We start from the raw sequence: 244,336 nt of genomic DNA on the forward strand, positions 1-244,336 counted from the left end.
AATCTGATTCATGGATCTTTATCCTACATGGTTTTACATGCATTTTGAGACTAAGAATGTACCCTTGCAGGGGCTTGACAGCTGAGAGAGGGACACTGTATCCCTACCTCAGAAGTCACCAACCAGGGGTGGTGGGGGGTGCAAACTGGTTAAGAATTAGTGTCTCTCTCCCCTACCCCAACATAGGTCAGTCTCTGGGAGAAAGCAGGGGATTCCTGAACTGGATGAAATTCAAAATGGGAAATAACCTGTATTGCCCCCAGTTGACTAAGATTTACCTTATCTGCTATCAGAAGGAATTAAACAAATGATGTATTTAGACATTGGATTACATAGCTTGGGAAATGTGTGCCTGCTTGAGTGCATTTTAATCGTGACTACTTTATTTTAAATCAGCCTTGTTGTCAACTCCAGGACTCTGTGTAATGGTGGAGATTTCAGGTCCAGGTCCACCTGAGGAAGAGATTTTGTGGCAGGTGCTCCTCACACCAGACTGGCCTAGGTCATGCACCTGATCCTTATGAGGGAGTTACCTGAGGCCATAATCCTAGTTAGCTGGCTTGTAGACATAATGCAGAATAAATCCATCAACCTCAGTTGGCAGGTGACTCAAGGGATATATGTCTGTGTCCACATTTGAACATTTACCTCCTACATAGATTAACCACAATGCTTTTTTGCTTACGGTGGACACTCAAAAATACTAACAGGTCAAGGGATGATAGTAACGACCACTTCAGCCACCACAACAAGATGCTCTATTCAAATTTGTTCAATGGCATTGCTCATATCTGAAGGCTCATATGTGTGCCATTTTACTATAAATTGACTTGGCTCTATGTAATTTTAAAGAACCACTTTAAGTTGTCTATTTATTTGATCATACCTTGCCTCTTTTACATTCAGATGTTTTCTAAATTTTCTTTTATAATATTTATATGTTGTGCGCATTTTTATAAGCAGAAAGGAATACTTAAAAATCCATTTTAAATGGTCTATACTCTTGCCATCCTGATAAGCTCTGTTAAAAAATTTTTTTTTAAAATAATGCATTCACATGTACATGGTTAGAACATTTAAACAGCATGTGAGGGTATGAAATGCCAAGAGAGCTGCCTGTAACTCTCCCTACCCCCTGCCCTCAGTCCTTCTCACCAAAGAAGCTACTGTTAAAGAGTTTCATATTCTTTCCAGAAAGAAAAATATGCATATGCCAAGATGGAATTTTAAATATATTCTTTTCTGTAATTTATACAGAAAGGAGCCTATTATATATACTGCTCCGTAACTTGCTTTTTTCCAGTGATGCATCCTAGAGATCATTCCACATCAACATGTAAGGCTCTAACTCATTTTTTGACAGTAGCAGAATATTCTATAGAATGACTTTGATATAGTTTATATAACATTTTTCTCCTGGTCTTTTTGTTTGTTTGTTTGTTTTTTGCTTTTTAGGGCTGGACTAGTGGCATATAGAAGTTGCCAAGCTAGGGCTTGAACTGGAGCTGCAGCTGCCAGCCTACACCACAGCCACAGCAATGGAGGATCTGAGCTACATCTGAGATGTACACCATAGGTCATGGCAAAGCCAGATCCCCCACCCACTGAGCGAGGCCAGGGATCAAACCCGCATCCTCATGGATACTAGTCGGATTCTTTCCATTGCACCACAACAGGAACTCCCTGGGCTCTTATGTTCAGATTCGGATTCATAAACAATGCTCTGATGAAGATCCTTGTAGACCTACTTTGGGTAAATTTTATATGCTAAACTCAAAACGGTGTTTAAAATATTTCAAGAGATAACTTCTTATTTGAAATATAAAAGCTGCACATTCAGACCGTAAGAGAGGTATATCCCTGAGTTTACTTATCTTATCAGTGCATATGGGAAAGGGAAAGAGCATTTGCCTTTCTACACCGCCAAGTTCTAGAGTCAACATGCACAGAGACAAGCAAAAAAGAAAGTTACACTTTGCTTTTAGAGTCAACACTTCAGTGATATTTCTGTCCCCGGGTGACCAGAAATGGCCCAGGAACTTGTGAATGCAAAGAACTTTTTCTCATCCTCAAGTTCACTCACAATGTCTGTCATTTGATCCAAGCAAAGGGGAGATCTGAGGCAAAAGAAGGTAAAGAAATTGCTCCCACGGAGCCTGGGGTTTTTCTGATACCCTGCCTGAGAGTGCCTGGGAATGAACATTTAAAAACTGCTTCACATTGATTACATCAATTGCATAAAATTTCTATCAGGATGAAGGCTTATAGCCAGTCTTCCAGTTTCCCTTCTCAGAGGCAGCTACTATAATTACTTACAGAAACTTTCAGATTGTCTAGAAGGAAGGCTTCTCATCCTCAGCACTACTGGCATTTTAGGCTAGATAACTATTTGTTGTCAGAGAGGAGCGGCTGTCCTGTGTACTGTGGGAAATTTAGCAGCATCCCTGGCCTCTACCCATTAGATGCCTTGTCCAGTTGTCTCCAGATATTATCAGCTGTTCTTCCTATTGAAATCCACTGATCTAGGGACGTGCATGTGCACACACAGACACACATACAATATCTGAAGTGTATTCTTTTGTATGATTGAATCATAAATTATCTACCCAGTTTCACTTTGATAGATATGCATCTTTTTCGAATTATTTTGCTGCTCTAAACAATTCTGCAGTGACTATATGTAAGTACCTCTATGGGATAAATTCTTAGATGTGGGATTGCTGAGCTAAGGGTATGTATATTTAAAATTGTGATAAATATTAACCAAATTGCTTTCCCAAGAGATTGTACCAATTTTCACTCCCACTAACAACACACAAGAGCGCCTGTTTCTGCACACCCTTGCCAATTCAGTGTGTTAACAAGTCTTTTCATCTTTTTTAATCCAAAGGGTGAAAAAATGGAGTCTTTCTTTAACCTCAGCTCTGCCACTGAATTCAGTTCTAGATCAGGTTTTCTGAAGAGCAATAGCTCAGAATGCACCCTTTTGCAGATCCAAAGACCAGGACAGAGAATTCTGGTGAAGAATTTTGATGAAGCTCTTTGGCTTTTTTGGAAACCTGGATCTAATTTATTCAAGCTCTTAGAAATTGCGGGTGACTCTCAAGTAGAGGACTGAGCCCCTTGAAACTGTGTGCTTAATTCACACAACGTGCTGAAACATGATTTCTGGAAAGGCTTTTTGCATTCCTGTAGATATGTATATGATAACTATTCTGCTATCATTTTCTGTGGCATTTATCACCGTGGTGCTGAGAGGTGCTGTCTGCTTTAATCTACATGCTGAATTACAGATATACATGATCAAATAAAGTCAGGACAAGAATCCAGCCTCATAAAAATCTTGCCTACAGCATGTATCAAAAAAATCAGTTGTGCCAAGGCTATGCAGGCCAAGCAAAGCCAGGGGTTGTGCAATTACCCAGCAGAGGTTGAAACTTCTGACAAAAACAGGGACTTCATTGAAAATGTTAGCATAAAAATGAAGCCTCGTTGAAAGGAAAAAAAAAGGTCATTTTGATACTTCACTAATGTGCACATTGAAAACCATGGCTTCTGACCTCCAGCATTTCCTTCCTCTGCAAAACCCAGGATAAAATAGATTTTCCATTCTCAGATTTTCTGGGTTGGTCACTTTGGCTCTAACTTCAACCAAGTTTTCAAGCGGTTGCATCAGACCAGAATGTTCCCCAGTTTGCCATTGCCTGATGGAAGACAAAGATCCATTCTTTCAGTCAGGGAACAGTTATCAGAAGCCTACTGTGTGTCAGGTCCTCAGCTAGACTCTGGCAAGATCACTAATGAGCCTGCTGGCCAGACCTCACATTAAAGAAGATCATTTGGGAAGAGTGACTGGGAACCAGGAGTGTGGAAGAGCTTTGCTTGTGTGCATAGAGGCCCCCAGGATCCACCAGCAGGAGCACTCAGGGTTTATCAGAGTCCAGAGGGCTCAAATTAACTGACCATTGCCAATGGCCCTGGCTACTCTTAGAAAAGCTATTGAAGTCTGTGATCTGATCACCTCCTATTCACCCTGTTGGAGGGATCTCCTGCCCTGAAAAATATGAGATGGCCAAACACATGACACCCAACAGAGGAGAGATGAGACTGGCAGCTGCTTATGAGTCACATGTACTCACAGCCTACAGGAGGAGACCAAACACCATGCAGGGCTGCACTGGACTTGCCCTCACGAGCAGAGTGAACCATCTAGATCTGGGGGAGAAATGCTTCATAGTAACAAGAGGGTGAGAGGCCAATGGTTCCTGCAGGAGAATGTGATTTGCTTGTTTGAATAATTGTGTGGGCTGGCAGGGACCTGAAACTATGAGGCCTAGGACGGGGTGGAGTCTGGCTGATATAGTAACTAACTGGATAGGGGACATGTACCTGTGCTGAGAACAGGGAACGCTCGGTTAGGACTCTGCAACCCCCTGAGGGTCCAGATGTCAAAACAGAACATGGAATTTCAGGCTTTACAATACAGTCTGTTAGGTTTCTTATTGACATATTTCCTTCTGTGTCTTTTTTTTTTTTTTTCCATTAGGAGGCCAGGGTTAGTTTCGAGGGTAGGAACCAAATTTCTCCACTCATAGTTTAAATACAAGCATACAAGTCTTTCCACTCAGTTGTTGTAATGTCTATTTTCTTTTTGTCTGTTTGGTACACAGGCCCTCTTCTTCTGATAATAACACCCCAATTTAGGGGGAAACTACCCCTCTCCAGTCCATGTTTTCCTGGGGTTTTGGTGTGTTTGATTCTCTTCCCAGGATTCCAGGGGCAGGTATTGACCCAAATGTTACCCTTCAGAGCATTTTATCACCCGGGCCACAGTGATTTGTTCAGAGAAAGACATGTGACCCAGGCTAGGCCTACCTCTGGGACTTTGATAGTAAAGATTTAAAGAACGTTCTGTCTTAATAGAAATTGTCATAATCTGTTTGGGCTACTATAACAGAATGCCATAGACCGGGCAGCTTATAAACCACAGAAATTTATTTCTCATAGTTCTGGAAACTGGAAAGCCCAAGGTCAAAGTGGTAGCAGACTAGGAGTCTGATAATAGCCTTCTTCCTGCTTTGTCCTCAGGTGGCTAGGGAGCAATCTGGGGCTCTTTCACAAGGGCACTAATCCTATCCATGAGGCCCCACCCTCATGACCTAATCACTTCTTAAGGGCCCCACCTCCTAACATCATCATGTTGGAGACTATGTTTCAACACATGAATTCTGGGGCATAGAGGGAGAGGAAGAGATATCTTACCTTTTCAGTGACTCCCAGAGAGAGGGAGAAGCGGGGGGTGGAGAGAGAAAGAGATTACTTTAGCCTCCAAACTACCAGTGCTGGAATTTAAAAATACCCCTCAATTTTCAGTCAAATAAGCCAATAAGTTCTTCCCCTTTTAATTTTTGGTTTAAGTTGGTTTGTCTTGAGTTCCCGCCATAGCTAAAAAAAAAAATGTTGCAAAAGAATGACAGACAGATGCCTCACTTGCCCCTCGTGAACAGAAAGGGAGCAATCGGTACTCACATGCTGGCTGTTTATTTTACTATTTTTCATCCTTTTCTTACATGGGTAACAATGTCACGACAACAGCCCTTCAAAGGCTTAAAAACCACCCTGGACTCCCCACCTTGCTTCTTTCTTTCAGCTATACTTGCCTTCTTCCTGTTCTTTGAATGAAATAAGCTCAGTCCCATCTCGAGGGCATTGTCCTTCTCTCTGCCTGAGACACTCTTCCCCAGGTCTTCACCTGTCTGGCTCTTTTGTCACCCAATTTAAATGTCACTGTCTCAGAGAAGCCTTCCCTAACCCCTAGCTAAGATCTCCTCTCAATGGTTCTCTGAAGATCTTGTGTTATTTCATCACAGCCCTTATCACCATCTGATGTCTTCTTGTTTATATATTTTTTATTGTCTGTGTACCTCTGTGACTACAGGCTCCCTGAGAATATCAATCTTCTCTGAATTCCCCATGCTTGGAATAGTGTCTGGCACACAGGAAGGGCTCAGGAGAAGTTTGTGGAATCAATGAACAAGCAAACATGTAGCTACTATTTATGCATGTAGATTAGGTAAGTCCTTTATGGGGGTTACTCAATCCTCAAAACAACCTTGAGGAAGGATTCCTATCATCTTACAGGCAGGAAAATTGAGGTTTGGAGGACCTGAGCAACTTGCCCAAATGTTCACACCTGGGAAATTCTGGAAGTGTGAGTTAAACAGAAGACTATTGGACTTCAAAACTTGTGCTTTTATCTTTTAGGTGACTCCCAGATTGTTTTCACGTTTCAACATTCTAAAATTTGAGCAGATAGAAATCTTCACTAGATCATAAGTAGCAATTTGGGAATAATTCGTATAATGTGACCATCACAGAGAGAACTGGCCCTTCTTTCTGTATGAGGTCTTATGGACATGTAAGGCTCAGAATAGGTCTAAATGGACACCCTCATAGTCATGTAGAGCCTGGTTATGCGTGGGATGCATTTGGAAAGAAATTACTGAGGAGGACCTAGAACAGTTCCAGCCTTTAGGGACAATATCTGTGACAACAATAGATAGGCAAAGAGAACAGGAGAGATCATAGTCTCATGGGCAAGATGTAGACATGGGTGGGATATTGAGAGGACATGTGAAATGCAGCCCCTCTTTGGATGGAATACAAAAATTGAAAAGAAAATGAACTCCAAGTTGGGAATTACTGTAACTGACATGTGAATGTATTGTTGGTTGTGTAGAAGATCATAAAGTCAGAATAAACTCTGTGCAAAAGAAAAAAATAAAATATAACAAAATGACAACATATAATAGCAATTGAAAGACTTATTTGAAGTTCAATTGTATAAAACGTCCAGCTGTCAAGGATTCGATTTCTTATATTTTTAAAGTTTTTAATCTTCACGTAGACTTTGACATGTAAGATTATACATTGAGCGGAGGAAACGTCTTTTATCCTCTTCTTTGAGTGCCTGAATTCATCCCTTTCATCATCATGCATTCAAGAATAAAAGCCTAAGATATATTCAAATACAATAAGTGAAAACATTTTTAATGCTTGAAAAAGATGTAATAGGCAACTTTAGAAGTTATACGTGTGTGTGTCACTTTCTGATATTTAGCAATAGTCACATGGCAGTCATGGACCCTATTCTTTGTGTAGCAAGTGGAAATATTGTTATATTCTGTGATTTTTCTTCTCAATTCAGAACATTAGCCACTTCAAAACATTAATACTTACATTTTACCAATAGTTTTAATATTGCCCAATTTGAAGTTGAACTTAGTATTTAAACTCCACGAGGGTCGTTACTAGGGAGTTGAGTAAATTGTAGAACACCAAAATATCTTGTCAGTTAAAAAATATTTTTTTAGATATTGAAATACTATTATTTTATTTATTTATTTATTTATTTATTTATTTATTTATTTATTGCTTTTCAGGGCTGCACCCATGGCATATGGAGGTTCCCAGGCTAGGGGTTGAATAGGAGATACAGCTGCCAGCCTACACCACAGCCACAGCAACACCAGATCTGAGCCGCATCTGTGACCTACACCACAGCTCAGGGCAACACTAAATCCTTAACCCTTCTGAGAGAGGCCAGGGATCAAACCTGCAACCTCATGGTTCCTAGTCAGATTCGTTAACCACTGCGCCACGACGGGAACACCTTATCTCGAAATACTTTTAGACTTACTAAAAGTGACAAACATGGTGCAGAGAATTCACCCAGCTTTCTTAAAAATTGTATGATGATAAAAACCAGGAAATTAATATCGACTTAACACTATTAACTAAACTATTGACCTTATTCAAATTTCACCAGTTTTCTCACTAAGGTACCAAGATCCAGTCCAGAGCCCCCAGTTGCATTTAGTTGTCAGGTCTCTCTCCTTGGTCTGCGATCTGCGACATTTCATCTGTCTTTCCTTGTTTTTCATGATCTGGATAATTTCAATGAGCACTGGTCAGTTATTTTGTAGAATGTCACTCCATTTGTGTTTGTCTGAGGCTCCCTCATGATGAGATTCAGGTCACACATTTGGGGTAGGAACATGGGAAGGGATGTGCCCTCGTTGCATCCTACCACAGGTGTATTAAGTAGGGTAAACTTTGTTGCTGGTGAGGCTAGCCTTGTTCACATGACTAAGGATGGTCTGCTGGTTTCCCCTATGGAATGCTACTATTTTTCTCTTTGTAATTAACAAATGCCTTGCAGGGAACTACTTTGAGACTATGCAAATATCCTGTTTCTCATCATTCTTTTCCCCACTAATCTTTGCATCCATTGAATATTCTTGCTTGCATTGGTTATTAACTGTGATGTTTGCCTAATGGTGGTTTTTGAACATTTTTAAAATGGGAATTCTTCTGTAAGTAAAATCTATACCTTCTCTCCTGTTTATCCAGTCAATAATTTATTTATATCAGTATGGGCTGGTGAATATTTATTTTATTCTGTAGGTAACAATGCAATACTAGCATTATTTACTTTGTTGCTCTAATTGTCCCAGCTTTAGGCCATTGACAGCTCTTTCCGATTGCCTCCTATGTCCCTTTGAGCTGCCCCTATCATTTTTTGAGCACTCCCTTGATTTCTGTTACCATTGGTTTATCTAGATGTTTTTCTTTTGTGTGGTTGGGGGGGAGGGTTTGTTTTTTGTTTTGTTTTTTTAAACTTTTCCGGTCCTGGAATCAACCATTTCTCCAAGGAGCCCTGGTTCCTTTTATTAGAAAATGCATTTAGATCTGGGTATTTATCACAGAACTTGCAACAGAGAAGGAATACACAAAAGGTCTCTCTCTTTCACACATATGTTGGTGATTATAACTCTTAAGAACTTATGGTGTACAGTACAAAGTGGATAAAGTCTCTAGTTTTAGGTTTAGTTTAAAATGTGGATTTGTGATTTTCTGAAAATTTACAAGTCATTAGATCCTACTCAGATTTTAAAACCTAAGAGCAGGTAACTTTACAAGTAAGATGTGGTGTCTTATATGTGCTATGTCTCAGGACACAAACCTTACACAAAGTTAAATTTGGAGATTTAAGCAATTTGGATCACATTGAAAACCTTTAATTTTTAATTATTTATAGTCATACAAGATGGAGACACCATGAAAAATATTCATTGAGACACTTTGCCTGGTTCACACTATATTTAGTAAAAATCAACTGAGCATTAAGTGTGGGGGACACAAGATGGAACATGGTATGGCCCTACCTTCAAACAGCTCACAGGTTAAAACCCCTTTGAGGTTCTTTTTATTTTCACTGGTTCATATAGTTATTCCTCCCCCAAAGATTTTTTTTTTTTTTTTTTTTTACTGTCCAGCTGTCCATCCCTTTCATTGTCATTTTTCTGTTCCATGGTTTTGTTTTGTTTTGTTTTGACCATGCCCTCAGCATGCAGAAGTTCTCTGGCCAGGGACTGAACCTGTGCGATACTGGCAACCCCAGCCACTGCAGTGACAACACCGGGTCCTTAACCCACTGCACCAGAAGAGAATTCCTATAAGTTATTTCTTTTTTTTTTTTCTCTAGCCCATATACCTCAGCTTCAAAACTCTGCTTAAATTTATCCTCCTTCACAAAGCCCTCCCTACATTGTCCAGTCTCATCCAATTGTTGTTTCTTATCCAAAACCCACAAGGCTACCCAGGAGCCCAAGCAGCCAAAACTGGTGCAGCCAAGACTCCTCCACCTCCCCTGACCCCAGATTCAAAGGCCAGCAAGCAGGTCAATTCTCCTTCTGGCTCCCTGTTTTGCTCCTGCCCTCTCTTTACCATTAGGCAACTGTCTTCATTCAGGTCCTCTTTCTTCCTTATCTCAGTTACCATTTGTCTTAAATGGGTCCTCTGAAAAGCAGACCTCCCCCTAAACAAGGATATTGATACAGGAGGTTTATGTGGGAGGTGATCCTGGGAAGAACTCTGGGGGAGTGGGGAAGCCAGACATGGGAAGTGAGGAGAGACAACCCAAAGCATACTAATGAGTGTATCACCACTGAGGACTACCCAGGCCCAATTCACTGGCACCCCCAAGAGACTGTTGGTATATGCCTCAGAGTTGTCCTTCTCAGGCATGAGGAAGCTGTTTTTTTTATCTACTGACCCAAGCCCTCTTCCGGAGCCAGAGCCTCAACAGAGACACAGGAAGCCATCAGCATGTATGGGTTCAGTCTGCAGAGATCTCTGGGGATGGGAAGGGCAGGGGCTATGACAGCAGCGGCTACACATCTGTGCCTCCTAACTGGTTGTCCTGCCTCTAGGCTCGCTCCCTGCTCCCTCCCCCCAACTACTCCCCTCAGGGATTCTTATAAAATGCCAAATAGATCTTGCTATTTATTCATCGGCTTGAAATCTACCAGCACTTCCCTTTGCTTTCAGAAAGAAATCCAAATAGCCTGGTTTGACGGGCTAAGGCTTTGCACCGTCTCACCCCTGACCATTCTTCCAGCCTAGTCTCCCACCACACCCCAGCACTTGATCAGATTCCTGGCTCCAGGCATACTACCCTAGCTGTGCTTTCTCTTTTGTAGCCACACTCACAGGGGCCTTGCACACAGCAGTCCCTCTGCCTAAAGTCTGCTCATAAATATTTAACAGACATTTATCTGATTGTCAGCTACACACCAGGCACTGTGCTAGATATTGTGGATCAATTAAGGGGTAAATCACAGTTCTTGTCTTTAAGGGGCTCACTCAACCGAGGGGAGGAGACAGACATACATAAAGAAATACATTTCAATTAGGCACTATATTAGAGAGGGACTCTTTATACAATGATGCCTAATGGATATAAAGGGGTTTACCCTGCAGACAGGAGGAGTATGATTCAGATTCCTGAATGGGGATGGTGAGGTATCTGGCAGGAAGGGGTAAGGGTAAGGCTGGCCAGGTGGTCAGGGATCTCTCCTCCAAAGGAGCTTGGGTTTTATTCTTCAGATTAAGACTTAATGAGAGAGCCCCTTTTCATCCTCGGAGGCTTTCTAGATTCACTGTGGGGTTGCCGCCTCTAAGAAGCCTTCCCCTAATTCTCTTCCTTTCTTAGACACTGTGCTCTTCTAGTGGCCTTGAGAACTCCTCCCTTGGTGGTTATCAGGCTGGCTTGTGTTTTAAGGTGCATTTCCCCGCCTGTGGCTTGCCAGCTCCTGTGGAGGAAGGGCTGTTCTTCTATACTATTCCAGTGCAGTGCCTAGGTCAATGCTGAGGCCCTTCAGTCCAGACACACCTAGATGCCTGAGCACTTTAAGGAGGACAGAAAGGGTTGGAGGACAAACAGATGCTGACCATTCTGAAGTTCCTTCTAAGCCAGTGGCACATGGTCTAAGCCAAGCTGAATGCCATAGGTTGCCAGAGACACTGGACTTCAGGTACATCTTTTTGAGACCTGAATAGAGGCTATGATGATTACCTAAAAATTTGTTACTTTAATTACAGTAACAGTGATTATGCTTTGCTAATGAATTTTACAATAGCTATGCTGTGGAATTCTTTTTTTTTTTTTTTTGGTCTTTTTGCCTTTTCTAGGGCCACTCCCACAGCATATGGAGGTTCCCAGGCTAGGTGTCCAATCGGAGCTGTAGCCATCGGCCTACACCAGAGCCACAGCAACATGGGATCCTAGCCGCGTCTGCAACCTACACCACAGCTCATGGCAATGCCGGATCCTTAACCCACTGAGCAAGGCCAGAGACTGAACCCACAACCTCATGGTTCCTAGTCGGATTCGTTAACCACTGAGCCACGATGGGAACTCCTAGAATTCTTTAAAAAAAAATTTTTTTTAGGGCCACATCTGTGGCATATGGAAATTCCCAGGCTAGGGGTCGAATCAGAGCTGCAGCTGCCAGCCTACACCACAGCCACAGTAACTCAGGATCTGAGCCATGTCTGCAATATACACTGCAGCTTGAAGCAACAGCGGATCCTTAACCCACTGAGGCCAGGGACAGAACCTGTGTCCTCAAGGATACTATTAAGGCTTGTTTCCACTGAGCCACAACAGGAACTCCTAGAACTTTAAAAATTACTTTTTTCTTCCTTCTTCCCTCCTTTCTCTCTTCCTTCCTCCCCCCCACTCCCCCCTTCCTTTATTCCATTTTACAACTCTCTGCAATTCTTAACATGCAGGGTGGGGGGAGTGAAGGAAGAAGTGTTCTCTTAGGTAATGCAAACACTTTTCATTTCTGCTTTTGCTGGACTCAGACCCAAGTTCTCTGCCTGTCTCTCTGGTGTGACCAATAGCCTTTGAGTGGGTAGGGGGTGGGCAGTCTGAGCTGAGTCTTCTGTGCCCCAAAAGGGTCAGATTCTGCCAAGGGTAGGAGGTGGAGTGGAGCAATGAGTGTGAAAACCTCTTTCAGAACAACATGTTCTCATTGTCCCTTTTCTCCTTCCAGGATGAAGAGCAGGTGGGAATGAAGGAGCCACTGCTCACTGTCCACCCACCTCAGATCATAGACTGTAAAGGAAAAGTGCCAAACTCTTCTATTTTCTTGGAGCAGAGAAGCCAAATCCAGCTGGCTTTGCAGCCTCTGACAGGTTAAAAAGCATGCATTTCTACTGACTTGCTGAGTTACACCCAATTATAACCTGTTTTAAAAAAACCTCCCTGCAAGTCCCTGCTGCTGACTCCTCCGAATGCTGACACTGTGGGGCTCTGTGCACAACTCCAGGTTTATTTCCCAGTATCTGGTGTTTCTGTGTCGCTTTTGTGCTGGGTTCTCCCCAGTATATTGCCTTGTCCTTGAGGGAGGAAGCCTGCCAGCCTCCAGCTTCCTTTGTAACTTCCCAGTTCCTCTGCCCACAGCCTCTGCAAATCTGCTCACCCACCCCAATCACTTTGTCTTAAAGTGCTCTGGGACTGATTTTCTCATTTTCACTAAGTGAAAATAACTCTTTGGCTTCGTGTCCACTGCATAGGTACCTCTGGGGGAAGAGGTCGGCAGTGTGGCCATAGAAACTCCAGAGGCCAAGCCTTCAGGATGCAAGGACCGCAATGGCTCACCTAATGACCTCCCGCGACAAAGCCCAACACCCTCCAAAACAGAATGGCTGTCTGTGCCAAGCACATCCCCTCTGTCCTGCTCTCAGAAAAGGCGGTACGCACAGTGGTTAGGAGTTCAAGGGCTCAGTGCCCTCCTCTTAAACCTTAATCGTCAAAACTACTTTAAACCGTCACTTTAGTGCTTAAGCTTCCCTTTCCTATGTAAAATGGGAATAGAAACTTAGCCTAATTCCTACGCATGTTGCAAGGAATACTTGAGCTATCGTATGCAAACCATTCAGCACAGTTTAGCGCTCAAGGCTTACTAGCTGAGCCTATTTGTAATTAGCGATTACTAATGGTCAAGATTTGTAGGTTCTCTCTTCTGGGACGTGGGGAGCTTCGCTGGCCAGCGCGAAAGATGCCGCCTGCCATCCAGGTCCCTCCAAGTTGTACTGTCTGGGGGCCGGGTCCGAGCCGCCACGACGCGCCAGGGGCCTGTGTTCCATTGTGCTTGCTCAGTGAGGGTGACCCAGTGGCCGCCCAGGCGAGGGCACAGGTGCGTCCTGACCGCAATGAGGGCGTGGGTGCGGGCGTGGCGAGCTGAGACCTGGGGGCGCCAAGCGTGTCCCGAGGGCTGGGGTCTGGCCACGGTTCCAGGAGCCCGGCAGGGGGTGTCTGGCCGCTCCCGAAGGGCGCCGCCTGGCACAGCACTCCGGGAGACTGCCCGACTTGCGCCCCGCCCCAGCCCCGCCCCCGGCACCCCGGGTTGGCTGGAGCGGGCAGCCACGCGCGGCGATTTGCCACGCGCCGCGTCAGTGGAGCCGCTCCCGGCCCGGCCCCCACGGCCGGTTGGGGAGGCAGCGGCGGGGGAGGCGGAGGCTGCAGGGCGCGACGCCGCCGGGCCGCCCCGCCCTGGGAGGCGCCCAGGCCCTTGTCAAGTGACCAGTATCCCTTCCAGGAGAACACGGTCCTTCAGAGGAAAGCAAGCTCCAGCCCATAGCCCCGGCGCCAAACCGCCGTCATCTCCTTCCTGTGCCGGGTGAGCCGTCTCTCACCCACCCGAGAAAACATAGTCCGCCCCTCACGTCCTTGTGGGGTAGTGCTCGCTTCCAAACATTGTGACCCTCTTTGCCCGCACCCTTGTCTTTCCTACTCTAAGTGCTCTACTATCCACCAAGAGGGTAAATCAGCTCGGAGAAGAAACCTTAAGGGAGAAGCAAAAGAGGGAGCGAGGGGAAAGGAGGGAAAAGGAGGAAAAAGCGAGGTTGGCGGAGGGACACTGAGGCCATCAGCGTCGTGCGCACGCGCGCTGGAAGGAACGAGTTCCGGCCCGGCCGGGGCCTGCCTCCTAAAAATAGCCCCGGTGTGGGGATCCGTGCGCGGTCGTCCCGGCGAGTCCCGGGCTGAAGGAGGCGGCTCCGGGCGGCGCGGAGCGCTGGTGGCGGGCCCGGGCTGCGGCGTGTGTGTGCCCGGCAGCTGCGCCTAAGACGTGGTGAGGACTGCGGGCGGCAGGGTCTGGTCTGCGGGGCCGGCGTCTCAGCGAGGGAGCCGGGTCGGGGCTGGGGGGCGCCGGGGCGAGGGGCGGTGCGGCCCCGGGAGGGGCGCCTGCGGGGCTCCGGGGACGCCAGGACGGGGTGGCGTCGGGCTGGCACAGGGCCGGAGCCGAGGTGCGCCGCGGTGGGGCGGGTGGGGTGGTCGCGTCGGGTGGGCGCCGCGGGGCGGGGCGCCTGCGGGTGTGGGGGCGGGGTGCCCCGAGGGCGGGCCGGAGGTCTGAGGGGTGTCGCGGGCCGGTGGAGGCAGGCTGGGCCGCGCGAGCTCGGCTCGAGGAGCCTCCCTGGGTGCGCGGCGCGAGTGGGGCTGGGGGCGGTGGTGGACGTCGCCTTCTTGAAAGTTGAAGGAGTTCCCTGGGGCTGGGAGACTCTGGAGTAGGGCGGGGGACGCCCGAGGACCCTTTTCTTCATCCTGCCTTGCGAGGCCGGGGTCCACCCGAAGGGCCTGACCCCTGGTGTGGAGGGGCGTTCTGCGCCCTGGTTGGATATGAAGTTCCCCCACTTCTGGTTTGGGAGAATGTTGGTCTAACGGAGCAGAACATGTAGGTCCAAGCTCTCCGTGTGTGTGTGTGTGTGTGTGTGCGCGCGCGCGCGAGCCGGTGGCCAGGTCGCCCCAGGGTTCCAGGAGGTGGCCCCGGCTTGGGGGAGCACCTGCCCGTGCGGTCGCCCCACCGATCGGCGAGACGTCTCGCGGACAAGGGGCTGCAGAGGGAGCTGCTCGCTGCCCCTGAACATCCACCCAAGTAGATCCCGGATCGCACGGAGGGTTTTGTGAGATAGAAACTTCGCCTTTTAGTTCGATTCCATCCGTCTTTGATAAGTGAGGATTTATTAGTAGGTGAGATAGTGCAGACAAGTTTGGAAAAGATGAATATTTCTGATTTAAAAAAACAAGGTTTGTTTTGTTTTATTTTTTCCTTTTAAAATGTAGCTATAAAAATGTCCTCAGACTTGAATGGTTCCTGAGATAAGAAGCGAGCCTCCTGTCATGATCCAGGAGGGAACTGTGTGTATTGGAGAAGAACAGCACAGTGTTAATCTGAGTTTTAGTTTACTCTGAGATTTTGATCCCTGTAAATGTGCTTTTAGAAAGGCCTGCTGTGCTGTGTTAACAAGAATGTGTGTATTTTTAAACACGTACTGTCTAAAGTTTTTGAAGTTTTAGCACAGCATGTTTTTCTCGTGTCTTGTATCTGTTACTGTATGAAGAGAAGGGTCTCTAAAGCTGTAATTAGGTGTACATTACACAAGAGCACTTTCCCTTTAAGAATCCAGCTGTGTTGTTTTGGCAACTGCCAAGTACTCCAGTTGTCAGTTTTAAAATCTGTGTTACCTTGGCAGTACTTGAACAGTCTGTGGAAAAGGTAAACAAAATAGCTTAAAATTTTTTTTTCCCCAAACACAGAAATGGCATTTGTTTAGTAGTATGAATTTAGGAAATCAGGATAAAATAACCATATTGTGTTATTATGGCTTTTGTATGTACACTTTATGGTTTTGGGTGTTTTGTTTTGTTTTTTTGGTTTATTTTTGGAGGGCTCAGTCTTTTTTTTTTTTCTGTGAATGGCAGCTTTGTTTTATGAAAAAAGTCATGTTTTCACTAAAGTGGATGTCAATTTTAGTTATTTGTATCAAATGTAACGAACACATGTTATATGTCATGTAAAACATTAATTAGTTCTGTATGATGATGCACTGATTCTGGAATTTTAATTCTCAGTGAATACTGTAGTAAAAAGTTGTAATAATGGTGTTACAATGAAAATACTCTGAAGAACTAGTGATTTAAATACTTTGTAGACAGTCTTCAACAATTCTGTTGGAAGCCCACGTCCAGTAGAAACTTATTTACTAAAGCAATCAGTGACCTCTCTAAACAAAATAATTTGCTTACCTATTTCATTTAATTCATATTCTTGTTACATACTGTGGTTTTATTCATATTGGAACAAAGGTGATAAAATTATGTTTAATTCCTTAAATTACTTCCCAGCAAGAGTTTTTTCCTCCCTCCCCCCTGTTAAATTGTTTAGGGCAGTGAATGAGTGAGTGGTGGCAACCATTCAGTAGAAGGAAAATAACCTTTGGGGCTCAAAAATAATAATTGTAATGTCACCATGTTGAATTATGGTTGGAGAATTATCTATATTCTTAGAGTTTTTATGTTTTCTTAATGGATGTGTGTGACAAAGTTTTTTTTTTTTTGGTAAATTCAACTGGAAATAATCTTTTAAAGATGTTTTGAGTGGTGATGCTTTATTTTTCAAGGCAAGTACATTATTGCTTTGTATTTTACATTTGGAATGCAGTGCAGCTTACTATTAATTTTATTAATGTTCAAGCAGTAGTAGTGTCTCACTCATTAATTGGTTAGCAAGAGAGAAATACTGAAGTGTATTCTGAGAATGGTTAAGTAATTAATGGAAATGTTTATTATAACATGATTTTGAAGTTTGAAATGTTTCAATAAACATTTTTAGTAGATTTCTTTTCTGATTTAGGAGGAAGCCATAAGTAGATTTGTTATTAGTAAGTAGCATGCTTGTCAGTCAGGTTTTGGAAAGCCACCTTTTTTCCCCTCCCTTACCTGCTTTTGTAAAGTTTGATGAGAGGGATTTAGTGTAACATGTAATGATATTTCTAGATTTTCTTTGGGCATTTCTAATTTTATATATTCTGTCTGTAATCAGACCATGCGCCTCTTTTTTATTTTGGAGGATAATACGCATGGTACATATGAATGTTACATTGTCTAGCTGAAGTTTTACTTTATTGGTGATGGGGCATTAACTACTGCCTTGTGGATTGAAAATGATCAATATTGCTTTTTTTCTAGACTACAAAGAAAATTTCTGAACATTCTTAGTAAATTAAGGCGTGCCCACTCAACGTTTGAAGTAATAAGAGAAGTGTAAATATGGAAAATCAAATTTGTCTTCTAGTTAGATTACCTCCTGCAAAGAACCCTAACACTGCCAGTTTGCAAGTCCTCATAAAGGAAGGCTGTTTCACTTCATCATCAGATCCCTAGCTCCATTACTGACAAAGTTAGGAGACATCTTCTGTTGAATGGGAAGGAATTGCTTCTACCTACCCCATAGACTTGTTAGAATTAAATAATGGTGTGATAGTTCCTCAGGCATTGCCTGAGGCTTAATGTAAAAAAATGTTTATTGCCTCATCTTTCTTCATCCCTTTCTTCCTATGAAGATTGTTTAGGTACTCTGTCCAGTACTTGTGCCTTTAGTGTTTGTTAACAAAAGGATGTTATATAATGTATAAATACAGGAAATTGTTCATATATTTCTTTGGGTTGCAATATTATATCATCTTAAATTAATTCCCAGATTATACATGAAATGTTTAGTTGGCTGTTCTTTTTTGAGTTTTTGATCTGCAATCATTGTTAGAGTCTAACTTCCATGGTCTCTCCACATATCAAAAAGAAATTAGAGGAGTTCCCGTCGTGGCGCAGTTAACGAATCCGACTAGGAACCATGAGGTTGCGGGTTTGGTCGCTGCCCTTGCTCAGTGGGTTAACGATCCGGTGTTGCCGTGAGCTGTGGTGTAGGTTGCAGACGCGGCTCGGATCCCGCTTTGCTGTGGCTCTGGCAAAGGCCAGTGGCTACAGCTCCGATTCGACCCCTAGCCTGGGAACCTCCATATGCCGCGGGAGCGGCCCAAAGAAATAGCAAAAAGACAAAAAAAAAAAAAAGAAATTAGAGTTAAATACAAGTATTTTTTCTACTCTTCAGTGAAACATGTCTTTTAGGAATTATCTGTGGGAGTTATCTTTAAGATATGGTATTTAAAATTTGAAATTATGAAAATATTTTTATAACATGCCTGGAATAGGTTATCTTAAAAATAATTTTTCTTCAGTAAGTTATTATAATTTTTTATGCTTCATTTTACTTGCTTGATGGAACTAAATGATTTTATTTGTGTATGCTTTATCTATGTATGCTTTATCTATGTACTCTATCATAAATGAACTCTGGGTCCATTTTATTATAATTAAGATTATAAGCCCATTTAATTAAGCCTCTTGCATGGCATGGGATATGTGTGGGCACATATTTTGTAAATACTGTATTTTTATATAGATGTTATTTACTGATTTTAATAATTATTACATATATTTACTAAATTGATATTTACTGAACTTAGTCTTTAATATCAAGTCATTTTAGTGATCACTTAAGATGAAATCATAAGCACATGAGTTAAAAAATTAGCTGGTTTGTGACGTGGAATACCAAATGTTTGAACGTTGGCATATGACAGCAGATAGTTTACTTCTTGGTCAGTTTAATAACTGATGATGCTGAAAGCCAGAGGAATTGTTAACGGGTGAAAAACAGACACTAGCTGATCAGATTTCTAATAGCTATCAACGAAAGCATACCTTTTCATGGTTGTCTTGAATCAACACTAATTTATTTCCTTATGTAAAAAAGTAAACTTTATTTTATGAACTTAAATGTAGCCATCATTAAAGTCACATTGTTGAACGTTTTGAAAAATATTATGGTAGTGCCTGGTAAATTTATACTTCATGAGCTGGACCTTTTTAAAACCAGGTTATTTTTGTTGCCAGCCACATGCACTGGGAGGTTGATGTGGATAGTTTGAGGTTTGATTTTTGCTCCTTGGGAACAAAAGGATTCTCTTCATTTCACCTGGTAGGATAACTTGTAACTGTTGGCCTATTGAAACAAGATGCTCTTGCATTGACTAACATGTTCTCACTTTTTTAATCCCCAGCAATCCATCTTTTACATAGAGACTGGAATTATATTTCTAAAATTCAAATCTAAATGTCATTCTTCTTTTAAGAAAAACTTAGAAGGTATATAAAATCAGTAAAGAGGCGGTAATTTAAGGGATAAGAGGTTAACCTCTAAAATCTGACTGCTTAAATTTGAATACCCACTTTTTGTTCTTTGGCAAGTTTTCAATCTTCTTGAGGCTCAATGTGTAAAATAGTGATTATAATATTATCTACTTTGTGAAGTTGTTGAGAGGATTAAATGAGATGTGTATTATAAAGCTGTTTCCACAGTGTTTGGTACCTAAAATGCAGTAATTTTTTCTTCTACTGTTTCTATCGTTACCACTTCTGCTGTTGTCATTATCAGTCGTGGTTCACTTGATAATATGATTCTGGCCTGTCTTTCTAGACTCATAACCTTTTAGTTTCTATGACCCAGTTAAGGCCAGTTGTTTGCTCTTCCGTGAAAAGGATGTTATTTTCATGCTGATGTCTCCCATTTTTATTCTTTTAATCCAGAATTTTCCTGAGCTTGATATCTACTTAGAAATCTATTTGAGATTTCAAAGATAACATTAGATATATGAATAAAATAAAGCTATCTATTTGTCTCCCCCAACCTTCTTCCTCCCTGCTACCCTCAAACCCTGGTATCTCCTCGACTGACCTTCTTCGTCTCAGTAGATGGCAGTACTCAAGCAAGAAACTTAAGATGTCTCTTTGGATTATTTTCTTTTGTCTCCAATCCAATCTATCCTCTTGTTCTGTTGTACCTTCAGGATTTATCGAGGCGATCCACTGTTCTTAGCTTTCACTCTTTATTTCAAGTCATCATCTCTTGCAGGAATTACTGCAGTGGCCTCCTAACTGGCTTGTTTATTTCCCTGTTTCTCACAAGTTTTTCTTTATTCACACAGCAGCCCTGGGGACCATTTTAAGAGCTTAAATCATGTCCTTTTCCTTAAAATCTTCTAGTGACTTCCCATTCCTCTCAAATAAAGCCTGTATTCCTTTCTGTGTCCTGAATGGCCCTGAATGATCTTTCTAATTCTCATTGTTCTTCCCTTTATTCATTGGATGCCAGCCCCCCAGTGTTCTTTAAACTCTTTATGTCCTTTTTAGGATCTTTTGCAGTTTTTGGGCTACCTGCTTGTGATGCTTCTCATTAGGCTGGCCTGGCCAAACCCTTTGGAACTTGGCCGGAATCTCACTTCCTCACTTAGACTGTCCTGTGTAATGTTGCAGGCCAATGTTACTCTCTCATACATTTTATTTCCTTCAGGTTACTTATTATAACTTGTACATATCTTGTTTAGTTAGTGTTTTTCCATTATCTGAGTGTAGACTCCATGAAGGCAGAGGCCTTGTCTGACTTTTTGGTATCCCCAGGCATTAGCACACTGCATTGCACTTGGAAGACACTGAATGTTTGAATGAATATTTCTATATCTTTGTTCATATTTTGCCAGGGATTGTAATGCTCCCTTGCTCATATAGCTATTGAACTATTTATCCTTTAAGTTACAGCTCAGATGTTATCTTGATACCAATTTTAATCTTTTTAGACAAAGTTTTCCTCCCTTGCTCTTGATGCATACACTGTAAATTCCACTTTAGAATATTTTAAAGTTCCATAATTGATGTCATTCTCTTCTGCTAGGCTGAATTCTTAGTTGCTGCTTTTTTTTTTTTTTGTCTTTTTGCCTTTTCTAGGGCTGCTCCTGTGGCATATGGAGGTTCCCAGGCTGGGGCTCTAATCAGAGCTGTAGCCGCCGGCCTACGCCAGAGCCACAGCAACGCGGGATACGAGCCATGTCTGTGACCTACACCACAGCTCATGGCAACGCTGGATCCTTGACCCACTGAGCAAGGCCAGGGATCGAACCCACAACCTCATGGTTCCTAGTCGGATTCGTTAACCACTGAGCCACGACGGGAACTCCTTAGTTGCTTTTTTTGTGTGTGTTCACTACCTGGCAATCTATCTTGCTTACTTAGTAAATGTTGAATTGAGTGGAAGTTGTCCTAATCAACTAAAATGACCGACACAAACCAGTTTTCCCAAATGAGATTTTAAAATTTATAAAGTACCTTTTAGATTATAAAATATTACTTTGTGCATTTTCTATATGTATTAACATATTGTCATCAGCATTCTGGGTCACAGTAGGAGTCTCATATCTTTGAGCAAAAGTGGCATTTCCTGAGATTCCATTTTGTGAGAACTTTCGTGGCCAACATTAGGGACCTAACCACAATTTGTAATGGTGAAGATCATTCCACATTCTAAATGCCTGACTTAAAAATGAGCTTTTGGAGTATAACCCATTTGCAAGTTGGGGGCTACTTTAGCAAACTATTTTGATGCTGAAAACCTTTTTCTTAATATGTTAAACTTAATTTGACATGGATTTTGAAGAGAAAGGGAGTTAAGATTTTGTCTTTCGGAAATGGGTCAGTTTCCATAAAGTAAAGTTTTGGTATTGTCAGAAGGTTGGTTTTTTTTTTTTTTTTTTGGTCTTTTTTAGGGCCGTACCCTTGGCACGGCCGTTCCCAGGCTAGGGGTTGAATCGGAGCTGTAGCCACCGGCCTACACCAGAGCCACAGCAAAGTGGGATCCGAGCCGCGTCTGCAACCTACACCACAGCTCACGGCAACGCCAGATCGTTAACCCACTGAGCAAGGGCAGGGACCGAACCCGCAACCTCATGGTTCCTAGTCGGATTCGTTAACCACTGCGCCACGACGGGAACTCCTCTTGTCTTCTTTAATCTGAGACAGCCCTTCAACCTTTTTCTTCCCCTTAACATTAATAGTTTTGAAGAGTGCAGGTCCTTTATTTCTTAGGAGGTCCATCACTTCGCATTGTTTCTTTGTTGTTAGAATCAAGTTATGCATTTTTGCCAGGACAATTGCATAGGTGATGATACACCCTCAGTGCATCACTATAAAGTCAGTTTGACCTTTTTTTTTATGAATTTTTTAAAATAATTATTTCCCCAGTACAATTTTTTTCCTGCTGTACAGCATGGTGACCCAGTTACACATACATATACCCATTCTATTTTCTCACATTATCGTGCTCCATCGTAAGTGACTAGACATAGTTCCCAGTGCTACACAGCAGGATCTCATTGCTAATCCATTCCAAAGGCAATAGTGTACATCTATTAACCCTAAGCTCCCCAACCACCACACTCCCTCCCCCTTGGTAACAACAAGTCTATTCTCCAAGTCCATGATTTTCTCTTCTGTGGAAAGGTTCATTTGTGCCTTATATTAGATTCCAGATATAAGTGATATCATAAGAGTTCCCGTCGTGGCTCAGTGGTTAACGACTCAGACTAGGAACCATGAGGTTGCAGGTTTGATCCCTGGCCTTGCTCAGTGAGTTAAGGATCTGGCATTGCTGTGAGCTGTGGTGTAGGTCACAGATGCGGCTCGGATCCTGCGTTGCTGTGGCTCTGGTGTAGGCTGGCATCTACAGCTCTGATTCGACCCCTAGCCTGGGAACCTCCATATGCCACGGGAGCGGCCCAAGAAATGACAAAAAGACCCCCCCCTCCCAAAAAAAGGTGGTATCATATGGTATTTGTCTTTCTGACTTACTTTACTCAGTATGAGAGTCTCTGGTTCCATCCATGTTGCTGCAGATGGCATTATTTTGTTCTTTTTCATGGCTGAGTAGTATTCCATTGTGTATATATACCACTTGTTCTTAATCCAGTCATCTGTCAATGGACATTTGGGTTGTTTCCATGTCTTGGCTATTGTGAATAGAGCTGCAATGAACATGCTGGTGCATATATCTTTTTTAAGGAAAGTTTTGTCCGGATATATGCCCAAGAGTGGGATTGATGGGTCATAGGGTAGTTCTATGTATAGATTTCTAAGGTATCTCCATACTGATCTCCATAGTGGTTGTACCAATTTACATTCCCACCAACAGTGCAGGAGGGTTCCCTTTTCTCCACACTCTCCAGCATTTGTTATTTGTGGACTTATTAATGATGGCCATTCTGACTGGTGTGAGGTGGTATCTTGTGGTAGTTTTGATTTGCACTTCTCTAATAATCAGGGATGTTGAGCGTATTTTCACGTGCTTGTTGGCCATCTGCACATCTTCTTTAGAAAAATGTCTCTTCAGGTCTTTTGCCCATTTTTCCATTGGGTTGTTGGCTTTTTTGCTGTTGAGTGTATAAGTTGCTTGTATATTCCAGAGATTAAGCCCTTGTCAGTTGCATCATTTGAAACTATTTTCTCCCATTCTGTGAGTTGTCTTTTTGTTTTCTTTTTGGTTTCCTTTGCTGTGCAAAAGCTTTTCAATTTGATTAGGTCTCATTGGTTTATTTTTGCTCTTTTTCTGTTGCCTTGGGAGACTGACCTGAGAAAATATTCATAAAGTTGATGTCAGAGAATATTTCGCGTATGGTCTCTTCCAGGAGTTTGATGGTGTCTTGTATTTAAGCCGTTTTGAGTTCATTTTTGTTCATGGTGTGAGGGTGTGTTCTAGTTTCATTGATTTGCATGCAGCTGAATTTGACCCATTGTTGGCGATACTGACTTGGATCACTTAGTTAAGGTTTGCCAGCCAGTTGTCTCCATCTAAAAGTTTTTGTTGTCCTCTTTGTTATTATTGAATAATCTTTGGGGAAGTACTTTGAGATTATGTAAATATTCTGTCTTCCCTAAAATGTTCACATAATGTTCAAATAATGAATTCTAAAATGCATTCATTGATGATTCTTGCCTGAGCCCATTATTACACAGTGATTCCAAAGTGGTGGTTTTCTGTTATTCCTTCTACATTTGTTAGTTGGCATTCTGTTGTAAAGAAGAGCTTTTCCTTCTGATTTGCTTATTTGATGTCAGTATAAATTTGTATGTTTTTTTATACTGTTATCTTTTAGTATTCATTTTGATGTTCCAAATTAGATTTGGCCAATGGGAGCTCCTTCAACTAACTCATTAATTGTTTTGACATATTCCTATCATTTTGGGGGCACTTCCTTATTTTTGGGACAAAAGATATTCCAGGCTCATCTTTTGCTTTTCTTGATGCTGTCCTAGAATCAGCCATTTCTTCCAGGAGTCCTGGTTTCTTTCATTGGGCAAGAGTTATTTGGAAACCAAGAACTGGGCAGTAGGTATGTTTGTTAATACTGCAATTTCATTGTTTTAGATCCCTTTTAGCCAACCAAGCTAGGAAATTTTGAGTTTATGATGATTGCTCAGGCAGTAGACTGTCATTTTTCTTTACATTCCTAAAAATCCTTAAAACAGTTTTTTTTCCGTTGAAAGTGTTAACACTTTAAGTGACTAATTTGTCACATAATTTTTAAATTTAATTGGTTGGGTCTTATTTTTTAAAACTTATTTTAAGCTTCTTGGGAGTAGGAATCCTGTTTTATATCTCTTTATGTTCAGTGGATGTGTTTCACAGTGCCTTGAGCATGATTGATACCCATATGTTGTTTTTAATGTATAATTATAATAATGACTCAATATTATCTTTGTTAGGCTTATACCATAATTAAATATTCTTATGTTTTGCTATAACATTTTAGGTAATTTTGGGAAAACTTTTAAGTGAATTGGTGATTCATTTGCTCGCCTTTTAATAACTTTACTATCCTGGAATAAATGAAAAACTTAAAAGTTTTCAACTTTAAAATTTTAAAACCTAATTCCTGAGATTATAGTATATAGTTAAAGAACATCAAAATGACTAATCTTGACATTGCTGTTTTATAGTGCTTTGTTCTTTAGCCCTTTCTGGGCATCTCTTTAACTATAAAATGAGATGAGATATATATATATATATATATCATATATATATGAGATATATATATATATATATCTCATCTATATATATATAGATCCTTTAAAACTTTATGTTACGTGCTTTATACCTAACTGACATTGAACTGAATATGAAAGTAAATTTAAGTGCCACAAAGTATAGTAGAAAGAATATTGTGTTCCTGAGCCTGGAGTTGCTGGGTTCTAATTCTTTGTAAGCATTGTGTTACTTTGGCAATTTATTTCAGTTTGGCTTCATTATTATTATTATCATTATTTTTTTTTTTTAGGGCTGTACCTGAGGCATATAGAAGTTTCCCTGCTAGGAGTCAAATCAGAGCTGCAGCTGCTGGCCTACACCATAGCCATAGCAACACCAGATCTGAGCTGCATTTGCAACTTACAGTGCAACTTGTGGCAACACTCGATCCTTAACCCACTGAGTGAGGGCAAGGATTGAACCTGAATCCTTGTGGATACTAGTCAGATTCTTAACCCCCTGAGCCAGAATGGGAATTCATGGTTTTCATTCTCTAATTCATTCAGTTCACAGGGCTAGATGATGAGGAATACCAGGGAATAGGCATGTCTTTCACAGTTAGGTGGAAATATGGACACATATGTGTTTATAATCCACTTTGCTGTGTGCTTGATGTGTGTAGTGCAGAGTGCTATAAGACTACCCAAAAGGGGCAGTTAACCTAGTTTCAGGGAGGGCAGGAAAATTTATTCTAGAGGAAGTAGTAACACCTTCAATTTAGGTTGAAGTCTGGAGAGTGAATAGGACTTAGCCTCATGAAGAGAGTTGGTAGAGTTTACCAGACTGGACAAGAGATACACTTAGGGAGATTGGATTGCTCAGAGAAACTCAGAGTACACTGTGGATGGATCAGGCATTACTGGAGAGATGAGAGTGAAGAGATAAATAGGGGCCAGATTATGAAGGGCCCTTTAGCTATGTTAAAGAATTTATACTTTATTTTAGGGAAAATCTAAGCATCTTAAGCCTGGGAGGAAATTAATTAAAAAGGCAATCCTAATTGCACTATATAGAATTCTTTTGAGAGAATTAAAACTGGTAGGCAGGGAGAATCATTAGGAGGATGTTACAACAAACTAGTTAAAAGAGGTAAGGTGGCCTGGCCTATGGTAGTGGGATGAGGATTGAAGAAATAATTAAATTTAAGGAGATAGATAGGAGGTAGAATTAAAGGACTCAGTGATGGAGGGCTTGTGGAAGGTAAAAGAGAAAGAGGAGTTAAGGGCAATGGTTAGGTTTATGGCTTGGGCAATTGAGGGAATGAATGGGTACTGAAATGGGAAGCACAAGTGGATGATCAAGCTTTGGAGGAAGATGATGAATTTACTTGTAGAAGAGTGCCTAGAAGGATAAAGAGGATATAAGTCAGAGAGTGGGATGTATAATTTACTTTCAAAAGTAGAACAGTTCTTGTTAATGATAAGGCTTAAGAATTTGACCATGGAATGGGTGTTTGAAGAGTGGAAGTGAAGGTATATAGTGGTGAGGGAACTGAAAGGATTTATCTATTAAAAAAAGTCTAAGGGCATGTCTGCCTTAAGGCAGAGGATCCTGTTTTAGATAATTTCAAGATTTTGATCTCAGGAAATAGAAATGAGAATTTTCAAATAGTGTGTTCTCGGTAACATTGTCTTAAGTTAAACATGCAAACAAAAAAGCCAAACCCTCACAACAATAAAACATTTTTTTTCTGAACAAAGTAGGAGACTATTTAATTACTGTAGCCTCATCTTGTATATTACTTTTTTACAACCCTGGAATCATCCTCCTTTCCAAAACGGTGTTTGAACGATGGCATTCATCTTTTGTCTTTTTTTTTTTTTTTTTTTTTTTTAGGGTTATACCCACAGCATAAGGAGGTTTCCACGCTAGGGGTCAAATTAGAGCTGAAGCTGCTGACCCATGCCACACCACAGCAATGTGCAGGATCTGAGTCGAGTCTGCGAACTACACCACAGCTCATGGCAATACCAGATCCTTAACCCACTGAGAAAGGCCAGGGATCAAACCTGCATCCTCATGGATACTAGTCAGGTTTGTTACCACCGAGCCACAATGGGAACTCCTGAATGATGGCATTTAGAAAGCAAGATGTGGATGCTAGGTGTGCTCATTGCTCTTGGGTGTTATTGTTTCTAGGCCTTCTCAGCAGAGCTGTGAGATATATGTGAGTATACTAATCCACATATACACATCTACAGTCAGTTCTACTGTAGTAGTATAACGTGTTTTCCTAAAAATCACTACTCTGCAAAGGTCGTAATAAAACCATGCGGTTCGTGGCATCAGTGGAGCTCCAAGAACAATACTCAAAACCTTTGTCGGTGACACATTAAAGAGAAAGGATAAGAACCTAACAGACTTATTTAAAACAGCAGCCATAGTTTGAAACATATTAACTGGTTAAGTGATAAAGAGTAAATATAGCTCTTTGCCATTAAAAATATATGAAGTTTGTTTTTGTAGGTGAGTTTTGGAAGGGTTGTGGCATGTGAGTTATTATGGAGTTATCTGAAATCAAATGAAACAATACCAGACGTGGAAGGATGTAGCTTATAACACAGTGCTGTTATGTTATAGACTGTGGTAGATCTTTTCACTTGAATCATTTCTCCCTTTGTTACCTTGCAATTTATTCTTCGTTTTTGTAATAATTTTTAAATTATTTCTTTTTTGAATTCAGCCAGCTTTTAAAATTTCTCATTTTTAATTTTTCAATTTCTGTTTGATTCAGAGTTTCATAATCTCAAATGCTCACTTGCATATGTTAAATCCAATTATTAATGTATTAATATATTAACAATATTTTTATTTATTTGGAAAACTGACTTAGCAATTTTTTTTTCCTGCCTTGAGGTTGTTTTTAGTAAGGAGTTTTCCTTACTTGATGTGTCAAATTCTGTTTCCTCATTTTCTGGATTTCACTTTTCTTTTGTTGATTTTTATATTGGGGGGTTTTACAATATTCCTAGTTTAATAGTGCCCTCTTCTGTCAGTATAGAAGAGTCCTGTTACTTCAGTGGTTTTTACTTGTTTGTTTTAAAGTTGGAGAAGAGGATTGTGAGACTTCTAAATTTATGATTTTTTTTTTTTTTTGGTCTTTCAAGATCTTAAATTTTCCCCTCTTTCTTTTCCTCTTTATCATCCATTTGCCCCAAGATACTTTTTCCTTTCTTGTGCCTGTTTGCTCCCAGAAGCCATGTGTTTCATGGTTGTACTCCTTTACATGGTGGCTTGCTCTTTAAGTGGCACCTTGTCCTTTAAATCACCAGAACTTTAAACTTCCTTCCCTGTACTCAATTTTCTGATTCGCCCACTTCCCCAGTATTTTCCCAGATTAGGGTGGGTTTAATATTTCTGATGGTCCTTGCAAATGACCCTTAAGCCCATTTGCTGGCACCAAACCTTGAGTGGGTTTAATATTTTTGACAGTCCTTGCAAATGACCTTTGGGCCCATTTTCTGGCACCAAGCTGAGTAGGGGTGGAGTGACAGCCTGAGAGATCAAGGACTGGGATTAGGTGGTTTTTCTGTTTCCATTCATAGTTATTTTGTAGTTTTTCGGGGTTTTTTTGTTTTTTTGATTTTTTGTTTTGGTCTTAAGGCTATACTGAAAGCTTGGTTTTGTGTGGAATTTCCTTTTCCTTTTTTTTTTTTTTCATATGTTTTAGAGGGAATATTTTTAGTTATTCAGATAATGATACCTCATTGCCCTCACTAAATAAGAGTCTCTACTTCTGGGGGAGGGGGAACAGGAATCTATCAACTTATGCTGTCAGTGCTACAAAGGTTTTAGTTATGAAAAAACATAGGTAGCCAACTTCCACTGGTGAGCTAAAGACTTTGGAAAAAAGTACCTTGTAGAATAATAAGTTAATTATAAATACTCTTATTTCATTCTCCTAGCATGCAAATGTAGGTTCTAGGTCATTGCAAGGGTCTTAAGTCTTTTTTCCTGCAAAGTAGGGTTATTAAGCCAAAGGTTCGTTTCTGTAATGTTTATTGGAAATGCCTTGGTTTTATTATAACATGAATGAATTATAGGCATATATTCAACTCAGGACTTCTTTGGTACTTCTTTATTCTAATGACAATCTAATATGTGAAGTTTTTGGAAAAGATAACTTCTGAACCTGGAATTGATCTGACAGATGTCCTCCTCTTTGAAAATTTAATTATTTGTATCTCTTTTTATTCTTTTTTCTTTTTTAAAAACTCTTTTACCTTTCTCAGTTTTATTTTATGATCTTAACTATTATCTTATGATTACAGTAAGTTGTAGGTGTTGTGTTATTTCTTGGCCTTACCCTTGTTATTGTGTTTAATAAAATGGCACTAAATCTGTTTATTGTAAGTAGTTATTTGGTTTTCTGTCGTATAAACTTATCTGTCTCTTTTTAACATGAGAAATTTAACAAAGTTAGAATTATGTGTGTTAATTCTTTATGCTTGGTTTCTAGAATTTAGTAGTTTAAAATATTTATTACCTTTAAGCATTTCTTTACCTAGAATTAAGAGGTTTTTTTTGTTTTTGTTTTTGTCAGTGTTTTATGTTGTTGGGGTAGAAGTTGATTGGTTACATTATTGTTACTATACATTTATTTTTAAAAATACAAACCAGAGTTAAAAGGCATATTGACTTTAAACATTAGAAATCTTTCATAATATATATTAAAACTATTTTAGTAAATATATAGTAATGTATTAAATTGCTGTCTTTTAACTGACTTTTGATTTTACACTAGGATTTGAACTGAACTAATGTTTTGGAGTGAGTTTTTGGAATTCTCTACCTGACTCTTTAATACTGTTTATTTGTTTATTTTTATTTTTTGCTTTTTAGGGCCGCACCCGTGGCAAATAGAAGTTCCCAGGTTAGGAGTCAAATCAGAGCTGTAGGTGCCAGCCACAGCCACACCACATCTGAGCGTGTCTGTGGCCTACACCACAGTTCATGGTAATGTCAGATCCTTAACCCACTGAGCAGGGCCAGGGATCAAACATAAGTCCTCATGGATACTAGTTGGGTTCCTTACCACTGAGCCACAACCGGAACTCCTTTAATAGTGTTTGAAGGCAGTCAGTACCTTTGCCCACCTGCCTGTCTTTGGAATGAGTTTTCATTTCCTTTTTCATAGCTTCCACAAGTCTTAAACAATGCCTTGACAGGCTCTTTATATATGGTTTTCATTGCTCTCCCTTTTTCTTTCATCTGGTAAATATTGTAGCCTGAAGGCAGTGTCCATAACTCCATAATGCTCCCTTGTTCCATCCTTTGGATTCTTCCTTTTCTCTTCTCACTATTATAATCATTGTTTTTGTATCGTTGATGTAGAAATATAAACATCTGTAAGATATAGTTCTTTGCTTTCAGTAGGTAATGGTATAGAGAGGGTAAAACCCCACTGGTTACTGTGCTATATTGATTTCCAAGTGATGTGTAAATCTTAGACACAGTGAATGTGTGACACAATCAATGAAAGGGAGTTCAGGGAAGGAATAGTTGAAGTGACTAGGGGATGCTTCATGGAAGAAGTGATATTAATCATTCTTTAATTTGACTGTTTGAAAGGAATTGATGGGAATATATGCCTTTCAAGTAGAAGACATGGATAAAAATAGATTATTCTTCTCTTATTCTTCACTGTATCCTTGATTTCCTTTCCCAGGTCAGACCAAATGCTGTGGTTTCTATAAAGAGCTGATTCCCTTCAGTTAGGAGGTTTGTCCTTTGAAATCCTTGTAGTACTTTGTAACTGTCTTATTGTTCTTATCATGTTTGATCTTATATAAAGTCAGTAGATGTATACTGCTACATTGAAAGTTTTTATGTTTGTGTCTTAGATATTTTTGGATTCTTTTCATGTAAATTCTTAGTAAATATATAGTAAAGTATTAAATTGCTGTCTTTTAAATGACTTTTAATTTTACACTAGGATTTGGACTGAACTAATATTTTGGAGTGAGTTTAAAATCTTGGAGTTCCCGTCGTGGCGCAGTGGTTAACGAATCCGACTAGGAACCATGAGGTTGCGGGTTCAGTCCCTGCCCTTGCTCAGTGGGTTAACGATCCGGCGTTGCCGTGAGCTGTGGTGTAGGTTGCAGACGCGGCTCGGATCCTGCGTTGCTGTGGCTCTGGCATAGGCCGGTGACTACAGCTCCGATTAGACCCCTAGCCTGGGAACCTCCATATGCTGCAGGAGCGGCCCAAGAAATAGCAACAACAACAACAACAATAACAACAACAAAAGGCAAAAAAAAAATCTTTACCACTACTGGTCCAGATCAATAGTTTTCAATATTTTTTCTGCTATGAGATATAGTAGATAAAATTGTGAGACAGGCACTCCTGTGGATCTACTTAGCAGAGAAGTAAACTATTACAGTAATTTCTAGTTGCCACAACTATCCTAGGGTATATTGTCAGTGTAACAAGTAGTAGATAATGTGTGCTTCTTAGAGTAGTAGCCTTTTTTTTTTTTTTTGTCTTTTTAGGGTCACGGGTGTGGCATAATGCAAGTTCCCAGGCTAGGGGTCAAGTTATCTGCAGCTGCCAGTCTACACTACAGCCACAGCAAGGCTGGATCTGAGCCATGTCTGTGACCTACACCATAGCTCACTGCAATGCTGGATCCTTGACCCAATGCGTGAAGCCAGGGATCAAACCTGCATCCTTATGGATACTAGTCAGGGTTATAACCTGCTGAGCCACAACAGGGGGACCCCCTTAGAGTAGTAGCTTTAATTCCTCCCAATTCTCTTCTACTTAAGGCATACCAGAATGCAAGCGTGGGTGATATTGTGAGAATGATCTGAAACCCTCTTTCTTTATTTTAAGGTTCAAAGGAGCACTTTGGAAGTATCAAATTATTTGCCATGGAAATCCCAAGTTATGATACCCATCTTTCAGGATAACTTTAGGATTGTTTGGATTTCTGCTTTTTGTTAGTGCAGATGTCTTTTGTTGTTGTTTGTTTTTTTTAAATAGGTTGAGTCCTGCTTTTAAATAGGTTGATGTCCTGTTTTTAGACTGGTAGTCTGGATTTTACTCCTGGATTCCAGTTCATTTCTGTTAAATTTTAGAGTTTATGTTTGGGTTCCTAAAAAGCTTTCTGACGCTTCTTCCAGTTTAGAACTTTAGGAAGTTGCAGAATATCATGAATACACTGTTCAAGCTTTTTCTAGATTCTGGTCAACATCCTTAGTAATATGAACATCTCTTTGACACACTTTGCTTGCTTAACAGACTGTTTAACCAAAGTCATGTATATCTGGCCATTCATGATGTTAAGTGCCTAGTGTCAAATTTTAAACTGTGCTCATTCTTGAACTCTTTTTTTTGGGGGGAGGGGTCAAAATATGCTTTTTGTTATTGGGGTTTGGGTGGTTAGGATTGTAAAAATGTCAGCTTCCAGTACTTATGTGCTTGATAAGGAATACAGGAGTGTTAGGCCCTAAGTTCAGGTTGAGGTATGGAACAGATGGAACTTCAGCATTTGGAAAGTTACATCCTCCAATTGAAGAATGATAGCATTAACAGAACATGTAATAAGTATTAATATTAAATATTAATGTAGAAGCTGCCAATATATGGTGATTATAGATTGGAGGTTAATAAATTGGGAGAATAAAATAGGATCTAGTAATTTATCTAAAATGCTTAATTATGTGTGGTATAATGACAGATATGTGTATCATTATGAGGAAGATGTTAGATACCATAATGAAGTGAGATGATAGTGAACAAAACATGAAGACACTTTATTATAAGAAGTAGAAGTGAGCACATACATCTGCACAAAAACTTGTGTATCAGTGCTCATAGCAGCATTATTAATAATAGTCAAAAAGTAGAAACAGCATAAAACCATCAGCTTTTGAATGAATAAATAAAATGTATTTCCATACAATAGAATATTATTTGGCAATAAAAGATGAAGTTATGGCTACCTGCTTGGATACATGTATGGATCTTGAAAACATTGCTAAAGTGAAATAAGCTAGTCATAAAAGACCATTTATTGTATGGTTCAGTTTATATGAAATGTTCAGAAAAGGCAAATCTACAAAGATAAAAGTAGTTGCATCACTGCTTAGGGCTCAGGTATGGGGTGGATTGGGGAATGACTGCTAATGGGTACAGGTTTCTCTTTAAGGGTGATGAAAATGTTCTGGAACTAATAGTGATGGTTGCACATTCCTATGAATATAAAAAACATTCAAATGTGTACTTTAAGTGGGTGAATTGTATGGTATGTGAACTATATATCTCTCAATAAAATGCTTTCCTTTTTTATTTTTATTTTTAGAAAGAACAGAGGCTGTATGAAGTGATGTATTGGACCTAATTGTCCTTTGGGGGATATAGATGGAGGTAGAAGGGCATGGGAAATAATGGGCATTTTTTGGCATCAGTGTAATATCATATTGTAACACACATGCTGCCTTCTCCATCTGCTGGCTAAGAATGTAAGAGGTTGTGTTTTACTGGGCAATTGTATAAGAACCTAGCTTTTTTAACCTTAACCTAGCACTGAGGTTGGAATTGTGCATTATTCCACTTGACAGGATTAGTTTTGCCTTTATCTTATTTTTGCATTTTTGACATATTAAATTTAAATGCCTCTTTTCAAGGTAGTGCATAATTATGTTCTGCCCATCTTTCCATCCTACACCCTGCTTTGCTCTTTTTCTTTACACCTACTCACATTTGTGGCATCTTTCTTTCTTAACTCCTGTAATTGGAAAGGCCTAGGTTTCCTAGATTAAGGAAGAAATCACTTTCTTCCTTAAATGCTTGCTTCTGTGAAATTAATTGACTTAAATATATTGTTTCTTCTGGCTTAGTATCTTATTTGTTTATAAATCTATCCTTTAAAGATATTTGTAGTAAATTTTTTTTCAATTCTAGTATCACATTAAATGATTCCAGATATATTCCAAAACTTCTCATCTGGCTTTTGCTGTAGCGTTTGCCTTTTTGATCTTTTCAACAAAGAGTTGATTTTTGTTAGGAGTATTGTTAACCAGTTGACTTCCAGTGTCATTCTCCATCTATTCCATTTGCCTCTTTTTCTGGGTTATTTCTTTACTAAGCTAGCACTTATTGAGCCCATACTGTATGCCAGGTACTGTGCTAAGTACACTGTATGGTTATCTAATTCTTATAACTAAATTTATGAAGTATACAAACTATTACTATACTGTTTTATAGATTAAGAAACTAAGTAAGACTCAAAAGGTAATGCTGTATGTTCTTGGTCTTTGTAAAGTCAGAAAAATCTTTTAATGACACATATGTGGCTTTCCATTGTTGAGGACACTGTTTTTGAATATGTTCTTTCATATTGTGTGATCTTTGTATGTTTTTTGGTGGTCAGTTAAAATTCTGCAAATTTATTCCTAAATGGAGTAAAGGAGTGATTCCCACGTGGAGTTCAGTATGTGCTCTTCTTCAATGTCTAGATTTTTTTCCTGTCCCAAAATGTTTTTGTGATTCATCCATGTTTGAATCTATCAGTAGTTCATTCTGTCTTACTGTTGCCTGGTGTTCTTTTATATGTTTATATCACAATTTCTCTCTTTACCTTTCATGGACATTTTGGTTGTTTTCCAGTTTGGAGCTATTATGCATAAAGCCACTGTGTACATTTGAGTATAAGCTTTTGTATGGACATATATTTTCATTTTTTTGGGTAAATACCAAAGGAGTGGGGAGTTCCCGTCGTGGCGCAGTGGTTAACGAATCCGACTAGGAACCATGAGGGTGCGGGTTCGATCCCTGCCCTTGCTCAGTGGGTTAACAATCTGGCGTTGCCGTGAGCTGAGGTGTAGGTCACAGACGCGGCTCAGATCCTGCGTTGCTGTGGCTCTGGCATAGGCTGGTGGCTACAGCTCCGATTAGACCCCTAGCCTGGGAACCTCCATATGCCGCGGGAGCGGCCCAAGAAATAGCAAAAAGACAAAAAAAAAAAAAACCAAAGGAGTGGGATTTCTGGATCATATGGTGAGCGTATGTTTTACCTATGAGAAACTGTGAAATTTCCAAAGTAGTTGTGTGATTTTACTGCCCCACCAGTAATGAAAGTTGGAGTTTCTCCATATCCTCATCAATGCTTTGTGTGGTTAGTCTTCTAAAGTGTAGACATTTTAGTAGATGTATACTGGACTCTCACAATAGTTCAATTTGCATTTCCCTGATGAGTAGTGATATTAAACATTTTTCATTACTTATTGGGTGTAGTGTCTGTTCAGATCTTTTGCCCATTTTAAATTGGTTTTTTTACCTTCTCATTACTGACTCATAAAGAGATCTTTATATATTTTGGATGGAAGTCTTTTTTTTTTTTTTTTTCATTCTCACTATTGTATCTTGAATATTTTCTACTAGTATGTGGCTTGATTTTTATCTTATTAATGGTGTCTTTTAAAGAGAGGGGTTTAATTTTGATTGAATGCTGTTTGTCAGTTTTTCATTTATGGTACATCTTTTTTTGTGAATTTTTTTGTTTTGTCCTGTTTACTTTTGGAAGTTTTTTAGCTTAATTTTTATGTATAGATTTATAATCCATTTTGAGATAATTTTTATAAATGGTATGAAGTAATATAAAGAGTCTTCTGTTTGTTGCAGTACCATTTATTGATAAGGCTTTCCTTTTCCATTGAATTACCTTGGCATCTTTGTTGAATATCAGATGACTCCATGTGGATTTATTTCTGGATTCTCTTTTTTGTTCCATTGATACACGCATGCACACATGCACATTCACACACATCGGTATCTTTAAACAACAGCATGCTCTGTCTGCTAACATTTGTTTCTTTTCAAAATTGTTTTAGCTACAAGAATGCTTGCTGGGATTTTGATTGGAATATTCTTGAGTTTCTAGATCAATTTGGGGTAAATAAATACCATAATAATATTGGTTGAGTGTTTGGATCCATAAACATGATACATATCTCCTTCTTTTCTCACAGCAATATTTTCTAGTATTCACGATAATAGTCTTGCACATATATTGTTAATTTGTCTTTAAATATTAGATACTTCTGATGTTAAAGTGAGTGGTATTTTAAAAGTTTAATTTTGGCATTTATCATTACTAATATGTAGAAATATGACTTTAATAAATGGTATTCATCTTGTCTCCTCCATTTTTTAGCTCCAGTTACTTTATTGCAGATTTTTTTGGGAGGTTTCTTGTATATATGAACATGCTATGTTCAGAGGCTGTTTTCCTTTTTTTTTTCTTTTCTTTTTTTTGCTTTTTAGGGCCGCACCTATGGCATATGGAAGTTCCCAGGCTGGTGGTCAAATTGGTGCTGCAGCTATAGGTCTACACCACAGCCACAGCAACACTGGATCCAAGCCTTGTCTGTGATCTGCACCACAGCTCATGGCAACGCCAGATCCTTAGCCCTTTGAGTGGGGCCAGGGATCAAACCTGCATCCTCATGGATCCTAGTTAGGTTCCTTTCTGCTGAGCCACAATGGAAACTCTGAGGCTATTTTATTTCTTTCTTTCCTATTTGGATAATTTTCTTTCTATTTCTTGCATTATTTATTATTATTTCTACTTATTGAATTTGTTAGGACCTCTGCAACCAGTAAAATTGTGAATAGAAATGATGAGAGTGGGTATCCTTTCATTGTCTCCAGTCATAGGAGAGAAAAATCACTCTTTTACCATTAAGTTTCCTGGGTGGGTTTTTTTTTTTTTTTAATCCCCAAGAATGGGTATTTTATCATGAATAGATGCTCTCTCTGCATCTATTAAAATTACTCATATGTTGGGTTTTTGTAGTATGTTAATTACAAAAGTTTCATTGGTTGATTTTTAAACACTAAACCTTCTATTCCTGAGAAAACTCTCACTTGTATTGATATTTTCCTTTTTATGTATGTTGATGGATTTGACCTGCTACTATTTTATTAATGTTGTTTGCATCTACATTCACAGGTGATATTGGTTTGTAGTTTCTTTTTTTTACATAATGGTTATATTCCTTCTCCTGCAATCTCCTTTGTCTGATGTTAACATAGGAACTCCAGCTTTTTTAAGGTTAATATTTTTATGGTGATCTTTTTAAATTTTATGTTTAACCCATCTATATTATATTTCAAGTAGGTATCTCTATCCAATTTGACAATTTCTACTTTTAATCTAGTCTTATAGTATGTATCCTTTAATTGGAACATTTAAACCATATATATTTAATGTAATATTCATATAGTTAGATTTATGTCTGCTATTTTGCTGTGTTTTTTAATTAGTCCTGTTTTATACTTTCTTTCTCTTTACCTGCCTTTTTTAGAAAGCATTTTTTTTAGCATTCCATTGTATCTCCTTTTTTGACTTATTAGTTTTATTTTATTAGTTTTTTTTAGTAGTTGCTCTAGAATTTTATAGCCTACATCTTGAATTTATCAGTCTTTTCATTTCTGTATGAATAAGGCAAGATCCTTACTACAGCATACTTCCAGTTTTTGTCCTCTCATTCTTTATCCTATTTTGTCATCAATTTTATGCTACATGTTGTTGTTATACATTATTGCTACTTTTGCTTTATAAACAAGTATCTTTTTAAAAATTAAAAGTAAGAAAATAAATGAAATGGTAAACTTACATACTTACTATTTCTGTTGGTCTTCCCTTGTGTAGAATTAGGTTTCTGTCATTTCTTGGAGCAGTTTCAGGTTTATGAGAAAATTAGACAGGCAGTACAGAGTTTTCATATACTCTTCTTCCCCTCACTCTCATCTCTCCCCTTCCCTGTTATTAACATATTGCATTGGTGTGGAACATTTGTTACAGTTGATAAATACTGATGCATTATTATTAACTAAGTCCATGGTTAAATTGGGGTTCACTCTTTTAATACAGTTTTGTTCTTTTCTTCTTGAAGAGCTTTTTCAGTGTTCCTTGTAGAGCAGGCCTGCTGGTGACAGATTTTCAGCTTTTGCTTGTCTGAAAATGTCTTTATTTTCATCTGTGAAGGATATTATTGCTTTATGTAGATTTTAGTTTACAGTTTTTTCTCCCCTAGCACTTTAAACGTGTTATTCCTTTATTTTAAACTTGTTTGCATTACTTTTGACAAGGGGTCTGTGGTAATTCTTACCTTTGTTCTTTTATATATAATGCGTCTTCCCTCTACTTTGGGTGCTTTTAAGATTTCCTATTACTGGATTTCAGCAGTTTAGTTATTAGTTATATGCCTGGGTGTGGTTTCTATGTACTTAACCTAATTTTTTGTACATTGAGTTTCTTGAACATATGGGTTCAGTTTTCCTCAAATGGAAATTTTGCTCTTTATTTCTTCACATATTTTTTCTGTCTCCATATCCTTCTGGGACTCCAGTCACCCCATTTTTAGGTTGCCCTTGATATTCTCACAGCTCCTTGATGCTCTGTTCTTTCTTTCTTTTGTTTTCTATTTTTACATCTTAAATATAGGGACCTTTTTTTCCTGCACTTTTGAATCTGTTGCTTAGTCTGTTTAGTTTTTTATTTGAGATACTGAATTTTTCATCTTTAGAAACACTTTTTTTTTTCCTTTTTTTCTTCTTGCCTTTTCTAGGGCTGCTCCCACGGCATATGGAGATTCCCAGGCTAGGGGTCTAATGGGAGCTGTAGCCATCTGCCTATGCCAGAGCCACAGCAACGAGGGATCCAAGCCTCGTCTGCGACCTGCACCACAGCTCACGGCAACTCCGTATCCTTAACCCACTGAGCAAGGCCAGGGATCGAACCCGCAACCTCATGGTTCCTAGTCGGATTCATTAACCACTGTGCCATGATGGGAACTCCTAGAAACTCTTTTGATTCTCTTCAGAGTACTTCTTTTTGTTTCTGTTTTTCATTAAATCCTTAAATATATTTATAATATTTTAAAGTTTATGTCTTTAAAGACATAATCTTTCTTGTTTCTGATCTGTTTCTTTTGTTAGATTTTCCCCCCTGGTATGAATTAAACATTTTTTCTCTTATATTCAGTAAATTTTGTTTGATTCTTGGATGTTCATCATGCCATTGTCTGGATTTTGTTGATTTCTTCTCAGTAGATTCTAATTTTGTTTTTGTAGCAAATTCCATTTCTTATGAAGAAGTAGTAGTAGTTTAGCACTGCTACTAAGGGGGTGATTCTGCTTTAGTTTCTGCTGATTGCCCCATGTTTCAATGAGGTCTTTCTCCCCTCTAGTTGGAACTTGAACATCTCTAAATTTTATGTAACCTCTGGTAGCTTTGAACTTCCTGCTTCCTAGTCAATCATTGTTCTTTGCCTGGCCTTGTTGAGTTTCACTTAACTCATGCAAAGCTTTATATTCAGCGGGAAACTGTGTTAAGCAGTTAGCCACATGTGACTTTTGAGAGCTTGAATTGTAGCTAGTTCAAATTTAAGTCTTTTGTGAGTGTGAAACACATTGAATTTCAGAAACTTATTATGGAAATAAGGATGTAAAATACCCAATTTTTTAATACCAATTATGTTCTGAAAAGTAATGTTTTGAGCATTTGGGGTTAAATTAACTATGTTAAAATTAGTTTCAGGTGCTTCATTTTATTTTTACAATGTGGTTATTAGAATATTTAAAATTACATTTTAGGTATGTTTCTTTTGGACAGAGCTGCTGTCTTACTGCTGTCTGCTGCTCTAGAATCCTCTCTGCAGATTTCAGGAGCACATCTCTTCTTGAGCTCCATCTCTCTCTTACTCTCCCCCACAGTTTCCCACTGCCTCAGTCTCCCTAAATTTCAATCTCTGTCTCTTCTACTCACTGAATCCATCAAATTCTGCTTGGCTTCTCATTCCTGCACTGCGCTGCTGACTCTTCACTGTAGGGACACTTTCTTTTTTTCCTCAGATATCGCAGTACTGAGCTCCTTGCTGTCTAGTGTTTTAAAATTATAGTTATTTATATCTGATCAGTTTTCTAGTTGAGTTCAGTGAGAGAGCATGTCTGGAACTAGTTACTGCATTACTGCTAGTAGCAAAAATCTTTTAAAGGCAGGAGTAGTTTGATGACAGTATGTGAGAACATGAATTAAAAACACCATCTTTAAACCTCAGTTTTGATTACAAAATGAAATTCATATTTGAAAAGATACCTTGTATTATGTTTATAGATTTTTCCTTTACATTTTTTTCTTTGTTTCATTTTTATCTTAATCCGGATTGACTTTTAAAGCTGTTTGTTTTCACATAGAAACCTATTTTCTTTGACACTGTCTTAAGCTCAGGGGAGAGGTAGCCAGTGAAATTTTGATAGTTTCCAAATATTAGGCAGTAATTTCCTTCACAATTGTATTGAGTTTTCTAAAATCAAGATTTGAGAAGATGCTTAGGTTTTTAGGCCCTCAAGATTTGAAACTAGTAGTATTAGTATTATGTCAGCAGTACTTTGGTTTCTCTTTGCTTTTATTGACTAGGCACTTAAACAATAAGCTAATATGGTGAGAAGTGTTAGAAGGAACAAATTACTTATTTTTGGTCATTTTGGTTTTCGGTCATCATCAACAGTTGTACTAAGTTTTGTCTGTTTGTTTGATAATGTTTTTGAGGCATTTGAGAAAAGGAGTTTTGAACCTCGGTTATTTAATTTAACCCTTTTTGTTAATGTGGAAAATTAGAAGATGACAGTAACGTGTGCCACAGTATAAAATATGGTATTTAATTATAGTCAAAATGATAATGGCTTCAAAGTCTCATTTGTTTCAGAGTATCTTCTTTAAAAGCCTTTTTTTTTTTTTAATGACCTCTCAATGCAATTTTTGTGATTTTGTTTGTATAATTTTTAGTTCTGGTAATGGTCAAAAAAGAAGCTCAAGATAAATTTTTAAAGCTATAGAGAAATTATCAGTGTTTATCAATTTTGTTCACAGAAGGCACCTATTATTTGTCAGGATGTCTTAATATATAGGTATTGTTGTGCCTTGTATATCTGAAGCTGCTCAATCAAACGTATGAGTCCTCTGAGACTGATATCCTTTGCTGCCTTTTAATCTATTGCTAGTATGCATTCATTTATTTCACTTATTTTTTTCAGCAAAAGCAGTAACTGAACTGGTTATGCATTGCTGTTAAAGCATGCCTGGACTCTAATCCTGGCTTTACCTCTGTACTCATTTAGGTGTGTGACCTTGGCTAGTTGCTTCATAGTGTTTCAGTTTCCTCTTGAGGATGATAGTGAGTTGGTTGTTGGCTTTATATCAGTTAACGGGTAAAGTGATAAGGATACTGATTAGCATATGATAAGTATGCAAATGTTTTTGCTGCTTGTGCAGTTATTGTTGTTATTACATTAGGCCTTCCCTGGACACCTTTTCTCAAATGGTAATCCTTTCCCTGTGACAGTACACTTCCTCCCCTGCTTTATGTTTTTCTCATTAAGGACTTTCCACTAATTTGCCTAATATATTATGTATTCCTTACTCACTGTGTGTTGTACGCCTCTTCCACTAGAATGTAAGTTCTGTAAAGTCAGGAATAGATATAGAAATTCATTCCTAGCACCTAGAAGAGTGTCCGGAATATACTGGATGCTCAGTAATTGTTTCCTGAATGGATTATATTGAATTGTGTGCCAGATATGACTAGACATTGGGGATATAAAAATGAACAAAGTACAGAAAATTTCCTTTTCCTAAAAAGCACATAGTATGATAGAAGAGACTCAGATTTACAAAACTAACCATAATCATTTTGCACCCTGGAAGTGATGATAACGCTAAGGGTACTCTGAGGGTGCCCTCACAGAAGTTGTCACTGAACTGAAATCCAGATAAGAGACAAGGGGAAAGGTTGTTTCTAGGCAAAGGTAAATACTTAAATACAGTTATAAAGCTTGACAGTTTGGACAGTGGCTTGTAGTCTGTATTAACAATGTGTAGGTTAATTAAAAGTGGACAGAGGAGTTCCCGTCGTGGTGCAGTGGTTAATGAATCTGACTAGGAACCATGAGGTTGCGGGTTCGATCCCTGGCCTTGCTCAGTGGGTTAAGGATCCGGAGTTGCCGTGAGCTGTGGTGTAGGTTGCAGACACAGCTTGGAATCCACGTTGCTGTGGCTCTGGTGTAGGCAGGTAGCTATAGCTCCGATTAGACCCTTAGCCTGGGGAACCTCCATATGCGGCGGGAAGTGGCCCTAGAAAAGACAAAAAGAAAAAAAAAGTTGAGGGAGCTAGGAGGTTGTTTGAGCAAGAGCTATTAAAGGTACAGGTTGTCTAGCTCTTGCTTGGACAGAGAGCAGTGGGATTTTGGAGGTTCAGTATGTGAAATTTAATGATAACTGGCTACAGCAGTAACATTTTACTTTTGATTTTATTTTTTGAAGGTGAGAGTGTGTTTCATTATAGGTTGTTATAAATGAACTATACAGTTTGGCTTTTAGAATATTTCCTTTTAAAAACTATTTGAGAACTCTGTAAAACAAGCTGTCAATAACAGTTCGTTCATAGAACTGAGAAATGAATATTTTGATATAAGAATATGTTCCACATGTGTAATTATCAAATTTGAATTTAATCAAGTTTGTATTTACCATGGGTCAGATCGCTAAACTTTAATTCCTACTGTGACACTGACACAAAACTAGTGTTAAAATACATTTTTAAATAATTAGTTTTGTTTAGAATGAGAACACATGAAAAATAGTTTAACTTTCAATTAGAGTTTTAGACATTGGTATTTGAGGAGCTTTTATTCTTTTCTGCATTTCAGTTTTAGATTAAAAGCTGAAATTGGCTTTTTAAAAGCAAGTTCCTTTTAATCATGGGGGAAAAAAAAGAGGTCTGTTTGTGTGTTTGTGTTTAAAGTTCAAGCTTTCAATATTTAATTCATTAATTAACCTGCCTGATGCCACTATTTTCAAGCAGAAGTGTAGCAGGACTGGATTAGTGTTTATGCACTAATCCATTGGTTGGCATTCACTAGTGTTCTTTTATTAATGTTAATTATTGACATTGATCAGTTAATATTCATTTTTGGTATTTTTATGTTCATTTTCATTTCAGTGTTCCCTTTAAAAGAGTGAAGGCTATAAATAAATTTTAATACCTACACATTTTATGGCAGTACAGGTCACTGACCCATTGACAATTTTTTTTTCTAATGAGAACATAATACAATGAACATTTTCAACTATTTTATCAAAACATAAATCAGTAGTCTGTGTGCTAAGTATAAAGTATATCATGTGATACAGAGGATAGGAAAGTGGGACCTAGGATACCAACTTGTGCATCTTGGAGTAGATAGAATATCAGTGAACATTTAAGTAATCCTTCCTGAAAAAAATGGATTTAGTGATATTAGAAATGCCCAATAGGCTGATATTATATTTTTATTAGCCAAATAAAATAGCTGACTTTTATTTATTTTTTTCATTTTAGGGCTGCACCCTTGGTATATGGAAGTTCATAGGCTAGGGGTTGAACTGAAGATGTAGCCGCCGGCCTATGCCACAGCCACAGCCAACGCCAGATCCGAGCTGTGTCTGCAGCCTGCACTGCAGCTTATGGCAGTGCTGGATCCTTAACCCACTGAGTGAGGCCAGGGATTGAACCTGAGTCCTCATGGATACTAATCATGTTTGTTACCACTGAACTGCAAGGGGAACTCCCACAACTGATTTGTAAAAATTTTGTTTTTCTATTATTCAGTAAGTGTTTGTGGAACTATCTGCTAGGCATAGTGTTGAAATTTGTAATAATGAAATTATATTTAATTTTGATTTAGCGTTAAGAACAGTTACTAACACATCTAATATTTTTTCTTTTATTAAGGAATTGGATTTTGTGGAAAAGGAACAAAGAAGAGTTTTCTTCAAGGATCACATTGAAGTGCACTTCTTGCTGATACATAATTTCTAGTAAGACTTTTTCACTTTTTCTTTGTTATGAAGAAAATAAACACATTGGAAATTTAAAAAAAATATATGACTGCTTTGGAAGCTTGAATGGCAGTCATTTTGGAGTTTATGTTGGGGATTAATGAGATTAAGGAAATTTGTAAAATCCAGTTGAGTATACATCTGTATGTGTATATAAATATGTATTTATACGTATATAAACTATACATAATATTATTGAATAGTGAGTTTTTCATCTATTTTTTTCTGATACTGCCTGAGATAATCCTAAATTTTTACATTGTTTCCACCTCCATCCTCCATATTTTAAAGTAATAAGAAAAAAATCTGGAGTCCATATTTACTGTGACAATAAATTAAAGGAATAGGGGAATTGAGGACATGAGTTACATGTGATGAGAGATTGTCAAATGAAAGACAAAGTGAACAAATCTAGCTATATTTCTTTAAGGGCTGAAAAAAAATTAAGCAAATTTAAGACATCTTTTAAAAGGTGGACTTTTTTGGTGACTTTTAATTTATTGTCTTAAAGGTCCATATTTGCAGAGCTCTGGAATAGGCTGCTTATACTGGCCTAGTTAAATGGGTCCAATATGCTAGTAAGATGTAAAGCCCTCCTCAGAAAACTTTCATAAGTGAAACTTCACCTGAGATTTACCTTCTATTCTAAATGGAAAGTAAATTAACTAATATTAATATTAATATTAATATTAACTAACATTTTAAAATAATGTAATTTTGAAAAATGTTAGGGACAGTTTTGGGCGTGTTATAGTAAGTTAATATTAACATTCTAAATATTAAATACAGTTGGTCAAGCCTGATGATTATGTCAGGAAAAACTTGGTAAAGGTAATTAAAATATTTGCTGTTGTTTATAGTTCTTGTCACTTTAAGAATAGTTTTGCTATATAATATAAGGTCTGAATTTTTTTCTTCAATAATTAAATGTTAGGAAGAACCTTAGCTTACAAAATGAATTTTTTGTTAAAATACTTGATTCTGATAGCAGTTTCTTATGGCCATATATTTTTCTTGTTAAACTTTGAAGAACAGCTCATTTTATGATATTCTTTAGTTTGGAGAGTTAGGGGGAAAAGGCATTGTTTTGCCTATTGAAAAGTACCCTTTAGTCTAAAACTTTTGTGTGTACAGGAAGGATGGGCATAATTTTAATCTGTGAAATTTAGTTCACACTTTAAAATATAAACCTCGTTAGCCTTCTATAAATTTTTTAATGTTTATTTTTTTATTTTTTCATCTTTTTACATTTCTCACATATATAGATATATTTTGTTCCCTAACTGCTCAAAACTGAGTGATTTGAATTAAAGTGCTACAGGAATTTAGCCAATCTTATTCCAGAGCTCAAGATACTGTACCTTCTGTGAACCTCTGTGATGACTGTAGGCATAGCTTCAGCTGTTGTATTTGGGTCATGTTAAAGCTTTTGGGAATCCTCTGTGACATTTCCTTCACTGGACTCTGAGGATATAGACACTGTCTTATTCATTATCGCGGGTTTTGTATAGTTTCAAGGCTTATCATTGAGTTGAGAACTGCTTACTTGGGAGTTAACTCTTGAGTTCTTAGGAGGAAATGCTCTTTCCTTTTGAGTAGATTAAAATATTGACTGAGGAACCTCAGATTTGTTTTCCCCTATAAATTCTGCCCCAATTTGGAGTTGAAATTGGAGGAGTTGACATTGGAGGAGTTGACAACAGATATTGGGTAAAATTTTTCCTACCTTCTTTCTTTTCCTTCATGTCTTAAAATTGCTTTGGGCTCTTATATTTTAAGTCTGTGATCTCCTTTAAGTTCATTTTTATATATGGTATTAGGTAAGGTATGAGATTTATTTTTTTGCATATGAAAATCAAATTGTTCAAAAAGAATTTTTGAAAGATTGCATTTTCCCCTGTTGAATTACCTTGGGACCTTTGTTGGAAATCACTTGACATTTATGTGGGTCTATTTCAGGATTCTCTTGTATCTTTTTTTAAATCACAATACTGTACTGTCTTGATTACCATGGCTTTATCGAAGTCTTAAAATCGAGTAGTGTTAATATTCCAACTTTTCTGTTTCAAAGTTGTTTTTCTATTCTAGGTCCTTTCCATTTCTATGTGTTTTAGAATTAGCTTGTTACTTTCTACAAAAAAACCTCAATGGGATTTTGATTATGAATGCTTTTATCATAGAGACAAATTTAGGGAGATTTAATCTCTTAAGGATGTTGAGTCTTCTGATGTATGAACTTGGTATTTCTTGCCATTTTCTCTCTCTTTAGTTTTTCTCAGCTGTATTTTTTAGTTTTCAGTGTAAAGGTATTATTTAAAGGTATGTAAAGGTATCATACATATTTTGTTAAATTGATCTCTGTCTTATATTTTTGTGTTATTGTAAATGGTGATTTAAAATCAGTTACTGATATTTTGTTGTTAGTATATAGAAATATAGTAGATTTTTATATAAAATTTTGTAATGTATGATTTTGCTAAATTCTAAATTTATGATTCCAATAAACTACTGGCAGTTTTGTATATTCCTTCAAGTGTTCTGTGTAGACCATCATCTTGTCTCTTAATAAAAACTCTTTTACTTCTAGTTTTTCAATATTTGTACTTTTTATTTTTCTTTCTTGCTTTATTGCATTGACTAATTGTCTCAGTGCAATGTTGAATAAAAGTAGTGAGCTGACATTGTGTTACTCCTGATCTTAGGTCAAAAACATTGGTCTTTTTACCATTAAGTATGATGTTAGCTGACATACTTTATCAGATTGAGGAAGTTCCCTTCTATTCATAGTTTGCTGAGAGTTCTTTTTTCCCTTGTTATCAATGGGTATTAAATTTTTATCAAATGCTTTTTCTGCATCTATTGAGATGATTACATGTTTATTCCCTTTTGTTTGTTAATGTAGTCAATAATGTTGATTGATTTTTGAATAGTGAACAAATAAATAAATCATATTTCTGAGATAATCCCTACTTTTTTTGTTTTAAATATTAAAAGCTGTTTATTTTGGTGAGCTCTCCCAAGAGTTATCTCACTTCAAATCTCTTTTGGCCTGTGGTACAAAGGCATAAAACAATTCAGATGTTGAAACCTTGAAGAAGGTTAATACAGATAATAGACAGAAAATTGTAAATATGTAGATGTGTTCTGGTAACTTGAAATAAAGGTCATTTTGAATTGTTGATTTGTGTTAATAAAATACTTTTCATCTGTGTTCATAGTAGACATTGGTTTGTAGTTTTTAAATGTGTTTGGTTTTTGTGCAGGATAATAGAGTGAATTGGAAGTATTTCCTCTCCTGGAAGAGTTTTCTTTTCTTTTCTAAATTTTTTCTTTTTTTTCCATTTCTTTTCTGGTTGCCTTGTGGCATATGGAGTTCCCAGGCTGATTTGCAGTTGTGATCTAAGCCACAGCTTTGGCAATGCCGGATCCTTAACCTGCTGTTCTGGGCGGGGATCAAACCTGTGTCCCACCACTCCCAAGATGCTGCCAGTCCCGTTGAGCCACAGCAGGAACTCCTGGAAGAATTTTCACACAGTTGGTGTTATCTCTTCTTAAAAGTGTTTTTTAGAATTCACCAACGAAGTCCTCTGGGCTTGAAGTTTCTTTGTGGGAAGGTTTTAAACTATGAATTCAGCTTATTTGATTGATAGCAAGTTACTCAGATCTATAGTAATTCCTTTTGAATAAGCTTTAGTTGTTTGTGTCTTTTAAGGAATTTGTCTACTTTTAGTAAATTGTTTAATTTATTGGCATGAAGTTGCATATTATATTCTTCTTTCAGTGTTTGAAAGATCTGTAGTGTAGTATTTGAGACCCCCCCTTTTTCTGAAGAAGTACTTAATATTTAAAATTTTCTCTCTCTGCATCCTACAAAGTTCATTATATTATGTTTGTTTACATGGAATTCAAAGAATTTTCAAGCTCCTTTGAGAAATTTTTTGGACCTATATAATTTCCAAATATTCAATTAATTTTCCGGGTATTTTTCTCTAATAGATTTTTAATTTAATTCTGTTGTGATCCAAAAACATACTTTGCATGTTGATCATAGAGTGCAGAATGTTAGGTCTGTTAGTGCTTTGTGTACATTCAAAAAGACTACATAGTCTTTGTTGTTGAGTGGAGCTTTCTAAAAGTGCTAATTAGGTCAAATTTCTTGATGAAGTTTTTTGAGATTTATCCCTTATTTTCTTTTATAGAATTGTTATAGAATAGCTTTGTTGTAATGGCCAAGAGAATAGTTTGGAAATCTTAAACTTGAATTGTGGATTTGTTTGTTTTTCCTTTCACTTACTGGTTAATATGTTTTGAAATTATTAATATGTGCATCCATTTTTTGTCTTTTTATGTATTATTTATTTTGTCTTTTTGTCTTTTTTTTAGGGCTGCCCCCACAGCACATGGAGGTTCCCAGGCTAGGGGTCCAATCAGAGCTACAGCTGCCAGCCTAGGCCACAGTTACAGCAACACTGTATCCAAGCTGCATATGCCACCTAGAGATGCAGGGTCTGGTGTTGCCTACACCACAGCTCATGGCAATGCTGGATTGTTAACACACTGAGCAAGGCCAGGGATTGAACCCGCAACTTCATGGTTCCTAGTTGGATTCGTTTCTGTTGTGCCAAGACGGGAACTCCTTTTTATGTATTCTTAATGAATAGGGTCTTCTATCTTGAAGTATCCCTCTTTATCTCTGGTAATATTTTGTGAAGTTGTTTCTGAAATAACATGTATAGATTCTGACAGAAAGTCTGCTGTTATTCTTACTTTGTTACCTCATATATAAATTTTTTGTTTTCTTTGACTGCTTTTTCAGTCTTAAGATTTTTTCAGTGACTGTGATGTCAATTGATTATGATGTGCCTTAATATGGTTTTCTTTGAGAAAATACTGTTTAGATTTTTTTTGAGGTTTTTTTTAACCAAACTTAAAAGCATTAGCAGTGTTTTTTCAAATATCCCATTTACCCCAGGTGATATTTTGGAGGGGAGGGAATTTTAGTTAACACATTTGATTTGCTTCCCTCAGCACTTAACCCTTTGTTTCCCTATTTGCTCTATTCTTTTTTCTCTGTTTTATTTGGATGGTTAATTTCGTGTCACCAAGTTCACTGAGTTTTTTTAAATATATAATCTTTTTTTTTTTTTTTGTCTTTTTGCCTTTTCAAGGGCTGCTTCCCGTGGCATATGGAGGTTCCCAGGCTAGGGGTCGAATCAGAGCTGTAGTCACCGGACTACGCCAGAGCCACAGCAACGCAGGATCCGAGCTGCGTCTGCAACCTGCACCACAGCTCACGGCAACACCAGATCCTTGACCCACTGTGTAAGGCCAGGGATCGAATCTGCAACCTCATGGTTCCTAGTCGGATTTGTTAACCACTGCGCCACGACAGGAACTCCTATATAATCTGTTTTTTAAAATTAATTATTCATTTACTTTTCCCCACATTATATCAAATTCGAAGACACTAAGAGATTCACATTTACCTTTGCATTTTGGCTTTTGGGGTTATTTTGTATAAAAATGTGGTTGTCTTTTTTTTTTTTAATTTTATTGGAATATAGGTGACTTACAGTGTTATAGTCTCAATACCATGCTGTATGTATTTTATAATTATTTTTCATTTCTGGAAGTTTTATTTCTTCCATTTCTCTCTTCATCGTGTTCTGATTTTCCTTTACTTTTTCTAACATATAAAGCTTATTTATAATCATTGTTTTAATGCCTTAATCCGTTAATTCTATTAACTTTATCATTCCTAGGTCTCTGTTTCCTGTTTCTTTTTAGTTCCTGTAATTTTTGTTTGGGTGTTGGACATTGTTGGATAAAGAAATTTTTTTGTACTTTTTAATATAGTACTGAATTTTGTTTTTGTACACATATAAATTACTTGGTATCAGCTGAATCCCTTTGAGGCTTTTTAAAAAAACTTTGTCAACATTGGTCCAGAGCATCCTTTATTGTGGGATTAATTTAGGCATCCATTAAGGTTATACTTCTCTGAGGGTTATAATCCATTTTGAGCATTATTTTCAAGTCAGTATGATCTCAGTGGAATTATAAAAATTTTTATTAGTTTGTTTTTGTTTTGTATTTTTTTTCTTTTCTTTTTAGGGCAGCACTTTCAGCATGTGGAGGTTCCCAGGTTAGGGATCTAATCAGAGCTATAGCTGCTGGCCTATGCCACAGCCATAGCAATGCCAGATCTGAGCCGTGTCTGTAACCTACACCACAGCTTATGGCAATGCCAGATCCTTAACCCACTGAGTGAGGCCAGAGATCAAACCTGTGTTCTCATGGATGCTAGTCAGATTTGCTTCTGCTGAACCACGACGGGAACTCCTGTTTCATGTTTTAAAGGAAAATTTGTGGCTCAAGAACATCTTAAGGAGTCATGAAAAGGAAGATCAACTCGGTAGGCTTTTTCTATAAGAGCTTATAAATCTATAATAATTACTTCTGTAAAATAATGCTGCAAGGATAAACAAAAGAAATAAGGAGCCTGGAAGAAGGTCATTGTGTACATGGACACTTGCTTTATGACAAAACTCGTATTTTAGATTAGTAGAGAAAGAATTATTCAATGTAGGGTACTGGAGCAATTGGTGATAAAGGAGAAAATGACTCATGCTCCAATTCATGTGCAAAAATAAATTAAAGATTGGCTTGTACATCTCAGCATGAAAGGCAAAACTATAAAACTTTAGAAGTTTATGTAAGGAGAACATGTTTACAATCTCCAGACAGGCAAAGATTCTTAAAAAGAAATAAAAATATGCCAATATAAATAAAATAATTGATAAATTTGTTTACCTTAAAATTAAGAAATTTTGTTCTTTCAGAGTAGAATAGAAGGGTAAGCCAGAGTGGAAGAAGATATTTGCAACACATGCAACAGACTAGTGGTATATATCAGAATATTCAAAGCACTTTTTACCAATCAGTGTGACAGAGACAGTCAATCCAGTAGAAAAATGGGTAAGAGAAATAAAGGCATTTTCTAAAAGAAAGTCATATATTCAAGAATATATGTGAGGAGTTCCCGTCGTGGCGCAGTGGTTAGCGAATCCGACTAGGAACCACGAGGTTGCGGGTTCGATCCCTGCCCTTGCTCAGTGGGTTAACGATCCGGCGTTGCCGTGAGCTGTGGTGTAGGTCGCAGACGCGGCTCGGATCCTGTGTGGTTGTGGCTCTGGCGTAGGCTGGTGGCTATAGCTCCGATTCGACCCCTAGCCTGGGAACCTCCATATGCCGCGGGAGCGGCCCAAGAAATGTAAAAAAAAAAAAAAAGACAAAAAAACAAAAACAAACAAACAAAAAAAAACAGTGCTAAAAAAAAGAATATATGTGAAAAAGGCGCTTAACTTCATTAGTAATCTGGGAAATATAAAGTAAGCTGCAAAGAGGCTCCATCATAAGCCACTAGAGTGGCTGCAATTAAAAAATTGACAGTACAAGTTTTGGAGAGAATATTGTTATGGCAACTTAATAAACACCACTGGTAGGAACGTATGTTGTTACAGTTACTTTAGGCAATAGTTTATTGTTTGCTTACCTTGTGACCTAGTAGTTTCTTTCTATAACTATACCCATGAGAGTAATGAGTGAACATATGTACCAAGAGATATGTTGCTAACATTGGTGGCAGCATTATTTTGGTAGCTTCAAACTCAACATAGTGTTCATTAACTGAATAAAATTGTGGTATATTTATATAAGGCAATATTTTATATCAATAAAAATGGATGAACTACAGCTACAAACTGCACAGATAACTATCACAAATATTTCTCAATAGAAACCAGCAGCAAAAGAATTCATAATTTGTGATTCCATTTATGCAAAATAAAATCACAAGTGAACAGGTAAAATGTATACATTTTATGTTTGTGTACATTATGTATTAACACCAAATATGCAAATATGCAAATTCCTAATTCCTTGCATGCCTACCCATATTTCTATATTTCTTTTCATATTCATCTAGAAATCTGATTCTGAATATAATTGTATATCCCAAATCATGTTTATCTTTATAAAGACTAGACCTAGAGCAGTACTTCTGTCCAGGTTTCATTCAGGTGATATAAGATTAAAAGTTTACTTACCTACTTTCTGTCTTTATGGATTTGCCTATTTGAGGCATCATAAAATAGAATTGTACAATATGCAGCCTTTTCTGTTTGGTTTCATTCACTTAGCATAATGTTTGCAGGGTTCATCTGTGTTAAGTATTACCAGTACCTCATTCCTTTTTTGGCTGAATAATAGTGTATTTTATGGATATACCACATTTGTTCTCTACTTGCCTTCTCTTGGCCTCATTCCCGCATGTGGGGTGCAACTTTCAGTGCTATTCATAGTGGCCTTGAGTCGCAATGATTTCTTTACTTTCTTTTGATAGATTTATAGCATTTGAATTGTTTTTCAGGCCAGAATATCCATCATAATACCCACTAATTTGTTAAGCAGTCCCTTTTTTTAGTCAGTAAGGAATTATTTTTTTCAGTGCTATCTGTATTCTGTACTTTTATTGCTCTTATTTCTTGAATCAAATGTGAATGTTCTTGAGTTTTACCTAGAACTTACAACCTAATTTAAGTCAGAGTTTTATAAAATGAAGTGTAGATGTGTGTATGGCATTATCTTTATGGAAGTTATGTAATACAAGAAAACTGCATTTTTCAAGTAATGTCTGTAAGTGTATGACCTTTATATTCAAAGTAAAGTTTGTCTTCCTTGTTGAATCATATTTTTAAATACTGATTAGTAGGCATCATTATGTCCATACAACGTATCATTGTATTTTAAAAATGTCTAATTAGATATAGCATGTGCAGTTCTGGCTGAAATGGAATGATTTAGTCATTTTCTATGAAACAATAGTTAAATGATAGTCTTAAAGTAATTTAGAATTTGAATTTTAGTCTGTATTTGTTTGTAAACAATGTAATGAAAATACCCTATTTTATAGGGGAGAAAAATGTTCCTATATTAAAAGCAACATAATTCTATAAGAGCAAAGAATCTCTAATTGCATTGAAAATTACAATAATATATTCTTCCTCAAGTTTGTGTGACTAAAAGAATGAGTGGTTTTTTGTTTGTATATTTTATGCAGGACATCATTTGTTGAGTGTGTGTGTGCACCTGCATGTATGTAATATAGTTGTATTGCCCAGTACTGAAATTGGGATTAAAATTATTTTTCATTGCTTAATCTGATTTTTAAGATCTCTTAGTAAGGTGGATAGCTATTAGAGTTTCTTGTGTGTTTAGATCAGTTTTCCTCGTTGTAGTAGATAAAAATTAGAAGACCCAAAGAATTCATATTTCAGTGCAATTAAAAAAAAAATAGCATACTACTAAAAAACCAGTGGTTTCCTGAGGAGGTCAAATACCTTGAGACAAATGACAATGAAAATAGAACCTTAGAAAGTCCATGAGATGTGGCAAAAGCAGTTCTGAGAGGGAAGTTCATAGCAATATGGACCTTCCTCAGTAAATAAGAAAAATCTCAAATAAAAAAAATCTAACCTACTGCCTAAAAGAATTAGAAAAAGAACAAACAAAACCCAAAGTCAGCAGAAGGAAGGAAATAAAGATCAGAGAGGAAATAAATAGAGATAAAAAGCAATAAAAATTAATAAAACCAAGAGTTGGTTTTTCAAAAGGATAAGCAAAATCTACAGACCTCTAGCCAGGCTCACCAAGAAGAAAGAAGAGAGGACCCAAATAAAATAAGAAATTGAAGAGGAGAAATGACAGCTGATACCACAGAAATACAAAAAACCCACGAGAGAATACTATGAACAATTATAGACCAACAGATTGTTTCTAGAAGAAATGGACAAGTTTCTGGAAACATACAGCCCACCAAAACTGAATCAAGAATAAATAGATAATTTGAACAGATTGAACACTAGAAGTGAAATAGAAATCGTTATTAAAAAAAAAACTCTGCAAATGCAAGTCCAGGACTGATGACTTCACTGGACAATTCTGCCAAACATGCAAAGATGAACTTACGCTGATCCTTCTCAAACTCTTCAAAAGATTGAAAAGGAGGGAACACTCCCATTCTATGAAGCCTCCATCACTCTGACACCAAAGCCAGACAAAGATGCTACCAAACAAAAATTACAGGCCAGTAACTTTGATGAATATAGATTCAAAAATTCTCAATGAAATATTGGCAACCTGAATCTAAGAACACATAAAAAGATTATATACGTCATGGTCAAGTTGGAGTCATTCCAGGGTTACAAGCATGGTTCAACATAGGTAAAGCCAAGTAATGTGATACATCACATTAACAAAAGAAAAGACAAAACTACATTATCATCTCAATAGGTGCAGAAAAATTATTTGATGAAATTCAGTATCCACTCATGATAACTCTCACCAAAGTGGGTATAGAGAGACCATATCTCAACATATTAAAAAACATTTATAACAATCCTATAGCTGACATAATACTCAATGTTGAAAAGCTATAAGCCTTCCATCTAAGTTCTGGAACAAAACAAGGATACCCCCTGTCACCACTTCTGTTTAACACAGTGTTGGAAGTCCTAGCTACAGCAATCAGACATGAAAAAGAAATAAAAGATACCCAAATTGGAAGGGAAGAGGTGAAATTGTCATTATATGTAGAATTATTTATGTCATTATATGTAGAAAACTCAAAAGACTCCACGCAAAAACTAATAAATTCAGCAAGATATTAGGATACCAGAATAATATATAGAAATCCGATGCATTTCTTTATACTAACAATGAACTATCAAAAAGAGAAAGTAAAAAACAATTTAAAATCACATCAGGAGTTCCCTGGTAGCCTACTGGTTAAAGACTTGGTATTGTCACTGCTGTGCCTTGGGTTCAGTCCCTGGTCTGGGATCTTCTGCATGCCATGACATGGCCAAAATAAATAAATAAAATCACTTTAAAAAATATCTAGGAATAAATACAACCAAGGAGGTGAAAGACCTATACACTGAGAACTATAAAACATTGATAAAGGAAACTAAAGATGATTGAAAGAAATGGACATCTCTATAAGACATCACATACTCTTGGATTGGAAGAATTTATATTGTTAAAATGGTCATACTACCCAAAGCAATCTACAGATTCAATGTAATCACTATCAAAATACCCATGGCATTTTTTCCCAGAACTAGAACAAATAGTCCTAAAAGTTAAATGGAACCATAAAAGACCTGGAATTGCCAGAGCAAATCTGAGGAAAAAGAACAAACCTGGAGGCATAACTCTTCCAGACTTCAGATAATAACAGTAGTAAAAATAACATGGCATTGGCACAAAAATAGGCATGTAGATTAATGGAAAGAAAAGAGAGCCCCAAAATAAACCCACACATCTCCAGTCAGTCTTTAACAGAGGAGGCAAGAATATACAGTGGAGAAAAGGTAGTCTCTTCAGCAGGTGGTGTTGGGAAAAGCTGGACAGCTGCATGTAAATCAGTGAAGTTAGAGCATTCCCTCACACCATAGACAAAAATAATCTCAGAGTGGTTTAAAGAGCTAATAAATAAAAGACATGACACCATAAAACTCCTAGAAAAAAACAGGCAAAACATCCTCTGACATAAATCTTAGCAGTATTTTCTTAGATCTGTTTCCCAAAGCAAAAGAAATTAGGCAAAAACAAAAAGTGGGATCTAATTCAGCATAAAAGCTTTTGCACAGCAAAGGAAACCATCAACAAAGAGAAAAGGCAGCCTACGGAATGAGAGAAAATATTTGCAAACAGTGCTACTGACAAGGGCTTAATTTCCAAAATATACAAGCATCTCAAACAATTCAATATCAAAAAAACTCCAACAACCCAATCACAAAATGGGCGGAAGACCTAAATAAACATTTCTCCAAAGGAGATATGCAGATGGTCAGCAAGCACATGAAAGATGCTCAGCTTCATTAATTTTTAGAGAAATGCAAATCCAAACCACAGTAAGTTATCACCTTATACTGGTCAGGATGTCTGTCACCAAAAAAACCCACAAATGCTGGAGAGGGTGTGGAGAAAAGGGAGCCCTTCTCACTTTTGGTGGGAATGCGAATTGGTGCAGTCACTATGGAACACAGTATGGAGGTTCCTTAAAACAGTAAAAGTAGAGCTACCATATGACTGCGCAGTCGCACTCCTGGGCACATATATGGAAAAGATGAAAACTTTAACTAGAAAAGATACATATACTCCAGTGTTCATGGCAGCACTATTCACAATAGCCAAGATGTGGAAGCATCCTAAGTGTCCAGTGGATAAATACATGGCGTGTGTGTGTGTGTGTGTGTGTGTGTATTCCACACACAATGGAATATTACTCAGACATTAAAATTGAAATATTGCCATTTCCAGCAATGTGGATGGACTTAGAGAAGATCATACTAAGTGACATAAGTCAGAGAAAGACAAATATTGTGTGATATTACTCACATATGGAACTTAAAAAATTACGCAAATGAATTTATTTATAAAACAGAAACAGACTCGTTGACATAGAATGCAAACTTAGAGTTACCAAATAGGGAAAGGAGAAGGGAGAGAGAGAATTTAGGAGCCTGGGATTAACAGATACACACCACTATATATAAAGTAGGTAAGTGATAAGGATTTACTTTATAGCATAGGGAATTATATTCAGTATCTTGTAATAACCTATAACAGTAAATAATATGAAAATTATATAGCAGGATCACTTTTCTAAACACCTGAAACTTATAATATTATAAATCAGCTATAATAAAAAAACTTATAAATGCATATAACTTCTAATTACTCTTAAAAATATTCTACATTCTTGAAGTCAAGAATCATGTATAGTGATAGCAGTGAAATCCATAATGAAATTAAGAAAACAGTTCTATTTAAAATAGCATCAAAAGAATTAAAATACTTAGGGATAAATTTAAAGTGCAATACCTGTACACTGAAAACTAGAAAACATTGTTAAAAAAATTTAAAGGAGATCTAAGTAAATGGAAGAACATGCCATTTTATGAATTGGAAGGCCTAATATTAAGATTGCAGTACTCACCAAACAGATTCAGTGCAATCTGTATCAAAATCTTAGCTGGCTATTTTTGCAGAAATTGACAAGCTGATCCTAAAATTCTCGTGGAAATTCAGGATACCTCAGAAAGCCAAAAAATAGTCTTACAAAGCTATAAGATATTTGTGCCACTAGTGTAGGGATATACATAAAGATTATTGGAGTAGAATTGAGAGTTGAGAAATAAACCTGTACATTCATAGTCAGTTGATTTTTGACAAGGGTGTCAAGACCATTCACTGGGGAAAAGATAGCCATTCTAACAGATCGTTCTCAGACACCTAGAAATCTCCATTTAAAAGAACAAAGTTCTCTGATCTACATTACATACAAAAATGGGCTCAAAATGGATCTAAGATTTAAATGTAAGAGCTAAAACTGTATAAACTTAAAGTCTTCATGACGTTGAATAGACAGTGGTTTCTTAGAGATGATACCAAAACACAAGCAGCCAAAGAAGAAGAGACATAGTGGGCTTGGTCTAAATTAAAAACTTTATGCTTCCAGGGACACTGTCAAGTTAGTGAAAAAACATCTTGCTGAATGGGAGAATATATTTGCAAATCATATATCTGATAAAGGTCTAGTATCCAGATAGATAAAGAACTCTTACAGGTTAACAATGAAAAGCCAGATAACCCAGTTTACAAAGGATTTGAAGTATATATTTCTCCAAAGGAGATATATAAATGGCCAAGTCTTATGAAAAATGCTTTATATCATTATTCATTAGGGAAATAAAAATCAAAACCACATTGACATTCCACTTTACATCCACTAGGATGGTTGTAATAAAAAAAGACAAGACAATAACAAGTGTTGAGGCAGGTGTGTATAAATATGAACCTTTATATACTACTGACTGATAGAAAGGAAAAACGATTCAGACCCCTTGGAGAACAGTCTAGTGGTTCCTCAAAAAGTTATTAATAAAGTTACCATATGACCCAGCAATTCTTCTCCTAGGCATACACCTGAGAGAATTGTAAACATGTCCACACAAGAATCTGTGCACCACTGTTCATAATGGTATTCATAATATTGAAAGAGGAGAACAACCCAAACATCTATCAGCTGTTGAATGAATGAATAAAATGTGGTATATCTATAAAATACAGTATTATTCAGCCAGAAAAGAAATGAGGTACTGATAATATTTAACACAGATGGACCTTGAAAACATTGTGCTAAGTGAATGAAGCCAGGCAGAAAAGGTGCATGTTGTGTAATTTCATTTTATCAGATACCTCAAATAGGCAAATCCATAGAGACAGAAAGTAGGTAAGTAATTTTCAGAGTTGGGGAGAAGAAGGAATGGGGAATGACTGCTAATGGGCACAGGGCTTCTTTTTAGGTTGTTGAAAATGTTCTGGAATTAGTAAGGATGATTTCACAACTTCGAATACAGTTAAAAATCTCCTGAATTGTACACTTTTAAATAGGAGATCTTAATGGCATATTGAATTATCACAGTTAAAAATAACATAGAAATGAAAACAATGGACTAATTCTGATCTAATTTATCATCAAACCAGGATATTTTTTAGAGTGAGGGGTCTCATACCCATACAGTAAACATTAAACTGGCTGTCCCAGGTAAACCAGATTATATGTTCTCCTTGCTTCTTGGTATGTTTAAGCTATTTTCTTTCCCCTCATAGAAGAAGTATGAGGGATATGAAATTCTTCTTGTCCTTCTTTATCAAACACAGGAAAAGATAGCCATGTAATTCAAGGATATAGGAGAGAAGGTATTTCTTTCTGTAAATGAGTATAAATGTGTGTATGAAGTGCAGTGTGTAGCTGTAATACAATTAGGTCTTTATTCGTTTATGTGATTTTGTCACTTCACTGTCACTCATAGCCAATCAGTGTTTGAGTAAGGAGTTTAGTGCTGTAACATAATAAAACAGTTGCTCTGAGCTAAGGATGTGTGTCATAGTAATATGTGGAGCTTTAAAAAATTACTCTTGCTTGAACATTAGTTTCAATTATGATTTGATAGTTTTGTTGTGGCACCAGGGTAAATTGATTCCTACAAAATACATGTTTTTTGCTCCTTAGTTGAATCTAATATACATTTGAAAGCTGCTGCATTAAGTCAGTGAGTTTCATTGATTCATTTATTGAAATACGTAGTTACTCTTGTTTTGTGCATAAATAGTAAATGGCAATAGAAACTGAGAGAACTTTAGTCTAAACTGTACTCACCTACTTTTTCTCCCAGGGCCACCCCCTGTTGATAATCCAGAAATTGTCATTCCACTGATCCTCCAAGAGTAGAGATGGGGAGGAATCTATTCTTTATTACTTTCTAAAGTCACATTGAAACAACAGTAGTGTTGGAAAGTTAAGTAGGTCCTCTGGTTCTTTTGAATATATTTGAGACTGTATCCTAGGCAGAGGGAGAAGGATGTTGTCATTGCTGTGCAGAGTAGAATGGATTGGGTGTTGGAGACTTTTAGGAGGTCAGAACTCCTACCATTAGCTGATAACTGCCCACAGCCTTTGTATTTTGACAGCTCATTCTTGAGCTAGATAAATTGCCTTTTGGTGTTGGAACTGGGGGAGGACATACTGCAGTGTGGTGATACTCTTCTACCACCACACACAATTTAGAAGAAATTATCCTAATATTCTCTTACTGCAAGGTAGCATAGAGTCATGATATTGCAGTTGCATCGCTCCTTGAAGATTTTGCAGTTTAGCTTATTTAGTGATGGATCATACCCATCCAAAAATGTCCCCCTAACATTTTTAATTGATAACTTTTTTTAGTCACAAAATTGTTCTAGTGGTGATGCTATACTGTTATACTATACATGACGTTAGGGTCAAAATTTCAACTCTGACTACTTGTATGACTTTGGCTGAGAACTAGCCCTTTTGGCCTCAGTTGCTTCACCAAAGGAAGGACTAACTACTTCACAGGGTTATTGTGACTGCTAAATAAGATAGCATGCATTAATTAATTAATTTCTAATGCAGCTATTGTGAGTTACCTCTAGTTCAGTGAAGAATAACTGACAGCCGTCTCACTGGCTTTTTAGAAGAGTTTTCACAGCCTGCCGCCTGAAATCTTTCTTATGCTTTGATTTATGGCTTTCATTTATTAACAAAGCAGTTGTTTATTGAACATCTGTTTTGGGCTAGGCGCTTTAGTAGCTTCTGAGTTTTTAGGAGCAAGTGCAATAGACTTAATCCTCTCCCTCACTGAGCTTATAGTTTGGGAGGGGAAAAAATAAGCATTATAAGTAATTAATTACATTTGTGGTAACTGCCATAAAAGAGAAGTACAGTGTGCTCTGAAGTGTCTCAGGAGGTCCAACATGTTAGGGAACATTTCATGGAGGAAATAATGGTGGTACTGAGAAATAAAGGATGTGTAGGACTCTTAGTAAGGGGGGTGTTTGGGATGATACCTAGGAACAGATAGCAGGCTGGTAGTATATGCAGAGCCCTGCAGCAGAAAGGAATTAGGAGCTTTCTTTCTTTTAAAACAATTTTTTTTAATTGTAGTTGATTTACACTGTTCTGTCACTTTCTGCTGTACAGCAGAGTGACCCAGTCACACACACACACATATACATGTATATATACATATACACGTATATATACACACACACACACGTTCTTTTTCTCACATTATCCTCCGTCATGTTCCATCACAAGTGACTAGATAATAGTTCCCTTTGCTGTATAGCAGGATTTCATTGCTTATCTACTCCATATGCAGGAGTTTGCATCTACTAACCCCAAACTCCGAGTCCATCCCACTCCCTCCACTTTCCCCTGGGCAACCACAAGTCTATTCTCCATGTCCATGTGTTTGTTTCTTTTCTGTAGATAGGTTCATTTGTGCCATATGTTAGATTTCAGATATAAGTGATCGTATGGTATTTATCTTTCTCTGACTTACTTCACTTAGTATGGGAATCTCTAGTCCATCCATGTTGCTGCAAATGGGATTATTTTATTCTTTTTTTATGGCTGAGTGGTATTCCATTGTGTATATGTACCACATGTTCTTAATCCATTCATCTGTTGATGGACATTTAGGTTGTTTCCATGTCTTGGTTATCGTGAATAGTTCTGCAGTGAACATGGGGGGAGGCATGTATCTTTTTCAGTGAATGTTTTGTCTGGACATATACCCAGGAGTGGGATTGTTGAATCATGTGGTAGTTCTATATTTTGTTTCTCCATACTTTTCCCGTAGTGGGTATACCAATTTGCATTCCCACCAACAGTGTAGGAGGGTTCCCTTTTCTCCACACCCTCACCAGCATTTGTTATTTACAGACTTATTAATGACAGCCATTTTGACTGTTGTCAAGTGGTTATCTCATAGTAGTTTTGATTTGCGTTTCTCTAATAATGAGTGATGTTGAGCATTTTTTCATGTCTGCATTGGCCATCGTATGTCTTCTTTTGAGAAAAGTCCCTTCAGGTCTTTACCATTGTTGTTATTATTTTTGCTTTTTAGGGCCGCACTCATTGCATATGGAAGTTCCCAGACGAGGGGTTGACTCAGACCTACAGCTGCTGGCGTACACAGCAGCCACAATAACACCAGATCTGAGCTGCCTCTGCAACCTACACCACAGTTTGTGGCAATGCCAGATCCTTCACCCACTGAGCAGGGCCAGAGGTTGAACCTGCACCATGGTTACTAGTTGAATGCATTACTGCTGAGCCACAATGGGAACTTGTGCCCATTTTTCAATTGGGTTGTTTTGTTTTTTTGCTTTTGACTTGTGTGAGTCATTTGAAACTATTTTCTCCCATTGTGTAGGTTGTGTTTTTTTTTTTTCTTTCTTTCCTTTTTTTTTTTCTTCTTTTTTAATGGTTTCCTTTGCTGTGCAAAAGCTTTTAAGCTTGATTAGGTCCCATTGGTTTATTTTTGTTTTTATTTCTATTGCTTTGGGTGACTGGCCTAAGAAAATATTTGTAAGATTAATGTCAGAGTATGTTTTGCCTATGTTCTCTTCTATGAGTTTTATGGTGTCTTATGTTTAAGACTAAGCCATTTTGAGTTTATTTTTGTGCATGGTGTAAGGGTGCTGAATTCTTTGATCAGTTTAAGTAGTTTTTGGGTAGAGTCCTTAGGGTTTTTCTATGTATAGTATCTTGTCATCTGCACAGAGTGACAATTTTACCTCTTCTCTTACAATTTGGATGCCTTTTATTTTTTATTTTTTGCTTGTCTGATTGATGTGGGTAGGATTTCCAATACTATGTTGAATAAAAGTGGTGAGAGTGGGCATCGTTGTCTTGTTCCAGATTTTAGCAGAAAGGCTTTCAGCTTTTCTCTGTGAGTATGGCTGTGGGTTTGTCATAAATGGCTTTGATTATGTTATGTTCCCTCTATACCCACTTTGGTAAGAGGTTTTTTTTTTTTTATCATAAATGGATGTTGGATTTTGTCAAATACTTTTTCTGCGTCTGTTGAGATGATCATATGGTTTTTGACTCTTTTATTAATGTGGTGTATGACATTGATTGATTTGCATATATTGAACCATCCTTGTGAACTCGGGATGAATCCCACTTGGTCATAGTGTATGATCTTTTCTATATGTTGTTGGATTCAGTTTGCTAAAATTTTGTTGAGAATTTTTGCATTTGTATTCATCAAAGATATTGGCCTGTAATTTTCATTTTTGGTAGTATCTTTGGCTTTGGTATTAGGGTAATGGTGGCTTCTTAGAATGTCTTTGGGATTATTTCTTCTTCATTCTTTTGGAAAAGTTTAAGAAGGATAAGTATAAATTCTTCTTTGTGTGTTTAGTAGAATTCCCCTGTGAAGCCATCTGGTCGTGGACTTTTGTGTGTAGGTATTTTTTCTTTTGGGGGTGGGGGGAGGGGTACCACACCTGCGGCATATGGAGGTTCCCAGGCTAGGGGTTGAATCGAAGCTGCAGCTGCTAGCCTACACCACAGCCACAGCCATGCCAGATCCAAGCCGTGTCTGTCACCTGTGTGTAGGTATTTTTATTACATATTCAGTTTCATTTCTAGTGATTGGTCTGTTCAATTGATCTATTCTTGATTCAGTTTTGGTGGGCTACATGTTTCTAGAAAGTTGTCTATTCTAGGTTGTCAAATTTGTTGGCATATGACTGTTCATAGTATTATTCTCCTATGGCTTTTTGTATTTCTGCAGTCTCTGTTGAGATTTCTCCTTTTTCATTTCTTATTCTTTCTTTCTTCTTGGTGAGTCTGCCAGAGGTTTGTCAATTGAAAGGTTTGTTAACCCTTTCAAAAAAAAGTTTTATTGATTTTCTGTTGTTTTTTGAATCTTTATTTTACTGATTTCCTCTCTGATGTTTATGATTTCTTTCCTTTTGCTGACTTTAGGATTTGCTTGTTCTCCTGTTTCTAATTCTTTTAGGTGGTAGGTTAAGTTGTTCATTTGAGATTTGTCTTCTTTTTCGAGGAAGGCCTATATTGCTATGAAAATTCCTGTAAGCACTGCTTTTGCAGCATTCCATAGATTTTGAATGGTTGTGTTTTCATTATCATTTTTTTAATTTCCCTTTTGATTTCCTTGTTGACTGACTGGTTTTTTAGTAGCATGTTATGTAGTCTCCATGTCAGTTTTTTCTCATATCTTTTCCTGTGATTAATTTCTAGCTTCATGCCATTGTGGTCAGAGAAGATACTTGAAATAATTTCTCTGCTCTTAAATTTGTTGAGGTTAGTTTTGTGCCCCAGTATGTGGTCAATCCTTGAAAACGTTCCAGGTGTACTTGAAAAGAAGGTATGTTCTGTTTTTTTGGATGTAATGTCCTGAAAACATCAATTAAGTCAGACTTTTCTATTGTGTCACTTAGGATCTCTGTTACCTTACTGATTTTCTGTGTAGAGGATCTGTCCATTGATGTGAGTGGGGTGTTATGGTCTCCTACTATGATTATATTCCCATCAGTTTCTCCTTTTATGTCTGTTAGTATTTGTTGTATGTATTTGGGTGCTCCTATATTAGAGGCATATATATTGACAATTGTAATATCCTCTTCTTGCATGGATCCTTTTATCATTAAACAGTGTCCTTTGTTGTCTTTCTTTACGGCCTTTGTTTTAAATTCTGTTTTGTCTGATACGAGTATTATAACTCCTACTTTTCTGTCTTTTCCATTCACATGAAATATCTTTTTCCATGCCCTCACTTTGAATTTATATGCATCCTTTGCCCTAAGGTGAATCTTGGGGGCAGTGTATTGTAGGCTCTTGCTTTTTTATCCAGTCTGCCACTCTATATCTTTTGATTGGAACATTCAGTCCATTGACATTTAAGTGTCAATAAATGATAAACATGTATTTATTGCCATTTTAAACCTTGTTTTCCAGTTGATTTTGTGTTTCTCCATTGTTCCTTTCTTTTTTTGATTGGATGATTTGTTTTTATGCTCTGTCTTCTTCTTTTTAGTTTTTGTGAATGTATTTATTGGTATTTGATTTGTGGTTGCCTTGTTTTTCCAGTGTGATAATCCCTTCCTATATCTGCTTGCTTTAGCCTGATAGTCATATAAGCTCAAACACATTCTAAAAAAAGTCTAGGTTTTCTTCCTTTCCTCCCACACATTTTATGATTTTGAAGTCCTTTTTAAACATCGTCATGTTTATCCTTTTGCTGTTCTTTGTGTTTATTGTTGCTTTTACAATAGGTTTTTTCTTCCCTTTTAGATTTGTATACTGGCTTATTTAAATGATTACTTTCCAGTTGTGATTTCCTCCATCCTATTTCTTATTACTTCTTTTTTTATTTAGAGCAACCCTTTAGGTATTTCTTTTAGAATGGGTTTAGGAAGTTCCTGTCATGGCTCAGTGGTTAATGAATCTGACTAGGAACCATGAAGTTGTGGATTCGATCCCTGGCCTTGCTCAGTGGGTTAAGGATCTGGCATTGCCATGAGCTGTGGTGTAGGTTGCAGATGCAGCTCAGATCCCACGTTGCTGTGGCTCTGGTGTAGGCCGGTGGCTATGGCTCCGATTCAACCCCTAGCCTGGGAACCTCCATATGCTGTGGGAGCGGCCCAAGAAATGGCAAAAAAAAAAAAAAAGAAAAAGAAGGGTTTAGTATTGCTGTATAATTTTAGTTTTTTTTTTTTTTTTTTTTTTAGAGAAATTGTTTATTTATGCTTCTATTTTAAATGATATTCTTGCTGGGTAGAGTATTCTAGGTTGCAGTTTTTGCCTTTAAGAACTTTGAATATAAGTTGCTACTCTCTTCTGTCCTGTAGTGTTTCTGTAGAGAAATCAGCTGATAACCTTATGGGGATTCCCTTGTAATTAACTCTTTGTTTTTCTCTTGCTGCCTTTAGAATCCTCTTGTTAACTTTTGTGATTTTTATTATACTGTGTCTTGGTGTGGGCCTGTTTGGGTTCAACTTTTTGGGGCTCTCCGTGCTTCCTGTATCTTAATATCTGTTTCCTTTAGATTTGGAATGTTTTTGGCCATAATTTTTCAGATATATTTTTGGTTTCCTTTTCTTTTTCCTCTCCTTCTGGAATCTCTGTTATGCATAGATTGGCATTCTTTATGTTATCCCATAGATCTCTTATATTGCTTTCATTTGTTTTTTCATTTGTTTTTCTGTTTGCTATCCTGATTGGATGATTTCCATTATTCTATTTCCAAGTCACTAAAGTTCCTCTGCATTATTCATTCTTTTCTTCAGTACCTGTAACTCAGCTTGTGTCTCTGCAAATGAATTTTCTAATTTCTCTTGGCTCCTTATATTTTCTAGTTCCTTTCTAAAGTAATCTGCATTACTGGTCATATCTGCTCTTAATTCCTTTATAGTTGTTCTTAATTGCTTCAGTATTTTTACTCTCTCCTTTTTGAACTTGGTGTCTGTTAGACTGCAGATGTTGGTTTCATTGTTTGCTCCTGCAGGGGGGTTCTCCTGTTCTTTTAACTGGAAATGTTTCCTGAGCTTCTTCATTTGCTTATGTTTTTCTTATTCTGTGAGTTTAGGGAAAACAACTACTCTAGTCTTGGAGGGCTATTTATATGTGAGAGAGCCTCTGGGTATTTTGTGAGGGCTTACTATTTTGGTATGAGGGCTGCTTTTGGTTTGGACGCTTGCTGTCTCTTTCCTCAGGTGTGCAAGCTGTTATCCCCTTGATAGGGTGCTGCACATTCTTCCAGGGAGATGGAGGCAATGGACAGGGCTAGTAACCAGTGCCTGGTTGCTGGGCCCTTGACAGTGACAAGGACCTGCAAGAAGGTAGCACAGGATGCTCCTAGTTGCAGGGCCGTGGGAAGTAGCAGTGACCCTCAGGCAGGTGTAGAAGTTGCCTGGCGCATTTGGCAATTGCAGTGGCAGAGCATGTGCTTTTCTAGGGCAGTGAGAGAAACAACTGTGGTGCTCAGTTGCAGTGCCCCACTCCATGCAGTCCTCTACAGTGAGTTGGGCTGTAGGTGGTGCCTGTTCATGGACCCCTAGTGGTGGTGGGCCACACCCACCTCTGAGTTTGCCCCTGCCCCTGTAGACCATGCAAGCGGTGCCCTGTCTTGCTTAGCACAGCACAGGAGGTGCCACCACCTGTAGCCTGCACAAGAGGGGTCCATTGCCCTGTAGCCCAGGCAAGAGGTGGGTTGCTGCCCATAGCCCCACCCTCCGAGAGTCTGAGCACATGCAGAGAAAGATACTCCTGTGGCTGTCTGCCCTTCCTCCTCTTGCCTTCCACAACAATGGCACTTTGCTTTCCTGTGGGCACAGGTCTCATCTTGGGTTCTCCAGCTCTTGGGGCACTGATCCTTAGCTCCTCAGGCTGTGTCCACACAGCCAACCATTGTCCTCTCCCTGGAACTGACCTCTGGAGCCCGAGTCTCAGTGCCCAGCCCCCTTCTGAGCGTCACAGGCTGTTGCATCTGGGGAGGTGGTACCAATGGTCTGTACTCCTCTATCTCTGTTTTGTCCTCCTCAGTTTAGCTGCTGTACTTTCCTCTGAGGCACTGAGGTTCCGCTGTCTTGGATGATCTCCTCATCAGTTAGGTGGCTTTCCAGGGTGTGGGTTCCTTTCCTCTTTCAAAGCTTCTTCTCAGGAGTGCTAGTCCCATCCTTATTCCTTTCTCTCTCTCTCTTTTTTTTCTTTTGTTTTACCCAGTTGTGTGGAGGATTCCTTGCCTTTTTTGGAGGTTTAAAGTCTTCTGCCAGCATTTAGTAGATGTTCTGTGCGAATTGTTCTACATGTAGAGGTTTTGGGTGTTTTGTGTGTGTGTTTTTTTTTTTTTTTTTCTGATGTTTTAGTGACAGAAGGTGAACACCATGCCTCACTCCTTGGCCATCTTGATCCCACCCCCCTGGAAATAAGAGTACTGTGGTGTGACTGGAGATCTTGTAATGACTTTAATCTTGTAGGCAATGTGCAATCAGTGGAGATTTTATGAATAGGAATGATTTGCCTAGGTAAGATGTTTAGAAACATTATAGGTAGTGGTGTAACAGTTGGATTGGAGTGTGGCAGAAAAGGTGTGAATTCAGAAGAGAAATAGACTTGATGTGTTTGGTTTTAAAAAATGTTGGATTTCAAGATACCTCTCAGACACCCACGTTGATTAGTTGAGAATATGGTTGGGAATAGAGGGGCTCATTAGGCAAATGATGTAGCTCTGGTAAACTGGTGGTGGCTGAATCCTTTGTGGTAGGTTGATAATCTCAGTTCTTGGATTTGTTTTTTTAAATGCATATTTCACAACAATTTGAATGCATTTGTTATGTTTTCTTAGCATTTGTAAACTTACTTTTGCTGCTTACTGGGATAAGAATTTTTTATTATGTTATTTCTTAATTTTTAGACATGTTATGAACATTATTATTTCAGTATTTTTAAGAAGTAGCACTTGAAGCTTAGAGAAGTTGAATATTGCACATATAGTAAGTAGTGGAGCTTACTTACTTGAGGTTTGAGTCCAGGCAGGCTCACTGTAGAACCTGTCCTCTTAACCAGTGTTATATGCCTGCTTTGTGATTTTTGAACCAAACAAGTAAAACTAAGAATAACTGAATGAGAAAGTATTGAACTTTTAGGGGTGACATGTATATTGTGCATTGATTGTCCTATAAATGTTTTAATAGACATTCTCATTTATATTAACATTCATTAACATTCATGCTCCATGAAATATGTGGTATCTGCTCCATTTTAAAAATGAAGAAACTATGGCCCAGAGAGATTAAGTGACTTGTTCAGGATCTTTATTAGTTAATGGCTAGCTAATGGCAGGGTTAGGATTTAAAATTGGCTCTTTTGATTCCAAGGCTGGTGTATTTTCTATTTTACTTATTAAAAATAAGAACTATGTTGACTTAAAAGTAAGAACTTTTCCTTTGGGGAGCATAATTGAATTTAACAGTTATATACCAAACTTCAGTCTTATTCTTAGAAATAATTTATAGATTTTCAGTGTTTAAAATTATGTGTTGAGGTGTTCCTGCTGTGTCACAGTGTGTTAAGAATCTGGCTGAAGCGGCTTGGGTCACTGCAGAGGTACAAGTTCAGTCCCTGGCTCAGCACAGTGGGTTAAAGGATCCAGCATTGCTGCTGGTTTGGTATAGGTCTCAGCTACAGCTTGGATTCAGTCCCTGGCCTGGGAACTTCCTCGTGCTGCAGGTATGGCCATTAAAAAAATTATGTGTTGAAATTGGAGGATAAACAACTGAGAAAATTAAAATACTTAAAAATAAATAATGCAGAATAAAGCTTTTTCATTATTAAAAATTATTTTCAAAGAGATAATGGGAAAATATTACCTAGCAAATTCAGGTCCATTTTATAATATCTCTGAAGACATCAGACAAAATTAAAGTGTTGATATCTTGACTAGCTTTTCATAGTCCATAGATAATTGTTAGCATTTGTAAAGGACTACATCTTGATCTTAATTCAGTCTTTAATTTATTTTTGTTTTGTCCTTAGTTTTGAGAGGACAAATGAACATTGAGGTATTGAGGTGGTATAGCATAAATGTATCTTATGTATTGGCTTCTCTTAACACCAGAGTTCAAGACTTTTGTTTTATCAGTACTTGTTAATGCCTACTACAAATCAGTGAAAGGCAGTTAAATTTAGTATTAACCATTTTGCTGCTTTTCCAGGGTCTGAGTTTGGAATAAATAATTCCTTTTTAATAAGCCCTTTGCAGAAAAATTTGGTCTGAAGCACATTAAAAAAAAAATCACCTATTAAGCTGCCTCACTTTCATACTGTCAGTTGATGATTAGAATGCCTTTTGGGTACTGAATACCTGTAAAATAATACTAGATTCAGGTTTCTTTTTGTTGATTGGTAAACTGTTGAGAGCTGTGGCCATGAGATTTCTTATTACAGTGAAGAAAAACTTGTCTCATTATGCCAAGCAGAACCTTTCTTAAACAGATGCTGAATTTTGATTAGTTGGCTGGATGTGAGAGAATTTTGAAGCAGTCAGATACTTTTGAATTTTCAGAAGCAATGAGTAGCTAAATCAATAAACTTACTGATCCACTATCTCCTACTTTACTACAATCACTTATTGCCTTTTATTTTGCCTATGATTATGATCTATATATATATTACAAGAATTGATTGTACATTTTAGAATGCTGCCTTCTATCACCCAATATTGCTGTTAAGCAGTTTTTAATTATGTGCTCAGTTCACATGTCATTTCTTATAAAGACTGTGCTGTTCCGGGTGACCATAGATATCAAAAATAGCCAGCTTTTTTCGAACTGCATAGGAAGCTCTCATTTTTTAGACTATATGTGTATTTGGTTGTATGGTTTATATTTACAAGGTTTTTTTTTTTTTTTTCTTTCTTTCTTTTTAGGGCCACAGGTACGGCACATGGGAGTTCCCAGGTTAGGAGCTGAATTGGAGCTACAGCTGCTGACCTATACCACAGCCATAGCAATGCAAGATCTGAGGCGTCTGTGGCCTATACTACAGCTCACGGCAGTGCCAGACCCTTAACCCATTGAGTGTGGCCAGGGATCCAACCTGCATCCTCATGGATCCTTGGCAGGTTCATTACCACTGAACCATGATAGGAACTCCCACAAGGCATTTTTGTTTTCTACTTCTACCTTTTCTACCATCTGGTATTTTGACTTAGAAGGTTTTGGTCTTATGAGCATTTGCACATCTTTTTTTGAAAATTCAATTTTTATTGAAGTATAGTTGATTTATAATGTGACAGTTTCTGCTGTTGCCTGTCTTTTTTATGGCTAGGATAAAAATTATAAAATGAAGTGATAGATCAAGGAAAGAATAATTATGATTTCATGTGGAAATGGCGTGACTGAAACATTTTGAAATGATCTGTAATTTACTTATTCTTTTGGGAGCAGATTATAATAAGTTTTTAAACTGTCTGTGTTTATGTATCAGATGTGATGCTTTCTGTTCCAGGTAACAGAGAGGCTAATCAAAACAGTAAGGATTTTATCATCTCATCCCACAAGAAGTTCAGAGTTACGGTGGTTTCAGAGTTGCCTAACTTGGGTCCCTCTTCTGTCTTTTCTCTGTCATTTTTGTGTTCTACTTTTTCTGGTGTTTCATCCTAAACATCTTTATTTAGTTATCCTTCCCTACTAGTGTAGTCCCTAGGCAATATGTGGTTGACCTAGACTCTTCTAAGTATCTAATGTTTATTTTGAAGTTATGTATACACACACACACACACACACACACACACACACACACACACTAAGGAAAATAAACATTAAAAAAGGCATAGAGAATAAGTAGTGTTTCTCTGTAGTCAGAAAACCCTCAGACAATTACAGATACTTTCAGTAGGAGTTCCCACTGTGGCTCAGTGGGTTAAGGACCTGATGTCTCCATGAGGATGCATGTTTGATCCCTGGCCTCAGTCAGTGGGTTAGGGATCCGGTGTTGCCACTGGCTGCTGAACAGGTTGCAGATGCTGCTCTAATCACTTGTTGCTGTGGCTGTGGTGTAGGCTGGCAGCTGCAGCTCTGATTTGACCCCTAGCCTGGGAACTTTCATATGTTGCAGGTGTAGCTGTAAAAAGACAAAAAAAAAAAAAGAATTCCTTCAATAAATCTAGTTTATTTATTGTGATGTCTGTGGTATAAAATTAAAATGTATTAAAAAGAGTAAATGCTCTTGATGAAAAACAGTGTATGTAAATCATGAACTTTCAATCTAGGTAAATTAAAAGATAATTCTTCCTTTCATAAAAGAGAATCACTGTTTTCTTCCAAATAACTACCTTTTTCCTCTCATTATAAGTATAAATTTTATAGCTTTACAATATCTGATGAATTCTCTAAATATCTTATTAGCAGAATTTAAAATTGATCTTTTGGGAGTTCGCATTGTGGCTCAGCAGTTAACAAACCAGACTAGTATCCATGAGGACGCAGGTTTGATCCCTGGCCTCGCTCAGCGGGTTAAGGATCCCATGTTGCTGTGAGCTATGGTGTAGGTCAAAGATGCGGCTCGGATCCTGTGTTGCTGTGGCATAGGCCAGCAGCTGCAGCTCCAATATGACCCCTTGCCTGGGAACCTCCATATGCTGAGGGTTCAGCCCTAAAAAAAAAAAAAAGACCAAAAAAAATTGATCTTTTGTTTGCTTCTTTACCCCTGTTTTGGGACTTTGCCTTTTAGATGTTCTTTAGGTGGCAGCCAAGCCTATCTGCCCTCATTAATTTTATGATCAACAAATGGGTACTTGGAGTTGGAATACTGAATAATAGTAATGAATATAATTTTTTAAGCTCTGAATCATCTACAAAACTCTTGTGAAATTTATTATTCCCTTTTTACAGATTTTAAAACTAAGAATAAAAGAAATTTACTTAACTGTAGCTGAGAGTTATGTATCTAGTTAGACAACTCTGATGCCTGGAAAGTGGACAGGAATTTGTATGTCATCAAGGGGGCCTTTCTTATATCTTTTCTGCCATCCCTGGGTCTTTCTTGTGAGCATATAGAAAGGAATACATTGCCCTTTGTCTGTGCTTTCCAGAGATTCTAAACTGTCATACTAGCTCACTCAGCCTTTAAGAAAATATTAAAATGTCAGCTGATTTCTTTTTACCAGCCTTTGTAGTAGCAGCCTATTTTCCCCATGTTCTGCCAAAGGTAAATCAGTTCATGGTCCTGTCTCCTCAGAGAGACTTGTCAGCCTTTCAAATTCACTTGATTGCCTTACAACCTCAACTTTTTGATGGGCTCAAGAAAACTTATACTTTTTTGGGGGGGGTGCTTTTTAGGGTTGCACCCAAGGCATATGGAGGTTCCCAGGCTAGGGGTCGAATAGGAGCTGTAGCCTCCGGCCTATGTGCCAGAGCCATTGCAACACCGGATGCAATGCCACGTCTGCGACCTACACCACAGCTCATTGCAATGCCAGATCCTTAACCCACTGAGTGAGGCCAGATATCGAACCCACAACCTCATGGTTCCTAGTTGGATTCGTTTCTGCTGAGCCACGACAGGAGCTCCAAAAATTTATGCTTTTGTAGATTATATTTGGCGCTTTTTGTTAGGAGTTTTTAACATCCTTAGCTGGATTATATAAAGTGAATTTTTTTTCTGTTTTTTTGAGTAGCTGGACTATAAAATCTTTTCTGGTATAGAATTGAGAGTGTTAAAAAAAGTTATATTGATTAGGTAATTAATGTTTCATGGATATTTTGTTAAGTTTATAATACTGTTTTAAGGTTTTTAATTTAAACTTTATCATAATCCTCTGGAGGTGCACAAATTAGTTGAAATTGAAAGAATCACATCTTTTATGTTATAGAAAAGATATGTAGTGAAACTGTACCAAAATTTTTAGGATGCATTTGTTTACTGTTAATTAATTACACAAAATAATCTTTCTGCTATATAAACAATCTTGATTTCCTTTAGGAATGAAAGGCTGAACTCATTTATAATGGCTGCAGTAAAATGAAGTAAAATGAAGCAGATTAAATATTTTTGTTCTGTACTCATTTTACATTCTGTGTCTATAAGAAACTTGATTATAACCTAGGATGCTGTATTGAGCTAGAATATTCTTACGGGAATACATGAGTTTTTTTTGTGCTTCTGCGCTTTAATGTCTTTACTATATTATTTTTTACATATAGCTAACCATTGAAACCCTTGAAATTTTATTCCTTATTCTTGACTATTCTGAAGATACATGTCTCTCAAATGATAGTCAGTAAACACCTTATTAAATGAAAAGGGCAAATTTGAGTTCGAAGAATTACTTTCCTTAGGTTCTTGTCTGTCTTACTGTCTGGAAATCTGATTATCCTGAAAACATGCAAAGTTTTTTACCTTTGGGGATTTATGTATATTGTAGGCAGTGCTTCTCTACCAGAGGCTTTGACCACTAGGGAATATTTGGTGATAGAGATACTTTTAATTCTCATGACTGGAGGGAAGGATCTAATGGCATCTAACAGGTAGAAGTCAGAAAGTTGTACTGCGAAACCTGCTTCAATACATAGGATTTCCAGCTCTCCTCCACAACAAAGAATTATTATCTGGTCTTAAATGTTGATAGTGCTGCAGTTGAGAAACTCTGGATTTGGGAAATGGGTAGATGCATTGATGTTATTGCAAGCCACAGTTCTTACTCTGGAAGAAGACAAGTACAAACATGGCATAGGGAAGGCAGAGAAGAACCTTGTAGGAATGCAGGTAGTGGGATGAACATATGTTCACATTTTATTTATACATTTCCTGAAGGTGGCTTAGAAGGTTGGCACCACAGTAGTAGTGAGCACACCTACCACCACCTAGATCTTGACTTCTCACTACCATTCCCCAGTAAACAGAACTAGATTCACTTTGATAAAAGACTTATTCTAGGGATGGCTCAGGAAGGTACCAGATGAGCCTAGTCTATTCTTTTGGGCCAAAATGTAAGGAAGTGCTCTAAGAATGTTAAAAAGATACAGGAGCCAGCTTGAATTGTGTGTGTGTGTGTGGGGGGGTCCCACTGGCCAAGTTGAGGATAATTTGAGCATCAGAATTAGTAAGGTAGTGAATTATAACCCATTGAATAAAAGAGGGATATGTAAATCTATACTGACAATAACTAGATAAATACATAATGTAGAGCAGAGGAGAAGGCTCCTTCTTATAGTTAATAAATGTGGAGGGAGTAGTGAAATCGGAAGACTGTCATTTTATAGTTGTTATCAGTTGGTTCAAGTAAGAATTGTCAAAGGTTCTCAAAAAGTTTCATGAGGAGTAGGATATTTATATGGTTTTAACTTTCCACAGATTGCTTGTTATTTGCAAGAGGGGAATAGGTTTATACGGCAAAGAAATTTGATTACACTTGGAACAAGTGATCAAAAATAAACATCAGTGGCGGAGATGTGTCTCCGCATGTGATACCCTAAGAAGGATACAAGTTCTCTTATATAGTGTTTTGACTGGGAATTTAAATGTGAGGAAACATAATAAGACAGACCTAAACTGAGGAACATTCTGTAAAATAACTGACTCATGTTCTTCAAAATGTCAATATCATGAACGGCGAAGGCCAAGAATCTTCTATATGAAAGGAGACTAAAAAAACTGACAGCTGGGAGTTCCCACTGTGGTGCAATGGGTTCAGCTGGCGTCTCTGCAGTGCCAGGACGCAGGTTTGATCCCAGGCACTGAGGGTCTGGTGTTTCCAGCATAGGTTACAACTGCATCTCAGATCTGATCCCTGGCTGGGGTTTTCCGTATGTCATGGAGCAGTCAAAAGAGGGGGGAAAAAAAGACAGCTAAATGTGATAGGTGAACCTGAACAGATCATGTACTGAAGAGGGAAAAAAAACCTCTTAAAGAGCATTATTGGGATAATTGACAAAAATGGAACATAGCCTGTACTTATCAATGGTATTGTTATCAATGGTTGCAGACATTCGTATTCTTGCTGAAGACATTCTTTATATTTTCTTCTAAGGCACATGTGAATTTTAAATTGTTCAAAAGTAGTATAGTAGGTCAGGGAAATTCTATATCCCAAAGTGTGGGCAAGCCGGAGGAGGCAGCAGCTGCAGCTTCAAGGATTGCCGTGTCCCTGGCATGGCTGTTAAGGATAGAAGGAAGGAGGTCTGGAGGAACCAGGCTGTGGGAGTGGTGGAAGATTTCTTTATCTGGCTGGGATTGGTAGTCTTTGCTCCCACATCCTTGCCAAGAGTGAGATAACAGGTTTTGTGGTAGAGTTTAGGCTAGTGGTGGCCAGACTGTTGACCTGGGGTCCCTGAACCCAGCATGCCTAGTCAAGGCTGATACTTGGAACCTGATGCTAACTGCTCTGGGAAAACTGATGCAAAGCCTCAGCTTCTACTCCTGTCTTACTCTGGTATCAGAGTATAGCTATTAGAACACTGTTCTGGAGTCACAAGATCCTGGGGTTGAGTCTTGGCCTCACTGTGACCTTGGGGAAGTGCTGTTTATTGTCAGTTTCAGTTTTTCTCAGATTTGAAATGGGAGTAATAGTAACGCCCATCTGATAATGAGGTGGGAACAATATAACGACATCGTGTGTAAAATGCTTTGTACCAGGGCTCTTGAAAAACTTCATTTCTCGGAGTTCCTGTCATGGCACAGTGGAAACAAATCTGACTAGGAACCATGAGGTTACGAGTTTGATCCCTGGCCTCGCTCAGTGGATTAAGGATCCCATTGTTCCCCTGAGCTGTAGTGTGGGTTGCAGACATGGCTTGGGTCTAGCATTGCTGTGGCTGTGGTATAGGCCAGCAGCTACAGCTCCTATTCAACCCCTAGCCTGGGAACTTCCATATGCTGCAGGTACAGCCCTAAAAAAAGGCAAAAAAAAGAGAAAAACTTCATTTCTCTGCTCAACCATCTAATACATAATAGAAAATGTAGTTGTCTGAATCCTGTGGCTGTGTACTTACTTAGCTGATGAGCTGGCTTTGAACATATTTTGAATGTTTTGAATGTTATGTAAAGATACTTGGGAAGCCTGAAAAAGTTTTGTTTTGTTTTGTTTTCAGTATTTTCTCAAACTTGGATGGCAGAAATGAATGGAAATAATACCCATTTCTTATTACTGTTCGAAAATTGCCAAGTACATTTTTGCATTTAGGAAGAAGGCTTCAGAAATTATTTTGAGGCAAAACCTTATTGAACAAAAGGTAATTTTATGATTAGGAATTAATTTTCAATATTCCAACCCTATCAAAGAAGGTTGCCCAAACCTTTCCATCTCTGATTAAGTACACACGTGAGATGGCATTCTTTGATCTGGTTTACTTAAAACTAAAAATTGGTGTTGTCTTTCTAAGTGAAAAGAAGCAGAATCCCTCTTTAATAATTTTTTACAATCCTTTTCTTCTTACTGAAGAAATTATTTTCAGGTATGCATTTTTATGAGTCAGGTAATTTGATTTGCTTATAGTTAATATGCTTATATGCATATTATATGTGCTTTGTACATATAGATTTACTATATAATCATGGTACTTATAGTTAGCAATATTCTATACTTTATATATTATATAGATATGTTATATAGATTTACCATATAATCACTGAAGCTATAGGTAATAATACCATGATACACACATACATATATACATACCAACAATATATTTAATTGCTTTTATTTTATTTAGTATTTGATTATGTTTTCATTGTTTTTAAGGCACTCTTCCATTTGTGGCAAGTTATACTAATTTTTCGATTATAGCTTTACTAAGGTTTTATTTTACATACATTTATTAAAGTGAAAAAGAATTGATGTAGAGGAAAAATAATGATATGCAGAGTAGTGCATAATTAAGAGAAAGATTGAGAAGATAATATTTGAGTGACTAATGGAACAACTTCCATGTTATAGTAGAAAAGTTCATAGCTGTTGGAACTGAGATTTTTGGAGGGATCATTTTTGCCTCAGATATCAGTTTCTTCTTTGCCGAAGGATTAGGAGTTAATACAGGATGATTTCTAAGGTAACTTGAAAATTATAGGATTCTACCCTATTTTAAGCAGCTTGATTGAAATCTGGTGAAGAACAAGGTATAGATTAAAACAGGTCCTGGAACAGATTGACTCAGAATTCTTTCTTCCCCCCTTTTCATTGATAGATTGATTATTTATAGGAAAAGGAAATCAGAATATCTACTAAGCCTAAGGAAAATAATGCCAGCTGTACAGATACACACGCAAATGTATACACACACACAAACTATATAGACATTTTAATACTACATGTATTAATACATCATATATTACTAATATACATTTCATGTTTAATTTGCTTTTTAAGATATAACCTTAAATACCAATTTGACATTCAATTATTAAAAATTAATTGTAACATAATGTTTTCCATTTCACTTTTTCCTCCTGATTTCTATTGTATATTCAAAAAAGGTATAAATACGTTTCAAGGAAAGTAAATATGTGAAATAGCAGGCACACAGTAAATATAAAGTACACATTTTACTTTTTAATCATAAGTATTAAATACAACATACCATACCTAGAAATGTATTTCTTAGTAGTAATAGTAATCACGTTCCCTCAAATATTTGCAAATGTATAGTATTTTATTCTAGCCTCATGTGATATATATATATGTGTGTGTGTGTGTGTATAATTTCAATTTTCCTGTTATAAAAAGTTACTTAGAATTGTCAGGTACCAAGGGTTGTGTAGCTAATTTAGTGACATAGTCTGGGGCTAGGATCCACATTTTTTTACTTCAGTTATGAGAGACCTTTGCAGTCAGATAGTGCTTTGAAATTTGAAGCAATTATGAAAAAAGAGTAACTGGAAATTGCACAAAATGCTACAGTAGAAGGAACATTTAAACAGTTCATGTTTTCTAAATTTCGGGATTTTAATTTTCTTAATTTAAAAAGTGACCATTATATGTTTGTAATAACTCTTTTCTTTATGACAACAATGACGTTTATGTTATAAAAAACAAAATGAAAATTTAAAAAAACTGTCCACAGGTTATTAATTTCAGTGATGTGAATATACAGTGCCTCTTTTTTCTGTGCACACTATCTGCAGAATTTTTAAAAATACTAGAATTATATATTTTCTTTCCACATTAATGTGAACATTTGTTGTAAAATGTTTAAACTTTTTAATGGTCATGGTGTTTTATCATATGGACAGTTCATGCCTATATGCTTGCAGAGTAATTTCCCTCCATGTTTTTACTCTTTTGGTTACATTGGGATGACTATCCATATACGTATGTATTTTTTTCATCATCAATATTATTATTTCCTTAGAATAAATTCTTAAAACTAGAATGAATTTTTTAAGGGAGCTGAGAGACAGATTTCTTTTTGAATTTTTTTTTTAATGTTAGCCAAATTATTTAAAGTCCCTGTGTCTTGAGAATAGTTTGGGGTTTGCAACAGTAATACGTGTACTTTGAGCTTTCACTCTTCCTCTTTATTTTACCTTTTACCCTTGAATGAGCACATTGTTGCCCATAACATTAATATTATCTATGTGCCCAAGACTCCCAAAGTGTATTTTTTCCCTCTGGTTTCCTTTTTGACATTTCTAATGTATGATCCATGACCATTTCAAGTTTATTATGTCCAAAATGGAATTTTTAAGTTCCCCTTTTTAAAAGAACTAATGAATTGTTGAAAGAGCTAATCTTGATAGATACCTGTTTATTTATTGAAAAAGTACTGTTGTTGATGGAAAATAGTTATTTTATTACAAACTTTATTTTAGTAGCTTTTGAAAAAGTTTAAAAAATAATCAAATCACCAAAAGGGGGTGTTTCAATAAACTCAAAAATAGATGTTAGTAAGAGCCAGGTTTAAAAAGTAAAGTTCACCTTCTGTTTAAAGTCCATGCTTCTTAAAATATTTATTTACTTAAGCAGCAAAGTTCTTTAAAACAGTAAATAAAATTCATTTTAAAAGACTGAATGTCTGCGATAAGTGTTAGTAAGAATTGACCTGAATGTGAGTGCTTGATTTTATGAAATCTCTTTTAATTAGGTCAGCAGAGCCCCTATTGGAATTTTTTTTTAATTTCTTAAAAAGGTTTTTAATTGTACAGTTGATTTACAATATTATATAATTTTCAGGTGCACAACATTCACAGTTTTTAAATATTACACTCTATTTGTAGTTATTATAGGGAATCTTTTTTAAAAATCTAGTTCCTGATTTTTTTTTAAATAAAATAATATACTAAAAATTTTTTTCAGTTAACTGACAGTTCACTTTTAACTAAGTTTTTGCCTAAACACAGCTTAGGCCTTAGGGTTTAATTAGATTCTTTTTTTCCCCTCTAGGATATATGTTACTTCCTCTGTTGGAAAAATGCAAATCTGTGTTTGCTAAAGATAGGTTTTAGTTCTAAAGGTAGGTTTTAAATGTTGCCATTTGTAGTAAAACTCTTTTAACTTTGTTGTATAGAAAAATCAGGTATATTTAACCTAAAGAGGTAGTGGTTAGCTTGATAAAATCTGAATATTGCAGTTATTTTAAAGGTGTGTACATACTTTTTGAAGGAGTATTTTTATTTTTTAAAATTGTGGTAAAATGTATGTAGTATTTACTACTTTAACCTTTTTAAAATGTGCAGTCCAGTGGTGTTAGGTAAATTCACATTGCTGTGTAACGATCACCATAGTCCATCTCTGCAACTTTTTCATCATCCCATATGGAACCTCTGTACTCATTAAACACTAATTCCCCATTCCTCCTTCCATGCTCTATCTCTTCCCGTCCATGGCAGCTACTATTTTATTTCGGTCTCTGAGTTTGACTATTCTAGGAATCTCATATAAATGGAATTATATAGTATTTGTCTTTGTGTAACTGGCTTATTTCACTTGGCATAATATTTTCAAAGTTCATCCATGCTGTAGTTTGTGATAGGATTTCCTTTTTTAAGGCTGAAAAATATTCCATTGTATGTATATGCTGCCTTTTGCTTTTTGTTCATTTGCCAGTGAACATTTGAGTTGTTTCCACCTTTTAACTATGGTGAATAATGCTCCTATGAACATTGCTGTACAAATATGTTATTTGAGTCCTTCCTTTCAATACTTTTGTGTGTATACCTAGAAGTAGAATTGCTGGATCAATTGGTAATTCTATGTTTAGTTTTATGAATAACTGCCATGCTATTTTCTATGCAACTGTACCATTTTACATTTCCCCAAATAATGTATAAGGGTTTCAGTTTTTCCACATCCTTAATACTTGTTTTATCTTTTTTTTTTCTTGTTTGATAAAATGGCTATCCAGTGGGTGTAAAGTGGTATTTTGTGGGTTTGATATGCATTTGCCTAGTAATTTAGTGATGTTGAGTATCTTTACATGTGGTTATTGGCCATTTGGGTATCTTCTTTGGAGAAGTGTCTATTTAAGTCCTTTGCTGATTTCTAAAATGGGGTTATTTTTTGTTTTTGAATTTGAGTGTTGTTTATATATTTTAGATATTAATCTTATATCAATAATTTATAATTATTTTCTTCCATTCTGTGATTTTTTTTTTTTTACTCTGTTGGTAATGTCCATTGACTTTTTTTATATTTGACCATGTATGTACAGATTTATTTCTGGCTGCTCTGTTCTGTTCCATTGGTATGTATTTCTGTATGCTAGCACTATGTTATTTTGATTTACTGTAGCTTTGTAGAAAATTTTGATGTTATGAGATGTGAGTCTTTCAGTTTCTTCTTTTTCAAGGCCATTTTGGCTATTGTTCCTTGATATTACATATGAATTTTAGAATGGCTTTTCCTGTTTCTGTAAAAAAAAAAGTCATTGGAAATTTGGTAGGGGTTGCATTGAATTTGTAGATTGCCTTGGGTAATATTGACATGTTAGCAAAATTAAGTCTTTCAACCTTTGAACATGGGATGTCTTTCTTTTTATTGTGTCTGCTTTAATTTCTTTTATCAAAATCTTTTTTAGTTTTCAGTATACAAGTCTTTCACCTCCTTGACTAAATGTTTATTCTTGAATATTTTATTATTTTTGATGCTATTGTGAATGGAATTATTTTATTTATTTATTTTTATTTTATTTTATTTTATTTTATTTTATTTTATTTTATTTTATTTTATTTTATTTTATTTTATTTTATCCTTTTTTGCCTTTTAGGGCTGCACCTGTGGCATATGGAAGTTCCCAGACTAGTGGTCGAATCAGAGCTATAGCAGCCAGCTTTCACCACAGCCAGAGCAACGTGTGATCCAAGCTGCATCTGTGACCTATACCATAGCTCAAGGCAATGTTGGATCCCCAGCCCACTGAGCAAGTGGAATTATTTTTTAATTTCAGACTGTTCATTGCTAGTGTATAGAAATGCAGCTGATTTTTGTGTGTTGATTTGAATGAATCATTAAAATTTCAATGAATCGTTAAGTTTTTTTTTTTTGGGTGGAATCTTTAAGAGATTTTATATACATGATCATGTCATCTTCAAACAGATGATTGTATTTCTTCCTTTCAATTTGTATGCCTTTTATTTCTTTTTCTTGCTTGATTGCTCTGGCCAGAACTTTCATTGCATTATTGAATTTCCAAACGAAATTTGGAGGAATAGTGTCAGTTACTGTATATAGTGAAGGAAAACCTGCTTGTGTTTTAATTCAGATTGCGTTGAATCTCTAGATCACTTTGGGGAGAACTTTGATCTTTGCACAATTGAAACATCCGAGAGTCTGCAAACATGAATTTGTTAGGTAGTATATTTTAACTTTCTCTCAGAATTGAGATTTATTATATATCTCCTGTGTTTTAGGTGAGCAGAATAATGGCATTAATTTTTTTTTTTTTTGCCACTTAGAAGCCATCAGTGTAGAAGAAGAATATGTTTATTTATTTTAAAAATTTTATTGGGGTATAGTTGACTTACAATGTTGTATTAGTTTCAAGTGTATGGCAGAGTGAATCAATTATACATATACATGTATCCATTTTTTTCCCCATATAAGCCATTACAGACTATTGAGTAGATTTCCCTGTGCTGTAGAGTAGGTCCTTGTTAATTATCTATTTTATATACAGGAATGTGTGTATGTTATTCCCATCCTCCTAATTTATCCCTCCTCCCTACGTTTTCCCCTATGGTAATTAATGGTAAGTTTGATTTTGCAATCTGTGAATTTTTTGTTTTATAAATAAGTTCTTTTGTATCATTTTTTTATTAGATTCTACATATAAGTGATATATGATTTGTCTTTGACTTAACTTCACTTAGTATGGTCATTTCTAGGTCTGTCCATATAGCTGCCAGTGACATTATTTAGTTCTTTTTTTTAGGGCTAATACTCCATTGTATGTATGTATCACATCTTCTTTATCCACTCTGCTGCTTGCTTCCATGTCTTGGCTGTTGTAATAGTGCTGCCGTGAAAATTGGGGTGCATGCATCCTTTTGAATTATGGTTTTCTCCAGATATATGGCCGGAAGTGGGATTGCTAGATCATATGATAGTTCTATATTTAGCTTGTTTTTTATTTTAATGATTTTTTCCATTATAGCTAGTTTACAAGTGTTCTGTCAGTTGTCTACTGTACATCAAGGTGACCCAGTCTCACACTCTCACACACACACACATATATATATTATATATAATATATATATATTCTGTTTTCTCACATTATCGTTGCTCCATCATAAGTGACCAGATATAATTCCCAGTGCTATATGGTAGGATCTCATTGCTTATCCATTCAAAGGCAATAGTTTGGATCTTTTAACCCCAAATTCCCAGTCCATCCCACTCCCTCCGCCTTGGCAACCATAAGTCTGTTCTCCAAGTCCATGATTTTCTTTTCTGTGGAAAGGTTCATTTGTGCCGTATGTTAGATTCCAGATATAAATGATATTATATGGTATTTGTCTTTCTCTTTCTGACTTACTTCACTTAGTATGAGAGTCTCTGGTTCCATCTATGTTGCTGCAAATGGCATTATTTCATTCTTTTTAATGGGTGAGTAATTTTCCATTGTGTATCTACACTACATCTTCTTAATCGAATAATCTGTCAATGGACATTTAGGTTTTTTCCATGTCTTGGCTTTTGTGAATAGCGCTGCAATGAACATACAGGAAAGTTCTTTGTAGTATAGCCTGAAGTTAAGGAAAATTTTGTCCGGATATATGCCCAAGAGTGGGATTTCTGGGTCATATGATAGTTCTATATATAGTTTTCTAAGGTACCTCCATACTATTTTCCGTAGTGGTTGTACCAATTTACATTCCCACCAACAGTGTAGGAGGGTTCCCTTTCTCCACACCCTCTCTAGCATTTGTTATTTGTGGACTTATTTGTGATGGCCATTCTGACTGGTATGAGGTGTTACCTCATAGTAATTTTGATTTGCATTTCTCTAATATATATTTAGTTTTTTAAGCAACTTCCATACTGTTCTCCATAGTGGTTGCGCCAATTTACATTCTCACCAACAGTGTTGGAGAGTTCCCTTTCTCTACACCTTCTCCAGTGTTTATTGTTTGTAGGCTTTTTGATAATGGTCATTTTGCCTGATGTGAGGTTATACTTTGTTGTAGTTTCGATTTGCATTTCTTAATAATTAGTGATGCTGAGCAACTTTTCATGGGCTTTTTGGCCATCTGTCTTTGGAGTAATGCCTATTTAGATCTTATGCACATTTTTTGATTTTTTTTTTTTTTTGCATGTATTGAGGTGCATGAGATGTTTGTCTATTTTGGAGAATAATTTGCTTTGTGTGCAAAGATTTTTCTCCCATTTTGTTGGTTGTCTTTTCATTTTGTTTATGGTTTCCTTTGTTGCACAAATGCTTTTAAGTTTAATTAGGTCCCATTTGTTTATTTTTGTTTTTATTTTCATTACTCTTAAGAGATAAAATGATATTGATGAGACTTATGTCAGAGAGGGTTCTGCCTGTGCTTTTCCCCCAGGAGTTTTATACTATCCTGCCTTACGTTTAGGTCTTTTAATCCATTTTGAGTTTACTTTTGTGTACAGTGTTATAGAATGTTCTAATTTCATTCTTTTACATATAGCTGTCCAGTTTTCCCAGCACCATTTGTTGAAGAGACTGTCTTTTCTCCACTGTGTATTCTTGACTCCTTTGTCACAGATTAGTTGACCATAGGTACATGGGTTTATCTCTGGGCTTTCTATCCTGTTCCACTGATCTTTCTTTCTGTTTTTGTGCCAGTACTATCCTGTTTTGATGACTGTAGCTTTGTAGTACAGCCTAAAGTCAGGGAGTCTCCAGCTCCATTTTTCTTTCTCAATATTGCTTTGGCTATTTGGGGTCTTCTGTGATTCCATACAAATTTAAAAATTTTTCATTCTAGTTTTGTTAAGAATGCCATTGGTAATTTGATAAGGATTGCATTGAATTTGTAGATTGCCTTGGGAAGTATAGTCATTTTGACATTATAGATTTTTCCAACCTAAGAGTATGGTATATCTTGAAGAATAATTTAACATTGTAGAAAAGAATCGTGGGAGCCAGGATTTAAAAAGGAAGAAGTCCGAATATATGAGACAGGTACTGATAGGATAATAGTTGTGATGGCAGGAATTTGGAGGGCTTTTCTTCTGATTGCCTACCCCCACTCCCCCCCCCCATTGGTAGAATATGTAGCAAAGTCATTAGCTGAATGTGAGGATTAAGGATGAGTCTTGGAGATATGAGAAGATAGGATATGGTATTGCATAATCAACTAGGAAATTGGGAACTGGAAGATTGCTGGGCAGTATGAAGCAAATATTTAAGGTTTGATGTTCATGACCTTCATGAATTCAGCTTGAATTAGCCTAGTTATCCTGGTTGTTTATTCTTCAGGTGTATTCACCTACATGGGAGCAGGCCCTTCTTGGGGTGGTTTTCTTTCCCAGGAAGTGGATGGGGGAAGAGGGAATGTGGGGGACCAAAGGAGTAAGAATGTATGGAAATTAAACTGGATAAGGAGGGATGTAAGAAACAAAGTGGGTGAAGGATAGTGAAAAGAAGGCAATAGCCTTAAAATAAGTTGTAGGACCTAATGGGATGAAAAAATTGTTGCAGTTAGGTTATTAGGCTGTGTGAGCTGGAAATACAGGAGGTAGTGGTTAAAGTTATAACATGCCAATTTAATTTCATGTCAGTAAATAATTTACCATACTTTCAGATTTTTGTTGGTTATTTATATTAGTCTTCGTGTAAAAAATATAGGATACAGTCCATATTCCTTTATCCAAGATCTTTGGGACAGATATGTTTTGGATTATTTTCTGGTTTTCTCTTTTCTCTATTATGCTTTCTAGGAGTTTATCAGTTATTATTATTTTTTCAAAAAAAGAGAAGACATTTTGGCTTTGTTGTTTCTGTGTTTGTTTTCTATTTCATTACTTTTTGCTCTTACCTTTATTTCATCATTTGTACTGTTTGGGGGTTTAGTTTGGTGGTTCTTTTAACTCAAGTGATTGCTTAGAATATTGGTTTTTGCCTTTCTACCATATATATTATAAAGCTAAAAATTTCCCCTTAAGTATAGTTTCAGCTGCATCCAATACATTTTGATATGAACTGCTTTTAATAGCATTTCACTCATTTTTTTTCTAATTTTCACCATGATTTCTTCTTTGATTGATGGGTTATTTAGAAGTTTATTGCTTAATTTTCTCATATATGTTTTCTAGATATATTGTTTTTATTAATTCATATCTTAGGAGTTCTCTCAATGCACAGTAGGTTAAGGGTCCAGCATTATCACTGCAGCAACTTGGCTCGCTGCTATGGCGCTGATTCCATCCCTGGCCCAGAAACTTCCACGTGCTCCAGTGTGGCAAATCTGTCAATCAATCAATCAGTCATAGCTTAATTCGAGGTCAGAGAAACGTGTCTGCCCTTTCAAATTTAACCCTTAGTTTGGGTCCAGCCATGTGGTCACTTATGATAAATGTTTACACTCCACATGTAATTTATTCAACATTAGATGCACATGTAGACATTTGAAGCATTTGTTGATTGTCAGCAAAGAGAATGTGCATATCTAATGTTGCTGGCAATAAGAAAGATGTTACAGTATTATAAGCCTTTGAGCTATTAGCTGCCATGTGTGTTTGTCCTGAATAAGTTTCTAATTGCCTTTCATGTTTGGTTCTTGGTTTTGCTTAGATTTGTAGAATACACCAAACATGTTGAGAAAATGTTTAATTGTGGAGAAGGAAAACAAAGCCACTGGGAAAGTTACTGCATGTGAGGTAATATAGTGTGCATTTTACATCTAACCATGATAATTTACTATTATAAATGGACATTTTCTGTGTTTAATTAAATTTTAAAAGAGAAATGCTTGGAGATTATCAGTTAATACGTAACATAATTTTTCCTATATAAAATAATGGAAAACAAGCTCCTGGTTAGGGTTTTGCACAGAACATCTGCTCTTCAGGAGAAGATAACTGACTTTAAGTGTTTAGGTGCATTCAGAGTTATAATTGCTGTCCCTTCCTGGGGAATTGAACTTTTATTGAAATAAAATACTCCAGTATATGTTTATTTATATTTCTCTGTATATTTATCCCATACATCAACATTTTCTATGATAAAGTATATCTACACAAGCTTTCTTTTGCTTTGTGTTTTACATAGGATATTTCTCCATGCTTTTACTCTTATTTTTTCTGTAGCTTCAAATTTAAGATGTATCCTCTTCAGTCACATTATAATTGGGTTTTGTTTTTCTAAATCTAATTTGGATTATTAATTACTGGTATGCACCTAGACTAATGACACTAGCTAGCCCAGATTACCTTAATCTAATCAGAGATTGAGATGCTTGGAAGCTATACTTCTTTACTTTGTGTGACCTGGTCTCTCTCTGGTTTATCTTTATACCTAGGGTATAATCCTTTGGATTCCCTCCAGATTCCCAATGTGTTTACTGAGGCTGTTCCCCTGAGTCAGGCCCTGAATTGAATTTTTGTGCTCCCACCCACAAAACTGTTGAAAGCTCTGCTTAGCTTCACAACCTCTCAGCCAGTGTTTTATCAATCTACAGATGACTCTGGGGAAAAATGAGTCTAAAGTCTGGTCTCACCTATTTTTTTAGATCTCAGCCCTGCAAATCCTTCTTGTCTTGAAAGTTACTCATTGGTTTTAAACAGATTATTTTTTGTTTTGCTTTCCTAGTGGTTCTCAGGGAAAGATGGGTTTGAAGAACCCACTTCACCATTTGCAAAGCAAAATGCTCAGATATGTTCATAATTTCTTAGGGTATACAACATAATATAGTGATATACCTTTATGAGTTAGCCTATTACGTCTGTGGTGATATGTGTGATTATCTTGCCTGCTACAGGGCAAGTTTTCATAATGGGAATTGGATGCACTGTGATCTTTTGGGTAACATGATTTGGAGTAAGCTAACTTCTGTTGTTCATATTGCAGTCTGTTGAGAAAATAGGAGCATTTTACAGCACAGCTGCTTGTTTACTACCAGTGACTAGCCATCTTTCAGTGCTCTTATGTTTCCCACTTGTTCTGTTGTGAGGCTTTTGCACATGCTATTCTCTCTGGGTAGTAGGTACAGCCTCGTACTCAGGTTTGAGTATGAAATGTGTTCTCTGTGAAGCCTGTCCTGACCATGAATTTAGATCAGATAAGTGAACTTTTGTATAAGCTCATTTGTATGATGATTTGAAAAATGTCTGTTTTCCCCTACCAGTCTCTGAACTCAGATCAGAAATTAGGACTTTTTTTTTGACCATTTTATCATATATACCTAGTCCAGTGTTTGGAAGTACCTGTTTCACAAGGTGATCAGTTAATAGGTTGTCAGTTGTTAATAGATGATCAATTAATATTTGTAAAAATGAAGAAATAACAGAATAAAGTAAGGAAAGATATGTAAGAAATGCTGTGCTGATAATAATGGTGGTTGTGATAAAAATTGAAAAACACTGCTTTTGAGCAAAAGCCAGATTTAGTCAAACACTGGATTTGCACAATACAGCTGAAGTTTTATACAGTTACATTTACAGTATTAAAAATACTTGAAAAAATTCCCGAGAATTTATTATTATGAATGCTTTCACATTTATCCCCCTCCCCTGTAAATATTTTATTACATAAACTTTGAAAGCACTAGGTTTTTGACACAGCTATCATTCAGAGGACGACAAATTATATCATTGCCGGTCATTCTACTACTGAGATAAATGGAATAAAAAATCATTGTTCTTGAAAGCGTCACAGTCTCAGAGGAAACTGATCTTGGAATTTATAAACACATACCCACAAAGTAAGGTGCTATGGTTTATTCTATCAAGGGGAATTGGTCTTGGCTTCATCAAGGAGATGAGACCTTCAAACTGAATCTTGACTCATAAGGATAGTTAATTAAATGGCTAAAGGAATAGCGTTTCAGAGTTCCCGGTGTGGCTTAGTGGTAACGTATCCAACTAGTATCCATGAGGAGCAGGTTTACTGATCCCTGGCCTTGCTCAGTGGGTTAAGGATCTGGTGTTGCTGTGAACTATGGTGTAAATCACAGACATGGTTTGGATCTGACATTGCTGTGGCATAGGCTAGCAGCTGCAGCTCCGATTAGACCCCTGGCCTGGGAACTTCCATAAGCCGCAGTTGCGGCCCTAAGAAGTCAAAAAAAAAAAAAAAAAGAAAAGAAATAATATTTCATTTAGGTGCATGTTATAAAAGTATGTATTGTCTTTGTGGATGGACAAACAGTAATTTTGTTGGTAGCTAGGGCATTTTGTAAGAAGAATTTATAAAGGCAGATTGGGGCCACCTAGATTATTAGTTCATCCTTGGACATGTTGACCATAAAAAGCTTTTAAAGATATTCCATAATGTTTCAAATTAGAAGATCTAGAGCCAGACTTCCTGAGTTCATATTTCAAGCTCTACCACTCACTCACTGTGTGACCTTGAACACATTATTTAACCTCTCTGCCTTAATACTCCTGTTTATAAAGTAGAGAGGATAATTATAACTCAGAAGATGGAAGTTATCATTGAATGAGTTAAGATGTATTATGTCCTTAGAAAAGTGCCTAGCACATAGAAAAATCTCTGAGTGTTGGCTTTTATTGCTGCTATTTTTATATACATTGAGGAAAAACCTCAAAGGTTATAATTTAACTCTTTTAGCCAGAACTAGAGGTATGAAGAGGTTCAAGAGATACTTTAACGGTAAAATTAACAAGTCTTCAACTTGTTTACTGATTTTATGTAATAAAAAAGCTCAACAATAATGCTTCTGTGTGCACTATAAAGGCAGGTTTGAAATTTGTGTAACATTTTCATGATTTGCAAACTTATAAAATTTAAATTTTCTATTTGTGTTTTCTTTTAGAGTTTATAGAGAATTTCAACTGTAGCTCTTGAACTAGAAGCTGAAATAATAGAAGCTGTTTACAATGCATTAGGGTATTGAAGAAAATTAATTTTTGAGTTAAATATTTGGAATATAAAGAAGGGAAGGTGACTGAAAATGGGGCGGAAGAAAATACAAATCACACGCATAATGGATGAAAGGAACCGACAGGTAAATATAAATTTTAATTTATTTAATTGATGTAAAACATTTTTTAAAAAGGGATGCAGGATAGAATGGTTGGTTTTTTAAAAAAATTTAATTTCAGGAAAAATATTTTTATTTCTGTGCTACATTAAAATTTTTAGAAGTCAAAAACTTTTGACTTTTCAAAATGTGCCTTAAAGAAACTTTTAATTATAAAAATTGTTTTTGTTAATTATAGAAAACATAGGTGATCAAAATAGGAAAAGAAAAATCACTAGTCTCACCACTAAAATCCATTGTATAGATTTATCATAATATGCTTTAGTCTTCTATACATTTGATTTTGTCTGATTGTTAGTTTTATAGGCATTGATAATCATTTTAAATTATCACCTCTATTTTCATGATTTGATAATTCCTAAATTAACTATGGTTACCAGTGAGTTGTTCTGGTCAGATTTTCTGATTAATCAACAAATAGTGAATTTTTTTTACAGCTCTTATTATCAAATATTTCTAAGTTATATATATGTATGTGTATATATATATATATACACACACAGACATACATATATCAACTTTAATTGATAAAATATATCAAACTTAGTTTTCAGTACAATGTAAGTAAACCCTTAATTCAAGATAATTGTGATGACACTGGTATGTGAACACCAGAAGTTGTAAGTTTTTAAAGCCGGGGTGAGCAAATTATGTTCTGTGGGCTGGCTCCCTGTTTTTATAAATAAAGCATTATCAGGACATTGCCATGTGAATTTCTTTACATATTGTCCATGACTGCTTTCACATTAAAACAGCAAAGTTGAGTAGTTTCCCTAGAGACTATAAGGACCATCAACCTAAAATCTACTCTGGCCTTCTAAGAAAAAGTTTGCCAACCACTCGTTTTAAAGAAAAGAAGGAAGATACTGCTGTGATTTATGTGAAAGAGTATTCTGCCTATGTTTTCCTTTAAGAGTTTTATAGTATCTGGTCTTATGTTTAGGTCCTAAATCCACTCCTAGAGTAATGAAAATAAAAGCAAAACTAAACAAATGGGACATAAGGAAACTTAAAAGCTTTTGCACAACAAAGGAAACTGTAAACAAAAAAGAATGGGAGAAAATATTTCCGAATGAAGTGACTGACAGATTAATCTCCAAAATAGAGAAACAACTCATGCAGCTCAATATCAAAAAAGCAAACAACCCAATCAAAAAATGTGCAGGAGGTATATAAATAGGCATTTTCCAAAGAAGACATACAGATGGCCAAAAGCACATGAAAGGAAGCTGAACATCGCTAATTATTAGAGAAATGCAAATCAAAACTACAGTGAGGTATCACCTGGTGCCAGTCAAAATGGCCATCAAAAAAATCTACAAAAAAAAAAAAATCTACAGACAGTAAATGTTGGCGAGGGTATGGAGAAAAGGGAACCTTTCTACACTGTTGGTGGGAATGTAAGCTGGTGCAACCACTGTAGAGAATAGTATGGAGGTTCTGTAAAAAACTAAATATAGGAGTTCCTGTCGTGGCGCAGTGGAAACGAATCCAACTAGGAACCATGAGGTTGTGGATTCGACCCCTGGCCTCGCTCACTGGGTTAAGGATCTGGCGTTGCCATGAGCTGTGGTGTAGGTCTCAGATGCGGCTTGGATCTGCCATAGGCTGGCAGCTGTATCTCCGATCTGACCCCTAGCCTGGGAATCTCCATATGCTACAGGTGAGGCCCTAAAAAGGACAAAAGACAAAAAAAAAAAAACCCCAAAAAAACAAACTAAACTGAATACAGAAGTTCCTGCCATGGTGCAGTGGATTAAGAATCCAACTGTAGCAGCTCAGGTAGCTGTCAAGTTGTGGGTTTGATCCCTGGCCTGGCACAGTGGGTTAAAGGATATGGCATTGCCACAGATGAGGCTTGGATTTAATCCCTAGCCTGGGAATTTACATATGCCAGAGGTGTGGCCATAAAACAAACAAAAAACTAAATCTAGAACTACCATGTGATCCAGGAATCCCACTCCTTGACACATATCCAGAGAAACTATTATTTGAAAAGATACACACACCTCAGTGTTCCTTGCACCACTATTTACAATAGCCAAGACATGGGAAGCAACCTAAATGTTCATCAACAGAGGAATGGATAAAGAAGATGTGGTACATACATATATGATGAACTATTAGACATAAAAAATGAAATAACGCCATTTACAGCAACATGGATGGACCTAGAAATTATCATACTAATTGAAGTAAGTTAGAGAAAGATATAATATGTGATCACTAATATGTGGAATCTAACAAAAAGTGATACAAAAGAACTTATGAAACAGCCTTGAAGATTTTGTAACCAAAGATATTGTTACCAAAGGGGAAATGTGAGGTAGGAGCGATAAATTAGTGGGTTGGGATTGATATATATACACTACTATATATAAAATAGGTAACAAGGCCCTACTGTGTAGCACAAGGTAATCTACTCAATACTGCGTAATAACCTATATAGGAAGGTAATCTGAAAAGAAACAGATATATGTATAACTGATTTACTTTGCTGTAGCTGAGTATCTATCACTATCACTTCCTAAGTCAACTGTACCCCAGTAAAATTTATTTTAAAGAACAAAGAAGGAAAAATAATATCATAGAATGCTGTCTCCAAAAAGGTTGCATATCAGAAGTTTCAAGAACAGCTGGTTTTTGGAATCTTACCAGGAACAGAACAGTACTGAAAATGTGTTCTGCAAAGCCTGAGCAGTAGTTCATCTATAATTGAAGACAGAAATTCAAGTAAGCAGCTGGTAAAGATGTTAGTGGAAGTGATTAGGGTTAGACCAAATTGAAGAAAGCCCTTTTTTCAGTTCATGAAGATTTGTTAAAGTGTAAGGCTCACTCAGTATGATTCATTATAAGGACCGATAAATAGAGAAGAAAAAATAACCATTCCAAGATTCCAAAGGAATGATTCTAAGCAAGATTGCAAGTAAATTTCCCTTCACAAGTCTGAGGATGGTGACATGTAGAGGGCTCTGGGGACCTGTTTCATGAACAGGTATGGTATATATGTAAAATAGGGCTTATTAGGGAGTCCTCTACATAAAAGCATACATAAAGCACACAAGATCCTGTGAGCTCTCATTATCCCGTAGAGAATCATGTTTAAAATGAGCATAAATAGACTAGAAGTACCAGTAGAGAGGACTCCACATGTTTAGAGGAAAGGAGAACTAGCAATATGTAAGTGACTGTGTAATGGAACTTTTAAGCTAAGGAAATGTCCTGGTTGAAAAAATGGAGCCTGCCACTATATCTCAATAACAAGAATTAGCCTGTACCTATGTTGAATTTATTTGCTAATAAGTCAGCACTTTGCCAAGAGCCAAATGGGACAAGAGTTTCTGAATTCCTCCTCAGACGATTTTGGCAAAAAATGCAGGAAAGATATAAAAAAAGGTAGTTGGGCAGTTTATTTCTAAGGTTAGATTGGTCACAGACACAATTTGTCATAAGCTAAAACAGTATCTTAATTTTATTGATTTTGGGAGTTGCCATTGTGACTCAGTGGATATGAACCCCACTAGCACCAATGATGCTGGTTCAATCCTTTGCCTTGCTTAGTGGTTTAAGGATCCTGCATTGCCATGAACTGTGGCGTAAGTCACATACACAGCTTGGATCCTGAGCTGCTGTGGCTGTGGTGTAGGCCGGCAGCTGCAGCTCGCATTTGACGGACCCCTAGCCTGGGAACTTCCATATGCCACAGGTGAAGTCCTAAAAATGTAAATTAAAAAAAAAATAAAGTTTTACTGATTTTGGAATTTGTGGATTCTGAGTTAAAAGTTTCATTATTCTGGGAGTTCCCGTCGTGGCGCAGTGGTTAACGAATCCAACTAGGAACCATGAGGTTGCGGGTTCGGTCCCTGGCCTTGCTCAGTGGGTTAACGATCCGGCGTTGCCGTGAGCTGTGGTGTAGGTTGCAGACACGGCTCGGATCCCGCGTTTCTGTGGCTCTGGTGTAGGCTGGTGGCTACAGCTCTGATTCAACCCCTAGCCTGCCCTGGGGAACCTCCATATGCGGCAGGAGCGGCCCAAGAAATAGCAACAACAACAACAACAACAAAGTTTCATTATTCTTTAATTAAAAGGGGAAAAATTGTTTCTGTGCAGAAGAGCCGTCATTTATTTCGTACAAATTTGAATACCTCCTATATTTGAGAGACTGTTGGGCACCGGAAACTCATTAAAAATACATAGCCTACGTGTAAGATTTAAGTATTTTGCAAATAGAAGTAATCTTTGGTAATGGGAATGTTTATGAAAGGAACCACCCAATATCCATTGGTGGGATACTTCAGGAGCATTTATTGAAGGAGGTAATAACAAATAGAGTTTTGAATTACCAGAGTTTTTGAGCTAGTAAGATAAATATCACACTTTAAGTCATTGGAACAGTGAATGAAAAATCTTGGGGTGACACTATTATGCACTTAAATAGCTTTTTCACCTCACTTCCACTTAGAAATTTCTGGTAAAACTGTATGTTTGTCCTTTTTGGGTGAACACACTACTTTTAAAAAAGTAAACTTTAAAGTATGACAAAAAGAAAAGTCTACAAATTCTAAGTATGTGTCTCAGTGAATTTTTGCAAAAAAGAACATGGCCATGTAGGCAGCATACTTCACTCTACTACCTCAGAAACACCCTTTGACCTTTTGCCCAGTGGTTATCACCCTGTCGCAAGGAAGGTCATTAACCTAACTTCTAACACCAGAGGTTAATTTATGCCCATTGTTAAATTTTTTATAAATAGCATACATTCTTTCCTGCAGCATTATGTTTGTGAAATTCATCAGTGTTACTGTTGCATGGAGATAGATTTTTTTTTTCCTCTTGTATACTTTATTTTTTGATTTTATTTTATTTTTTTTTTAATTTTATTTTCCCACTGTACAGCAAGGGGGTCAGGTTATCCTTACATGTATACATTACAATTACATTTTTCCCCCAGCCTTTCTTCTGTTGCAACATGAGTATCTAGACAAAGTTCTCAGTGCTATTCAGCAGGATCTCCTTGTAAATCTATTCTAAGTTGTGTCTGATAAGCCCAAGCTCCCGATCCCTCCCACTCCCTCCCCCTCCCATCAGGCAGCCACAAGTCTCTTCTCTAAGTCCATGATTTTCTTTTCTAAGGAGATGTTCATTTGTGCTGGATATTAGATTCCAGTTATGAGTGATATCATATGGTATTTGTCTTTGTCTTTCTGGCTCATTTCACTCAGTATGAGATTCTCTAGTTCCATCCATGTTGCTGCAAATGGCATTATGTCATTCTTTTTTATGGCTGAGTAGTATTCCATTGTGTATATATACCACCTCTTCCGAATCCAATCCTCTGTCAATGGACATTTGGGTTGTTTCCATGTCCTGGCTATTGTGAATAGTGCTGCAATGAACATGCGGGTGCATGTGTCTCTTTTAAGTAGAGTTTTGTCCGGATAGATGCCCAAGAGTGGGATTGTGGGGTCATATGGAAGTTCTATGTATAGATTTCTAAGGTATCTCCAAACTGTTCTCCATAGTGGCTGTACCAGTTTACATTCCCACCAGCAGTGCAGGAGGGTTCCCTTTTCTCCACAGCCCCTCCAGCACTTGTTATTTGTGGATTTATTAATGATGGCCATTCTGACTGGTGTGAGGTGATATCTCGTGGTAGTTTTGATTTGCATTTCTCTTATAATCAGCGATGTTGAGCATTTTTTCATGTGTTTGTTGGCCAGGAGATAGATTTTGTACGTTTTCAGTAATTTTTAATATTCTATTGTGTGAATAGAATACAATGCATATATTTTTTTCTCTTGTAAATAGCCTTTTGGGTTGTTTTTTACTTTGCAACTATTTTGATGACTCTTGTTTTGACTATTCTTGTATATACCTATGTCTTTTGGTACCCACAGACACCTGGGTGGTTCAGTTGTTAAATCACAGAGTATATTTGTGATGAACTTTAATAGCAGTTGACAAGGAGTTTTCTAAAGTGGTTGTGCTGATTTATAGTTTACACTCTTCTGACAGTATGTAAGAGTTCCAGCTCTCCTAAATCTTCACCAGTACTTGGTATTGTCCTTTTTATTTTAGACATTCAGTAGGTGAGCAACAGTAACATTTTAAGTTTGTTTAATGTCTGGGGAAGTTGCTGTCTTTTCATATTTTTATTGGCCATCTACTTTTGTGACTTACCTGTTTACTTCCTTTCCTATTTTTTTTTCCAAATGGGCTGCCTGCCTGCCTTTTTCATATGAATTAGTATATATGCTATATATACATAAACTATTCTGAGTTTTTGATCCATCCTCTACATTATAAATATTTTCTCTCACACTGTGGCTTACCTTTTTACTTTAATTATTTTTAAGTGAATAACATTAATGTTGTTCAGTTTACCTTTTTTTCTCCATTTATGACTAGTATTCCTTGTGTTATATTTCAGAAATCTTTACCTGACACCTGGCCATGAAGATCATCTTCTGTGCTTTCTTCTATTTCACCTATCATGTTTTAGATCTGCTGTTCATTTTGAATTTGTTTTTGTGTGTGGCCTCAGGTGTAGGGATCAAAATTTTTTATTTTTCAGATGGATATTCAGTTGACCCAGTGCAAATTATTGCACAAACCATCCCAAGAAAACAAACAAAGAAAACTTATTGGAATTCAGATTTTTTTTCCCCCCTTTGGATATATGAATTGATTTAGGGAGAACTGAAAACTTGTAATCTATGAATATGTTCCTTCCTCCATCCATCCCTCCCTCCCTTTCCTCCCTTTCCTCCCTCACTCATTCCCTTCTTTTCCTTTCTTCCCCCCAACCCTTCCACAGAGCGTCAGAGTGACCAGCTCAGTCCTTCCCTTCTCACTGGTATATTAGCCCCTAGAGTCTTCCATTTTGTGTCTTCAACCCCCCAGGACAAAAGCTCTGTCTCTCAGTAGCAACCCATTGCCCCAAAGGACTAGATACTATACCCAGAATCAGTAAATACCTGCAGGGCAAAGGCAGCTGCAGAGCACCATCTCTCATTCCTCTAGAGTCTTGGCATCTTCAGTACTTCCCACTTTAGCAGCTTTCTCATGTATTTGGTGTATTCCAGTCTGTTTTTATAGTTTATCTCAGTGAGTTCTTTGATCTTCTACCGGTTATTCCATCTTATTTAGAGACGGACATCCTCTTATACTTTAAAAAAAATTAAAAAAAAGTAAATTTTTAAAAAATACAGAGAAAAATATTCACTTACATTTATTATCCAGAACTAACATATGTCAGTTCTTACATATTTGCTGTCTCCATTTATAGAGGCACTGGATTTTGTGGGCTAGCCCTTTAGTCTTATTCTTTTTCTTTATAGTCATTGCAACACTGGAGTAAAATGACAATTTAAAAATAAAATTTATGTTTATTTTGCCTGATACTGAAATATGTTTATTAATACTGATATTTTAAGTTTTAAATTTTATAATATTTAAAATAAAATGAAATAAAATATTTAATATGTTTCAAGTACCAAAATTTAAAACCTGTTGCAGGAGTTCCCTTTGTTGACGAACCTGACTAGGATCCATGAGGATGCAGGTTTGATTCCTGGCCTTGCTCGAGGGGTTAAGGATCCAGCATTGCTGTGAGCTGTGGTGTAGGTCACAGACGTAGCTTGGATCCTGTGTTGCTGTGGCTGTGTGGTAGGCCGGCAGCTGTAGCTCCAATTCAACCCCTAGCCTGGGAACTTCCATATGCCAAGGGTGCGGCCCTAAAAAGCAAAATAAATAAATAAAAAATAAAGTCTGTTGCAAAACAAAGATTCTGATTTAGTAATCAAAGTAATAGAAGAATTCTTAGTAATCCAAGTAATGGTGGCTTTGTAAATCCTAACTCTCTGAACATAATTTCTTCAAAAATAAATACTGAAAAACAAAAAGAGCAAATAGAATTACATAAAACTTACAACCTTGGCACAACTAGAAGGCAAAAAATGTCCAAATTCACATTACCTCCAAGTGGAAAATTATTAGCAAGTCACAGTATACTGTTGAACTTATACTGCAAGTCTTTGAAGTGAGCAAGGGTACTTCAGGAAAAAGTATGTGGAAATGAGAACAGGAGACCATGTAGGTATCTTGAGATTGATTTGAGATCACTACCAAGAAGAGGAAGTCTACTGTTAAGTACAGAAATTTTGAAAAATATTCTTTGTAGATCATAAGAGACCACAGGTAAAGAAAGGACTTAAAATGTATGGTGCTCAAGGAAGTATGTAGTCTTGATAAAGCAACTGCTTGAGGAGAAAGAGGGTAAAAAGGAAGGCAAAAGTACTCTTTGGAAAATGCTAGTTGAATGGAAATGAAGAGAAGAGATAGATACAAATCCTTCAAATCCTGCAAAGGATATATTTACCAAAGGACACAACACTCCTCTCCCCACTACCGATATCTTCCATTAAAGAGACTATTCTTAATTCCTTTAAAAGGAGAGATGCTATTGAACTAAGAATATTTTAAACCACCCTCCACTGTTGTTTCTTTCCATAGAAATTCAGTGCTATAAATAGTCTTCTCCTGTGCAAACTATTGTAAAGAAGAAAACAAAATGATATTCAGATTATTTAGGTGATGAGGTTGTTTCCCCCCCAAACAATGAAAAAGTAGGAAAAAGCTTATATGACTTTCCAAGCTGGAATAAATTTCCTTAAACAAATATTTAGGAATATTACAGACAAAAAAAATCATGGTTAAGAATTTTGAAATACTCTGAAAGAAAGTGGATTTTTAGAAAAAGCATAACTGAAACAAATGATTAAACTCCAGAAGGAAAAAAGATAAAGTCATATCAAAACAAAGACTAAATTATGCAGTGATTAGGGAATAATAGATTCAAATGAAATCTTATTATTAATTGAAAGGAGGTAGGGAAAAATCTAAATGAATGAAAATGAGACAAGTAATTTCAGAAGGTTAGAGAGAAGTTGGTTGAAAAAGGATATGGATAAAGAAGGTCCAACTTATGTATAATTGCAGTCCCTAAAGAAGTAAAACAAAACCTTAGAACCAGAACTAATATTTTTAATTAAAGTTTTCATAAAGAAGAGAAAACAAGATGTCAAGGATTAGGTGGAAATGCAGAGATGAACCTTGATACATATCCTACTGAAATGATTAGATTTTAAGATAAGGAAAAAATCCTCAGGGCTTCTAGGTATAAACAACCACACATTTATAAGTACAGAGAATTAGACTGATACTAACTTTTGCAAAATGAATAGATAATAAAATAGAGCAGCATTTTTTAAAAATGCGAGGGAAAAGTCTGAAGCAAGGATTTCATTTGCAGTCAAGCTGTATTCAACTACAAAAGTTATAAAAACAAGTTTTAAACATACTAGAGTTCAGGGAGTTTTGTGCTTGCGAACTATTATTGTACAGTGTAGTGGTGGATAAGCTTCATACAACTGAGAGATGCCTCAGGAAACTAAGGCCAAAAGGTCCATGACCAACATTTAATATACCTAATTATAGATTTGAGCCTAAAGCAACATGGGGGCAAGGGTGGATGAATAATATGTCATATTTATTATATATGACTTTATTTTGACAAAATAGAAATAATGCAACTGAGACATGATAGAAAGGAGAGAGAAAGAGGAAAGTAGAACACGCACACTGGTTATTGTTTAGGCAATAAGTGAGAGTTAAAGAATGTCATTAAGATTTGACAGACCAAATAGTGACTACAAAGGTATCCACTAGAACAAAAATGCTAATCTTCCTTAAATTTCTTCTAAAGGAGCAAAGAAAACACATTATTTTTAGAGAGGAGAAATAGGAAATACACATAATGTGTATAACTTAAATATTTATTAAAATATTAAAGTGACAATGAAATCTCCAAGTGTTATCAATCAAATTGTTACCATCCCAGGCCCTTGGCCTCCTTAATCAGTAGAAATTGGTAAGAGGCCAGACAGGAAGATTGAGGCAAGACTTTATTGGGGCCACTGCTGTAGCAGTGGAGAGGGAAAACACAAGAGGTTCTCTTGCTCACTCCCTGAGAAGGGAGGTGAGCTGTTTCCTTATATGGAATAATCATTACTAGTTAGTAACATGCATATTAAATGAGATTTTTATTTTGCACTTTTCATACTAGCAAAAAAAGTAACATTTATATGAAAAAATTATGAAATTATTTAAGGGAGTATCTTAGAACTATGCTACTGAACTTAGAGACATATCTACAAAGTGCGGTTAAATGAGGAAAATAAAGAGTATTGATAGAGGCCCTGTTTTGTAAAATGCTGACAAGATCCCTTACATGCGTATGTATACCTGTAAATGTGTATATGGTTATATGGTCTTGCCCAAAAATGTGGAATGAAAGATACTAAATTGAAAATAAGGCTTAAGGGGTTTATGTTGGTGCAGGGGAAAATAAAGGGGCAGGCAAAACACATTATATGCATTAAGGACTTTTTTAAAAGATTAAATAATGATGAGATTTAAAAACTATTAGGAAAAACTATTAGAAAAAAACTTGTTGTAAAGTGTGTTCCACAGAGAAGGAAAATAACAACGTTCCTAAGGTGGAAAGTGGCTGGTGGTTAAGGAAAACACGCACATGCATGCATGCTCTCACTCATTCATGCACCATCATGCACCAGTGCAGCATAGTGGGTGTAACAGAGAATGATAAGAAATAAGATCAGGAGTTCCCCTTGTGGCTCAGTGGTTAACAAATCTGACTAGGATCCATGAGGTTGTGGGTTCGATCTCTGGCCTCGCTCAGTGGGTTAAGGATCCAGCGTTGCCATGAGCTGTGGTGTAGGTCGCAGTTGCAGCTCAGATCCCGTTGCTGTGGCTCTGGTGTAGGCTGGTGGCTATACCTCTGATTAGACCCCTAGCCTGGGAACCTCCATATGCCATGGGAGCAGCCCTAGAAAAGGCAAAAAGACAAAAAAAAAGAAAAAAAGAAATAAGGTCAGATAGTTTGAGGCCAGATCGTTTATTTTGTTTTCTTAATGAGTTTGGTTATTACTTTCAGTGCAGTGAATAACTCTTAAATTCCCACTTACCCATTTTGATTTATGTTTCAGATATAATTACTCTGGCAGGTATGTGGCAAATAAGTATACTGTAGGGTGCAGTAAGTAAAGCAGGAAATCTAGTAAGATGATTATATAAATAATATACATGAGAAATTATGTATCTTTACCTAGAGTGGTAGTGGCATAGATAGAAGTAAATAGATTTGGGATATGTTTTGGAGGTGGAGCTAACTCAGTTTGCTGAAGGATTGGGTAGGGTAGATTATTGTGATAAGAAAGATCAAGGCTCACTCTTAGATATCATATGGTTGTATTTGAATGAGTGATGGTGCCATTTGCTGAAATGGAGAAGACTATGGAGATAGTGTATTTGTTGGTTTTAAAATCATGAAGCTGGATACAGTTACCTGGCAAGGACTGTGAGGGAAATGGAGAAGGGAGCCCACATCTAAAGCCCACAGACACTTCAGTATGTGGAGGTTGAGCAAAGGAAGAGGGTATCACTCTAAAGGCTGAAAGGAAGCAGCAGGAAGTAGGAGGAAAACCAGGACAGTGTCGTTACATAAACAACTGAAAATAAATGAAGAGTGAGACTATGGTCAGCTTTGTCAAATGCTGCTGAGATATATAGTAGGATATGAAAGAAAAACTGACCCTTAACTTTAATCACATAAATTGAAAGTCACCGATGATGATATTGACAGGTCTTAGTGGATTGTGGCGACTAGAAGTCTGCAGTAGGTTGAGAAGAGAACAAGTGGTGAGAATTGGGAGACAATAACTGTAGACATTTCTTTAAAACATTTTTGCTGTGAGAAATGGCGTAAAGAGGGTGACAAGACAGGTGGTAATTGGAGGGGCAGCATGGAGTCAAAGGAAGTCCTAAAGTATGTTTATAAAATCTTTGATTTGACAGGTAGGAAGGAAACCATGATGGGGGAAGAAAGTGAAGCATGTGGAAAGAATAGGAACAGAGATATCAGTAATAACAGCAGAGAAGGGGGAGTGTGTAAAAGTACAGATTAAGCCTTTGAACTGATAGATTTAGTGATGGGAAGTGATATAGATGCTGTTTATTTCTATTTTCTCAGTAGTTTGAGGCAGGTTACCAGTGGAGAGAGGATTTGAGAGAGAGGAGGTAGGAAGTAGCTGACTTGGAGAATGGGCTAATGAGACAAACAAGCCAAGTTAATACTGTCAAACAGTGTTAAGTGTTAGCTTGGATTTAATGTCATCACTTTTAGAAACACCTGGGGGGGGGTGTGCACTTATGTTCTCAGTAATTGTTAGCTCCTTGCATAAAGATCAAAGGATAAATGGGCGTGTGTGTGTGTGTCTGTGTGTGTGTGTGTATGGGGGGTGGGTGTCAGTACTTGGTTGGGGCTGTGCTAGGCAAGTATGTCAGTGAGAGAAGGACAAAAAAGTTGTGTTTTTGTGAGGGAGTGAAAAATAGTGATGGACTGTGGAATCTAAAGAGAAGAAAGGGCATGAGAATATGTAGATGGTAACAGTGGTGAAGTAAATCGATTGGAAGACTTGATGAAGGTTAAAGACTTTCTGGAGTGATAATACAAAATAGAGCTGGGTATGAGGCAGTCAGAATGGAATGTGTGAAATTGAGATTTTGAAGCTAATGTGATTAATCGATGATGGCAGAGTTAAGATATGACAATAGGTAGTGCTTGACATGGGGTGATGGCTTATCATTTGAAGGTTGGGAGACAAAGGAACTGAGAGACCAAGGTATTTGAGTTTTTTACACAGATGCTGAAGTCACCAGAGATAAGAGCAAGATAAGCAAGAGAAGCAGTTATGTGGTACTGACTGGTGCATGAGCAAGAGTAACCAGAGGGTCACTACAAGGAGCATTATTGGGTGGTATAAACTTCATGACTTGAGCTTCAAAATATCTGGAGTTTTTAGAGGAGAAAGGAAAATTGAGAGAATGGGGAGCAAAAAGGACTTATCTTCCAGGCCCTTGAGTATAGGAAAGGTAATAGTAAAAAACAAACAAATTAGTCTGTATATGAGAGGGCTTCAGAAGGTGACAGGTTTCAGTTGGAAAAAAAAAAAATTCCAGGAAGAATTTGAGGACATTGGGGTATTTGGTGATCTAGACTCTGAATATCAGTGGGTGCAATAGAAGGGCTTAGGAAGGAGAAGAAATATAAGTTAGACTAGTGGATGTACTTAGTTGTTCAAGGAGTAAAGTCTGAATGATGATGGATTATTTGAGGTGGGATTTGGGTTTTCTGGTGCCATTTTAAGCTGAATGATAAGGGGCCATTGGCCAGTTGTTTCCTTCTCTGGTTCTTTGCTCCCCAAAGTGGAGTGGCAGCCAAGGATGAAGAAAGCTGCCTCAGGAGGTTGCTTTATCAGAGCCCTTGGAGATGTAAGATATATGTAGGACTGGATTCCTTTGGCATATCAGAGAGGAAGAGACTTATGGAGAATGAAGCTAGGAACTTTTTTCATCTTTGAAATTAGACTTGGTATTAAAAGAAGACTCTTCTTCAGGTAACCTATATTCAAGTAGTACTATTAATGCTTTTAATAAAAAATACACTTTTTTTTTTGGATTGTCTAGGTCACTTTTACAAAGAGAAAGTTTGGACTAATGAAGAAAGCCTATGAACTTAGTGTGCTCTGTGACTGTGAAATAGCACTCATCATTTTCAACAGCTCTAACAAACTGTTTCAGTATGCCAGCACTGATATGGACAAAGTTCTTCTCAAGTATACAGAATATAATGAACCTCACGAGAGCAGAACCAACTCGGATATTGTTGAGGTAACACATATACCTAGTAATGCCTGAATTGCTGATGATAATTAAATCTTCATTTAGTTAACTTTAACTGTTAGATTGCTTTTTATATCCAAAATAGAAATCAGTTATAGATACATATTTTCTCTGAATTGTTTCTTAGAAGGATATAATTATTGTTGTAGGATGACTTATTTATGTTTTAAACATATCCTAATTAGGGATAAAATAATAAACTAGGTTGTTGTACTATGTACCTCAGCATAATCTAACATTTCGTCTATGATTACTTATTTTGTATCGGTTTTTAAATTAATATTATAAGAGACTATATCACTTTGGATAGTATGAAGTTAGAGTTTTAATGTCTTAATCATTTCATTATCTCAATGACTACCCACAAGTTTGAACTCTAATGAAATGGAAGAAAGTGATCTTAAACTAGAGCTTAGTTGTGGGGGTAGGGTGGTCTCATTTTTTAAAATCTGTTGCCTTTTGGTATCTCTCATGGTTCTACCAGCCTAATTAGTGAAAATAAAGCAAAGGAGTTTCTTAGGATGATTTCTGTCTATTTAGAAAGTGTTTTAAAACAAAACCTTCAAAAAGGAGAACCAATATACTTTCCCCTTTAATTCTTTTTGGTTACAGAAATCTTCTTATCAAAGATAACTTTCTGTGTATATTTCTAATAGTATTTTAAATTAGTTTCTTATTTACTTTTATCTCTTATTTATAGAGGTTTTGTTTTATTATTCGAAGTGGATTTTTTTTCTCCTTCAAAAAGCCTACTTTGACTTAATTTTGTAATATTAGAAAACTATTTCAGTAAATTAGAGATTTCCTTGGTTAAATAAATTACTGAAAGAAACCATGTGAAATGATGCAGAACTAACCATAAAAGAAGAAATGAAATCCCAGTTTAGATTTTATTTGAAAAAAAATTAGTATCGTAATTTCATAAGATAAAGATATTTTATTGTACAGGAATCTTAATTTATTTGCCTTTACAAATTAGTTTTGGAATGTTATAGTTTTGGAAATGCATTTAAAATTTTCTTATGTTTTTCTGCCTTAGCCATTGCTTTTTGGACAGTGATAGATTGTTACTGAAAAAAAAAAATTCCGCTACTTATATTTAAAAAAACCTTTTTTATTTAGCAATTAATCAGTTGTTTAAAATGAAAAGTAAAAGTATACTATAATTAGAACTACACCTCCTCTGTTGCTTGATTTATCCATTATATTATTTAAGTGGCCCACTGCCACGAACCTCCCCTGGAGAGTTTATGCAGCTTTTGATCTCGCCTTTGTTGATCACTTCAGTTAAACTCCATTGTTGCATCTTTCGCCAGCCTCCTTGATGTAGTTATGTTTTTATCAACTATAAATTATTTTATATAATTTAATTTTAGGGTATTTTTTTCACTTATGTGCAATATAAACTGTTCAGTGGACTCTTTCCCTGTTATATATCATAATGCATTTTGAATTATGATTGTGTAAATTAGGGGATCTTCATTTGGGTAAACTTCATAAGAGACTTCATTACTGGATTTCCTTGAAATAGAGAGTATCCCTGGTGTTTAGTTTAAAATGACATCTTACTTTAAAAACCTCTATGTCTTATCAAAAGCTCCACTGTCTTAAGTCAAACAAAGAAATAGAGTTGACTTTAATGTGTCAACAAATAGATATTCAAGCTAGTTTCATTATAAAAGGCAACCACCTCCTTAACCCTAACTACTCTGCTCTTTCATTGCAGCAGTTGTTGTTCTTGGCCCCCGGAAGTTGAGGGTGCTTCGCACAGCCTAAAGCTTACTTCCTTAGAGAATGTGAAGATAATAGTGTGATTTAATCCTCACAGAATTTTCAAACTACCTCAGTCTTCATCTCTGTTGTGGTCAGCAGTCAAAGTGTAAGAGAGTAAATCCCAAACATTTTTTAGCAGTATCCTATGTTATAGTTTGCCTCAGTATGAAGGAAAACTTTTGCAGTTCAGTTATCAATTGGCTTCTTGATGTTTTATTTTTTAATTGAATTTCTTAGATATAAGTGAACATGAATTTTACCAATAGCTCTCTATGAAGTTCTGAATTATATAAATACAATGGACAAAAGACATGTTGGATTATGAGAGATTTAATTTGTTGTGGTAGGATGAAATTGTAAGGCTTGATTTACCTTTTGTTACTGTCTTAACTGAGTTAATCTTTATGACAAGACAGAAGTTACCCTTGTAAGATATTCTTTCCTCCACATGTAAAGGTGATGGAACTACATCCTCACTAGTAGTGCATACATACCTGTGTTCTTTTTATTGGTTGTGATAATGGCTTTAGACTAATGCAGCTTCTGAGATTGTGGTGAATTAAACTAAGTTAACAGGATAACAGTAATGACAAATACTTATATAGAGCTTCCAACGGGCCTCTTCCTAAGTGCTTTACAAATATCTTATTTAAGGATATTTTTAGAACAGCATTTTAAGTATTTTTTTCCTTTTACATAGAGTTTCCTTGTAATAATTGGAAGCAAACTTTGACATCCACTAGTTCATTTGACAAAATATTTGAGGGTCTCCTGTGTGCAAAGTGATGTCAGATTTCTAATTCAAGCCACAAGACTGCTTTGTCTACTTACAGTTTTGTAAATCATTGAGATATACTTTTACCAACTGAAGATTTTCTATCTATAAACTTCCAACAAGTTGATGTGTGGTTCTGGACTCTTTGACTGTCTCATGAGGCTAAGTAGATCAGCAGTAAATGGAGGCATGAGCAGCCATAAATGATCTGCTTTAGAGTATTTCCTTATGCAGTATGATCAACAGTGAAACTAACTGAAAACTTCGTTAATAACTTTCAAAAGGCCTCTAACCTGAATTCACCTATTTCCTCTTGCATATATGTTAGTCTTTAAAATCAGCAGGATTTTACCTTGCCCCATATTATTAAAATACCCTTTGACAGAGTCTCGAGTATATTAAAATGGAGTCTTCTGTAGATGTATTTTTATTCTATTGTATCCTACACACAGGCCCTTTGGGTTGTACCATGATGAGGAGGAAGATGGGTGCCCTGACCTATTAACCACAACTGCATAGTCTACAGCGTAATGTTGCAGATATTTCATGCCTGTGGAATTAGATCTAGTGTAATTTCTGAGGGCAGTGTAAAATAAATGTAATATAGTAAAAGTAGAAGTCATTTGTATTTGAATATTGTGATGATAAACAGAGAAAAACATGATGCTCTCCTTTCTATTTTTTGTTTAAAGTTGAGGCTGTTTTTATTATTTTATTTTATTTTAGTCTTTTTAGGGCCACACCCATGGCACATGGAGGTTCCCAGGCTAGGGGTTGAATTGGAGCTATAGCTGCTGGCCTACGCCACAACCACAGCAACTCTAGATCCAAGCCACATCTGTGACCTACACCACAGCTCACTGCAATGCAGGATCCTTAACCCCCTGAGCGAAGCCAGGGGTCGAACCCACATCCTCATGGATGTTAGTTGGGTTCCCTAACTCCTGAGCCATGACGGGAACTCTTCCTTTCCGTTTTGACCACAGATGTGAGGAACACATCTACAGAGTGGTGCTCTGTCCTTGCTTTTCATTATTTCATATTATTCATATTTTAACACTAGTCTCTTAAAATTTTAATCAGTTTAACATTTTAATCATAGTTTTAATCAGTTTAACAGTTTGATCATAGATTTTTTTTGTTCATCAGTAGAAGTTATATATTTTGCATTCAGGTATTTTAAATTAAGGTCTTCAGTGTCTTGTATGTATATCTCCTATGCTGAGAAAGGTAAATACATAAGAATGGTACCTTACACATTGGTAGACTAGGAGATTATCATCGAGCTAAACTTTGTAAGAGACTTCATAACTGGATTTCTTTGAAATGGGGATTATCACTGCTGAGTTAATATAACATTTTATTTGAAAATGTTTGTACTGCTTTCAGGAATATGTTCCTTATAAAAATGAATTTGACTACTTTATTTCCTATAGTTCCATAGGAAACATGAAAGATAACATATTGTATCTTTTCATGTTGGTAAGCATTGCCACAAAGAAAGGCGGCCAATTTTTGTTTGGTCCTAAAAAAAGTAGTAATTTAATTGAAATGTATGAATAAAATGTTATAGCCCCCAAACTTTCTTTTTAGTAAATTAAGATTTAAAAACATGTTATGTGATTTTATATGAACATTAGATATATCTGAGAGTATTATAAACTAGAAATGAAAATCTCCAATCTGATTAGTTGCCATTTTTCATTCATGTGTGTGTATAAATTGAATTTATAAATAAAAGCCTAGAACCAGTAGAACAAATTTGCATCAAAATAAAAATTATGCTAAAGGCATGAAGTGAGGATGTTTGCAGCTGCTACACAACAAATACCTGAAATTACTTTTGTATCCACTCTTTTTCTTTCACTTTGCAGTAATATTTGAAACATTAAATATTTCTACTCATAACATATTTAAAAGAGCTATGACTTGATAGCATTGGAGAAAATTCAGTAAATGGCTTATGTGGTGATTCACATCAGTGTGCTGTCATTTAAGGGTATAAATACAAGAGGCATGGCCATTTCTCTCTCTTGTTAATATCTTGTGAAATGTTCCCAAATAGAGGAATTTTCTTCACCACAGGAATGCTACAGTACTTAAATTTTTTTTTTCACTTGCGCTATGTCATTTGATCTTCATATCTAAGGTAAGCTTTTTCAGAAGCAGATATTGAGACTAAGTTTAAATGACTTGCCCAGAGTTGTGTAGCAATTTAGTGGGAGAACTGGGATTAGAACCTGGGTCTTTGATGTAGCGCCTCCCTTTGCTCCTCCATTTATGGAACCCATTGGAGCCCTGGAGCACATTTCACCATACATAGACAAGATTTTATACATATATCAGTAATGTATACTATGTAGTAGACTTGAATAAATTTTCCTCAATAGTTAACAGAAAATTAGGTAATTGCAGTAAGAATAAAATATAGCATTTATCAAGTACTTAATATGACCCTGGGCTCTTCCAAGGGCTTTTATTTATATTATCTTACTATCTTATTGAGCTCTAATTGTCCCATTTCACTTTTGAGGAAATTGAGGCACAGTGGTAAACAAAGATAATTTGAATTCTAAAAGAAGAGAAAAAACCTGCTTTTTTGTAAGAAGAGAAAACCTGCTTTTTTGTTTGTTTTTTGTCTTTTTAGGGCCACACCCACAGCATATGGAGGTTCCCAGGCTAGGGGTCGAATCAGAGCTGTAGCTGCAGGCCTATGCCGCAGCCACAACTCAGAATCCGAGCTGCATCTTTAACCTACACCACAGCTCAGGGCAACACCAGATCCTTAACCCACTGAGCAAGGCCAGGGATCGAACCCACAACCTCATGGTTCCTAGTCGGATTCGTTAACCACTGAGCCACGACGGGAACTCCAAAACCTGCTTTTTTGAGTCTTAATAGTTCTTCCCTGTTTTCAGAGTACAAAGGAATTTGGAATAATATCTTAAAGAAAAAGGAGATAGGGAACCAAAGAAGATGCGTCTATCAATTATTAAATAAAAACAACTTGTAGTAACAAGTGATCATGCCAGGAGTATATTATTTAAAATCAGTGGTTCTCTAAATGTGCTGCCCTTACCAGCAGTATCAGTATCACCAGAGAACTTGTTAGAAATCTAAGTTCTTGGGCCTCACCTCAGATCTACTGAATCAGAAACTTTTGAGATGAGGCCTAAATGATCTTGTACTAACTTGAATTAACTTGTCCTAAATGTAGTGAGACTAAAAGCTTCAAGTTAATATGTAGTCTCCTGTCAGTAGTTAACTAGCTTTTAAAATATTTTTATCCCTAAGACTGTCCTTTGAAATAATTTCAACAGTGAGCAAGCACAAATTGTAACTTTTAAGACCTTCCAAAAAGTAATTCAAAATATTATGCTGATATTGATGTGAATTGTAAAGTAGGAAACACGTTTTTAATGGGTTACATTTTGATTAAATTCTATATGGTTTATAAGTGCTCTTTTGTGTGTATTTATAGGATCAGGTGGGGGATGTGTGGGGAGATGGACTCTGGTTCCTCAGTTGAGCAGGAAAGAAAGATAAATGACTTGTCTCCTGAGGTCATCTAGTTACAAAACTGGAGGTGTGATTATATTTAGGTTTTCTGACAGCATCACTGTGTCCTTTGAGCCTTTTTGAGCCAATCAGTTTTTTCTCTCCATGTTACAGATGAGGAACGGAACAGACAGGGAGTGTTTAAGAGGCTTGCCTAATGTTTTACAGGGCTACAGTGGAGCGGCAGGGAAGGGAAAAAATAATGAGACATCTGAAGACAAGACAAAGCTTCCCTCCACCTCCAGTCCCCTGCCCTGCTCTTTTATTCCTAACAGAGCCTGAAGCAGCAGGATGGTGATTCACAGGGTGAGGCACGCAATCCTCATGGCCCCCCTCCTCCTCCCACATGTCCTGCACCATCACCTCACACAGCAATCACCGTAGCTCTTGCAATTTCAGTTGTACTATTTTCATTTGCTATGTATTTGAATATTATTATTTATCATACACTTACTGATTTTCATTTATGTGCTTTTTATAAGGAACTATGCATTTCTGCGTGTAATTCTTATTTCTTGAGGTCAGGCTTTTCTCCATCAGTGGTTGATGCTTTTGGTATGTAAACAGGGGTTCATGTGTGAAAAGGGTGAGATATATACATATATATATGTATGTATATGTATATATCTCATCTCTGTAATGCACTTCTGGCGACTATTGACAAATACCTTTGTTTGCTTTTTGTGTCCCTCTGTGTCATGGATTGAGTGTTTTAGTACTTACAATCAGGTAGATTGTTGTTTTCTCTTGGGAAGTTCTTTGATATAATATAAACAAACTTTTGACCAGTGAGGAAAGGAAGGTGCAGAGGATTGTGAGGGTGGTCAGAGAAAATGTCCTCTAGAGGTGACCCCATCACCTGAGTCCTTTTAAGGATAGTATTGGAGAGAGGACAGGGCTTAGAAAAAAGATGTTGTAGGTCAGGGAGTACAGTTTATGTAGAGAGTAGGAAATGAGATATAACATAGTTATTTTACTGATTAAAATCAGCTAAATACAGCTGTAGTGTAGTGTGAAGAGTGGAAATAGCTAAGACCTAGGAAGTAAACCAGATCCCAGAGATGTTCAGTGCCCTTGACATTCTCCTAAAAGTTTGGGTACATGCTGAAAGAGCCTAACAGAATACCTGCCTGGGTTTTACTGACTCTCTTGCACTTCCCAAGCTATAAATTCTCTTAGAACTACATTTTAATTTTTTTTGGAAAGAGTTTGAAGAGAAGTGAGGAGGAAAGGGTAAACGTATTTGAAGGAAATGCATTATTTCTTTGTTGTCTAATTAATTGCACTGATATTTATCATACTGGGTGAGAGACATTATGCTACACACTGGGAATATGGTGGTAACTGCCCATATTCCTTCTGTTTTCCTAACAAGATTATGTGTGCTATTTTATTATCTTACCTCAAAAGTCCCTTCATTGGATACACTTCAGTATTGATTTAAGTCATTTAGAATCCCAAGATTTTGATGTTTACCACCAGATTAACCATTCAGCCTATAAATATACTATCACTAGAGATAGAAGCTAATTTAGAGCTAAAGGTATAGGGTGCTTACCATATTTAATGATGTTATGGGTATGCCTGGAAAATGAGGTATAGCTGTAGTCTGAGTGGTATTATGATTGCTCTATAGGTTGCTAATACAGACATATAGTTTTTTTTTTTTTTAATTTGGCTACTCAAAGACATAATCTGAAATTAAGGAGATAACTACGTAGTTTTAAAAAAATTTTTGAAGTTATTTTTGCAACTTGGTCCTGAGAGGAATTCATTTTGGGGATCTAAAGTCTAAAGAAAGAGAGATCTTCTTGGCTAGATAGTCATAACTGTCCTTTTCAGTTGACAATTTGCAGTCAGTGCTGTACCTGTAAACAATTCTGAATACATTCTAATTATCTAGGGTTTTTGTTTTATAGGTTGATTCAAAACTTTTAACATATGCTTTAATCCTTGTGTATCCTAAGGCTATTCTATAAAGAATGTTACTGTATGTGAGGGTACATTATTCAGATAATATTTCTCGTAATTTTTATTTTAGTTCATTAACAGTAAAACAGAAGAAGTTAAACTTTTAATACTTTTTTTTTAATGTTACTGATTTTTAGAACTTAGTAAACTAGATGCTTGAGTCTTTACAAAAGTATGAAAGTTTGATTATTCATATTGGAATTTACCTCTTGTAATTCAATGGAGAATATTTTTCTGTCATACCTTGGTTCTATAGAAATTTTCTTTTCATATAACTGTTAGTTATTTTGGTAATTCCTGGGATTGCATTGTTATTTCTAGAGTCTGTCTTGAAAACATCAAAAATGTTTATGTTCTGCAAAAAGAACTTAGAAATAAATATCAACTAGTATTTGTACAGGAATTTTTTTTAAGTTTTATTGAAGTATAGTTAATGTACAATGTTGTGATAATGCTGTACAATGAAGTGATTCAGTTATACACACATCCATTCTTTTTAGTTTCTTTTCCCATATAGATTATCACAGAATATTGGGTAGAGCTCCCTGTGCTTACAGCAGGTCCTTGTTGGCTAGTCATTCCATATACCACAGTGTGCATACGCCAATGCCAATCCCCAGTCCACCCTCACCCCCTGTGCCATGTGACCCATTTGGTAACCATAAGGTTGTCCTCAAAGTGCATGATACTGTTTCTATTATGCAAATGAGTTCATTTGTATCCTTTTTTAGCTTCCACATATGTGATATATGATGTTTGTCTTTCACTGTCTAATTAACTTCACCTAGTATGATAATCTATAGGTCCATCCATGTTGCTGCAGATGGCATTATTTCATTCTTTATTATGGCTGAATAATATTCCATTGTATGTATGTACCACATCTTTATCCATTCCTCTGTCAGTAGACTTTTAGGTTGCTTGCATGACCTGGCTTTTGTAAATACTGCTGCAGTAAACATTAGGTGCATGTATGTGTCTTTTTGAATTTTGGTTTTCTCCAGATAGATGCCCAGGATTGGGGTTGCTGGGATATATGGTAGTTCTATTTTTAGTTTTTTTGTGGAAACTCCATACTGTTTTCTATAGCGGTTGTACCGATTTACCTTTCCACAAACAGTGTAAGAGAGTTCCATTTTCTCTGTACCCTCTCCAGCATTTATAGTTTGTAGACTTTCTGATGATGGCCCTTCTGGCTGGTGTAAGGTGGTACCTCATGGTAGTTTTGATTTGCATCTTTCTAGTAATTAGTGGTGTTCAGCATCTTTTCATGTGTGTTTTAGCTATCTGTATGTCTTCTTTGGAGAACTGTCTGTTTAGATCTTCTGCCCCTTTTTTGATGGGGTTGTTTGATTTTTTGGTATTGAACTGCAGGATATGTTTATGTAATTTGGAGATTAATTACTTGTCAGTCACTTCATTTGCAGATATTTTCTCTCATTTGGGGATTGTCTTTATTTTGTTTATGGTTTCTTTCGCTGTGCAAAGGTTTTATGTTTAATTAGGTCCCATTTATTTATTTTTGTTTTTATTTTCATTAGTCTAGGAAGTAGATCAGAAAAGATATTGCTGCTGTTTGTGTCAGAGAGCATTCTGCCTATTTTCCTCTTAGAGTTCTGTGGTATTCAGCCTTATATTTAGGTCTCTAATTGATTTTTTTTCTTTTTATGGCCACATCTGTGGCTAATGGAAGTTTCCAGGCCAGGGGTCGAATTGAAGCAGCAGCTACAGGCCTACACTATAGCCACAGCAACAGCTGGATCTGAGCTGCATCTGTGACCCATGCCACAGCTTGCAGCAACACTGGATCCTTAACCCACTGAGTGAGGCCTTGGATCAAACCTGAATTCTCACAGACACTGCTGTATCAGGTTCTTAACCTGCTGAATCACAGCTGAAACATTTAATCCATTTTGAGTTTATTTTTATGAATGGTGTTAGTGAGTGTTCTAATTTCATTCTTTTACATGTAGCTGTCCAGTTTTTCCAGCACCACTTATGGAAGAGGCTTTCTTTTCTCTACTGTATATTCTTGTCTCCTTTATCATGGATTAGTTGACCATAGGTTCTTGGGTTATTTCTGTGCTTTCTATCCTGTTCCATCGATCTCTAGTTCTGTTTTTATGACATAACCATACTGTTTTGATGACTGTAACTTTGTAGTATAGCCTGAAGCCAGGGAGCCTGATTCCTCCAGCTCCATTTTTTTTTTCTTAAGATTGCTTTGGCTGTTTGGGGTCTTTGGTGTTTCCACCAAATTTGTTTTTACAAGTCTAAAAGTTTTTTTATCCCAGTTCTGTGAAAAATGTCATTGGTAATTTGATAGAGATTGCATTGAATCAGTAGATTGCCTTGGTATAGTGTAGTCATTTTGACAGTGTTGATTCTTCCAGTCCAAGTACATGGTATATCTTTCCATCTGTTTGTGTCGTCTTTGATTTCCTTCATTAGCATCTTATACTTTTCAGAATACAGGTCTTTTGTCTCTGTAGGTAGGTTTATTCCTAGGTATTTTTTTTCTTTTTGATGTGATGGTAAATGGGATTGTTTCCCTAATTACTCTTTCTGATTTTTCATTGTTAGTGTATAGAAATGCATTAGATTTCTGTTTATTAATTTTCTATCTTGCAACTTTGCCAAATCCATTGATGAGCTGTAACAGTTTTCTGGTAGTGTCTTTTGGATTTTCTATGTATAATACCATGTCATCTGCAAACAGTGATAGTTTTACTTCTTCCTTTCCTTATTGGATTCCTTTTATTTCTTTTTCCACTCTGATTGCCATGGCTAGGACTTCCAAAACTATGTTGAATAAAAGTGAGAGTGGACATTGTATCGTTCCTGATCTTAGCAGGATGTTTTTTAGCTTTTCACTTTTAAGAATGATATTAGCTGGGTGTGTGTCATATATTGCCTTCATTATGTTGAGGCACGTTCCCTTTATGCCCACTATTTCAGAAATAGGTGTTGAATTCTGTCAAAAGCTTTTTCTTTGTCTGTCGGGAGATCCTATGGTTTTTATTCTTCATCTTGTTAATGTGGTGTATCACACTGATTGATTTGTGGATATTGAAAAATCCTTGCATCCCTGTGATAAATCACACTTGATCAGGGTGTATGAATCTTTTACTATATTGTTAGATTCAGTTTGCTAGTGTTTTGTTGAGGATTTTTGCATCAGTATTCATCAGTGATATTAGCTTGTAGTTTTCTTTTTGTGTGCTATCTTTGTCCAGTTTTGGTATTAGGGTAGTGGTACCATAGAATGTGGTCTCATAGAATGTTTGGGAGTATTCCTTCATCTGAAACTTTTTTGCAATAGTTTCAGAAGGGTGGGTGTTAACTATTCTCTAAATTTTTTGTAGAATTCACCTGTGAAGCCATCTGATCCTGGACTTCTGTTTGTTGGAAGTTTTTAAATTACAGTTTCAGTTTCAGTACTTGTGACTGGTTTGTTTATCTTTTCTATTTCTTCCTGATTTTAGTCTTCCTAAAAATTTGTCCATTTTTTCTAGGTTGTCCATTTTATTGGCATATAGTTGCTGTAGTAGTCTTTTATGATCCTTTGTATTTCTGTGATGTCCATTGTAACTTCTCCTTTTTCATTTCTAATTTTATTGATTTGAATCCTCTATCTCTTTTTCGTGATGAATCTGGCTAAGGATTTATCAACACTGCTGATCTTTTCAAAAAGAACCAGCTTTTAGTTTCCTTGGTTTATTTTTTATTTTCTTCTCTATTTCATTGATTTCTGCTCTGATCTTTATTATTCCTCTCCTAGTACCAACTTTGGGTTTTGTTGCTTTAAGTGTAATGTTAGGTTGTTTATTTGAGATTTTTCTTATTTCCTTGGGTAAGCTTGTGTTGCTCTAGACTTCCCTCTTAGAACTGCTTTTGCTGCATCCCAGGGATTTTGAATTGTTGTGTCTTAGTTGTCATTTTTCTCTAGGTATTTCTTATTTCCTCTTTGATTTCTTTAGTGGTCCATTGGTTGTTTAGTAGCATATTGTTTAATGTCCATGTGTTTGTGTTTTTTGTGCAGGTTTGGTGTTTTTTTTTTTTTTTTGTCGTTGATTTCTGGTCTTAGTCTGTCATGGTTGGAAAAGATGCTTGATATAATTTCAGTTTTAAATTTACCAAGGCTTGATTTGTGGCCCAGAATGTTATCTATCTGATATAATGTTCTGTATGCTCTTGAAAAGAATGTGTATTCTGCTGCTTTTGTGTACAGTGTTCTATAAATATCTATTAGGTCCATCTGATCTAATGCAGCATTTGGGGCCTATGTTCCCTTGTTGATTTTCTGTCTGGATGATCTGTTCATGGCTGTAAGTGGGGTGTTAAAGTCCCCCACTATTATTACGTTATTGTCAATTTCTCCTTTTATGGCTTTTAGCAGTTGCCTTATATATTGAGGTGCTTCCATTTTGGGTGCATATATATTTACAATTGTTATGTATTATTCTTGGATTGATCTTTTGATCATTATGTAATGTTCTTTGTCTCTTGTAAACGTCTTTATTTTAAAGTCTATTGTGCTTGATATGAGTGTTGAATATCAAGCATCCTTTTGATTTTTGTATGCATGGATTATCTTCTTCCATCTTCTTACTTTCAGACTGTATATGTTCCTAGAACTGAAGTGGGTCTCTTGTAGAGAGCATATGTATATGTTCCTTGTGTTTGTATCCATTCAGCCCTTCTGTGTCTTTTGGTTGGAGCTTTTTATTCTTTTACATTTAAGGCAGTTATTGATGTGTATGTTCTTATTGCCATTTTGTTAATTGCTTTAGATTTGCTTTCGTTGGTTGTTTTGTGTTTTTGGTTTTTTTAGCTTTTTTAAGTGGATTTTTTATTTTGGTTATTGTGTTTTTCATTTCTACTTGTGTAAGTTTTAGATCTATTTCCTTGTTAAACATTTCTTGTAATTTATATAATGTTTAAGGAAATGTTTGTATGATTGATTTATGAATGTTTTGCCTAGGAGATTTATGGTATCATGTCTTATGTTTACATCTTTAAGCCATTTTGAGTTTATTTTTGTGCATAGTGTGAGGGTGTGTTCTACTTTCATTGATTTGCATGTGGCTGTCCAGTTTTCCCAGCACCACTTGCTAAAGAGACTGTATTTTTCCCATTTTATATTCTTGTCTCCTTTGTCAAAGCTGAATTTTGACCATAAGTGTCTGGGTTTATTTCTGGTTTCTCTATTCTGTTTCATTGGTCTGTATGTCATAGGTAATTTGATAGGGATCACGTTAGATCTGTAGATTGCTTTGTGTAGTATAACAACCATTTTAACAGTATTATTTCTTCTAGTCCATAGAATATTTCTCCATTTCTTTGGATCCTCTTTAATTTCCTTTATTAATGCTTTATAGTTCTCAGTGTTATAAGTCTTTCATCTTGGTCAGGTTTATTTCTAGGTATTTTATACATCATACTTTTTCTTAATTGAGGTATTAAAAAATTTAAGAGTACATCATTTGTGAAAAGGAAATTTTTATAATTTGGCCATAATGTGAATATGATAAAAGTCATTTTATAAATAATCTGTTCAATATTATCTCCTTTAATACAGTATTTTAAATTAAAATATTTTTCCTTAAAAGCAGTTCATTTATCTTGCAAAAGTGACTAAATGACCAAATTATTGTGAAAAGGAGTTTATGTGTTAATAAAAGGTTTGGAGGGCGTTCCCTTTGTGGCTCAGTGGAAATGATCTGACTAGTATCCATGAAGATGCAGGTTTGATCCCTGGCCCCGCTCAGTGGGTCAAGGCTCAGTATTGCTGTGAGCTGTGGTGTAGGTCACAGCTGCAGCTTAGATCTGGTGTGGCTGTGGCTGTGGCTAGTGGCTACAGCTCCTATTTGACCCCTAACTTGGGAACTTCCATATGCTGTGGTGCGGCCCTAAAAAGACTAAAAAAAAAAAAACAAAAACAAAACAAAACAAAAAAACCAAAAAAAAAACCCCAAAACAAAAAACCCTCTGTCTAGTTTATTACTTCATTTAATTGATAAGGAAGCTGGGGTCCAAACAAAGTAAAGGACTTGTCCAGGGTCATATCAGTACAAAATGACAAACCAAGACAAATAATATTGTCTTGAAGATCTTGGGTCTTGCTCAGAAGGACTGTGGATGGATCCTTGGAGGCAAAGACTTTGTTAAAGAGTGTTAGTATTCTTCCCAGTCGCTCTTCGCAGGTCTATCACATAGCTTAATAATCTAAAAAACTGAGCTAAAAGCAGTGTTGCTCAGTGTTAATTCGTTATGATACCCTTAAAAATCTGTTAAATTTTACCCAAAGCTAGTAGGCACAAAAGCATACATTATGTTTAAGTGGAAATAAAGCTCAAGATGGAAGAGGATGTGATTTTCTTCACTCTGTAACACCAGAAGTGATGCCTTTATTTCCATATCTCACTTTCTTCCAAATCTTTTCCCAGTATATATTACTTCTAACTTACAGAAGTAAACAGACTTTAAAAGAAAAAAGGACATATGTTTCTGGTGTAATGCAATTTATGAATCCTAAAAAATGTCATAGACTGCAGAACCTCTGCAACTTTGTGTTTTAAACACCAACACAAACTAAAAAATAGTCAAAAACATAGTTTCAATTCTTCAGTGAGGCCTCTTAGTGTAGCTACTGGCTTCCACTGTGGGTATAGTAAATTTACAAAATAATTACATAAATGGAGATGCTGGCAACACTTGAATTAGGATGGAGATACTAGGTCTTAGGACAGTACATATGGCAATGTAGCAATGAGCCATGGGGGTAAGGGACTACCATTAAAGTGGCATGAGAACCAGCAACAAGGCTGTGTACTACTCTGAAGGCCTCATTTTAAATTTCCATATAGAGCTTTATTTTTTCTTGCTGAAGCTTGTAAGGCTGTTTCCTCTTTCCTGGTTCCCGTTTCCTAGGAAAAATCACCAGTGAACCAAAGTGACTTATTATACTGACATCATTTTCTATTTGTCAGTTTCATATAATAATCTGCATTCCAGAATATATTATAGTAGAGCAGGCTATTGTTCAGTCATAGAAGGGTTTTTTTTTTCTCCCTTAATGTCATGTTCATTAGCTTATGTTATCTGAATAAATGGCTGCTATATAAAATAAAATTTTTCAGACAGAAGAAGTCGTATTCTTTTTCTAGTTTCTTTTGTGGTATAAAGAAAGTTGCTTTCCTAGATTCTATTGGCTTTTGCTTCATATAGTTCTGTTCATCGGTAGTCTTAACATATATGGATATGGGACTCAATAGGTATAAATTCCAATGTGATGATTATTTACATTGTTTATTGTAGTAAACATTTCTGAAGTTTTTAGTAACCTGTATAAATGATAAATGCTTTCACACTGCTAGGTATCTTTATAAATCATTGCCCCAGATATCTTTCATTATCATGTGAAATTGAATGCTCAGTGAGGCAACTTTGTATTACTAGTGTTATAGATATATCTGAGATTAAATTTGTCTTCCTTTTATTAATATGTAATTCACAGACCATAAAATTCACCATTTTAGATTATACAGTTCATTGGGGTATAGAACATTTCACAAGTTTGTGTAACCACAGACACTAATTCCAGAACATTTTAATCAATCCAAAAAGAAACTTGGTACCCACTAACAATCACTCCCCCCCACCACCCCCGCCACATCCTGGCAGCCTCTAATATACGTTATGTGTTTATGGATTTGCCTGTTCTGGCAAAATTATACAATTTGTTTTGGCAGAATTATACAATATGTTTTCTTTTGTAACTGGTTTCTTTGATTCAGCAGAATGTTTTAAAGGTTCATTCATATTGTAGCATGTATTAGTACTTCATTCCATGGCTAAGTAATATTTCCTTGTATGGATATACCACATTTTTTTATCCATTCATCAGTTGAGGAACATTGGATGGATTCTACTTTTTTTTTTTTTTTTAAAGTCCAAGAACTACACTTTATTTTTTTATTTTTTATTTTTTTTTTGTCTTTTTGCGATTTCTTTGGGCCGCTCCTGTGGCATATGGAGGTTCCCAGGCTAGGGGTCGAATCGGAGCTGTAGCCACTGGCCTACGCCAGAGCCACAGCAACACGGGATCCGAGCCGCATCTGCAACCTACACCATAGCTCACGGCAACGCCGGATCGTTAACCCACTGAGCAAGGGCAGGGACCGAACCCGCAACCTCATGGTTCCTAGTTGGATTCGTTAACCACTGTGCCACGATGGGAACTCCTGGATTCTACTTTTTGACTGTTGTGAAAATGCACCAATCGAGCTTGTGTACATTTTTGTATGGAAGTAGTTTCAATTTCTTGGGTTTCTCACCACAAGTGAAATTTGCTGGTAGCTCCATGTTTCTTTTGGGGGAAGTTGGTGGTGGTACTCTGTGGGAAATGTGGAATTCTCTTTTACATTTAACTTTAAAAAAAAAATCATTAAAAAACAATTTTAAGGAAGTCATTAGAAAATATTTGGGGGTTCCCACTGTGGCACAGGGGGTTAAGAATGTGACTGTAGAAGCTTGTGCTGCAGAGGTGCTGGTTTGATCCCTAGTCTGACACAGTGGATTAAAGGATCTGTCATTGCCACAACTGTGGCTCAGTATCAATCCCTAGCTGAGGAACGTCCATATGCTGTGGGTGTGGCCATTTAATAAAGAGGAAGGAAGGAAAAGAAGGGAAATGAAGAAAAATACTTGACTCATTTGTTCCTTAAAATGTTGATTTTTTTGTTTGTTTTTTAATTTCAGTAATATTGGGCCAAGTTATCTCTTGGACCAATTCTTCAGTTAGGGACAACTAAAAATGCTAAAAGAATTGTACAAAAACTGTGTTCTGCCATCAAAGAATTGTTAAGGAATATGCCAGGTCAAAATCTAGGAAAAGGTTAGACCTAAAAGATAAAGAATGTTTAAAGCTCTGGCTACCCTGAATCACTTGCCCATCTATATAAAAGAGTTGAAAAACTAAGCGTCAGATTTTAGTGGATTCAGAGGCAAAGGGACAGTTATTATTTCTCAGTTTCTGAGTCTAATAGACTGAGAACTATCAGGTTCCCAGGCTAGGGGTCAAATCGGAGCTGTAGCCGATGGGATGTCAGGAAGAGGGAATCCCACTGCCTTTTCCTTACTTGAAAGGATTGCAAGGAAAGTTCTTTTGTACTGAACAGATGGGGCAAAGGGAAGAAGAAAAGTAAGAAAACTTATCTCTAAGAGGTTGTAAAATAAGTACCAGCATTGTGCAGATTCGCAGGCAAAGTCGTATAACACAAGAAGTCCAAGAAAATTAGTGCCCTAGTTACCTGGATAAAACAAAAATATAGCCTTTTTGAAGAAATGCACCTTATTGTAGGCATGAAAAATCTTCAAGTAAGGTTTTGAAGCCATTGAGCATCCATCATACAGAGATGACCAAACATAAAAGAAAACAAGGCACCAGTAAGCAAACTGCAGCAAGAAATTACAGAAAGTGACATGTAAATATTTCAGATACTATTTTTATTATGCATAGATTATAAGCAATTTCACTTTCTGTGTTTTAATTTCTTAAAAGCATGCAAATATCTGCATGAATTAGGAAATTATAAAAGAAGTGATAGAGCAGGCTTGAAAATAATAAAATACTTCTAGAAACAAAAAAGAAACACAGTAGCCAAAACTAAAAAATCAGTAGACATATTGGAGGTAAATTTGACACAGCTAAAGAGAGAATTTGTGAACTGAAAGATAGAAGAAATTATCTAGAATTCAGCACAAAGTGATGAAAAGGTGGAAGATACCCAGATAAGTTTTTTTTTCTTTTTATTTTATTACTCGAATGAATTTATCACATCTGTATTTGTATAATGATCATAACAATCCAGTTTCACAGGATTTCCATCCCATAACCTAAGCACATCCCCCCGCCCCCCAAACTGTCTCCTCCAGAGACCGTAAGTTTTTCAATGTCTGTGAGTCAGCATTTGTTCTGCAAAGAAGTTCAGTCTGTCCTTTTTTCAGATTCCACATGTCAGTGAAAGCATTTGATGTTGGTGTCTCATTGTATGGCTGACTTCACTTAGCATGATAATTTCTAGGTCCATCCATGTTGCTAAAAATGCTGTTATTTCTTTCCTTTCAATGGCTTGAGTAATATTCCATTGTGTATATGTACCACATCTTCTGGATCCACTCCTCTGTCAATGGACATTTAGGTTGTTTCCATGTCTTGGATATTGCAGAGGGTGCTGCAATGAACATTAGCGTACATGTGTCTTTGCAAGTCATGGTTTTCTCTGGATAAATGCCCAGGAGTGGGATTGCTGGATCAAATGGTAGTTTTATGTTTAGTTTTCTGAGGAATCTCCAACTGCTTTCCACAGTGGTTGCACCAATTTACAATCCCACCAACAGTGTAAAAGGGTTCCTTTTTCTCCACACCCTCTCCAGCACGTCTTGTTTGTAGACTTTTTGATGATGGCCATTCTGGCTGGTGTAAGGTGGTACCTCAGAGTGGTTTTGATTTGCATTTCTCTAATAATGAGTGATGTTGAACATCTTTTCATGTGTTTTTTGGCCATCCATATGTCTTCTTTGGAGAATTGTCTGTTTAGATCTTCTGCCCATTTTTTGATGGGGTTGTGTGTGTGTTTTTTTTTTTTTTGGAATTGAGCAGTAGGAGGTGTTAATAAATTTTGGAGATGAATCCCTTGTCAGTTGATTCACTTGCAAAGATTTTCTCCCATTCTGTGGGTTGTCTTTTTGTGTTGTTTAGGGTTTCCTTTGCTGTGCAGAAACTTTGAAGTTTGATTAGGTCCCATTTGTTTATTTTTGTTTCTATTGTCAATACTCTTAAGAGGTGGATCTGAGAAGATGTTGCTGTTGTTTATGTCAAAGAGGGTTTGGCCTATGTTCTCCTCTAAGAGTTTTGTAGAGTCTGGTCTTATATCTATGCCTTTAATCCATTTTGAGTTTATTTTTGTGTATGGTGTTAGGGAGTGTTCTCATTTCATTCTTTTCCATGTGGCTGTCTAGTTTTCCCAGCACCACGTATTGAACAAGCTGTCCTTTCTCCATTGTATATTCTTGGCTCCTTTGTCATAGATGAGTTGGCTGTAGGTGCATGGGTTTAATTCTGGGCTTTCTATCCTGTTCCACTGATCTGTATTTCTGTCTTTGTGCCAATACCATACGGGTTTCATTGACTGTTGCTTTGTAGTATAGTCTGAAGTCAGAGACCCTGATTCCTCCAGCTCCATTTTTCTTTTTCAGGATGTCTTTGGCTATTCTGGGTCTTTTGTGCTTCCAAGTAAACTTTAGAATATTTTGTTTAAGTTCTGCGAAAAATGTCCTTGGTAATTTGATAGGGATTGCATTGAATCTGTAGATTGCCTTAGGTAGTATAGTCATTTTGATAATATTAAAACTCTTCCAATCCACGAGCATGGTATATCTTTCCATCTATTTGTGTCATCTTTGATTTCTTTCATCAGTGGCTTATAGTTTTCAGAGTACAGGTCTTTTGTCTCTTTAGGTAGGTTTATTCCTAGGTATTTTATTCTTTTGGATGGGATGGTAAATGAGATTACTTCCCTAATTTCTCTTTCTGCTCTTTCATTGTTAGTGTATAGAAATGCCGTCAATTTCTGTGTATTAATTTTGTATCCTGCGACTTTGCCAAATTCATGGATGAGCTCTAACAGTTTTCTGGTAGAGTCTTTAGGATCCTCTAGGTATAGTATCATGTCCTCTGCAAATAGTGATAGTTTTACTTCTTCTTTTCCAATTTGGATTCCTTTTATCTCTTTTACTTCTCTGATTGCCGTGGCTATGACTTCCAAAACTATGTTGAATAGTGGTGGCGAGAGCAGACATCCTTGTCTTGTTCTTTATCTCATTGGGAATTCTTTCACCTTTTCACCATTGAGAATGATGTTCACTGTGGGTTTGTCATATATGGCCTTTATTATGTTGAGGTAGTTTCCTGCTTTGCCCACTTTCTGAAGGGTTTTTATCGGAAATGGGTGTTGGATTTTGTCAAAGGCTTTTTCCGCATCTATTGAGAGGATCATATGGTTTTTATTCTTCAGTTTGTTACTGTGGTGTTTCACACTGATAGATTTGTGGATATTGAAGAACCCTTGCATCCCTGGGATAAATCCCACTTGATCATGATGTACAATCCTTTTAATGTATTATTGGATGCGGTTTGCTAGTATTTTGTTGAGGATTTTTGCATCGATGTTCATCAGTGAAATTGGCCTGTAGTTTTCTTTTTTGTGATATCTTTGTCTGGTTTTGGTATGAGGGTGATGGTAGCTTCATAATATGAGTTTGGGAGTATCCCTTCCTCTGCAATTTTTTGAAATAGTTTCAGAAGGATAGGTGTTAGCACTTCTCTAAATGTTTGATAGAATTTGCCTGTGAAGCCATCTGGTCCTGGACTTTTGTTTGTTGGAATTTTAAAATCACATTTTCAATTTCAGTTCTTGTGATTGGTCCATTCATCTTTTCTATTTCATCTTGGTTTAGTCTTGGAAGATTGTACTTTTCTAAGAATTTGTCCATTTCTTCCAGGTTTTCTGTTTTATTTATTTAGTTGCATATAGTAGTCTCTTACGATCCTTTGTATTTCTGTGATGTTAGTTGTTGCTTCTTCTTTTTCATTGCTAATTTTATTGAGTCCTCTCTTTTTTGCTTGATAAGTCTGGCTAAGGGTTTATCAATTTTGTTGATCTTTTCAAAGAACCAGTTTTTTGTTTCATTGATCTTTTCTATGGTTTTCTTCATTTCTATTTCATTGATTTCTGCTCTGATCTTTATGATTTCTTTCCTTCTACTAACTTTAGGTCTTGTCTGTTCTTCACTCTCGAGCTGCTTTAAATGTAAAGGTAGCTTTTTTTTGTCTTTTTTTTTATTTGAGCTTTTTCTTGTTTCCTGAGGTGGGCTTGTATTCCTGAAACTTTCCTCTTAGAATGGCTTTGCTGCATCCCATAGGTTTTGGAGTGTCCAGTTTATTTCCAATGTCTTGCATCATCTTCAGCATCAACAATCTAAAGTCTTTTTCCTGGAGGCTGAGAATCTCCTCCTGGCTTAGCTGATTTTCTGGGGTTTTCCCTTTCTCCCTTATCTGAGTTATAGTTCTCTTGTCTTTTCATTTTGATAGGTTTTTGGTGTGGTGACCTTTTTTACAGATAATAGAGTTGTAGCCTCTCTTACTTTGGGTGTCTGCCATCCTTGTGGTATGGGGGCTTGGTGTAGGCTTCCTGCTGGGAGGGGCTGATACCTGCCCACTGATAGGTGGAGCTGATTCTAATCCCTCTGGTGGGTGGGGCTTAGTCTCTGGATGGGATTAGAGGCAGCTGTGTGCCTGAGGCGTCTTTAGGTTGCCTGTTTACTGAGGGGCAGGGCTTGATCCCCCCTGGATTGTTGTTTGCCCTGGGGCTTCTCAGTGCTGACTGATGGGTGGGGCCAGACTTTCCCAAAATGGCCACCTCCAGAGAAAGGCATGCTGCTGAATATTCCTGAGAGCTTTGCTTTCAGTTTCCTTCCCTCACAACAAGCCACATTCACCCCTGTTTTCCCAGGATGTCCTCCAAGAACTGCAGTCAGATTTGACCCAGATTCCTATGGAGACCTTGCTCTGTCCTGGGACCCAGTGCACGTGAATGTCCGTGTGCGCCTTTTAAGAATGGGGTCTCTGTTTACCCCAGTCCTGTGGAGCTCCTGTGCACAAGCCCCACTGGCCTTCAATGCCAGATGCTCCAGGGGCTCTTTCTCCCCAGTGCCAGATCCCCACCCTTGACAGTTTGATGTGTGGCTCAGAACTCTCACTCCTATAGGTGAGTCTCTGTGAACCAGTTAGTTTCCAGTCTATGGGGCTTCCCACCCAGGAGGTATGGGGGTTGTTCATATTGTGAAATCGCCCCTTCGGACCTCTTGATATGACCTCCTCTTTTTCTTCTGAAGTAAGTTATCTTTTTTAAGGTTTCTGGTCCATTAGGTTGAAGATTGCTTAGCATTTAGTTGTGAATTTTGTTGTTTTTAGGAGAGAATTTGAGCTCCAGTCCTTCTATTCTGCCATCTTATTCCCATCCTACCCAGAGAAGTTGAGAGAAAAGGAGGACTGGTTAGAAATTCTAGCCTATATTAATTGGTATTCCAGGAGAGAAAAGAGAGAGAATGGGGCAGAGGCTGTATTTGAAGAGATAATGACAGAATTTTCAAAGATCAGTGAGAGTCCACAGTCCTCAGATTTAAGAAGCCCAACAAATCCCAGGCAGAATTAAAAACTTTTAAATCTATATATAGACATATCATAGTGGAACTGCAGAAAACAAAAGACATAGAGAAAAACAGATTATCTTCAAAGGAGAGCTGATCAGTTCTAAACAATAGCAAATGAAATCTGTAGTTGGTGAAATGTTATTCTAAATGTAGTAGCGAAAGGAAAATTGAAATCCAACCTACAATTGTATATCTAGAGAAAGTATCTTCAAAAGCGCAAAACACCTGTGTATCAACTTTGCAATTAAAACATCTCAGGCTTTTGAAGAAGGGGTCTGAACCAAGTAAGTGACTGCTGTGGTAATAAAGCAGTCTTCCAGGGAAGATCATATGACAAGCTTTGTGTGGACCATGGCCTGTGTCTCTTTTATTAGAATATCAGAACTTAGGGTGCTGTCAATAAGTTTTTTGGATTAAAGAAAAAAAAAAGGATAAAGTAAATGAAGTCATTTGTACAGTTTAAACACACACACATACAAGAGGATAGTGAAGAACCAAGAGCCAGGGCTTTTGAAGATGTACTTTCCTGACCTCAGAGTGCACTGGGAGCCAACTCAGTCAAAGTACTCATTTATATGTGGAGGTCTACAGCAGAGTTACCTTTCCCATGGGTACATTGATACTGTTGGGCTGCCTAGTATCTAGCTTCTGGGAGATGAGGCTCCCACAGTTTTGGTTTTAGCTGGCGAGGGGAGAAATATTACCATTTGCTGTGATCTTTGCCTTCAAACCTATGCATATCATAGAACTGTGTAAGACCACAAAATGCAATGAAATCATGGCCTGAATGTCACACACTTCTAACCGAAGATAAGAGTAAGATCAAGGAACATTTGGAGGAGGCTGAGGAGGGCAGTGCTTACAACCACATGTATATGAAATGTTCTCTCTTTCCAGTGGTTGAGGTGGTTCCTGATCACAACATTGTGCATTCTCTCTTTTGTTTGATGGCTGATTGATTGATGCAGTCTGAACTAACAGTGTGTGGTGTAAAGAACCCTAAACTGAACATAAGAAGACTTAGATTCTAGTCCCAGTTCTGTTACTTAATAGGGGTGAGGAATTGGATCTCTCCTGAGTTTAATCTTCTCCTCTATAAAGGTAGAAGGTGAACTAGATGATCACAAAGGTAGCACTTAGTTTTCTATTCAATAGCTATTTTTTCATATACTTTTTTGAGCATATATAATCCCAAGATCCCATTGCCTCAAAATTTTGACTCAGTTGACAAATTTCAAGGAAAATATAATTTAATAAGATGGAATCATGAAAGAGAGAAAATCTGGATGGTGTTGTTGTCAAGTTTACTACAAAGGAACTCCAAATCCACTTGGTTCTTTAGTAGTACTAGCCAATTTTTAAAAGAAGAAATAATGCCACTATTTCACAAACTCTTACAGAGAATAGAAAAAGGAACTCTCATTACATGAGGCTAGTCTAACCTTGATAACAAATTAAGGAAAGTTCTAAAAAGAAGATTCAGAAGTCAGTCTCACTGAACATAAATGCAAAACTCCTGAACATGGTATTAGTTCCCTTTTTTAGTTAAATTTTTTATCGTGGACATTGTAATTTTTACAGTGAATCCTTTTCTCCATTGCTTGGGCACACGTCTAGACTATGTCAGCCTCCCTTGCACTAGAGGGGCCGTGTGACTGAGGTGGCCAAAAGAATGCAAATAGAAGTGATAGATGCTGCTTCTGAGCCTCACGTCTGAAATACCTGCCAGCTGGGTGCAGAAATCTAGATGAGAACTCTCGAGATCTTGTATGTGGAACCACAGCATAAATGACTGGGCTCTGAATAATCTCACTCAAGGCTGAGATAAGAAACATCATCATTAGGGTTTGTATGAATAAGAAACTTTGATTGTGTTAGGCCACTGAAATTTTGTGTTTGTTAAAGCATCTAACATCACTTATGCTAAACTAATAAGAAATTAAGTGCAGCAGTGTATAAAAGGGATAATACATTATGACTAAGTTGGATTTATTCCAGGAATGCAGGGTTGACTTAACAGAGTATCCTTCTATCATGGACTGGAAGTCTCAGTTTTGTATATTTCAGTGCTACATAAATAATCCATATAGAGTCAAGGAAATGCCAGTCAAAATCCCAAGAATTTTTTTTTTAAGAATTCAACAACTGATTTTGAAATACACAGGGAAATTCAAGGGGAAAAGACACTCTGAAGAACAGCAAGGTGAGAAGCTTTGCAATATATAGAGGCAGATTTTATAGCTATAGTAATGAAGATACTGTGGCATTGGCACAAATACCAAATGCCAAATATATCAATGGAATAATAACTCAGAACATTGCACATATGTAGGTGGCTGTGGTATCACAAATCAGAGATGGAAAGAGCAAACTTTAAGCAGTGATGCTAGGACAATTGGATATATAATATATGGGAAAACTGAAAGTGAACCTACCTCTTATCTACACAAAATCCACCTTCAGAAAGTTTGTAGACTTAAATATGAAAGACAAAATTATAAAGCTTTTAGAATATAATGTAGGAGAAAATCTTCCTGACTTTGAGGTAGAGAAGGATTTCTTACACAAGACATAAACATTAGCACCATAAAAGATAACTAAAGAAAAGTAATTGATAAATCTGACTTTATTAAAATTAAGAACCTATTTTTCATCCAGAGACAAGTGTTAAATATGCCACAGAATGGGAAAAAAATTATTTACAATGCATAAAATTAACAAAGGACTTATGTTGATTACAATAAAGGAATGTCTGTAAAGCAATAAGAAAAGACAACTCAATAGAAAAATTGGCAAAGTACTAAAACACTTGGCTTCATAGGAAAGAGAATCCAAATGGACAGTAGTTATGAATGTGCTACATTTGCATTTTCTTGATAATCTAGGGAATGCAAGCTAAATCTGCATTGCAGATAGAAATGTGCATTGATACAACTACTTTAAAAAACAGTTTTGCATTATATAGTATAACGATATTGTTTTGTGAACTAGCAGTTCTTCTCCTAAGAATGTATGTAGAGGAATGTGTGTAGATACGCAGTACACTATGTCTGCAACAATGTGCAAGTGCCATTTTCATAATAGCCAAAAGATTGAAGCAGCTCCAATGTCTATCTGTAGTACAGTGGATAAAGTTTTTTTTCCCATATACTATCATAGAATATTCAGTGAAAATGAACAGACTGTTACTATATGCAGCTCTATGGGTTAATATTATAACCATAAGGTTTAATGGGGCCAGACAATATATTGCATATATTCATATAATATTTAAAAATAAGCAAAGCTAAATTATATCTTAGGGATATATATAACAAAGTGAAACGCTTTGCACTGCAATATATACACTAATTTTATAGCTATTGTAATGAAGATATTGTGGCATTGGCACAAATACCAAATGCCAAATATATATATATTTGGTAAACCTATAAAGAAAGTACAGAAAGTCGTCATCACAGAGTCAGAATGGTATTACCTATAGAAGGTAGACGGGAGGATTCTGTAATTGAGGGAGTCATAGAAGGTTCTGGTTCTGGTCTATTTTTTGACCTGATTAGAAATACTGTTGTTCATTTTATAATTTTTGAATTTTATATAAATTCTGATGCACCTGTCTTTATATATATCACAGTTTAAAAAAACTAAATGTTTTCATGTGTTTTCAACGTGTCCAGGAAGAATATTAAGTATCTTTCAAACTAAAACAATTATTAAAAATGGGGAAAAGGAGAACTTTTCTCATAAAAAAATTCCAAAGTGTAATTTAAGTTCCTTGGAACTTAAAACAATCATTCCCTTATTTTACAAGCACTCATTTATACCTTTTGCTAGAGCTGACAAATTATCCATTCAGCCCATGTTTGTGGAGCTGCCCAGCTGCTTCACAGAAATGAGATTAAGGTGGGTGGTGATAGTGTGGATTGCTTTAATTGATAAGCTCCTTGTGAGCTTAAAACTATGCATATGTGCCTTTTGAGTACTTTTATTTCCATAGTTTCACTTCTAAGTGCTGTGACTGTACTGGTTTGAAATTGGATTTGCCAATTATTGTTATAAAGTTGAGCATATATTAAAGAATATTTCATTTCTTGGTTGGCAGTAGTTAAAAATGCAATCTTGTCTGACACAGGCAGCATATATAGACTTCTGGATTTAAAATTCAGTAACATATCTCAAGGTTGCAGAAAGTGCCAGTCCCCTGGGGTTTTTTTTTTTTTATCAGTTCTTATTTCAGATTCCACAGTTTAAATATTTATTTAAGTATATTTACAATGGAAAATATCCTGAATACTAGATAACTTATCTCTGTAAACAAACACCAATTATTATAGTGTGTATATATATTTTAGTGCATACACATACACATACATGTAATTTCCATGAAGAATAAATGTCTAAAAAAATTTTTTTAAGTATTTTTTTTTGGCTGATGAGAGACTCTAAGCTAAAAGAAATCTAGTTTAAATTAGCTGTTTCTGTCTAATTTATAATCCATTTTGAAATGTTTGTTTTTTAAATTTGTATAAAAGAAAACCTGGATATACTTAGAAAAAAGTCTAAGTAGCATTGTTCTTGCCTCCTCTAGTTTCTTTTCCCTATCTCCTTCCTACTCTTCCCTTATTCTGTCTCCAGTTTCACCAGCAGATTTGCTAATGTAGACTAGAAAATGAGAGGCAAGTGTTCAGGGCCCACGAAGCAGTATTTTATATAGACTTAGAATTCTGAAAGAGTTTCCTTGAACTTGAATTATAAGGTTGTAATACTTTATAAGTAGAACACATAACTTTAAATATCTTTGTTGGTGTATATACTATTTGAGTCAGTTATCTCCAGGTTTGTGACCTTTTCTGGACTCTAGGTTGTGGAGACACTAGCCAGACTTGTTTTAGGACTTATATGATTTAGGTAAGGAGACTGTTAACACATGACCCAAAGAGTTGTGACAGTTTTTTCCATCAAGGTTCTTTGATTACAAGAGATAGAAATTCATGTAAAGTAACTCAACCAAAGGGGTATTTATTGAAAGAGTATAGGCAGATGGCAGCTAAGGCAGGAAGGGATACCCGGGTTCTTTGGCCTGAAGTCAGGAACTCCAGCCAAAGGTCTACATGGTCCCTCATCTCTGCCACCAAGGCTGCTTTGCAAGATGATTCTCCTGAAGGCACAACTGATGGTCATCATGTAAAAGTAATTGATGTTCTGGGTCTGTATCTAATTAATGATTTTTGTAACCAGATCATAATTCTCAAATTTTAAAAACTTTAATTATGATAATGTAATACTTTCTCAGTAGTAGAGAAGATTTGGTGAGCTATGGACCCTTACCTCAGTGCTAATATAAATTAAAAAAAAAAAAAAAAAACTGGGTTGTTCTCTATAAATGACATGGACTTTTCCTTACTTAAGAAAAGTGTAGCTTTTGTTTTTTTTAGATTTCCAGGCTTATACTTTAGCTTCTGGGTTCAAAATAAGATCCAGAATCATAACCTTTGCCTGTTAGTTGGTTCCAGCTAACTATATATTCAGCATATAAAGTCTTCTTGCACTGCTGATTCTAATCTTTCCTATCCTAAAGCCCACTGGAAAGTATCACAGTAGCATTCAGAATATAGGCTATTATAAGTTAAACTTATATATGAAGTTGTCTTTTTATAGTTCAAAAGCAGTTAACTATCAAGATTGGATTAACCTAATATAAACTAATGTCTCTGGATTGCCTTATTACTTAAGTATATTTTAGCAAATTCACAACAAAGGATGTCTGAAGTAACTCATAGCATCCTGGTTTCTTCTTTATATTTTTTTTATTGTGCAAGTACTAATAAAATACATGTTTTATGTGTGTAGTACTTTGTCTAGACTATGAAAATGTAAAGCAATTTAGACTTCATTCTTTGATTTGAAAGTTCATAGATTAGTTGAGGATATAGGAAATACATAGAAGATAAGTCAATATAAGTTAGCATATATTAAACTAAAGTTCTATAGAGTAAGTGCTCTTAAAATTTCAGCATAAGAAGCAGTGGGGAAAGAAAGTTTCATGGAAAGACAGAGTTCAAACTAGGCTATAATGATCTACAAAATAGTCATATACATAAGAGAGAAGACAGGATTTCAAACAAGTAGGGTGATACCAGTGAAGGGATTTTTGTGACTGTTGGGATAATAATTTTGACTACTCTGGCTGGGTCAGAGGTTTCAGAAACAAAGAAACGGAGGGGGGAAAAAAAGTAAGCACTAGGCTGTTAGATGACTTAGAGTGAAGCCAAGGAATTTTGATTTTGTACTCTACATCTGTTATTTCAAGGATGTAAAATGTATAAAACTGTTGAGGTTCAGGGAGAAAATAATAGAAACTATTTTATCCTAATATATGTCTGTTCATATTTTTAAAGATTGACAATTATGCATATAATTTTTTAAATCTGTGAAATATGTTTACAGATGGAGTAGATAATCTAAAAAGCTTTGAGACTGTTGCTTTTAGATCACAGAGAGCCATTACAGATTTATTTATTTATTTATCTATTGGTCTTTTTAGGGCTGCACCTACAGCATATGGATGTTCCCAGGCCAGGGGTCAAATTGGAGCTACAACCACTGCAGTGCCAGATCTCAGCTGCATCTGTAGCCTACACCACAGCCCACAGCAACGCCAGATCCTTAGCCCGCTGGTCAAGGCCAGGGATCAAACCCGCATCCTCATGGATACTAGTCAGATTCATTTTCACTGAGCCACGACAGGAATTCCCCATTAAAGATTTAAAACAAGGGTGACAAACACAGAGCTGTGTTGAAGTGAACTGAACCTACAGCAGTTTATGGGACAGATTAGAAGAGAGGAGAAAAGTGAAAGACAAGAGTCCAGACATAAGGCAGGCAGACCTGTATGAGTGTGGTGGCAGTGGAGATAGAAATAATGATCTACAAAATCTGGAATTCCAGGAGTTAGCATTGTGGCTCAGCAGGTTAAGAACCTGATGCTGTCTCTTTGAGGATGCAGGCTTGATCCCTGGCCTCAGTGGGTTAAGGATCCAGCCTTGCCACAAGCTGTGGCATAGGCCATAGTTGTAGCTCAAATCTGGTGTAGTCATGGCTGTGGTGTAGGCCTGCAGCTGTACCTCTGATTCACCCACTGGCCCAAAAACTTCCATGTGCTTCATGTGTGGCCATAAAAAAAAAAAGAGAAAAAGAAAAAAAAATTGGAATGCCATGTTAATGCAAGGAGAGAACAAAGAGTGAACAGCAAGATGCTGGCTGTGTTGACTAGAATAGGTAAGTCCAAAGAGGAGATCTACTTACTAAAAGATAATGAGTTCCATTGTGGTTAAGTTCAAATAGAGAGGTTGGCCAGATATCCGAATGGAAATGTGCAGTAGTTACTTGGGACTGTAGGTCTTCAAAGTTTCAGTTTGGAAGAAAGTAGAATCAGTACCTGCATACAACTATAAAACCTGAGTCAAAAGTTTTAACTCATTAATTACTGAGGTAACCAGGAAAAAAAAAAATGTTACAGCTGGTTTACAGATAAATCCTAAGATTAGACAAATGCATAAGCCCATCAAGGAGGCAAAATGCATTTGCTTCATAGATGGAAAATTGATAGCTTCCATTGTGAGGAAAGAGGTCAGTTGAAACCTCCTCTAGACAGAATCTATTTACATGTCTATAAACACTAATTATTTGCATTACTATCAGCTTTCTGCAGATGAACTTCTATCTCATTGGAAGAGAGAGCAAATGAACAGAGTTGTGAAATACCTAGAAGACAGGAACAAACCACACAGAATCAGATAACCTGAGAGAATGTGTCCTAACCAGTGCAGTTTTCCATTAAAGACGTTAGCAATTATTTCTTGATCCACTTAAAATTTTTTCACAAATTGTCCTTGCATAACTAAATGTTAAAGGTAAATGTTACATAAGGATATTTGTTGTTTAAAGCCTATATAAAATTTCACAAGATCACAAAGAGAAAAGCCATTAAAATCATAATAGAATTTAACTTTATTGTGATAAGTAGAAAAAATTTGTTAAAGGTGTTTAATAGACCTCCAAAAATACAATTTCTGTTTTCTATAGAAAAAGACTGATGAAAATTACAGGTTGTGAGTTCCTGTCGTGACTCAGTGGTTAACAAATCCAACTAGGAACCATGAGGTTGTGGGTTCGATCCCTGGCCTTGCTCAGTGGCTTAAGGATCTGGCATTGCCATGAGCTGTGGTGTGGGTTGCAGACGCGGCTCAGATCTCGTGTTGCTGTGGCTCTGGCGTAGGCCAGTGGCTAAAGCTCCGATTCGACCCCTAGCCTGGGAACCTCCATATGCCATGGGAGCGGCCCAAGAAACGGCAAAAAGAAAAAAAAAGAAAAAATTATAGGTACACCAATTTTATGAATTAATGTAAATAATCTCACTAGTTAGAATCTTTAAACATGTTTGGAACACTGATTTAAAGGATGTAGAACAAGTTATAACAAATCAGCTTAACTTAATTAATTTTTTGTCACAACTGATCCCTTTAGCAATTTATAATGTATGTTTCAGAATACCATTTAAGAAAAACAACTGAGGTATATCAACTTAAATGGTATTCACTATTGATGTGAAATTACTTTGGCAGAATTGAGTTTACCCCTTAAGTTTGCCATAATAGCACTGAAAAACTGTCAAATCACTTGTGTAAGAATAAAGTCCTGTTTACTTTAGAATGGAATATTATAGTCATCAGTAATAGCTATAGAGAGGGTACAGTGTTAATACTTTTGAATTTTTTCCCACTTGAAAGTGGATTCCTCATTAATGGTGACCTTACTGACTGTTTTTTTCACTGGGCAAGTGTTTTTATTGTGGCTGACTTGAAGCACATGAAAAAACTGAAGCTAGCCTGTTTCTTATATGTCTCGCCTGGCCTTGTTAATAGATTACAGCATTCCACTTGTTAGTACCAGTGACACAGGAGAAACTTTTATAATTATGCTATGTGGTAATGATAAAGAAGACAGAAAAAGTCTTTTTATGGTAGTTGGGTCCTCAAAACAACTCTTCATGTTCTAGTGATAAGACACAAGTTGGATAGCCAACAGAAGTACATTAGCTTCTTATCTGCAGGGCTGATACAGCCTTTTAAATTCTCTCACACTGACAGGAACCCCATCTCAAGTGAAAGTTTGCAGAGCTGGAGATACCAGAGCGCTATTCTTTCTCATGAGTACAAGTAGGGTTAACCCTACTGTTGTAGAATAAAATGTTTGTGTAATTATTAAACGAATGCCATATTCTTTTTCTTCTGCAATTTAAAGAGATATACTTAGTTATTGCTGTTAGTGTAGGAACAAGACTATGAATTATCTGGTCTTAAGATATATGACTATGAGGGGAAGAGATCTAGAGGTTTCAGGCTAGAATAAATCATCTTCATGATAAAATCTGTGTGTGGGTATCTGTTTGTTCTGTGTCTAGAGCTGTGTAGGTTATAAAGGTTCATTGTGTTCCAGTATTCTTAGTGTTAACATCTTCACTGCTGATAGCAAGTTGCAGAGCTTTGGCATGCAAAACTTGATACTATGAATGGGGGACTGTTACCATGCTTTAGTGCTGAACTGCAGGACCATTTATGGCTAAGTACACACATAAAAGTTCATGCGATTACTTAGATCTACAGACTTAGAGCCATGGGGCCCATGTTGGTGAAATAGGTGTATTGTTCGCCATATGCTCATGTTTAGTGATTGTTGTGGTGGGGGTTTCAGGCATTGTGTGTGGGATTCCTAGTGCATGCCAAGCAAGTTAAGCTAACAAACATACCTATACCATGTTTCTTTACGCGTGCAAAAAAAAGAAAATTTTAAAATAGATTTCAGAAACCATGCCTTAAATCTAATATAAATAATCCTTTTTTTTTTTTTTTTTGTCTTTTGTCCCTTTAGGGCCGTACCCGTGGCACATGGAGGTTCCCAGGCTAGGGGTCTTATCTGAGCTATAGCTGCTGGCCTACCCCAGAGCCACAACAACATGGGATCCGAGCCATGTCTGCGAACTACACCACAGCTCACAGCAACACCAGATCCTTAACCCACTGAGCGAGGCCAGGGATTGAACCCACAACCTCATGGTTCCTAGTCAGATTCGTGTCCACTGTGCCATGACGGGAACTCCTAAATAATCATTTATAAATGAACTCATCTAGTCCTTGTGTATTGTTCAAACGTTTCTTAACCTAAGCAGATGGGCTTACTTGAAAGACTTTCAACTTCTCAAAGCTATCTAAGTTCTTGAACCCAGAAATTCTATTTTAAAATAGAAATCCATCAGGATTTTTTAAAATTTTAGACATTCTGGAAGTAAATTAATATTCCATAGATTGTAAGTCCTTAGTTTTTTTAATTAATTTATTTAGTCTTTTGTCCTTTTAGGGGCACACCCACAGCATATGGAAGTTCCCAGGCTAGGGGCCTAGTCACAGCTGTAGCTACTGGCCTACACCAGAGTCACAGCAATATGGGATCCAAGCTGTGTCTGTGACCTACACCATAGCTCACGGCAATGCCAGACCCTCAAACCACTGAGCAAGGCCAGGGATCAAACCCGCAACCTTATGGTTCCTAGTCGGATTCATTAACCACTGAGCCACGACGGGAACTCCTGAGCCTTTAGTTTTAAATGTGTCTTTTTAAAAATACCGGACAAGTCATTTTGTGATGATTTTAATTTTAAGGAAATTAAAAATCGGGAAACCAACTGTTCATTATATTTTTTACCCCAAAGTAAGAAGAACAAAAAAGTCAGTATTGTCCAGGGATACTTTGTTGACACTCAAGAAAATTCTCCGGAAAGTTCCGTGGGTAAATCATTAAATCAATCTAAGAATGAACTCTATAGTAATAACTAGCAAAGGATGGGAAAGATCACACTGAATTAGTTTTTATTATGAGATATGTGAAGTCACTAATAATATGAACATTCTACATAGGAAAGAGTTGTTATTGTCCTTTGTAAGTAAGTATTTGAGTTTTTATACTTCAGAGTTCCATGGGAAAATCAGATTAGGAAGGAAATTATTGGGATTTTGTACATATCCTTTCTGGTAAATAGGATAAACTCTCAGAAAAGAATGTCAGTAGATGAAGTTGCTAAAATGTTTTATAAAGTGTACTGGATAACTTCTCAAAGCATCATTGTGATACATTTGTATTTCAGTTCTCATACTCATTGACCTATCAGATAATCAGAATGTAATCAGATTTGGATCGTAACTGTTAGAGCAGTGAGTAATTTAGTTCTCTAGGAAGTTTGGAAAGGAAGACTCCAAATACATAAATATTCTCTTAATGTGTAACAGGAGAATAATTTTGCTTATGTCTGAGGTTTACCTTTCTTGAAGAATTAGAATACATTTGTGATCATTTAAAACCATCTCAGTGGCTCTTGTTTAACTCAGTTCATTCAGTCTGTGCTCTCTTAATAAACTGACAGAAAAACTCATGGCAAGTTAGTATCATTTGTGTGTGAATTTTCCAATTGTATTTCAGACTTTAAGAAAGAAAGGCCTTAATGGTTGTGAGAGCCCTGATGCTGACGATTACTTTGAGCACAGTCCACTCTCGGAGGACAGATTCAGCAAACTAAATGAAGATAGTGATTTTATTTTCAAACGAGGCCCTGTAAGTACTTTTACTTTACCTCTCCTTTTTATTTGTTGATCCTTTTTGTTAACTTCATTATTTAGGCTCTGAACAAGAAGGAACACAGAGGGTGCGACAGCCCAGACCCTGATACTTCCTATGTGCTAACTCCACATACAGAAGAAAAATATAAAAAAATTAATGAGGAATTTGATAATATGATGCGGAATCATAAAATCGCAGTGAGTACTAAAGTATGGTTTGTGCTTTTATCTTGTGCATGAAGAGATTGACCACACATCTTGTTGTTTATCTTCACAGTGGGTGATCACAACATAAGTAGAAGAGGGGAAAAGTATTCTATTAATTTCTTTCGATTTTCTGGAACTTTAAAACTGAGGAAGTCTTGTTACAGTAGTAAGATTTTACTCTTCAGTGTGTTAAACATATAGGTGAAAAGAACATCCTAATTCAGGCTCTGCTACTTACTATCCTCATACCTTTGGATAGGGGACCTAAGCATCCTAGGTTCCAATTTCCTCATCTGTCAAGTGAGTCAGTTGGCTCACATAATTTGTAAGGTCCCTTCCAGCTTTAAATTTCCATGATATTAAATATAGGGTGCATAAGGAGACATTCCCTCTCCTTCTTATGACTCTTAAAATATTACATGGACTTAAGTAAAATCTTGTGACTATAACATATAAAATGGCTGGATTTATTAAAAAGATTTGGTGTTTCAGAATTATTTTAAATTATTTTTATAGGTGCTGTAACAATAGCTTAATATTTGGCTCTTTAGAAATGTTCCAAAACAACTTGATGATAATACCTTCAAATTCCTGTTCTTTTCTAACACCATAGGTATTGCGGAAGAGAGCCTTGGCTCAGTTTTAATTTAAGGAAGCACTGTTCTTAAACTGATTGCAAAACAAATAGTTGGTTTAAAATTTTTCCATGCACGCACATCTAACCATAGTTAAACAGTACTTTGGGTTCATGCCCCTTTGATAGTTCTGCAGAGTTCTCACTGAAGCTCCACTGGCAAGAGCTACTTAAGACAATTATTCTGGATCCAGTTTTTCTAACACTATATATGTGTTGTAGCCTTTGTGGAATAAATTGGTTCCAGTGCTGATATGTATTTCATTGTCAGAGTTAATTCTCTTGAAACTATCCCCTAAAGTATGCATCATGGATGATTTCTTCAGAGTAATCCTATGCTTTAAGAAGCCCAGGAAAAACAAATTTAAGGAGGTGTTTTTGTGCTAATACCATTCTTAAAATATAAAACAATAGCAAACAAAATAAAATTTCTTTTGACTTCACATAGATGTTGGTGACCTTGCAATTAATGCTAATCTACAAAAACGTTGTGTAAATAAAATTTACATTTGAAAAAACTTTATCCATTGTTTTATATCTTTTAGTGAATTACAGTTTTCTACCTGAAATAAACTACTCAATAGAGTACATAATTATATTCTTCCAACCTCGAGTTAGCAATGTTACCTTACCTTGCAAATTATGGTTTTAGAATGCAGGGAGAGGAAAGTTTTTTTCTCCCTCACTTTAAATTATAAAGAGAATTGTTATTTATCAAGGTTAACTATTATATTACAAGTGGTCTATGGAGAAAATGCTAGAGGAAAATGGAAAACACTATTTTTAAGGAACTACGGAATATTTTGGTGGGAAAAAGATAGCATTTAAAATATTTGTAATTTAATCTTTAAACAATTAAAAGATAGCTTATCAGTATTTTTGCTTTTTAGGGTCACACCTGCAGCATATGGAAGTTCCCAGGCTAGGTAGGGGTCGAATTGGAGCTCCAGCTGCCAGCCTATGCCACAGCCACAGCAATGCGGAATCCAAGCACGTCTGCAACCTGCACCACAGCTCATGGCAACACTGGATCCTTAACCCATTGAGTGGGGCCAGGGATCAAACCCACATCCTCATGGATACTAGTCCAGTTTGTTTCCGCTGCACCACAGTGGGAACTACCAATAGTTTATTTAATTGTTTAGAATTTTTTTGCATATTTATCACACTCAGATTGCATTGTTATATATATAACTTGATTTTTTTTTTGTCCACTAGAAATGTCAATGAATTAAATAAGACCAGGCCTTATTTATAATGTCCCAGATTTGATGTATGAAGTTTATAGTATGTGTACGCATTTTTCCCCTTTTGTTATATTTGGAATCTCCCAATAGAAATGTAACCTTACAAAACTAGTTTGCATTACAGTGCTAATTTATGTTTATTTGATAACAGTGATATATTTTATAATGTCTAAATTTGACAACATAACTTTAATATCAGGTTCTGACCTCTCATTTTCATCTCTATGAGTATTTAAAATATATAATATATACATTATACAAGTATATGTGTGTTAATGTATAAAAAATTGAAAATGTTCATGTTAAGCATTCTGATGTTCAAATATGATTGTAAAGAAAATAGCTTAAACCTGCAAATTGCTTTGGTAAGAATCTATCCTCTACTTTTAGTAACTAGAGTTACCTTATCAAAGTAAAGTTTATAAGTTATTAGTGTAGGTGAAAATCAGACTAACAGTGTTCCTTGTTCTTTATTTACAGCCCGGTTTGCCACCTCAGAACTTCTCAATGTCTGTCACAGTCCCTGTGACCAGCCCTAATGCTTTGTCCTACACTAACCCAGGGAGTTCACTTGTGTCCCCGTCTTTGGCAGCCAGCTCAACATTAGCAGATTCAAGCATGCTCTCTCCACCTCAAGCCACATTACATAGAAATGTATCCCCTGGAGCCCCTCAGAGACCACCAAGTACTGGCAGTGCAGGTATGTAGTGATGTTTATTCTGCCGGTTCTTTAACTTAAAGAATGAAAAAACTATTGCTACCGCAAACAGTTTCTTACTCTGCTACTCTTTTTTTTGTTTGTTGTTATTTTTTTTGGCCAACCTGCGGCATATGGAATTCCCAGGTCAGGGATCAGATCCAAACCACATTTGTGACCTACATCACAGCTGCAGCAACTCTAGATCCTTAACCCACTGAGCCGGACCAGAGACCAAACCTACATCCCAGGGCTTCAAAGATGCCACCAAATCCATTGTGCCACAATGTGAACTCCCTATTCTGCTACTCTTAATATTATTATTTTGATGAACAAGAGTAATAATTGCCTCCATTTTAAAGTGTTTTTCTTCTGAAAGTCTGTGGCTGTAGCATTGTGAAACAAATAGACTATATTTGTTCTATAAGCTTTCCTTGCCATCTATAAGCTTTCCTTATCATGGGAAAGCCATGCCTAGACAGGAAGGAAATTTAATTAGGATGTTATGAAAAAAGACTTAAAAGCGAGTATAAGCCACTCATGTTAAAAATTGGGAAAGATACACTGACCTAAGTGGAGTCAGTGTTTTCTGCATCTTCCCCCTTTGTGATTTGTTAATTCAGCAGAAATTTGAAGTGCATTGCATTCCCGTGTGTAGTACAGTATCTCCTCTCCTATATGTCCTAGATTTTATAGCACTCCATTAACACTGCCCCCATCCTCATCAATATGTACTATTTGGTGTTGATACACAAGAAGGGAAATATGTCCAAAGCTTGATAGGTGAGTGTCTTTCTGTCTGTTTTCTGTTTATCTCTCTATATAAATTTATATCTATATAGATATACATCATAATACACTGGGTTAGTTTTAACTTTTGTATTTTTACGAATGGAGTGAAGGGTTACCTCTGTTCAGTTCACTGCCACTGAGGTAAGGAGAGCCAGTTGCATTCATTCATTGCCCTTTCTTCTCTAAAATTTTGTTAGGTGGGATGTTGAGCACTTCAGACCTCACGGTGCCAAATGGAGCTGGAAGCAGCCCAGTGGGTGAGTGAATTCCTACCATTTCACTTTGTAGGCATCTATTCTGTCTGAAATAAAAAGAATATTGTCCCTCAAACAAGGGCTTCTACCAAATGAAGAGGAAAATATGGGGATGTGTGACTAGAGTAAACATGTCCCTTTGTGCTTTATTTAATTTCCTTCTGAGGGTAATTTCTCTAATACTTAACATTTTTTTCTCATCCCTGTGGTATTCCTCATACCTTGGCCTTAAGTTCAGTTACTCATTCATTCAGTAAATGTTTATGAGTGCCTCCTTCATAACAGACATTGTCCTTTTCTAAAGACTAAATTGCTTTAATACAATTTTTACATCAAGATAATTTCTTTTTTTTAATATTCTTTTCCATTCTGGTTTATCATAGGATAGTCAATATAGTTCTTTGTGCTATGCAGTAGGACCTTGTTAATTATCCCCTCCATGATTATAGCTTACATCTCTGACCCCAACCTCCCACTCCAACCTTCCCCCAAATCCCTCCCCCTTAGCAACCATTCTCTATGTGTGTGAATCTGTTTCTGTTTCACAGATAGCTTCATTTATAAGTACAGTTTCTGTGTCCTCTGTCCTTCCTGAAGTTAGACTGTTAGCAGACTGCCATCTCTTACAGTTACATGAAGTGTTTTTAGAAAGATTGCAATATGAAGAATTGGTGGGCCTACTTCTAGAGACACAGAGAAAATTGAGAAGTTTGTCTCTGAAGGATCTGTTTTGGTGGTCACATGTAAAACATTCACATTTTGTCATGGTTGTTGCCAAATTGTCCTGTTTACTTTGGGATCCTTCTCAAGATGACTAGCAGTTTAAACATGTCATAGGAGTTCCCGTCGTGGCACAGTGGTTAACAAATCTGACTAGGAACCATGAGGTTGCCGGTTCCATCCCTGGCCTTGCTCAGTGGGTTAAGGATCTGGCGTTGCCCGCAGCTGTGGTGTAGGTTGCAGACGAGGCTTGGATCCTGCATTGCTGTGGCTCAGGCATAGGCCAGCAGCAACAGCTCCGATTAGACCCCTAGCTTGGGAACCTCCATATGCCACACAAGCGACCCTAGAAAAGACCAAAAAAAAAAAAATGTCATAAATGTGTCTGCCCAGCCTTCCTGAACTGCTGGTAAAGATAGATTATGAATTTTTTTTTCCTACTTTTTAGGCTTCCACTGTGGCATATGAAAGTTCCCAAGCTAAGAATCTAATCATAGCTACAGCTGCCAGCCTACACCACAGCTCACAGCAACACCAGAACCTTAACCCACTAAGCAAGGCCAGGGATGGAACCCACATCCTCATGGATACTAGTCAGGTTTGTTACCAGTGAGCCACAGTGGGAACTCCTAGATTACAATCTTAAGGTTATAAAAATATAGTATGTATGTCAAATAGTGACAAGAATAACTATATCCTTTTGGATTGCCATCACATTTAGTCACTTGGTCTCTTCATTGTGATAATCATAGTTATTGTTACCTGAGAGCAAGGGCAGGAATCCCCTCCCTGTTTCTAGATACTGTGTGTTCAGAGACATCTGAAAACAGATCACTTACAGAAAAAAATTCCCAATTACATGTATTCAACCTATTTATTCCAAAAATGTGAGGAGCTTCTGCTTTAAGAAAATTTTGGAGATAATTGAATGGTTTAATTGAAAATGATGAGAAAGAAATAAAAGACGTTGAGTGAGAAAAATTATAAAACATATAGTGGCCTAAAGTAAGAATAAATGCCTAATTATATCTGCTACTCTATTAATTGCTCTTTAATTCATTTAATGTTAATTTTGACAAGCTCTTGGTTTTATTTCCAAAATTATTTTTATTTTATGGTGTTTAATTGTTTGATGCCTTTATTTTTATCCTCGTCCCTCTGGCTTGTTCTCTCCACACATCCCTAAAGCTTTTCCACTATTCGTTCTTATCTCCCATGCAACTATATAAATCTAGACCTTTTTTTTTTTGTTGCTTAGTTCCTTTTGGTAACTTCAGACTCAGACACAGGCATCATCATCCTAATCTGACCTTCTACATATAATGCTGTTTCTTTTATTTCCTTTTAAATTCATCTTTCTTCTTTTGTAAGCCTCCTCCACCCTATGTAGACCTTCAGGTTTAGAGAGTCACATTAATCACACTCTAAAGATCATGGCACATCATCATTGGTTTGTATAAAGCATGTTCCTCATTTATCCCTCTTACACCTCTGTTCCACTTCCATTCCCTTTCTTTCCTATCCCCACTCCCCAGTCATTGGTAACTATTTTAATATGTTTTGTGCTAAGAATAGTGTTAATCATCATGTTAATGACCATTAGTAGTGAACAGGAATTTTTATTAAAATTAAAAAATTAAGTATTAAAATATTTGAAGTGCTTTGTGAGTTACTTAAAAGTCTATTAACAAGAGTTCTCTTGTGGCACAGCAGGTTGAGGATCCATTGTTGTAACTATAGTGGTTTGGGTCACTGCTGTGGCATCAGTTCAGACCCAGACCAAGGAACTTCCCCATGCCACAGGTGTGGCCAAAAAAAGTCTGTTTCCATTGCTATATATAGATAGATAGAAATCTGTTTCTTAGTGTACACCTCAATCTTATATAAAAATTGGACATCTTGATTCTTCAGTGCCTCATGCTCTTATATACCTATTTTACCTGCACTAGGTGTAATTCTACTTTGTTTGTATTATATCCTAAATGACATTTTTGTTGTAACTGCTTTTTACCATCCTCCACCTGAGAATTCAGATTCAAGTAAGTAGACATCTTATATCATTTAATTCAGATACCAAATGGAAGTAGTTATTTTTGTGCAGTACTTATAGCATTTTTGAGTTTAAATATTTCTTGCCATAAATTGCCTCCAGAAACAAATGGTCTGTAATAGATAGTTTAGGAATGTTAGTATTTTTTTGTGAGGAAGAGTCAAGTAATGTATTTTCGCTCATTTTCAACAGTGGTGCCATTTTGGTTTAGTAGTTTGGAAAAATATTTTAAATTTTATTTTATGCCTTTATGTATGAAAAGATTAAGCATTTAAATTCCCAGGGAATTTTAAAAGAATATCATTGGAAGCTGTGTGTATGATTTCTCAGGTACCTTTTTCAAAGCATGTTTCTTGAAACTATATGAAAAGGAAGACTTACGTATGTATTTGTATTTAGCAACCTTGTACTAAATAAAACTAAACAAGTTTCTTTACTGTAGGACTTACAGAGCCTTTAAGATGCCAACCTGTTTTGTGAATCCTTAAACTTAGTATGTAACATATGGTTACTCAGAGTGATTTCACAGTAGAACGCTTCATTTTTTTCTCATGAAAAAGCATCTTTCAGAATTAGTGTCATATAAAACATATTTTGGGAAAGATGGTTATTTGGGCATACTTTGTCATTTGTACCAGCCTTTCTCTGAGGACAACTAGAAATGTTAGGCAGAATATTTTAAAAATCTGTTTGAAAGCATTTGAGAGCTAAAGAGAAGATGAAGAATTATTGGCTCAAGATTCAAGGAAGAACAAAGAGATTCAGAGAGATGTGCCCAGTATTTATAGCTGTTTTTCCTCAGGTGGTGGTTGCTGCTTCCACAGTGGGGTGCCTAAGAAGCTTGAGTATGATAGCCTCAGAGACATAGAGGACAGAAAGATGAAAGTTCAGAGTCCACAGAGAATTGAGGGCCTAGTATATTCTTCCTACTTTGAGTTGAACTCCCAAAAGGCTGGATGGACCCTGGAAGTAGCATGAATCAGAGTAAACATCCCTTCATGGTAGTTACATCTCTTACTTTCATCATCCCACTTCTTGAAGTCAGATTTTGGTGACCCATTGTTAGGGGCCTCAAGATGCCTGGGAAGGCAGATACTCTGGAAAAGAATAGTATAAGAATAAAGCATTAACCCAGGTATTATTATTTCTACTTGACATATAAACAGATTACTAACTAGGCATAGTCAGGAGCAGCACAACATAAATGAAAGCCTGCAGAATAAATGGACAGTAGAATCAGCCTCCTGGGAACTCCATAACTTGGAGTTATTAAGCACAGACCTTGACTTTTAACATAACAATGTTTACCGTGTCAAGGAGATTTTTTTTTTTTTTTTTTAAAGATTAAGATTTTGGGCAGAGAACTGGAAACTTTAAAAATGGATATTTTAGAACTGAAAAAAGTAATGCAATTAAGAACCTACTGGATGGATTTAATAACAAATGGAAAGGAGAAATGGTGAACTAAAAGAGAGGGAAAATACTCAGAATTTTTGAGACATAAAAGGATAGATAATTCAGAAGAATAAGACCTAGAGGATACTTAAAACTGGAATCCTAGGAGGCAAAGAGAGAGAAAATTGGCCAGAAGTGGTATTTGAAGAAATAATCACTGAGAATTTTCTAAACCTGACAAACATATCAAGCCACAAATTCAAGAAGCCCTATAAAACCCATGTGAAATACTAGTAAAGCTGGTAACTCTTTCAGAACAGAAAGCTAAGAAATCCTGAGCCAAGCATGCAACTCAGAAAGTTAGGGAAAAAACAGTTTAAAGAGAGTAGAAGTAAGTTATAGAGATAAGAGCAGAAGTTACTGGAATAGAAAAATAAACTTAATGTAAATTGAATTATATAAAATTGATTATTTGAAAAGACTAATAGAATTGAATGTTATTTTTTCATTTACATTCAATTCAAAATATTTTCTAAATTTTATTTTCTAATTTCCATTATAACTTCTTTTTTTGACCTGTGGTTATTTAGAAGTGGATTTCCTAATTCCAAATGCATGGAGTTTTCTGGTTATCTTGGATATTGTTTTCTAGCTGAATTGTTCTATTACCAGAGTACTTACTTCCATATGGTTAAATTCTCTGAAATTTGTTGATTTTTTTTTTTTTTGGCTTAGCATATACTTACTTTTTGTCTGTTCTTTATACACAAAAGAAAACTTTGAGGTTTTATACACAAGGAATGTAAACATTGAAAAAAAGATTTATTCTCATTCTCTACAATAAGCAGAGATTATACTGTTTTAAACAGATTTTTTTATACATAATATATACAATAACTTATTTTTATTGTATCAGCCATGTTTAGAGACTTGTGATAGGCCATTTCCAGGTAGTTTCACTTTACATTTAAACTGCATCAGTTTTACTGATCCTTTCATTTTCAAATGCATAACCCTTTACAAAAGAGCCATCCATTTGCTTCATTCCTATTTTAATTGTTTTGGAGTCTTCTGCCTGCTTCCCAAATCTAGAAAGCTTTAGGCCCATGTAGTATTGAAAGCAGAAACATCCTCAAGCTTTTTAAGCATTGAATAAACTCAGGGTAGGGGAAGATTTGCTACATAGGAAATCAGAGAAAGCTTAACTATAAAGGAATCAATTTGCCTATATTTAAATTAGGAACCTTTGTTCAGCAAAACACCATAAAGAGAATGAAAAGTCAAGACAGAGTGAGAGTAAATGTGATATACTTATCACAACGTTTTATGAAAAATCATTTATAAATCATAAAGGAAAAAAATCTAGTTTTATAAAATATGCACGAGAACATAGACATTTCACAAAAGAAGCTATCCAGGTGTCTAATAAATGTGAAAAGATGCTCTATCTCAGTAAAGAATGAAATAGAAGATTAAAACCACAAACAGTATTAACTACCAGAATGGCTAAAGCAAAATAGGTAATAGCAAGTGTTAACAAGGGTATGGAAAAGCCCAAACTCTCAGACACTGATGATGGCAGTACAAATTTTCACATAATCTACTAAAGATGCAAATTGTATATTCCATCACCTAGCATTTTCATTCATCCTCAATGCTTGCATTCATCCTTATATAGAGAAATCCATATATGCACCAAGAGCACCAAGAGATATGTAAAAGAATATGCATGGCATTATTTGTTACAGCCAACATCTAGAAATAATCCAGGTTTCTTTCAGTAGGAGTGGATAAATATGTGATAGTACCTTTATGTGAAGTAAGACTATACTGCAGTGGAAATGAAGGAAATGTAGCAGTAATCAACAACATGGATGAATTTTACCAAACTAATACAAATGAAACAAGATAGATACAAATACTAAATGATTCTATCTACATAAAGTTTGGAAAGCAGGTGAGCAAAACTATAGTGTTAAGGATGTCTGTGAAGGAAGATGGTAAAATTACAAAGGAAAATAGAAAGTTACTGTGAAAGTTGTGGTTTATATCACTTTGGTAGGTGAAACAGTGGAGTGTCGGGGCCCCTATTATAGAGAATAGCAATATTTTCTTTTTCTTGTTCTGATTAATGGTTACATGGAATTCAGTTATGATAAATCCTTGGTCTTTTAAGTTTTTGTGTTGTACACCTTTCTATAACGTATTACATTAAAACTTTTAAAACTAAACATAATACTTTGATATAAAAAAGAAATTATAACCACAAACATGGAGGCACTTATAAAATTATAAGAGAAGGTAATGTACATTGTATAATAGCTATACTGAATTATGAAAGAATTCACACACTCACACTCATTCACAGTCTCTGCCTTTTGAGTCTTTGAACATTATTGTCCGCATGTGGCAGCTAGATGTGTACCTTTCTCTTGAGATCATGAAGCAAATTTGTATAGAGGGCAGGCCAGCAAGCCAAGGATGGCAAAATGGAAAGGTGGACAGAGCCCACAACCACTTTCCCCTAGTCCTTTTATGTGAAATCATATTATGTTCTCATTCTTAACAGAGAAAATAAGATAAAATACAAGCCACAGCTAGAGGAATATTTGTTAAGTGAATGCTCATTTAATGTGCTTAAATACACAACTCAAAAAACTCAACTAATGTTTTAAAAATTGAGAAGGATGTTCATCATTGCTCATCAGCATGAAATTCATATAAAAATGCAAACCCTCCCCTCACACCCACCCAGTAATTGCCAGCTATTACCACTTCTTATTGTGACATGGAAAGCTGGTGAAGATGTGGTGAACCTAATGAACTGGTAAATGCTTGGGGTGTTATAAATTAGAATCTTTCTGGAAGACTTTTGTCAAGATGTTTCACTAGTAATAAAAAAAAACAAAAAAAACCTATATACCTCTAAGCCTAGTAATCCCATTTCTAGGAATCTCACCTAAAGAAATAAATCAGGGAGTTCCCATTGTGGCACAGTAGAAACAAATCTGACTAGGATCCATGAGGATACAGGTTTGATCCCTGGCCTTGTTCAGTGGATCTGGAATCCAGTGTTGCCATGAGCTGTGGTGTAGGTCATAGAGGTGGCTTGGATCCCCAGTTGCTGTGGCCGTAGCTCTGATTTGACCCCTAGCCTGGGAACTTCCATATGTGGAGGGTGCGACCCTGAAGAAATCAGGCAATGCAAAGGTTCATCGCAACTTTATTTACAGTAGGGAACAATAGGGGGAAATTAACATATTCCAACAGTGTGAAAATTAAGTAAATTAAAATTTTCAACCGAATTCATTTTTAGTTCTGATTTAAAACTATGCAAAATATATGCACATGAGAAAATAAAAAGAAGAGGAAACCAAAAATGATTATAATAATTAGGGTAGTGGTAATATGTGTTTTCCCTGTCTTTTTCTAGTGGCTGAACTTTCTGTGATGCTATATTGATATATCACCTCTATAGTCATAAAATTTTTATTGTAAATTAGAACATTCACTTTTTCCTTGTAAGGTGATTTTTTTGTATTTGATCTGTGTTATCATCCAAATAAAACCTGCTAGTTTGATGTATATTGTAAATTGTATACATCTTTCATGGAGGCATTCTGCTTATTGATTATTATTTATGAGGTAAATTTCTCTACTGAGAATTTACATCTAATACTCAGATATGCTGTAGTTCAGGGGACTTTGGGAACTCTTTTTAACTTTGACCCCATGTTCAAAGATCAAGCATAAAGTAACTTGACCAAAATCCAGTAATTTGACTTTTTAAAAACATGTTGAGAAAGAGAAAAAATATACTGGACTGGAAAGAGCTCAGGAAGCTCTTGGAGTTGAGTGGGGTTGAGGGAGGGTAATAAGGGTTTGCATTACACAAAGGCAATGGCAGCCGAAAAGAAGAGGTGGGTAAGGTGAAAGACATAAAGAAGGAATAGCAAGGCTCGCTAGTGCTGTGAAAGAGGGGATGGGAGTGATGGAGGATGACAGTAGCACAGGTGTTTAAAATAGATTGAGTTTGAAATGACAGCAGCATATCTGGGGAACAGTGCCTACCAGATGGTTGCATATGGACTAGAAATGAGGCACAAAGCAGATACACAGATTTAAAAGTCATGTTGAAGCAATGGTTGAAGCCAGGGGCATGCCTGAAGTCTGAAAGAGAAGGAGAAATGTAGCCTCTTTGGGGCTGTGCACACAGGAGAGACTGAGAGGGAATATAGAAGAACCAGAATCTCCTGATTGTCTCTTTTAGATTACAAATTTTTAACTGACAGAATCCATGTTATTCATCATATGGGAATTTCCATTGAGTCAAGTAAATGTCATCAGTGATTTTAAAGTCCGTGGTCTTTTTAAATTTTAGAAACCTCATTGATTTCTTTATACAAATGACGTAATTTTATAGACTTTTAAATGCATTTTATTTGCTACTTATTGAATAGTTAGCTGAAAGTTGTCAGATTTTATGAGAAATTTGTCAAATATGATAAAATTAATTCTTGAACCTTCCTTTGGATGAATTTTTAAGAATCTTTTGAGATTTTCAAAATCCTTTGCATATCAGTTTAACTTCTCAAATAGATTCATAGTAATAGCTCTAAAAGAGTTTATTAAGAATGTGGGAGTGTTTTGCAGCCACTTCAGTGCAGTGTTTCGGATGATACAGTATTCTGAAATAAGAGCCAAATTGGTGTAATGGAATGATTTGCTTTAGAGCTATAAGACTGTAATTAAAGGTTTGCTTTGTCAGGTTTCGTAGGCATAGCATGCAGTTTGCTCAAAAAGCATTTTTTGTCACATTTGTGTCAGGGCATAAGTTATCATAAAGCCTGAAAACACCTTTTTTTTTTTTTTGGTCTTTTTGTCTTTTTAGGGCCATACCTGTGGCACATGGAGGCTCCCAGGCTAGGGGTCTAATCAGAGCTGTTGCTGCCGGCCTACACCACAGCCACAGCAACGCCAGATCTGAGCCCCTTCTGCGATCTACACCACAGCTCCCAGCAACTACGGATCCTTAACCCACTTAGTGAGGCCAGGGATCAAACCTGCAACCTCATGGTTCCTGGTCAGATTCGTTTACGCTGCGCCACAACGGGAACTCCCTGAAAACACATTTTAACAACTGTCACATTAATTTGGGTTTATTCATTTAGAGTCGGAATTTTATACTTAAATTTTTAAGCTGTAGCAAGATGAGTTATACTTAAAGTATATACCTGAAAAATCTTTCCCAACAATATCTTCATTTTTGTCATAAAAAATGAACTGGAGGTAAGTTCATTTCACTACTGTAGTGATATAGAATACCACTACAGTCTATAAAATAACAAATGGTACATGTAAGATTACCTTGTTTCAGCCTGGCAAGTTACCAAAGGCTTACATCATCCTGTAATCATCTGTTCAGACTCCAACTTCACACTAAGAAATATCATACTGTAGGTCCCCTTTCATTCAAATTTGATTCTCATGGGTTACTGTGGCGCCATAGCTAGCTGAAAAGTATCATAGATTCCGTTTGGGGAAAGAGTATTAGTGTTTCTTGATAATGGGTTTTTCTAAATTATATCTTTGTATCATCTTAAAATGTATTTGAGAGGAAATACTATCCTTCAGATTTGTGTGCAAATTAAGTAAATAAGAAAGAATCTTGTAAATATTATTGGAGAAATTAAGAACACACCTTCTGTTTTTTAAGAGAAACATTTTTAATGTGTGCTTATTAATGTGAATCTTACATTCCACTGGTTTCTATTAAACCTTCCTGTTTTTCTGTAAGTGTTTTATATCCATATAACTTGCTTAGTAGTTACTTCTGCCCAATTCATGGATGAGCTCTACTCCACAGGGGATGGCCTAGTGAAGAGATTGTTTTTATAACAACACTGCTTTCTGAAGCTTAACAGAGTGCAGGAAATTGCTTTCTGGGTTGTGGAAAGGAGATTCAGCCCAGATTGAATACGTACCCTTTCAACATAATGGAAGCAGAATGCAGGAAGTAGCCTCAAAAGGGTAACTGAGATACCAGTCCTCACAGCAGAATTAGACCGCTTAATGAATTAAGACTGGTGGGTCACTTGGTGAAAGTTTTGGAGAAAGTAAGAGGAATTGAGTGGAGAAGGGAACACAAGTACCCAGAATCCCAGTATTTTGAAGGACAACTGCCGAAGAGATACAGGCCAGTTTCTAAGTGCTACATCTCTCTTCTCTGTTTTGTCTCTTGAAAATGTTTTGCTTAAGATCCAGCAAAGGTGATTATATCACACTGGCAAAACATTAATTTCTTTCTGTTTTTTTGCTTTTTAGGTTGCACCCGCAGCATATAGAAGTTCCCAGGCCAGGGGGTGAATTGGAGCTGCAGCTGCTGGCCTACACCACAGCCACAGCAACACCAGATCCTTAACCCATTGAGCTAGGCTAGGGACCCAATCTGCCTCCTTACGGATCCTAGTCAGATTCGTTTCTGCTGAGCCACGACGAGAACTCCCAAAACATTAATTTTTAGTTTCTCATATAAATAATTCACTTAATTTTTTTTCACACTCTAATATATAATAAGCGGATACACTGTAGCATCCATTTCCTTCAGCAGATTATCTTCAAGAACTTAATCTCTTTCTAGTTATATGTTCTTAATTTTAGAACTTTAGAACATATCTATTCATCAGTCAACCCTATTCATTATATACAGTTCCTGAAAATGTTTGGTTGTTATAAACTACCAAACACTATATGTATTTGAGAGAGTTTAAATATCACTCTTCCATTCAAAAAAATTTCAAATTTTATGGGAGTAAAATCATCTGATAACCCAGTATGAAAGCTCTTAAAGTGAACAATATGTGCGAATACATAATTGGTTTTTTTGTTTGCTTGCTTTTTGTCTTTCTGTCTTTTTGGCATTTTCTTGGGCCACTTCCACAGTATGTGGAGGTTCCCAGGCTAGGGGGTCGAATCGGAGCTGTAGCTGCCAGCCTACACCAGAGCCACAGCAACTTGGGATCCAAGCTGTGTCTGCAGCCTACACCACAGCTCACGGCAACGCCCGATCCTTAACCCACTGAACAAGGCCAGGGATCTAACCTGCAATCTCATTGTTCCTAGTCAGATTTGTTAGCCACTGAGCCACGACGGGAACTCCGTTTTTTGTCGTTAACTCTTTGCCGTACTTTGGGGCACATCATTTCACTTCTCAGAGTACAGTCTTCTCGGGGTGCGATTTTATGAAGGTTTTAGGCCAGTGTTAAGCACACAGGAGACACTCAGTTTTGTCTTAGTCCTTGCATTTGTATTTAACATAGACATGTATATATATATTTTTAATATCTTGTATGTGTTTATTTTTGGTGGATTCTAAAGTTGCCTTTTTTGCTTTATACTGGAAGGAAAGGAAAAAAATAAATATAGCCTCCCTTTCCTTTTGAACTGAAGTTGTGGACTCTTTGCTTATCTACCCCACCATTCCTTACTCAGACCTTGTTCATTCATGCTTTAGTATATTTTCTCATATTTATTCATAATACATGCCTTCTGTTGTCTTTGCCCTTTCAGACTGCTTAGTTACTCCCACCAAGTCTTCCTTTAATTTAAAGCCTACATACTTCTATCAGTGCTTTGCTTTCTGTTTGCTTGTAAAGTTTGTGTAGTTATACTTCATTGCGTTGCTCGTATCTTAAATAAAATGTTGACACCTTTGTGCCTCTGAGGTGTATGCCTGCTCTTGCTGACTAACTGAAAAGCTGCCTGAGGACCATGTCGGGTTTTTTTTTTTTCCTCCCTTCCTATACCTCATTGCACAGTGCTATACACCTAATAGAAATTTAAAGGTTCATTTCTAAAAGTGGTTCTGTATTGTCTGATTTTTAGATGGTTGCTGCTACTAATGTGTGAATGCTGAGTCCCACTCAGATAATTCAACAGCTTTATTCAGCCCTCCAGGAACTTCTAGTTCACTATTGTGAATATTTTGTTTTTAGTCAGCTTTGTAATAAACATTAGGAATGGATTTTTTTTTCCCTTGAGCCACACCCACGGCACATAGAGGTTCCCAGGCTAGAGGTCGAATTGGAGCTGCAGCCACTGGCCTATGCCACAGCCACACCAGAGCCAAGCTGCGACTGCAACCTACACCACAGCTCACGGCAACACTGGATCCTTAACCTACTGTCAAGGCCAGAGATCGAACCTGCATCCTCATGGTTACTAGTCAGATTCATTTTCCACTGAGCCACGACGCAAACTCTGGAATGGAGTTCTTTAGCTAACAAATTTATTGTTTTATCCAGTACTCTTAAATGAACATCTATGTACTGTAATAGAGTAGACTTAGATATGAAGGCCTATTCAAAATAGACTAATAATAGCAAAGCATTGGTGGCATTCAGTCTCTGTTGCTAAAAGTACACTATACACATAGTAAACTTAGTTTTTATGTTTTGGTCATAAATATGTTGATTATTTTTTAAAATATGACTAGTAGAGTGACCAGTGCTGGCTTTTATATGGCCAGTTAACACTATATCTTAAATTTAGTACTTAAATTTTCACAAAATACTTTTAAAATATATGTTTTCTATTCTTCTTTAAGATTTACTTAGAAATTAAAATAGCATATACAGCCTATTATTTATAAATGAACATTTTATGTTCCTGTATACCATTTATATAGAACATATACCACAATGTACTTATTTCTTCTAAGAGAGATAGACAGTTCTTTTAGGGAAGGTTAAAAAGTAGGAACAAGATGATTAAAGTCAGATAAATCACAGATACTTAAGGAAGACCTTAATGGCAGCTAAAGAAACAGAATAAATATGGGTAGAATTATAAGGAAGAAATACTTGGTGAAAATAGGAGCTGGGTGCTAAATAAGCTTTAGTTAAGGGGTTGCCTGCATGCCTAGTTTTGCATCCAAAACCTAGTAGGAGTGCCTCTGTTGTCCTTAGAATGAATGAATAGGCTGGTCTCAGGCATTTTCTTTCAGTTTATGTTTTATTAGGGTATAGTTGATTTATAGTGTTGAGTCAGTTTCTGCTGTGCAGCATAGTAACCCAGTCCTACATAAATATACACATATATATATACTCATACTCACATGTATATATATATATATATATATATATATATACACACACACACACACACATATATATATATATATACGCATTCTTTTTCTCATATTATCTTACGTTATGGTCTGTCCCAAAGGACTGGGTATTTTCTTAAAATATCCCCATTATCTTGGTCCACAGTGGGAGATACCCTATTAGGAACATAGCTTGTATTTTAAATTTCTCTCAGCAGTTCTAAACAGTAAGACTGGAAGCATGTGGCATTAGTCTGTGTATTTCAGACTTTGGTTGACTTTCTTTGCATATTTTTTAAGTATTCAAAGATACACCGTTGTGTACTCATGAGTTTTATTATAAAATTCACTTGAAACCAGGACTGGGGAAAACTTGGATCATATTTGTACTGAAGTATTTTAATGATTTATTTCATGTTAATGAATGATACTTCTTTTTCTCAGGGAATGGATTTGTAAACTCAAGAGCTTCTCCAAATTTGGTTGGAACTACTGGTGCAAATAGTTTAGGCAAAGTCATGCCTACAAAGTCTCCTCCTCCTCCAGGTGGTGGCAATCTTGGAATGAACAGTCGGAAACCAGATCTTCGCGTTGTCATCCCCCCTTCAAGCAAGGGCATGATGCCTCCACTGGTATGTTAAACCTTTCTCCAGCTTAATTCTTTAAAACATGTATTTTACACATATTATATATTTTCCTTTGGAATTTTCTGTACTTCCCTAGATTCTAGACCTTTTCCTAAAGAGTATTTCTATTTGAAATTAGCATTTGAAGAGACAAGTCCATCATAAATATGTAGAAATCAATTATCAAAAAGCAAGAACTAAATCTGCTTTAATGGTTATTTAAAATTTAATCTAAATGTGGAGTGGTTATTCTTAATTTTCACTTACCAGGGTGAAATCTTTGCTTAGAGATCTCATCCTCAATTTGGTAAATTAAACCTGATTTAAGTATGTATTCTTTGTACTTTGCATACTTTCTGTAATCTATTGCATACTTTTCTGTGAAAGAAACACTAGATGGTCAGAAAATTATACATACCAAAGAGAACTATTGTAGAATAGGGAAGAATGCATAAAAACTTGAATGAGTTGTTCTCTTAATAGTTTTTCTTTGTTTATTCCTTCTCAAATAACCTCCCATTTAACTTTATAAAGAATACAGGTCTCCCCACCTCTGCCCTTAACAAATGTCTTTATAGTTCCAACTTCCTTTGCTTTTGAATCCTGTGTTTATGAAGGAGATTATAAACATTCCCCCCTAGCCTTTTATAGAAAAGAAAATAGAATATATGTTCAAGTTTTAAAACCATTCTTATTCTAGCAACTGATTGACTATTTTCCGTCAACATGATGTGCCAAATGCTCTTTCTGCTCTGTAGCTGCTGAATTTACGGTTTGACTTTTTTGCTAAGTGAAAGTTAAGCTCTCAGGCTTTAGATTATAATTCTTTGTTTCTTTAATGCTTTGTAGATTCCCAGACAACTTTATATATACTGTATCATTTGATTTTTAAACTGTGATCTTGGCTAGGTAAAATGAGGCAACCAAGGTAAAGGTTAGTACTCATCCAAAGTAGCACAAAAGCCAGAATCAAAACCCTTCAAGTCAGAAAATGGAGAAGTACTTTTTTATTTGGAGATACAGAAAACTGAAAACTATTGCTTCCAGCCTCAAAAATGTTGGACAAACAAGTTCATAGTTTTCCTTAAACACACTGTAGTGCTGAGATTTCAGGGCAACCACCTGTCCCAGACTCTAGGGAGAGACAGATATTGTAGGCAGAGGACATTAGAGCACTGACTTATCTGGGTAAGGCACAGATAAGAAGAGTGAAGCTCTGGAGGGTGGTGAATTGCTGAAGGCCTACCTTTCAGTGGTTGGACTGCAAAACTCCTGGGATGACAATAAAGGAGAGTCTTAAACTCTCTTGCAGGCTTTTTCCTCATGAACCTCACTAGATGCTCACAGAAAAAAAGTTGGGTATGTGCTGAAAAAGTCTCCTCTTTGGTTTATAACTAGGAATGGGGAAGAGCTGTTAACTGAGGTAAGGGCAGAAAATTCTTCCTGGGTCCTTCTCCCCTTCACTCCAGTGTAATCAGAGTCTTAATCTGTGAGGACCTGAGCAACATAAACTGTCACCCTTAGGGCACTGATGAAATCCCACTGTATCTGGGGAAATGGATAAAGGAAAACTATCTCAACTCCTGCTGGAGGAGCAGGAGCAATGTCAGCAGCCTGGCAGAATGACTGAGAGGCCTGTTGCCTGAGGCATAGCACTGTTAAAGGGGAAGGCTTAAAACTGAGAATGGAGCAGTCCTTGGGGGAAAACAGACAAACAAAACCTTCTAGCAAACCAGTCTCTCATTCCTCCCAGAGGGATTTGAGACCTGTGGTGGATATACCGAGGGTAACCATAGTAACAGTGAAGTTCAGACCCAGCCCTGTTCCTAATTAAATTAACTCAAACTCTGCACTAAAAGCCTATCAGGAGGAAAGGCCTATAGGTCTACAGGTCAGTAGGAGTTACCCAAGCTGAAACTTAAAGAGAAGAATGAAAACAAACAAAATAAAGCAAAAAATGGAACAAAGCCTCCAAGAATTGTGTGGCTTTATCAGATGGCTTAACATTTTTGTAACTGGAATTCTGAAAGAGAAGAGAGAGAGAACAGAACAGAAGAAATGTTTAAAGAAATAATAAACACTAAATAGGGTAAATCCTGCAGCCATCACACACACACACACACACACACACTGCTCAAAGCAAAAGACAAGAAAATCTTAAAGGCAGAAAAAAGGAACAGATGAACATACAGAAGAATGAAGATAAGAATTTGTATTGTACTTCTGTTCATAACCTATGCAAGCTACAAAACAATGGAATAATATAAAGTGCTGAAATTTAAAGCAGGAAATCAACCTCGAATACTTTACCCAGCAAAAATATCTTTCAAAAAGTGAAAGAGAAATAAAAACTTTCTCAAACAAAAATCATGAAATGTATTGCCACATACTCTAAAAGTGTTAAAGGAGGTCCTTTGGAAGAAGGAATTTGCTACCAGAAAACCCTTGAGTCAGTAAAAGAAATAAAGAACAATGGAAATGCAATAACCGAAGATAAAATTCTTTTTTCCCTACATTTGATAAACTTTTATTTTAGAAAAGTTTTAAGTTTATACAAAGGTTGCAAAGATAGTACAGAAAGTTCCAGTATGCTCCACACCAAATTTCGCCTGTTATTAACATCGTAACATTAGTATGGTATATTTGTTACAACTAATGAATCAGTATTGACACGTTCTTATTAACTAAAGTCCGTACTTAATTCAGATACCATTAGATTTTAACCTCGTCTTTTTCTGTTCTGGAATCCAATGCAGGACACAACATGGCATTTTTGTAATCATGTCTGTTTAGGCTCCTCTTGGCTGTGATAGTTTCTGTAAGACTTTCCTTACTTTAATGATCCTGACAATTCTAAGGAGTTTTGGTCAGATATGTTGTAGAATGTTCCTCGGTTCAGGTTTTTCTGATGTTTTTCTCTTCTCTCATGATTAGATTGGCATTATTGATGTGGGAGGAAGGGCATGGAACTAAAGTGCCATTTTCTTCACATAATATCCAGGGCACATACTATCAACATGACTAACTGCTGTTGATCACCTTAGTGTCACCTTGCTGGTATAGTGTTTCACAGGTTACTCTTTTCCCCCTTTCCATACTGTTCTCTTTGGAAGGAAGTCACTTTGCAAGGCCCACACCTAAGGAGTGAGGTTATGGTCTAACTCCTTGGGGGCAGAGTAGCTATGTAAATTATTTGCGATTCTTCTGCACAGGTGACTTATCTGTTCTCTTATTTATTTAATCATTTATTTAAATTAATATGGACTCATGTACATTTATTTTATACTTTGTGTCAGTAGTACTAAATCCTATCAATGTATGATTCTACCAATATTAGCTTATTCTGTTGTTCAGATTGTTCCAGCTTTAGCTACTGAGGACTATTTTAGTTGGTTCCTGGGCCCCTTTCAGATACTTCATCCTTGTGGGGGTTTTTTGAGGGGAGGAGGGTGGGGGGGCTGCTATTTTATTTTCTGGTTACTGCAAAATGTTTTAGGCTCATCTTGTGTATTTTCTGCCCCAGTCCTAGACTTGGGCATTTCTCTAAGAAACCTTGGTTCCCCTTCTTGAGAATGGTATTAGAAAGCAAGATCTGTGTTTTCCTACTTTTTAATTGTTCCAAAATATAGTTGGCTTTCTGAAATAAAAAATAGTGGCAATGAATTTTGTGTTTATAGTACATGCACAAATAAAATATATGATAAAAAACAACAGAGAGGGGAAATATGATCTTATAGGTCTTTAAACATGATGTGGTATATTTTCCAAGGTAAACTCTAATTAAATGAAGATGTATATTATAAACCCTAGTACAACTACAGAAAATAAATTTTAAAAAGGTATAAATAGTAAGTCAGTAGAGGAGATAAAATGGAAATATAAAGTATGCTCCAGGAGTTCCCATCATAGCTCAGTGGTTAATGAACCTGACTCTAGTATCCATGAGAATGCAGGTTTAATCCCTGGCTTTGATCAATGGGTTAAGGATCTGGCATTGCCATGAGTTGTGGTGTAGGTTGCAGACACAGCTCAGATCCTGCATTGCTGTGGTTGTGGCCTAGGCCAGCAGCTACAGCTCCGATTCAGCCCCTAGCCTCAGAACTTCCATATGCCATGGGTGCGGCCCTAAAATGCCAAAAAGAAGAAGAAGATAACAATACACTCCAATAGCCCAAGAAATGGGAGAAAAGGGAAAAAACTGGAACAAATGAAATATAGCTAGCAAGATTGTAGATTTTAATCCAGCCTTACAAGTAAATGTGTTCATAGACATCAGCCAAAAGACAAAACATCAGATTGGTTAAATAAGGAAGATCATACTGTACATTCTAAGAACCCTACTTTAAATATGAAAGTCATAGATAAAAGGATAGAGGGAAATATACCATACAGACATTAACAAAAAGAAAGTTAGTATAGCCATATTAATTTCAGACAATGTAGACTTCACAGTAAGGTATATTATCAGAGGTAAAGAAGGGCATTGCATAGCTCATCTACCAAGAAGAATCTTTAATGTATATGCACCTAATAGCAGACCTTCAAAATACATAAAGCAAAAACTGAGAGCTGAAAAGTGGAAGAGAAAAATCCACAATTGTAGTTGGAAACTTCAACACTCCTCTCTCAGTAATTGATAGAACAAGTAGGCAGAAAATCAGGAGTCTAGGTGACCTGAGCAGTCTTCAACAGACCTGACCTAAGAGTTGTTTATAGAATACTCCACAACAGCAGAACACATTCTGAGACACTTGGGCACTTGAAATATTCATAAAGATAGACCAGATCCTGTGCCATCAAACAAACCTCAATAAATTTCAGAGAATTGAAATCATACAGATTTTAGTCTCTAGCTGTAACAAAATCAGTAACAGAAAGACAACAGGAAAATCTCCATATATAGAAATTAAATAACATACTTTTAAAATAACTCATAGGTCAAAGAGGAATTCTCAAGGGAAAACTTAAAAAAAAAGTGTATACACACACACACACACACACATATATAAAGCACTGGGGAGTTTCTGTTGTGGCACCATAGAAATGAATCTGACTAGTATCCATGGAGATGTGGGTTCAGTCCCTGGCTTCACTCATTGGGTTAAGGCATCACTGTGAACTGTGGTGTAGGTCACAGACACAGCTCGGATCCCACACTGCTATCTGTGGCTGTGGCGTAGGCTGGCAGGTACAGCTCCAACTTGACACCTAGCCTGGGAACTAGGGGGTACGGCCCTAAAAAGCAAAAAATAATAATAATAATAAATTTAAAAATTTTGAGAAATACAACATTGCAATTTTGGGGACAAGCGAGAGTAGTGTTGAGAAGGGAAATTCATAGCATTTAAATGTTTATATTAGAAAAGAGGAAGATCCCAAGTCAGTAAGCTTTTACTTTAAGAAACTAGAGAAAGAGAACTTAACTCAGAGCAGCTAGAAGAAAAGAAAGAATGAATAGAAATTAATGAAATTTAAAGCAGAAAGACGGTAGAGAAAAACAGTCAAACCAAAGGCTAGTTTATTTTAAGAGATCAATAAAATTGCTAAATTTCTAGCCAAGAAGACCAAGGAAAAAGAGAACACAAGTTAGCAGTATCAAGAATGAAGGAATTACATAACCCAAAAAACTCTGAAAGATAACACTACAATTATTGTACAAAAACAACAAAAAAACAACACTGTAGTTAAAAGTGGGGCAATGGGGGGAATACTACAAACAACTCTATTCTAATACATTTGAGAGTTTAGATGATATGAGCAAGTTCTCTGAAAGATACAAATTACCTAAGAATTACCAGACTCACTGAAGAAGAAATAGTTAAGCCGAATAGTAAATATCTATTCAAGAAATTGAATTCCAGGAACTTCCCCTGTGATGCAGCTGGCTGAGGATCTGGTGGTGTCACTGCTGTGGCACAAATTTGATCTCTGGCCTGGGAACTTCCACATGGCATGGATGGAGCTCAAAAAAGAAAGAAATCGAATTCCAATTTTAAAACCTTCCAAAAAAGAAAACCAGACCCAGATAGTTTCACTGGCAAATTCTAGCAAGCATTTAAGAAGAAATGGTATCAATTCTACATAATTTCTTTCAGAAAAAGAGACAAGGAGAGAATACCTCTGAACTCATTTATCAGACTGGCATTACCTAATACAAACCAAAATATTCCATTACAAGGAAAGAAAACTACCAGCCAATATCCCTCATGGACTCTAGACATAAAATGCTCAAGAAATAGTAGTTTATTTGTAAATAAATTCATCATTATATCAAAAAGGATAATATTTTAAGACCAAGTGGGTTTCATTTCAGGAATACAAGACTGATTCCAAATTTGAAAATTCAACAGTGTAATTCACCATGTTATTAGAATTCAACTTTCATTCATAATAAAAATAACTTCAAATTACAAAGAAACTTTTTTAACCTAATAAAGAGTATTTGCAGAAATTCTATAACTAATATGCTTAATAAGGGGGAAACATTGTTTTTCAATAAAATAATATTAGGAACTAGGCAATTATGTTTATTCTCACCACCCATATTCAACATTGTACTGAATGTCCTAGATGGAACAAGGCAAGAAAAATAAGTAAAATGCATACATGTTGGAAAGAAAGAAATTAAATTGCCTCTATTCACAGAAGATACAATATCTGTGTAGAAAAGCATAAAGAATCTATGTAGAAAACTCCTGGGATCTTTCAGTGAGTTTAGCAAGGTCGTAGGGTACAAGGTCAATTTATATTCTTGTACCAACAGTGAACAGTTGGAATGTGAATTTTTTTGTGTGTGTGTGCTACCCGTGGCATATGGAGGTTCCCAGGCTAGGGGTCTAGTTGGAGCTATAGCTGCTGGCCTACACTACAGCCACAGCAACATCAGATCCAAGCCACATCTGCGACCTACAACTCAGCTCCCGGCAACGCCAGATCCTTAACCCATTGAGTAAAGCCAGGGATCAAACCTGCAACCTCATGGTTCCTAGTCAGATTTGTTTCCACTATGCCACAACGGGAACTCTGGAATGTGAAATTTTAAATACCATTTAAATATTCAAAAATAAGAAAAATACCTACAATTCTAACAAAATACATGCATGGTTTTCATGCTAAAACTATAAAATGTTGGAAGAAATCAAAAACTGAAATGAACAGAGAGAAATGTCACATTAATAGGTCTGAGGACTTAATGTTGTCATGATGTCACTTCTTCCTAAATTGGTTGATATATTAAACACAACACCAGTTTAAATCACAGCAAGTTTTTTGTTTTTTTTGTTTTGTTTTTTGGTTTTTTGTAGCTGTCAATAAGCCAATTCTAAAATACATACGGAGGAGTTCCCTGTGGTGCAGTGGGATAAGGACTCAGCATTATCACTGCTGTGAGCACAGACAAAAAAAAAAATTTTTCTTTTACTTTAAAAAATATGTATGGCAGAGCAAAGAGCTATGAACTACAATGACCAAAACAATTTTGAAAGAGCAGAATAGGAAGATTGACACTACCTGGTGTTGAGACCTACTATAAAGCTGTGCTAATGTTTGGTACTGGCAAAAAGATGAGCACATAGATCTAAGGACAAAACAGAGAGCCCAGAAAATAGACCCATACAAATATATTCAGTTTTTTTTTTTTTTTTTTTACAAAGGAGGTAAAGCAGTTTAGAGGAGGAGTAAGGATAGTCAATACAACTAATGATATTATAGCAATTCAGTATCCATATGCAAAACAGAACCTTGATGTATAATTCATACCTTATATAAAAATTAACTGAAAATGTATTAGAGATTCAGATATAAAGCATAAAACTCTGAAACTTTTAGAAGAAAACATTGGAGAAATACAAAACCAAAATCATAATCTATAAAGAAAAAGATACATAGTTATTACCAAAATGTAAGTTTTACTATGCGAAAAGCCCTGGTCAGAGAATAAAAAGAGAATTTATAGATTAGGAGACAGTATTTGCAAATCACCCATCTAATAAAACACTTGTATCCAGATTGATAGAACTACACACTTGTTAGACTGGCTAAAATTTTTAGAAACTAAAAATGCCCATTCCTGGTGAGGATGCAGAGCAAGAAGCATCCTCATATATTCTTGCTTAGAATGCAAAACAGTACAGCCAATTTGGAAGACAGTTTGGCAGTGTCTTATAAAGTTAAATATAGACTTATACAGACATGCGACCTGCTCTTAAGAGTATTTACTCACGTGAATTGAAAACCATGCTTATGAAAAAAAACGAAAACAAAACCCTGTATTTTTCATAATCTCCCAAAACTGAAAACAACCCAGATGGATGTCTTTCTAGCAGATGAATGGGTATACATACTCTAGGACATCCATACAAAGGAATATTGCTCAGCAGTAAAAAGGGATGAGCTGTTTATTCACCACAGTAGAGATAAATCTTAAATGAATTTTGTTAGTTGAAAGAAGCCAGATCCAAAAGACTGCATAATATATGACTACATTTTATATTTCATTCTGGAAAATACAAAACAGAAGTGGTTTGCAGGAGTGGGGAGAGAAGTTAACTACCAAGGGGTGGTGTAAGTGAAGTTTTGAGAGGATGGAACCATCCTGAGATACTGTGTTATTGGATGCACAAATCCATGCTTTTATTACAAAATACAAAACTGTACATTACTGTAACTCTGTGCAGTTAAAAAAAAATCAACCAGATTCCAGGGGAACCTAAGATGGAATACAGACCATAATACATGAACATAACTGTATTACAGATGAGTGACATGATGTCATCAAAGGGGCTGAGAAAGAAAGGAACTAGTTTAGATGACTTTGGAAACTGTTTTGGCTGGATACTGTAAGGAGGGAGACCACAAAAAATTATATGAAATCTTGGTGCTCAGGTTGGTAAATTTGTTAAACACACACCCTTAAACAAATAAGTAAATATTGTAGTTGTAGGTAAAGAAAGCCAGGTTTCTCCAAAAAAAAAAAAGAGTCGCAGTTAAGCAAGGTGGTAGGATGGAGAAGGGTGGAATTAACCCAGTTTTTTGGGGTTGTAGTTGTAGGTTTTAGGATGAACTGATTTTTTTAAAATAATAAATACACCTTGCCCGAGGTGCCCGAGGATAAGAAAGTGAATGTCAGAAGTCATAGGAATGAACCTCTCTCAAAAGAGCTGCCAGTGGCCAGAACTAGAACAATTTAAGCCACAAAATGAATAACAATATTTTTGGATTCTAACCCAAAGAATAAAAAAATGCTGATAGTGTTTGAATAAATAAATAAAAGGAGAAGGAACAACTGTGGCTTAGAGAAGATTTCTAATTAATATACACCAAGAGTGCTGTACAATAGAAAACTGACAGAACACTGTAAACCAACTATAAGAGAAAAAATAAAAATCATTATAAGAAATATGTATGTGTAGAAAAATGAGAGAAATAGCAAATTACTATTACAACATCATGGTGCAGACCTTGCAAGCAGGGTTAATGGATGAATGTTAAAATTTTTATTATAAAAAAATTTAAGGAGAAATGCGATATTTGGTAAATCTCAGAATGTCTCTCCTCAAATAATCATTGATTACAAAAGGGAAAATAGTGATTTTACACTGGAGAATCCTGGAAGACACAGCCTGAACTAGAAGAGCGGGGTTAACATCACTGGTAATGGAAGGACATGTGTCTGTTTTGTTGGGGGTTTTTTTGTTTTGTTTTTTGTGGGTTTTTTTTTTTTTTTTTTAGCCACACCTGTGGTATATGCAAGTTCCTGGGCCAGGGATTGAACCTGTGCCACAGCAGTGACCAGAGCCCCTGCAGTGACAGTGCCAGATCCTCAACCCACTGAACCACAAGGGAACTACATGTGTCTGCTGATAAGATGTGCTAGAAGGATTATGTCACCTCTGTGGTCTTTTTCTAAAAATCCATGCTGTTTGCTTGAGGAAGTATCATACAGACCCAAACCAAAGGACAATCGATGAGATATCCAACCAGTAGTCTTCCACAGTTGTCAAGGTCATGAAAAACCAGGAACTGTGGGGACCTGATGACAAAAGGTATGTGAGATGCAGGATCTGCTCCTGGACCAGAAAAAAGACATTCATGAAAAGACTGGTGAAATCCAAGGAAAGTCGATAGCTTTGGTTACGACTGCATTGCTTTGTTGGTCCTGACAGCTGTGTCACGTTTCTTCAAGATGTTAAAACTGTGGGAAACTTGGTGAGGTTGTGATGATGTGCTCTCCAAATCAAATTATTTCAGAATACAGAGTTAAAAATACACACATATGTATAACAAATACACCCCAAAAAAAGGAGCTGAGAAAAAATGGCAATTAGGATAGTCTTTTGGTTCTCCTTTCGGGACCTGGATGTGGAATGCCTGCCACTATCTTTCAGAAATAAAAACTACAGGAACTTTATCATTTAAGGAACAGAAATATGTTGATAAGAATTACTAATATTCTGCAAAGACAAACTACAAGTTTGATATTTAGCACTTGTCAGTTTTCTCAATCTTTTTTTAAGATATGAAGCATCTTCGTGGAATTTTTTAAATTTGCCACAGAAACTAGTTCCACCCTTATCCCTGTAGGTTAAAGTGAAAACTGTATAGACCCCCATAGTGTTTTGATGTCTCTTGTATAGGTGGAGATGGGTAAAGATACCTATTAACAAAAAGATGAGCAGTTTGCCCATATTTGAAATAGCAGTTGTAGGCCAGGTATTTGTTTTTCAGAGTAAATAATGAGCCTTCCTCCTATTTTACACATTGTCTGCAGATAAATCTGCTTTCAGGCTGGGGCTTCATGTATTAGTGATGCTTATCAAGATAACATTCACGGATTGACAAAGGAGCTTGACTTATTAAAGTGAAATAAGAAAACAGCTAGTAATTATTTCTAGCATGTTAATATTTTCTAGATGTGTATGAAAATAGAAGCAAATGTTTCGTTCATCTCTTTTCTGTATGTGATTTATCAGTTCATTTCTTCTCCAGTCTCATTTTCTTCATATATGTGGTCTTTCTCCACTGTAATTAATTGTATTCATTTGAAAATTACATTTGCAAATGATAAACATATAAATTTGTATTATTTTAAACTATTACATTAATCAACAAATGTTTGAATTCTTGTTTCATAAACACCATCCTAGCTATTGTGGGAAATAAGGAAACAAAATAATTTCTGCCCACTAAGGAGTACAGAATCTAGGATAAGATAAATGGACATGTGTGACCAGGTAGGGTAAGGATGGGAGGATTAAGATGTAAATGCAGACTTAGTATTCTTGAGATTCCAGATAGAAACTAGTATCATGATTAGGAAATCCATTTGTATATTGTCACAGTAGCAGGGCCGTGCAGGCGAGGCCAGCATAAGGACAGACCAAGTAGGAGTGTCTGTAAATCCTGGCTCTAGAAAACTTAACAGAATCTTTTCAGTCTCTTGAAGTCAACTGCAGGTTCAGAGACAGTGAATGATTTATATTTGTACTCATTGTGCATTTAATAATTTTTTTAGACTTCCAAACAACTGCTAGTGTCCAGATAACGTGTTTTTCTAAAGCAGTATTTTATTTTTGAGTACCAACAGTCTTAGTTTTAATTCTCTTATCCTTCTTATGTGCTGAGTACAGTCGGAGGAAGAGGAATTGGAGTTGGTGAGTGTGGGTTTCTGCTTAAATGGAGTTGTTGCAAAAGATGTAGAAAGTACTAATTCTTTTCAGTCTTTTTTCTAACTAATGTTCCCTTGTTACACAGAATTTTTTTTTCTTGTAATTAAGTACTGTCCAAACATTTTGAATAACTAAACCAACCTGCTGGTACTGCAGAGTCTGATTATTATATTTATAATTATATATCTTGACCCATTTTATTTCTTGGAGAGAACTTTGGAATAAAGCCTTTATAAACATAGCTGTCCATGATCACAAGACACCTTAAAGAATTTTTTTAAGGAAAGATACAAAATACCTTATATAGTTCCCCAAATTATTAACATATTTTTAGAAAATGACTTCACCCTCACAGTTCCTCAGATTGTAACACACTGTCTTGTGTTGTTTCTCTTTCTTTCAAAAAGATTACATCATTTTTGGTGAGGTCACCTTTTTCACAGAGTTAGAATTATTTCATCCTGCATGAAATGATCTGAACCACAAGGGGGTTCCCTGTTTACCAAAACAAATGTCTTTAATTGAACATACACAAACTTACTTTTTTTCTATCAGAAGATATTCTGTTCTTAAAAGTAGCAGCTACCTTTTTTTCCAAAGCAATTTCTATTGGCTTTTCTTCATGAAAGTAAATTTGATTAAAAGTAACTTTCAGTTGATCTATTTCTTTGGGAATTAAAACCCAAACTTCACAGAACTGATCTTCTGATTTCAAAGTCAGCTGCTAAATATATGACTTTAAGGGGAATAAAACTTGAAAATGTTTAGTTTTTAGCATGGACAGGGGTTCAGAGTGCATGAAAGCATGGGGGAAAGGCATCTGTTGGTTTTATTTATATTTTATTGTTACATACTATGCATGTTGGTGTGTTTTGCACATTTTGTTTCTTTTCAACAAATTTAAGGTTGTCTGTGCTCTGTCCTTAAAATGAGAGATGGTTCCTTAACTTTGTGATCACTCTCACAGTTTTGGATGTGGTTTTATATTAGTTAACTAAAATATACTAGCTAGCTGTCACTGTGGTATTGGATTATATATCATGTTCAGATATTTAATATCTTTGGGGTAAATAATGATACAGCAATGATTAGCAAGTGGAAATTTATAGTTCAATATAAAATGATTCATCTTAGATTAAACCTCACTATTTATACCCTTAAGTTAGCATGAATACTTCCTTGTGAACTTGTAATTATCTAGCAGTATGTTGCCCTCTAGTGGCTCTGGAAATCAATGGCCTTGAGATTGGGAGCTGTGATGGGTAGAACCAATATATTGGAGTCTCACTGTTAAACACACACACACCACCACCACCACCACCCTATCTTGAGGTCACACCAGGAAATTTCTGGGGAGATGGAAGCTGCTGCATGGATAGAGCCAGGCCAAACCATATCATACTGTGTTTTTCACATAGTATTTGACTCTTGAATTTTCAGTGACCAAATCTGTGAGAACAAATTAAGTCCAAATTAGGTATCTGTTTCATAAAGTCATTAAAATTTTTACCTTGATGCTGAGACTAAAATATATTCCTAGTTGTCATATGTTGACTTTACATATTCCTTTAAGTCTACCCTCAATTACAGAATCTCAAAGATAAGTTTTTAAGTATTTGAAAACTATGAAGTCTAGTAATCATAAAAATAAACATTTGTAATTAAGAAACAAATATATGACCAAAAACTATAAACAGCTATTCATAATTCTAAAACTTAAGCTAATTCAGAGTCTAAAACTTAATCAGTGTAAAATGCAGAGCTTTATGTATCAGAACCAAAATACAATCAGAAGCACAATCTGTTTGATTTCAGCAAGTTTTTCAAATTAGCTAGAGCTCTAAAATGTAATCATAGATGTCTCTGACCCAAAATGAGTAAGGGCAGGTGCCCTGGAGCCTATACTGAAGATTCTCTTAGAGCCATGCCACAGAGATTCCTCTAGAAGCCTTACAATTCTGGAACAACTTTACTTCATGACAGCTCTGGGGGAATAGCTGTGGATAAAAAGGAATAAATAAATTTATCCTTTTTTTTTAAACCAGTTACATAAGAATTTGGGGCCAGAGGGTTTCTTAGAACAGTGATTTAAGGATACATTCTTACATTTCTGTCCTTCAAGCACTTCCCAACTATTACCTTACTAGGTTACCTTACCTTAACAGTAGTAGTACAAATCAGGCAGCACAGTGATCACTATCCTCTCTACCCTGCAAACAAAGAGGTTTTGGAGAGGTTGAATGATTTTCCCAGTTCTTAGGAACTATGGGACAAAAACCAGCATAACCATATACAGAATGGTCGGTCTTTCCAACATCCTCTAACAAGATTGGAAAACTTGTTACAAACTGAAAGGAAATAAACTGAGATCTGGATCCTGATCAAATGATCAGTGTTCAGATAACTAGATCTACCCAAAGGCCTTCATTTGATTACCCTTTGAAATGGTAATAGAGAAAATTGAATCACATTCCAACTTTATAATTTCTCAGGCTCCAAGTTATACTTTTACCTATATGGTTTAGACCCTCAAATGTCAGTTATCTGGCTGTAATTTCTTCCTTTGAAAAAACTGACCTTGGAGTTAGGCTTTGGCCTTCTTGTGTTCTAAACACATGGAACTCAGAGGCAGTTCTGTTCCTGATCCTTCATTTTAGGAAGTGTTCACTTAAGGCAGTACAGTAAGAAACTGCTCTGTCATAGCACTACACATAGAGAGAATGATGACTACCTTAAGCTGACTTGATTATTTAATACTTGATTTTTTTTTTTAATTCCTTCTGTAGATGGGATACTGTGTAGGTGCTGTCAGTCAGCAAGCATTTACTATTGTTTCATCCACCGAGCTTTTCCTTTCTTAAAACAGGAGACTGAAGGGAAGGGATACACATCTGAATCTGTTGTTAAAAAATAGGTCATGGTGGATGATGTTGAGAATGAGGGAAGCTGTGCCTGTGTGGGGGCAGGGAGTAAGTGGGAAATCTCTTTACCATCCCCTCAGTGTTGCTGTGACCCTTAAACTGCACTTTAGAACAGATTTGTGGTTGCCAAGGGGGAGGAGCAAAAGATTGGGAGTTTGGGATTAGCAGAGTCAGACTATTATATAGAGGATGGGTAAACAACAAGATCCTACTGTGTAGCACAAGGAACTATATTCAGTATCCTGTGATAAACCGTAATAGAAAAGAATATGAAAAAGAATGTATATGTATAAACCGAATCACTTTGCTATACAGCAGAAATTAAATAAAACATTGTAAATCAATTATACTGCAATAAAATTTTAAGAACTAAAACAAATAAAATATCCTTCTATTTAAAATAAAACTGCTCTTTTAAAAATGTTTATAAAAGTATCTATCTACATACATACATATATAATACATATATATCTGTGTGTCAGCTGTAGGATCACAAGGAAGTAAATAGGAATACAAGCCACACTTAAGTAAGCATGACTTAAAACCATGTTAATATATAAATGGTGCAGATAAAAGTAGTTTTGATTCTTATATTCTCATGGACTTATCATCTCCATGTATACAAATGGCTTGCTACCTCTGGGTATTTAAAATCCACATCTGCTTTATTTCAGGTCACCGACATCTTTATAGCAGCATCAGGTCCACCCCTAATGCAAGTTTCTATCTTAAGGATGTATCTTGGACATCAATAAACTCTATGAAAAGTACTTTAGGGGAAAATGAACAATAATGTAAAGTATGTTCCTTATAATTAAATATTTAGTTATTCCCTTAGTATTTTTAGGGCTTTCATATCGTCACTGCTTTAGGAAATAATGACGTTCACATCATAAAACTGTGAAAAATGTCACTTGTAAATTGAATGTTATTTTGAAAATATTAAGTTTGAATATAAATACTCACAGAATAGCACTTTTACTTTTTTCTGCTCTCTCACAGAATACCCAGAGGATAAGCAGTTCTCAAGCCCCCCAGCCCCTAGCTACCCCAGTGGTGTCTGTGACGACCCCAAGTCTGCCTCAGCAAGGGCTGGTGTACTCAGCAATGCCAACCGCCTACAACACCGGTAAGCCTGCTGTTACCTTTTGGTTTTACTTCTTTGTTTTTGCTCCATATATGCTTTTGTGATTTTTTAAAAAGTATGTTTATTGAAATGAATTATTTCCAGTTTCTTAGATTCACATTTACGTATGTTAAAAAAAAAAAAACAAACATGCTAGTCTTAAAAAAAGTACACATTTGCCATAGAAAGATTTCCAAGTATGAACTTTTACTTACCACCTGACAAAGAAAAACTAGCTGTTATGAAAATTACGGTGAGCAGCAAACCAAGGAATACACTCGACATTTTCTATGCAGTTCTCATTATGCAATATCTCACTCTCTCAGGCCTGTGAAATAAGGTGTTTTCTATACATTGTTGTGTCAGTCTACTTTGGGAAAGACTGAATCCCTTTGGTCCTGAGGACTTGGGAGGTGGCAGCTGGGTGGATGGGCTAACGGGTGGTGGTTTCCTCCATGTGACAACCCACTTAACTTCTGTTGTTTGTGCCTGAGGGGCAAGACCAGGAGCTTTTTTGTTTCTCCTCAGTCAGTCACTTCTCACCTCCGAGTGGAGCTTTTTACTCATTCATGTTTATTTAGAGATTTCATTCTCCAAAATACTACTTGGAGGGTAAATTAGGCAAATTTAAAAGTGCTGCACTGATTGGAGGGGTGCTTGTAACCATGCAGGCTGTGTAGATAACCCAGTGTGGGCAGGTTTTGTTTAGATTTGCCATTCTTGGGCATGCAGGAGACGTGTGGTTTCACTGTCTCACCAGCTGAGCCAAACACCTGAGCTTCAAAAGAAGGAAAGACAGAAATAGTTAAAAATACCTTGCCTGTTTTTCAGAGATTACAGTGCAGGGAATTTATTCTTTTGTGATTCTAGTAAGTAGACTAATAAAGATCATGTAATTTTAGACTCCAGGGTAAATGCTTTCCACTGCTCTCTGGAGCTCCCTGAGGGGTACAGAGCCATCAATCCATTTGATTGCTGGTTTAATCCCAAATCATTCTTTTAAAACAGAAACAAGTGTAAAAGGTTTTGTTGAAAAAGAAAAGCCTCTTAGGAAATGTCTACCGTAACCTTTACCAACAATCAATATGAAAAAAAAAAAAAAGGTCTAAATCTAGAGTAAAGCCAGGGATTATGCCTTCATAGAAATCATCCTGATCACCAGCTATATGAGCAATGCTATTCTAGGGACAACCTTCTCTCCCACATTTATTCTAGGAAAGGAGGCAGGACACACCTAAGTTGGTAAATGTGGGGGGAAATCCTGAGTAGTGGAGGTGACCAGCTCAAACTCTGATCCCGAGAAGGCAGAAAAGAGAGAAATCTCTGAGCTGGAGTATTCAGAGGAGTGCTGGTTGAGAAGATGGGGCTTGAGCTTGGGTGTCAAGGTTAGATTACAGTTTACTGAACGTTTCATGACAGGTTCTTCAGCATAGAACTTAGATACTCCACTGTATTTGTTTTTAGAAATGCCATTAGATTGGAAAGAATCTGTTTTTTAAAAGTCCTGAAGGAATTACCAAAACGTAAATTAGAAGTCAGATTCTCTCAAAACTATCTGTCACTTAGCATTGGTCTCAGTCCTTCTGAGTCTTTGCTCTCTCTCTCAGAGCACCTATTCTATTTAATGTTACCACATTATCTTTAACGTATTTATCTTTTTAAAACAAGCATCCATGTGTGTCTTTTGATAGTATATCAGCTGCCTTTCTGTACATTGTTAAGAGTCAAACACATGCCAGTCAGTGAGTAAAGGAATGAATAAGTGAGCAGCAACACTTCAAAAAACAATAGTTCTGTGTGGAGGAACCATACACATCCTTCCTCATGCCCATCAGTAAAAACACTGCCAGCTTCTCAGACTTATTCTGGATCCATTCAGCGCATGTTTATTGAACACCTATGATGTGCTAGGCACCGGAAATACAAGAGTGCATGGTTAACATGGAATGTGGGATCTATCAGAGGAGAAAGACACAAGACAGACAGCTCTAAGAATAATTTATTAGTCATGTTAGGGCTACATTGAAGCTTCAACTTGAAGGCACGCATGTGACTCAGCCAGGCACGGTAGGGAGAGTTCCAGGAAGAGGGAGTGCTGTGCACAAAGGCTGGGAGGCTGCGGAGCATGGCTGGAGGGACAGAACGGTGGTAGAGTTGAATCTGCAGAGCTAAGTAGGGTTGCACAGACCTTGTTGAGGATGGTGGGCATGATCTTGAGGGCACTGGGAAGCCATAGAAAGATTTTAAGCAGAGAGGTATCATGACCATATTTGTTTTTTAAGATCATTTGGCTACAGTATGCAGTGGGGCATGGGGCAAAATTGAATTCAAGGACACCACACAAGAGGCTACTATTGATGGTCCACATAATGGATATTGAATATAGCTTGATCTAGGGTATAGTGGTAGAGATGGTGAATCTGGGGCAGGCTTTGAGAGACAGTAGTAGAATTGACCAGACTTGGTGGCTGGTGGGGGAAGTGAGAGGAATGTTCAACGATAACACCCACAGGTTTCTGGCACAAACAGTTAGGTGAAAGTTGGTGCCAATTACTGAAGAGAAGCAGGTTTGGAGGAAATGATGAGTCCAGTTTGGGTCATGTCAAATTTGAACACTGAATGAGGAAAATACAGAGTCGGAACAGAGTCCTAAGCACCAGCTATGCTATTTCAACTCAGTTTCTTTTTTTAAGATGCTAAATCACAAGGGAGACCAATTTCTTTAAACACCTCTCTTGAGATATGACAAAGTTAAAAGCAGAAGGGTTTTTACCACCTCTCTTTAGAACTAAGTGGAAAAGACAACTGTGAATGATGAACTGAAATAACTACGAGTGAATGATAACTAATATCCTAAGTCATGGTCGAAGTGATTATGACTGAAGTATGTGAAATGAGCTGTATTATATTCTCGTAACACAGAATCTTCCCATAAACTTGAAATTACTTTGCATGCAGTCAGAGGTCTTTGACAGTTCTTGAACTTTGAACAAATGCAATTAGTTAATTGTGTGATAATGGATAGACTGTCCACGTCACTAAGGTTGGCCCCATGAGAAGGGGAACTGTCTGTCCTTTTCCCCTTATACTTCGAGATGATCTAGATATAGTCAGGGTGAGCCTGAGTGTTTGTCTTTGTTCAGGAGGGTAGTGGTGAGCATACTTGCCTAAAATAACAATTGTATAGGAACAGCCTTTATTGATGGCATTTTTATTATTCTATTTACAAGTCTGAAAAAAAGCATCTCAATTTTTTGGAAATAATCTATAAACATTTAGTACAAAACTGTAAACATTTAGTGTAAAATTGAAACCTTTTTTATTGAAATAATCCCAGACAACTGAATATAGCTGGGTCCTATAAACCTCCCAAAAGAAAATCTTTGTGGATTTTAGATCCATACTGTGGTGTTTATGTTATTCAGTACCTGGCTTCTCTCAACCTAAGAAAACTTCTGAAGTAACTATTTGAAAAACAGATTTTGTGTGGTCCTTTTATTACACACACGAGCAACATTCCCTTCTTTTTCAGATTACTCGCTGACTAGTGCAGACCTGTCAGCCCTGCAGGGCTTCAACTCCCCAGGAATGCTGTCTCTGGGACAGGTGTCAGCCTGGCAGCAGCACCATTTAGGACAAGCAGCCCTCAGCTCTCTTGTGTGAGTAACTAGAAATTTTCCCTAAATTTCTACTCCCAGCCTGCGCTCTCTCTTTTTCTGTCAGTTAAAATCTTTTGCTCTGTTGACTTTCATATGAATATCCTGCAGTGATTCTTTTTTAGGTGGTGCAAGTGTTTGGAGAAAACATTCTCTTTCCTGGCTCTAGTTAATAGCTTGGGTACTGAGCAAACCAGGCATTCCTTGAAGAGATTCAGGGAGCAAGGCTTCTCTGATACAGATACACTGAGGCAGAGACTCAGTTCATATCTAAGGAGATGCCAAGGCACAGGTGTCACCCAAAGGCACCCCTTCTGCCCACTGACCACTGTTCAGGCCACCTATCCCTCCCCCTGCTTCCCAACCCTGTGTCTCATCCAGTGTTTGAAGAATGGCAGCCAGAAGGTATCCGGACCTCCCTCCCGCCCTTCTCTTCTGTTACTTTGCTCAATAGCAACAGACAAAGGGAGTGAGAAGATGAGCTGTACCTTTTCTCTCTCTCTGCATTGTAGCCAAGCAGCAGTAGGGTGGGCATCTTAGGTGTGAGTCAGGCTGTATGGGATTCATGTGGTTGATCCCAGCCTGCTGCAGATACTACCTCACGAGGAAGGTTTCACAAAAGAGTGTTCTTTATGGACAACATATGGGGATATAACTGAAAAGGGTTTATAGTGCTGCCCAGGTAAGACCAGAGCTCAGTGGCAGAAAGAAGGAATGGCAAGGCCATGGAGCAGGTGGAAGAGAGCATCCCAGAAGAGGGGACAGCATAGCAGGCCCAGCGGGCCTCCATGAGGGGCTCGCCCCTGCTCAGGAAAGTCCCCAGAGAGCCTCCCTGCATCTTATCAGTAGTCTTTTTGGGAATTATGTCATGGAAAGAGATGTGGAGGATCTGAGGGCAATCTCTTCGTGTGCATGGATGTTTGTTTGGCCCTAGGACCTGTGCAGAACATCCTAAATGAGCACAAAATAGCCCTGCAAAAGCCAGTGGAAATGGCTTGGCGCTCAGATGGTGGTGTAGGGGGAGCCTGTGCAGCCCTACTATGTCCCACCCTGAACAAGTTCCTTAGGCCTTCCTGAATCTCCTTCCCCATCGGAGAACAGGATGACACCCTTGATTTCTGGGAGCTACTGTGAGACTAGGCGAGATGCTGTGCCTGACACAGAGCCAGAGCAGAGGAGAAACTGAGGAAGAGGAGGCAGAGTTTAAGCTGCCCTGTTGGTCCTCTGCCATTTCCATGCACTAGTCACTGACTCAGCTACAAAAGTACCGAGACTGTGGGCAGTACGACCAGCCACTAAAAGTCTCAACTGGTTTTTCCCTCTCAGAGAGATGTGATTTCTGAGTACTTGCACTACAGGAAACACCAAATCTGGTCCTAGGGAAGGAATTCTGACAATATTTCAGACCCTAGGCTCCCGTCAGGCAGGAGCTATCTGTAACACTCCACGTATGCAGCTGCATATACAAACCATCTAACAACTCTTTTTTTCCCTTCAGTGCTGGAGGGCAGCTATCTCAGGGTTCGAATTTATCCATTAATACCAACCAAAACATCAACATTAAGTCAGAACCAATTTCACCTCCCCGGGATCGAATGACCCCATCAGGCTTCCAGCAGCAGCAGCCACCTCCGCCATCACAGGCCCCCCAGCCACAGCCCCCTCAGCCCCAGCCTCAGCCTCAGCCCCAGGCCCGGCAGGAAATGGGCCGCTCCCCTGTGGACAGTCTGAGCAGCTCCAGCAGCTCCTATGATGGCAGCGACCGGGAGGATCCACGGGGTGACTTCCATTCTCCGGTTGTGCTCGGCCGACCCCCAAACACTGAGGACAGAGAAAGCCCTTCAGTAAAGCGAATGAGGATGGACGCATGGGTGACCTAAGGCTTCCAGGCTGGTGTTTGTACTTTGTGTTACTGCGGTGAACTGCCCTACATATCTAAATTGGTAAATAAGGACATGAGTTAAATATATTTATATGTACATGCATACATATATATCCCTTTACATATATATGTATGTGGGTGTGAGTGTGTATGTGTGGGTGTGTGTTGCATACACAGAATCAGGCACTTACCTGCAAACTCTCATAGATGTGCAGATGTGCATCCCATGGCAAACAGAGCACCCTGTAGGCAGAGTCTAGCCTGGCACTTCCTTGGACTACTTGTTTCATAAGATAACCAGTTTTTTGCAGAGAAACATGTACCCATATATATAATTCTCCCACACTAGCTTGCAGAAACCTAGAGGGCCCCTACTTGTTTAATTTAACTGTGCGGTGACTGTAGTTACTTAAGAAAAATGCTTTGTAGAACAGAGCAGTAGAAAAGCAGGAACCAAGAAAGCAATACTGTACATAAAATGTCGTTTATATTAATTACCCAACCTGGCATGGGTCTCTATTGCAAAGAGGTGCATGGGAAAGGGCTGTTGATATTAAAAAACAAAAAAAACAAAACAAAAAAGCCCCACACATAACTGTTTTGCACGTGCAAAAATGTATTGGGTCAAAGAAGTGATCTTTAGCTAATAAAAAAAGAAAGAATAGAAAACACGCATGAGATATTCAGAAAATACTAGCCTAGAAATATAGAGAATTAACAGTAAATTAATATATTAAGTTATAATTGGAATATGTCAGAAGTTTCTTTTTACATTCATATCATAAAAATGAAAGAAACTGATTTTAGCTCATGTATATTTTATATGAAAGAAAACACCCTTATGAATTGATGACTATATATAAAATTATATTCACTACTTTTGAACACATTCTGCTATGAATTATTTATATAAGCCAAAGCTGTATGTTGTAACTTTTTTTTTTTTTTTTTAGAGAATAGCTTTATCTTGTTTTAACTTTTTACTTTTATTTTAAGAGGGGGAAAAACAAAAATATCTTGCAAGCAGAACCTTGGAAAAAAAAAGCCATGAATACTTATTATTCTATATGTAAATTAAAAGTTGAGCCAAACTCTTTGTGTATATAGCATCTTAAATATATTATCACCTTTGATGTAAGTACCTATGTATTGTATGGTCACCAGATTAAAAAGTATATTTTTGTGGATTGCCGCCAATTTGGGGGGAAAAGGCGAGATCCTTATTAAGTAGAGTATTCACTGTTTAATATTTACTATTTTGTTAAATATACTGTACTTTGGATTTTAATTATTAGCCCAGTCTTTTCAGAAGATTGTATAAAGGGGTTTCTCCCCTCACTGGTGGTGAATGTGTGATGTTACATTGTAATCTTTGTGCTGTATGGGTTGAGCATCATTATATATTTTATATGTGTATATAAATAGCAAAGTGGCAAAAAAATTGGTGTTAAGTTCATCCTGCATAAATGTAAAATGTGTTGTTAACAGAGTTTATAAGGCATTATTTAAAACTTGCCTTTTGTGAGGAAAAAGAATATAGTAGAAAAGCTGACCTAATTTAATTAATATTAGAGAAAATGGCAAAATAGTAGATGAGCACAAAGGTTTTATAAGTGGTAAATTATTAGGGAAAAATATTTGTGGGGGAAGGGATCTTTCATCCTTGACCCTCTAAAAGAGAATGATGCAGCCGGTTACAAAATATTGCTATTCTGGACATTCTGTGCGTTGAATGACACTGCAGTGTGGGGAGAAAGCCTCTCATGGTGCAGATCCTTGGCACAACTCTTGCCACCCAAATGCCCTCAATGAGATGCTAAGGCCTTACTCTCACAAGAAGACAGCTAAGTGGAGATAGCGAGTTGGGCAGTTTCCTGGGCTTGTGCCATGAACAAAATTCAAAGTCCTGTATATCTTTCATCATCGATTTTTAAATACTCCTTTTCTTGAGAAACTCAAAATAAGGGTTTAGATTACTGCTGTTTTATATTTTAAACTTAATATTGAACAGCTACCTACAATTTTTACTTATGTTTTATTTTTCCCCCTAAATTGTGTTCCTTTTGACATTTTCCTTATATATGCTATTTGTGACAAATCATCAGCCAGATTTCCTGGCTGACACATAGGTAGTAAGTACAGGATAATCTTGTAGCATTCACAGCTGCAAAGTAGCATTCTGTTTTTAATGACAGTTTGGGTAGTAAATTTTGATAGAGGCCAAAAAGGGAGGGCGATATTCTCTCTCCTCTCGTCAGTTTAGACATTTGGCTCTTACTTAGCTTTTCTTTAAAATGTATTTATTTTGCTGTACCACTTACAGGCACATTTCTTCATGAGGTCACACCTAATTGAAACAAGACAGTCTCCCAACACTGAATTTCCAAGATAATCCTTACCACTTTGTAAACCATTTATAGCTTTGAGAGTGTTCAGTGCTTCTTTGGTTGTTATTTATGCATGTTCATGAACTTCTGCTGTACACGGGATAGGAGTTAACACATTCACATTTACTGTCTATTTTCTTGTGTGCCTTACGAGATGGCTTTTCTGACTGTATCTCAATCTTTCTTTCTATGCAGGTTTATAATCAGTACAACTACTGTTTTCTAAAATAACATTACGCAAGGCTCGGAGTTTGTATTTCAATTACACTGACCAAGTAACAATATATTCCGTTTTCAGGAACTGAGTATTTGACTGTTAACCCTTTTCCCCACACACCCAGTGTGACCTAGAGCATGTGGACTTGACAGAGACACCCTCAGCCAGACCCCGTGTACCAACGCATATACATACATGCACCTGGTGAAAACCCCCTCTGAGTGGGGAAGACACTGATGTGGTACTTGAGAGCCTACTTTCTTACCCTTTTAGACTCATGCATTTTGTATGACACCATTGCAAGAAGATTTCATCCCTGCAGATGCAGTATTTTATTACTAAAAGACAAAAACAAAAAAAGCTTAGGGTACATTGCACTGGTTAAAGTACAGTTTCCTTCAGCACTCTGCCTGGTATTACACTGAGAGAGTCAGCAACCATCATATGTCTACAGATGGTCCCAACCAAAACTCCATCCTGTGAGCCCTAATTATGTTCATTGTGTTAGAGACTAAATCAGGGGTTTGTTCTAAAAGAACAGCATATGTTTTACCATTTCCTTTTACTGTAAAAACAGCTGATAAAGCATTAACATATTTTCTGTATTAACCATCATGCGCACAAGAAATACATAGTAAATAACCAGAAAACTCCTGGCATTGGATCATAAGAAGCTAGATGATTAGAATGTGAAAAAGATTTTACAAATGTAAAACTTTTATTTCTCTGTAGAAACTTTCTTCACTTTGCTGTGCAAGAAGACACTGCTTTGCTATATTTAAAATGGCTTTTTTAAAAGAGATTTATGTATTTGGTAAATGTTTGTAGTCAACAGTTCACACAAGCTGTACACGGTTTGATCATGTAAAACCGTTTGGCGGCACAAGCTGGACTTTGTTGCCATCCTTGAGATGAACCTTTTAAGAAAAATAAGTTAATCTCAATTTTTCCCTGAACGTGTTGTTTTTTTCTTCATTATACAATAAATATTATAGTGAACTTTTTATCAAATGGTTAAGAAAACGTTAAGGTTGTTGTAAACTATTTGTATCCTGCACTCACTACAGTAAAGACGGACTGGCTTTTCCCGTGTCCTCCAGACTCTGTCGTGTTTGCCACCATCGTCCTTTTTTCCCTTCCCTTCCCAGAGGCCTTTCTGTTTCTAAGTCCCTTTTACTGACCTTGATATGTGGACAAGGCAGCTGTTGCAGTGCCTACCAGTGCCCCTTCTCATCCTGGGGGGCAGCTCTGGGCCCTTTAGGAAGCAGCCAGACTAAAGGTCCCAGTCTCAGCCGGCCTGGCAGTTGTGTTTGCCTTGGTGTGGTTCTGTTAAACCCTGTGAAGCTCTGATCATGACACAAGCTACCAGGGGGTGGGGGTGGGGCCAGGGCATCCATAGAGCTATCACCAGGGTACTTGTCTTTCAAGTTTAGGCGTTGAAATGATTTGTTTTACTCAAAATGCGTACATAATACTGATCTGATCTGGGTTGGCAGAAGACAGGTTTACTAAATGAATTTTTATTTTCAAAAGTGAGAGATGTAAAAAATGACCTTAAACTTAGGATGAAGAGAGTTTTCTTCCTCTGATTTGCTTTCTAAGCCATCTCCCAACTAAGCATATTCTTTCAGGTTAAAAGCTAAATTTTTGTGCTCACTTTACTCACTGGCTACTGTGAGGCAGGTTTTGAAAGCTAAGTCTAGGCCTATGGCTAAAAATCATCTTAGCTGCAGCTGCTTAAAATCCACTCACTGAGACTTCCTTGTTAGCTCCCATGGGTGCTGCCTTCCTCTAGGCTTTATCTTGTTTCTACTTTGATTCTGTGTCTGACTGGCACCAGCCAAGAAGAAGAGTTTTCTGTACAGTCTATTGCCAGAGGGATGGTTCTTGCCTGCTCTCATCTGCCTGTTTCATCTCACCAGGGCACCAGCAGTCAAGAACTCCTTAGTTGTAGAACTGAGGAGAGCAGCGGTGTCCCACCCTCCACAAGAGTTGGGAGTGTTTAGGTGCCTCCCAAACAGGCACCTAAATACCATGGGAAGCAGTTCCTGAGGGTGGAGTGGACATGAACAGCCTTGCAGCTGAGAGTGCTTCACCCAGCATGGAAGAGGGGACCTTGAGCCCCAGGCAGCCCCTAGCCCAGGACTGCACAGAGATCCATCTCTTCCCAGAGGGTCTGCTCCTAGGGGAGCCAGACTGACAGGGCCACTTACCCAGCTTAGAGAACATGTCTCAGGCTCTAGCCATTGTCTTACACACAGTCTGCCTGTGGGAAAAGATCGCAGTAATACGGACTGGTTCACTGTATAATCCCTCTACACCCAAACACCCCCTTTTTTAAAACTTTCAAATTAACAGTAAACTTTCATCATTTTTTTCTTTAAATTATTTCAGCTTCGGCCATTAAGACCTCCTTCAGGTTGACGCCTGTATTTGGAAATCTCCTCCCTACTTTTTAAAGATTTCCTTTCTGGATGTCAAACACTCATATATTCATTTCCTGTCCCAGTCCTGGAACAACTACCTTTCCAAGGATTTCTAGTTCTGTTCATTGGAGAATGGCATTTAGAGACCAAGATCTGGGCAGTCTGTGTGCTCATTGCTACTAAAGTGTCACTGCTTTTTGGTCCCCTCTGCAACCAGATCTAGGAAATAAATGTAGGTATGCTCGCTCACAGTCACACATCCATATTCTACAGCTAGTTATCTAAACATACGTATGTGACACATGAGTTTATATTAATATTTCCTATTTCAAATTCAATATTACAGGGTTTATTTTAGCCTTTCCTTTTCTTATTTTTAATTCCTTCTCCTATGGTAAGAACCTGGTTCACATTATCTGCAATCTTTGTCCTTACTTTTTCAGTTCTAGTATCACATAAAGTAGTTTTAGAACTGCCATTCCACAACTGAGTGATAAACACATTTATTGACCAGATCAGAGCATTTGTATAGTTCGTTTTCCCTTCGGCCTTAAATTATCCAGTGAAAATAGTGTTTTCCACAGTTACTTTTAGTTCCCAACCACCCTCAGTGTTGTGTTACTCATTATAACATATCATGTGGTGGTGTTTTTGTCCCATTTTGGGTACCCCCCCATACTAGTTGGTTTTATTTGGGGGGGGAGGGAGTAAATGGTATGTGAAATATCACTATGTTTCTAAGAGTCAGAGCTATACAAAAGATGCTCTGAGTAATGTCAGTCTCTTCCCACTGACTTTTCCAACCACTCCTCTACCAATAACCAGTCTCTAGCTTCTGTTTTAATCCCTCCTGTATTTCTTTTGCATAAATTAGCAGCTTTTTTTTTTTTTTGCTTTTTTTCACTTGATGGTTCATCTTGTATAAACAAGATATAAACTGCACACTCTTGAACAGCCAATGGATCAAGAAAGAAATCAAAAAATATCTTGGAACAAATGAAAATAGAAACAAAACATACCAAAACCAATGGGATGGTGCAAAAGCAGTTCATAAAGGGAAGTTTATAGGGTTAAATGCATATATGAACAAAAGAAAGATCCCAAATTAACCTAACATTACACTTCAAGGAACTAGAAAAAGAACAGAGTAAGCCAAGGTTAGTAGAAGGAAAGAAATAACTGATCATAGCGGAAATAATGGAAATAGAGATCAGAGAAGATACCTAAAAGATTCAAAACCAAGAGCTCTAAAAAAAAAAAAAAAACCACAAATCTTCAGTTTATCAATTTAGCTAGACTAAGAATAAAAGACAAAATCAGAAATGAAAGAGGTCATATTACAACTGATAATCAGAAATACATAGGATCAAAAGACGTTACTATGAACACCTGTATTCATATTGTACAACTTAGAAGAAATGTGTAAATTCCTAGAAACATACAACTTAACCCACACTGAATCAGGAAGAAATAGAAAACCTATCTTGACCAATAATGAATAAGGAGATTAAATCAGTAATCAAAAACGTCCCAATACAGAAAATCCCCAGACCAGATGGTTTTGCTGGTGAATCATACCACAGTTAAAGACAAATTAATGCCAATTTTTATCAAACTATTCCAAAAAACTGAATAGGAAGGAACACTCCCAAACTCATGAGACCAGTGTTACCCTGATACAAAAGCCAGATAAAGACAACACATGAAAAATTACAGACCAATATCCCTAATGAACAGAGATGAAAAATGTCTCAAAATACTAGCAAAACAAATTCAATGGCACATTAAAAAGAAAATATACCAAGCTCAAGTGGGATTTATCTCTGCGGTACAAGGGTGCTTCAACATAAGCAAATCAATGTGTTCCATCACATTAATGGAATGAAAAGTAAAAATGATACGCTCATCTCAATAGATGCAGAAAAAGCATTTTACAAAACATCCTTTCATGGTAAAAGTCTCAATAAAAGGGTATAGAAGGAGCAAACCTCTACACAATAAAGTCTATATGACAAACCCACAACCAACCAACTCACAATCCTCAAACTTCCAAACAATTGCATGCACAGTAAAATGTTTAAAGCTTTTCCTCTAAGATCAGAAACAAGACAGGGGTGCCCACTCTCAGCATTCTTAGCCACCATGCTACTGGATGTCCTAGCCAGAGCAATCAGGCAAGATAATAAAATAGAAGAAGATCCTGGAGGAGTTCCCATTGTGGTGCAACAGAAATGAATCTGACTAGGAACCGTGAGGTTGTGGGTTCAATCCCTGGCCTCTCTCAGTGGGTTAAGTCTCCAGCATTGCCGTGAGCTGTGGTGTAGGTGGCAGGTGCAGCTTGGATCTGGCATTGTTGTGACTGTGGTGTAGGCCAGCGGCTGTAGCTCCAATTAGACCCCTAGCCTGGGAGCCTCCATGTGCTGTGGGTATGACCCCACCTCCCCAAAAAAAAATTCTGGAAAAATAATGGCTATGTAGAAGATCCTCATTTCCCAAACAAAAATCAATGATTAGGCTGCTATCCACAAACAAAAACAGCTCAAAGAGATCTGTAGAATCCACTTACAAAGTTTTACAACACTATGGAACAACAACAAAATGATAATTAACTGCACAAGAAGAGAAGGGAGACAACTTCATTTTGCCTATATCATTTCATCCCCCAAGACAGTATTCACTGCCAAGAAGGAACTTCCTCTGAGTGGGAGACCTGCCCTGCAGAGAAGCTCAGCAACTTCCATCACTGATGGAGTCTCCAGCCATCTATTGAGATTTGCCACCAACCCATAGGAATTTACGTCCCTAACACCAGCCATCCAAGCTTCAGTCCCTCTCTGCTTCCTCCCCACCTTGCACCCCACTCCCTTCCCCCCCACACACACAAAATCCTGGACCTGCACCAGCAGGTTCAAGAGGTGACTGCCTCTTCAAATGCTCAGGTACCTCCACAAGGCTACAATGATCACAAAAAATCAGGAAAACTTGTCTCCACCAAAGGAATACAGTAAACCTCCAGTAACCAGACCCAAAGAAATGGAGATCAAGAAATTGCCTGACAAATAATTCAAAGTAATTTCTCTACAGATAATCAGACAGCTATAAGAGAACACAGTTAAACAATCCGACAATATGAAGAAAATAATACAAAAACAAAATGACGTTTCATTTCTCTTTCTCAATGAAGAGACAGGAAACATAAAAAAGAAGCAAAGAGAAATTTTGGAGACTAAACATGAAGTAGATCCATGGATCAACCAATAGATCACAGAAGACATCAAAGAGGAAATTAAAAAATACTTAGAAACAAATGACAACAAAGACACAACAATCCAAAACCTATGGGATTCATCAAAAGCAGTTCTAAGAGGGAAGTTTACAGCAATACGAGCCCACCTCAGGAAACAAGAAAAAGCTCAAATAAACAACCTAACTTTACACCTAAAGAAACTAGAGAGAGAAGAACAGACAAGATGTGAAGTTAGCAGAAGGAAAGAAATCATAAAGATCAGAGCAAAAAAAAAAAAAATGAAATAGAAACAAAGAAAACCATAGAAAAGATCAATGAAACTAAAAGCTGGTTCTTTGAAAAGATCAACAAAATTAATAAACCCTTAGCCAGACTCATTAAGAAAAAGAGAGGACTCAAATCAATAAAATTAGAAATGAAAAAAGTTACAACAGACATCACAGAAATACAAAGGATCATTAAGAGACTACTACAAGCAACTATATGCCAATAAAATGGACAACCTAGAAGAAATGGACAAATTCCCAGAAAAGTACAATCTTCCAAGAATAAACCAAGATGAAATAGAAAAGATGAACAAATCAATCAAGTACTGAAATTTAAACTGTGATTTAAAAACTATCAGCAAACAGAAGTCCAGTACTAGATGGCTTCACAGGTAAGTTCAATCAAACATTTAGAGAAGAAGAGCTAACACCTATCCTTCTGAAACTATTCCAAAAAATTGCAGAGGAAAGAAAGAACACTTCCAAACTCATTCTATCTATGAGGCCACCATCATCCTGACACCAAAACCAGGCAAAGATAACACACAAAAAAGAAAATTACAGGCCAAAGAGTTCCCACTTGGCACAGCAGAAATGAATCCAACTAGCATCCATGAGGACACATGTTCGATCCCCTGGCCTCATTCAGTGGATTAAGGATCTGGTATTGCCATGAGCTGTGGTGTAGGTCACAGATGCAGCTCAGATCCTGCATTTCTGTGGCTGTGGCCTAGGCCAGCAGCTATAGCTTTGATTTGACCCCTAGCCAGGGAACTTCTATATGCTGCAGATTTGGCCCTAAAAAGCAAAAAAAGAAAATTACAGGCCAATATCACTGATGAACACAGATGTAAAAATCCTCAACAAAATACTAGCAAACTAAATCCAGCAATACATTAAAACGATTATGCACCACAATCAAGTGGGATTTATCCCAGGGATGCAAGGATTCTTCAATATCTGCAAATCAATCAGTGTGATACACCAAACTAACAAAATGAAGAATAAAAACCTGGGAACCTCCATATGCTGAGGGTGTGGCCCTAAAAAGACAAAAGACAAAAAAAGAAAGAAAAGGAATCCAAATTGCAAAGGATGAAGTAAAACTATCACTGTTCGCAGAAGACATGATCATGATACTATACCTAGAAAATCTCAAGACACTACCAGAAAACTGTTAAAGCTCATTGATGAATTTTCAAAGTTGCAGGATACAAAATTTATACAAAGAAATCAACTGCATTTCTATATACTAAAAACAAAAGATCAGAAAGAGAAATTAGGGAAACAATCCCACTTAACATCACATCAAAAAGAATAGAACAGCTAGGAATAAACCTGCCTAAAGAGACAAAAGACCTGTACTCTGAAAACTATAAGACACTGATTAAAGAAATCAAGATGACACAAACAGATGGAAAGATGGACATGCTCTTGGATTGGAGGATTCAATATAGTCAAAATGAATATACTACCTAAGGCCATCTACAGATTCAATGTAATCTCTATCAAATTACCAAGGACATCTTTCACAGAACTAGAACAAAATATTTTAAAGTTTGTCTGGAAGCACAAAAGACCCAAGATAGCCAAAGCCATCCTGAGAAAGAAAAATGGATCTAGAGGAATCATGCTCCCTGGCTTCAGACGACACTACAAAGGTATAGTCATCAAACATGTATGGTATTGACACAAAAACAAAAATATAGATCAGTGGAACAGGATAGACATCCCAGAATTAAACCCACACACATACAGTCAACTAATCTATGACAAAAGAGGCAAGGATATACAATGGAGAAAAGACAGTCCCTTCAATAAGTGGTGCTGGGAAAACTGGACAGCTACATGTAAAAGAATGAAATTAGAACACTTCCTAACACCATTCACAAAAATAAACTCAAAGTGGATTAAAGACCAAAATGTGAGACCAGATACTATAAAACTGAGAGAAAAACATAAGCCGAACATTCTCTGACATACAACACAGCAATATCTTCTCAGAGCCACCTTCTAGAGTAAAAAAAAAAAAAAAAAAAAAAACAACAACAACAAAAAAAACAAAACCCTAAAGAAAAAGAAAAGACAACCCACAGATTGGGATAAATTATTTGCAAATGAAGTGACTGACAAGGGATCAACCACCAAAATATATAAACACCTCCTGTAGCTCAACATCAAACAAACAAACAAACAAAAAACCCAACAACCCCATCGAAAAATGGGCAGAAGATCTAATACACAATTCTCCAAAGAAGACATACAGATGGCCAAAAAACACATGAAAACATGTTCAACTTCACTAATTATTACAGAAATGCAAATCAAAACCACCATGAGTACCACATTACACCAGCCAGAATGGCCATCATCAAAAAATCTACAAATAATAAATGTTGGAGAGGGTGTGAAGAAAAGGGAACAACACTGTTGGTGGGAATGTAAATTGGTGCAACCAGTATGGAAGACAGTAAAGATATTCCTTAAAAAACTACAAATAGAATTACCATTTGATCCAGCAATAACACTCCTGGGTATCTATCCAGCAAAAACCATGACTCAAAAAGGTTCATGTGGAGTTCCCACCATGGCTCTGCGGAAATGAATCTGACTAGCATCCATGAGGATGCAGGTTCGATCCCAGGCCTTGCTCAGTGGGTTAAGGATCTGGCATTGCCATGGTGAGCTGTGGTGTAGGTTGCAAATGTAGCTTGGATCCTGCATTGCTGTGGCTATGGCAGAGGCCAGCAGCTATAGCTTCAATTCAGCACCTAGCCTGGGAACCTGCATATGCTGTGGGTGCAGCCCTAAAAAGACAAAAAAAAAAAAGTTGTTAAAAGATACATGTACTTCAGTGTTCACTGCAGCACTGTATAAAACAGCCAAGACATGGAAGCAACTTAAATGTCCGTCAGCAGAGGAGTGGATAAAGAAGATGTGGTACATATACAAAATGGAATACTACTCAGCCATAAAAACGAATGAAATAATGGCATTTGCAGCAACATGGATGGACCTAGAAATTATCATGCTAAGTGGTTAGTCAGACAGTGAGACACCAACATCATATTCTATCCCTTTATGTGGAATCTAAAAAAAGGATACAATGAACTTCTCAGCAGAACAGACAATGACTCACAGACTTTGAAAAAACTTATGGTTTCCAAAGGAGACAGGTGCAGGCATGGGATGGGCGTGGGGTTTGGGATGGAAACGCTATAGATTTGGGTTGCAATGATCATTGTACAGCTATAAATGTAATAAAATTCATTGAGTTTTAGAAAGAATTTTAAAAGCCGCAAGAGAAAAAAAAATATATCATAGAAGGGAACCTCCCTAAGGCTATTAGCAAATTTCTCACCAGATGCTAGGCAAGGAGAAAATGGGATGATACATTCCAAGTGACATGAGAAAGAAACTGCCAACTAAGTATACTTTACTCAGCAAAATTGCCCTTCAGAAGTAAAGGTGAAACAAAATCTTTCCCTAATAAACAAAAACGGAAGGGACTTAACACCCTTGAACTTACATTACGAGAAATGCTGAAAGGAGTTCTTCAAGCTGAAATAAAATGACACTAATTAGTAGCTTGAAATGAAAATATACAACACACTGCTAAGCACAGAATAAGATTTAGAATACCTTAATACTATAATATGTTGATGTGCTAACTACTTAACTCTAGACAAAGGCTAAATGGCAAAAGTATTAAATACAGCTTTAGCTTCAACAATTTGTTAATGAGTACACAACAAAAAATGTAAATAGTGCCATCAAAAACCTAAAAAGGGAGGGAGTATAAGTGGATAGGATTTTTATATGCAATTAAACTAAATTATAATCAACATAAGATAATACAGTTATAAGATGTTTTATTGTAAACCTTATGGGAACTCAAAAGCAAAACTCTACAACATATATATAAAAGATTAAGGGAATAAAAACATAACACTATGGAATATCATCAACTTACAAAGGAAGGCAATAAGAAAGGAAGAAAGTAGGACCATAATAACAGCCAGAAAAATAGTAAAATACCTTTAGTAAAACCTTACATATCAATAAGTTCTCTAAATTTTAATGGAATAAATTCTCCAATCAAAAGGCACAGACTGGATGGATGGATTGAAGAAAAAAAAAAAAACACCCAACTCTAGGCTAGAAGAGATTCACCTCAGTTCTAAGGATATGGATAGGTTCAAAGTGAAGGGATGGCTAAAGATATTTCATGCAAGTGCAAGTCAAAAGAGCATGGGTAGCTATACTATATCAGATAAAATTGACCTTAAGCCAAAATGGTAACAAGAAACAATCATCATCCTTATATAATAATAAAGGGGTCAATTAATCAAGAATATATAACAATCATAAATATATATGCAACCAATATAGCATCAAAATGTATTAAATAATAGACTGAAAGGAAAAATAGACAACAATTCAATAAAAGGAGGTTTTAATAGTCCATATTTAACAATACATAGATCATCCAGACAGAAACTCAAAAAGAAAACACTGGACTTGAATTACATCTTAGATCAAATGGACCTAACAGATACACACAAACATTACAGAATACACATTCTTCTCAAGTGCATATGCAACATTATTCAGGATAGATCACATGATGGGTTACAAAAAGTCTTAGCATATTTAAGAAGAATGGATTCATACCATGTATCTTTTTTTTGTCTTTTTTTTTGTCTTTTTGTAATTTCTTGGGCCTCTCCCGCATATGGAGGTTCCGAGGCTAGGGGTTGAATTGGAGCTGTAGCCACCAGCCTACGCCAGAGCCACAGCAACGCAGAATCTGAGCTGTGTCTGCAACCTACACCACAGCTCATGGCAACGCCAGATCCTTAACCCACTGAGCAAGGCCAGGGATCAAACCTGAAACCTGATGGTTCCTAGTCAGATTCGTTAATCACTGAGCCATGACGGGAACTCCCCATGTATCTTTTTTGAACACAATGGTGCAAAACCAGAAATCAATAACAGGAGGAAAGCTGGAAAAATCCCAAATACATGGAAATTGAAAAACATGCTCCTGAACAACCAATGGGTCAAAGAAGAAATAGAAAGGGAAATTAACAAATATCTTGAAACAAATGAACATAGAAACACAACATATCAAAATCTATGGCATGCTGGGGAATTCCTGGTGTGGGTCAGTGGGTTATGAACCCAACTAGTATCCATGAGTATGTGGGTTCAATCCCTGGGCTCACTCAGTGGGTTAAGGATCCAGCATTGCCATGAACTGTAGTGTAGGTCACAGACATGGCTTGGATCTGGCATTGTTGCAGCTGTGACATAGGTTGGCAACTGCAGCTCCAATTTGAACCTTAACCTGAGAACTTCCATATGCCACAGGTGCAGCCCTAAAACAAACAAACAAACTCTAGGGGATGCTGTAAAAGCAGTTCTAAGAGGGAGGATTACAGTGATAAAAGCCTGCCTACACTGAGAAACAAAAAAGAGCTAATGTAAACAGCCTTGCTTTACACCTCAAGGGACTAGAAAAAGAATGAACAAAGCCTAAATTCAGTTAAAAAAAAAAAAGAAAATAAAAAGTTCAGAGCAGAAACAGAAGACCAGAAATAGTGACCAGAAAAATAAGAGAAAAGATCAATGAAATCAATATATGATTTTTTTACACAAACCTTTAACTACACTGGATTGGAAAAAAAAATTAGTCAAATAAAAGCAGAAATGAATTAGAAGATATAACTGACAGCACAAAAATACAAAGGATCATGAGCAACTACTATGAGTATATGCCAACAAACTGGATAACCTAGAAGAAATAGTAAAATCCTAGAAACATACAACCTACCAAAAATAAAGATATAGAAAATCTTGGTAAACCGAAATTAGTAAGGTGATTGAATTAGTAAAAAAGCTCCAGCACATATTATATAGAGAGTAACAAGATGGTGGAGTAGAAGATGCTGAGCTCACCTCCTCCCATAAGAGCAAAAAAATCATAACTAAATGCTGAACAACCATCAATTTAAAAAGACTAGAACCTACCAAAATAGAAAATCTAAATCCAAAAACAAAGAAGAAATCACAAGATGGTAGGAGGGACACACCTGAAATAATATCAAATATCATACCCCCTGAGCCAAGCAACCCACAAACTAGAGAATAATTTTATCACAGAAGTTCTCCCATAAGAGTGAGAGATCTTGGTCACACACCAATCTAGGAGTCTGGCACCATGAGGATGAGCCCCCAGAGCATTTGGCTTTGAAGGTCAGCATGGCTTGATCATAGGAACTCCACACGACTGCAGAAAACAGAGATTCCATTCTTGGAGGTGTCACATAAGGTCCTGTGCACAAAAAGTGCCAGCACAAAAGCAGTGATTCTATAGGTGCCTGGGCCAGACCTATGAGCTGGTCTTGGAGTGTCTTCTGGGGAGCTGGGGTGAATGGGGGGAAGTTCTGGCTCACTGTGGGGACATAAATGCTGGTGGTAAACATATCCAGGAATACTCATCTGAAGGCTGATGTCTTGCTTAAGACATTAGCACCAAGACCTGGCCCCAATCAACAGCCTGTAGGCTCCAGGGCTGGGATGCCTCCAGCCAAACAACCAACAGGGCAGGTACACAGTTCCACCAATTCAATAGACAGGCTACCTTAAGAGTTTCTGATCCCACAGCTACCTCTCAACACACACCTTGACATGGCTCTGCCACCAAAAGGCCAAGATAGCTCCACCAGGAAGCCTGCACAAACCTCTAGACCAGACTCACGCACCAGAAGAAAGGCAATTATGATACTTTAGCCTGCAGAACTGAGTCTTCAAACACAGGTCAGAATCTACCCTGGGATCAGCTAGTTCCTGGACCTTGGATGATGAAAGGGGAATGTTCTGCTGGGACACATAGGACATCCCCTACAGAAGGCCACTTCTCCAAAGTTAAGAAATGTAATTAAGCTACTTAACATTCATAAAAATACAAATAGAAATTTAAACAAAATGAGATGGCAGAGGAATATGTTCCAGACAAAGGAACAAGACAAAACACCAGAAGAACAACTAAGTGAAGTGGATATAGGCAATATGAGTTCCCAGTAATGACCATAAAGATGATTCAAGAATACAGGAAAGGAATGGAGGCACAGAGCAAGAAGTTACAAGTTTTTTTGCAAAGAATTAGAAAAAATAAAGAATAACAAAGCAGAGCTTCAGGATACAATAACCAAAGTGAAAAGTAAACTAGAAGGAATCAATAGTAAAATAAATGGGACAGAAGAACTGACAAGTGAGCTGAAAGACAGAGTGGTGGAAATCACTGCCTCAGAACAAAGTAAAAGGAATGAAAATAAATGAAGAGAGTTTAAGAGACCTCAAGGACAATGTCAAATGCAGTAACATTCATATTATAGGAGCCCTGGAAGGAGAAGAAAGAAAATGTCTGAGGAGATATTTAAAGAAATTATAACTGACAAGTTCCCTAACATGGGAAAGGAAACAGTCAACCAAGTCCAGGACAAGCAGAGTGTACCATACAGAATCAACCCAAGGAGGAACACATCCAGAACCAGAGTAATCAAATTGACAAAATTAAAGAGAAAATATTAAAAGCAATGAGGAAACACAACAAATAACATAGAAGGGATTCCCCATAATGTTATCAGCTGATTTTCCAGAAGAAATTCTGCAAGCCAGAAAGTACAAAATTATGGAGTTCCCGTCGTGGCACAGTGGTTAACGAATCTGACTAGGAACCATGAGGTTGCGGGTTCGGTCCCTGCCCTCGCTCAGTGGGTTAACGATCCGGCATTGCCGTGAGCTGTGGTGTAGGTTGCAGATGCGGCTTGGATCCCGCGTTGCTGTGGCTCTGGCGTAGGCTGGTGGCTACAGCTCTGATTCAACCCCTAGCCTGGGAACCTCCATATGCCGCGGGAGCGGCCCAAGAAATAGCAACAACAACAACAACAACAAAAGACAAAAGACAAAAAAAAAAAAGAAAGTACAAAATTATGAACAGGAAAGCTCACTGGTAAAGGAAGACATACAGAAAAGGTAGGAAACCATCCACATATGAGTATGGTACCTAAATTAATAATCATGAAAGGAGGAGAATACAAACGCAGGATATTGGAAATGCATTTGCAATAAAGAGATGAGCAACTTAAAGCAATCCTGTACATATATAAATTACTATATTAAAACCTCAAACCAAAAATCTCTAATAGATATACACACAAGTAAGGAAAGGGAATACACACAACACTAAAGAAAGTCATCAAATCATAAGAGAACAAAAGAGAAAGGAGACAAACAAATCCAGAGCAAATTAACAAAATGACAACAAGAATATATATATCAAAAATTACCTTAAATGTAAATCCATTAAATGTTCCAACCAAAAGACAGAAACTGGCTGAATGGATACAAAAATAGGTCCGTATATATACTGTCTACAAGAGACCCACTTCAGTTCTAGGGACACATACAAAGTGAAAGGGGACTGAAAAAAGTCTTCCATGTAAATGGAAATCAAAAGAAAGCTGGAGCATCAATACTTTTATAAGACGAAATAGACTTTAAAATAAAGACTGTTACAAGAGACAAAGAAGGATATTACATAATGATCAAGGGATCAATCCAAAAAGAAGATGTAACAATTGTAAATATATATGCACTCAACATAGGAGCAACTCAAAACATAAGGCAACTGCTAACAGCCATAAAAGGAGAAATTCTGAGGGGCTTTAACACCCCACTCATATCAATGCATGAATCATTCAGACAAAAAAAAATCAAGGAAACACAGACCTTAAATGATCCATTAGAACAGATGGACTTAGTTGATATGTTTATAGTACATTCCTGAAAGCAGCAGAATATACATTCTTTTCAAGCGCACACAGAACATTCTCTCCAGGATAGATCACTTGCTACGCCACAAAGCATGCCTCAATAAATTTAAGAAAACTGAAATTATATCAAGCATCTTTTCTGACCATAACACTATGAGATTAGAAGTCAATGAGAAGAATCAAAAACTAAAAATAAAATAAAATCCAATAAACAAGACAAAAAAACAGGAAAAAAAAACCACATGAAGTCTAAACAATATGCTACTGAACTAACAATGGATCACTGAAGAAATCAAAGGGAATAAATATCTGAAGACAAATGAAAATGGAAACAAAAGATCCAAAATATATGGGATGTAGCAAAAGCAATATATATATATATATATATATTTTTTAGGGCTGCACCCAAGGCATATGGATGTTCCCAGGCTAGGGGTCCAATCAGAGCTATAGCTGCTAGCCTAAGCCAGAGTCACAGCAATGTGGGATCTGAGCCACGTGGGCAACCTACACCACAGCTCACGGCAATGACAGATCCTTAACCCACTGAGCAAGGCCAGGGATGGAACCCAAGTCCTCATGGATGCTAGTCAAATTTGTTAACCACACAGGAACGAATTTGAGCCACAACAGGAACTCCACAAAAGCAGTTCTAAGAGGGACACTTTTTTTTGTCTTTTGTCTTTTGTTGTTGTTATTGCTATTTCTTGGGCCGCTCCCGCGGCATATGGAGGTTCCCAGGCTAGGGGTTGAATCGGAGCTGTAGCCACCGGCCTACGCCAGAGCCACAGCAACGCGGGATCCGAGCCGCGTCTGCAACCTACACCACAGCTCACGGCAACGCTGGATCGTTAACCCACTGAGCAAGGGCAGGGACCGAACCTGCAACCTCATGGTTCCTAGTCGGATTCATTAACCACTGCGCCACGACGGGAACTCCAAGAGGGACATTTAATTTATAGTGATACACGCTTACCCCAGGAAACCAGAAAAATACTCAATAAACAACCTAATATTACAGCTGAAGGAACTAGAGAAAGAAGAATGAACAAAACCCAAAGTTGATAGAAGGAAAGAAAGCATAAAGATCAGACCAGAAATAAATGAAATAGAGAAGAAGGAAACAATTGAAAAAATCAAGTAAATTAAAAGCTGGTTCTTTGAAAAGATAAACAAAATTGATAAACTATTAGCAGTACTCATCAAGAAAAAAGAGAGAGGGTCTAAATCAACAAAATTAGAAATGGGAGTTCTCATTGTGGCTCATTGGTAACGAATCTGACTAGTATCCACAGGATGTGGGTTTGATCCCTGGCCCCACTCAGAGCGTTAAGGATCTGGCATTGCCATGCATTGTGGTGTAGGTCACAGATGTGGCTTAGATCTAGTGTTGCTGTGGCTGTGGCATAGGCTGGCAGCTGCAGCTCCAATTTGACCCCTATCCTGGGAACTTACATATGACACAGGTGCAGCCCTAAAAAGCAAAAATAAATAAATAAATAAAATTAGAAGTGAAAAAGGAGGTTACAACCACACCATAGAAATACAAAGGATCATAAGAGACTACTGCAAGCAATTATATGCAAAAAAGTGGACAACCTGAAAGAAATGGACACATTCTTAGAAAAGCACACTCTCCCAAGACTGAACCTGGAAGAAATAGAATACATGAACAGACAAATTATAAGTACTGAAATTGAATCTGTTATTAAAGAACTCTGAACGAGCAAAACCCCAGGACAAGATGGTTTCAAAGAAGAACTTACAGAAGAGTTAACATCTATCCTTCTGAAACTATTCCAAAAAAGTGCGGAGAAAGGAACACTTTTGAACTCATTCTATGAGGTCACTATTACTCTGATACAAAAACCAATCAAAGATAGCACAAAAAAAAGGAAGAAAATTACAGGTAAATATCACTAATGTATGTAGATGCAAAAATCCTCAACAAAAACACTAGCAAAATGAATCCAATACTATATTAGAAGGGTCATACACCATGATCAAGTGGGATTTATCCCAGGGATGCAAGGATTCTTCAATATCTGCAAATCAATCAGTGTGATACACCACATCAACAAACTGAAAAATGAAAAACATAAAATCATCTCAATAGATGCAGAAAAAGCAACATGACAAAATTCAACACATTTATGATAAAAACTCTCCAGAAAGTGGGCATGGAAGGAATATACCTGAACATAATAAAGGCCATATATGACAAACCAAGTGCTAACATCATACTCAATGATGAAAAGCTGAAAAGAATTCCCTCTAAGATCAGGAACAAAACAAAAATGTCCACTCTTGTCACTTTCATTCAACATAGCATTGGAAGTCCTAGCTACAGCAATCAGACTGGAAAAAAATAAAAGGAATCCAAACTGGAAGAGAAGTAAAAGTCACTGTTTACACATGACATAATATTATACATAGAGAATCTTAAAGACACTACCAGAAAACTACTAGATCTCATCAATGAATCCAGTAAAATTTCAGGATACAATATTAATACACAGAAATCTCTTGTATTTATATACACTTACAATGAAAAGTCAGAGAAATTAAGGAAACAATACCGTTTACCATTGCATCAAAAGGAATAAAATACCTAGGAATAAATCTAAGGAAACAAAAGATCTGAACTCCAAAAACTGTAAGATGCTGAGGAAAGATATTGAAAATGACATAAATAAATGGAAGATAAACTGTGTTCTTGAATTGGAAGAATCCATACTGTCAAAATGATATACTACCTACCCAAGGCAATCTATAGATTCAATGCAATAAAAATACCAATGGCATTTTTCGTAGAAATAGAGCAAATAATTTTAAAACTTGTATGGAAATACAAAATACCCCAAATACACAAATCATCAAGAAAGAACAGAGCTGGAGGAAACAGGCTACCTGTCTTTGGACTATACTACAAAGCTATGGTGATCAAAACAGTGTGGTACGGGCACAAAATAGAAATATGGATAAATGGAACAGGATAGAAAGCTCAGAAATAAACCCACACACTTATGGTCAATTAATCTACAACAAAGGAGGCAAGAATATGCAGTGGAGAAAAGACAGTCTCTTTAATAAATAGTGCTGGGAAAACTGGACAACTACATGTACAGGAATGAATTAGAACATTCTCTAACATCATACACAAAAATAAACTAAAAGTGATGAAAGATCTAAACATAATACTGGATACCATAAAACTCCTAGAAGAAAACATAAGTAGAACACCCTTTGACATAAATCTCAGCAATATCTTTTTGGATCTGTCTCTTGGAATAATAGAGATAAAAACAAAACTAACCAAAGAGGACCTAATTAAACCTAAAACCTTTTGCACAGGAAAGGAAAACATAAACAAAACAAAAAGACATCCTATAGAACAGGATAAAATATTTGAAAATGATGTGACTGACAAGGGATTAATTCCAAAATATACAACAGCTTATACAGCTCAATATCAAAAAGACAAACAATCCATTAAAAAATGGGAAGAGATCTAAAAAGACATATAGATAGTCAAAAGGCACATGAAAAGATGCTCAACATCTCTAATTATTAGAGAAATGCAAATCAAAGCTGCTGTGAAGTATCATCTCATACCAGTCAGAATGGCCACTATTAAAAAGTCTATAGATAATAAATGCTGGAGAGGGTGTGGAAAAAAAGAAAACCTCCACTGTTGGTAGGACTACATATTGGTATAGCCACTATGGAGAACAGTATAGAGGCTCCTTAAAAAAACAAAAATAGAACTATCATATGATCCTGTAATCCCACTCCTGTGCATAAATCTGGAAAAAAAACATAATTCAAAAAGATCCATGTACCTCAATGTTCATAGCAGCACTATTTACAACAGCCAAGACATGGAAGCAATCTAAATATCCATTGAAAAGAAATGGATAAAGAAGATGTGGTATATATATACAATGGAATATTACTCAGCCATAAAAATGAATGAAATAATGGCATTTGCAGCAACATGGATGGGCCTAGATATTATTATACAAAGTGAAGTAAGCAAAAGACAAATATCATATGATACTGCTTATATGTGGAATTTTAAAAAAGGATACAAATGAACTCATTTACAAAACAGAAATAGACACATAGACATAAATGCAAACTTATGTTTACCAAATGGGATGGGGAAGGGATAAATTACAAGGTTGGGATTAAAATGTGTACACAACTATATATAAGAAGATAAACCATGAGGATCTACTGTATAGCAAAAGGAACTATATTCATTATCTTGTAATAACCTATAATGAAAGAGAATGTAAAATAAAGAATATATCTACTATAAATCAATCATATTTCATTAAAAATTTTTTAAATACCTCAAAAATCTCCAACACAGAAAACCCTAGGACCAGATGGTTTCACTGGTGAATTCAAACTAACATTTAAAAAATAATGACAATCCTTATCAAAACTCACCCCCCCCAAAAAAAAGAAGAGGAGGGACCATACCAAATTCATCCATAGGGTCAGCACTACTCTGATACCAAATCTAAAAAGGATTATTCAAGAAAAGAAACCTACAAGCCAGTATCTCTGATGAATATAGACGAAAAAATTTCAATGAAATACTTGCAAACTGATATCAGCAACACATTAAAAGAATCATCTACCATGATCAAGTGAGATTTATTCCTGGGTCACAAGGTGGTCAACATATGCAATCAATCAATATGCTACACCACATTAATAGAATAAAAGGTAAATGCCGAAAAAGCATTGGACAAAATACTACATCCTTTCATGATAAAAATGCTCAACAAAATGGGCATAGAAGGAACATAATTCAACACAATAAAGACCATAAATAACATCCCCATAACCAACATTATGCTTAACTAATGAAAGGCTGAAAGTTTTTTCCTTAAGATCAGGAAAATATCAAAGGTGCAGATTTTCACCACTCCAATTCAACATAGTACTGGAAATCTCAGCCAGAGAAATTAGGCAAGAAAAAGAAATAAAATACATCCAAATAGGAAAGATAGAAGTAAAATTATCTTTGGTTTCAGTTCATATGATCTCATATATAGAAAATCCTGGAGTTCCCGTCGTGGCGCAGTGGTTAACGAATCCGACGAGGAACCATGAGGTTGCGGGTTCCGTCCCTGCCCTCGCTCAGTGGGTTAATGATCCAGCGTTGCCGTGAGCTGTGGTGTAGGTTGCAGACGCGGCTCGGATCCCGAGCTGCTGTGGCTCTGGCGTAGGCCGGTGGCGACAGCTCCGATTCGACCCCTAGCCTGGGAACCTCCATATACCGCGGGAGCGGCCCTAGAAATGACAAAAAGACATAAAAAAAAGAAAAGAAAATCCTAAAGACACAACCCTATAACTGCGAGAACTAATCAACAAATTTGGTAAAGTTACGGTATATGAAACAAACATTCAGAAAACAGTTGTGTTTCTATACACTAACAAGACATCTAAAAAAGAAAACAATCCCATTCACAACAGCATCTAAAACAATAAAATACTTAGGAATAAATCTAAGGAGGTAAAATTTCGGAAAACTATAAGACTATAATGTGAGAAACTGAAGATGACACAAACAAAAAGATAATCAGTGTCCATGAATTGGAAGAATTAATATTGTTAAATTGATTATACTACCCAAAGCCATCTATGGATTCAGTGCAATCCATGTCAAAATTCTAAAGGCATTTTCATAGAAATAGAAAAAAACAATCCCAAAATGTGTATAGAGCCACAAAGGATCCTGAATAGCCAAAGCAATCCTAAGAAGAACAAAGCCAGAGGCATCATATTTCCTGATTTCAAACTGTACTACAAAGATATAGTAATCAAAACAGTGTGGTACTAGCATAAATATAGACATACAACTCAATGGAACAGAATCAAGAGCCTGTAAATAAACCCTTGCATATTCGATCAACAAATATTTACGAGGGTGTTAAGAACACTCTGGGGGAAAGGATGGTCTCTTTCCTTTAAATGTATTTAAATAAATACATTTAAATAAATACTTTAAATGGCATTGAGAAAACTCAATAGTCTGTTTCTAATAAATGGTGCTGAGAAAAACTGGATATTGACATATGAAAGAATGAAAGCAGTCCCCTGTCTTACACCACTCACGAAAATTAACTCAAAATTGACTAAATACCTAAACATAAGACCTGGAACCTTAAAGCTCCTAGAATAAAACACAAGAGAAAATCTCCTTGACTTTGGTCTTGATAACAATTTTTTGGATATAATACCAAAAGCACAAGCAGGAAAAACAAAAATCAACATTTGGGACTATATCAAACTAAAAAGCTTCTGCACAGCAAAAGAAACAATCAACAAAATGAAAAGACAAACTAGAGAATGGGAGAAAATATTTGTAAACCATATATCTGATAAGGGGTTAATAAAAAAAAATGCATTAAAGAACTGATATAACTCAGTAGCAAAAAAAAAAAAAAAGATTAAAAAATGGGCAGTGGATTTGAATAGGCAATTTTTCCAAAGAAAATGTACAGACAGCCAATGGGTAACGCAAAAAGATACTCAACGTCACTACACTAATCATTAGGGAAACGCAAACCAAAAGCAAATGAAATATCACCTCACACTTATTAGGATGGTGGTCATCAAAAAGGTGAGGTAACAAGTTTAACAGGGGTATGGAGAAAAGGGAAACCCTAAGCACAATTGGTGAGAATATAAATTGCTTTGGTTACTTTGAAAAACTGGAGTTTCCCCCGAATTTTTTTTAAACTGCCATATGATTCAGTAAGTCCACTTCTGGCACATATACAAAATAAATGAAAACAAGGTATCAAAAAGGGATCTATGGAGTTCCTGCTGTGCTACAACAGGATAGGTAGTGTCTTGGGAATGTCAAGATACAGGTTTGATTCCCGGCCCAGCACAGTGAGTTGAAGATTAAGCGTTGTCCCGGCTGGGCTTAGCAGCAACTGTGGCTCATATCTGATCCCTGGCCAGGGAACTCCATGTGCTGCAGGATGGCCAAAAGAGAAAAAAAGAGAGAGAGAGAGAGAAAGAAACAACTTAAGTGTCTGTCAATGGATAAATGGATAAAGAAGATGTGGGGTGAGTGTGCATATGTGTGTAATATTATTCAGTTGTGAGTCAAAAAAGAAATTCTGTCATTTCAGACAATGTGGTTAGACCTTGAACACATTATGCCAAGTTAGACAAGTGAGGCAGAGAAAGACAAATACCGCTTGATATATTATATGTGGAGTCTTAAAAAGCCAAACTTGCAGAAGCAGAGTAGAATGGTGGTTATCAGGGCCTGGGGGTGGGTGAACAGGAAGATGTTGGTGAAGGAGCATACACTTACAGTTAGATGATGAGTAAGTTCTGTAGATCTAATATACAGCATTTTGATTATATTAACAATATTGTGTTATACCTCAAATTTGCTAAAAGGCTAGATCTTAAATTTCTCACCACAAAAGAAGAAATGATGAATACGTGATATGATGGAGGAGTTTGCTAGTCCTACAGTGATAATCATACAACAATACATAAATGGAGCAAATCAACACATTGTATACCTTAAACTTACACAATGTTATATGACAATTATATCTCCATTAAAAAAAAATCATCCACAATTAGTTACAAATATTTAAAGGGTGAAGTAGGAATGTCCTACCCTATTAAGATACATCACCAAGCCACAAATATAAAAGAAGGTGGTACTGGTACAAAGTGAAACATTCCCCCCCCCCAAAAAAAAACCCAAAGCCTAATAGACAAATGGAATATATTTGAGAGCTGATAGGTACACCTATATGAAATTTAATGCACAACATAGTTAATTCCAAAGATAATTAGGGAGAGGACAGTTTAGTAAATAGTGTTGGTAAAATTAGTTTACTTCACAGAGAAGAATAAAAGTGGATTCCTATCTAACATGACCCAAAAAATATTCTCCAAATGGATTAAATAACTAAAGGTTAAAACACAACAATGGCATTATAGAAGACGTAGTACCACAGTTTTCTGATCTAGAGTGAGAAACTTTCAATGTACAAACTATAATGAAATTTTTGATGAATTTGATTGCATCAAAATCTGGGGGAAAAAACCAGCATAATTGGAAATCACTCCATAAAGTGATAAGTTCATAGAAATCTTTGTTAAGTTTTTACAGCTGCACAGTACTCCACATGGCACGTAGGTCCTTTAGTTTACAATCATGAATAGCCATTTAATTTATTTCCATGAGCAAATACCTTATTCACGAGTATTTTCATATTGTTAGATATTTATCCTTAAGGTAGAGTCCTAGAAGTGGGACTGCTGAGTTAAGTTCTCGTATAGTTTGTCAATATTGCCAAACCTGTCTCCAGAGGACATATATCAATTTGCATTGCCTCCAGCAATGTATAAGAATGCCTGTTTCCCAGAGTTCCTGTTGTGGTATAGCGGAAATGAATCTGACTAGTATCCATGAGGATGTGGATTTGATCCCTGGTCTTGCTCAGTGGGTCAGGGAACTGGTGTTGCCATTAGCCATGGTGTAGGTTGCAGATATGGCTCAGATCCTGCATTGCTGTGGTGTAGGCCGGCAGCTGAAGCTCCGATTGGACCCCTAGCCTGAGAACCTCCAAATGCTGCGTGTGCAGCTCTAAAAAGAAAAAAAAAAAAGAATTCCTGTTTTTCCCACAACTTTGCCAACAGAATATTGTCATTTTTTTTTTATTTTTACTAGTCTGATAACAATTTTTCAATTTTTAAGTTCTTTTTATATTATGCATATGAGCCCTTTGTTATATATGCTATGAATATGTTTGCCCAGCTTGTCAGTTGACTTTTGACTTTGTGATAATTTTGCTATGCAAAATTTTTATTACGTAGTCAAATTTATCAGCATTTTTCTTTTATTCACTATGGATTTTGATATACATTTAGAATACACCCAGGTCAGAGAGAAACTCACCCACGTTTTCTTCTAGTGCTAGAATGGTTTCATCTTTTATATTTAGATCCCTAATCCATTTTTTCTTTTCCTTTTTAGGGCCATACCACAGCATATGGAAGTTTCTGGGCTGAGGGTCCAAACAGAGCTGCACCTGCCAGCCTATACCACAGCAGAACCAAGCCACATCTGTGACCTATGCCACAGCTTGCAGCAACACCAGATCCTTAAACCACTGATTGAGGCCAGGAACCCACATCCTCATGGATACTATTCAGATTCATAACCCACTGAGCCAAAACAGGAGTTCCCATTTGTACTTAATTTTTATAAAGATATAGTTTTATAAAATGGCTAGCTAGTTGTCCCAAAGCCACTTATTATCCCATGGATTAAAAATGCCTTTTGTCAGAGTTCCTGTCGTGGCGCAGCGAAACGAATCCAACTAGGAACCATGAGGTTGCGGGTCTGAACCCTGGCCTCACTCAGTGGGTTAAGGATCCGGCATTGCTGTGAGCTGTGGTATAGGTCACAGACGCGGCTTGGATCCCACATTGCTGTGGCTGTGGTGTAGACTGATTGGACCCTTAGCCTGGGATCCTCTGTGTGCCTCGGGTATGGCCCTAAAAAGAAAAAAAAAATGCCTTTTGTCATTTACTAAGTTTCTATATGTATTTGAGACTAATTCTGGATTTTTTATTTTTGTTTCCACTATGATCACTAATTTTAAAATGTTCTCAGCACTGCCCAGAAATGCAACTCCAATTTTCTAGTATCTTGACTTCCTTGCTTTCTCTCTTTACTAATTTCTCCTTTCTATTCCAACCTCAAAGACCACTTCCTCTTCTTCCCAGCTGATCACCTTCTTTCAAATTTTCCATTGATAAAATAGATACGATCAAATGAGACCAACCTGGTCTTCCCACCATAAAATCCAGGCATCTGCCTGCACCTGTACGTACCAGCTCTACCTTCTCTCAAGGAGCCTTTGCTCTTATATTAGGCAAAGGTATCTTTCATGCTGTATACTGGGCCACACCACCTCTCTCCTTCTTCATGTCTTCACTCCTGCAACAATCCTCTCTCTCTCTGGTAGCATCAATTTCTCCCACTCTTCTAGATCTCTCCCATCAGCAAAAAAGCACTCCTTTTGATCTCTCATTTAAAAAACCCACAGAAAGTACAAACTCTCTAACTACGACCCCCTCTGGCTATCGGGAGCTCATAGAAAAATCATCAAATTCCCTCCAGTTTCCTTCAAAGTGATGTACACATTTTATTATTTTCTATATGTGATGTGACCTGAAAAAGATGAGAAGGCACCAATCTACATGGACAGCAAGAATAAGAACAGGGGCTGAAGTCTTCAGTGGATGAGAGGGAAAGACCAGAATATCTGTAGATGATGCAATACATAAGGGTAGTAGGTACCTTGTTCTGGTGACACATGCTTCAAAGGAGCAAGAGATTTAGGGAACAGGGTAGAACAATGATCTCAAGGTAGCAGTAAAGAAAGAGGAAAACAGTGCCACAGCCTGGACTACTGGTACATGGGCTGTCCTTCCTTTCTAAGTACCCAGCTGAGACAATAGATTCAATCCCAGGGGGTCTAGCACTTGACACATAGGGGAATGCAATAATGTTTCCTGAACAAAATTAACTACAGGCCTCCAGTACAGCCGTCTTGCAGTGCATGGAATTTAGTGGACCCATTTTGAAGTCCCTTCAAGAAAATCTGCCCTTCCGACTTACTGTCACATGATCTGGTCCAGAGCCACAAATCAAGTGTCCACTGACAGACCTGCTCTACTGGATCTACCTCTGATCCAGTCTTGCCCCCTGTGCCACCATTCTGGCTGCCCCTCCTCTAATAATGATTTTGGCCATAGGGAAGTAACAGGGATAAGATATATTCTTTCACCTTAAATTACTGAACAAAATGTATGAAACACTGGACAACAGGCAATACAAGAGAGAGATCCTGAGAAAAGAGAAATAAACCAGGTAAAAGTGATGAGTGTCACAGCTCATTGCCTGCCTAAGCTTCCAGATGACAACAGCAATCTTGCTGAGTTAAGTAGAAACAGTTTAAAGTTCAAAGAGGCCAAGCCATCTAGAATTTGTGGGGAAAGAGGGGTGACTTGACAGAGATTTCCCCCAAGTCTCTGGCTGAGGACTGACCCACTCATGCATGTGAGGAAATCACAAAGGCTAGAAAAAGAACAGTAGAGAAAAACAGGTGCAGCAATTCCCAGCTTTCACCCAGAGCCAGAATAATCTGTGCTCCCACCAGCCAGAGTGGTGAAACCTCATAACACATGCAGCATTAAGCAGAATCTTCAGAAGTATTTCACCATAGTAGTGGGACTGAATTATCCCTAGACTAAAGGATTCTCTGGCCTGGCCCTCACAGAGTTTAAAAGCAACCCTCAAAAGGAAAACACTGATTCTCAGTCCTAAACAAAGCCCAAAAATATTTCAGTGAAGACAATCTCATACCCAACAGTATAAAATTCACCATGTCTAGCACCCAACCAAAAATTACCTGGCATGCAGAAAAATAATACATAACCAGAAAAAAAAATCTACAAATAGAATCAGATCCACAATGACAGAATTATGAGATAAGGATGTTAGGTATAAATAAATTACAAACATGTTCAGATATATATATATATATATATGGTGATGAAAGAAATGGAAGATATTTTAAAAACCCAGAGATGAAAAATAAATAATGAAAGATGCACTGAATAAGTTAATAGCCAGTTAAAAACTGCACAGGAAATGGTAATAGAAACTATTCAGCACTGAAAAAAAGAGGAAGACAATGAAAACAAATAAAATATTAGAGTTCTATGGGAAAGTATGAAGTGGCCTAAACATATATAAGTGAACAGAAATAATCAGAAAATAAGATCTGAAGAAATAATGCTCATTTTTTTTCACAAATTAGATGAAAGAACATAAACCTAGAGATCCAAGAAGCTTACTGAACCCCAAAGAGAAATTATGAGGAAAACTACACTAGAAACTCACTGTATTCAAATTGCTAATTTTGAGAGTAGCACAATATATTTAAAGTGATGAAAGGGAAAAAAACTACAACGAAAAAATACTCTACCTGGCAAGGGTCTTATTCAGGTTTGATGGAGAGATCAAAAGCTTTACAGAAAACCAGAAGCTAAATGAGTTCAATACCCCAAACCAGCCTTACAAGAAATGTTAAAGGAATTTCTCCAAGAAAAAAAGAAAAGGCCACAACTAGAAACATGAAGATTACAAAAGGTAAAAAAAGCTCACTGGCAAAAGCAAAAATATACCGTAAAGGAAATAATTGACAGACAAAGCTAGTAGGAAAGTTGAAAAATAAATGTAGTAAAATCGCCTACACTCACAATAAGCAGTTAGAGCATAACAAAACAATTATGTTATATCAAAAACACTAAACTAAGGGAAGATTAAAAATGCAGATTAAAGATTAAATGCTTTTTAAATTAAGAGATCAGCAACTTAAAACAAGCATGTATGTGTGTCTGTATTTATATATATGGATTATAGTAACCACAAGCCAAAACTCAATAATAAATAAAAAAGAAAAAGAAATCCAAATATAACACTAAAGATAGTCATCGAATCACAAAGGAACAAAAGAAGAAATGAACAAAAAAGTCCTACAAAAACAACCCCAAATCAATTAACAAATGGCAATTAACAAAAAGGCAATAAGAACATACATATCAATAATTACTTTATTTTTTGTCTTTTTAGGGCTGCACTTACAGCATATGGAGGTTCCCAGGCTAGGGGTCTAATTGGAGCTGTAGCCACCAGCCTATGCCATAGCCACAGCATAGCGTCTGCAACCTATACCACAGCTCATGACAACACCAGATCCTTGACCCACTGAGCGAGGCCAGGGATGGAACCTGCAACCTCATGGTTCCTAGTCAGATTCATTTCCGCTGCTCCACGATGGGAACTAATTACTTTAAATGAAAATGAATTAAAGGCTATAATCAAAAGACACAGAGTAGATGGATGGATACAAAAAAAAAAAACAACTGTATATATGCTGCCTACAAAAGACTAACTTCAGAGCTAAACACACACAGACTGAAATGAGGGAATGGAAAAAAATATTCCATGAAAATGTAAATAAAAAGAAAGCTGGGGTTGCAATAATCATATAATTCAAAGCAGACTTTAAACTAAAAACTGTGACAAGAAACAAAGAAGGACATTACATAATAATCAAGGAATCAATCCAGATGATATAACAATTGTAAATATACATGCACCTAACATAGAAGCACCTAAATACATAAAGCAAATATTAATAGACATAAAGGGAGAAACTGACAGTAACACAATAATAGTAAGGGGGTTAACACCCCATTTACATCAATGGACATATCACCCAGACAGAAAATCAGTAAGAAAACAATGGTCTTAAAAGGCACATTAGACCAGATGGACTTCATAGATATAAATATAGAACATCACAACATTCCCTGGTAGTGCAGCGGGTTGAGGATCTGGTATTGTCACTGCTGTGGTGTAGTGTGGTTCAATTCCTGGCCAGAAGCATGCTGCAGGCATGGCTAAATATATATATATGGCTCAGCAGTTAATGAATCCAGCTAGGAACCATGAGGTGGCAGGTTTGATCCCTGGCCTCACTCAGTGGGTTAAGGATCCAGCTTTGCAGTGAGCTGTGGTATAGGTCGCAGACGTGGCTTGGATCCTGCATTGCTGTGGCCATGGCATAGGCAGCGGCTGAAGCTCTGATTATATTCCTAGGTTGAGAACCTCCATATGCCATGGGAGTGGCCCCAGAAAAAAGGCAAAAAGACAAAAAAAAAAAAACCCACCAAAGTTAGTAGAAGGAAACAAATCATAAAGATCAGACCAGAAATGAATGAATTAGAGAATTAAAAAAAAAAACTAATAGAAAAGATCAATGAAAACTAAGAGCTGGCTCTTTGAAAAGATAAAACAAACTTAATAAACCATTAGCTAGACTCATCAAGAAAAAAGAAAGGACTCAAATAAATAAAATCAGAAGTGAAAAAAGGAGAAGTTACAACTGACATCACAGAAATACACAGGAGCATAAGAGACTACTACAGGCAAATATATGTCAATAAAGTGGACAGCCTAGAAGAAATGGACAAATTCCTAGAAATGTACACTCTCCCAAGACTGATACAGCAAGAAATAGAAAATATGAACAGACCAATTATCAGTAATGAAATTGAATCTGTAATTTAAAAACTCCCAACAGCTAAAGTCCAGACCAGATAGAGGCTTCACAGGAAAATTCTAACAAACATTTAGGCAAGAGTTAACACCTCTTCTTCCCAAACTATTCCAAAAAATTACAGAGGAAGGAATGTTTCCAAACTAATTCTATGAGGCCAGCATCACTCTGATACCAAAACCAGATGAAGATCTCTCTTTCACACAAACACACACACACACGAAAATTACAGGCAAATAATCACAGTGAATATAGATGCAAAAATCCTCAACCAAAGATCAGCAAACTGAATCCAACAATAGATTAAAAGGACCATACAGCATGATGAAGTGAGATATATCCCAGAGATGCAAAGATTTTTCAGTCATAAATCAATCAATGTGATGCACTACATTAAAAAGTGAAGAATCAAAACCAGATGATCATCTCAACTGATACAGAAAAAAAATTGACAAAATTCAACATCCATTTATGATTAAAAATAGAAAATTCTCCAGAAAGTGGGCACAAAGGGAAGATACATGAACATAATAAAGTCCATATATGACAAGCCCAGAGCTAGTATACTCAATATAGGGAAAAGCTGAAAGTATTTCCTCTAAGATCAGGACAAGAAAAGGATGCCCACTCTTGCCACTTTTATTCCACATGGCATTGGAAGTCCTAGTCACAGCAATATGACAAGGAAAGGAAATAAAAGGAATCCAAATTGAAAAGGAGGAAGTAAAGCTGTCACTGTTTGCAGATGACATGATACTATACATAGTAAATCCTACAGATACCACCAGAAAACTTTTAGAGCTCAGCAGCATATTTGGTAAAGTTGCAGTATACAAGATTACCATAGAGAAATCTGTTGCATTTCTATACACTAACAACAAAACTATCAGAAAGAGAAATAAAGGAAACAATCCCACTTACAATCACAGTAAAAAGAATAAAATACCTAGGAATAAACCTACCTAACGGGGTAAAAGACCTGTACTCAGAAAACTTTAAGATGCTGATGAAAGAAATTGAAGATGACACAAACAGATGGAAAGATAGACAGTGTTCTTGGATTGAAAGAACTAATATCATTGAAAAGACTATACTACCATAAGAAAACTATGGATTCAGTGTAATCCCTAGCACAATCCCTAGGGCACTTTTCACAGAACTAGAACAATTTTAAAATTTGTCTAGAAATACAACAGGCCCTGAATAGCCAAAACAATTTTGCAAAAAAATAAAAGAGCTGGTACAATCACTTGGATCCCTGACTTCAGACGATACTACAAAACTACAGTAATCAAAACAGTATGGTACTGGCACAAAAACAGACATGGAGATAAATGGAACAGAATAGAGGGATCAGAAATAAACCCATGCAGTTATGGTCAATTACTCTATGACAAAGGATACAAGAATATACAATGGAGAAAAGAAAGTCCCTTCAATAAGTAGTGCTGAGAAAAATGGATATCTGCATGTAAAAGAATGAAATTATAATATTCTCTAATACCATATACAAAAATAAATTCAAAATGGATTAAAGATCTAAATGTAAGGCTTGAAATCATAAAACGCCTATTAAAAAACAGGAAAGGGAATTCCTGTAGTGGTGCAGTGGAAATGAATCTGACTAGGAACCATGAGGACGCAGGTTCAATTCCTGGCCTTGCTCAGTGGGTTAACAATCCGGCATTGCCATGAGTTGCAGTGTAGGTCATGGATGCGGCTTTGATCTGGTGTTACTGTGGCTCTGGCATAGGCTGGCAGCAACAACTCCGATTGGAACCCTAGCCTGGGAACCTCCACATGCCAAGAGTGCAGCTCTAAAAAAGACCAAAAAATAAAATAAAATAAAAAATAAAAAATTAAAATAATAAAAAACAGGAAAGAACACTCTTTGACCAAAAAATCATAGCAATATTTTTTTCAGATCTCTCCCCATAACAAAGGAAATAAAGGCAAAAATAACCTAAATTAAATGGGACCTAATTAAACTTAGTTTTGTATAGCAAAGGAAACCATCAGCAAAATGATGGTTCTCCTATTTTCCTAGTGGATAGGAGAAAACATTTGCAAATGATATGAATAATGAGTTAATATGCAAAATATATAAAGAGCTCATATAAATCAACATCAAGAAAACCAATAACCTGATTTTAAAAATGAGCAGAAGACCTGAATAGACATTTTTCCAAAGAGGACAAAGACAAAAGGCATATGAAAATATGCTCAATATTGTGAATAATTAGAGAAATTCAAATTATAAACCAAAATGAGTTATCACCTCACATCTGTTAGAATGGCTATCATCAAAAAGAACACAAATAGCAAATGTTGGTGAGGATATGGAGAAAATAAGACCATAGCACACTGTTGGTGGGAATGTAAATTGGTGCAGCTACTATAAGAAAACAGAGTGGAGGTTTCTCAAAAAACTAAAAATAAAAATACTGTATGACCCAGCAACTTCACTACTAGGGGAAAAAAAATTAATTGGAAAAGATACATGCACCCCAATGTTCACAGATGTATTATTTCCAATTATTAAGATATGGAAGCAACCTAAGTATCCGTCAACAGATGAGTGGATTAAGAAAATGTGGGATATATATCTACATAGTATACATAGAATCCATTTATGCGTGTGTGTGTGTGTGTGTGTGTATGAAATCCTGTGAAATCAGATTGTTATGATCATTATACAACTACAGATGTGATAAATCCATTTGAGTAATTAAAAATATATATATATCAAAAAAAAAGAAGAAAAGCATACTATATGCAGTCTTTTGTGACTGGCTTCTTTCACCAAGCATGATATTTTCCAGGTCCAGTCATGTCATAGCCTGTATTGGTATGTAATTCCTTTTTATGGTTGAGTAATATTCCATAGTATGGACAGATCTCATTTAGTTTATCATTCATCATTGGCTGATGGACACTTGGGTTATTTCCACTTTTTAGCTATCATGAAGAAGTTGCTATAAATATTCACACACATATTTTTGTGTGGCATATAGTCTCAATTTTGGGGATATGTACCTAGGAGTGGAATTGCTGGATCATAGCAGTAACTCCACATCAAATTTTTGAGGAGCTGCTAAACTGTTTTCCAAAGCAGGTGAACATCTAACAGTTGCCATTTGATGAATAAATCTTTACACATTGCACACACCCATAGGACTACCCTCCAGAGCAAGAAATAGGATGTTGGGAGTTCCCTGGTGGTCTAGGGATTAGGATTTGGTGCTTGTACTATTGTGTCCCAAGTTCAGTCTATGGTCTAGGAACTGAAATCCCACATCAAGGTGGTACACACTGCAGCCAAAAAGAAAAGAAAGAGAGTGTTATCAGTACCTTAGAACCCTCCCCTGAACCTCTCTCCATCATTCTCCCACCCTCAGGATAACCACTAGTTTGACTTCTGTCACCATTATGGCTGGGGCTTTGAGAAGTACAGCTGGGGAGGAATGTCCCTTGTGGTAAGAACAGCATTAGTAATCCCACCCCTGGGTGTCTATCCAGAGAAAACTATGACTCGAAAAGACACATGTACTCCAATGTTCATTGCAGCACTATTTGCAATAGCCAAGACATGGAAACAACTTCAATGTCCATCGACGGAGGAGTGGATCAAGAAGATGTGGTACATATACACAATGGAATATTACTCAGCCATTAAAAGGAACGAAATACCAGCATTTTTAGCAACATCATGGACCAAGAAATTATCGTGCTAAGCGAAGTCAGTCAGACAATTAGACACCAACATCAAATGCTTTCACTGACATGTGGAATCTGAAGAAAGGACAGACTGAACTTCTTTGCAGAACAGATGCTGACTCACAGACTGAAAAACTTATGGTTTCCAAAGGAGACAGTTTGAGGGGGTGGGAGGATGCGCTGGGGTTGTGGGATGGAAATCCTATAAAACTGGATTGTGATGAGCATTGTACAACTATAAATATAATAAATTCATTGAGTAATAATAAAAAAAAGAACAACAACAACAAAAGCATTAAAAAAAATTTATATGGAACCATAAAAGACCCAGAATTGCCAAAGCAATCCTGAGGGGAAAAAAAAACCAAGCAGGAGGCATAACTCTCTCAGACCTCAGACAATATTACAAAGATACAGTCATCAAGACAGTGTGGTACTGGTACAAAAACAGACATACAGACAAATGGAACAGAATAGAGAACCCAGAAATAAACCCAGACGCCTATGGTCAGTTAATCTTTGATGAAGGAGGCAAGTATATAAAATGGGAAAAAGTCTCTTCAGCAAGTGGTGCTGGGAAAACTTGGACAGCTGCATGTAAATCAATGAAACCAGAACACACCCTCACACAATGCACAAAAATAAAATCAAAATGGCTTAAAGACTTAAATGTAAGACAAGATATCATAAACCTCCTAGAAAAGAACATAGGCAAAACATTCTCTGACATTAACTGTACAAATGTTTTCTTAGTTCAGTCTCCCAAGGCAATGGAAATAAACTTGAAAATAAACCAGTGGGAACTAATCAAACTCACAAGTTTTTGCATAGCAAAGGAAACCATAAAAAAAAAAAAAGAAAACCTACAGAATGAGAGAAAATAGTTGCAAACGATGCAACCGACAAGGGCTTTAGTTTCTAAGACATACAAACAACTCATGCAACTCAACAGGAAAAAAAAACAAACCACCCAATTGAAAAATGGGCAGAAGACCTAACTAGACATTTCTTCAAAGGTGACATGTGAGTGGCCAGTAGGCACATGAAAAAATGCTCAACATCACTATTACTAGAGAAATGTAAATCAAAACTACAATGAGGTACCACCTCACACCAGTCAGAATGGCCATCAAGAATAAGTCTACAAATAACAAATCCTGAAGAGGGTGTGGAGAAAAAGGAACTCTCCTACACTGCTGATGGGAATGTAAATTGGTACAACCACTGTGGAAAATAGTATGGAGGTTTCTCAGAAAACTAAATATAGAACTACCATATGATCTAGTAGTCCTACTCCTGGGCATATATTCAGACAAAAATTTCACTCCAAAAGACACATGCACCCCTATGTTTTTAGTAGCACTAATTCGCAATAGCCAAGACATGGAAACAACCCAAACGTCCACTTACAGATGAATGAATTAAGAGCATGTGGTACATATACACAATGGAATAATACTCAGCCACAAAAAAGGACAAAACAATGCCATTTGCAGCAATATGGATGCAACTAGAGATTCTCATACTAAGCGAAGTAACTCAGAAAGAGAAAGACAAATATCAGATGATATCACTTCTATGTGGAATCTAAAATATGGCACAGATGAACCTGTCTATAGAACAGAAACAGTCTCATAGACATGGAGAACAGATTTGTTGTTGCCATGGGGGAGAGGGAGGGAGTGGGATAGACCGGGATTTGGGAGTTAGTAGATGCAAACTATTACATTTATAATGGATAAGCAATGAGGTCCTGCTATGTAGCACAGGGAACTATATCCAATCATTTGTGATAGAACATGATTGAAGATAATATAAGAAAAAGAATGTATATATATGTATGACAGGGTCACTTTGCTGTATAACAGAAATTGACAGAACATTGTAAATCAAATATAATTTTAACAAATAAAGCAAATATATAAATATTAAAAAAGAAAAAAAATGAATAGAAACAGATTCACAGATACAGAGAACAAAGAAATGGCTACCCTATGGGGAAAGAAGTGGGGAGGGGCAATATAGGGGCAGGGGATCAAGAGGTACAAACTATTATGTATAAAATAAATAAGCTACAGATTTATTGTACAATACAAGGACTACAGCCGATAGTTTACAGTAACTATAAATGGAGTATAACTTTTAAAAATCATGAATCACTATGTTGTACTTGAAAAGCATAATATTGTACATCAACTATTCCTCAATTTTTTAAAAATGAAAAAGTATCTTCAGTCACCACTTGTGAAAACAAAAAAACAAACCCCCTCCACAAATTGCTGATTCTAACCTGCATCACCTCTTTAAATTCTCTCCTCTCCAAAACCATGTTACTATCATTACGAATAATGCCCACTCACTCTACTGCTCAAAGACTTTCCATACTTTCCCACTCTCCATCAAATAATTTCCTAATCACTTATGTAGAGAATTCAGGATTGTCTATATAACTTGGCCCCAAACTACTACTAAAGCATCTTCCACAATTCCATTTACACTTTCCTCACTCCAGGCCACTAGAATACTCATTCAATTCCCTGTTCACGTGGTCCCCATGGTTTCCAATCTCCAGGCCTATATCTACACTGGGGAGCACCCTGGAGAGCCATCCATTATCACATTACAAAATACCACCCTCCCTTCCAATGTCAACTAAGGAATGCCACCTCCTCTAGAAAGCCATTCTTATCAAATATGGGGCATATAATCCTGTTTCCTCTCCTGGAACCCAGCATATTCAAACATAGCACCATTCTTGAAGGTTTTATCTTTCCCCCTAGGTTGCAAGTACCCTGAAGGCAGAGACCATGTGTTATTATCACACAGCCTCTTGGTACATAACTGCTGCTCTGGAAGGTTTATGAATGAACCAGTGACTATGGTTGCACATGTTTCTTACACAGGGCAGTGAATGGGATTTAAAAATAATACAATGTTTTCTGAAGATCTGAGAGTCTTCCCTGGAGCAGGATTAATAACAACAACAACAAAAAAAAAACCACTCACACTACCCCCATTGCATTACTGCAGTAATTCCTCAAGGGTCCCTATGCAGTTTTGAGTAGGGGTGGGAGAGATACAGGTCACAGGTTGGAGCTGCACATCACCACCACCACCTCCCAGGGCCATGGGGCCTGACTGGCTGTGTAGGAGAGCAAGGAGTCTGTACCCAGCTGGCTCTTGGAGAAGAGGCAAAATTGGATGCTGTCCCCAGTCTCCTACACCTTGTTTCTGCTCACCTTGGTCAAGCCAGCCAGCTATCCTCTCTAGAAATAAGAGAGGAACCCAATCCCATTGCATTAGGTCCTGGCAGAGAAATAGCTAAGGGAGGCTATTTTACTGACACAAACAAGGTTTATTTCTCAAGCAAGGACTCTGGCTCTATTTGTGCAGAAATGTTACTAAGAAAACAGGGAGGTAAAATGCTGATTCTACAGTTCTCCCTAGGTTCAGGCAGTAGACATGACTTTTCTTGTCATTGCATGGCCAGTGCCCCATGTGGACCAGTAGAAATTCTCTTAATTCTTTTCTCTTTGCTGCCCCTTCCCAAACCCAGTCCTGGGAGGCCACATGCCCAGGGCAGTCAAGGCCCTGAGTGGCCATCATTGTCTGTGAGCCATGTCATCAATGCCCTTCCCTGGGCCCACAGTGGGCAGTGTGACAAAACAGCAAGGTCCTGAGCAGAGGTTAAGTGCGCAAGCTCCTAGGCTGGCCAGCCTAGACTGGACTCCCAGTCCCATACTCCCACACCCTGCCCCATTTACCAGCTATGAGATCTTAGCTTAGTTTTTCCAACAGTAAAACAGGAATAGTAAGTACTAACCTCAAGGAAATTGTGAGGATGAAACAAGTTCATGTATAAAAGCTCCTAGAGCAAGAGATGGCATCTAATGAGCGCCGCAGATGAGATGATGACTGTCTTCACTCTTAGGGCTGCATCCCATTCTTTTCCCAGCAGGAAATCCATCTTTTTTGGGTCCTTCCTACAGTAGGGCTCAGCCTCCTGCCCCTGTCAACCCAAGCAGCTATACTCTTAATTCAATGGCTTTAGCCAAGTCTCCTCTCACCTCTCCCTCCCACTGAAGCCCAGGCCTTGCCCTGAGCCTTGATTACTTCCTGGCTGACAATTTCCAGGTCATACCTTCCTCATATTTGTAGGCCACCCCTGCCAGAACCCAACACGGAGGTGATGCTCTGTATATGTCATTTGAATAAACAGATATATTAGTCCATTGGGAGGTCACTTCACTGCCTTCTCTGATATCTCTCTAGGGCACCAGGCCTGGGAGGGGAGTGGGAAGGGGTGGACCTGCCAAACTACAGGGATAGACACCCTTGATGCTCCTGCCAGGGAGAGTGAACATTTTTAAACTCCATCTTATACACAGTTATGATTTTTTTTTAAGCCAAATATATTCACAATCGAAGAGTTCCTGACTTGTGTCAGGAGTAAGCTTCTAAGGAATAGTATGGGGAAAAGGCCTAGGGAGGGAAGTAGAAGCTTCTCTTTGCTCTTCATTTACAAACTGACATGAAAGCAACAGTTCTATCTGGAGAAAAATCCACAAGGAACAGGACAGGACTGCTCCCGAACAGGTAGCTACAAGTAACTAGCAAACCCTCTGAGAGATACTTCATGTTGACAGGGCTGCGAACACTGTCCTAGTCTGTGACAGCATTTCAGCACCAGCCAACTGACTGGGAAACCAAAATTCCAACACCATCACCTTTACAGAAATCTGCCCCTTTATTAGATTATTTAAAAACTGCCTTTGGTGCTGATTATTTGTTCTCTGGACCAAATGATTCTCAGGCTGCCAAACCACCTCAGACCAGGCTTGCACAGGAAGCCTGTCGCTGGAAGTCTGGACAAACCTCCTCTGGGCCAAACTGTTTTAAACAATAGCACTGAGACCTTGCTTCCTTTCTGTCTTTCCTGAGGTAATTGTGGACAGTATACATCTGACTGGCTTTCCTTCATCTTGTGTCTCTTTCAGGTATTCCCTGGATACAAAGCTTATGCCTTTTGAAATTTAAATTCATTCTTTCTTCCAAAGGCTTCAGAATGCAAGTGAAAGTGAGTAAGAACTACCTGGTAGGATCTTTCAGGATCCTGCACATGGATACAATTCAAATCAAAAGTGTACTCCCCTTTTGTCCTCATACAGGTACCGTCTACACATGTCCTAAGGGCATTTGCACAGCACTTTTCACATCAGAAATGACTGTGTTTACTTACTGTCTATTGGGAAGGTAACCTCTACCTGAGTACAGATACCGCCCTCCCCACAGCTGTATCTCCCACAGAGCTAGGCATATACTTAGACTTTATGAATGAATGAATGAGTAAATTTATTTTAGTAAAAAGAGAATAAAAAAAGGTGACAACTGTTTGAAATTCAGAATTTTTTCTATCAAAAATAATCAAATGTAGGATTTCTGACTCTCTGATCAAGGGCAGAAGAAACACTGCAAATCTATTTAAATGGATCCCTTTAAATCTATTTTAATAGAAGCAACCCAAGTGCCTATCAGTGGATGAATGGATAAATAAAATAGGCTATATACATACAATGGAATATTATTCTACCTCAAGAAGGAATGAAATCCTGACACATGCTACAGCATGATGAACCTTGCAAATAATATGTCTGGTAAAATGATCCTTACACACACACAAAAACAAATATTGTATGATTCCACTTATACAGAACTGAGTACTACAGTAGTCAAATGTATAGATTCAGAAGGTTGACCAGGGGCTGGAGGAAGAGGAGGGAAAGGGAGTTATTCTTTAATGAACACAGAACTTGTTTGGGAAGATAAAAGTTCTAGAAACAGACAGTGGTGATGGTTATACAACACTGTGAATGTACTTCATAGCATGGAATTGTACACTTTAAAATGGTAAATCTTATATTTTACCACACTTTTTTTTAAAAGCTATGTTGGGCAGCCCAACAGTAAACTAAGGACTTAGACTTGATAAAAAATGTTAGGAGGCATGATGTCACCAAGATGGCAACATAAGTCATTTCTGACTTCACACCCCCTCAAAAGAACTAACAACTATTCATGGATGAGATACACCTGAGAGAACCCTAGAATATAGAGGTGAAGCTTAAATCCCATAGAATCAAAACAGACTGCATTAGAAGGTTAAAAGGATCAGCTGCACACTGCTGTCACTGACCCGCCACCAGGCTGCTGCAGCATGATGCCAATGGGTCCCCCTCTCATGGGAAGATCCAAGGGTAGACATCTAACTTCATCAGCCTTGTGGTTCACCCCTTGGAAGCCCCCACTCCAGTCTCACCCCTTGGGATTGAGGCCTTGACCTCTGAAAATCTGACTATGACAGAGAGAGATGTGGGGAAAATCCTGCTACAACCTGCATGCAGATCTTGGAAGACTAAGTTGCTACCTGCAGTGCCCAAGTAGTGGTCCCAACTAGCAGCTCTGCTTGTCTGCAGAGCAAAGATGATGGTGCAGTCTAACTAGGAAAATCAGCAGGTGGCAGGTGTGCCTGATTCAAGTTCTCAAAAGAACCTTGTCATCCCTAAAGCCTGGTCAATCACAGCCTGGCCCACTGCTCAGGGTAGCTCCCAGCCCCATGTAACCAGAAATGCAGGGCAGGAAACCTGGAGGCTGCATAGCACAGCTACTTGAGCAGGGAGTACAGCAGGCAAAGATGATCATCTGCAGAGCAAAGCTGGGTGGTACCATTGGGCCAGGGAACTTGTGTAGAGCTGGTTAGCTTAAGACCTCAAGCAAAGAGACTTTTAGGGCTTGGAGGGCTCCCCTGCTCCTCCCAGTTAGGGGAGCTAATTCATAGCCCCATCCACTGTTGAGTATAACTCCTGGCCCCTGCCCAAAGAAAGCCTGATCAGGAACACCTGAGAGGCTGTTTGGCACTGCTCCTCCTATTCTACCTGGACAGGCAAGCTAATTCATAGCCCCTATTCTTAAGTATGGTAATGAGTCCCCACTGTCCAATAAACCTGACCAGAGAACCCAGGCAACCATGAAGCCCATCCTACAGCCTTTCTTGGGCAGGGAACCAAGCCAGCATTTCTATCCAATTGTTCTCAGCCAGCAGCTCTCCAGGCCCTCACCAGGCAGTGGCCTTGCCCCCAAACAGACCCTGGTAGCAAGGCTTACCTGCCCAAGGATGTTACTAGCAGACACATCCAGAAACCCAAACTGAGCCAGCAGATGAAGAACTGTCTCTGTCAAAGAGCTTATAAAGTCTGGAAGAGGAGAAGAGACCACTTATTCAAATGTGGCGATACCAAGGTAAAGAATCAAGGATTACAAAAAATTCAGGTAAAGGTGACACAACCAAAGGAAATGAATAAAGCTCAATAACTGACCCTAAAGAAGTTGAGATCTATGAACTATCAGACAAAGGATTCATAATAATCCTCTCAAGGAAGTTTAATAAACAAGAACACATAGAAAACTAAATAAAATTAGAAAAACAATGCATAAACACAGCAAAACCAAAAAAGCCAATCCAAACCTAATAGAAATCCTAGAACTGAAAATACAATAACTGAACTGAAGAATTCAATAAAGAGCTTTAAAACCAGGCTAAACCTTGCAAAAGAAAGAATAAATGGTCTAGAAAACAGGACATTTAAAATTATCCAGTCAAAGAAACAAAAAGAGAAGAGTGAAGAAAGACTATGGGACTATGGGACACGATCCCCCCCCATTATATGTTTTATACACACACACACGGGAATTCCAAAAGGAGAAGAGAAAGATATGGAAGAGAAAGTATATTTAAAGAAATAATGGCTGAAAATATCCCAAACCTAGAGACGAATGGATATCCAGATCCATGAAGCTTAAGGATCCCCAGTATGTTGAACTCAAATAGGGTTATACCAAGACATACAATTAAACTGTCAAAAGTCAAAAAGCAAAGAAAGAATTTTGAAATCAGCAAGAGAAAAGAAAACTTACAGACAAGGAAACCCCTATAAGACTATCAGTAGATTTCTCAATAAAAAATTTTCAGGCCAGAAATGATATATTCAAAATATTTTTAAAAAACCTTTCAACCAAGAATTCTATACATAGCAAAGCTATCCTTCAGAAGTAAAGGTGAAATAACGACTTTTCCAAACCAAACAAAAGCTGAGGGAGTTCTTCACCACCGTATCTGCCTTACAAGAAATGCTAAAGGGAGTTCTTTGAGTGGAAGTAAAATGACACTAATTAAAGTGGCATAAAACTCACTGGTAATGGTAAATATATAGTCAAAGTTTGATTTTTTTAATATGACAGTGGTATCTAATTCACTTACAACTCTAGTTTAAAAGTTAAAAAACAAATTTAGTAAAAATAACCATAACTAAAATAATCCATTATTGGTTACACAACATAAAAAAATATGTAAACTTTAATATCAGTAACCTCAAATGTGAGGTGAAGAAACAAACGTGTAAATTTTAAAAATTCTTTAAAAGGTAAGTTATTATCAGTCTAAAAGTGTTATGATTTTAAGATAGTTTATATAAACCTCATGGTAAGCACCAGGGACAAATGTGTAGTAATTACACAAAAGAACACAATAAAGGAGTCAAAACATAATGGTACCAAAAGACACCAAAACACACAAAAAAAGGCAGCAGGATAAGAAGCAAGGAAAATTGAATCTACAAAACAGTTTAAAAACAATTAATGACAAGACAATAGTAAGTCCTTATCTATCAATAATTACTTCAACACACAAGGATTAATATCTTTAATCAAAAGGCATAGAACGACTGGATTAAAAACAAAACCAAAAACATGATCTAATAATATGCTGCCTACAAGAGACTCACTGTAGCCTTAAAGTTACACATAGACTGACAGTGAAGGGATGGAAAAAGATATTTCAAGTAAATGGCAAAAAAAAAAAAAAAAAAAAAGGCAGGGGCAGCTATACTTATATCAGACAAAACGGACTTTAAAAATGGTTAAAGGAGAAAAGGTCATTATCTAATGATAAGGGTTCAGTCCATCAATAAAATATAAAATTGTAAATATTTATGCACCCAACATCAAAGCACAAATGCATGAAGCAAAAATTTATAGAGCTAAAAGGAGTAAGAAAATTAACACAATAATAGTTGGAGACTTTAATACCTTACTCAACAATGGATGGATCATTCAGCCAAAGAATCAATAAGGAAAAAGCAAATTGAATATGCTATAGACAGATCTAAGACATACATACAAAGCATTATATCTGACATCAGAATACACATTCTTCTTAAGGGACCCATGGGACACTTTATAGGAAGACAATATGTTAGGTCACAAAAAAGTCCCAGCAGGGAGTTCCCATCATGGTGCAGTGGTTAACGAATCCGACTAGGAACCATGAGGTTGCAGGTTCAATCCCTGGCCTTGCTCAGTGGGTTAAGGATCCGGCATTGCCATGAGCTGTGGTATAGGTCACAGACGTGGCTCAGATCCCACATTGCTGTGGCTCTGGCGTAGGCCGGTGGCTACAGCTCCGATTCGACCCCTAGCCTGGGAACCTCCATATGCCGCAGAAGCGGCCCTAGAAAAGGCAAAAAGACAAAAAAAAAAAAAAAGTCCCAGAAAATTCAAGGAGAGTGAAATCACACCAAGTATTTTCACTTTAACACAATGGTATGAAACTAGAAATCAATTACAGGAAGAACACTGGAAAATTCTTCAATACATGGCAATTAGACAACACTCTCCTGAACAACCAATGGTACAAAGAAATTAAAAGAGAAATTGAAAAGTTTCTTGAGATAAACCAAAAAGGAAACACAACATACCAAAATATATGGGATGCAGGAAAAGCAGTACTAATAGGGAAATTCATAGCAATAGATACCTACATTAAGAAACAAGAAAGATCTCAAATAAACCACCTAACTTTATATCTCAAGGAAGTAGAGAAAGAAGAATAAATTAAGTCCAAAGGTAGGAGAAGGAAAGAAATAAAGATTACAAATTAGGAGTTCCCGTCGTGGCCCAGTGGTTAACAAATCCGACTAGGAACCATGAGGTTGCGGGTTCGATCCCTGCCCTTGCTCAGTGGGTTAACGATCCGGCGTTGCCATGAGCTGTGGTGTAGGTTGCAGACGCGGCTCGGATCCCAAGCTGCTGTGGCTCTGGCGTAGGCCAGTGGCTACAGCTCCGATTCAACCCCTAGCCTGGGAATCTCCATATGCCGCGGGAGCGGCCCAAGAAATAGCAACAACAACAAAAGACAAAAAGACAAAAAAAAAAAAAGATTACAAATTAAATGAAATAGAGACTAAAAAGATAAAAGGTCAATGAAACTAAGGGTTGGTTCTTTGAAAAGATAAACAAAAAACTGACAATTTTTTTTTTTGGCTTTTTAGGGCCACACCCTTGGCATATGGAGTTTCCCTGGTAGGGGTCTAATTAGAGCTACAGCTGCTGGCCTATGCTACAGTCACAGCAACATGGGATCCAAGCCACGTTTGCAACCTACACTTCAGCTCACAGCAAGGCTGGATCCTTAACCCACTGAGTGAGCCAGTGATTGAACCCACAGCCTCATGGTTCCTAGTTGGATTAATTTCCACTGCACCATGATGGGAACTCCAAAACTGACAAATCTTTAGCTAGACTAACCAAGGGAAAAAGAGAGTACCCAAATAAAAAAAAAATTAAAAAAAATTAAAAAAAACTGCAAATGAAAAAGGAGATATTACAACTGATATAGATTTACAAAGGATCATAAGAGGCTACTGGGAACAACTATATGCTGGACAACCTAGAATAAATGGAAAAATTCTTAAAAACATACAACCTACCAAGACTGAATGAGGAAGGAAGAGAAAATCTGAACAGATCAACTACTAGTAAGGAGATTGAATTAAAACAAAACAAACCTCCCAACATAGAAAAGCCTAGGTCCAGGTGGCTTCACTGGTGAATTTTACCAAACAGTTACAGACAAATTAACACCAATCCTTCTCAAAACATTCTCAAAAATCAAGGAGGAGAGAAAATTCCAAAACTTATTTACATGGCCAACATTACCATGAGGCCATCCTGAAAAGGACATTACAAGAAAACAAAACTATAGACCAGTATTCCTGATGAATATGGATATAAAAATTCTCAATAAAATATGATCAAACTAAACTCAGCAGCACATTAAAAGGATTATTTACCATGATCAAGTGAGATTTAGTCCAGGGATGCAAAGATGTTTCAACATTTGCAAATTAATCAGTGTAATACTCCTCATTAACAAAATCAAGCAATCATCTCAACAGACACTGAAAAAGCATCTAACAAAATTCAACATCTCTTCATGATAAAGAACTCTTAACAAATTAAGTACAGAGGGAACATATCTCAACATAACAGAGGCCATATACGACAAGGCCACAGCTAATATCATGATCAATGGTCAAAGGTTGAAAGTATTTCCTCTAAGATCAGAACAAGACCAGTGTGTCCACTCTAAAAACTCCTATTCATTATAGTTCTGGAAGTCCTAGCCATAGCAATTGGTCAAGAAAAAGAAATAAAAAGCATCAGAATTGCAAAAGAAGAAACAAAAATGTCAGTATTTGCAGCTGACATGATTTATATATTCAAAATTCTAAAAGTTCCACACACAAACACACACACAAAGAAACTTATAGATTTAATTAACAAATTCAGTAAAGTTCCAGGATACAAAAGTAACATCAGAAATCAGTAGTATTTCAGAGTTCCCATCATGGCTCAGAGGTTAACAAATCTGACTAGCATCCATGAGAACGCAGGTTGGATCCTGGGTCTTGCTCAATGGGTTAAGGATCCGGCATTGCCATGAACTGTGGTGTAGGTTGCAGATGCAGCTCGAATCTGGCATTGCTGTGGCTGTGGCATAGGCCGGTGGCTACAGCTCTGATTAGACCCCTAGCCTGGGAACCTCCATATGTGGCAGGTATGGCCCTAAAAAGACAAAAAATAGGAGTTCCCGTCGTGGCACAGTGGTTAACGAATCCGACTAGGAACCATGAGGTTGCGGGTTCGGTCCCTGCCCTTGCTCAGTGGGTTAACGATCCGGCGTTGCCATGAGCTGTGGTGTAGGTCGCAGACGCGGCTCGGATCCCTCCTTGCTGTGGCTCTGGCGTAGGCCGGTGGCTGCAGCTCCGATTGGACCCCTAGCCTGGGAATCTCCATATGCCGCGGGAGCAGCCCAAGAAATAGCAAAAAAAAAAAGACAAAAAATAAATAAAATAAATTGGTATGGCCACTGTGGAAAACAGTATAGAGGTTCCTCAAAAAATTAAAAAATGGAGCTAATTACATGATCTAGCAATTGTACTTCTGGGAATATATCTGAAGGAAATGAAAACAACCTCAAAGAGATATCTGTACCGCCATGTTCACAGCACTATTCATTTACAATAGTCAAGACACAGAAACAATCTAAGTGTTCAGTGAAGGACAAATGAATGAAGTTGTGATACACACTCCCCCACATACACACAAAGACATACTGGAATGTTACTCAGCCATAAAGAAGGTGGAAATCCTGCCATTTGGAGCAACACAGACAGACCTTGAGGGCATGATGCTGAGTAAAATAAGGCAGTCAAAGACAAATACTGTTATGATTTCAATCACATGTGGAAACTTAAAAAAAGAAAAAAACAAACTTAATTAAAAAAGAGAGAAAGAGAGATCAGATGTGGCTACCAGAGGCAGGGAGTGAGGTGGGGGGAAGAGAGGTGGTAGGGATTAGAAGAAGGGGGTAAAAAGGTATTAACTTCCAGTTACAAATATAAATAAGTACTAGGGATGTGATGCACATGACTATAGCTAACATTGCTGTGTGGTATACATCAACATTGTTAAGGGAGTAAATCCTGAGTTCTTATCACCAGGGAAAAAAGGTTTTTTCTCTCTTTTTAAAATCTGTATTAGATGATGGATATTCACTAAACATGTGGTAATCATTTCACAACATGTAAGTTAAATCACTATGCTGTACATCTTAAACTTATATACAGTGCTGTATGTTATATATCAAAACTGGGGAAAAAAGTTAAAAATCCCCTCTATGAGCCATCATCTCAGGGACCATATTGTTCTCCCTCAGACATTCACAATGAACCCAGAGGCGATTTAAAGAATTAACTTCCTGAGGAGGAGCTATGTATGGCCGTGGCTGAGCAGTCCTGCTCTGGTTGACCCTGAGGCTTCTGCTTAGACCCTGAAGGCTTTTCTCCCCAGAGTAAAAGGGGAGCATCATTTGCTGGTGACAGATTCCCTTAGCTTCTATTCCATATTAACACCATAGTTCAAACCAAAAGGACTGTAGGCCATCTAACAAATCTAATTATTTCTTTAAAACTTTATCTCCCAACACAAACTAAAGTTGCAGTATATGTATTTTAAAGCACGTTATGCAGACCAATTGAGTTTGTGCTTGTTACCCCTCTGATTTTCACCCGTTGGACACAGACACCTCCACTTTCTCCAAAATCATCCCACATATTTAATAATTAAATCAACCCCCAAATTAAAAAAGAGGAATCTATTTTCCTTCACAGAAGAAATTATTTTATTCCACTTGAAAAAAGTATACAGATACGCATTCTTTGGCAAAAGTCATTTCTCATGGGAGTCTAAGCCCAGACTAGTGAATTTAATGGTGACAAATGTTAGAGAAATCTGTGGCCCTCAGGGACACAGTGCACACAAACATTTGGCTGGAAAAGCATTTACATGATCAAAACATTTCCTGTAGCAAAGGTTCACAAGTTCACTTAATCCTGAAGACCATTTTGGTTTTGAAGAAACTGATTAATTTCGAAGATAATTTTAATGTGCTAATTGAACCCAGGGCAAAACTGTTTTTCACACAACTGAGAGGAGAAACTGGAAGCCCATCTCAAGTACTCTTCTGCCACATTTCCTTCCTCGTACCTGATGAAATCTTTTAAATGGATACCTAGGCCTAATGTATCAAATACCTTAAACCTACCTAAAGCTCAGCATTTGTGAAGCTGTTTTCCTCCCTGGAGACAGACCTCTCCCAGGCTAAGCCTGCCACCACTCCTCCATGGTAATGAAGTGGGCTCCTGCCCTCACCCGATGCATACTTGCTTCACCAGCAAGGCATCATGCTAACCCATGCCTTCCTCCAGCCTCTGCACTTAGCACCACTGCTACCTGTCATAGGAGGAGAACAGCAAACCTCAGGCCCCACTTCCTATTGTCTTTCACAGCAAAGGCCACCTCTAGGCCCTCCATTGTCTTTGATACTTTAACAATGTAAGCTACATTGTATTCACCCAAAGGAAAATGACCAAGCCCATTCCTGTTCTGTGGCTAAGAATGGAGTCAAGGAAGCAGCAGGAAGCACGCCTATTCTCCCTGTGCCACTCTTCCATGTGCCTCTAAGAGCTAGCAAGATGCTTGACCAGAGACAGCATGGCCTTAGAAGTGTCATATTTTGGGACTTCAGTGACTGGCACTCATCCTTCTCTCTGTACCTGCTCCACTCCAGACACTGACCAGCTAGAGCTCCTTCCAAGAATGCTGACTTTGGGACTCCAGTTAGCCATCACTGTGGAAATGCTCCTCAGGTGAAACTGGGCCATGGTCTCCAATCGTCCTGGCCAGGAAGTGCTGACTGCACCACACAGAGCTTAAAAAGTGCCTGTGTGTCAGATTAAGTAGCTCTCTAAACTTTGAGGAACGGAACTGCTACTTACTCCATATTATACCAATTTGGATTTAGGGCTTTTTTAATACTAGATAAGACACTGCCTCAAAAAGGTGACCTGAGAGGGCAAATATGATGCAGGGCCTAGTACAACTGCAATGTGTCAGGCTCTAAAACAGGGTGACATTCCACCACTACTGCATAGCACCTTTGCAGGGGAGACACAGAACACCATTTATCAGTCACCCTCCAGAGCAGACAGGAGACACAGCAAACAGCAGATACCCAAAGCCAGACCCAGGGGCTCCCATACTGCAGGTCCGTTTGCCAAGGCCATTCCTCTCCCTCCAAGCATGTCCAATCTGCTACTGTGAAGACCCTCATGGCCAGCCTGCTAAATGCCTTCATGAAACAGCATTTGACATGTTAAATATCTCTTTTGCCACTCCTCTCTGGAAGTGGGAGGCTCAGGACGCTGGTGTTTTGGCTCCCAGAGTCCTGGATCAGGCAAGGCTCTTCCCACTATGAGAATTACTGACGACATGATGGTGGCTTCTGAAGTGTGTCCTTGTCACAGAAAAGGAAATGCAGCACCCTAAGATATGGCCAGCATTGGCTGATGTACATTGGGAGCCCAATTGCTAAAGCTGGCCTGATTCTTTAGAAGCAACAATAGCTAGTTCCCCCTGTGGGTGGTCTGACTGAATTGGCTGTCTGAAGAGGGGATGGTTGGTCCTGGAATCACTAATTTGGGGGCTTGCTCTGGAACTGCACTCATTATCATTGAGCCGTTGGGGACAGCAGTTGTATTCAAGCTACTAGGGATCTCACTAGTAGCTTGTATTTTAAAATAGACCAAATAAAACACTGGTAAAACAATTCCAATTAGAAGCATGATAAAAACAGCATTCCACCACTGAATTCCACAGTCTGCACCACTTGTCGATGTCTTTGGAGGAGCTGGAAGCAGGGGCTGACTGGAGGTCCCTAAGCAGTAACTTTCACTCAAAAAGATTTCTGACTGCACGGCATGCTCAATATTCTGGTCGATGCCCTTAAAGAACTCCGTCAGTGGGCTAGATGGGGCATTGGCACCAACAGCGACTCTGTCAGGGTCTGGCTGCTCCTCGAAGGTCACTCTGGTCTCTGTGGATGAGCTCAGGAGGGGTCTGAGTTCTTTGCGGGTCTCTGTTAGGATCCCGTGGTTTTTTACTGGAATCTTAATAGATTTCAAAGCATATAAGTCTTGTTCTCTGATGAAGTTGTTGACTTTCTTGATATCTGCGACCTAAGGAAGCCATGAAGACAAACATCACAAAATACATAAAGCTCCTTAAAACTAATATCCCCAAAGTGGTCCTTAAACTTTCTAGGTGATGATCCAAGCCTACTCTGCCTAAGAATCTGATGAAAACTGAAAAACTGTACCTATACACAAAATTTAGTTTAGGCTGAATAATTTTGTTTTTTGGCTTTAACTCAGGCTTAATGTATAGCTTAATCATCAAATTTTTGTAGAGATTACAAGCTTGAACAATTTAAGATTATTTTGGAAAAGACTTTATTGTTTGTTTAAAGTGTGCCTTCAACAAATGCTTTTAGGTGGAACGCATCATGGAAACACATCATGGTGAACACATCTCTACATTTAACTTTTGAGGCAACAGTGCCCCTGTCTGGCTGACTTTATCCTGCATTAGAATTTAATTTAGTAGCTGCAGTAGACACATCAGCATTCAGCAAACACAAAGCCTCATACAGATCTACACTCAAGAAGGTAGCTCACCTGTGATAACATTTTTAAAGGTGTGTCTTAATGATTCTAGGATGTTTTCTTTCCTAGAAGTACTATATGGCCTATAAACTTTTCTTTTTTGGCCACACCTGCAGCATATGGAAGTTTCCAGGCCCAGGGATTGAATCCAAGCCACAGCCCTGACCTATGCCACAGTTTAATCTGCTGCACCACAGCAGGAACTCCCTAAACATATTTTTAAAATAAAAGTGACCTACAGTTAATTCACTTTAAGGATTTCACAACACTTCTTAGAAATTAGAAACAAGCAGAGAATTTGCATCAAGCTGGGAAATATGGATGGAAATCTTCTCTTCCAAAATCAAGACTCAAGGAGAAAGGAACATGACTGTGAGTTTTATAAAGTAACATAAAGCTTATGACAAACTCTGCTCATAATCAAACCTTAAGATTTAAAAAGTAGGGGAGAAAATAAATAAAAAGTAGGGAGAAATAAGATAAATCCTCCCTCAAGTTACTGTTTGAAAACTTGTCAAAAGCATCAGAGATGAACTCTGAAGTTTTAACTCCTAAGTCCACTTAAATGAGGGTGTAAATACAAGCAATACTTTATTCATATCAGTCATTATTATTCATTAATGATTATTAATTATTCATGAACAGGTCGTTCGTTATTTAACTATTCAACAAGTGCTTTTATTATTTAACTGAATTGAAATGGGGAACATTCATAATTTATTATGTCCTAAAACTTAAGGTGCTTGAGATCTTCCTGTCCTTGACTCCAATAAGCTAACATCAAATTTATTTACTTCAAAAAGGAAAACTGATCATTTATTAGATATACTATATAGTCGTTTTGGATTAACTACACTTTACTATTCCAAGAAACCCACTGCATCTACTCAGGTCTCTGTGGGCGAGGAGTCATTGTTTAGCCCATGCATTATACGGTTGGCCTACAGAAGCTGATTATAAGAGTCAAATGTAAATCTCAGTACAATTTAGAGACCAGCTGGTTTATGTCCCTGGGAAACACAACACCCCCACACAACATCTTGAGCCATTTGGTCCCTGTAAGATAAATGAGAGACATTTCAAGAATGAAGAGATTTTTAAAAAATAAGTAGTTGTATAGCCTTAGAGAAAGCCACAGAAAATAGTAGCACAATATTTTCAAAATGAAATAAATAGTTTCATCCTAGCAGAAAACACAGCAGTTCTATAAATACCTTCCTACTTACTTTGCCATTGTTAACCACTCTGAATGCTAAAAACATAATTAAAGAGAGAAACAGTGTTATATAGATGCACAGCATACAAAAGCTAGATCATGCAGTTCTAAAACAGAGATGGTAAAACTTTACCAAATAAGCAACAACCAGCAAGAAAGTTTTAAAAACAGAAAAGTAGCAAAACAAACAAACAAACAAACAAACACACAACAACCACACCAAAGAATCTTGGTTAAATTCTGCCTAGCTCTCTGGCCCTCTTATGTCTTAAACAAAATGTGCTCAAAAGAAAAAAAAAAGGTTTCAGAATTTCAGTTTGGAGAACAAGGAAGAAGAGAAGTATTCTGCAGAGAGGGAACCTGGGAGTCTGGAGTTAATAGGTACAAACTATTGCATTTGGAGTGGATAAACCATGAGATCCTGCTGTATAGCACAGGGAACTATATCCAATCACTTGTGATAGAACATAATGGAGGATAATGTGAGAAAAAGAATATATATATATGTATGACTGGGTCACTTTGCTGTACAATAGAAATTGACAGAACACTGTAAATTAACTATAATGGAAAAAATTACAATCATAAAATAAAAAAATAAATCTAAAAAATAAAATTAACGTAAAATCAGAAAAACATTTTCTAACTAATCTCCTCTCTTTATGCCCCAGGGTTTAGAATGGAAGGTACCTGCCTCCCATCTCTAGCTAGACAGGGCTATCCTTTGCAGCAGGACTTCTCCCAACCACTTCTGGTGGTCAGGAAAGGGTAGAAAGTTTCCCTAAACTTCAGGGAGCTCCTCTGCTTTTCTAAACACAGGTGGCAGAGGACAGGTGGCACTGTCACTTGTGGGGTTTCTTACTTTGCAGCCATACTGAAGAGCCAGCGTGTTGAGGCTGTCCTCCTGGGCCAGCTCCCGCTGTAGCAGCACCACATCCCCTGCTCCAGGCTGATGAGACTGGTGGGCACCCTTCTTCTGGCACTCCTTGCCCCGAGGCCGCAGAGCCACCCGGTGGGACTCTTCCTCAGAGGAGTCCCCCGAGTCCCCACTGCCATTCTCAAACATGTAAACGTGGCTGGTCGGAGTTCTACAGACACTGGCTGGGCCTCGGAAGGTCTTGGTTAACACTCCCTTCTGCCTCATTTTCTTAACTGAAAACCAAACCCCAGGGTTAATTCCACACAAGGCATATTCATTCTTCCGTGGCTACACTGATGATAATTGTATCCTTGTTAGAAATGACTCCTTTGCCTAGTATTACAAATTGGCAACACATACCATCTGTATAAAACAAATGTCAAAACACATGTTTATGCTCAATGAGATAAGGGAGAGACAGGCAAATAGAAACACTTTCCCCCCCAGCTGCATATTTTTTTTGCACAGAAAACAAAAGGGTCCCCTTTTTTTGTCCCTTTATTCCTCATCCACAGCTACATGTCCTTCAATCCCACACATGCAGAGAAACAACTTTTCAGTCCCAGAGAAGTAAAGCAACAGCTGGGATCACTGCCAGGAGAGGTAAGGGCGGTTCCCAACTCCCTTCCTTGCACTGAGAATCTTAAAACTCAGAACTTTTGCTCGAAAAATTCTTACTCAATACTTCAAGCATTCCCAACTATCTTCACTAAGGTCAAGACTAGAATTCTGAGACTCCGCTTTTGAAACTGTATGAATTCTATCACACTTGAGGCAAGTTAGGGGGAAGATCCCCACCCAACTAGGAAGTTCGTCCAGTCTCTCACCGGTCCCTTTGCCTTCAAGTGCCTCCTCACACCTGGTTTTTATCATCACTTCCGAACCAGCATAGAAGGCACAACACAGCCCTAACCCCTCCAAGTTGATGGAAGGACTTCCAGAAATGAAAACTCACACCGGGCTCCTTCCGAGGCAGAGGGGAGCAGACCCCTAGGGAACGAGTAGCCCTGGCGCGACCCCTACCTTGCCCCACTCCCTCCCCTCCCCGCACTTGGAGCTCGAGCTCGGAGGAGCAGGGAAGCGACCACTCTCCTCGCGCCCGCGGGTCGCCCCGGCGGCTCGCAGGCCTGCTTCCCTCGGAACTCCTTTCGTGACACGGGGAAGGGGAGCCCTCAAACACGAGCCGAGTGAAAAAGCCCAGAGCGGCCCATCCCTATGCCAAAACCTCCGAGGCCCCAACTTTCCACAAAGGCACGCCCTCCGACCTCCGACCTCCTACCCCAGAAACCTCGGGCCGGCCCTCCACGTCCTGGGACGCCCCACCTCCAGCGGCAGCAGGGCAACCTCTGAGAACCTGGAGCCATAGCTCGCCACCCGACAGACAGACAGCCTATGCGGCACCCCACCTGGACCTCGGATTCCCTCCCTCAGAGCCGGGCACCTCACGTCCGGGATCAGCCGAAACCCGTCGCCGCCGCCGCCGCCGCCGCCGCCGCCCATTGGCTGCGAAAATCAGCTGGTCCTTGGGAGGTGGGGCCGGCAAGACAGCCAATGAAATCAGCGGTGAGCGGGGACTTGGCCAAACCCAGCTGTGCTGATGGTCCGCACAGGACCAGCACAGAGATAGGCCGGGATAGGGGGCCACGGCGGGGGCCTCAGCTCTAGGACCTGACCCCTGATGCAAAGGCTCGCCTGCCACTGCTGCACCGGCTCTTCCAGACTCCAGTTTATGCCTCGGCTCTAGACGATCAAACCCTTTGAGTCTCCCTTCGGGCTTTCCACTGAGCCTCGGCTTTGTCAGTAGTAGAAGAGGACTTTGGCCCAGACCTGGATCCCTGATCTGTAACGAGAAGCTCGCATTGCCAATGGAGTGCCTATCACCAGCTGAGGCCTCCGGAGGAGAAGGAACTCCTCTGGTCTAGGAGGATGAAGGGTCTCGCATTCTGAACCTTCCCTGGCCAGAACCCAGGAGGAATTTGCTCTGTCCCGCCCCCGCCCACGAGGACAAAAAAGAAAAGTCCATGAATGTTAAGACCCTGAACCGTGACAACAGGGACTAAAGAAACACAATTTATCAAATGTCAGATGGCTGAGACTCCTTAAGCTTAAAAGTGATGGATGAATTCTTTTACACACTAAAACACAAAGGTTTAAAACTTGAGCCCAAAAAAGGAAAGCAAAATTAAATAGCAAATGGTAGGCGTTCCCGCTGTGGTGCATCGGGATCAGAGGCATCTCTGGAGTGCTGAGACGCAGGTCCGGTGCCCAGCCCGGCACATGGGGTTAAGGATCCTGCATTGCCTCAGATGTGGCGTAGGTCACTTGGATGTAATCCCTAGCCGTAGGAACTCCATATTGCCCGGAGGCGGACAAAAAAGAAAAACAAACAAACAAAAAAAACCCAGTAATCTTGTGGGGGGAGGGATGCAGCAAAATATTAGAATTTTATTAATCTTAAATAATAAACACGCTAAGATCCAAGTTGTGAAATGGATGGAGAACATGAGCAGACAATTCTGCACAATCAGAACACAAATGGCTAACAGGGAAGAGAAATTAAACCTGGAAGTTTGCTTGTGGCTCATCGAATTAAGAATTCAGTGGTGTCACTGCAGTGGCTCCTGTCACTGCTGAGGTGGAACTTGCATCCCTGGCCCAGGAAACTCCACATTCCTCAGGTGCAGCCAAAAGAAAAAAGAAAAAAAAGAAATTAAGCCTCACTAGCAATCAAATTAAGCAAGAAAGCAAAAGGATTAAAAGAATAAAATCTCAGAAACCTCTTCTATGACTTTCCATCCCACTTAGAACAAAAGTCAAGTGTTTTTGTTGTTGTTATTGTTGTTGTTGTTTTATTAGGACCACACACGCAACATAGGGAAGTTCCCAGGCTAAGGGTTGAATCAGAGCTGCAGCTGCCTGCCTATGCCTCAGCCATAGCAATGCAGGATCCAAGCCACCTGCAACCTACACCTCGGCTCACAGTGGATCCTTAACCCACTGAGCAATGCCAGGGACCGAATCCAAGTCCTCATGGATATTAGTCACGTTTGTTACCACTGAGCCACCACAGGGACACCTAAAAATCAAATTTTTTATATTGGCAGTCACAGTCCAGGATAGTGTGAGGTCTGGGAAGCATTCTCTGCCACTGTAACTATTTCTTTCAGCCACACCCCACTTTTCTCTGGCCTTTAAACACCCAGCTCTCCCACCTGTGGCCCTTTACAGGAATTTCCTTCTCTCAGCTGCTGGCATGGCTAGACTTTCTGACCCTTAGGCATCAATGAGTCACTTTCTCAGCAGGGCCTCCCCTGTTCCCCTGTATACAAATGTCCTCCCTCTGTGTCTGTCAGATCATTCTGGTTCTTCATTGCACTTCCCATTTAAATTACTTGTTTTATTGCCTTTTGCTCCTAATTATCATCTCTAAGTCTGTTTCGCTCACCATTCCTATTGTCCAACTCAGTGCCCACTTAGTAGGTGCTCATTAAGTTGTGGTTTAACAGGAGAGACATTAAGTGACCAACTGAAGTTTATAGGAAGTGGCAGCACCAACTTCAAGTCCTAAGACCCCAAAGGCCCAACCGTCTGGCCCAAAACACTGGATTTGGCAAGACTAGGAGTCAGAATTTAATAAAGGTGTGACTAACTAGAGGAGTCGGAAGAGAACGGCAAAGCTGAGTTAATACAGCTGTACCCTGATCAGTTATGGTTGTTTCTTTCATTCAGCATGTCCAGTAAAAAATAAATCCAGACTCAGAAGGGACTTTCTTCTAAAGGAGTATGGAAAGTGGAGAAAGAGGGTGTTGTAACATGAGGAGAAGGCCTGTTGCAATGGGGAGAATACTCTGACTGTATATGGTCTGCAAGTGCCTAAGAGTAAGGCAGAAAGAGGAGTAAACCAGGCTTGAAAGAACTAAGTGTGGGGAAGTGAAATGAAAGGATGGCAGGATTGCACAGTAAATCCAGCCTATTCTCAAGTGGGACTGTATGGCTGGCCTCAGGGGGCCTCCTCGAGAGAAGCTTCATGGAAGCTTTGTTAATAAGCATTTTGCTCCAATTGATAAATGGAGACAAGAGGCTCAGTTCATCATATATGAAGCAAACAAAAGGCACTTGGAGAGTCTGTGTCTGACCAGGTCATAGGTAAACCAGCAGTGCGTCTGTGAGTCTTCTCTAAGTTATACGGGAAAGGAGAGGTGGTTCTTTGCAATAAGCCATTTTTCAGAATGCAAAAAGGTCAGGAGATAGGCCTTAGCCTGCAGAACTGTGAGAAACAAACTTATGTTGTGTAAGCCACCCAGCCTGTGGTTTGCTGTTAGGGCAGCCTGAGCTGACTATGACACTGGCCTTCTCTGGAGCCCCAGCTATGGCAGGAGAGATAGCAGGGAGCAGATAATGTGTTGCTATTTTTCCCGGAGTTTTCAAAACACCACAGAACGGAGAGCAGGGAACTGTATCGACAAAGTCATTAGAATTTCCTACACCACAACTTTTCATTTTTTTAGAGAGGAATTTAAGACTTAGAGACCCAAAGGACTTGCCCGAGTGTGCATGGCAGGATAGCGGTAGCTTTGAGGCACTGTGGAAAATGAACGGAGTCCTCTGCCAGTTCTGCATGTATCAGCTGTGCAGCTTGATCTTTCTGTAAGCTTTCTGGGCCTTGGTCCTCTTTTCTTCTGCACTTCCAGGCTGGCCATGCACTCCTTCCACCCAACCCCCTGGCAGACATCACTAGTTCATCACAAGAGTCCAGACAGCTGTAAGGCTTCTGCACGGGATATCCAGGACAGCCATAGCCAATCAAATAATATTGTTAAAGGAGGTGAAATTGATTTGCCACTTCTACTCTGTGGAATCTGGTAGTCTTTTTTCTGTTTCTTTTTTTTTTTTTTTTGTCTTTTTTGCCATTTCTTGGGCCGTTCCCACGGCATATGGAGGTTCCCAGGCTAGGGGTCCAATCAGAGCTGTAGCTGCCAGCCTACGCCAGAGCCACAGCAACGTGGGATCCGAGCCATGTCTATGACCTACACCACAGCTCACGGCAATGTTGGATCCTTAACCCACTGAGCAAGGGCAGGGATCAAACCCGAAACCTCATGGTTCCTCGTCGGATTCGTTAACCACTGCACAACGACAGGAACTCGAAGGAATCTGGTAGTCTTGATCTGGTTTCTCAGGTTATGGCTTCTCTAGTGACAGAGGGAATATCCATTGGTCATTGATGCTCAGTCTCCTATCCACAAAATGGAAAAATCAAAACCTCCTGACTTCTTTCACATATTGTCAAGTCATTGGTATAAAAGAAGCCCTTGGGAAAAAAAGCAGCAATGAGCATTAAAGCTCATAGCTCCAAAGATGTCACCAACTTTAGGAATTCATGGAAAAGTAGTAGTGAAAAAAGGTTTGAGATGTAGATTGCATTTGGTACAGCCAAAAAAAAAAAAAATCATTAAAAAGTTAAAGGGCAGGAGTTTCCTGACAGTTCAACGGGTTAAAGATCTAGAGTTTTCACCTCAGCAGCTCAGGTCACTGCTGCGGCTTGGGTTCAATTCCTGGCCCAGGAACTTCTACATGTCACCAGTGCAGCCTAAAAAGAAAAAAAAAGTTAAAGGGCATATGACAAATTGGGTAAAAAAATGTGCCATCTTTGATGTTGATATCTTTAGTGTATAAAGGGCATTCAGACCTCACTAAGAAAAAACAAACACTCTGTAGAATAACAAATGATGCAAATTATTCACTAAAGAAATACATACAGAAAAGGCGTGTTCACTTTATAGAGAGTCAAATCCATGGAAACTCATATAGCTGCAAAGAGCTAAAAAAAACTCAAACCTAAGAGGATTCCATGGTGTGTGGTTGCACAGGTGAGGATAGGGTACTCTCAGGCTGTTTGGTGGGAGTGTCCATTGGGGGCATTTGTAGCATTATGTAGCAATATTTAAATGTATTTATTTAGCTCTGCTTGTAGCATGGGGAAGTTTTTGAGCCAGGGATAGAACCTGGGCCACAGTAGCAACCCAAGCCACAACAGTGACAATGCCAGATCCTTAACCCACTGAGCCAGCAGGGAACTCGTTAGCAATTTTTTTATAACGATTTTTATTTTTTCCATTATAGCTGCTTTATAGTGTTCTGTCAATTTTCTACTGTACAGCAAGGTGACCCAGTCACACATACATGTATACTTTTTTTTTCTCACATTATCATGCTCTATCATAAGTGACTAGATATAGTTCCCATTGCTATACAGCAGGATCTCATTGCTTATCCATTCCAAATGCAATAGTTTGCATCTATTAACCCCATATTCTCAGTCCATCCCATTCCTTCCCCTACCCCCTCGGCAACCACAAGTCTGTTCTCCATTTCCATGATTTTCTTTTCTGTGGAAAGTTTCATTTGTGCCGTATATCAGATTCCAGATATAAGTGATATCATATGGTATTCGTCTTTCTCTTTCTGACTTCACTTAGTATGAGAGTCTCTAGTTTCATCCATGTTGTTGCAAATGGCATTATTTTGTTCTTTTTTATGGCTGAGTAGTATTCTGTTGTGTATATATAACACATCTTCTTAATCCAATCATCTGTCAATGGACATTTGGGTTGTTTCCATGTCTTGGCTATTGTGAATAGTGCTGCAATGAACATGCGGGTGCATGTGTCTATTTCAAGGAAAGTTTTGTTTGGATATAAGCCCAAGAGTGGGATTACTGGGTCATATGGTAGTTCTATGTATAGTTTTCTAAGGTGGAAAACCTCCATACTGTTTTCCATAGTGATTGTACCAATTTACATCCCCACCAACAATGCAGGAGGGTTCCTTTTTCTCCACACCCTCTGCAGCATTTGTTATTTGTGGACTTATTCATGATGGCCATTCTGACTGTTGGGAGGTGGTACCTCATAGTAATTTTGATTTGCATTTCTCTAATAATCAGTGATGTTGAGCATTTTTTTCATGTGCTTGTTGGCCATTTGCATATCTTCTTTGGAGAAATGTCTATTCACGTCTTTTGCCCATTTTTCCATTGTGTTGTTGGCTTTTTTGTTGTTTAGTTGTGTGAGTTGTTTGCATATTTTAGAGATTAAACCCTTGTCAGTCACATCATTTGAAACTATTTTCTTCCATTCTGTAAATTGTCTTTTTGTTTTTGTTTATGGTTTCCTTTGCTGTGCAAAAGCGTGTCAGATTAGGTCTCATTAGTTTATTTTTGCTTTTATTTCAGTTGCTTTGGGAGACTGACCTGAGAAAACATTTGTAAGGTGGATATCAGAGAATATTTTGCCTATGTTTTTTTCTAGGAGTTTTATGGTGTCCTGTCTTACATTTAAGTCTTTAAGCCACTTTGAGTTTATTTTTGTGCATAGTGTGAGGGCATGTTCCAGCTGTCCAGTTTTCCCAGCACCACCTGCTGAAAAGACTTTCTTTTTCCCATTTTATATTCTTGCCTCCTTTATCAGAGATTAATTGACAGAAGGTGTCTGGGTTTATTTCTGGGTTCTCTATTCTGTTCCATTGGTCTGTATGTCTGTTTTGGTACCCATACCACACTGTCTTGATGACTGTGGCTTTGTAATATTGCCTGAAGTCTGGGAGAGTTATGCCTCCTGCTTGGTTTTTGTTCCTCAGGATTGCTTTGGCGATTCTGTGTCTTTTGTTGCTCCATATAAATATTTGGATTGTTTGTTCTAGTTCTGTGAAAAATGTCATGGGTAATCTGATAGGGATTGCATTGAATCTGTAGAAGCAATTGTTTCTAAAATGTGCATATTCCTTGATTCTACCTCCCACATGTAGGAAATTACCAAGAAAATAATGAGGACATGTAAAAAGATTTGCTGTAAGACCATTCTTAGTAGTGAGAAATGGGGGGGGGGAGGTATGTGACCAAAAATGTCCAATAGAAAGAGATTAGGTTCAATTCATTCAGCTCATTTATGAAATGAAATAAGTATAGTCATTTAAAATACTCTTGTAGGGAGTTCTTGCTGTCACTCAGCAGAAATGAACCTGATTAGTATTCATGAGGATGCAGGTTCAATCCATGGCCCCACTCAGTGGGTTAAGGATCAGGTGTTGCTGTGAGCTGACTTTCCCATTTTCTGCCACAGACGAGGCTTGGTTCCCGAGTTGCAGTCAGTTACAGGGGTTGGAACATCAGAGTTGCCATGTGAATGCAGGAAACTGGGGGGAACCTCCAATATATTTGATGATTCAAGTTTTTTAAATGGTAAATAATAAAATTGCTTCTCAATTTATTTTTTATTTATTTTTAAATATTTCTTCCAGTTTTATTGAGATATAATTGACATACAGCACTGTATAAGTCCAGGGTATATAGCATAATGATTTGACTTACATACAACATGAAATGATGACTGCTATATGTTTAGCAAACATCCATCATCTCATATAACCTCAATTTCTTGAGCAGTCTTAAGAACAAGAGTCCATGCTCCTTTTTGTTTTTTGTCTTTTTTTTTTAGGGCCACTCCCATGGCACATGAAGGCTCCCAGGCTAGGGGTCAATTTGGAGCTGCAGCCTCTGGCCTATGCCACAGCCACAATAATGCCAGATCTGAGCCATGTCTGTGACCTACACCACAGCCCATGGCAACACAGGATCCTTAACCCCTCAAGAGAGGCCAGGGATTGAACCTGCATCCTCAGGGATACTAGTCAGATTTATTTCCAATGAGCCACGACAGAAATTCCCATGCTCTGTCTTTTTTATCACTATGTTTTGGTTACTTTCAGCCAAGATGCATAAAGGGTTGTTATCTGGCTTTCCCATTTTCTGCTACCATTGCCCTAGGATCAGAAGCTGAGCCCAAACAGATTATGCTCTAACCATTTCCTGGAACTAATCCATATTCTATTAGGGGAAAGGGGTGGGGTCCACATATCTGAAATCGCTAACTCTTATGAAAGCAGAGAACTAGGAGACTAGCTTTGCCTGGTTTTGAAAGAAAGAGGATTTATACGGAAAAAGGAAGGGAGGAAAGGAGGGAGGGAGGAAGGAAGGGAGAAAGGAAGTGTTGGGGGAGGGTGGAAAGACCTAAAGATACTATCTAGGCTTTTCTAATGAATGGCCCAGGCAGGTCACTCTATGGTGGTGGTTCTCAAAAAATCACCAAGAGTGATTTTACCCCAAAAAACATTTGGGTATGTCTGGAGATACAGACTGGTGTTGTGTGGTTGGGTGAGGGCTACTATATCAATGGATGCTACTAAACATCCTACATTGTACAGGAATTCCACCTCCCAAAAGAAAGATAATTATCCAGCTCAAAATACCAATAGTGCCAGGTCAAGAAGCCTGCCCTACAGTAAAGCTCAATAGGTATAAACCCACCATGCTTGAGGCATCCAAGCAGTCTTTTAGTCTTTTACATTTAAACATGAATAGACAATCACCAATTAGCAGACATTTGAAGACAGTCTCTGACATGAATAATAGTGATAAGAACATACAGAGAAAAAGCAACTTTGGTGAAACAAATTCTACAAAGAGCAGACTATTAAACAAAGAAAGAAAGAAAGGCAGACAGTGGGGGAGGGGAGAGGAAGAAAAAAAGAAGATATCAGACCCATGAAACAAGAACTGGGTACTATTAAAAAGAGATATTCCAAAACCAAAAAATAAAAAATTAAAAAAAAAAACTCTTGAAAATTAAAAATGTGATTAAAAATAATAAATACTACATAGTTTAGAACATAAAGTTGAGAAAATCTTCCAGAAAGTAAGCAAAAATCAGGGATAGAATATGGAGAAACAATTATAAGAAATTAGGAAGTCTAATATCAAAATGATAGGAGTGTCAGGAAAGAGGACAGGGAAAAAGGGAAAATAGAGGGGAAGAAATAATCAAAAAAATACTTCAGGAAAATCCCCACAACTGTATTCAGTTTTAAAGGATGAAACAGATCCACATCCAGGCACCTCACAGAGAAATTTTCAATACTGGTGACAAAAAGACTATCTAACAAGTCTCAAGAAAGCAATGAAAAAAACCAGGTCACATTCAAAGAAGTGGGAATAACAATGACTTTAGACTTCTCATTATCACACTGGAAACAAGGCAGTGGATCAATGTCTTCAAAATTCAAAAGAGAAATTGTTTTAAATCTAGAATGTTTAGATCCAGTAAAACTACCCATGAAGTGAGAGGTGAAATAAATAAAAATATTTTTGAATAGGTAGCATCCACAAGAATTTATTTCCCATGTAATGTTTCTAAGATGCCACTGCAGGATCATTTCTCTAAAAACCAAGGAGTAAAACAAGAGCAATAAAAAGGCACCCAGGAAACAGAGACTTCATCACAGAAGGAAGGGTGGTGGTGAGGGTGTACATGAGTGGGTGAGGGGTACCAGTGCAGCTTGAAGCAAGTCAGATATGTCTGAATGTATTGAGAGAGACTAGCAGAGAGTTTATGATTAGATTATTGATAAAAACATAGAGAACTAAACAAATGTTTAAAAAAAACCCAGCAATTCTGTATCAAAACCCACAGAAACTAGTGCAGAATGTAAAGTTAAAAGTGTTACACTATATAACTCAGTTGTGAAGAGAGCGTGCTGATCTAACCCAGTCGTAACTCTACCTGAGGGGTGGGTAAGGAGGTTCTCTATGATATGGTGGGGCATGCAGGACCTCCACAGTGCAAAACCTCAACTGCCACTTGTGGAAGCCAGTAGATAGACATAGTATATTACGGGCTGAATTGTGTTCCCATTAAAAAATATGTATATGTTTTTGAAATCTTAATTCCCCAAATTTCAGAATGTGACCTTATTTGGAGAGAGTCGTTACAGAGGTAACCAAGTTAAAATGAGGTCATCAGGGTGGGCACTAATCCAATATGACTGATGTCTTTACAAAAAGGGGAAATTTGAACACAAAGGCAGATGCACACAGAAGAAAGACAATGTGTAGAGACACGGAGAAAATAGCCATCTACAATCACACAGAGAGGCCTGTAGCAGATCCTTCCCCCATGGCCCTCAGAAAGAACCAGTTCTGCTGACACCTTGATCTTGGACTTCTGGCCTCCAGAACTATGAGACAATAAATTTCTGCTGTTTCAGCCACCCACTTTGTGGTGCTTTGTCACAGCAGCCCTAGGAAACTCATTCATGATGTGAGTAAAAATAAACCTTATCTTCTAAACTTGGAAGCTGCTGTAGCCTGAATGATTGTGTTATCCACAAATCCATATGTTGAAACCTAATCCCCAATATTAGGATATTTAGAGATGGGGGTCTCTGGAAAGTGATTAGGCCAAGAGAATGAAGCTTTGGTGACCAGAATGAGTACCCTTATAAGAAGGATAGGAGAAAGACAATCTCTCTCTATGTGAGGACATAGCAAGAAGACATCTGTCTATAAACTAGAAATAGAGCTCTCACCAGGAGCAGAATTGGCCAGTACTTTGATCTTGGACTTCCCAATCCCCAAGAAGGAGTAAATACCTGTGGTATTCCCGACCTATGGTATTTTTGTTATAGTAGTCTCAGCTATTATGCCACCCTTGTGCTCCCCTCACTGCCAGAACAGTTGCCCACTGTGCCATAACAGCATGCCAGAGGCTACTAGTGCCAGCTCCCCCCAGTCAGGTGGTCTCTGTTGCTGGTCAGTGGGTGAGCCAGCTCCAAAGTTCCAGAATAGACTCACAAAAATCTAGAAGGAGCTATTCCCAGATGAAGTGAACTTATTATACAAATTCAGTAGACCCAAGTGGCACAAGGACTAGATAGTAATGGGTGATGCTATAGTGATCCAACTGGGGACTGCTGTCTGCTGAAGGTTAAGTCCCATCTTGGGGTTGTTCCAATGACTGGTCATGTGGGGGTACAAAGACCTGTCCCTTAAGCTCAATTCTGGGCAATGCTGTAATACCTATCCAGCTCAGCCCTTTGTGGATTGGCAGAAGCTTCTCTAATAGGGTGATTTCCAAGGGCATTTCCCAATAACACTCCTGTTCACTGATCTCAGCCTGAGAGTCTATTTCTCAGGGAATCAAACCCGAGACAACGTTATTGAAGGTGTGCATGAACCATTATTGAAAGTGGCATTCACTTTGTTTCCTGTTTTTCCAATAAAAACATTGCTACAGTTAACACCCATAAAAATAAAACCTTATATACACATGGTTTCCTTTATTTTTCTGAGTTCAAATCCTAGGAATAAGGTTGCTGGATTGAAGAGTTTATGTAGATTGAATTTTATTAGGTACTGTCAGGTTACTTTACAAAAATGCCACAACAAATTCACATTTTAGCACCAATCTTCAGAGAACTCTTTTCCCTGCATCTTTGCCCATAATACATATTAACACTTATTTTTCATCAATCTGATGAGCACACAGTAATATGTTGTATCTTTAATTCACATTTTTCTATTTACTAACAAGTTTGAGTACATTTTCATGTTGGTCATTTAAATTTGCTCCTTTGTAAATTGTTGTGTTAGTTGGGTTAGGTTCAGCTGCATATAGCAGAAAAACCCAAAGTAGAAGAAGTTTAAATCACATAGAATTTCATGTGTCTCCTGGGAAAGGATTCTGGAGATTGGAAATTTAGGATTCATATCATGGCTTTGCAGACCTGTCATTAACTTGGCCATCTTCTAGTTCTCCATTTTGCTCTGTCTAGAATAACTGTGGTCTTCAGCCTTCTGTACCAAGATAGCTGCTGAAGCACCAGACATTGCATCCTCATTCCAAGCAGCAGGAGAGTGGCAGGCACAAAGGAGGGCATACTCCCTCCATTTAAGGATATTTCCTGGACATAACACATAATACTCCAGCTTGCATATATTGAGTCAGAACTTAGTTCAGTGATTACACTTCATTGCAAGGAAGGCTGGGAAATTTAGTTTTTGATATACTACCCTGACTAAAATCAGAATTTTATTTCTGAGAAATAGAGGTCAAGGGAGATGGTAATTGGAGTAAGCAACTAGAACTCTCTGCTGAAATTGCCTCCTTTTTGCTAATTTTTTCCATTTGTCCTTTTGCCTTTTTTCTTGTCAATATTGTATTAGGTTGAACTGTATGAAATTGTTGATATTTTAGTGTTTTGGCCAATGAAGACAGCAAGTTCACATGACTCATCCCAGTAGATATAAACCCTTTGCCTATTCGGGTGGCACACCTCTTTTTCCAAAATTGCTCTTTGTATATCGAACTTGTTTGTTGTCCCTTTTACCATCTAAAAATTTTAAATGTTTATATAGTCAGATGTGCCTTCTGGGTTGCCTGTTTGGATAGATAAATTGACATGTAGATTTAATCTCCTGTATTTTCTTTTAAGATTTGCAGTGCATTACTTTTTTTATATTTAAACCTTTCATTATTCTGGAATTAATTTTTTTGTGTACGATGTAAAATAGGGCCCAATTTGATAGTCTTCAGCTGGATGGCCGACTGTGCCAGAAGCATTTAATAAGCAGCTCACCCTTTTCCTGCTGGGTTGAAATATCATCACTGGTGAACTTTAAAGTCATGTGCACAATGGGATCTATTTGGGGACTTTTTCAGTAACATGAACTTTTAAACTTTATGACTTTGAAACGAATGAGCTTCCTGCCCTCCCTTTCTGCCTCTTCAAAGGGTGGCTGGTGTGTGACTGGCGATGCTTTGGAGAAGATCAGATGTGAGGCTAGTGGCCAGCTTCTGAAGTCATCCATGCCTTTCTTTTTTTTCATAACCTGATTTAAATCCTTGGCCCGTGTCATAGATAGTTTTGCAAGAGGCCCAGCATCAGCTTGGGTGATGAATGGCCCATTGATTCACATTCAAGTGAATCATGCTCCAACTTCCTTGCAGTGCACCCCAACAGCCACCTGGGGCTCCACTCTTAAAGGCTAAATGTTGGGGCTTGCCAGTGTGTAGAGGGGTGTCCACACTGTAGCAATGGTAGTGAGAACTGTCTTCTTCCACCCT

At 37.4% G+C, this 244,336-nt stretch overlaps 2 protein-coding genes across 22 annotated transcripts; one reads left to right on the forward strand and one right to left on the reverse strand.

The window, feature by feature from the left end:
- Positions 1-13,788: 13,788 nt before the first annotated feature.
- MEF2A (myocyte enhancer factor 2A) lies at positions 13,789-180,183 on the forward strand. Of its 17 annotated transcripts, none has more exons than XM_047766813.1 (13): positions 13,893-14,033; positions 43,943-44,028; positions 86,230-86,315; positions 89,432-89,623; positions 103,268-103,471; positions 137,567-137,716; positions 140,075-140,294; positions 141,281-141,340; positions 155,053-155,240; positions 166,862-166,885; positions 170,824-170,950; positions 174,480-174,606; positions 176,102-180,183. In XM_047766813.1, the coding sequence occupies exons 4-13, from the start codon at positions 89,570-89,572 to the stop codon at positions 176,481-176,483; spliced, it is 1,536 nt and encodes a 511-aa protein (XP_047622769.1). In that variant the 5' UTR covers positions 13,893-14,033; positions 43,943-44,028; positions 86,230-86,315; positions 89,432-89,569; the 3' UTR covers positions 176,484-180,183. The 17 variants fall into 17 exon arrangements, with proteins under 17 accessions (XP_047622775.1, XP_047622773.1, XP_047622769.1 ...); XM_047766811.1 differs by lacking the exon at positions 13,893-14,033 and adding an exon at positions 14,278-14,486; XM_047766812.1 differs by lacking the exon at positions 86,230-86,315.
- A 45,155-nt stretch (positions 180,184-225,338) lies between these two features.
- Positions 225,339-231,862, reverse strand: LYSMD4 (LysM domain containing 4). 5 transcript variants are annotated; one of them, XM_047766828.1, is made up of 3 exons: positions 231,785-231,862; positions 230,322-230,611; positions 225,339-227,757 (listed from the first exon to the last, which is right to left on the reverse strand). In XM_047766828.1, exons 2-3 carry the CDS (start codon positions 230,601-230,603, stop codon positions 227,146-227,148), a joined length of 894 nt encoding a protein of 297 aa, XP_047622784.1. In that variant the 5' UTR covers positions 230,604-230,611; positions 231,785-231,862; the 3' UTR covers positions 225,339-227,145. The 5 variants fall into 5 exon arrangements, with proteins under 5 accessions (XP_047622784.1, XP_047622785.1, XP_047622787.1 ...); XM_047766829.1 differs by having other exon boundaries at positions 230,322-230,741; XM_047766831.1 differs by having other exon boundaries at positions 231,702-231,862.
- Between the last annotated feature and the right edge of the window lie 12,474 nt (positions 231,863-244,336).

Source organism: Phacochoerus africanus, chromosome 2, assembly GCF_016906955.1.
Source record: "Phacochoerus africanus isolate WHEZ1 chromosome 2, ROS_Pafr_v1, whole genome shotgun sequence".
In the NCBI taxonomy this organism is placed as follows: Eukaryota; Metazoa; Chordata; class Mammalia; order Artiodactyla; family Suidae; genus Phacochoerus; species Phacochoerus africanus.

Excerpts from the sequence above, each read along its gene's own strand:
- LYSMD4 (XM_047766828.1), bottom strand. The coding sequence starts at position 230,603 with ATGAGGCAGAAGGGAGTGTTAACCAAGACCTTCCGAGGCCCAGCCAGT. Across the intron at positions 227,758-230,321 it reads CTCTTCAGTATGGCTGCAAA|GTCGCAGATATCAAGAAAGT; the intron begins GTAAGAAACCCC and ends TGGCTTCCTTAG.
- MEF2A (XM_047766827.1), top strand. The coding sequence starts at position 89,570 with ATGGGGCGGAAGAAAATACAAATCACACGCATAATGGATGAAAGGAAC. Across the intron at positions 89,624-103,267 it reads TGGATGAAAGGAACCGACAG|GTCACTTTTACAAAGAGAAA; the intron begins GTAAATATAAAT and ends TGGATTGTCTAG. Across the intron at positions 140,295-141,280 it reads ACCAAGTACTGGCAGTGCAG|GTGGGATGTTGAGCACTTCA; the intron begins GTATGTAGTGAT and ends AAATTTTGTTAG.